The sequence below is a fragment of the Lampetra planeri genome, chromosome 7, assembly GCF_965212315.1.
Source record: "Lampetra planeri chromosome 7, kcLamPlan1.2.h2, whole genome shotgun sequence".
NCBI lineage: Eukaryota > Metazoa > Chordata > Hyperoartia > Petromyzontiformes > Petromyzontidae > Lampetra > Lampetra planeri.
The window spans coordinates 11,300,305-11,549,718 of record NC_136113.1 but is presented as its reverse complement, the minus strand read 5'-3'; the positions used below and the strand labels follow the sequence as shown (position 1 = coordinate 11,549,718).

Sequence of the window (249,414 nt, the reverse complement as noted above, 5' to 3'; positions counted from 1 at the left end):
TGGAGGAGGAGGAGGATAAAAAGAGACGCACTCCTCAAGACAGCATCGAAAATAACATCAGAAAACACGACACGGGGATGACCTCAGACTTCACAGCAAACGATGGCGGCGTGAAAGCAGAAATACTTCGCTTGATGTGCAGTGGGCAAATGTAGCAGCCATCGGGGTGCAACAGGCAGCACATCCACCACAGTCGTTGGGCACAGCAGCCCTGTCGCATGCACCCCGCCAGAGCAGTGCCAACCTCGTGAGGCAGGCGATAGAAAAGTGGTACGCGGACCCCTGGGGGTAAGTGGAAATGTCCCAGGGGGTACGTGAGGTGATTTTTAGAATGTGTGAAATTGTATAATACACGAGAGTCACTGGTGAACAAGCATGTATGAATCTGCCAATATAAAATAACTACAATAAAATGACAATGCATACAGTAACCTAGAACGGCATACAATACCTTTCTAAACGCATTGATCGTCAACAATGTTGGTTTCCAAGAGTAACCAGCGAGCGCGAACAAATCACCTCACGCAATGCAGAGCATCCGTTGAAATTTTTTTAATTAGCTTGCAGTTGCTCGCGAGTTAGGATACCTCACAAAATGGACAATTGGTTAAAATCTTGGCGTTAATTGTTCACACATTTATTTCTCAGAACCATGTTGGGTCAGGCAAAGGGAGGGGGTGGGGGTACTCGGTTGGAACAACATTCAACAAGTGTGTACAGTAGCCAAACAAAGTGTCGAGAACCACTGGCGAAGAGCAGCTGTGGTGCCACAGCAACGGAGCAACTCCACGGCGCTGCCATCCCCTCGCACCCCTCCGCACGAACGCACGCACACCCCCACTAAACACACCCACTTAGGGTCTCGTGGGGGGTCACCTGGTACCATGGGTTTTTACCCGAGGGGCCCCTAGCGAGGATGTCTCATGGTTTCCCAGTGCCAGGAGATTGGCCAACCCCCCCAGGCCAAATTGCATTGCGGCCCCCGTGAATTGGCTTAAAATTGTATGGGCACGACGAAGCTCACCGAGCTAACCGCAATGAGACACTCACAGCACGGGGAAGGGGCCGGGGGGGATATTACGCGGGCAGCTCAAGACGAGGAGGTGGGAGGGAAATTCCTGGACCCACTGCAGATGTGTATTCCGCGAGACGGCCACCCCGATCAAACCGGTTGAGTCCAGGGTGGGGAGGACGGGTGCGTAGACAATGGATCGAGGCGTAATGAGAAAGCAACGCTCCAGGTAGGGACGGGGCAATGGTTTAAAAAAAAAGGTAGGCGCCCGATTGGCCGCACAGGATAACCCCACATGACCCTGGATCTTTGGATTCCAAGGGCATAAAAGGAGGGTGCGGAAAAACGTTAAGGAGTTCTCCTCCAGCCGTTCAGCTGCCAGGTCCGACTCCCAGCCGCTCGCAACGTCCGAGAGACGCTAGCGAGTGCTGCTACGACTCGACCCCAGGCAGAGACCTCTCGGATCCTCGTCCCTCCGACTCCCACAGCGTCCATGGGACACCGCGAGTGCATCTGCGTGGTGAGAAGTAGAGTGGGGGTACACCCAGGGATTGAATAGGGATAGACTAGGCGCTGCTCGCAGAATATTTACTTCGGGCCGCACAGGGCTTTCTTCAAACGCGCCATTAATAAACTTCAGTTCAGAAGATCGGTGTCGTGTGATTTCCGTGTGTGTGGACGAACTTCGGCGTGGTGTCTGTGATTTTTGAGTGGAGCGACTGCGCGCGGGGCGGGGTGTTTGAGAGAGCGAGCGCGGGGCTGCAGGGTGTCGGCACGGGGTTGGTGTGTGAGGTGCACATCTATTACCATCTATACGACCGTCATTGTTTACGCGAGTTTTCATTCGAGTGTGTAGAAAACGCGCACCTGTTGTGCCGTGTGAGTGATTAAGGTAAGGGTCGGGTTGTACTAAATCCACTATCTGCCGTTTGCGCGTAGATTACCATCTCTACGACCGCGACCACTCGCGTACGTGTTTGCACAGCGCGCTTTGCGCAGCGTGTTTGCACAGTAGAAATAGCCTTAACGGCAAGACGTTGTTGTATATATATGCCTTTTTCCAAAATTGATATTAAGAATAATTCTGCCAATATTTTTTAAATAATAAATCGGGGGGTAACGTGGGGCACAATTTTTTTTTACAAAACCCTCACCCCCTCACCCCGCTGCCCTCACAAGCCAGACAAGAAGGCAGCTGGAGATGAGCCGTAAAAATGTAACACCCCACCGTGAAGGAAGGGAGGAGCCAGGCCTTGATTAAACAACGTATCACTCCAATAAAAGTAGAACAAGTGGACATTATAGACTGCCAACACACTCACTCCGATTAAAAACTAGGCTACAATCTACATTAGTGGGTTATTATTTATCATATATTATTTTAATACTAATGTTATTCATCTTCTTTTTATTATTATTCTTCTATCTACGCGACTTTACCGAAAAAAACCAAAGAATGAATTCTGGATAAACATAAACCCAATAATAATTATGCAGTATTAGACTGAGGGTCATCCATAAGAATAAAAAAATGCGAAACAGGTCAATCACACATAACCAAGATAAAATGTATCCCATAGAGAGAGAGCCTCCCAACCGCCTTTGTCTCCCAGCAGTACATGATAGCAATAAATTGTATAAGCATGCAGAGGGCATCTCCCCTTAAAAATAAAAATAAAACACCATGAAGGAATTCCAAACCACGATGGAAGTACTGTAAACACTGCTACAGACATACCTTGAGTTACTTACAGAATCAGAACTACAAAAGTGGTACGGTATCAAGCTATGAGAGGTAAAATAATATTTTTCCCAAACGATACAAGAGAAACGACTTCAAAGGCCAGAGTTGAGTACTGCAAGCGGCAAGCTCTGGGGTGAGACTCTGCAATCGACCAAGGATGGCGACGCTTGCCGAGTAGCGATGTGTCACCGAGTACGAGTTCGACGCAGACAGAAGAAGTGTCGCTCAAAGTTATTCTACACTGAGTGCCAGCTCCCACCCGGCAGCTGCACGATCAAGGAGAGAGATAGAGTGACGAGCAACGACAAGCAATCAACCGGGAGAAAGGGCGGAAAGTGCCAAGCATCGGCCAAGCCAGCATCACAGAGAATCAGCTGCACGCGCAATTGGGCACCGCTAGAGAGCACGGAGCCAGAAAGGGAGCGCAGCAGCGCCACCAGCGCCACCGAGCAAGGGTGTCAACTGCCAGCGGACAAGCGGCGAGCGCTATCGAGCACCTTCAAAGACAAGTGTCGTGCCGACTCAGCTCATCTAGCAGGGAAAAGAGCCCGACCAGCCACCCGTGAGGAAAAGGAGAGCGCCGGCGAGAGCGCCATGGGTTCGACCCACACACACCGACCAGCACCAGCTGGGAACCAAAACAAGAATGAGGAACGGCGACCAGCGGACGAGCAGCGGGCGCTATCTGACGACAAAATCATCGCGCACCGCCGACGGCGAGCGTCGTGCCGACACTCTTTATTCAGCAGTGGACAAGCAGCTGCAGCTGCTGCCGAGCGAGAGAGAGAGAGCGAGGACGCCATGTGTATGACCCTCCCCCCACACTAAGCCACCCCACAACGCATCGCCCGGCATTTGCTTGATGCAAAGAATTGATCAAAAAGACAAAACCACCAACACACACACACCGCACATACCGGGACTAATAATAAGAAGACTAATGATAAGAGTACGTCAATTATTAGCTGATAATGAAGAACATTGCTGCCCATTTAGTCACGTGGAAACGGTCGTTTAGAAGTATTTTAGTCGTTATTTTTGTTAATAGCATAACTTACCGATGAATTCATTGATGAAACTAAACGTTTAGAAACCTACGTTACGAATCTATACACTCACAGAGACTATCGTGTTGAAATATTTATTTTGATCACAGAATCTTGCCTGCGAATTTATTGAAGCCTTAGCCAATTGATAAGCATTTGTTCCAAGACATTTCGTTAATTACATAATCTTACCAATGAATTCATTGAGGTCTACTTTTGCCATTAGGACATGTTTATTTCTTGCCGTTCGTATGAATATCGTCACATTGATTTTTAAGGACTTTTCCTCTCGCCGTATATGCTCGCGTTACTCTGAGGAATTAATCGATTGTTCTGTTACCCAGTTTAATAACGTAATCATTGAGGGTTAAATGTACGGATCAATGAGGATAACATCTCCAGGAGTACTGTGTGGACAATTCCAAGCATAAGAGTTCGCATATTAGAATGCTATGTTTTTTTTAATTAGAGATTAAAGTTGCTTAACACAAGTGTTTGAGTGGTGCCTTCCTAAGTTCATGCATAATAATCTTAATTATGAGAACTGTATCCTGCGGTGAGATTTGAATTTGGAAACCTGATATAAAAACACTAAGACATAATCAGTAAACGTTAAAGCGACAATAATTGTATTATCCTGCTTAATAATACAACCCTAGACAACGAAGCCGAGTTTAATCCAGCATAATTACATCACACTTGCATAACTTCATACAATTAATTGCATTATCCCGATTGATAATACAACCCTAGACAACGAGGTTGACCCTAATTATCATAACTGCATACATTAGCACAATCGCATACATTTGCATTACGTACTACAATTACACCACCGTAATTAACATACATTATGCGCATAATTACATAAATTGGCATAATTTCGGGTAATTGCACATTTTCCCATTTTCATTTAATTTTTATCATTTTAAATTAATTTTTCAAACCCGACATATACAACAAAGTGCACCCAAGGTCCTGCCGCAGGTCATCTCCTTCTTTTCGTATAGCATCTGTTTGCACAGCGGATTAAGGCCGATCCACCGGAGGGTAGGTGTGCATATTCATACAGCCGTCGTTTATTTTTAAGTTTACCTTAGCATTGCGGGCACGCGGATTAGGGCTTAGTCACGAGGAGGGGGGAGGGGTGCATGCATATTCATATGGCTATTTTTAGTGCTAGCCGTGGTGGGCAACGTGCGCGTGCACGCAGCCACCCCCGCATTAGTGGTGGTGTACGTGGGGAGTGTGTGGGATAACTCCGGGCGGTGGTGAGCCAGCCACTTAGCCATGTCTCTCAGAGAGGGCGCTGGTGCGGGGGGGGCGATCACCCGATCGGCGGGGGCCAGGCGAGAGGTGGCCGAGGTGGAGGGGGTGGACGTCGCGCCCCACCTGCTCACGAGGAGCGGGGAGGTGGGCGTCAGCCCCACACAATGGCAATGTCGTGAGGGTGCCGTCACCACGCAGCCCTTCGGTCCTACGCTCTGACACTCCTGCTGTTATGGAGTGACTCATGCAGACAACTATGGCTGCAAAGTTTGGTCGTACATGTTATGTAGATCGTGTATTGTTCAATTTGAATGACAGTGTCTATGATCACTGTTACATTGCATTCATAGCTTTATTTTGGTGATTTTGAAAACTTTTGGTTTAGCCATGTTTGTTTGTTGTAATACAGAGTTAGCTTCATTACTTCAATCTACATTGTCTCATGGTCGTTGTTATTTGACTTGCATCCCACTGGGATTTTTGCACACAGCGTTGAAATACGGTGGTTTTTCTGGAAGACTTTGCTGTTTTTTCCAGGATTTTTGTGTTGCGTGTAGTCACTTTAAGATGTTTCTTGTTCATATTTTTGTTTTGTTGCGGTTGCACCCGAGTCAAGAGCTGCATGGCTCACAGGGTTATACCTAATACATGAAACTGAAACATCATGGGGCCTGATGAGAATTACATGAAATGTGTTTGGGTGTGATATCTATAATTTCAATTTAAACTGTGCAAGTTATAGATGTAAAACGTGCGTGTACACTTGTCATTAGTGCTTGCATTGTATTCGTCAACTGACAGAATAAGAATATTTAGTTATACTGGAGGAATACGATGAGCTATAAAGCTCTTTTTCACAGATGTCCAGTCGGGGCAAGTCAGAATGTTACAACAACAACAAACAGGACAAAAGCACTATAGGAGTGCAAAGTATAAGAAAGGTAAGCAAATTACTTAAAAAAATATAAACGTATAAAACTAAACAGTTTTTTTATATCTTATCAAGTAAATCCCACTGAGCTATTAGATTATTTTTCAGAAGTAACCTGGCCACAAACGATATGTGGACATACTCTTTGGTTCTTTCGGTAAAGTCACGTAGGTATAAAATACAAAAATAAAAATCACGACGTTTCGGGCGCAATACAAGCGTCCGTCATCGGGTGGGACAACCACAGCAAGAAACAATTGCTGAAGTGGGAAAAAGGGCTGCTGTAACAAGAGGCTATATAGGTGGAGCCAGAGGGGGGAGGAGCCAGGGAGGAGAGATAGAGAGGGAGATGTGGGGTAGGGGGAGTGGAGTGCTGCCGAGTGGAGTGCTACTAGAAGGGATTAAAGGGCGAACATAGACAAAATGTTGGGGGGGTTGGGGAGGACAACGGGGCTGGGAGTGGGGATCTAAAGCAACAGGAGATGCGGATATGAAGACAAGACCATAAAGCATTTAAGGTTTTATCTGGTTCATAATATCCTTCCAATGATTGCTCGATTTGTATCCATCTTCTCGGTTGAAGTTAAGGCTCTGTTTATATATCTGGACGGCTTCATGAACAAACCTTTGATAATAGCCCGAAGGTTTGTAGAGCACCTTGGTCTCGGAAAAAACAATATCAGGAGAGTCCACAGCGTTATAGCAATGGTCAGCCACGGCGAAGGTATTAGTCCTGGCGTGTTTCAGATGTGTGGACATTTAAAGCAGTAACATAATCACTCTGGACACCTTTGCAAACGAGAAGTTCCATCTCAAGGGATATTCAAGGTGAAATATTCCCGATGTGGGAAAAAAACTAAAGAAAAATTAATCCATCGCGGGCAGTCTGAGGGACGATTCTGTAGTCCGGTACAACGCGAGCGCATTTCCTTGTACATGCACGCCTTCGGTTCTGTGTCCTCTTTACAAGCAGGGCTTGGCAGGTGCTGCGTGAAGGTTCGTCAGCAATGGTGATGGCTTGGGGAGGCCTTCATCCAGCAGCGGATTGACCGTGGCTGACGATTATGTTGATGTGTGATTAAAACAAGTCATGAACACCAATTATGTGAGAATGACCTGCGATCTGTTACTAAGAACTTAACGTGATGGCGATAGTGTCCTACATCCGGCAGTGGTTAGTTCTCGTTTTGAAACGGCAGTTGCTTTATCTATGTAAAAAAAAAAAACCCTTAGAATTTCAGCCCAGGGCCTATCTTGCAAAAAAAAAACAAATTCGAATTTAAATTCCTTGTCAAACTGCTGGTCAGCGACTTGAAGTGTATTGTGACATCGCAAGACTGTCATGGTTGATGATGTGAAGATATATTACGATGCTTAAAATAAATGCAAGATAACAGGACATACTACATCATTATCATTGCATCACACGACATTCAGTGCATTTTTTAAAAATAAACCAGGATGTCAGTTGCTTTTGAGAATTGGATGCGAACGCAACTTTGCTTTGTTGAAGGCATTGTTTAAGCATCCTTAGCTTTGGATTTTGACATCAAAATGTAGAGCAAGTTGCAAGATAATATCAACGGAGGTCATTCTTAATTTCTCACGGCTGATTGTCACTGAACTCAAGAGGTGTATATTTTAAACAGTTTCTGAGCACAGGCCCAAAGGTCCAAAACGACAAGCGGTCAGCAACAAACAGCACTCTCAAATTTTAATTGATAAGAGGTATACACACCTTTGTTGAATTCTGCAAGGTTATACGTGCGAGAGAGGAAGCAAATAGAGAAGTGCTGTTACCTGCAGTGTGGTGAATGGGTGAGTGAGTGGTGAGTGAGTTGATGAGTGGGTGAGTGGTGAGTGAGTGGGTGAGTGAGAGGGTGAGTGGTGAGTGGGTGGTGAGTGAGTGGTGAGTGGTCAGTGGGTGGGTGGGTGGGTGAGTTGTGAGTGACTGGTGAGTGGGTGGGTGAGTGGGCGAGTGAGTGGGTGAGTTGTGAGTGAGTGGTGAGTGAGTGGGTGGGTGAGTGGATGAGGGGTGAGTGGGTGAGTGAGTGAGTGGGTGAGTGGGTGGGTGGGTGAGTGAGTGGTGAGTAGGTGGTGAGTAATGAGTGAGTGGGTGAGTGAGTATCTGACCAGCTAGTTGTGCCTCAGGCTTGTTCCATTTGGGCCGGTCCTATAATTGCTACCGTGGGTGCACACCAGGCTCACCATCCCTGGTGAGTCGGTACAGTCAGCAGCTGACAACACACCATGCTCAAAATCCCTGGTGAGGCGGTACAGTCAGGAGCTGACAACACACCAGGCTCAACATCCCTGGTGAGTCGCTACGGTCAGCAGCTGCCAACACCGAATCCCGGGCGGCGGTTAACTAACCCGGAAAACTCAGCTTGTCTGAGCCTGGGCATGTGGAACCCCTGGTGGATGAAATTCCACCAAAAGGGTCTTTGGACCTTCCACTGCAACCAGGACCATCTCCAGTCGTCTTGACTACGTCTTGCCACTGGGTACAGATGGGGCTGGTCCAGAGAGTGAGGTTGATGCTGCGCAAATCACCCTCACTTAAATCCAAGTTCTCTGCGCAAGTCATGGCACTTTTTACCATCGTCATTATCCAAGTCCTGTGGCGATGGGTGAGCGACGAAGCAGCAGGCACGGATATGCTGGAAGCTGTAGCCGCAAACCTGCACGCAGGCGGCTCAGGGTATTGGTCGTTCCCTCACTGGACCGAAGCAGCAGTGAAGTCCGGCAGAACCCTGAGCGACTGAGCAGCCCTTTTCAGGATCGCACTGCTCACCTCCGTAGTGAGGAAAGGGTTAGAAAAGGTACCCTAAACATTGCCTGCTTCAAAACATCCTGGCCAGTTACTTGCGGTCGAAAACAGACCAAAGTGATACCACGCACTGTTGGCACCTGGAATGTGTGCACTTTGCTGAACACATCTGGATCAAAAAGATCTGAGAGACGCACCACCCTCGTGGGCAGAGAGCTAGCCAGATATAATGTGGATGTTGATGCCCTTAGTGAGACCCGACTGGCCAATACTGGACAGGTGACTGAAGTGGGTGCAGGTGACACATTCTTCTGAAGCGGACGAGGCCAGGAGGAGAGACGGGATGCTGGTGTTGGTTTTGCAGTAAAAAACCACCTGGTCAACCAACTGGCAAGCCAAACCAAGGATATAAATGACCGTTTAATGACCTTAAAGCTCCACCTATCGGGTAAAAAGGAGGCCACCATCATCAGTGCCTATGCCCCTACCATGACCAACTCTGACGAGATCAAAACCAAGTTTTATAATGACCTGGAAGTCATTATTGCTGCCACAGCCAGCTCTGACAAACTCATGATACTTGATGACTGCAATGCCAGAGTTGGAAGTGACCATCAATCATGGAATGGAGTCATAGGTGCACACGGCATTGGGAAATGTAACAGCAACGGCCTTCTGCTGCTGAAAACATGCTCTGAATTTGACCTGCTCATCACCAACACGATATTCCAACTACCAAAGCGCAAAAAAACTTCACGGATGCATTCTCGTTCACACCACTGGCACTTGATTGACTAAGTCATCATGAGGAGGAGCGACCGGCACGATGTCAGGGTGACCAAGGCAATGTGTGGTGCTGAATGTTGGACTGAACATCGTCTCATCATCTCCAAACTTAACGTCCGGATTAAGCCTATCAGACGCCCACAAGAAAAAAGACGTGTCAAGCGTCTTAACATCACTCGCCTACAAGAGGAACACATACAGACGCTGAGGCAGACTAGACTGCTCTCAAAACCGTGTTGCATTCTACAGCCCTTGAATCACTTGGTGTTCCCATACGTACACATCAAGATTGGTTTGATGAGAACGATGCAGAAATCCAAGCACTCCTTGACGAAAAACATCGCCTGCATAAAGCATATCTGAATGACAGCAGCTCAAGCTTTAAAAAAAACTGCCTTCCTCAACATTCGCAGGGTTGTCCAGCGGAGACTCAGAGTCATGCAAGACACCTGGCTGTATGCAAAAGCTGAGGCGATTCAGTACTACGCTGCCAGTAACAACACCAAGTGCCTCTATGATGCACTCAAGCAGGTCTATGGTCCGCAACACTCAGGAACTTCACCTCTCCTGAATGCAGATGGAACAACACTCCTCACAGAGAAGGATAAAATACTTGCAAGGTGGGCTGAACACTTCAGCGCAGTCCTCAATCAGCCATCGTGCATGAATGAGGAGGTTATTGCGAGACTGCCTCAAGTTGAAATAAACCAGTCCCTTGCTGTTCTACCATCCATTGAGGAAACCAGCAAAGCCATAAGCCTCCTCTCATCAGGCAAAGCTCCAGGATCCGATGCCATTCCAGCGGAAATCTACAAGGCTGAAGGGAATCGCTTAGTCGACAAACTGACCGACCTCTTCCAGTCTCTGTGGAAATTAGAAGCCATTCCCCAGGAGTTCAAGGATGCCTCTATAATCCATCTATATAAGAGGAAAGGCAATAGACAGGCCTGCGACAACCATAGAGGCATCTCCATACTATCAATCACTGGCAAAATCTTGGCAAGAATCCTTCTGAACCGCCTAATTGTCCACCTAGACCAGGGTCTGCTACCTGAGAGTCAGTGTGGTTTCAGAAAAGACCGCGGAACCACTGACATGGTATTTAATGCCCTGCAGTTACAGGAGAAATGCCAAGAACAAAATGCTGATCTTTATATGGCTTTCGTTGATCTAACAAAAGCATTAGACACAGTCAACCAGGAGGGCCTATGGAAGATCATGGCCAAGTATGGGTGTCCAGACAAGTTAATTGGCATCATGTGCAAACTCCATGATGGCATGATGGCCAGCATCAGAGACCAGCAAGAACTCTCTGATCCGTTCCCAATCACAAACGGGGTGAAGCAAGGCTGCGTTTTAGCGCCTACGCTCTTCAGCATGGTGTCATTCCAGAACCACAACACTGGGATTAGCTTCATCTACTGTTTTGACGGTGGGCTATTCAATCTGCGGAGGATGCAAGCCAAAATTAGAGTGGAGGAAGTCACTGTTCGAGAACTTTTGTTTGCTGATGACTGTGCTCTGGCTGCTGGCTCAAATAAAGATCTACAGGACAGTATGGACCACTTCTCCGCAGCTTGTAACAACTTCAGCCTAACAATCAGCACAAAGAAGACTGAAGTCTTATACCAACCTGCTCCTGGGAAACCCTACACTGAGCCCACCATCTTTGTGAATGGGCAAAAGCTTTCAGCCGTTGACAAGTTTACTTACCTCGGTAGTACTCTGTGCACATAGATGATGAAGTTAACATCAGGATTGTCAAGGCCAGTGCAGCCTTTGGACATCTACGTGACTCGGTATGGGAAAGGACTGGCATCAAGCAGGAGACAAAACTGAAGGTCTACCTGGCTGTTGTCTTACCAACTCTTCTGTATTGGTGCGAAGCCTGGACAGTCTACCAGCGCCATGCCAAGAAATTGAACCATCTTCACTTGAGCTGTCTGAGGAAACTGCTGAGGATCAAGTGGCAAGACAGAATCCCTGACACGGAAGTCCTCAGCAAGGCCAATATCCCCAGCATCCACACCTTGCTTGCAAAGGAACCGCTTAGATGGGCTGGGCACGTGACCAGAATTCCCTGCGCGAGACTGCCAAAACAAGTTTTCTTTAGCGAGCTAAAGAATGGCAAGTGAGCGCAAGGTGGCCCCAAAAAGCGCTACAAGGATACCCTTAAAGGTTCCTTAAAGAGCTTTGGATTCGACCTGAAAAGCTGGGAACCCCTAGCTCAGGACCGACCTGCCTGGAGAAGAAAAGTACAGGATGGTGTACTCCTCTGTGAGAGTAGGAGAAGCTCCTGTGCAATCTTGAAGAGGCAGCAGCGCAAATCTACCCAGGAAGGACTTGTGGCTGCACCTCAGAGCTCTACATCCTCCCTGACCTGTCCAGTGTGCCACAGAGAATTCCGGGCTCGGGTTGGCCTGTTCAGCCATCTGCGCACTCATCAAAACCCAACAAAATGACAAACGTGCCATGGTCATCATCAACTTGATGGACGAACAAGAGAGTGAGAGTGGGTGGGTGAATGAGTCAGTGAGTGGGTAAGTGACTGAGTGGGTGAGTGGTGAGTGGGTGGGTGAGTGAGTCGGTGAGTAGCTGAGCGGTGAGTGGGTGGGTGAGTGAGTGGGTGGTAAGTGAGTGAGCAGCGAATGGGTGGTGAGTCGGTGAGTGAGTGGGTGAGTGAGTGAGTGGTGAGTGATTGGGTGAGTGAGTGTTGAGTGTGTGAGGGTTGTTGTGATATCCGCAGTTTGGGGGTTGAACACAGTGTGGGTAAGATGAAACAGTCTGTCTGGTAGACGAGGTCCTCGACATGAGTAGAAAAGTAAACGGGGTGAAGTTGGTGACTGCACACGCGGGATGGTTATGTTCCTGAACACGGGATAGAAACCCGATTTTTCACACAAAAAATTACCAGAGATATGTGATTTAGTCAAATATATATGAAGTACTAACAATTATTAATGTTATAATATGTTAGAAAACAGTCCCCCAGTGCTGTACATTCATAGGACAAGAGTGTTAAGTGTACAAAGACAAAGTCCCCCGTATAGCCTTAACAAACTGTAGGGACAAGTGCTGTTAGCGAGCGCCTATAATGGCCGGTACGGCACACGAGGGGGTGGGTGGTCAACACCACGCCCGGCCGCCTTTGTCTCCCCAGTGGCGAGTCGACCTAGGGGAGGCCCAGGACCGGTTTAGATCATCGTCACCGGTGGTGTTGGCTGTGAGCGGGAATCGAACTCGGGTCTCCAGGTTCGTAACGCATTGTAGCACTAACCACTACACCACCGCTCCCTCCAGTATAGTACTGAACCGAAAACACATTCCTGCGGAGGGAGCTGGTAGGAACGTTGGGTTGCTCGGTCAATGGCCAGGGTCAACGGCGGCGTGGTGTATTCCGCAAATATACCCGACTGTAAGGGCGGGCAAAAGCCGGCGTGAGTAGGTTAAACCTTGAGTTTTATAAGGGCACCACGGGGTGACCAGCCCCTCTCCACCCAGCCCCACCCCTCCCATTTTTTTATGCACGACGGACGGACACAATAATCCCCTGGGGGCTGCTGTAACCAGGGTGCTCCTACCAGTAAATAGAAAATGTATTACGTATGTATGTACTGTATGTTTAACTTTTTTCAATGGTGGCATTCTTTAAACATCGTAAATGCGGGTTGTAAGTCCGAAGGTCGTACACACAAATTATATGCACTCAAAAGATGGACTTTAACAAAAAAAATCCTGACAAATAAACACAGTAACAGACAAGCTCACACTTTCTCGATTATAGTATAATGGTGATGATGTTATAATTGATTGGCAACGGCCCATCATTCAATATCATTCGTGATTTTAGGTTTATCAAAATCTGTTTGTCGTGTCAATTTTTAACAGAGTATTGGACAACTGCCGCGCTCATTAAAACAACCGAGATCTTCCTGCCAGACCTGTTCGTGGCCGGAAAAAAAGTAATTGCACAAGACACCCAACCCACCAAGTTTAAACGCACATATGTACACCGCAATTCCGAAATATTACTCAACCCACCTTTCTTAAGGTCAAGTGCAGACATCATCATGTTAAAAAAAATGTATCCTGGTGAAAGTATTTTGTAATACCCTTCATACATGCAGATGCTCTTTGAGAATACGTAAACACGTCATATTTCGGACATTGTAAACACGTTGTAAGTCTTTTGTAATCAATGTCATAACAGCTGTGATTATGAATCTATCTCTAGGTTAAATCATCAAACCAAGTGTGTGTTGCTCCCACGTTCCAGCAGACCTCAACATTCGCATTTACGTAGCAAACACCGTTAGTGTGCCCCCCTCCCGCCATTCTAAACAGCAAACCGCTTTAGTTGCCGTTGAAATCAACTTAAAGTGTGACCATGAAATCGCCTACGAAGTTACGTGTTTTGGAGCTAGCATTGTTCATATTCGGTATCTATAACCTTCACTGGATCCTCTCTGGCAACACGTGTAACTATGTATTATCAACTCGGGAAGAACGTGCCAATTCCTTACTAGTACATGCATGTTCTGTTTACGTGACAAACCTTACTATTTTGGCTGTGTCGGGTGGTAGCGGGTTTAACGACACAATTATATATTTACGCGATCTAACCCAACAACCAGTATTATGGATGATATTGGTCGCGAAATCCTACGTGTTAAACTGACATGTCTATTTAATTATGTATTTCGCTTGCGTATCTGCTGCTTTAACTGTGTAAAAGTCACGTGTCGAAAGCGTTCGCTAAATAAATGACGAAACCGGCCTACATTTGTGTCTGTTTCACTGCTGTTCGTGGGTGTAATAATAAGACGAAGAAATCCCATTGTCAAAAAACTATAGAACAGTAAGCCAGACGATTCACGGGGACAATGACGGCAGCATTCAGATAGAATCCGTTTATGAATTGATGTTACGAGACCACGAAGCAACGTTAAATTCACGTCTGTGAATGACTCGCACGCAAAAACTACATTCGCGATACACGCTCGAGGTCTGTGCGTGCACGCAAAATGTAATCTCGATGCAACAGCCCTGCTCATAATTGATTAAGTCAAAAGCCACCTACGTACTTTTTTATTATTGGTACGAGTCCATATCCATGGACCGAGTCGACCCTAACATGGATGTGGAAATACAACTTTCATAAAGTTCTACTTTCCGTTCATCTAAACAATTTGAGCATCATATGGGCATACTATTGTGATCACAGCCTGCCCCGACTCGTCTGTTCCACGCAAGAATGCGTGAGCTGAGTTACAAACACAAAATGAAATATTTGTGCCCGATCAAATATTTGCATTTTGGCAATATATTTTTTTGCCTCGTTTTGTAAAAAAAAAATTCGCTCCGCCTCTTTGTCTTGCGGCTATCTCGGAATTGGTCGTAAAACGTGTTGATCGGGAGTGATCGAAAGCGGAAGGAGGGGGACATTGCGACATGCTTTGAGGACATGGGCTATATATGGTGGCGTGTATTACGTGACACTCTCAATGTCAATGCGGGGTGTCGACACAGCAGCAGCCTTAGTTGCCGTTGAAATCGACAAAGTGTGACCATGAAATCACCTGTGAAGTTACGTGTTTTGTGGCTAGCATTGTTCATATTCGGTATCTATAACTTTCACTGGATCTTCTCTGGCAACACGTGTAACAATGCATTATCTACTCGGGCAGACCATGCCACAACGAAAAAGCAAAGGATGCATGAACCTTTAGCCGAACAGCTGGATGAAATTGAGAGTATGTTGGGGAAGCTAATCGAAGGTATGTTACAATGTTAATGCGATTTACCTGTCTTTTTTGCACATATATGAATGTCCGCGTGTCTTGCACATATTCCGTGGTCTGCGCAGGATATATATTCAGACTTGACTTCCCATAAAATGTAAAATTTAAGAAGAAAAAAAAAGTTTGCTTTAACATTTTTTTATTTAAAGCTTTCGTGACTGCAGGGATTCATATTCTTGGTTCTTTCGGTAAAGTCACGTAGAAGGGAAATAACATGTTATTGTATGACCTTCTTATGCCCTTCGTTGCGCAAGGTTGCACGATATTTTGCGAACAGTTGCCGCTGAGAGCGTTTCTTTTTGTCTTTTTTTGCACTCCTTTGAGCTCCCGTGCCCCCCCCCGTGCCGGATTATCCTAGGAGCACAAGTAGCTGCATATGTCGTAGCTACGGGCCCCGCACTTTCAAGGACCCGCACTAAATGCTTTCAAGCCATCAATTCTGGTTCAGTGGATCTGCACTTGCTCAATTACTATAGTACTATACAACTTTTATGAACGACTGGGTGTTTAAGGTTAACGATTTGTCGTATTATCTGACTATATCAAATGGAAAAATACAATTACTTTATGCAAGTAATTTATTTATTTCGGGCCTCTTTATAACATATGTTACACGCCCACACTAGCTTAATCCGGCACTGGTGCCCCCCTCCGTCCGTCTACCGTTCCCGTTCTGCTGTAATGCTCACCGAAGCCGACTCCATCGAGGGCGATACATGGCACGGGAAATGAAGATTGATTGATAACGTATTCGAGTTTTCAGAGCGCTGATATGTGGATTCGTTTTGAATACGGTATTGCGTGTGCCGCGAAATGCTATATTTTGATTCCATCTGTGCTGTGTCTATATTTTCCAATATACAGGGTTTTTTGGGGGGGGGGGAGGGTTAGATCGCGTAAATATATAATTGTGTCGTTAAACCCGCCACCACCCGACACAGACAATTAGTATGGTTTGTCACGTAAACAGAACGTGCCAATTCGTCACTAGTACAGCTTACTGGTTTGTTGGAGAGCCAAGCCATAACATTTGCAATCTGAGTATGACGTTTCGCCAGTAATTACAACTAGCTTCATCAGGCGACAGCCAGCTAGCTATATCTACAGTTGTTTCGCTAGAGCGTGGAAGCTGCTGCGACGTTGTGAACAAACGGATGAATGCACCGTGGTTCGTGACGATCGAGCAGTGCTCTCATTGATGTCGTGGTGTCAGCTACTTAAAAGCAGTGACATTAAATGGCCTTTCTTGGTTGAACGATTATAAAATCCGCATGTCTAGTCGAATACCTTCACTAAAATTTGCGACAATTATTTAGAGACGCTGCACTGGGAGTGGTGCACAAGCTCAATTAATGCAAACACACTCATCACCAACACTGCGCTCTCAAATATATCATAGGTGACGTTACGGGCAAAGGGCCTTCTTCAGAGCACAGAGATAGGCCAGAGAAAGAAGGAGGATAATCAGAGTTGGAGACAGCACTTTACCACAATGGAACCTGATGGATTTTTTAAAATATATATACAGTATAAAAATGTGAATGGCTGATGGTTTATATCATCTCTGCGATACAACACCCGCGTGTATGTTCCCGTATGTATGTCACAGCGTAATGTGGTGTTGCAGTGGGCACTCTGTGTCGGTTAGGGCACATGCTGCGTGCTCTAGACCAGTGGTTCTTAACCTCTACTTCAACCTTGTACCCTTTGGTTCTTAATCGGTAAAAAATTATCATGTTAATACATGCATGGGTTTGATGAAACAAAGTAGTTGCATTCTTGATTTGAAGCTTTTGTGACTGCAGGAATCCATACTCTTTGGTTCTTTCGGTAAAGTCACGTAGGTAGAAAAATAAAATAAAATAAAAATATTTCACGACGTTTCGATCGCAACACAAGCGGTCGTCCTCAGGCAGAAAAAATAATCCAGCAGTGGAACTGCTGAACCAGCGAGAGAGCTGTTACAAGGTTACCATATATAACCTTGTTATAACCTTGTTATAACCTTGTTATAACCTTGTTGTAACAACAACAAGGTTATCATATATAACCTTGTTGTAAAACGATGTTGGTTATCAAATATAACCTTGTTGTAAAACTGCTGGATTATTTTTTTCCGCCTGAGGATGACCGCTTGTGTTGCGATCGAAACGTCGTGATATGTTATTTATTATTTTATTTTTATACCGACGTGACTTTACCGAAAGAACCAACGAGTATGGATAACAATGCCCTTATATGGCGAATGAGATATTTCTAACTTGATTTGGAGTTTTCGTGACTGCAGGAATTACGTCCTATGCTATTGTTTAATTTATTTTTTCTTTCTACGTGACTTTACCGAAAGAACCAACGAGAGATATTTCTAGTTTGTGGAATGAGGGCCTCTCAACGCAATTCGTAGCAGTCGTTGTCAAGCTGTCATTGGTCTGTCATTCAACAATGCACTCAGCCTGTTGTTATTCTTTTTTTTTTGCAGATAAGAAGAAACCAATTTGCTCCGGCAATTCGTGGATCTCCCGGCCGGACACGGTGATTTTTTCAGAATGGGGGAAAGAGTTAACTCTCCGCGAGAAGCGCAAAGTCTGTGCCGGCTTCCTCGACTACGGCTACAATATATACTTGAGTGACCGCTTGCCTCTCGACAGAGATATCCCAGACTACCGACCGCAAGGGTGAGGAACAAAATCGACCTCGTGGTGTACGTAGATCATGATCATTCAACAGAATTCTAATGAACGATTCTCGCTGTCTGTCGAGCAGTGCTTCTCAAGTTTGTTTGACTACTGAACTATCCCCTTGTTGAATTTTGTTTCAACCGAGTACTCCCCCCCCCGCCCCTTGCCTGACCCAACATAGTTCTAAGAAATGAATGTATGAATAACGAGCATCAACATTTTAACCAATTGCCCATTTTGTGAGGTATCCTAACTCGACCAGTAACTGCGAGCAAAAACAACAAATAATTAAACGGACGCTCTGAATTGCGTGGCTTAATTTGTTTTCGCTCGCTGGTTACTCTTGAAACCAACACTGTTGACCATCTATGAGTTTATGAAGTTATTTTATATAGTTCTCGGCTACAATATGGATTTATAATGTTGTTTTGTATTGGCAGATTCATACGCGATTTTTCATCAATAACTCTCATGTATGATATAATTTCACACAGTTTTAAATCACCTCGCAAAACCCCCCTGGCACATTGCCACGTAGCCCCACAGGGTAACCACGGTTGAGAACCACTGCTCTAGGGGTGTTTTAGTTTTTTTGCAATTACAATATCCCACGTCTCAATAAAGTAAAAAATAATTCGTCAGCGGGATATACTCCGAATTAAATAACATGACACATGGACTAAGACATCCACACCAACACCTAAGGCACTTATAATTTCAGTCCTTTAATAACGTCAAAATGTTTGTTACCAAGCGCACAATTCAAGATAGAACATCCCAAACACCCAATCCGAATGCGTGCAATGCAACGAGACCTGCCAGCCAGGCCAAATCTACTCCTCTTTCTTTCCGCAAGCAAGTGATGTCCGAGTGTTCTCCCATTCTCTCGCTCTCACTCTCTGCTGCACGAGGAACCACAATCACCCGACAAGACGATTCTGGTTCAAGGTGATTGTGGCCCTGACTATGCCGATGGCCGTCACGAGCCTCCCCAGCTCGCAATTTGCCTTTGAGTACCGCTCCCAGTGTCACACCCAGGGATCCCTGAGTCACGTTCAGTTAAACGTCTAAGCACCCTTCACAGTGACCGCGCCCGGTGACCTTACATCGTCCGGATGAAATCAACCTCCGAGTGTGAATTGTTCAGAGATGCGGAGCACATTAACTGAACGCTACCATATTCTTAGGTTTTTTCGGTAAAGTCACGTAGGTAAAAAAATAAAATTAATAAAAGTAAAATAAAATAAAAATCATTATTTTTATTTTACTTTTTAAAATTTTATTTTTTTACCTACGTGACTTTGCCGAATAAAACCTAAGAATATGAATCCTTGCAGTCACGAAAGCTTCAAATCTAGAATCAACGCTACCATTCAGCGCAACCCAACGGGTATCTCTGCTCCTACGTTTGCTCTAAAGTAGTGGCTCTCAACCGGGGGTACGGAGACCCCATGGGGGTACGTGGCGATGTTCCATGGCACACGTGAGGTTATTTCTAAATGTGTGAAATGATATCACACATGTGAGTCATTGGTGAATGATCATGTATGAATCTGCCAATATGAAATAACTACGATGACATTTGTATCCATATGGTAACCTATAAGGATACAAAAAAAACTTTCTACATTAAATTTTATCGTAAACAATGTTGGTTTCCAAGAGTAACCAGTGAGCGAGCACAACCGACATCACGCACGTAGAGCATCTGTTGAACTGTTTGTATGTGTGTGCCGGTCTCCTTCATAGGTGCTCGCGAACAGAACTTGCCCCAGCAGTCTGTTAAGGCTATACGGGGGATCTTTGTCTTCGTGCCGATCTCTATGTGTGTGTGTGGATGCGGTGTGGAAATAAACATCACCATTAGGGAGAGAAAAACGGTCGCACATCGTGCTGGCCACCCACCCCCTCGTGTGCCGTGCCGGCCTTCGTAGGTGCTCGCAAGCAGCAATTGGCCCAACAGTCTGTTCAGGCTATACGGGGGAATCTTAGTTTATTGTCTTTGTGTGTGTGTGTTGGTCTCTATGTGTTTTAGATGCAGCACCAAGCAGTATCCCTCGGATCTCCCGGACCTCACCCTGGTGCTCATCTTCTACAACGAGGGGCTGTCCATCCTGCTTCGAGCATTGCACTCGGCCGTGCGGAACACGCCCGCCCACCTGCTCAAGGAGGTCATCTTCGTCGACGACAAGAGCGACCTGCGTAAGGCTTCTCAAAGCAATTGCGACCCCACTGTCTTTTTTTTAAATCGTATTAATGTAAATAAAAAAAAATCGTTCATTTTAATAGTCGTAATTTTCATCGTTGAAAGGGTTTGTCGACTACTAACTGCTGTTTTTTTATTTTACCAGGTAAGGCCCACTGAGCCTATGTTGCTCTCTTTCAAAAGCGACCTGGCCACAAATGATAGCTCAACTTTTTGGCTTATCACGTGTAAATGTATTGCAGCCAAATAATATAAATGCATGATTCTAAATATGGAGGGGAAAAACCGGAGAACCAAGATAAAAAATCCATGCTACGACGGGAGGGAGAGATGTGCAAACTCCAAATATACAACAGGCGTCAGGGTCGGGATCAAACCCACGACCTCCTGTATATCAAGCGAGGTAGTTAACATATCACCATCGTGGTGCCCAATAGCACATATTAGTGTAACTATTGATACGCTGATTTAAAAACTGGTCATCAGAAAAGAGTTCGACAAATGTAATCCTCATTAGGCCCCATGGTGTAACGTAGAGTCTCCAACTCTCACTATCCCCTCTGTCTCTCTGTCCGAAAAGTCCCTTATTTTATAAATGCTCCTCGTAGGCCACAGAGTTATTTTGGTCACTCGTTAACACAACTGATCAGTATCCAGAACGCTGCTTTGGGAATTATTTTGGCTCGGCACTTCCACCCCCCCCCCCCCGCTCCTTATTTTATCCCATTGATGCTTACAAACCTTTTCATATGATGCTTGGAGTATAGGGTACAATAATTTAGGATTGTTATGGATAAGCATATCTCGTACTCCAGTGGTGGTGCCTTTTTCCCATAACCCCCTACTTCAAGTCAGCCTCGCCGCGTTTCGGCTAATAGTGAAAGATTAATCTCTGCGGCTAATATCAATGGTGAGTTATCTCACCCCCTCCAACCCCACCCCGTAACATTCACTCGCCCCCAATGGCCAGCATGGTGAAGTATGGTCAAACAACGCCCATGGACAAGATGGCATGGAGAGGCCTTCACTCAGCTGTGTATTGCTATTAATACTCAGTCGTGTATTAAGCAGACACCTGCATTATGGGATTAAAACACGTTGACTTGACGGGTGTTAATGTCCTCTGATGTGCATTCTGTATAATTTCCACTTTGATTATACTCAAAGTGATTTTCTGCTCAAATGAGCATTGAGGCGGTGCACATATTTAACGCCCTAAGTTCCCCATTCCTATGGCGGGGGTGAGTCTAAGCTTAGGACAAACTACTATTGGCCTTTAAATTGGTACTTTTTTTATCGATCCTGGAGGGATGATAAGCTGAGCCAACTCTCGACTCGGATTTGAACTCGTAACCTTCCGATTGCGAGCCGCTCAGTCGCATACAAGAAAGTAGTAAACAAATAGCAAACATATCGATGCCTTGTCATAATATATTCAAATTTATTTTGGGCGCCACGGTGGCGAGATGTTAACTACCTCGCCTGATATAAAGGAGATCGTGGGTTTGATCTCGGCCCTGACGCCTGCTGTATATTTGGAGTTTGCGTGTCTCTCTCTCCCCGTGGTCCTTGTAGATTTTCTCTCCACATTTCGAATCAACATCGCGCGTTTCAAGTATTTGGCTACTATAAATGTCCACATGATGAGGCACTTCGTAGAAGCTATCATTTGTGGCCAGGTCGCTTCTGAAAAAGAGCTACATTGCTCAGTGGGCCTTACCTGGTACAATAACAAAAAATCGGTGGGTGGCGCAAGTCTAATAAGCGTTGATACCAGATGCAATTGAGATTAATAATCGATACAGTTGAGATGAATAATCGTCTTAATGAAATAAACTAACATGAAGAGCTACTGATTCTGCTTTAGAAGGTATGTGGCCTACTCTTTCACGCTGATGAGATATCTTGAAAGAGGTGGGAGTAACCAAACTTTACCCCACCACACGCGACCTACCGAGTGACTAATTGTGGTGCACCCACGTGTACTTCTGGGTGTACAGAAGCGAGGGGTTCTCGTTGTTTCAACACGTTCCAGTGACCTTTATATACAGCTAGACGCTGCTGCTCATGTGATGCGACCATCTATTGGCGTCTCTTCCTCAGCCGAACTGCAGGAAACGATGACGAACAAGGTGCAGGAGTTTGCAAGGGAGCGGACCAACGTCACCATCCGGATCATCCGGCACAAAAAACAACTCGGATTGAGTGCTTCCCGTGTGTCCGGCATCAGAGCTGCTTCTGGATCCGTTGTGGCAATTATGGATGGGCACGTGGAATTCCCGGTTGGCTGGTACATGATACACACAAATACACACACACATACTATGCACCCATTTCTTAAAATTAATATTTAATTAATCTCGCAGTGTGCCCACATTTTTCAAAACCCACGACGCATCCACACTGCCTGGACCGCTCAAATAATTTAAGGGCGACCTAATACCTCCGTGTGATCGTTTGAAACTATGAGTGTTCACTGGAATTTGACGCATGTCGAAAAAGTTGTTCATGGAGCCTGTCTCAAGCGATTGAAATCGTCAGGCGGTGAAATTCGCACGCAGTTATTCGCTTGTCACGTTGTTGCAATGTCACGTCACCTTGACGAGCCCCGAAGCTGAACTTCAAGCTGGAACATTTATTTTATTTGACAGGAGGCAACTCTTCCAGTTAGACACCTGCTGGGGACAGAAGCTATTTTTAACTCGTACAATATCGGCGGTGTGTGGGATGAGCAGTGGTTAGTACGCCCAGGGCCGGATGAAGGCACGGGGCTTTAGAGGCTGCAGCCCAGGGGCCTCCGCCAGCTGGAGGGCCTCCAGAGATGAAGTGAAAAGTTATTTCACTTGTGAATGCTGAATTTGATTTGTTGTTAGCTTTGTAAAAATAAATTACATTTTTCTTTAACTTTGTTTTTCTTTTGAAAATATTACTGGGGGCCTCAGGGTACCTGAAGGCCCAGAGGCCTACAAAATCTTAATCCGGCCCTGAGTACGCTCGACTATGAACCAGGCGACTTGCGCTTGATTCCTGGCCATGGCGAGCATCACTGGCGATGAGATCTAAACCACCCACTTCACCATCCCGCACTGACCAGCGCGGTGAGGTATGGTAACACAATCCCAATTAACCTTGCAGCATTGGAAGGCCTTCAAAGGGCATATGTTACATTACCCTGGTGGAGGAATGATTTGAAAAACGCAAACGTCATCCCGAATACGAACCTCATCAAGGATACCACCACCAAATAAAATAATTTCCTAATACGACTGCAGCGCACAACAACTAACGGTGGAACACATCGTGAACTCACGATCAATGCGAGCCTATGAGTCTCTGTGACTCTGTGGGTCTATAGCTCTCTGTGTGAGTCTATGAGTCTGTGTCAGGCTATGGGTCCCGGTGTGAGCCTGTGTGTCTCTGTGTGAGTCTAGGACCCCTCTTTTCAGAGCCTGGGGTCCCACGTGGACAGAGACGGCATTGTTTGTCGTGAGCCCCCGTGTCCTCCTCTCCTCCCAAAACGTTGTTCCACCATTGTAATCAAGTGACTAATGACTTCCCTTATCACCGTTTCGTTACAGGGCGGAGCCTATATTGGCAAGGATAAAAGAAAACCGGAGGGTGATCGTGTCTACGATATTCGACCAAGTACTATACGACAGTTTCCTGGTCAATCGTTTCGAATCGCAAGCACAAGCGTACGATATGCAGCTCTGGGCCGTCTACAACAGCCCTCCTCCGGACTGGATCGCTAACAACGACCCCACGGCCCCCATCCGGTATGAGATGAAGCACCAAGGCGGCACCCCAGTAAACGTGGAACGCTGGGCCAACGTTGGACCAACGTTGGTCCACATGGCAATGGAGGCCCAGCGTTGGCGTGGTTACTGGGACGATGCAACACGATGTGTGCATGTGGAATTCACTGTGGATGGCAGGATGGCACATTGGTAACGTTGGTGCCTCGCAGGGAGATTCCTGACTCGAGCGCCTTTCTGTGTGGAGTTTGTGTGTTCTCTCCCCCCCATTTTTTTACCAGCAGCAGGGAAATGAAAACCACACGCTCTATATTATCAGCAATAAAACGTTAGTTTTCATCAATTTCAAGAACCCAAAGACAACTTCGTAACAAGGAGACCGCGATTGTTATTCTGTCCAGCATCGATGACAATGAGCATGAAGATTATGCGTGCGTTTCACAACCATGTAATTTTCCTATCAGGAGCCCTGCCGTGATGGGCTGCATGGCAGCCAGCAAGAGTTACCTGGAAGAAATTGGCTTCCTGGATGAAGGCATGTTGGTGTATGGAGGAGAGAATGTGGAGCTGGGAATAAGGGTAGGTTTACACGTACATGCATGTAAACTAAGTGGTCTGGCTATCATGAGTGCACATTTCATAATGACGATAATTTGGATGCTATAGACACGTCATCAAAGTAGCGCCTCGACACTTTTTGATGGACATCCATCCGGTCGTGGGGATGGATGCATGAGGTCTCCGATCTAGCACTGTAAAGGCGACGGTTGGTGGATCACAAAAATATGTATGAAATTCCCATCCCATGGGCGTCGAAGAGGGCTCTAAAACCCTGGCTCGCCCGGGAAAGGCTGTACAGCAGGATGACGAATCTCCATCTGTTTCCATCTGTACGGGGAAAGAGTGTTGCCCCATTGTGCAAGGCCTGGGTTTTCTCCGTGTGCTCCGGTTTCCTCCCACTTGGATAAACACTCAGAATAAATTGGCAGAAAACATTTGCAGGACCCTCTTGAAAAGTAATTGGACTTTTAATAACAATAATAATATCTCCTGGATAAATAAGGACTTATTATATAGACATGTTCAAAGACGTGTTGATCCGTGATTTATGTGTCATCAATGTCTGGCAACAAAAAAAATTAGTGGCTTAACAAGGCTGGCTCTGCTGATGAGATCCCGAACGTTGAAAACAGCCCAGAGTTTGGTTGATCAATCATATATTGCTGAATGAAGTTGATCTGAGAGATAGTCGCTATCATCCCTCAATATTAGCACAAAATTTGAGCTTAGGGTTGTATTTATATAGGATTACTGAGTGAAACAAGTTACCTTTTTAAAATGTTAATGTCGAATCTAGGGCGACACAAATTATACGTGCGTACACTTAAACGTGCCCCCATTCTCATGTGGTTCACATTCTGCTGGTAGGTGCTTTTATGGCCATTTGTGTTTATAATTCCCACCAAAAAATAAGCCATCGGTTTTGAAGTGTCAAGGGCAATTGCTGCAACGGTCTCCAGTGCGTCTTTTCCAATGGCACATCTAAGTCGCACAGGGATTTGATTGCAGCTCGGCATGAGAATTAGCCAGTGGGAAAAAAACACCTATACCGTGATGGCCCGGATGTGCCAGTGGAAAAGGGTTATAAGTGTGTGTGCGTTTTAAAGGTAGGAGGGTGGTGTTATGATGGTGGTTATCTCGATGCACAACAATCCCAGAAATCCGACTTCCAGTTCTGAATATGGTTTCATCACGATCTCAAGATGACACATTTAACTCACGCAATGCTTATTTAATCTCTTAATTTTGAAGTGTAACCCTTGACTGCCCACTCGTGGGCCTGCGTCACGCCGTGTCGGCAGGCCTGGCAGTGCGGGGGTCGAGTGGAGATCCTGCCCTGCTCTCGCGTGGCTCACATCGCCCGATACTACAAGCCCTACGCGCCGGACCTGTCGATCCACATGCGGCGAAACGCTCTGCGTGTCGCCGAGATTTGGATGGACGAATACAAGTGGATGGTCTACATGGCTTGGGGTGTGCCGATTCAAGTAAGCTCAACCGTGTCCGCATCTGTGCAAAACATAAATGCAAAAGTGCCATCGGCAGCAGCAATCGCCAACTTCTCACCGTCCCACGCGGTCTGGTGATGTCGCAATATATTTTACTCCTCTTGGGTGCACTTTTTCCCTTGATTGCCATTCCGATGTTAGCATCTTCGTGTCCTGCCTAAGGCCACATTTCTCAAATACCAACACGAGGTCTCACCTGGTTGAACTACAATTTTTAAAGTCCCTTTTTATGTATGTTCTCTAATCCATTTATTCCTCTGTCCTGTAATTACAAGCATGTACGAGTGCATGCACACTTTGCAGCATTTGTTTAATTTCTTTCACAAATGTCCACACCTCTGACCTTTGCGTCTGAGCAGAAACGCACTGATTAAAATGTTCGTCTTGAGGCACATTGACATGTCGCTTTTCACTATCAAGTTGAGCTTTCCGAAAGTACTCCAGCACAATCTCGTCCACCTCTCTGTGTCACAATTCACATCTCCATCCGCCTTCGGCAGCTTTCCTCGACATGCAGATCGATGTTTCCCAGCCGTGCAAAATTGCAAGCAACCCTCCTTTCTCGCAATTATCTCGAGCCCCACTTTGTGGCCTTCTTCCTGAGGCTTTTCGCGATCATTTCCTGTAGTTGATTTTGATCGGTTATTCCGATGACTTTATTGTCAGAAAATCATCATCAGATAGCCTGTAGGTGTCCACTGCACATTGCCATTTGTTTTCCACTTTCCTCTGCCTTGTACAAATATTCTCAAGTAGTGTCAGCAAATATAAGATGCTTAATACTTTCTCCTTGTATGTTGATGCCTTTATTCCCCCCAATATTTTAATAATATTTTCGACTGCTGCAGTGAATATCCTTGGTTGAGAGCGTATCTCCTTTGCTCGACTCCCCTTGTGATTTGTATTCTTGTTGTTTAATGCAGTGTGTTTGATAAATGTTGTTTCTACATTTTCTAAGAGCTGGAATGAGTGCATCAAGTTACCACTACAAACTTACATTCTGTGGACTACAGAAGCCAGGCGTAACGTGTCTTGATAATAATTTGTCTTTCTATAACTTGATTGGGAGCATGTGACGTGTACCACACCCGTGTCAAACTTTAATATGCAGGATTTATCTTCTCACTGTCACCGTATCGTCATCGTGTTAGGCACAGGAGTGGCAGCACACGATGAGCACGCTTTGATCACGTGTTTTTCTGCAGAACTCTGGCATTGACATTGGCGACATATCCAAACGAGTTGCTCTGCGTACCCTACTCAAGTGCAAGAGCTTCAAATGGTATCTGGAAAACGTCTTCCCGTTGTTCGAGCTCCGCCATAAAATTGTCCGCTACGGAGTTGTGAGTAATGTTCGTTCTTGTGATTTTTATTGCGAGGCGTATGAAACATTATGTCACTTAAAAGGCCGATGAAGTTTGCCGTTGAGATGGAGTGCATTGTGTTTTTTTATGTAATAAATAATGAGATTCTAAACTTTATTGGCTTGTGAAGGATCGTAATGTGGCCCAGCGGTTGCATGTTGTTGCAGAGGTTCGCGGTTCGATCCCGGCAGGCGGCCCTGGTTACTTCTGCGGGGGTATTGATGATGAAATTCGAGCACATCTGCTTCACAGGGGACGTTAAAAATCTCGCGACGTCAATTGAAAATAGTCGGCTATTGTGTGCCAGCGTCACGGTCGAATTTATACAAGATTGCCCACAAAATCAATTGGGCTTTGCTACGTCGCCCCCTACCGCGAAACCACTGCACACTGTGTCTGTGAAAGGCAGCGCCTTCGCGATCACCTGGTGCTACAAGAATGGAGCGCATGCCAAATGTGCACACGATGACACTGGATAAGATATTCGTTCTAAACAAAACGTCAGCCACCAGAAATCCCATGCTGACTGCAATTTACCAAATTAACATATAGGATATAGGTGCTGTAGATTTTGAAGTTGCGAATATTAATATGCAGGCACACTTATATTGAGTGGACTTCAATGCAATTTAAAATTTCTGGCAAATTATATCCACAATGTTACGTCGTGAAAATGTTGATATCGCAGCAACATACATCGTGCCTAATGCTTCCTTATTTCGGATAGAGCTTACAATCACAGTTCCACAAGACTGTACACAGAAAATGTGTTATGTTAATGTGTACTTGTTATGCTTGACAATGTTTTTATTTCAATTGTGCAGTTGACAAACAGCAAAAGAACAGATGTATGCTTGGACAGAGGAAACCCAGAGAAAAATAAACCGATAGTTTACCCATGTTTTGGATACCAACCCCAGGTAAATCGAATTTCTAATGTATAAGATGCAGTGCCGGATTATCCTAGGAGCAAAAGTCGCTACACATGCTATGGGTCCCGCACTTTCAAGGGCCCCGCGTTAAATGCTTTCAAGAATATCAAATCCGGTTCAGTGATTATGCACTTGCTTTATTACTATAGTACTATATTGCCTTCAACATTTATGAACGACTGGGTGTTAAAGGTTAGCAATTTGTCGTATTATCTGGCTGTATAGCAAATAAAAAAATACAATTACTTTACTATGCAAGTAAAAATTGTGTTTTAATATTCATGTGTATTATTTAGGGCCCCTTTATAACAACATATGCTACAGGCCTCGACCTAGCTTAATCCGGCACTGATAAGATGCATCATCACCTCCTACACACCATACCATGTGCTCATCTCTGTATTCATGCCGATGCAAAGCGCTTAACATTTTTGATTCGCGTTATTTTTTTAATATTTAATCTGGAAATTCCTTCAGGTAGAATATCTGGCCTGCAAGGGTGTCCATGGTGCCTCTTTACTCGCCCACAGCAAGCACGTCGCAGTTCAAACCTAAAACTTACACAGCTTGCTGTTTTTGTACGATGCATAACGCACCCAAATACATTCGCGAACACGTCACGCATTATAGATGCCACACACGGCCGGGTCTCGTATTGAACGTTCTTTGGCTCTAACGGCTGAAGACGCGGTGCGAGTTCCCACCCAAGATGCAAACGAGTTGCGACTGGGGGCTTCGTTCGCGCGCGTCTGCGAGGTCGTTCCACGGCGATGTGGCTCTGTGCCTGAGCGAGAGTTCGCCTGCTGGGGGCTTCCACCCGAGGGGCAGCAGCGACATCGTCGCTATGAGTGTCGGACCGCGGAGCCTTCGTTGTCGTATTACGACGGTGGTTGAGTTTGAGGCGGGAGTTGCATTGCAACGTCCACATCTGCGGATGGCGGAATGCCCGTCTTCGATAGGTGGGGCAAAGAAAGCCACGTCAGGAATTAGGCGCACAGCAGCACGTGTAATAGAAACCATTTATGTCACATTTGCCTTGTTCTGCTCAGTTTTGCCAAACCGCGACGCAGGTTGTTGATCGGAACGCCCTCGGCTCATCTCGCATCATTTACCGGAAACCCGCGTGCGGTTTGTTTTGCAGTTGGTCGTCCAAACCTCCTCCAATTTTGTCATCGTCGGGTTTAAGCTCACCAATTCGGAGCAAGGAAGAACGACTGTCGGCATCTCTGAGAATGGAGAGGACTTGTCTCTGTTGGATATCGACGTTTCTGCGGATCAAGGGCGATTCCTGCTGTTTGAGGTAAGCTCGTGTTGACGCTATGTGCCACACGTGTAAGATGCTGTACGACGCAGGTTAAACACGCCTGCACGTTCATCTTTAACTAGGGATCCAACAGGTTTAGAGAAATGAGTGTCTGCGGCAGGCAGTGAGCGCTTTCCATCGGTGCTGACCAATGGGGATTTGTCCAGCTGAGTCCGAAGACTGCGAGGCAAACGGTCTAGCAGTGTGAACACACCTGGTGCACCTCCAGAAGATGCAGCCCAGCCAGGCAAAACTGCTCTTGGATTACAACCGGCAACGAAAACCTACACGTTCATATTTTATACCAATATTTGTTCTGCGGTGGATAAAGAAAACATTTTTTTTCCAAAGGCCATATGCTGTACGGTATTCGACATTTTTAATTATACTATTAAGTAAACAGCCGTCCTATTTTTATCATAGAGCGTTTCTCTGTTGCACGTAAAATGAAACAAACTGGAAAACCCGCCCATAAAGGGAACCTCCATTCCTTTGAAAGGGAAACGTGTCCCTTATTTACCCCTCAGAATACGGTGCGTCTCCTCTTCGCAAGTGAGCTTGCTCGGCTCACTTAGGCTTGCCTCTGATTTCAAGTGAGCCAGCTCCGATACCACGCTTAACTTGAACCGGCACTCATCCGTGGTCCCTTAGCCACGCTCGCGATTTCCCCACGAGCCTGAGCCAGAGCCCCAAAGCCACGGCTGAGCCGATCATCGACTCGCCTTGGAAGCAAACTGAGCGACTCAAAGCCTGAGCTGAGCATGAGTGTAGGAGGCTAAGCCGGAGCAGAGCCGTGACTAATAAGGCGGCTCTGGCAAGATTTGGATATGGACACACGGGCATGGTGGTGTATTATGTGGTCATCCACCACACCATTCACGACATATTAAAGTGAATATGAATGTCGGGGCCTTAAAAGTGGTACGGAATTCAACTCGATTGAGAATGCACTTCAAGCACGAATAAATATGAAGCCTGCCAGAAGACACAAGTATTCTAATCGTTGTAACCTTTCGATCACTAACTCATAAACTTCATGGATAGCACGTGCATAGGATATATTAATATCCAGTAATATTTTGTCCATCAGATGGATCATCGGAAAGGGACAGAGCAGGAGGACTCCTTTCAAAGCTTTCTGCGCTTTCTAATCGGATGTATTCCGTGTTGTGTTTGTGGTGCGCAGGATGGCCAGGTGAAATCTCAAGACAAGACAAAGTGCATGGAAATCGTAGATGACATCACTAAGGAACATGGGGTCGATTTAGTGTTGCAGCCCTGCTCTGGCCAGAAGTGGACTCTGGCATATTACCAGAAATCATAGAAAGTGCAATGTGTATATAAGGCAGTCTTGATTTGAAGCTTTCGTGACTGCAGGAATCCATACTCTTTGGTTATTTCGGTAAAAGTCACGTGGGTAAAAATAAAATAAATCACGACGTTTTGGGTGCAACACAAGCGTCCAACATCAGGTGGGAAAGCATGGTCTGCAGAGGCAGACTGTTAAACAGTCTGTTAAACAGTCTGCCTCTGCATTTTATTTTATACCTACCTGACTTTACCGAAAGAACCAAACAGTATATAAGGCAGCTTGGATATTTTTTTTAATAATATATACATCGTTTAATTGTACGTAAGTTGTGTTTTATCAACAGCAGAAAGTAAAACTCCCTGCAGTGTTAACAAAAGTTGTTATGGCTAAGGTGGACTGTATAACACTGTTTAACACTACTACTATCATCATCATCTCTATGGAGTAGATCACCAATTAACTTCTGAAAGTCAACTTCAGTATACGAGGTTTCTTGAATGACAAACTGCTCTACATAGGTTGGCAACTTTTGCAAATGGTCCTAATCTCAACCTCGTGATCAACCAATCCCTCAGTTAATGCATGTTCCCTATAATCCCCCACGCCATCCTCTGGATGTCGTCATCACAGAAGTTAAGTTAAATCATGTCATGCTCATGACACCCGTCACTTTTAGTGGCAACATCTTATACGTTTCCCTTTTCCCACAGACTTAATTTATTCAAGAAATTCCAGGCCCCAAATTTATTTTATCCAATCAGGTACTCATCTCCTCCACATCTCCCTCGACTTATAGAGAGAGGCAGTCCATCATAGGTGTAGGAGGTGAGGAAGGTCTTGAGCCTGGACTTGAACAGGGGCAGGGAGCCGACAGCATAGATGGCTGGAGTAAGATATTTCCAGAAGAATGGGGGCAGCAGAGATTGATCCGGGATCAGACTGGGGGCAAGTGGATATACTCGAGTATTGAGGGGATGTGATCTCGTGGATGGATGCGGTGAAAAGTCAGGTAGTGGGATTTTCAATCATCTGGAGTTTAGAAATTTGGGAATTGAGGAGGCCACGAAAGAGAGAGTAGAGACAGAGTGGTTCCATAGAGCGGCGTTCTTATTTGCAAGGCTCACGGGCCACTGGCGGTCCCTGGTGGCCTTTAGTGCGGACCTGACGTGCAGCCCCCGACAATACACAACACGTGACAACACCCCCATGGTGAAGAACACTGCCACAGAGGGTCATGATCAACTACAAGGCACTGCTACCTACTCAAGATCTTGACAAAACCATTATCAATTCCTCGTGCCTAACATCTGCGGAAAACAGATGCACAGCCTCTGCTGCATTCACCCTGTTCCCTAGCAAAGCCAAGACAGACTAAATGCTCGATGTCATTTTCTGCTGCAAGGCAGCCCTGGTAGTGTTGCACTAAAGTTTTGCCAAACACCTCAGTTTGATTTGTGGATAAAGAGAAGATTGTGGATGCAGTGCCCATCCCATTCCCTGCAGATCATACGATTCCTATATGTGAAGTTGATGTATTCGTGAATTATTGCAGTATTCTATTAAGCCAAAAGTTCTGTCAGAAGTTGATTACTCGATTAAAGTCAACTGGGCTGTACCTCTCTTTGCCAAGGGCGACTTGGCCAGCAGACAACAGCGGCAGCAAAGCAGTTATACATACGTTATTTAAAAATAAAAGTGCATGATAATAATATTTTCTGAAACACAATTATGTACATTCATACTTGAATCTTTCTGATCTCAATGGGGTCCGTTTAAGGCGGGCGGGGGGGCGGCAACCTGCGTCTCCGGAGCCGCGTGCGGCTCTTTAAGGAACTGCTGCTTCGTGACGACGTCATTTATTAAGGAACCACCGTCTCCGTATTCACACGCGTTGTGGCTCTTGAACTATTGAGGGGTGTTTTTAACCGAATTTGAAGAAAAAATGCCTCTTCCTGTTATTTTTGGATGCCGACCACTGTTTTAAGGAAGTCCAGATATGGCAGCATAATGGAGATCCCAAGAGGAACCAAAATATGGTTCCAGCACCTTGGAGCAGTAACTGTACAGTAAACGCTTTTGAACCAAATTGTGAAAATCTCGGAATTGTCAACAAAACGATCAGGCGTGCGCCGCGGATTTTTAGGGCTTACTAATCGTGTCAATATATCTGACAATGCGAACATTTACGGCCATTTACTCCATGAAGTAATATAATTCTGGCCTGATATTAATGGGTATACAGTTTTACATAAAATATATATTATATTTGTGTTGGGTGACTTGATGAAATTTTACTTTAAGATTATTATATTGTTGCGATCAAAATAATTGCTGCTGTGTCTTACATTTATCTGAAATTCTGTATTTAAAAGGTTTAATATATTTTTTTCCAATGTTCATATGCGTTACATTGCATGAATGACAAGTGACGACTCATTTTTTTGACAAATCTCAAAATAAAGATTTAACACGATCATTATATGTGCAAAGCAATGGTCTCGCAGAAGAATTCAGTCTAGATGAACAGTCTGAGCACCGATGGTCAGACTGACTTCGTAACTCCAAAGTTGTTGGCCAGGCTTGGGAAAACGTAATCATTGCTGATGTCAACTGTGTGCAGAAATGTACTGTATTGTTGTAATTACAATTGAACAAAAATAAGTCAGTTACTTCCTGCATAAATGAATATTGTAGAAGTTATCTTCTGTTTACAGCTGTGAGCCCCTGGTGGAAATTCCTCAGTCGTATGGCAGAGGCGAGTCTTTCCATGGGACAACCACTGCTGAATACCCAACAAAGTGATTCCTATTTTGTGACCCCGGAAGGATGATGGGCTGTCAGCCGCCTTAACCAGGATATGTACTCGCAACTTTCTGATTGTGAGCCACTTGCTCTGCCACTGCGCCACCTGAACGGTAATTTACAAGCCTGTTCGATTGCAGCAGTAGCGGTTAATGGTAGTGTAGTGGGTAAGCAGGGAGAGCAAGACTTGCTGGAGGCAACATGTTTATTAATACCTCAGGGTCCATAACACACAGGGGTAACGGCCCCTTACACCCGATACCCGAGGGAGGTAGCCCCTCCGGACTAATGTGCCCTCACTCTGGTTATAGCTCTACCCTAGACTGGTAAGCTCTGAACCCGACCCCAGCCAGGGGTTCGGGTTCTGCCCTTTGGGCTCTTCGCTTCAGTCTTCAGAGTGGCTCTTCAGATCCCCTGGTCTTCAGGTCTTAAGGTGGACGATGACTGCCGGACCCGTTCAGGCGTCCGGCTTTTATACCCGTTTCAGGGTCTCTCCGCCCCTAGCCACACCTTCCTTCTCGAACTCTCTAGGGGGCCCTGGAATATCGGCATCCCCCCAGCACCCCTCTTGGGGTCTGGTATCCCTGGTGGCCCAACGGCTCAACTCATCCCACCTATCCTGTCCAGCACCCTCTGTTGGCACGTGTCCGCTACTGAAGGTAAGAATCAAAGGCGATAACCATACTGCCCAACAATGGCACGACAGTAGTATGGGAAGTTAGCCAAATGTATTGATGAGCATCCAATATTCAATTGTCAAAGTGACAAATGGAGCTGGTAGGTCACAGCGTGTATGATTGAGAATGTCGGCACTTTGCTTGTCAGGCCCCAGCATCAGTGGAGTTGGGGGACATGGTTGGATTCCGCAGGGGACAATTCTAATAATTTTAGCTTTAATAACTTCAAAGCGCTGCACAGGTTCGAGAGAGCAACTCAGAGGCGCGGGGAACCACAAGTTGGAAAAGCAGCCAGGCAGTGATCCCGGCACAACATTTCCCTTCTCCCACACCCCAAGATCTGCGGTCCTTTAAACTATGAAGGTGTTATCAGCCAATTCATGAATGCTTACATCTGAGAGCACCTGGAGAGAACCCACGCATGCGAGGGGGCAATACCGAATACCATCCAGACGGGACAGAGGAAGTTCACATTCTGCTGTATCGCCCTCTCCTGGGCAAGTCAGGCTATCATGGCTCTTCGATGCCCATAGGAAGAGAGTTTCGCTTCATTTGTGTGATCCGCCAACCCTCGCTACCTCCAGAGGGCTGAATTACAGGCCACCACTGCGATGATAATTAGGTGGCAGTCACCTGCATTATTGTCCCATTCGCACAGAACTCAAAAGGCAGCAGGAACTTCAGTGATATCAACATTCTTACAGTTATTGCCTAGAACATTGGCCCATTATTTCAGGTACTCTCTACCCTATTAGCATCATCATAACAGGAGCACTGTTAACCTAAGTGACATCACAACACAATCTTTATTTAAACTGGAGGAATCCAATGACCTATGACGTTTATATGTCCAGCAGGGGCGGGTCAAATGTTACAACAACAAAAATACAAAAACACAGCAGTACAAATGATAGGAAAGCTAAGCAAGGCACTAAATCAAAAAAATAAATTGGTGGGGTGATGTGATGTGGGGTGGGTGATGTGATGTGGGATGGGTGATGTGATGTGGGGTGGGTGATGTGATGTGGGGTGGGTGATGTGATGTGGGGTGGGTGATGTGATGTGGGGTGGGTGGGTGATGTGATGTGGGGTGGGTGATGTGATGTGGGGTGGGTGATGTGATGTGGGGTGGGTGGGTGATTTGATGTGATGTGGGGTGGGTGATGTGAGGTGGGTGGGTGATGTGATGTGGGTGGGTGGTTGATGTGATGTGGGGTGTGTGATGTGGGGTGGGTGATGTGGGGTGGGTGATGTGATGTGGGGTGGGTGGGTGATGTGGGGTGGGTGATGTGATGTGGGGTGGGTGATGTGATGTGGGGTGGGTGGGTGATGTGATGTGGGGTGGGTGATGTGATGTGGGGTGGGTGGGTGATGTGATGTGGGGTGGGTGGGTGATGTGAATGATGTGATGTGCGTGATGTGATGTGCGTGATGTCACGTGAGGTGGGTGGGGTGCCGCCCGCTCTTGTTCCGCATCTTGTCGCCGGGCGACCCACTCCGACTCGTCTCCTCTCCTCCTTCATCTCGCCGCGGGCTCCCCCCTTCCCAGCGCCGTCGGTCACTCCGGCACCACGGACTCGGCACGCAGTACGTGCTCTCTCTCTCTCTCTACGTGTGCTCTCGCTCTCTCTCTACGTGTGCTCCCATCGCTTCTTGCAGCCTGTGTGTGCTGTGGATGCGTCTGTGTCTGTGCAATGTGTCTATGCAATGTACGAATTGTGTGCGTGCGCGTGTGCTGGCCGTTATTAATGTGGATGCTCGCTAACGCCGCTTGATGCCCTACAAGGCTGTGACGCCTCAATGGGGGAGATGTCTTGTCCTGGGATATCCAGTCACCGTGTGTACACGTGTGTGCTGTGTACAGTCAGTGCGTGTGTACACGTGTGCACTGTGTACAGTCAGTACGTGTGCTGTGTACAGTGTGTGTGCACGTGTGCTGTGTACAGTCAGTACGTGTGCTGTGTACAGTGTACACGTGTGATGTGTACAGTCAATGTGTGTACACGTGTGCTGTGTACAGTGTGTGTACACGTGTGCTGTGTACAGTGTGTACACGTACTGTGTACAGTGTGTGTGCTGTGTACAGTCAGTGTGTGTACACGTGTGCTGTGTACAGTCAGTGTATGTACTGTGTACAGTCAATGTGTGTACGTGTCAACCCATGCCTCCCGATTGTGTTCCGTGACCTGCCAGCGAGCCTTCGACACTTCACGTGGCCTCAAAGTGCACCTAGCCTGGCACATTCGCCGTGGTAACATCACGGCCACTGAGTAACGACTGCGTGTTCACCCTGCCGGACTGCGCTGATCTGGCATGAGATGCAAGTCACTTTATTGACAGCCCTGTAAACATTGGCACAACGTTGGCCTTACGTTTGCATGTTTACTGGGATTTCATTAAATCAGAGCTTAGGGAGTAAATGTTCTGAGCCCCTGCACGTTGTCCAAACCTGGGGTCAAATCGTCCTTCGAATCACAGCAACATTGTTAGACGAAATGACATTGTGATTGCAACTCATTACGAATGGCACAATTACAACTGTGTTTGGCACCAGGTCTGACTGACATTCCATCTTCCATCGGTGAGTTCCTCCGGCAGGCGAGGCTGCGTTGGTTGGGTAAAGTAGCCCGCATGCCCAGCCACCGCAGCTTCTGGCTCATAAACGGACACGGCACGGGCTCGAGAAGAGATGGGCTGATGTGAGAGTGGGTGAGGAAGGTGGACGCCACCGTGGCGAGATGTTAACTGCCTCTCCTGGTATGGTAGGGAGGAGGTCGTGGGTCGATCCTGACCCTGATGCCTATATGTGCTCCCTGTGGTTGCGTGGATTTTTCTCCGGGTCCTCCGGTTTTTCCATCCACATTTCGAATCAACATCCCGCGGTTAGAGTATCTGGCTGCTATAAATGTCCACATGATGAAGCACTTCGTAGAAGCTATCATTTGTGGCCAGGTCGCTTCTGAAAAAGAGCTACATAGCTTAGTGGGCCTTACCTGGTACAATAAAACATTGGTGGGTGTTTGAGCGTTAGAGTGGTGGCACGGTGGTTAGAGCACTGCTACAATCCTCGAGACTCGATTCCCGCTTACAGCTTGCACTAATGACGAATATCTGAACCAGTCCTGGGACTCTCCTAGGTCCACTCAGGCTTACATGAGTGTGACTGTGAGCGTCGTGCTATCCACCCACCCCCTGGTGTGCTGTGCCGGTCATCATGAATCCTTGCGAACAGCACTTGTCCTAACAGTCTGTTTAAAAGGCCACTTGGATTAGTGGAAACGGGATCTTTGTCTTTTGTAGCACGGGCTAGAGAGGAGCTTGGTTGGAGGGGTATGGGGGAATTTGAGCTGATTGGACTTGACTTGTAACATTTAGCTGTTGAAGGCAGCTTCCCTCCAAGCTCAACTCTGCAAGGTTGTCGTAAGGTCTACCAACGTTTTGGGTTTCCCGAGTAGCACATCCTATCAAAGTGACACAGCCACTTTAAGTGCAGACAAAGTGACTTGATTCCAGGTGCGTATGAAGCGTGCAGTTTTAGTTTGCTATCTTTAATGCTTGGTAAATTGTCTGTTGAGTTGAAAAGGTCTCTCTGGCACGGTCAGTGACTCTGAGGTTCGTTAGGCGACTTCCTGCCTGGAAACGCTGCCCAAGGAGCAACGAAATGCAACGATGCTCACTTCAACCGAGGCTTGTTGGCCCAGGAAAGACTCGCTGAGGCTCAAGACACTGTTTCGAGAGGGTCTTGCCAAGTTTTTCACAGCAGGGAGGAAATGTCGCTGTGTGTGTGAGATCCCAATTGAGCAATTTGCAGATAATATTTCAGCATTGACATGGATTTTTTTAGCTATGGAAGGACACCGGAGAACCTGAAGGAAAGCCATGCAGAACAGGGAGAGATCATACAAACTCCACGCAGAACAGGGAGAGATCATACAAACTCCACGCAGAACAGGGAGAGATCATACAAACTCCACGCAGAACAGGGAGAGAACATACACACTCCACACAGAACAGGGAGAGATCATACAAACTCCACGCAGAACAGGGAGAGAACATACAAACTTCACACAGAACAGGGAGAGAACATACAAACTCCACACAGAACAGGGAGAGAACATACAAACTCCACACAGAACAGGGAGAGATCATACAAACTCCACGCAGAACAGGGAGAGAACATACAAACTCCACACAGAACAGGGAGAGATCATACAAACTCCACGCAGAACAGGGAGAGAACATACAAACTCCACACAGAACAGGGAGAGAACATACAAACTCCACACAGAAAGGCACCCAAGTCAGGAATCACACACAGGCACGTCTTGCTATGAGGCACGATTGTTACTGCTGCTATACAGCAGCAATGAATGATCCTCATGTTCAAGATGGTCTAAGTTAGATTTTGAATGTCTTCTTATTTGAAATATATTGTTTACTATCTTATGGATATATGAGATGTGTAGATGAGTGTGTCTGTATTTGTCTATTGCGTATTGTCTGACTTCTGTCCATGCGATCAGTATTGCATATAGTGTGTACAGTAGGTTGCGTGTATACACGAGTGTGTTTATACACTCAGATTTATGACGAAATTATCTCTATTCTAATCCTAGAATGGCTTCACGTCTCGAATTCCCATTCATCAAACAAGAGCATGAAGACAATCCAAGCCCTTGGATGTGTCCTGACCTGATCGTGACAGGTGAAGATGTTAATGCTGGTGAGATGACTAAACACACGACCTACTGTTGAACTCGTGTAATCGTTACAACACCGAAGGAGCGCTGCCTCGTATTTGGCAGCGTAAAATAGTTATATTGAAACGGAGATTGCTATTGAAATAGTTCCATGGAATTCTCTACCGGGGGCTGATAACGTGAGGGTCTACAGACTGTAGGAGCTCTAGAATGGGTATTTCTTCATCACGTTGCCCTCAATAGAATTCCAATTTTGCAATCTAAATCATGTTGTGACACCAATACATGTGTTTTACATTCTTTGAACAAAGTTAACTGTCCCATTGTGTCAGCGTGTGGCCCGCAGAATTTTGCATAGAACTCGAGTGTTTCTGAAGTCAATTCAGAAGCCTCAGATCCACCATCAACTCGCTACGCTTGAGAAGTTGGTTTAACCACAGGGGGCTGAAACCCAGATTTTAATTCGGGATCTCTGGGACTGTTTCTATGGTGCATGTGTATAGTATTAGCCCACTGAGCCGCCTGATTGTAACAGTCCAGTGTAAATGTACGTGTGTAGGAGCAGTCGTGAAGCAAGAAGAGGAGGGAGGTCTGGGCACTGAGATAATGAGGATTGTGGTGAAAAATGAAGCGGATGAAGATGGTAAGACCCCGTCTTCCTGTGTGCAGCTAGAGGGAAACCGCCAAGAGAAGTTGTTCTGGAGATACCAGAAGAGTGTTGACTCTGGTTGGCTACGTACGGCGCAAAAGACGGTTAACATACATACTGGTGACAGAAGCAAATAATGTCAAAAAGGAGAATCCATGCATATGCATGATTCTTCTTGCTTGTTAAATTGCACCTACAGGGAGATCCTATAACCATCTCTACCCTTTTATATTTGATGTATATATAGATGGTCACGAGCGAGTGACTGAGCAACAGATTATGTGAGTGACTGATGTAAATTCTAAATATGTTTGGAAATGGCTAAAAATATTAAAATTGGTACAGGTATAGTCAAGTCTGCATGTAACTATTGAAATCAGAAACAAAAAATTGCCAAAAATAGGGAGACATTGTAACGGTTTTTTTCGCTCTCATTAATCAAGAGACATGGTGTGTGTTCTTAATGATATCTCTAGATGCAGATATAATTAAATTTGGAGACAGTGAGAGATCAGATGAGACGGAGATTTCCCACGCATATCTGGCCATACCGGACCAGAATTTCATCGAGGTGGAATTATTGGCAGAGGACATCGGTCAAGGTGAGAGGCCCTTTTGAACGCATCACATTACAAAAACAACGCGAGCTCTGTTTTATCAACAAACCTAACCCTCAAAACTTTCCTAGTGTCACTCAGGCATCACTGCTTCTTAAAGGAAGATGCTACCCAAACTATTGCCCTTAGTAGATACTTATCTCGGCTGTGTTACCCACACTGACAATAACTTTAAGCTTTGTGTTGCCGAAAAAAAATGCGATTTTCAGGAGGTGTCGCTGTACCATTTGGGGTAAATCGCTACGGTGACGCTTTAAAGATGTGGGTCATGCCATGAACTGCTCGTTGTCTGAATGCAACTTTAAGTGACCGCGTGTGCATTTTTTGTTATTTATTATGTGTGGCAGATGAAGTCCTGTGCGAGGAGTGTGGGGAGGGCCTCGGCAGATTCTTCAAAGTGAAGGTGGATGAAACGAATGGCGCTGGCCAGGCTGCACAAGCTTGCGCGCAGTGCGGGAAGATGCTCGCAGGCTCCACGTTTTACATTCACAGGCAACAGAGCAGCACGCACGCTGGCAATGAGCAGCAATACTCAAGAGCGATGCGCGGGAAGGCGTCCGCACGGGTCGAGAAGTCAGGGGTGCGCAATGTGATGAGCAATGCCGGTGGGAGGAAGCACCACATGTGCCAGGAGTGTGGGAAGGGGTTTTCTTATCATTGCGAGTTAAAGGTGCACTTTAGAACACACACAGGCGAGAGGCCGTACGTGTGCAGGGAGTGTGGCAAAGGGTTCACGACGTGTTCCAGTTTAAACATGCACTACGTGACGCACACCGGCGAGAAGCCGCACATGTGCGAGGAGTGCGGTAAGAAGTTTTCGCAACGTTCTAGTTTGGAGTCGCATTATAAAATACACGCTGGCAATAAGCCGCACGTGTGCATGGAGTGTGGGAGGAGCTTCATACAGCGTTCCAATCTGAAGAGGCATGCCAGGACGCACACGGGCGAGAAGCCCCACGTGTGCGAGGAGTGCGGCAAGGGCTTCGCGCAGTTGTCCAGTTTGGAGCAGCATTTTAGAACGCACACCGGCGAGCGTCCGTACGCGTGCAAGGAGTGCGGCAAGAGGTTAACGACTCGCGCCGGTTTGGAGCAGCATTCCCGAACGCACACGGGCGAGAGGCCGTACGTGTGCAAGGAGTGCGGCAAGAAGTTTAAGACGAGGTCTAGTTTGAAAAAGCACTGCGTGACGCACACGGGCGAGAAGCTGTACATGTGCGAGAAATGCGGGAAGAGGTTCTCGCAGCGTTCCAGTTTGGACACCCACTATAAGATACACGCCGGCAACAAGCCGCACGTGTGCGAGGAGTGCGGGAAGGCGTTCTCGCAGCTTTCCAATTTAAAGAAGCACTCGAGAACGCACACCGGTGAGAAGCCATACATGTGCAAGGAGTGCGGGAAGGAGTTCTCCCAACGGTTCGATTTAAAGAGGCACCACATAATACACACCGGCGAGAAGCCGCACGTGTGCAAGGAGTGCGGCAAGGGGTTTTCCGAGCGATTTGATTTAAAGAAGCATTCTAGAACGCACACAGGGGAGAAGCCGCACGTGTGCAAAGAGTGCGGGAAGGGGTTTTCGCGGAGCATTACTTTAAAGAAGCATTCTAGAAAACACTACCAAATGGAAATCTTGAGTTAAAATGTTACCATTCATATTGAAAGAAAATGTGTAATTTTTTTTTTCCATGAATTACATTCGCATACTGCTATCGTACCCTTTTCACTTCACTGAGGACCGACAATGTTGAGATTCCGTGGCCAAGGTGTTATATAACGAGAGGATCACATGATGGTGTCTGCCACCTCCCTCGCTTTCTTGCCCGATCGACCTCATCAATGAAACCACCACAGCCAGACCCGTGATGTTGGCTCACGAACCTCGGTATTCAGGTTTAGCTTATCACACAGAATCCAGCCACAAACCATAAACAAGATTGTATCTTTCATACGTGGACTAGGGAGATCACATCATTCCCTGCATCTCTTGCAACAGTTTGGTTTACTACAATAATACAGCCGGCGTATAATTTCATAAAATGTGTACATATTTTATATAATCGATTGTCGTATGCACATTTCTATGCATTTACCGTGAGCATAATGTATTTAAAATAATTGATGTGTCATTACATCGACATTTGATTTAAGCTTTAAGAACCCGATAAGCTATGAAGCTCTTTTTAACAGGTGGCCATGCCTGGCAACGACCTCCTTGATCCTTGTATCAGTCGAGCACGGGGTGATACGAACTCCGCTGTGATCATGGCAGTCGTGTTTTCAACTGGGAAAGAACGTGATAAGTCATTTTGGAATTCAGTCTTAGCCGTGCAATTTTATGTAAACGTGACGGTTAATGATGCCGTTTTTAAGCTGCTGCAGTATTGCATGTTTGTCGTAACTGAAACGTTAATCTTCACTAAATGTACTCGATCTATGTGCTGTGAAGAAGGGCCATTGGAGGGCCACGGTGTTATTGTCCAATGTGTTGAGTGTTTTGTTATTTGTGCCTGTCCACCACTGCCAACGCAGCATCACAAATAATTAGTTTTGTTTAGTTCCATCTATTCATTTATATTAAATGATTGTTGAGTGAAGAGATGTGGATTTTCGTGTGCGTCTCTAAAATTAACCCACGGACTTTTTTTTTTAGAGCATGTAGCTGTAGCCATGTGGCTCCCATCTCGGCTATCACCGACGTGAATATTATTGCCTATGACAGTAGTTCCCAAGTTGTGGTTCCGCGGGAAAGTGGTCCGTGGACGTGTGGCAGATGCCACGGTGTTCAAGAGTCGTGTTAAATTTTGAACGACACCATCGGTGCACGGCGGTGGGGCGAACGCGTTTTGAAGGTTTGCGAATGACAGTCTGCGCGGGTCCACAAAGGTCGTGAACATCGCTCATTCACTACCGCCACCAGCGTGTGACATAGAGGGAGACCCCCTTTGCGTTCCAGCGTGGCTCCATCACCATCGAGACCCGGAGCGATTTTTGTCACCGACCTCGGAGCTGGAAAGAAGCGAGACGGGTTTGTAGAGTCAATATGAAGATGGAAAAACAACCGCGCAAACGTTCTGATGTGTACAATTTCTAATGAACACGCCGGAGTTACGATAGATGTGTGCCCGTGTATTTAAATCATCTTAATCGTTTCGTGGTTTATAAGAAGCAGCAGCAGCAGCCGTGGTCAATTCATTGCTGGACGAAGATTTGAAGCTGTCGGGTCCTCCTCGCGTCTTGTTTCACGTTCACAAATACGCCGCGTGAAAGCCTCCGTTGTGCATCGTGAATAATTAAGATGGTTGGGAAAACATCGTCGCCATCGTAATTCATGATGTTGTTATCGGCACTGCAGAAGAGAAGGGAGTTCCAGACACCAAGTCTTCAATGTTTGAATCCGAAACCCATTCTATAAACACAGATTCAGAAGAACGCTGGCGGAAGAGTGGAACAAAGCGGGTATCCAGGGTGCACACCACACCCAAACATCTCACCAACCGGCTTTGACCTCTGATCGCGAAAATATATAAATGTGTCGTCAAACCCGCCACCACCCGACAGCAAACTAGTGAGGTTTGTCACGTAAACAGAACGTGGCCAATTCGTGACGAGCACAATGGGCGATATTTGTCGCGAAAAGCGTACGCGTTAAATGTGACTTGTTAACCATCAACCGCAATCAGGAAATCAACACCGTGCACGGGCCGATGTTTCGGGCAACGACCCTTCATAAAAAAAAACAGTGTGGGTATTGACGCACGTGTCGATATTATGTTAACTTGGTTGTTGTTGCGTTAATTAAATGCCCTTTGTGCAAGCCACTGCAAACGCAGCGGGCAGAGGTAATCCCGCAGGTGATTTGTCCATAATAGAGGTGTTTTTGGGGTTTGATCGCGTAAATATATAAATGTGTCGTTAAACCCGCCACCACCCGACACAGACAACTAGTAAGGGTTGTCACGTAAACAGAACGTGGCCAATTCGTCACCAGTACAGCACGCCGGTGTAGTGTATAGTGTAGTGTATAGCGTAGTGTATAGAAGTGTAGTGTATTGTGTATATTAGTGTATAGTGTAGTATACTAGTACAGCACGCCGGTGTGTTGGAGAGCAAAGCCACAACATTTATACTCTGAGTACGACGTTTCGCCAGTAATTACAACTAGCTTCATCAGGCGACAGCCTCTTGTCCAATGTGTATGTGGGGGGGGCGTTACTGAGTCAAGGTACATTATGTAGGTGCATTATGCGAGCCCTTTGACCTTGTCCTTCCTGTCTGTCGTGTATTAAAATAGCCGTACCAGGTGATTTGTTCATAATAAAGGCTTCTGGGTTAGATCGCGTAAGTGTCAATGTGTCGCAAGCCTCCACCACCCGACACGGCCAATCAGTCAAAAAAGTGTGTCACGTTAACAAAACGCGAATGAGTTACTTCTTCAGCCCACTGGTGTGTTTGAAGAGTGAACCCGCAACATTTAAAATTTAGAGCACGACGTTTCGTAGGCTAGTTCAGCAGTTCCACTGCTGGATTATATTTTTCCTGCCCGAGGACCGCGGCTTGTGTTGCGAAACGTCGTGATTTATTTTATTTTATGCCCTACGTGACTTTACCGAAAGAACCAAAGAGTATGAAAGCCTACGTGTTAAGCAGGTGATTTGTGTTGTGTGTGGTGTGTGTGTGTTGTGTGTGTGTTGTGTGTGTGTGTGTGGTGTGTGTGTGGTGTGTGTGTGTTGTGTGTATTGTGTGTGGTGTGTGTGTTGTGTGTGTGTTGTGTGTGTTGTGTGTGTGTGTTGTGTGTGTGTGGTGTGTGTGTGTTGTGTGTATTGTGTGTGTGGTGTTGTGTGTGGCGCGTGTGGTGTGTGTGTGGTGTGTGTGTGTTGTGTGTGTTGTGTGTGGTGTGTGTGTGTTGTGTGTGTGTTGTGTGTGTTGTGTGTGTGTGTTGTGTGTGTGGTGTGTGTGTGGTGTGTGTGTGTTGTGTGTATTGTGTGTGTGGTGTTGTGTGTGGCGCGTGTGGTGTGTGTGGTGTGTGTGTTGTGTGTGTGTTGTGTGGTGTGTGTGTTGTGTGGTGTGTGTGGTGTGTGTGTTGTGTGTGTGGTGTGTGTGTGTGGTGTGTGTGTGTGGTGTGTGTGTGTGGTGTGTGTGTGTGGTGTGTGTGTGTGTTGTGTGGTGTGTGTTGTGTGGTGTGTGTGTGGTTTGTGTGGTGTGTGTGTGTGGTGTGCGTGTGGTGTGGTGTGTGGTGTGTGTGGTGTGTGTGTGTGGTGTGTGTGTGTGGTGTGTGTGTGTGGTGTGTGTGTGTGTGGTGTGTGTGTGTGTGTCGCGCGAGTCGTCTTGCCACCGCATCTTGTCGCCCCCCCCACCCCCACCCCTCCTCCAACCTTCGCGTTCTTCTTTCACCATCGCCGCCGCGGACTTCGCTCCCCCGCGTTCTCCCCCCACCTCGTCACCTCCCCCTCGGCCTCCTCCTCCGCCGGCTGTCGCCCCTCGCCATGCCCAGGAGGAGTCAGAGGAAGAGCGGCCACGCTCGGCGCCTCAAGACGACGGCGCCCGAGTGCAGGCGCCGGGAGGAGGAGGCGGAGGAGGCCCGGCGGGTGCCGAGGCGCGCCGGGGCGGGCGGCGTCAGCGGCGCGGGCCGCCTCCTCCTCGACGAGATGAAGACGACGACGACAGCGGCGAGGAGGAGGAGGAGGCGACCACCACAACAACAACAACAGCAGCAGCAGCGAGAGGACTGGCAGCTCCTGCGCCGCCGCGAGTGGGGCTCCCTGCACGAGTAAGGTGCCCCCCACCCTCATACAGCCCCCCCCACCCTCATACAGCCCCCCCCCCACACACCCCCCCCCACACACACAGCCCCCCCCCTCCACACAGCCCCCCCCACACAGCCCCCCCCCCCCACACAGCCCCCCCCCACACACAGCCCCCCCACCACACACACAGCCCCCCCCCCACACACACAGCCCCCCCCCCCCCACACACACAGCCCCCCCCCCCACACACAACAACAACACAACAACCGCCATTCGCCACTAAGTGGCGGTGACGTCACCACGACGCTTGTGCCAGGCCATGTGCTCCCGCCCCCCACACACACACAGCCCCCCACCACACACACACAGCCCCCCACCACACACACACAGCCCCCCACCACACACACACAGCCCCCCACCACACACACAGCCCCCCACCACACACACAGCCCCCCCCACACACAGCGACTTGCATGAGCAGCGAGGTGGCCATTGGGACCAAAGTCTTAGAAGATGTTGTACGGTTCTGCCGGTTGGGCTTTGTGGTGGCGTGGAGGGTGGTTGGTGGTGAGGGTGGTGGTTGGTGGTGGTGGTGGTTGGTGGTGGATTTAAGAGCTCGCTCCAGAAGTCCGCCCGTGTTGGCGATCGAGCATCGAGAAGCACCACTCGGACATTTCCCCCATTTAGCTCCCGCACAGAGAGATCCCCCGCAGCCGCCGCCGTCGTTACACAAAGAAACCAACAACACGACGGTCGTCACGGGAGAAGTGAAGACATCGCGATCACTGGCGTGGTCGTGGGATATGTAAATATGAGAGAGATAAGCAATGCCGCCTTCGCATGTCAGTCCACGTGCAGCCAGTCTCTCGCCTTGGGCCGCGGTGGTTAGGTTCCTGATAACGCCCGCGGTTGACGAGACTAAAGGCTTGTGGAAAATAGGGGGTTAGGTTCCTGATAACCCCCCCGCGTTAAGCGAGACTAAAGGCTCGTGGAAAATAGGGGGTTAGGTTCCTGATAACCCCCGTGGTTGGCAAGACTAAAGACCTGTGGAAAATAGGGGGTTAGGTTCCTGAAAACCCCCGTGGTTGGCTAAAGACCTGTGGAAAATAGGGGGTTAGGTTCCTGATAACGCCCGCGGTTGGCGAGACTGAAGGCTTGTGGAAAATAGGGGGTTAGGTTCCTGATAAACCCCCGCATTAAGCGAGACTAAAGGCTTGTGGAAAATAGGGGGTTAGGTTTCTGATAACCCCCGCGTTTAGCGAGACTGAAGGCTTGTGGAAATAGGGGGTTAGGTTCCTGATAACGCCCCCGGTTGGTGAGACTGAAGGCTTGTGGAAAATAGGGGGTTAGGTTCCTGATAACCCCCGCGTTTAGCGAGACTGAAGGCTTGTGGAAAATAGGGGGTTAGGTTCCTGATAATGCCCGTGGTTGGTGAGACTAAAGGCTTGTGGAAAATAGGGGGTTAAGTTCCTGAAAACCCCGAGGTTGGCGAGACTAAAGGCTTGTGGAAAATAGTGGGTTATGTTCCTGATAACCCCCCGCGTTAAGCGAGACTAAAGGCTTGTGGACAAGAGGGGGTTAGGTTCCTGATAACGCCCGCGGTTGGCGAGACTAAAGGTGAAGAACAGGTCTGTCAGACGCTGTCTTTCCGACAGACCTGTTCTTCACCTGTGGACGGCTGCTTGCGTTGTGGCCGAAACGTCGTGAGAATTGTATTTGATTATGTTTTATTTTTATCATTTTATTATTTCCCTTCTACGTAACTTTACCGAAAGAACCAAGAAGATGAATCCCTGCAGTCACGAAAGCTTTAAATCGAAATTTATGTAATAGCCCTTGATAGTAGCTGTTACAGCACTGCGCTTTAGCAATTGTTGCACAACATTGAACGATGCTGGTGGCAGATGCTTGCACCCAGCCGGAGATTTGAAATCGCCGGTGGCAGAAAACTAAACCGTGGTGATGCAAAACTGTATGTACCGTGGTTGGCAAAATGGTATACGTAATATCATGTATGTTGAACTTCTTTTGCACCGTAAGTCGCCTACCGTGCTAATTGGGTTTCAACGCTAATGGTGCATGGAGACTCAAAACCGCGGTTGGAAACCCGTGGCCTCCCCCCTCCCGCAGGCCTGGTATTGGAGGTTTGCAGGATAGGGCAGCCCAGGCTTTTCATCACTGTGGCCGGTATGCTGTAAGGCAGTGTTCTTGGCGGCCCCTGGTGGCCTTTAGTGCGGGCCCCGACAATACACAAATGTGAAAACGCCCCCATCATTGTGCTGTGGAACCCAATGGTTGCAAATGTGTGGCGACCCTCAAACTGGTGATGTCTTATCGGCGAAAGTGGTCCCAATCTGAAAATGAGTGAAGAATACTGTTGTAGGCCAAGGGTCCCAAATAGCAAATGACGACATCACATCTATCCCTTTATTTAAGAACGAAACAGGAGGATTCTCCATAAATCTGGCTGTTGCTTGATGATACTAGTTGTAATTACTGGCGAAACGTCACCGTACTCGAATTGTAAATGTGGATTTGCTCTCCAAAGCACCAGTGTGCTGTACTAGTAACGAATTGGCACGTTCTGTTGACATTACAAACTTACTAATTGGCTGTGTCGGGTGGTGGCGGTTTTAATGACACATTTATAGTTACGCGATCTAACAAAAAAAAAACCTGTATTATGAGCAAAACCCAACTTCATACTCAAGGCGTTGTTTTTATTTTAAATGTTTTTTTTTTATTCCGCAACACAACCACAACATTCGGGTGATTCTCCCCCTAATTGGGAGGCTGATTAGGGTTAATCGGGTTCTACTAAAGATATTATTATTGGATCTGCATAACAGACAGGCTGAGAGCCAATGCGTTATTGCTTCCAACCTTGGTGGAAAGAGTTAAAAAGCTCTCAAGAACACATGAATGTGCGAGGTCTGCGTTTGCAGGTGAATGGTATTTTTCATGTCCCCATGTTGCAGTTATACCATCTGGTGTATTTTCTCATTGTCTACCTTTCTGTCCACGTCAGCAGTGTTTCGTGGTATGTACACTAGTTTACATGTATACATGAGTGTGTCTATATATATTTTAATCCTAGAATGGCTTCACACTACGACTTGCCATTCATCAAACAAGAGAATGAAGAAAATCCAAGCCCTTGGACGTGTCCTGACCTGACATCGACGGGTGAAGATGTTAATGCTGGTGAGATGACTGGACACACGACCTACGATTGAATTCGTGTAATCATTACATTACCAGATTAAAATATCACACACTTCTCTGCAAGCGTGAAATGGCGCTGCGTAATATTTTGGTCGAGTGTGATAGTCTATTGAAGCAGCAATTCCTTTGGAAATTATTGTGTGCAATTCTTTCCTGGGGCCATTCCATTATGTGGCTTCTGCTGGCTGTCGGTTCTGCAGAAATTATATTTATTCATCGTATGATGAACACACACTTTACACGCTTTGCATAAAGTGCTTATGAAAGTAATGACACGAAATGAGGGCATGTGCCAGCCTTGTCCATTGATAGCTAAGACATTTTGACAACAGCAAGGAGACCATCATCATCAGTCTGAAATGCCACCACCTTTGCTATTGGATTAACTATACACAGATGACAATTATCATTGTTTCATCCAAATCCTATTCTCATTCCCCACCCTCAGAAGAACTCCCTGCCTTAATGACCTCATCATCACACTACCTGAGCTTTGTAAAAGCGATAATTCACGCTCTTATCTCTTGACAGGCAGGCATCTTGAATGAAGTAGTGCCATTGGGTTAATTTGAAATTTGAGTTGTGTTTATGACTGCCCGTCATCCACCGCATTCCTGCGATCACCGTGCCCTACTTAAAGCCATAGTAACAGTGAAGAAATGTCCAACTGAAGATGGTTATAATAATGTAAATGTTTAGTTTTATGTTTTATATAGCGTCATTAATGCAAATTCTACCTCACAATTGCTGAGGAACCGCAGACGAGCTGGAAGGCAGCCAGGTGGTGAGACGGCACCAACAATTGCCCAAGCTCTGCAATCCTCTATATATGAAACAGTTTTCTGCCAATTAATGTTTATACATGTGGGAGGAAAGCGGAGCACCGAGGGGTGAAGCACACCTGCAAGGGTGCAACGCTGTCTCCCATACAGAAGCGGCTGATGATAATCGTATGAACTTTTCTGCACTACCTTTCTCCTGGCGAACCAGTTAACGGCACCTCCTAGACCCCCACGGGAAGGAAGTTTCACAACATTTGTGGGATCTACCAACCCTGGCCTGCACAGTGCTGGATTGCAGGCGTGCGTAGTTTCCACCACTCAATAGATCTTGATCTCCTTGCTGTGGTTGTTAATCCGAAGGCACGTGTTCCCAAATATGTTGTCCTACCTAGTTGTGTTGGATAATGTTTTTAAAATAATAAGTAAACATTTTGCAGCCATTTGAACTGTGCCAAGACCATCGACTTGCTACATTTGCGAAGCTGGTTTGATCACGGGGAGGGCATAACACCTGGATTTAAATCTGGGTGCTCGTGTTTCTGTGGTGCATGTGTATGGTATTGGCCACTTGAACCAGCTGATTGTGAATAAATATAATTTAACGTACGTGTGCAGGAGCAGTTGTGTTGCAAGAAGACGAAGGGATACTGGGCTCTGAGATGCTGACGATTGTGGTGAAAACCGAAGCGGAGGAATATGGTAAGACCCCTTGCTACTACATGCAGCTCGATGGAAACTACACAATCTGAGATGCCTCAATAGTTTAAGACATTAAAAGAGAGGTCACAGGTTACGTTATCCCTACAATTTGTTTATGTTTGGAGGGTTTGAAGGATGCTGATTGAAATGTATATTTTCGATTTGGAGCTCCACAAACTCTGAGGCCAAGAAGGTATGAACCTTTTCATGTTGACACTAGCGCTGTGAAAATGTGTATCTGGAGATTTAAAAGAGTGCTTAAATAATGACCTCAAAATATAAGTCGCTCAAAGTTAAGGTATTTTTTGGAAAAAAGTATAGTAAAAAATAATAGCAGGCAAATGTTACTTCCACTTGGAAGTAGAAGATTCAAAGAGTCTGAGACAACATATTAAGACTTCTAAGTGTTGATTTGAAGCTTTCGTGACTGCAGGAATCCATACTCTTTGGTTTTTTCGGTAAAGTCACGTATTGGTATAAAATAAAATAAATCCCGACGTTTCGGGCGCAACACAAGCATCCATGGCTTTCCCACCTGATGATGGACGCTTGTGTTGCGCCTGAAACGTCGTGATTTATTTTATTTTATACCTACGTGACTTTACCGAAAAAACCAAAGAGTATACTTATAAGTGTCTTGTGTGAAATATCCATGTTTCACCTGTGTGACTGCCTTGTATTGTATATCCACACACAATATATATTAGAGCTCCCATTCATTAACAACAAAGATGCACGTTGTTAATTACAGCTCCAGAAATGAACGCAATTAAATTGGAAGGAGTCGATGAGAGCTCAGAGGAGGCAGAGGATGCCCATGGATATCTGGAAAATCCAGACCAGAATTTCATCGAGGTGGAATTGTCACCAGACGACATGTGCCAAGGTATGAATCCCTTTTGATCGCATCACATTACAAATACGACCTCTGTAGTTTGATGAAGTCGAATAGTGATTCGATTCGTGTGTGTACCGTGGAGACTGCAAGTGAGATGCACAGGCGGTCCCGGCTGTTACGATGTTACAATGCGTTCCTGGAAACTCCGTAGTCATAAATCGGATCGTCTTAAATGGCACCTTATTTTCCCATAGGTGGTAGAAACGGTAGAAACATCACTTCCCAATGTGTTTATTCCTTTTATTAGCCACATTTAACAGGGCTTAATAGGTAAACATCCACAAAATACTTGAAGAGAACTCCCCACGAAGTCACGTCGGAAACCAGACCGACTCTTGTTCAAATGTGTTCGCAGTCATGCCGGACGATACGTCGTAAATCAAGTTGCTGCATCGTATATCGATCCATGATACCGTTATATAAACATCGTAAATGTGGATAGTCTGTAAATCGGAATGTCGTAAACCCGAGACCGTCTGTATTGAGAAGCGGTGAGTAATACTGTAGTTGTATCCCATCTGACGCAAGCTCGATGAAGTCACTTAAAGGAAGATGCAACCCAAACCATTTCCCTGAGTGAATATTGATCTTGGCTGTGTTACCCAGACTGCCAAGCGTTTCAAGTCATGCTTAGCAGAAAAACAGCGATTTCCAGGAGGTGTAGCTATATTGATTGGGGTTAACTGCTGCATTGACGCTTTAAAGTTATGGGTCAGGCCATAAACTGACCGTCGTTTGAATGCAACTGCAAGTGACGCAGTTTGTTTTTTAAATGTGTGGCAGATGAAGCAGAACTCCTGTGCGAGGAGTGTGGGGAGGATTCCGGCAGATTCTTCAAAGTGAAGGTGGACGAAGTGAATGGAGGTGGCCAGGCTGCGCAAGCTTGCGCGCAGTGCGGGAATATGCTCGCAGGCTCCACGTTCTACATGAAGAGGCAACGCAGGAGGATGTACACCGGAAATGACCAACAATACTCGAGAGCGATGCGCGGAAAGGCGTCCACGCAACATGAGAAGTCGGGGGTGCGCAATGTGATGAGCAATGCCAGTGGGACGAAGCACACGTGCCAGGAGTGTGGGAAGGAGTTTACACATCATTACGGTTTAAAGGTGCATCTTAGAACACACACCGGCGAGAGGCCTTACGTGTGTAAGGAGTGTGGGAAAGGCTTCACGACGTGTTCCAGTTTAAAAATACATAGCGTGATACACACTGGCGAGAAGACACAAGTGTGCACGCATTGCGATAAGGGGTTTAAGACACGGTCCGCTTTAAAGGCCCATTATAAAATACACACTGGCGAGAAGCCACACGTGTGTGAGGAGTGTGGCAAGGGATTCATAAAACGTTGCAACTTAAAGACCCATGTTATGACGCACACTGGGGTGAAACCATTCGTGTGCGAGGAGTGTGGGAAGGGGTTTTCGGAGCGCTTTTATTTAAAGATTCATTCGAGAACGCACACGGGGGAGAAGCCGCATGTGTGCAAGGAGTGCGGGAAGGGATTTTCACGACATTTTGACTTAAAGGTGCATTCTAGAACACACACTGGGGAAAAACCCCACGTTTGCAAGGAGTGCGGGAAGGGGTTTTCACGGAGCATTCGTTTAAAGAAGCATTCTGTAACACACTGCGATGTGGAAATCTCGAATTAAACATTTTCAATCTGGTTTGAAATTCTCATTTATTTTTGTCAAGCTCTGCCCGGCTGCATTCCCGTAATGCGCTTCTCGTATCCTTACGTTTACACGCAATCGTGAATTACCAGCTCCATGATTTGAAAAATATCACAACTAGGGATAACGATTAAACTCCCAAAATAGCTATGATTATAGAAGTTAGTGGATTAGACATCAGCTATAAACATAGGAATTAAACATTTCTGATCCCATTATTTGCATGTATCGTGAACATAAAATCATTTGTAATAAATTTTTATATTCAACATTTACAGTACAAAGACACGTGATTTTGTTGGTACATTGTTTTTAATTGATGCGTCGTAATTGTGTGATGCAGCCGAGTGGTAGCGCGTTTCCTGCTTGCTGCAGAGTTCTGGGGTTCAAGGCCCTGCCGCCCTGGAAAATCATGCGTGGGTATCGACCCGCACCGTCTACAGTGGACATGAAAGTTCCTGTGACGTCATTCGGAAAAGAGTCGGCCATAATGTGCCGGTGTCATGGTCTAATTTGAAGGGGAAAAAAACTCAAATTACTTAATTGTAACAACCAATAGCAACATTGTCTCCTGCAGACAGTCGGATGCCCCATCGCAGGCCGGTGCTACGTCCGCTTGTGCCACAAAGAGATAGCTGTCATCAAGGGGACCCCCCCTAAGCTAAAATAGCACAGCTGGGCATCGCAATGATTGAGATGAGGTGTAAGGGGCTGTGAGATACTCGGGGATTTAAGCACCGAATACTTTTATGCAAATCCTTAGTCCTTGTGTAGTGATATTCAGTCCTTCATCTCGATGAGTTCTCAAAGCTCGCTGTCAAGAGGGGGTCCTGCTTGCACTGTTAACCCATTTGCCGAGCACGTGGCAGTCGAGTACAGTGTATTTGTTTAATCACGTGTGAGCTAAAGAGACCACTCTAGTCTCATTGCAAGAGCGCCCTGGGACAAGCAAAAAAGAATGCAGAACTGAAATAATGAGAAATCAAAGGGAAAAGCAACTGTCACATGAGAAATATTAAATATTGCGTACATTTCTATGGTGATGCTGCGTTGGCAGTGAGTGCACAAGCACTCAACTCTACACACTCTTCAACAACACTGCTTTAAAATAAAAAAGAAATGTAACAATTGGCGACGTTTCTGGCAATGGCCCTCCTTGATAGCACGTGTACAGTTACTACATTTAGTTACAGAAATATTAAACTGATTTATGGTGACGTGCCGATATGTAAACGGACCAGGATATACAGTATGTGAAATGCATATTTTGAGTGATTATTGCAGAGCAAACATCGGCACGAGGGGTTTACATCATACGTTGAAAATGTAACTCGGGACCTAATGATTCGCCCTCCCTGCGGTGTGGCAAACTGTCAGTTTCGATCGCGATTGAATTCAATCGTTTTCTGTCATCTTTGCCGTTTCGTTTGTATTGTTTCTCCATTAGCGTAAATATAACTGCATATGATTTCCATAACATTTACGTACGTTGCACACAATCAATAATCGATTCTCATCCGCACAACTCCAGTGTCAATGGTGAGGAGGACGTTTTGCCCATCACAGTATTGCAGATCTGTGCCTTACCTTGAGCCTTCCTGAGCTTGATGAACTGTTTTTCATTTCTTAATCGATCCTAAATGTGACAGATCATTGGGGGTGTGGTTCATTACTCGTGGAAGCCCACGCTGTATGACTCGATAATTATATCGCTGTTCTCGCCCTGCTTGCTATAGGACCAATCGACATTAGCTACCACCAGTCCATGGGTAGCAAGATTTTAGTCGTACCGCTAAACGTATGCGGCGACTGAGAGTGAATTAGTAATACTAATTTAAACTTCTAAAGCGCCCTTCCCCCGAAGAGGAGATGGCAAGGAAATTACTTGATAACCTCACTCATTTCAAATCGTTATCACATAATTCAGCATTATTGGCAACACAAAAAAAATGGAACCGGTAAAGTGATGCGGCCACACGAGCTACCGAAGGAATCTGACATCTGGGCCGGACTCATCGACTCCACCACAGCTCTCGTTCATTCCGGTTTTTTTTTATCACAACTTTGCCTTTGATATATATGGAGATAGACTAGCTGTTCGACCCGGCTTCGCCCGGGACTTGGATCTACCACGCCTGGCCGCCTTTGTCTCCCCAGTGGCGATGTTCACACATCACAGCAGTTACTCGTTTGAGGCTGAGTCGACCTAGGGGAGCCCCAGGACCGATTCAAATAATCGTCACCGGTGGTGGCTGTAAGCGGGAATCGAACTCGGGTCTCACGTGGTTCTCACGTGCGCCGCACGCTCGATCAAGGCACTGCCCTTGGACGTGCAACTTGTCATTCTGAAAAAGCATAAGAGGCCATCCATAAATGACGTCACGCACCTAAGGGGGGGTCAAACATTTGTGACGATGTGTGAAGAGGGGGGGGGGGGTTGAGAAATGTGACGTCACATCAAAATGCGCAACTTTAAATAAATATAGAATTGTTATAACAACACTAATTGTTATAACAACACTCCTACAACATCAGAGTGCAGCGCCACATTAAATACGCACTACAATGACAATAGTTTAAAGCGAGTTGAAGCATGTTTTATTTTCAAAATATATTGGGGGGGGGGGACATTTTGTGCATATTTGAATATTGGGGGGGATGTGTCCCCCACAATATATATTATAATTACGGCCTTGATGCGTTCCCATCGCGGATTGAGGGTGGGAGTATCCAGACACGAGCAGCAGCAGTCGAGGACAAGGAACGAGGCTCCTTCGGTTGATTCACTTCTGAGACGCATTCCAGACGGCCCCTGCATTCTGCGGGGCTCGCCGAGCGGAGCACAATTCCGGTCCTTTGCCAAAACATCAAGTGCGTTGGTGTACAAAACGGCCGTCGGGGGGACTGGAGACTCATGAAATTGCCAGGCGTGCCTTAGAATGGAGCTGGCTGCCGTCGATGCATCAGGCAGGTGCCTTGGACTCGTGCCACCAGAGCCTCAGTTGTGACCTTGCAGCAGCAGCTCCTCACCAAGGGGAAGCCTCGTTAAGGCTCAAGACTCTTTCAAGATGGGTCTTGCTATATTTTTTTTGCAGGGGGGGGGGGGTGATGTGGCTTCTCAAATGTTAGTTTTTTTTCTCAATTAAAAATTACCAACTTTTTGTGTTTTTTTTATCAGGTAAGGCCAACAGCCTATGTAGCTCTCTTTCAGAAGCGACCTGGCCACAAATGATAGCTCAACTTTTTGGCTTATCACGTAGAAATAAATATATTGCAGCCAAATACTATGAACACATGATTCTAAATGTGGAGGGGGGAAACCGGAGGACCCAGACAAAAAAATCCACGCTACCACAGCAGAGAGAGAGAGAGACGTGTAAACTCCAAATACAGAGGCGTCAGGGTCGGGATCGAACGCAGGAGAGGTAGTTAACATCTCACCACCGAATGTCGCAAACACAATGCCCTAACTCTTCTTAGAGTACCGTCACAGGGTCCTTAACGTCCACTGCGAAGCAGCCGCCGACGCGTTCCTCTATTCGACGTTTAATCCACCCGCAATATTAATCAGGGGCGGCCCGCCGGATATCCGAACCGCGAACCTCTCCGGCCAACGGCGTCCACCGCTGCTGGGGGCTGTGTCGAGTGTGGTGGAGGGGGGGGGGCAGAGCTTTGAGTGACACCCCACGCAGCCCATCCCTCTCTATCTTTCTAGATTTGAAGCTTTTGTGACTGCAAGGATTCATACTCTTAGGTTTTTTTCGGTAAAGTCACGTAGGTAAAAATAAATAATAAGTAATAAAAATAATAGAAATAATAATAGAAATAAAATCATAAAACGCGACGTTTCGGAGGCAACACAAGTCTCCGTCATCAGGTGGGACCGTCAGAGCTCAAATGTACTGTATCATACTCTTAGTTTTTTTCGGTAAAGTCACGTAGGTAAAAAATAAAAATAATAGAAATAATAATAGAAATAAAATAATAAATCACACAAATCTTCAGTCAAAGCTTCAAATCTAGAATCAAGTGATACTCGTTTGTTCGCCCTCCCCTTTGTCTCGAGTGCCGCGTCTTGCGCCGCATCTCGTCGCTGTGTCTCACCCCTCCATTGGCTGCATCTTGTCGCTCACGTTTGCATTAAAGTTTCACAGTTCCGAGCGTACGTGGACAACGCTTTTGTTGTTGTTGTTGTTTAATTTGTGCGTCCTTGGGCGTGCGTTCTTGTACATCAGCATTGAGAAGACAAAGGCGGCCGGGGAATATGTGGCAGACACCTAGCCTGGCACAGCAGTCAACCAATTGCAGATGGGCCTGCGCCGTGACCTCCTGTAGCTTAGATCGCGATCCGAGTTCGACTCCCGCTCGCGGACAAACCCCAAGTTGACCGTCATCTGAATTGGTTGTTGGGACCTCCCCTAGGTCAACTCAGCCTCAAATGAGTACCTGGTGCGGTGTGTAAACATCGGGGAGACAAAGGCGGCCGGGCGTGGTGTTGGCCACACACGTGTGCTGACCACGTGTGCTCGCTAACAGCACTTGCCCCAACAGTTTGTTAAAGGCTCCCACGGGGGGGGGGGGGGATCTTTGGTTTCGTCTGGCACCGCAGGCAGCCCATAATCAGCAGCGGCGAGGGCCTCGATGTGCACCTAGCCTGGCACAAGAGCCGTGGCGATGCCACCGACACTTGAGTGGTGACAGCTGTTGTAATGTTTGGACTTCATTCTGTGTGCCCTGTGTGGACCTTACTGTGTTGTGTTGTGGGGAGCGGTGGTTCGCTCACTGCGTTGAATTGACAAAAACGCACGGCTACTGCAAGCGAAGACTGAGCTGGTCACCGGCCTCCTTTAGGGCAACTCGGCCGTAAGTGCTGTGTGTAAACATTACCGGGAGACAAAGGCGGTCGGGCGTGGTTCTGGCCACACCACCACCCCTTGTGCTCGCCTTAATAGGTGCTCGCAAACAGCAGTTGCCCCAAAAGTCTCTTAAGGGGCCATCCATTTAGCACGTACGCATCCAGGGGGGGTTAACCCAAATGCGTTCGTTTGCGTATGGGGGGGGGGGGTCTACTGACAATGTGCGCATAGGAAACGGAGGGGGGGATGGTGAAGCCTCGATAATAATTTGTCTACATTGGCCTTCAAATGAGCCACAGTTCAGTGTCTCCAGCTGTCAGACAACGAGTACTGCCGGGAGAGGTGGCACTGTGGGAGAGGTGTCATTTGCATGTCACTGACTGCAGCTGCCACGCAGCTCGGCAAAATAAGTGGCCAAGGTACGCAACTGACTTATGTAATGCAGCCGGCGGTGGACTATCTGTTTGCTTAAACACGTTTATATTATTCATCCTTGATCATGTCTGCGTGGATTAAATATCGGCCGTTCTATAGGATTCGGGGGGGGGGGGGGGTGCGTCAGGCGTACATACGCAGGTGGGGGGGGGGGTCAAGTTTTGACAGATTTTTGCGTACCTACTAAATGGATGGCCCCTAAGGCTATAGGGGGCATATCCTTGTCTTATATAAACGTGTCGCAATTAGATTTCAAATTTTCTTTCTTGACACCTAAGATGGATTCACTCATTGAGTTGGCATTCATCAAACAAGAACGAGAAGAACGTGCATGACCCGGGCTGCGCCCTGACTTAATTAAACATGAAGATCCAGATGCTGGTGAGATCACTTGGCACAGGGGAATGATGGACCACATTTTTTGTTCACGTTCCAAAACTAAAATCTCCATTTCATTCTGCTCTATTCTAGTAATTTTTATTTCTGTACCAGGGTCGAAAGATTATTATTTGCTTCTTTTTATGGAAATATTAAATGGAGCGGAAATGAATGCCTTAATATTCTATCAGGATATAAAATTGAATTTTGTTAGCTGAAAAACACAACTGGCCATAAGTGAAATAATTGCTACAACTGCAAGACACTCTCTCAGTGCAATAACGCACACTTGCCCAAACATTGAAAAATATAAAACAAGACCCTCATAGAAATTATGAATTAAACTTACTGCTTCCTGTAAAACAGATTCATGCCATTGGACCACGTGTTGGCTCTATATGCACACACCACTACAGGCTCTCTATAGATTTGCACGAGATTATTTAGATTCACTTCACTTCCACTGGGATCTGCAGCTTCCACCACGATACATTCTAAGATTGACACGACGGTAGATCTAGAGGTTCACGGCGATGATTGTCTTCACGCCAGTCGAGTGTGAACGCATGTGCACAGGAGCGGTCGTGAACAAGCAAGAAGAGGGGAGTCTGGATTGTGGTGAAAACTGAAATGGAGAGAGACAGTAAGAGCCCTTCCTACAGACACGGAGAGCAGAACCACGCAAGCTCTCTGCCAGAGACGCGGTGTAGTTTTGGGCATGGTCGATGGTGTCAAGCAACATTGAAGTCTTAAATATCTAAGAGTGATCTAGGGAAGGTCATCATTGACCGCATGCAGGAGAGGGCAGTTCTTGTAAAATGGCTTTTGTCAGAAACTAAGGATGCAACTTTTCAATTATTGGAACAATGTATTGAATATTTTGTTGATCATATGAATACTGTATTTAATATCTTCAGTCATGATTAATCCACAGCTGCATGAATCCCAAGCATGGATCTCTCTATGCTTCAATTAACACATTTCAGTTTTTGTTCAATGTTTTGTTCATAGCAAAGTTTCTCAACACTTTCTTCTTCAGGTAGATTGGTAACAGGAGTTGTGAATGACATTTGATCTGGTGCTGCATGACTCAAAGAGCCAAACTAAGGCACAAATCCGATTTGTAAAAGTAGTGGAAGAAACTTGATTTGGTTTGTGTCACTGCTTGTTATTTTATCAATCAGACCTCCCATCAAAGACAATTGTGTGTCTTCTACATTACAGCTCCAGATTTGAAGACAGATCCATTTGAAGCCAGCGAGGATATGGAGGATTCCCGTGGATGTTTGGCCACTCCAGACCAGAGCTTCATTGAGGTGGAGTTATTGAAGGAAGACCTTGGTCAATGTAAGATTCCCTTGATCACATGACTGAGAAAATGCTTTGTTTTGGTTTTTACCACAAATATATTACATGTGCTATAATGAATAAGATAAATGTCGAACAAGATGAGAGCATGGCTTGAGTCCAGTGGGTTGTATTTTGTTGAGACAGTTGTGAAATATGAAATATTTGTTATCCTATTTGACACGAGCACTTCCCTGTTGTCACTGTCTATTAAAAGACACAACCTCAGTACATCAGTTATCTCGTAGATATATACCTAAAATGTATGTCCTAGATTTTGATAATGGTTTGAAGAGTAAATAATGAAATAAATAAATTCCAAGTGACATCACTACAGTCATGTATTTAAAAGGCCAGAAGTTGTGAACGCCTCGTAATGCTATTGTGCCATCAACTGGTGTTTGTATTTTGCTTTCACCTCACACCACAGATGAAAAAGAGGAAACGGCGGGACTCTTGTGCACAAAATGCGGGAAGAACTTTGGCAGATGCTTTGTAAAAAAATGTAATGAAGTCAAATGCTCCGGACAGAGGCTGCAAACCTGCAGCGAGTGTGGGGAGATGCTTGAGGGCGCCGCATGGTGCATTTATAGACGGACTACCAGGAGGACGCGCACAGGAGAGGAGCGACGCTTGCACTCGACGCGTGAGAAGGCATCTACACAAGTGGACAAGTCGGGAGCACGTGACGTGACGAGCACTGCTGGCGGGGGGAAACACGAGTGTAAAGAGTGTGGGAAGGGGTTTCCGTATCACTATCAATTGCAGATGCATGTTCGGACACACACCGGCGAGAAGCCATACGCGTGTACAGATTGTGGGAAGCAATTTTCACACAGATCTTCCTTAAAGCTTCATTTAATAACGCACACCGGGCCAGAAGCCACACGCGTGCACGGAGTGTGGGAAGGAATTTACACGCCGGTCCCACCTGGAGACGCATTCTAGAACGCACACGGGCGAGAGACCACACGTGTGCACCGAGTGCGGGAAGGCGTTTCCGAGGCGTTTTAACTTAGAGGCACATTTTAGAACGCACACGGGCGAAAAGCCACACGTATGCTCCACGTGTGGGAAGGGATTTTCGCAGCGTTCTAATTTAGAGATGCACTTGAGAATACACACGGGTGCATGGCTACACGTGTGCAAGCAGTGTGGGAAGGGCTTTGCACATCGTTCTAATTTGGAGGCACATTCTAGAACGCACACGGGCAAGAAGCCACATGTGTGCACCCAGTGTGGGAAGGGATTTTCACGAATAAACACTTTAAAGAAACATTCTAAAACGCACACTGTTGAGTGAAAACATTTGGTTATATTCTACTTGAACAAAAAGCTGCGGTGAGTGTTTTCATGTTTATCCAGACTGGACACCGAAATGCCATTGGCTCACCATGTACCCTCATATGTAAGTTGTAAAAATTATATATAAAGGCTGTTCAAATTACAGTAATACCTCCATATGCGAATGTTCAATAAACGAAGTTTCAGTATAATGAATTTTGAATTTATTACCATTATATTAATGGTGCAAAAATTTAGTAAAATAAATAAACTGAAATGTATAAATAAATAATAAAATGCTCCATCTACGGTACTTTCTACAGTAGAGTAAAATTATAATAAGACACGTTTCTTGAGCATTGCGCACATTGAAAATGGGTCATAGAATGTTTGTTTAGATCCGTTGCGACCAATATGCGCATAGCAATGCACCATGTTACGACGCGATGGTGTTTGGTGGGCAATGCAACCTTATGAATGCACAGATGACACTTCACTAGTGAGTGTGAATATATTTTACAGTACAGTACACTCTTCATTTTATTTGTCAGCGTTTTTATTTCAATCCTGTACAGTATCAAATATATTCTTTTCAATATAAATTGTCTTACAATATGAATGGTAAGTTATGAAGTATTTGTATGATCAAATGGTAAGTTACGAGATATAAGGTTTGTAAAAATTTGCTCGTTCATGATTTTTTACCCTTATGGATGCTTAAATTCTGAAATCTATATTTGCCCTGGTGGCGTGTATGTATGTACGTACTATTTAATGTTGACAGTATACAGATGTTACCGTGATAGAATTTATATATATATTTTTAATAAAACCCTCTTTGTCAATCCATTGCTGGATGAAGGCCTCCCCACACTGTTTATTGAACTTCTTTCACACAGCATGTAGCCAACCCTGCTAATCGGAGATGCGATCATGTAGGTTGATTAACCATAATTCACTGCTGGTCAGTGCAGGTTGGTGAAGGTGGCCGTGATCAGTTCAGATATTGTCACTGATCTTCGCAGTGGCTGACAGTAAAAACATTGTTTTGATTTTATGTATTTGGCCCATCATTCTGAAAAAAAACGTGGCGTAGTGATGCTCAAAATAGCTCCTTGAATCAGCGTGTTGCTATAACCTGAATGTACTTTCAATGCGACGATCAGGGCACAGTAAAAAGGCAGTATTTTCCACTCTAAAGTTGGAACTTGTGAGCACAACTGTCAGTAAGAACGCTGTGACAATGCACATGTGCAGAGTGATGTAACAAAAGCTGCTTTTATTGAGTTTTCGCTCGGATGTAGTGAAAGAAAATTGAAGCAGAATAAGCATCTGTTAATTGTTCATCATACTTCAAGCAGTTTACAAACTCCCCTGCAGAAATGCGATCATGCTTGGAGCACTTGTTCCTGGCTGGCAAGTCAGTGCACTACATCCTGCCCAGGCCAAGTGCCAGTTTATAATGCTTTGTTATAATTATGTACAATTGAATACTGCCATGTTTTACGAAGAGAAAATCCCATCATTTTTTGTTCTCAACATCTACAAATCGTACACTTGCACTTCGACACCCAGCAGTAAACATGCTTAACATTGTGCTTTTGTGAAGTTTGTGCATCTTCTACCACTAGCTCGTGGGGAAAATAGACGGCCTTCATGACTGCATACAACAATGTGGCGCAACACGCATGCCCTCCCCGGGCATGTGATGATATTCGCCAACAACTGGGATAAAGGTAGAAACAGAATAAGCATCTGAGCTTAAGGAGACAACACTGAATAAGTGTGGCCCTGTTTAGGTTTATGCTACAAGTATAGGATTTTTTAAGCCTGGTGGCCCAATGGGGCTGCATATGTTAGGCTTACATTAGTATTGTGAGATTTCCCTGTAATGCTGTGCGGCAGAATGACTGACCTCGGTGTGCGCTGCGTATCATGCTTCCAGTCCGACACGGCAGTTTACGCGCACTTTCCTTCTAAGCCAATACATTCGATATTCACTGTTACCAGTGCCAGTAAAAAAAACCTAAAGACTACAGCAAATCAAATCGGTGCATTCACATTCCCGCGTATGTAGATCAGTGCATAGAATAAAAACACAAAAACGTAAACTAAGTGAAGGAATAACGAATGACAAACATTTAGATGCAAATCAAGATTTCGATGTAACTCTTGCGTACTGTGACCCCATAGGGGCAGAGGTGGTATTGAAGGGTGTGAGTGTTGACCCGGTACACTGCACTGGCTTCACAGTGTCTTCCTTGGCATGGCACTCCCAGAAGACCTGGGGGGGGGGGGGGGGAAACAAGAGAGCTTTACATTTCTGTGAGAAAGACACGAGTGAGATTTTATTCAAAAAAGATCTTGCCATGTACCGTGTGGAATTTCAAATGTACTTTTTTTAAACAAACAAAAATTCATTTGCATGGATTCTAAAACACTTTCCAACATCTTTTTTTCTCGGAAGTATTCAATCGTCAATAATGACATGACGATCCAAGCCGGACAACACGATTACATCACACTGTGTGCGACGTCACAGGATGGCGCGATGCTCAACGACTTCGTCAGGAGGCATTCCGGCTGCCAGGATGTAGATGCCGAGGAGAAGCATTTTAGCGCTGGTTTTGATCGCCAAGCTTTGGGCCATGAAACCTTTGGTCAATTTAGACGCTTATCTATAGGGAAAGTCCCTCAGAGCAACACAAATATATACAGTGCTCAAGTTTGTTCATGTTCAATCATCTCTGCCAGCGTTATTGTGCTCCTGTGTGACTGGCAGACAGCCAACTCATTATTACTTTCAACGTTGCTTGGAAAAAGTTTAAAATCTCGCTGAACACATGAAAGCATTGATGTCTGCCTTTACAGTTTGAATGGTGTTTCCCATGAAAGCCTCACTGAGTTTCAACAATCCTTTTCTGCAGGGTTCTGCCAGGTTTTTCCGCTGTAGGCGGCGATGTTGCTTTGTGTAATCGCAATTGAGTTGTTTTCAGGTAATTTCTCAGCGTTGGGATGTTTGGCCAATTCCAATTTCATTGTACGACCGTCATAGCTCTGGGAGGAAACCGGAGAACCGAGACGAAGCCCGTGCAGAACAGGAGAACATCCAAACTCCACGCGCAAAGGCGCCCGAGTGGGGAATGGAACCCAGGCTCTTCTTGCTGCGAGGCACCAGTGCGACCATTGCCCACGCACCTGTCCCCTGTCGCGGAGGAGGGCAGTCGCGGAGGGAAGGGCGGCACGCGGACGGCTGTGGCGCCGTGCTGTAGGGGCGAGGGCACTCGCCGCAGACCCTGGGCCGCCACGACCGGAGCCGCCAGCGGCCGCAGCTCACTGAGGGCCAGCTCGGCGTGGTAGCTGCGTGGGTTGGGAAGCAGGAAGCCGTTGTGCTGGCGTGGCCGCCGGTCTGCAGACACCGAGGCGCACACACGTGCGTGCGCGCGCACACTTGTGAGGAGCGGTAGTGAAGTGCCGAGCGTGCCGCGCGACCAACCCGGCGGCTACCCGAGTTCGATTCCCACTCACGGCTACCAACACCAGTGACTTATCCTGGGCCTCCCCTAGGCCGACTCAGCCTAGAATGAGTACCTGGTGCGATGTGTAAACATCGCCACTTGGGAGACAAAGGCGGCCGAGCGTGGTGCTGGCCACCCACCCCCTCGTGTGCTGTTCTGGCCTTTATAACCGGTTGACGGTGTGTACGTGCATCACAACGTGATGTAACGGGCCCGCACATTGCCTCAATGAAATTAATATTTTAAAAAAGAATGGGAAGAGTACTGCTACATTTATCCAAAGAACAATTTCTTATAGTGGTGGCTCGACCGGAACATTAGATCTGATACAAACAAGGCGGGACCCGGTGTTGGGTCAAAATTAGTCGCGCCTATGTACAAAATATTTACACAAAATACCGCAACCATCAAATGATGCCGCAATCATTCTTCGAGACAAATTTGACACCAATGATTACAATCATTCGCCTATTATGGGGGACGTGTATTAATTATTCAGAAAGATTGTAAAGAACAATCAGCCACATGAGTAAAATGGTTTAAAAAAGGTTATTTTTACCATTGATCACGTCCATCATTCACATGCTAAAGAAGACTTGATATTAATTAAATACGTCTGTTTTTTTTAGATGAAATGGCATCCGATTCAGTGGAAACGGATGCTTACCTGCGGATACTCAAATTTCCAGGCCACGGTTGGTAAAATGATATACAAATCATAAACCATGTATACATGAAACCGCGGTTAGCGGTTGACGAGGGATTCCTGTATAGCTCAGTGGGCCCTACCAGATAGCTTAGTTTATAGTTTAGCTGTTACAGAGCAGCGCATAGGAAGGACAGCGCTGCACACTGTCCAACAGCACCCACTTCTGGCGACGCAAACGTACAGCGCGTGGGCTCGGGCAGCACGGGGTCATCGAACGTGTGAAGTGGGAAAGACCCTGCCCCTCCTCGGAACGCCTGTGGTAGGACCCCATGCATCGTGGGCCCCAGCATCGTGGGCCCCAGCCCCAGGGGCCACACTCCAGTGACCCCTCCAGCTGCCGTGGCTGTGATGCTGGTGACCCAGAGAGGCGCCGTACGGCCGAACAGCGGAGCCAGCCCCGGCTGTACCACCTCCATTGCCGGGGTCTGTGTGCACACATCGCCACAGCCGAACAGAATTACATCTGCAGTTGTAACCACAGCGCAATGCGTTGAGTATTTACACAGTGTCTAAGGGGTGGAGTGGGCCACAGTGGTTAACGCACTGCTTTCTGAACCGGGTCACCTAAGTTTGATTCCCGGCCATGGCTAACAAGGGTGGCAAGTGGTATCTGAAGGGAACTCTGCCCGTGACCTTCCGCTGGACAAGGGGCGATGGTGCTGGGCTCGGTGACGTCATTGGCATCATTACCGCGTCACGCTTCGCGAGGCTTGTTCGGGATTTCCCGCTTTCAGGAGGTAGGATGTGGAGAGGACAGTCATATTTAAAAGGGCCCGAGTAATATATCACACAAAAAAGTAGAGATGACAATTTTATGTCGACTCATCGACTCGATCAGTGAATCGTGCCGGCTCCAATGACACGGAATAGTAGAGCACGCTTGCTCCCGTGACCTGCGTCTCGCGAGGGCGGGCAAACTCGCCTGTGTCTCGAGCAGCTGCATCTCGGCACGCACGCGCTCCTCCTGGCTCACGGGCAGCCCGTCGACGAGCAGCAGGCGCGGGGTCTGCAGCACCAGCACCGGGCGGTGGAGGCAGCGGCGCGCAAGCTGCAGCACACGCGATACACGCACGGCGCAACAGAGACACGCGATCACGGATCAGTTGGTTACCCGGTGGAGCGAGCAGTTTGCAATTGAAAGGTTGCGAGTTCAAATTCTGGTTTGGGGTTGAGTGAGCCCTTCATCCCTCCATCGTCGATACAATAAGTACCACTTTGTTGGAAAGTCAACGGTGGTACTATGGATAGACTTGCCCTTCCCATAGGAATGTGCAATTTCCACCTCTGGTGAGGCCCTGTAAACTGGAGATGAGTACTGCCCTCATTTGAGCATGAAATCACTGACTTTTTTTCTACTAAAATAAATGATGCATGTATTGCTTATGCTATACAAGGTCTGTGGAGCATGAATGGGCGTGTGGAGATTAGGGGGGGAGGAGGTGGTGCGAATGGAGATGGCAATGACAGACTGGATGTTTCGATAAACACTCACAGCAAATTAAAATGCTTTCATAAACAGCGTTGCCAAATTGACTGTAAAAATAGCCTTGAGTTATGTTTTCAACATCAAAGGGAACTCAAAACATGTCAATGTCATGATGGACACTGGGAATATGCAAATATCATAGACTTTAATTTCCTTTTGGCTTCCTATGAATCATCAAGAACATCCCATCCCACTTGTCTCTTACAACACACCTTCATCCAGCCAGGCAGCGCTGTGGCTAGAGCAGTAGACTCACAGTCCACAGGTTGTGAGTTCAAGTCCAAATTCGTGGTCTAATAGAGGGCCAGACTGTTCCCTGCAATCTATAATAATCTGCTTCCATTTGTCAATCCCCCACGGAATGAAAGCTTCGCCACACCATGTCAGTCATGGGGCTTGTTTAACCATACTTCACCACACCAATCAGTGTAGGTTGGTGAAGAGGTAGGGGCACAGGGCTAGAACTAGTTCAGGTATCACCACTGAGGTTGGCTGTGCCCGGGTATTGAACTCGGCTTGCCAGGTTTATAATCTAGTGCGCAAACCACTGCGCACCATGGCTTCACTGGCCACTTCCATAGAAATGTGGAATTGACATTATTTTTCTCTTCTCCGTGAAAATGACAAATGTAAACTGTTGAATAAAAAAAAACCTCAACATAATTCGATTTGCAGCTGCACATCTTAATTACTGCAATCCCTTTAATTTGCATGGGGTGGGTGCGGTTCTTGTTTAACATTGTTGCCTAATGAGTGGAAGAGGCATTAACTGGGTTTCCAGTGAGAGTAATCTCAGTGAGGCTCGGGAGCTGGTTCAGCTTCTCCAGCTCAGACATGTCCTGCAAGGCAAAAAGACACACACACATCGCGCAACTCAGCACTCTGTCAAGACACATGGGCAAGCTCAGGTGCATTTCAGGCCAAAACAGTCAAATATTATTTCACGCTCAAAGAAGGCAGTGCTCATCTACTGTTTATAGCCCTGAGCCAGTGGTAAAAATTCCACATTCCTATGGCATGGGATAGTCTATCCATAGGACACGAATTTTTTACTAATCCACCCTGAAGGAATGATGCGCTGAGCCAAACACCCAACCAGGATTTTAAAATGCAACCTTCCGAATGGGAGCCGCTCACTCTACTGCTGAGCCACTTGGCACTTCAAGTGCTCTTAAGTATGTGGCTTTTAAAGTTAACTAATGTAATGCCAACAAGTACTGTTGTGCCAATTTTATCTGCAGACACTGGGAGAGAAGTGTCTGATACTCATTGAGTGCTTGCAGCTACCATCCACAGCACCATGGCAGGTTACTGAGACAAACATTGCAGTGGCACCCAGAGGTTGGTGGCCAAGGGGAAGACCTAAGGCCACAGGATGGGTTCCTGTGAGAACAGACGTTGGCAGCCGGGTGTGAAATACACAACACCTGTAAGATCTAGCAGAAGGAAGCAATCCTCGACCATGAGCATTGGATTACAACCATAATAATCTGTTGACCTTCAATGCATTGAAGACTGTTTCAGCAAAGTCCTGCACTGGGATATTTAACCAATTCCTCAATGTGTCTTTTCATTTGTGGAAGGAAACTAGAGTACAGTACACAGCAAAACCCCACACACTAAAAGTAAATAGTGCTCATAAATCCACATGTATGGGTCAGGCATCCATTTGCTGTGCTGCTATTTCTGGCTACGTTGCAAACCAACAGGTTGGAGGCATCATAGCGCAGTTCTCCAACCTGCCTCCTGGGTGCTGGATTACAGGAAAGTCCCCCCCCCACCCCCAGCGTGTTATGGTTATGGGGAGCTGGGGAAGATGCACTCCACCTGCTGCATTAGAAGTGTGATGCTGTGTGTGAGGTTCCCGAGGCTTAATGACCCCTTTCCATACACAGCCATGATGTGGCACAGCTGCTTCCACTAGTTGGCTTTCAAGCACTCATCTGACCCACATTCTGCTGCCAGAGTGCCCTCAACTTATGGCCTGTTTGGATGATATCCATCTTTCATTAACATGTGGCAAATGCCACATTTGTAAAATTCTCTCCATAAATATAATGTGTATATGCGTTGAGGTCAGCTTGCTCGAATGTTTGAGACAGCTGAATAGCCTAGTGGTCTGTGTGCTTGCCACTAGAACATGTGGAGCCATTGGGTCGATTATCACTACAGCTGCCTGGTAATTTCTGCAAGGAATTTCAGAAGACAATGAAGACGCTGTGATGTGGTTCACAATAGTAAGCGATTGTATGCAGCATTACAGCCAAGTTTCTAAACTTAACCTGATTTCTCCCAACTAATCCCTACAATAATGAATAGCTGCTTCTACACAATTAAAGTTCACAAAATCGCACGTGAAAGAAACAATGAATATAAATAAGTTGCTGCTCTTTATGTATATGGGTTTTCTCCTTATTTGCAAATGCTAAACAGTCCCTTAAATATGAATTGGCCGCACATTCCAATGCAGGGCCCCAATGAAATAAGGGTATTATTATATCGCCAAGATAACTACTGTACATCACATTCATTCAATATGAATCAGTGTATCAGAGTGATAACGAGAATGCCTTTCATGTTCTATACCTAATCATCTTGCAATGTAAAACTGAGAGTGGCAAGTTATTGACTTTCGAATTAAACGATAACGATCTATAAACTATAATCAATTTGGTATGGCGGGTGATGAGCTGCACAGTGCAGCACACAGGGTACGAGAGAAAAGGCAACGTTTTGTATACAACAGGTATACAAGAAAGCCCGAGTCACATGGCGAGACGAATACAGGCACGGCAACACAAGTAGGTCTGCGTACAAGGCGGTTGATGATGACGATGGTGACGGTGACGACGATAATAACAAAGATGATGATGATGAACTATGCGCTAAACGCTAGTTGCCTGCGTGCGGGGGCTGCCCCACCTGCAGTTTGTTGTTGTCCAAGTACAGGCGCTGCAAGCGGCACAGTGGATGGAGGTTGGACAGCTGCCGGAGCCGGTTGTCCCTGAGATGGAGCTCCACCAAGGAGCCCTGCCCAAGGAACGAGCTCTCCCCGAGGGACCGTACGCGGTTGGCATCAAGCACAAGCTCGCGCAGTGCCGCGGCGCCCTCCAGGCCCTCCACGCGGCTGATCTCGTTGCCTGCACGGCAGGGGACACACGGGGTTGGATTCAAGAGAAGGATGTCTATGGCCAGATAACGTTGGCATGCAAATCGGCAGTAAATGATTCAAGCCATGAAACAAGGTCAAGCAGTCATAATGGCCGTGCCATTGATCTCGCCATTGCGGCATTCCTTCTGCCAGATCCTGCAGATGTTGCACCGTTAACACCTCGTCGTCAAGGTCTGCTCTTACAGAATCCCACCAGCTGGCTTAAGTCTTCCCTTCGATGGCTGAATTTTTGATGCCACCTCCACGTGTGTTTACCCTGTCATGCCATGGTATTCGTCATATTCATCGATGTGTAAATCTTTATAGTTGCCACACCACACTGAAAGGTGGTACACCTACTTAAATAAACAATAGTAGTCTTATTCTTTGGGTCTTTTGGTAAAGTCACGTAGATAAGTTCAAAAAATTCTAAATTAAAATAAAAACTATGACGTTTCAATTGAAACGTCGTAGTTTAATTTTTTAACCTATCTACGTGACTTTACCGAAAGACCCAGAGAATATGAATTCCTGCAGTCACGAAAGCTTTAAGTCAATAGTAGTTTTACCAAGTCCAAAGAGGATACATTAACATAATCCCTCTAGAGATTGGCTACATTTGGTAATATTGAGCCGCTTGGTCAAAAAATCTCGTTGCCCTGTGGAGAGCCTGGTCCGTCTCACAGTAATGTCGAATTTTCACCATTAGCTCATGACTGAAAATGCAGATGAGTGCCAACGAACACCCAAAATCTTTTAAGTACTACAGATACCACAAAGAAAAAAGCAATGACTCTAGTGAAACATGAGCTAATCGATTTAAACATGTGCACATTTGCCCTTCCCTCTAAAGGCAATTGCACTTGATGGTGTCACAAAGCGAGTGCCTTAAAAAACATCAACTCGGATGACGCCGGAGTGAATTGTTATGCTCATACAAGCAATGGCAGGCGCACAGGGTGCACATCGAGCAGTGCTCACCCCGAGGCGGCATTGGGAACGATTCTGCTGGGGCACACTCTACCTTGCATAATTAATGAGCCTGCGTTCGTGCGCGTTTCAACGTGACCAAGCGCACCCTCTGATTGCGCTGCGACACTCTGTGCTGTACACGGTGTTCCGTTTCCATGGGGCATCAGTGCTGTCGGCATGCAGATGCATGAACCGATGGGTGCAGTGGTCGTTTCAAACACAGCAAACACCGCGGTTGGCTTTGGGCTCCTATTGCCATTTCTATGAAACTATCGTTGCCGGATAGCCTGGCAATGAGATCTCACCTATGACCCATATCCTTAATGTCCCCTGCATGCAAAGATCAAAGTAACTGCTCAAGGCAAGGTGCACCCTTTTTCAACCATAAATCGAGGAGACGTGGGGTAGTTCGTCAAAATGAGTTTTCTTTGAATTGTAACAATGTTAAAATATCCCACGAAAATATTGTTTTAATGATGTCATAATATACAGAAATAATACGAGTGATGTTTAATTACCGTATATAGTTTTTTTGCAGAATAATTTCAAACGTGGTTGCAGGTTTTGCCTATGAAGTATATTAGACTTTAAATGCTTATTCCTTAAAAAACTATGAATTAATAAGTACCAAAACATAAATACGGTTGTGTGTGTGTACAGCTGTGCTTTTATTAAAATGTGTTAACCCATTTCCCATGCTAACCTAGCCAGTGACCTCCTTCCAGTGAGCTCTGGCCATTCTAACTGGCTTCAAAGTGCACCTGCTCTGCCACAAGCTCATTGTTACAGAGCTATCGCTTGACATTTTGATATTGGCGCCCGAGACAGGTGCCATCTTCGCACCCACCCATTCATGCCTCCCGACCACTACTGCTCCACTATCTGCTTTACATTTCGGCTGCCCATTTGGGCAGTGCGGGAGAGGTGCCCGGGGCAGCTGTCCCACCCACACCGCCCGTGCTACAGCACTGCCTTGTGTGTTGTTGCCGTGTGGGCGTGTGGGCTCAGCACTCGCGATCGTGAGCTGGTTGCGAGCGTGACGCACCCTGCAGGTAGAGGGTGCGCAGCCCAGTGAGCCGGCCCAGCTGCAGCAGAACGAGGCTGGAGATGCGGTTGTAGGCGAGGTGCAGCACCTCCAGCCGCTCCATGACGGGTACTAGGCTCTCGCACGCCAACGCGTCCCTGCACACAGCATGGAGTGTGTGCTGCGCCAGCCTGCACGTGCTCTCGGTATTCAATTCGATTACCTCTGCCACGGGTCTCCTTAGGCCACCTTCCAAGTGAAGTTTGTTTAAACCACAGCTGTGTGCGGTTTTACCCTGCTCGGGTATTCTTTAAAGCAACCTACTTCCTGAGTTAATTCAAACTACTTGTGTGTGAGGTTCATTTAGACCACCTATGTGCGCATTATTTTAAACTGTCTGTAGTTCGATTACATTTTCTGTGTGTGATTCATTTACACTGCAGAAAAGTGGATATTGCACACAGAAGATTTATTATTTATTTAAGCAATCCATACCTGAAGGCTACTCCAAAACACCTTTATGTAGAGCTGTGTGTCCAGTATTTAGCTGCATTTTCCTCTCCTCGAAGTGTGAAATTTAAACATCTCTGTATTGGGATCATCCTAACCGGCTGCATATTCTGTTCATGTACACCTGAATGAACTGGGCCTGCTGCTGCACCTGGTGGCCTTGGCGACGTTCTGCGGGCCATATCCGCTGGAGGCCACCTTCTGGTAGAGCTGCTGGCGCCCGGTGAGCGTGGCGGGAGGGCGGGCACGCGGCACCACCGACTCGATCTGATTGTAGTTCAGGTTCAGCACCTGCAAGCGGCGAGCAGTGCAATGAGCGCATGGCTGGGCCCTCAAGGCGAGGGACGCTGGACCAGGAGGGATGGGCAGGATGCATTGCCAGGTAGCACCGTGTTTACAGAGACTGATGCAAAATCGAAAGGGTGAGAATACACATCCCTCTAGGGGCTCCACTCAGTCATGATCCCTTCAAGGCCAATGGAGTAACACTTTAGAGGAAGTCAACAATGGTCATCATTTGGATAGACTGGCCCTTGTCATGGGAACTTGGAATTACCACTGTTATCTCACGAATGGAAATGAGTACCACCGCATTAACTGAGCAAAATGACACTTGAAATTTGGATCCAGAACAATGTGTAATTGTACACATGAGTTACTGTATGAATATTGCCGCATGACAATGTAACCAATATGTGACATGCAAAATTGATTTTGTAGGTTTTCATATATATCATACACAGTACTACATGTGCCAGCCTCGCAAAGACAGTGCTAAATAGTGTTGCTCTACATATTAATGAACCATACAAATGTATGTTTAAGATGGTGCAGTCACAACAGGGTTAATAATGAGAAGACAAAAACATTCATACACCGGACATGGTGTATATTACACAGGAAGTGCTGAGGGAGTATAAATGAAAATCAATAAACCATATTTAGTGACGTGGAAAGATACGTTATTCGGCTATACTTTATTCAACAAATGACCGTGATGAGTAATAGAAGGCTGTTTCAAACATTAAAACTAGCGGAGAACATGAAGCCATCTCCCATCACACAGAGATTAAGGATGGGAGATTACGAGAGAAGGCAGCTGCCAGAGATGTTCTGTCATGATGCACGGCACAAGGGCTTGATTCGTCATTGCCCAAACATAAGCATGAGCCACCCCCGGTCAAGGAGGGCATGGTGAACGTGCTGCAAGCGTGCAGGAACAAAATGCACCAGCAGGTGGCGACATCTCGGGCTACCTGCACGTTGGACAGGTGTATGAGTCCGCTGAAGGAGGATAGGTTGTTCTGCTCCAAGTTCACATTGCGCAGGTTCACGAAGAGATTGAGAGGAAGCAGATCCACAGTCCTGCATGGACAAAAGGGCACACGAATTAGCAGAAGCTACAGAACTCGCAACACAACTGCACATGCATGTGCGGCAATACGTCAGCATGCCGGTTGTGGGAACGTGGATGTCGGAGTGAATGTGGCATGGTTTGCAAGTATCGGCTTGCAAACGAAATGTGGGATTGCCACCATCGATTAAGGTGTCAGCGTCAGCAATGAGCAATGTCCGATGCTTTGTTTTACTGCAGAGCTCTCCTCCTTTCCATTTATGTGGCAAATGTGTTCGCAGAAGTGCGATGAATAATTGAACCCATGGGAGTCATTATTGGCAATGGTGCAGTGCACACATTTTTTTGTCAGACCACCTGCATAGACGTGAAAATACGAAAACTTCATCGGTTAAACGTGCCCTTTTTCTGGTGATATCACTCTAAATAATATTTTCACTAAAGTGAATTAAACCTTGGAGATTTACTTGTGTATTATAATTAGAATGGGATTTAACTATCCAAAAAATATACAATAGATCTCGCAACACTTTTGGGTGCCTAGATATTACGTCGATTACCTCAAGTACCTTGCATATGGGAGGAACTTAGAACAACTGTGGAACACCACATAGAAGAGGGAAACACTGCACTAACAACGTGGCAAGCCGCTGACCAAGGAAAAAAAGTTTCCCGACAATGGCAAAGATCCCAAAATTATCCTTACCTACCGCAATGGACAAGCGATGTTGGTGAGCACGTATTGAGGTCAACATGGCACACAAGGTGGTAGAATGCCCAGAAACATGCCTGGCCACATTTTCTCCCCAGTTTTTGTTTTTAAAACTGCACCAGGGACTCATTTGAGGCTGATTTAGCAGACGAAACACATGGGTTCAGATACCATGTGCCAATGATGTTCAGCATGAAGGGCAGAAATTGTATCCCAGGTCACCAGGATTATAGCACAGTGTGATAACTAATTCACCAGCACTGCTCATGACCACATACATGTGTATAAACGTGCATGCTTACACACTCCCACGCACAACTCATACTGACCTGAGGTTGAGGGCGGGCAGGCTCAGTTCTTGCAGTCTGATAAAGTCAGCATGACCCAATCTCTCGGCCACCAGATCAGAAGTTAACCGCCCTCCAAATGTGTCCCGCGCGGAGTCACACTCCGCCAATTCCTGTAGCAGGCACCACGAGGGTCAGACAAGATCCCCAGTTAAAGACACACAGATCTGGGTTTTCATTACCCTTCCATCTGAGAATGAATCCAGCAACTGATGTCCTACCTTGTTTTTCATCCATTGGATTAAACTGAGTCCAGCTGTGAGCTTGTTCAATAAATCAGCCAAAGCTAAATTCAATGTCTCCATGCTCAAATGATAATTGAGTGGTCCTAAACTAATGGTCGAGATTATGTCGTATGGTCTCTGTTTAAGTCGTTAGTGTGGGGAAAGGATCATGAATTAATTGTATAAATTAACACTTTAATATTTTATATATCTCCTTTGGTCTGTAACCTTTACTGATGAGGCTGACACTTTCAGGAGCCCAACCAACATTAGCTGAGTATGGTTTTTTTCACCGATTATAAAGCGTTTATAAAAATGAAATGTGTATGTGCTGCAGACTGCTTAATACCTTTCTTGAAAGCCTTTTGAAGCAGTATTTGTAAGCAACAAAAATACAATTACATTAAAAAAATATTCCTATCCCAAATATTGTGACTTTACCGAAAGAACCAAAGAGTATGGATTCCTGCAGTCACGAAAGCTTCAAATCAAGATGAAGGAAACGTAGTGTCACTGGCTAAAAAAATTAAAGCATGCACATGCACATGTCAGAGTGTGTTTATGCAATAATTCGGCCCATCCCTTAGGATGCCTCTCTCAAAATAACAAAATAACCAGATAAAATCCCATCGGACACACAACCATCTGGGATTATGTTTTTCAGCAGCATTGGTTCAAGACAAGCAAAACTCTGGACTGGTGACATTCAGTGTCTCATCAGCAATCAGGCTTGCTTAAACCAACGCTGATGTGGATCCTAGTTCAATGTAAAACTACATCGTACAAAACGCAATATCACCATTCGTGTCATTGTGGAGAATGGAAATCTCTGTACGCGCTGCTTTGTCACTCTATTTACCCACCAACACACACCATCCACCCACCAGCCCGCCATTCCACCCGCCCACCACCAGCGTACCCACCACAGCATTGCCATCCAACGCCTTAAGTGCCGGCAGGTGGAAGATAACAAAGAGGCGGTACTGCTCCATGGTGCTGGCCAGGGGGTTGCCGTGCAGGTCCAGGATGACGAGGTTCGTGAGGCCCTGTGCCGCACGTGCACAGAACGCAATGACGCAGAATCAGAATTTGTATTAATCCTCGAGAAATCCGATGAGATATGAAGCGCTTTTTCACACATGTCCAGTGGGGGTGGATCCGAAAGTTACAGCAACAAACAATAAAAAAACGATAGTAGTGCAAAGTATAGGAAAGGTAAGCAAATCACTACAAATAAGTTAATTAATAGATAAAGTATATAAGTTAAAATTGCATAAGTATACCAATTCCCAAGCTTGGGCAAGACCGCAAAACAACAGAAAAAAACTGTCCCAGACCACACCAAGACAACACACAACCCCTCAATAAAATTCAACTATTAATACATGGGTAAGGGTGAGAGTTACAAAGCACATTTGCAAATTCGGTTGTATCCAGCAATTATCTTCTGCTTCATTATAATTTGTGAAGGAGGATTTACATTGTTCAGGAGGGAAACAAAATTGTTCCAAAACGTCGGTGCAGCAGAGGCACACATGGCTCCTCACACTCGGGCACCACAGAGACACTCTCTGAATTAAAACCCAAAATCACTTTTGCTTCTTGGAATAAAGTTACTGCTTCATTAAACATATACAACAACAGATGAAACAGATCAAATATTTTTCGATTTAAAGCTTCCGTGACTGCAGGGATTCATATTCTTGGTTCTTTCGGTAAAGTCACGTAGAAGAAAAATAATAAAATAATTACATTTAAACTATTAAATTCTCACGGCGTTTCAATTGCAACACAAGCAATCAAATATATTAATAGCATTTTATATACTGTCAGTGAAAGAAAAACATAACTTGTAGCTTTGATTGGAATTCTTTGTGGCATACGGTTGTTTACTGTAAAGAGTCATGCAAACCAGAAACTGCACGATTGGGTTGCTGCTGTTGCTACAACTCATTTTTAAGATTATTTTAGAGGAGGGTCTGACAATTGGGATCTTGCAACTCTTTTGAACGTGGGAGGAAACCAGATTAACCAGAAAAAATATCCGTAAAAATATCTGTACAATAGAACAACCTGGGGCAAGAACATCCACTTGCCGTTCCGCCATCTCTAGATGACAAGATGACGTTAGCGCGTGAGGCAGATGGTCAGGATTGATGAGGATATTAAGGACAGTGCAGGCAGTCTTGTAGCTGCTCTCTAATTGGACATGGAGCCAGTGATGGGATCTGGATATCGGGAGAGCGCATTCTCGTTCGTGGCAGAGAGTGGGAAGTCTGGCAGCAGCACAACAGCACTGCCCCCCCCCCACCTTAATGCGGTATACGTCTCGGCTGCTGGCCAGATGGTTGCTGGCGACGTACAGCTCCGCGAGTGCGGAGCAGCGCTGCAGGCCAGCCAGCGATGCCAGGCGGTTGGAGGCAGCAGAGAGTCGTGCCAGTCGAGGCATGCCCTCCAACCCTGCGTCCTCCAGCCCCACCAGCTCATTGCAGTCGATGCTCAGCGTCACCAGCTTGGTCATGTGGTGCAGCCCTGCGCATGAGCATGACGCAGCTCAGACACGGCACGCTGGGTTGCAGTGTTTGTGGAGTACTGTAACACGCAACTTTTACAATAATTTATTAACAATAATTTATCCAGAAAAGCCTCACCGAGTCGCATGACCTTTGCAGGAGTTTCACAGTAGGGGGAGACAAATGCCATGGGGTTTTTTTTCCACAATTGAGTAAACTTTAATCCAATAATTATCAAAGGTACCGCCAATCACACGATACTTAACCTTCAGTGTAATCATATTTCTCATGCTTAGCATATGACTTCATACTACAATAATTTCAAGTTTAAAAGTCAAAACGATTCCAAAGTAATTATAATGAGATAATCGTGTTACCATTTCCGTGGAACATTTTGACCTTACAGCCCGTGTGGTATCATGACATCCTTAACATTTTAATATCTTACATTTATCTTATCGTTTCATATTTAGATTATATATGGAAATTAGTACACGGTCATGAGAAAATAAGGCATGTACATTACACTTTTATAAAGAACAAAGAACAACAGACTGTTGGGGCAAGTGATGTTAGCGAGCACTTATGAAGGCTGGCACGGCAGACAAGGGAGTAGATGGCCAGCACCACGCCCGGCCACCTTTGTCTCCCTAGTGGCGATATTACACATCGCACCAGGTACTCATTTGAGGCTGAGTCGACCTAGGGGAGGAGGCCCAGGACCAGTTCAGAATAATTGTCAGCGGTGTTGGTGGGCGGTGAGCGGGAATAAAACTCGAGTCCCCGGGTTCATAGCACCGAGCGCTAACTGCTGCACTACCGCTCCCTATAATATACACACAAATGTATAATATATAAACACATTTGTACATGCAAGTGTCAGACTAAGCACCTTGAGGATTCTTAGCATTCGGTGTCACTGAGGCTCACTGGGTCAGATTAAGTTACTTTGGGGATTTTTAAGGTTGAGTATGAATATTCGTGACTCTTGATACTGGCTTGTGAATGCCAATATCAAGAATATCATACCGGATTTGTGCATGGTTTGTAATGTAACTACCGTAATCAAGGTCAGGCCATGTCTTCATTAGCTGATTGGCTTAGCAGATCCCTTAGGAACATTAAATGTATCCCCTGCAGCCAGTGCTACTGTAGTGTAGGGATTAGATGTCACCAGTTGAATTGTAATTGCCTGTGTTTGATTCTCAAGTGGGTTTTTTTTCATAAAAAATTATATTGTCTACAAAATATAGATGAATAATTTTTGTTTTACTATTTGTATTTTACCAGGTAAGGCGCACTGAGCTACATATCACTTTTTCAGAAGCGACCTGGCTACAAATGAAGTGGCTTATCATGTTGAAATTTTTAGGAGCCAAATACTCTAAACACCTGTTTCTTAATGTGGAGGGGAAAACCGGAGGAACCGGAGAAAATCCACACGACCACGGAGAGAGAGACACGCAAACCCCAAATATACAGGCGTCAGGATCCATATTGAACCCATGGCCTCCTGCATACCAGGCGAGGTATTTAACATCTTGCCACCATGGCGTTTGAAATATACACACATTATATAAATACATACAATCATAATAGAAAGGTTTTTTTAATCCACTGGTGGATGAAGGCCTCTCCATGCCACGTTGGCAATGGAGGTCGTTTTAAGGTACTTCGCTACGCTGGTCAGTGCGGGTTTGAAGGCAAGTGCCTCGGACAGATTCAGATATTCGTCACCAACGAACGTTCACAGTGGCCAAAAATTGAGTTCATGTCACTGGGTTGATAAATTAGCACGTGATCCACTACTTCTTCACCCCAATTAAATAACAAAATTTATATATTATATATCACTCGTGTAATGCGAGCTACAAAATGTTGTGTTCCTACCAGGGAAGAGAGCACGGAATTTTCTACTTTAACAAGCAGTGCTTAATCTCTTACATTACAGCAGTGCTGGCCACCAGGGACTAATCTGAATGTATAAATGTGAATTTTACCTTATAAATATGGATCAAATTTGCCAATTAGTCTTATCTGCGAAAGCGTGCATTGGATTTGGCCGTCAGGCTGTGCAGTGTTTGCCCCTTGGGTCCGAAGCGAGCGCACCGTGGAGGGTGCTCAGGCGGTTGTGGTCCACGCTGAGCTCGGCGAGCTGCAGGCAGCCCTCGAGGCCGTCGAGGCGGCACAGCTCGTTGTGGCAGAACGACGCCCAACGCAGACTCTCCATCCGCTCCAGCCCAGTCAGGCGCGTTAGGCCCAGTCCATCCAGGCACAGCGACGTCACCTTTCACAACACATTGCAGTATTTTGGTGGCCCCCTGTCAGTAAATTTGTCAATACTCTTAGTTCTTTCGGTAAAGTCACGTCATCGAAAGAACTAAGAGTATGAATCCTTGCAGTCACGAAAGCTTCAAATCTAGAAATTTGTCAATTTTTACATGTCAACAAACCCCTCCTCTCACACTTTGGAACTCCCTTCCCCCCACCTTATGCTGTTAGATATCGACCCCTTTTCAAAGCCAGACTCAAGACCTTCCTTTTTCCTCTGCTAATGACTGACTGCCTCGCTCTGTAAAATGAATGTGCCCTCTGTCTCTGTACAGTGCTTGGAGATGTGGTCACATTTAGATGCTATTAATCTGAATTGTAAAGTGATGCGTTGTGCCTACACGGGTTTCTAAGATCTCTCCCACAGTAGATGTCAGAAATGATCTCGCTCTCTGAATTCCCTCGGAGATGATATCTCAATAAAAATGGTGAATCATGTAGATTTCATAGTGTGCTGTGAAACTCACAACTTGCTGGGGCATGAGGTGGCTTGATGTGATAGTACTGTACGTAGGCCCAAATGCTGTGAGTGTAGGTTATGAGTGTAGGGGGGAGTACTGACTGACCTAACCGAGGCTGTCAGCCACAACACGTCAATACCAATCAATGGCCGCACATGTGTCCTTAAGTACAAAAAAGTGTATATTTTCCCTCGGGTCCCAGAGAAGTAACCCTATATCAGTGGGTTAAACTTAATATCCTTGCTGGATGCATGTGGCCCGGGTGCCATATGTTGGACACTCTTGGCCTATAGAAACACATATTCCCTGTCTTTTAATGAGAGTTGCTAGTGAGATGCAACTGCCACAGAACAGACACCAATAAGAAAATGTAAAGCACGATGTTGAGATGCTGTAAATACAGATTTTGGATGTTCGATACTGACTGCAACAGTTGCGGGATTTGACATACGGAAGAAAGGGACAGTGACATGTGGTGGCATCATTGGCTGTGATCGTTTGATTTTTTATTTCTAACCATCTGATTCCTGATTGAATATGGGTAACTTACTCCAGTGGTGATATCATGCTATTCAGAACCTGTCATTTATTTATCCAGGAAGGTTCAGGAGGGACCTGTTGGGATGTCAAGATATTTTTTAAGAGTACCCAGAGCAAAGCCCACGCCTATGAAAGGATAATACTCAAAGGTCCAGACATACCCGTCCACAAATCCACTTACAGACCAGGGAGTTTGGGAGTTTCACAAATTTCTAAGTGAACCCATTTCTCCGAAGCAATAAAACAAAAATATTTTTTATTTCACCAGGTAAGGCCCACTGAGCTATATAGTTCTTTTTCAGAAGCGACATGGTCGTAAATAACAGCTCAACGAAATGGATTATCATGTGAAAATGTACAGCAGCCAAATACTCTAAATACATGTTTCTAAATGTGGAGGCAAAAACCGGAGGACCCGGATAAAAATCCACATGACCACAGGGAGTGAGACAGGCAAACTACAAATATGCAGGCATCAGGGTCACGATGGACTCCACGGCCTCCTGTATACCAGGCGAGGTAGTTAACATCCCACCACCGTGGCGCCCTCGTGTGTGTGTGTGTGCGAGCTGGCTCCACTACGGTAGCGTCGATACCTGCGAGTACCACGTGGGCTGCAGGTCTCCCGTGCGCTCCACCCGGCCCATCCGCCGGCCCTCCAGCAGCTGCGCCGTCGGCAGCAGGCTCAGACAGCGAGGCCGCGCCGCCTCCGTGCAAGCGTGCGCCAGCAGCAGGGCCTGCTTCCACGGGGAGCCCAGAGGGCAACGTCAAAGCTGACGGCACAACTTGCCCACTGCCAATGTCGATCGAAGCAACGTTTTTATATTCACATTGCGTGAGTGCGGGACTCCAAACTGCTGCAGCTGGCAGACCATGGGAGTGCACCGCATCCCACAGGGCCGCGTCACAAGCACCTGGGAGATGTGCGAGCTGGCGGCCTGGCGCAGTGCAGCGGCCACCTCCTCCTCCGTGATGGGCACGCCATCAAGCGAGGCCAGTGAGCGTAACTGGCCCACGAAACGCAACCTCGCGCATTCCAGCTGGGTGAGGTGAAAATACAGGAGGACAAAGGCAACAGTTCAGCTTCAGGGGAGAAATGGAAACGTGCTAAATTGCGTAACCGGCAATGGTTTAAACACGCAACTTGCGTTTTGGAGGTTAGTAGTTAAATAATAGCAATATCATCATAAGCCATGATCATTCCACTGTTGGATGAAGGTCTCCCCAAACTAGTATAGCAATCAATCTGGCAATCGCACATGAGCCGATTTAATCGCTCCATCTCATCGGTGGACGTGCTCTGAGGCGCGTTACCTCCCTTTGCTGGCACTCCGTCATCATTGTTGACCATCGTAGTAGTCCTCCACACTGGAATATGTCCAAGTTAACTACAGTCATTCGTTACTGGGATAAGACCATGAAGGACAGCCGTAAAAATACGATTCGAACTTGGGGTCTCAGCAGCGTGACCTAATTAGACTGACATGAGGTCCACGAGCCCTCTGAGCCACTGGACCATCTCGTAGATGATATTGATTTGTCTCAAAGGCTTGTGCCGGAGCACGACATGTGTGCATGCAGCATGCAGACCTTGAGCCAGGGGTTGTGACGTGTATCGAGGTTGACAAGCGCGCAAGCGTGGCGTCGCAGGGAACCCGCCGCGTCCCGCACGCAGCTCAGACGGTTCCAGCTGATGTCCAGGTAGCACAACCGGCTCAGGCCCTTCATCCCCTCCAACGTCCCCAGCTGGTTGTGGCTCACGTCCAGGTACTCCAGGTTCGGCTGCAATCGACGCATCGCGGCCGCAGCACCACGGTGGGGCAAACGAGCAAAGAATCGTTTACAATAACATTTGCGAAGGCAGGGCATCACATCTAAATGCACCGCTATGGAAAAATATAAATAATTCAATCGATGCACCTATAATTTTCCTAAGCATTAAATAGCATTGCAATGCTATTTGGAAAGACAGAGCAACACAATGAATTAATAACTGTACCAATGTTTTAAATCAATGCAATTACCATGCAATTTGCAAAGACAAAGCACCATAATCAGGCACAGTACCACAACTACCCAGCACTACATTGGAATAATAAATAAATATATGTTTACCATTTATTTTATAACTTGAGATCCAAAAGTAGTACACGGTTGATCAATATATTTCTTGATCGAGCATTACCTGGACTGGAGATTAAGCAAAACTCTGTGATTGGTTGGTTATGATTTCTCACTAGACACACCTATTGGCAGATGGCTGAATAAAAAATAGTTATACAAAAATCAGTGCATTAAATGATTGAAATGTTTCTCTTTCATGCCTCGCTTGACCTAATAACCAAAATGAGTCCCAATGTATATTGTAGCCATCCTGTGTATGCAGCCAAACCGGAATTAGTCTCCCCGGTGGTTATGTTTACACACCACACCAGCTATTGGTGTTGTCCGTGATCAAGACTCGAACTCGAGTCGTCGCTTTCGTAGCGCAGCGCGCTAACTGCTACACTACCGCTCCCCACAATCATACACACACACTTTCACACACACACACATGTCCGCACGCGCGTACACACACTCCCAGCGCGAGGCCGACTCACTACAACAGTTCGCAGAGAATTGCTCCTCTGAACACAATATTTCCGCGGTTCAGTTTGCAATTGTGAGTTCGCGTTTTAAGTAAAAAAAACGATGTTTCATATAAGCTGGTTCGTAAGTCGTGAGTTCGTAAGTCGATGACTGCCTGTACATTGGTGGTGAGACCATGTGGCAGCTAGTTAAATAAAAATATAATTGCGTACAATTCGGATAGACAGGACGAAAAATACACACTGTACCTCAATAGAACAATCAATCAACCCATTAACCAAATGTGTCACTCATGTCATCAGTTAATATTGCAAGTCAATTTGGTTTTATGAAGAATCCAATTACAGCTGCACCTCATGACCTCAGTTATCAAATCTGTGTCTTCTATTTAATCATGCGAGAGCTTGCCATGAACTACCCTTGTGTTTCAGTTCCAGATAATTGCTTTTCTGTGTATTGTTTGTAATCACATGCAATAACCACTTTATACTACAATATTTTTTTATTGCATACAGAATATAAAAGATATAGCATCTCATAATAAGTCGGCCCATGTAATCCTTCCTACGTGACATTTCCTGTATATTTTTTATAGACAAATATGTCAAATTGAGCGCATAGACTGTCACTGAATATGCTAATGAAGCAGACAGATTCATAAATCCTGCTGGAGTAATGATGCATTGGAGACTGCCGTTCCAACAAGCTCAAACTGACAAAGTAGGTGCAACACGAGAAAGAAAAACAGGCAGACGAAACATAAAACAGCAACGCAGATGCACGTGGGGAGAATGAAGACAATTGCATGCGAAGACCAATAATGTACAAAGACAAGACAGACACTCAATGATTGAGTCGAACCGGAGGAATTAACAGGACATTGTGTCTACAGAGGTTGATAGTGACGGAGATACAGAGGCAAGCAGACAGAGTTTGGATGGAGAGGGGTTTCACAATTCTCACCATGTGTGTAAGGTCGTCGAGCCGTGCCAGCTCATTGAAGCTCACCACTAGCCTCCGCAGGAACACCAGGCGGTTAATATCCTTCAGCCGAGTCAGGCTGTTTCCGTGCAGGTTGAGGACCTGCAGATATTCAGCAATTTTGCAGGAAAAGTCCAGGCGTGGGGCTGGGAAAGGAGACCTTGGAAGCAAAGCTCAAAGGAACAGTGAAGGCAGCACAGTCCAAGGCCGTTTGCTGGAAATAGTTTTTCCCACAAATGTATTTCAGTGTCAACCTTTGTATTGCCGTATTTGATTTTCTGACCAATTAATTAATACATCAATGTGTTGTGTCTAAGAGGAATATTATTTTGTCCCAATTTGTCACCACTTAAAATAGAATTACTGTTGTCGGTACAGAACAAGTACGATGTGACTACTTTACCAACCCCCCTGGACTGCGCTGTAATTTGTGTGGATTGGTTCACCCTGGCCATCTTTCTAAGTGACAGGTGGCAGCTTCAGATGACGGAAGCTGCGAACTCTGCCTCAGGTTTCCCAGTCCCAGGTGACACATGCATGTAGAATGACAATTGCAATGCAAAATTGCAGAATATATTCCAAAACCAAATAGATGTTTTGACAAATCATTGGTGTTGGGCTAAAACTATCCATTGATGATACTGAACATGTTATTTTAGTTTTTAACTCGAGTGTCTTATTGGGATTAAAATCCGGGTCTCTGCAGTGCTGGCACAATAGGAACTCCATACTGTGACACACTGCCACAGTATTAATCCCCTGAGCATCCCTGCCACCTCAATGGTGATGATGCATAGAACTGCTGCCTTAATAGTGCTCAAATAATTCCCAAAACCCACACGGCTTGGGAAGGCTGTCATCCAGCAGTGAATTGACAAAAATGGGCTGCACGTGTGTGTGCGTTGTACATTCGGAGTAGTGGCCGCCTTTTGGAGAAACTGGCCCCGAGTGTGAACATTTTGTATTTCCACTGCTGGTTCAGTGCCACCAGTGAAAATGAATATTACCCAATTACTTGCTTGAGCAAGGAGGCTTTTTGACTTTCTTTAACCCTGGAAAGTATTGAACATTTGCTCACTGGGCCTCACTGATCCCTCACTAGCGATGCTGACACACAGTGTTCTTTTGTGGCCTACCACACATATTCCCCCTTTCAAAAAATCATCTGCGTGTGTTGCCTGCTTTCTCACCGTGATGTGGTTGAGTGATGAAGTCTTGGTTAGACTCAGCAGAGAGGCTTCATCCAGGCTGATAAGTTTAGGCCGTGGCCGGACCGTGGGTGGCATACTGAGCACGTTCTCGTCTCCCACGTCCTCGCCAACGCTCACGTGGGCTGAGCCACCGGGCGAGAGGATTGCTGGCACCACTGCATCTCCCCCCTTCCCCTTGCCATTCACGCTGAAGTGCACACATGGCTGCTTCTGCGGGAAACAAACACTGGTGTGGGTCAACAATACTATTTCTTATTATTGTATGTTTAACCAGGCTAGTACATGAGGCATACATAGTTATCTTAGAAAGAAGTGTTCATGGCGAAGGTGATGAAGGTTGTTTTAATTCGTTCTAGACAGCGCTGCGTTCCACAAATGTGATGCAACCTCACGTTTTCACAGCTTGCATTTGGTCATTAAAGGGGTTTGTTACGTCTAATCCACCAGCTGCCCCTCCCCAGGGTGAGCTGTCACTTGCAATTTACACTGAGCGATTCCATTGAAATATCAATGCTGGGCCTGTGAGAGTCTAAAGGCCACCAACCTCCCCTGTCTATATTTGCTTTCATGGCCACTCTGTGGTGCAGGTGTATGGGTTTGCTGAAGGGTGATTGAGCTTTTCTCACAACTCTCTCACCACCACAGCTTCAATTCACTGTAATTATGAATCACTCATCATTCAGTAGAATTGCTACATGAGGCTGCAGGCTTGCATGTGGTGGGCTTAACATCACTCCGTAGAAGACAACGCACTCTGCAAGCAGCAACCTACATTGACCAGCACGGTGAAGTATGGTCAAACAACCCCCACGACTGGCATGGCATGGGGAGACCTTCAGCTAGGCGTGGATCGACAAAGTGCTGTAAATAATACGTATTTTTTTAAATAAATATCTGCACTGTAGTTCGCAATTGCAGTTGGCTAAAGGCCAACTTGGTAGTGTAAGGTTTGTGAGCTCGAAGCAGGCCCCCATCTCCATCCCCATGGTGATATTCTGCAGACTTTATTGCAGTATTAATTAAAAATGAAGCCCTTTTGGAAGACAGTGTCTGTGGCTTTAATACACCACTTGACATTAGAATTTCATAAACGGCTCCGCGTGGCTGTGTTCTAGTCACATTTATATGTACTGTATAATTACCGAGCCCACAATAAATGTGAACAGTAGAAATGGGAACAGCCATGCCTTGAATTTGAGCTTCATGCACCCTATTGGAGCCACTTGATATAATATTTTAACGTGAACGATGGAAAGAGTTCAGGATGTAAGTCAAATACGCCACCTAAATGCTTTATTAAAGGTGAGTGAACCCAATCTCAAATAAATGTGGGAATGTGGGGTGCCCTCATCTCCAGTGGTGGTCCTGAGTTTATGGTTGAAATACCCCATTTCTGTGGTGGGGATCAGTCTCTCCACAAGACAATTGTTTTTGCGCCATTTGGCGTCATCTGGTCCAACCCATGTGAGACTAGGCTCTAAGGAAAGCTGTCTCGGGTGTGGACCAATCAACTTCAAGGACAGTGCACATTATCAGAGTTATGTTCTTTTGTTTGTATTATGACTGCAGGTATTGCGGTCTATGCAAACATGACTCCTTGTAAAAAGGTTTCAGTTTTGTTGCCAGATAGAAGGGTAAAAAACCAATTATCAAGACAATTGTTGCGGTGCTTTTTTGTATTGACCCTGGATGACAAGGCTGAGTCAACCCTGTCTGAGATTTAAACTCATCACCACTGGGAACCCCACGTCTCTACCAACTGACTGCCCAAACCATGAGATGGCATGGGCAGACTTTCATTCAGCAGTGGACAGACAATGGCTGAGGGTGATGATCTTGTAAACTGGATATGTTAACTATCTTACATTAACTAGAAAATATGCATTTTACTTTATTTAATGGTCAAAACTTTTCGACTGTCTATTCCAATGTCTGTGCCAGTTGGGGAATTAATTTTAGCTCAGAAGAGAGAAATCAATTCCTTTAATTTATCTGTGGTCGGTCACACACGACGCGGCAGTGTAAATGCAAGGGCATCCATCTCGGACAAGCCGTGTCTATAAATAAAGAATCTCGGAGTAATTGCTTTGCAGACAGGGTGGCTGAGTTTGGTGGGGGCTCATATCCTGTGCTGCCTCAACAGCTCTCCCCTCAGGCAGCCTAGAAATAGATCGCTGCCACACACCGTCTCATGGCATCGCAATGAGGTCGGACGACTCCGAGGTGAGAAGCAGGCCCGTTTGTCAGCAGATATTTGGACTGGAAAAATGTCGCACTCTGATTTGAAGGCATAACATTGGTTCGGCGTTTACAAAAATTTGGACCGCCTGTGTAAGCGCACGCCACTGGTCCACATCGGCAGTTGTACTCCACTCCCACCGTATGTGCTGGCGTAAAGTGTCCAAAACCAAAAAGGCTGTGAGGTCAGGCAGAGGTCCAAAATCCACTACTTGATAAAAGTAGAGCAGATGCGGAATGCCACATGTTTTCACATATGCTGTTAAGACAGCACTTAGCAATGAAATACCGAAGTGTTATATATGTGTATACATAGAATGGATTTTAACAAAGGACTCTTGAGTATGTTTAGAACATTGCTAAACATTTCATGGAAACAAATCACAAACCAGCAATCTTAATTTTGATGCGAGTTTCTTAAATAAACTAAAGGTTGCTAAATGAGTACTTTAATGTGGTTGCATAAGCATTACGGCCCAAGTGGAACGATGCCATATCTAGGCAAATGCATATGTTTGGTATGTCTGCATACTAGAAGGGAATCAATCTTGATTTGAAGCTTTCGTGACTGCAGGAATCCATACTCTTTGGTTCTTTCGGTAAAGTCACGTAGGTAGAAAAAAATAATAGATCACGACGTTTCGATCGCAACACAAGCAACCGTCATCAGGTGTGAAACAAACACAGCAGGAGGACTGCTGACGTAGGAGGTTTTTTGCTTGTGTTGCGATCGGAACGTCGTGATATATTATTTTTTCTTCTACCTACGTGACTTCACCAAAAAGAACCAACGAGTATAGAAGGGCATCTTTTGCAGCAATGTGTGAGACTGGGATGCAGATGGGTGCAGGATAACAAAATAAATGTTTGCAAGACCTGCTCCATGAATACCAATCCATGCTCAAGTCATGCCAAAAACTATAACTCATTTATAGCACACGTGTTTTGTATCAGGAGCATACCAATATTAGTGTGTGCAGGGTACTGCTTGATAATAACAATTATAATCCTTGATCAAACAAAGCTTCACCGAGTGTCAATTTCCTTTTCAGGCCGTTCCTGTCCGAGAGTGTTTGGCCAATTCCTTCATGAACACTTTGCATAAAGAGAGAATTGGATTAAAGAGACGTATACCTGACTCGCCAGGCCATCATTACCATCATCATAGTTGGGCGACTGTTGGTAACGCATGACACATTTCTATTTGATTTCATTCTACTTAGTACGGATGTTGATGCAGAATAATTTCTCCTCTGACTGAATACAAACAAGTTTTGTTATCTGGTTCCAGCTCAATATCTGGGTGTTTTTAAAGGATTGTAATGTTGATTTTGAGGCAAGCGCACTAACCTTCAGGCTACCCGGACACATTGAATTTGAAGACAGTGAATGTAGTAAAAAAAAGGAACGCATTCATTGCTAACGACGTACATGAGGCGTATAATTAAAACACCTGGAGTGCACCTATGCCTGTTAGATCTTTATGGTGCTTGGATGGGTAACCACCATGCATAACGAGTGTTATAGGATGTGGGGCTACGTGGGGGACAGCAGAGGACGATGCAGCAAAATCCATAGTTGCACTGAAAAGCCATAGTGCAGTTCAGTATTCTTCACAAATTTTTAGATCGGGGCCACTTCTGCCGATAACACGTCAGTGTGAAGGCCGCCACACATTTGAAACCATTGGGTTTGAAGGCACGATGTGGCGTTTCCACATTTTTGTATTGCCAGGGGTCGCACTAAAGGCCACCAGAGACCGCCACTGGCCCACGGGCCTTGCAATGAAGAACACCGCTGTAAATGCTCCCACATCTATATTCTCTGACCTTCACCAAGCCGCACTGACCAGCGGGGTGAAGTATAGTAAAATAAAATACACAACCCGCACCGCATGGGGAGGCTCTCATCCAGCAGTGGTCTGACAAAGGAGAAGTCTGCTGGCAAAGGACTACGACTTTGAAGGACCTCAGCTGTCAGCACCCTGGCCTCTGTGTCCTGTCACCCCCGATGCGACTGCATTTTTATATTGATTAAAACTACTGCTGCAAAGCTATTGTTGGCATGCACCGTGTTCCATGCACTACTATCACTCGCGGGAAATAACGTCTGTACAAAGTATTCAGACGGTAAAAATTGGGTAACCATCAGATCTGTTAATGTCCACTAAAAATGAGCGATGTCTGTGAACCGCTGAATAAACCGAGTGACCTGAATGTAATTGCGATGATGCTTTTTGTAGCAAATGTATCCTTAACATCCTTTAAATGTACTGTAGGCTTTGAAATGCGTGTAATGCATACAAAATTTCTGCAGACACAAACAAGTCTCACAATGTGTTGATCACCACGGTGCATTTATTGCCAATAGAATATTCTAATAATCGTCCTGAATCTACCCAAGAAAACCTCTTGGAATCTCATGACTTTTTCATGATAGTCCAGCATTAAATAGTTTGGCCAATTCCTCAATGGTCAGTTATATAGATACGTGGAAAAGGGAAGTAACTCCCTGAAAACAACACAAGCATGGGGTTATGCTCATTTGGCAGCTCTAAGCCAGCCAGGAAATTTTCTCAATTCCATAACAGCGACCGGTCTATCCATCGTATTAGGTTTGTTGGATTTCAACAAATATGTTAATTTTATCTACCCCAGAGATATAATGAGTTGAATGGATAATAAATGGGATGTAATTTCCTTTCATCTGTAACTCAAGTGCTTGACAGTGCTACTCAGCCAGATTAAACATGTATTCAAAAAAGACTAATATTCTCTCTGCCTTTTTGTTCACCGAAAATGGAGTGAACATTTTCTCTGGATACAAAACCTTTAATTCCAGCAAGCTCGTAGAACCACCATCCACGCATCAGTGATTTGGGGATGATTTCCGATTTCGCTCAAGACGTTTCCTCCAGCCTCACCTGTGTCACGTACTCCAGATCGATGATGTACTCTGGCAGCACGAGGTCCCTGTCTGGCACGAACCACAGGCACTGCCGCAGGGCACACTCACACTCGCGCCCATGCTCATTGCCATGAGGCTGGGACAGGCAGCACTGCTCCCCATCGCTGGCACCTGCACTCACTGCCTGTCCGTGCTGGTCAATGTCACTCGCTTCTGCTTCTGTTGTTGTTGCTGCTGCTGCCATCAAATGGAACAAAACATCAGCTTCGTGTACAATGTTGAACTTGTTCTGGACAAATGTCCAGCCTGCTTTGGGCCGCAGTTACGCTGACATAATTATATAGTTTCAACTAGGATCACATAATTCCAAGTTTGAGTCCTGGTCAAGCATATCAGTGGAGAATCAAATGTGAGTTTGGGCGGTCCCCTTGTAGATCGAGTTGTTATGTCATGAGTGCCTGGTGATGCAGTGTACGAACAATGTTACAAGGGAGACAAAGGTGGGCAGACACAATACTGTCTCCAACACCAACTTCTCTACATTTGCCACGGTGGCGAGATGTTAACTACCTTGCCTGCCATGCAGGACGTTAGGGTTTGATCCCGACCCAGATGCCTGTATATTTGTTCTCACCGTGGTCACGTGAATTTTTCTCCGGGTCCTCCGTTTTTTCCCTCCACATTTAGAAACATGCGCTGCGAGTATTTGGCTGCTACAAATTTCCACGTGATAAGCCACGTCGTTGAGCTATCATTTGTGGCCAGGTCGCTTCTGATAAAATAGCTATTGGCCTTACCTGGTAAAATAAAAAGTGTTTTATAGTTTATAATCTACTCTGAACCCGGCAACTTGCATCTGGCCATTGTTGAAATCAGCGGCGAGTGATATCTGAACCGGTTCCTGCTCCCCCTTCACCAAGCAACACTGACCAGCGTGGTTGAAGTATGGTCAAACAACCCTAATGACTGAAAGGTGTGAGAAAACATTCATCCAGCAGTGGATTGGCAAAGAGCCGTGGATGTAAATTATGATTATGGTAAATTACAGTTTTAAAAACATAAACCTATATCGTATTTATGATAAAGTTTGTTTTTGGTTAGTATGTTACATGAATGTAACACTCAAACTTATGTAAGTGTTAAAGTATTCCTGAGTACACTCTAAATGAAATGATCAATCGTTTGTCTTCATTTGAACACACCGTATGCCTTGTGAGCACATAAAGGAAACAGCTAATGCCGCAATTTCCTTGTAAGCTAAATTTTACTCGCCAGTATCACGTATTGCACCTTAAAATGATCAGTTTGTCAAAGCCACAGTTGGCAGCACGTGCCCATTATCTACAGGAAACACAAAATCGCTGTAGTTAGGCTCTGACGTGTTTTGTTAGATGCCATTCACCGATTTCTGACTGACAAAAAATATTTAATTTGTTACGAAGATGGTCTACCTAACAATAAGATCAAGAAACAGGTGCATGAAATATTGAGTATTTTATTTTTTTAAATGCATCTCATTAACAGCCATGACAAAGACTGCTATAGAAAGGTCTTCTCTGCGCTATCAGCATCCATCGTGGCCTTCCAATGCCACAATCCTTTTCGGTTCTGCCCAAACTAATTCCGTTACTCCATCTCCACAGATATTGCCCGTTATTTTGCTGCCACCAATCTCATCAATCCGATGTTAATCTTGACCACCGGCCATCAACCCTTCTAGCTATATTTCCTGACCTTAGCAACTTACTTTTCTGAACATCAATATTATGTCCATAATTTGCATCTGTTCTCTGATTGCATGTGTTCCCCTTTATGTATCGCAGTGTATTTTCCCGCATGCATTTCTCCTGGATTATTTTAAAATGTTTTAATTTTTCCATTTTCTTCATCAATGTCCAAAATTCCAATCCGTGTCATTGCAGGCAAGAGGCACTGATGGAAATAATTTCTCTTCAGGCGAATTGCTATGTAACTAAGCCAATTTTGGCTTAGTAACAATACAATTTCACACCTTGGTAGAGGGTGAAGCATATCTCATACAGATTGACGTGTGTTTGTATTCGTGTACGTGAGACAGACAAAGCCTGATTAGTCTGCGTAGTCTGTTAGCAGGGAAGCATGCTGCAGTTAGCACAGATGCCTCTGATTCTTTTCAGCACTCCTCCAGCTGCTGATTGGCCACAGGCTTTCATGCAGATCAGGGCTCCACTCATTCCACACAGTGAATCAGGCAACACTGCAACATGAATTTATCACAATTCGGCAATAATGCCAAAACAAACTCGACGTGAGTCGAGCCGACACAGCACAGTGGTTATACATTGAGGAACAAGTAAGGACAGCGGAGCCACATGTCATATTGGTGAATTTAACTTGTGTGAAACTGTTCTAATTTTTTTCAACGTTATGCATGCAATGTAATAAAAGATGCTGCCATTGTGTAATGGTTTTCATACAATCCACAGGTTTCTGGCTCAATCTGGGCTCCTGGAATGGCCGTTGAAACAATGGACTAGTTTCTTGAATCTCAACCGTGCTTTTGTCCACTCAGATGCACAAATGAGTACAAACACGGCAAGTCGATCGGTAGGTTGTGTGTGGTGGGTAAAGTGTGGGCATTCCCACATCTTCCTAGACGTCTGGCCGGTGTGGAAGAGTAGGCCAAATACCCTTATGGGTCTCCCTCTAGTGGGGGCCCTTCCGCCAGCAGAAATTGCTTGCTCACACCATGTGCGTGTAATCGTGGAGGCTGTGTTCACCTGGAGCGTGTTTTGATCCAATCGGCAGACCCTTTTTCCTGGGCCGAAATATTGAGTCGCAGTTTGGGTAGTCGCTGGCACAAACCCGACCAAGTTCCCGGGCCTGTGCACTTCGACCCAGGTACACCTTGACCACCAGCAGCTGTCCTGAGGGGCGAAATAAGTGCACACACACACAGAAGCAATAACACCGAGACCTCTTTTAGGTTAGGAAAGCTATTACAGCAGGTGCTGTTTAAAAGTCAAATCAATGTGCCTCTCTGCTCAAAATAGCATGGGGTGGCACGAATGTAATGTCTGTTAGCAGCCCGAAATCGGTGATGGAATTTACACATTCCTTTGGTGGGTCCAATCTCTTCATAGGACAACCACTGTCGACTTCACAGAAAGGTGGTACACAAGTGCCGTTAGAGTTTGAGCAAATGATGAAGATTTTTTTTTAGTCAAGCACTACTACACCTTAATAGGAGATGGAAGCAGTGCCTTGCCCAGCCACCTTTGTCTCTCGAGTGCTGATGCTGACACACTAGACCAAATACTCAATTTATACCACATTGGAGCACAGGAGGTCCAAACGAGGCTCAGATACAAATTTCCACTGATGCGCATGAGCATAAATTTATCAGAGATTAATAAGAAGTTTATCGCAAACCACCACTACTTACACTTGCAAGTACATGTATTTGCACAAGCGTATGGTACATATACTGTATGTGCATGTGTCAATGTATTTGCGAAAATGCAACAGTTAGCGTGCTGCACCATGAACCTGGCGACCCGATTTCGATTGCCGCTCAGGACCAACACCAGTAACGATTATTTGAACCAGTCTTGGGCTTCCCCTAGGTCGACTCAGCCTCAAATGAATACCTGGTGCAGTGTAAACATCCGGCGTGGTGCTGCCCATCCACCCCCTCGTGTGCCATGCAGGCCTTCATAGGTAGTCGCTAACAGCATTTGCCCTAACAGTCTGTTTAGGCTATACTGGGGATCTTTCTCTCTGTGGGCCTAATTTGGCACAAGCACTGCGGTGACATCACAACCGTTTAGTAGTGGTCAATGGCGGTTGTTGTTGTCGTCGTGTTTGCGCGTGCGACACGAGCGTGTTTATACCATATCGAAATGGTGCAGGGTCGACGGCATTCATTCCATCCCCCTCTGCCTTCTGTAGCAGCGCCTCGATGCGAGGTCCCTCACTCAAACTCAAGCTGTTGGCCAGGGTGACTGCGCCATCCTTTCCCAGGTCCTGAAAAAAGCCATCCAGTGAGGTATGAAGGCAGTGGAATTTACATTGCGGTCATATATAAATATCCCAGCAAAAGTACACCGTATCCTTTATCTTTAAATGTGAAAAAAGCACTGAAAAAATAAAATGAAAACGTTGCGAGAACTAAGTCCAGTCTCCGTTGCAACACAAATGGTGTATACAACCGCATTGAGCCATATGATTGCATTTCATGGCAAATTTTATTTTTGCAGTTGAGAATAAGGAAATATATTGATACCATCAATATTATTCTTACCCAATACAGAACACTTGCCTTGTAGGGATGTGTGAATTTCAGCCAAAAGGATGCTAACCAATGAAGCTGCATCAATAACATAATAACTGCTAAGGAAATATCACAAATGTGAACAGACATAGTTATTACGAGTGGAAATTGCACGACTGACCAAAACCTAACTTAATGACAATTAGATATGAGTTACAGGCTCTCCACGATTGCAATTTCTCAACTTGCCTCCATCTGGCAACACAAAGGAAATGGTTCGGGATAGTCGGATGGCTTGGCGGGTATCATTGTAATTAATAAGGGCGACCTCACCCAGTAAGTCTCCGCATCAGGGAAGCCATCCTCAACGACTCGCAGAAGATCCCCATTGGGCTCCATGCCATCCGGGTCCCACACACAAAAGAGGTACTCGATCAGCTTGTGATAATGCCTGGATTGAAGAGGAATTATAATAATAATGATTATGATTACGCGTTTACCCATGAAAATCTCGTGACTTTTATTCAGGAAACCAAGAATGTAAATATTAATTTATGAATTAAGATTGATTCGTATGCTTCTAATGCACAAGTAAAATTGTGTGTATTCGACCCAATTATTTTTGATCCTTGCAAATATTTCCTGTAGATTAATGGCTAGGACTAATGGCACAGGACAAGCTGGACACTGCAAACAATAGTAGCGAGGGGACATCCAGTACAAATGAGACGAAACAATCAATGAGTATATACATAACAAAGCAGGTATATGTAGAAAGGAGATCAAACAAATAAGACAGTATAGATGAAGCGGGCACTAAAGGCATGATAGTACAGGTGATCCAGTACAGACAACAAATGAGAGACAATACAAACAGGACCATAACTAATGAGCTCTTTGAAACCTGACCTCAAATCGTGGCAATTCATTGAATCTCAGGGAGGAGATGAATTGTGACAAAACCAGATGAAAACAAGTGGCCGAACAAATGGAAAGGGCACACGTGGAGGTAGCACGTGCAGATAAAGCAAAGGTGGAATCATGAGGCAAACCCACCAAGGGACAGAGAGCACTGCAGACCAGCACGGAGATGGGAGAGGCATAAAAAAATCAACGAGACAACACGTCAAGACAACACACACGGGAAGGACAATCAGACATCACATGAAGACTACTTTCACAGGGACAATGTAAACGGCTTGCAGATAGCACGTGTGTGACATCTAAGCAGGAGTCTCGAATGTCAAGGAGACTTATAAAAAATGTATTACAATTACACACGTTTTCCAACTTTATTCAACATTTATATTTGCCCTCTTTGCTGTGAAACAGGTCCACTGGCAGAATATTTATTATTTACAATGACCCATTACTTGGGCGGGTGCGTCTTTTAAGCCGCTGAATATGGTATGAAAAATTTATATATATAAAGAAAATTCCGCGTGTTGTTGAAGCTGGACATCTGTGAAAAAGAGCTTCATAGCTCATCGGATTCCTCCAGTCTAAATAAAGATTCTGATTCTGACATATCCCCGTTATTAATAATCCAGTAGTCATTATGACAGCGGTGATGTTTTTTTAATTTATTCAGTCGGTGCTCACTGCCGCGTGTGCCCAGTTCGGCCTTACTTGGAGATGCCCAGCTCACGGTCGCGGTCGCGCAGAGTCTCCACCCTCTCGTCGAAACGCTGCCTCAGTGCGCGATTGTGCACGCGCGTGACGGCACGCGCGCGCACCCCCGTCGCACCGCACGCGTAGAAATCCCACGCGCAGAAACGCGACAGCAGCAGCTCCTGGCACGACGTGAAGCTGGGCGATGGGGCGGCGGAAGGGAGGGCACGACCATGCTCTTAACTTTGGCGTGTCAAGCTAAGCATGTTGTCGAATACCGCAGTATGAAATAAGTATCACATTGTGAATGTAGGTATGTTGAACTTCTGTCGCGCTGTACTAAGTAGCCAACCGTGCTAATCGGATGTGCGGGGGACAGCACAAAAAGCAGTTCGAAAAAAATTAGTTTTCAATCTGGATTTAAAAGTGCATAGCTCCAGTTACTTTATAATATCGGAAGGAAGAGCGTTCCAGATGGAAATTGCACGATGGGGTATCCCGTCTTTGTTCGATCGCTAGCCACAAGCCGCTGCGAGGATGACCGGAGTTTGCGTCATGGTTCATGCTCCTTCACGAGATGAGCAAGGTACTGTGGTTCATTTGTGGCAAACATTTTTTTGTGTAATGAGTGCGACCTTATCATGTGAAGAGTCAACAGGAATGTGGAATGTCCCATACTAGCTCAATAGACACAAGTACTATCCCGAAGTTTTGGTTTACAATTGTTTACAGCATCGCCTGTCTCCATTGGGCAAGTAAGTAACCAGCTCAGTGACAATGGCTCAATATTTCTGATCAACTCCCCGTATGGACATTTCAAACAGCCCAGAACATAGTCAATGTATACATGTATATGATAAGCAAGGACCAATTCGTTTTTGGTTGAATCTTTCATTCATAAAACTAAAATAATATCTTCATCTGATTAAAACCTCTTTCAGCTACTTGCTTTCTGTTGGGTGTGTCAGGCCATTCAGAAGAAAATGCTCAGGAAGACAAGTCTACTGGCTGAAACTCTGTATACCACCACCAACAATTCCTCCACGTCCTCTTTGTGGATGATGATGGTGCGAATGCAGGAGCAGCCTTTACCAAACGTTATCAGGGCCACAGCTCTCAAAGCGGACGTTCCCCCCAGACTCCAGCTCAATGGCGAGACGACGCTCTGCTTGCTCCAACTCTTCCCGGCACCGCCGCATAGCCATTGCATGCGCCAAATCTATACTGCACACACAGACAAAGATCCCCCATATAGCCTTAACAGACTGTCGGGGCAAGTGCTGTTTGTGAAGGTCAGCCTAGCACACGAGAGGATGGCGTGCCCACCATTATGCCATGCCTGGCCACCTTTGTCTCCCTATGATTGATATTAACATGCCTACATCATGTCGACCTCGGGAAGAGTCAGGACCGGTTAGTTCAGATGTTTACCACTGATGTCATCCATGACTGGGAATCGAATTCAGGTGGCCTGGAATTTAATTCAGGTTGCCAGGTTTGTAATACAGTTTGATAACCAGAATGCCACTAATCCCTATACATGCAAGCATGGACATACGCATATATAAAGACGAACACAGAAAAAGACATTCACAAAGATTCAAAATTTTGTGATTTATATTGTAGGGGCAAGAGCTGTTGGCGATTACCTACTGCAGGTGGTTTGGCACGCACAGGATTAGTGTGGCCAGTACACACACACCAACTAACTACCTTCATCTTCTCAGTGTAGGTTAAGCAAAACAAGGGCAGGCTTAGACCAAGTTAGTTGTGCATCATGGCCAGGAGATTCCACCCAAGTAAAATGATCATAACATAATGTACAAACTACAGTACCATTGTTCCCTATGCGAAGTCAACTGCAAACATGCACAGACAGAGAGAAGGAGCCTTCATGTCCAGACTTGTGAGAAGTTAAGTCACTGTGGCACACCAGTAACAGGGTTCAGAAGGTCAACCATAACTCACACGTGGATCTTCTGACACCAGTACTTGACTCTATCCTGTAGGACCTTGAGTTTGACCTGGAGTTTGACCCTCTTGCCAGGGCGCTTATTTCCAGCATCACGTTGGCCTTCATCTGACGAGTGCTCGCCTGATGACTCCTGACTGCTGTTGCTGGCTTCTTCTTCCTCTTGTTTGTCCCCTCCTAAGTGTTCCACAGAGGCAACGGAAGGACTTGTATCGGCCTCCAGGAGCTCTCTCTCAACCTGCAGTGTACACAAGCAAGAACACAACACTGCATGTTCACCGCGTGATTCCCTCACATCCATCATTTCCACCGCGTCGTGCCAGTTCAGAATTTCTGCCAGGTCACCACTTGAAAATGGAAATACTGTGCCATCAACATTTGTCAGAATAATGGGAAAATTGTCACTCTATTAAGTAATTTGTGTGTTTTTATGTTGAAAATCAGCAGAAAAGTAATTTTAATTAACATGCAAATCAGAGCCAAAAATTTTAGGTGGCCCATGTGATAAAAATGGCCCATGAATGACTACACATTCTATAAGGGAATACAGTGTAATGTAGAAGGTATGAATATAGATAAGATAAGTTAATAATCCAATAAACCATGATGTTCAGACAGTTGATAAATGTAGGGAAATACATTTTGCAAACATGAAACTTCTTGCAGATATAATAAAATTAAACATAAGTCGTATGCTAGTCTGCAAGTGTATTGCATGTCTCTTTGTATTGAAATATGGGCCCATGAAACCACCAAAATTAAAATGGGAAGTGCCACGTCATAATGCATTCGTAATTCTAAATATAATAAAATAAACGTCAATGATACATTTTGGTTTATTATATCTATATTTCAATCTATGGCAAAGGTAGGAATATAAAATGTAAACATGAACATACATTAAATATACAAAAAGTGCCTTTTGGACTAAAAACTATTGTAAATTCACATACAGTCCATAAATAATAACGATATTTCAAACACAGGAACGTAATGCCACAAGAGGAATATTTAATCTGACAGCTCCTGCAGAGGTGTGTCAAAACCTGGGAGGCAATGGCAAAACAAGTCTCACTCGTTCCGGATATACCCTACTGAGATGTTTAGATGTAATACTGATTGCTGTGCAAAGTTTGACTCCTACCGAAGGTGAAGGCCAGCCTCCAGAGATTCTCGCCACTTGTTAATTAGATATCCCTTGTGCCTGCATACCCATCAGGTTTAATTTTTAATAAATAATAATGTCACTTATTTATCAATAAATAATGAACTCATCATAAGACTTCAATGGGGTTTGGGTTTCTCGCAAATATATATGACTCCGGAGGCAATACTTCTGAAGTGTCATCTGACAGGGCCTCTTATTGACATACCATTTTTCTGGCTTAAGTAAATTAAGAAGGATGTTCCAACCCCACCACACAGCTGAGCGATTGAGAGATTTTCACAAATCTACATGCCTTGCCAGCAAAGTACTGGATTACAGATGTGTGCTAATACTACCAATGAGATGACTGTAAGGGTGCCCGTGTGAATTTTGATTTAAAGCTTTCGTGACTGCAGGGATTCATATTCTTGGTTCTTTCGGTAAAGTCACGTAGAAGGGAAATAATGGTTTGAGTATGTTACTCACAATTAGAAGGTTTTGAGTTAAATTCCGAGTCAGAGTTTGACTGGGCTGATCTTCCCTCAGCGGTTGATGAAACATGAACCACTCTGTGGGACATCAACAGTGGCCATTCCATGCAAACATGCTTATACTGCTACAGTTAACCCTGAACAGACATCAATAATAATGAATAATGAAAATTTTCGCTGTGCCGGCCATGGAGATTGTATGCTCATACATCACCATACTGATCACTGCAAGTTGAAAGGGGTCTCAGGACTGGTTTAGCCACTGATGTTAGCTGTGGCTGGGAATAAAACTCAGGTGACTAGTATTCTTAGGTTTTTTCGGTAAAGTGACGTAGGTAAAACATCAAAATTAATGAAAATAAAATAAAACAAAAATCACGACGTTTCGGAGGCAACACAAGTCTCCGTCATCAGGTGGGACCGTCACAGCCGAATTAGCTGCATCAAGCACTTGATGCAGCTAATTCGGCTGTGACGGAGACTTGTGTTGCCTCCGAAACGTCGTGATTTTTGTTTTATTTTATTTTCATTAATTTTGATGTTTTACCTACGTGACTTTACCGAAAAAACCTAAGAATATGATTCCTTGCAGTCACGAAAGCTTCAAATCTAGAATTCAGGTGACTAGGTTCACAGTGCAGTGCCCTGACCACTCTACCACCACTACCTCTGACATCAATACTTGCACAAAATTACCCTTTAACCACCAAGAAGGCTGGATTTTTGCTGCATAAGTCTGGCTTAGTGTTGAAGTGTTGGGAAATGTAGACCTTACATAAACCACGACATTGTTTGTGAGGACAAGAAAATGTTGAGGTTAAAAAACGTCTCCCCCCCCCTCCCAACAATAGGAAGTTAGAATTTGTAGCATGGGATCAGGGGCACCAACTGAGATGAATGACACCCAATTTCTAGTGTAAGCAGGGACACACTTTGACACTCACCTAGAATCAAGGATAGATGGGGCTGTGGTGGATATTTGCAGGCAGCTAGGTTAGTAGAATTTATTTTATCAACTGGCTCCAGATTTCTACAGCCACTTGCAGGGTTGTCAAATTCCCTGCCACGACATTTTTACGTGGCTTGCACATCTGCCCGGCACGTGAGGCTGTATCATCGAGTGGGTCATCAGTGGAAATCGGCACGACAAAATAACACATTAACACTTTGAGCACTTGCCAAAAATATATATAACATGTTCTGGGCACAACCATGCTGACGTGCGTGGATTGCGGCTTTTTCGACAGAAAAGCACGTCATGTTAATGCTATCAATTACATGCCAGCGCCTGTGCTTGCAGTCACACTGTGACATTCTTACAGTTTTCAGAAAGTGGATTGGGTTTGAACCAGTTAAAAGGGACTGCCTTCACCAAACTGTGTGACACGGGGATAAATTGCACAGCACACAGCATGTGGTCGTGTATGACTGCAAAGGATTATTTTTATGAAATGACACATATGTGAAAAGGATTGTGTGGCCTGTTTTAAGAGTCACAGTCATAGCTTGAGCCAGTCTGTTTCGGTGTACCCAGGGGAGCCTGTATAGTGGCACTGAGTGACATGATGGAATGAGAGTGACTCACTGTCTTTCTGAGAAATTCTAAATATAGACCTTACATTCAATACTGTACTTGAAAAGCACTGTACAAATCAATGACATGCCAAATACTGGAGTATTTTTTTTCCAAAGCTTCATGAGGGTCATCTAAAAATATGAAGACTTTATAAAGGTAACTTAATGTTAATACACACAATTTAATTCGGAAACTATACATTGTTCTGTGAAACCTATTATTGAACACATTTTTTTGGACAAAATTTGATTATTTGCCAGGGTGGACTAATACAGAAAACGATGTAGAATATCAGTGTGAAATTATATCGCAGTTTAAAAATTATCATGAGCCACAATCAATCCACTTCTGGATGAAGGCCTACCCAAGGTGCCTCTGATAAGCACGGTTTGCTACGTAAGGTGCGAAAAAAGTTCAACATGCATACAACAATCAATCCAGCACCTGAACATGAATTGATCTCAACACTCCATCTCTTGGGCAACACATCCTTTCAGACATGCTCCTTGGCTGCCAAAAATAATAATGGCTGCCACATTATTATTCTTGACCACCGTCCATCATCCCTTCTAACGACGGCTCCTGCCCAAGCCAATTTACTTTTCTGAATAGTTTGGATGATGTCATTAACCTACATTTATTCTCATCAAATCTCAATTCCTTCTTGAATCCATCTGTGCACAGCTTTAAGTGTAATGCCCTCAAATGCATTGATTTTCTCCAGGTACTCTGGTTTTCTTCCATATGCCAAACACCATTAATGGCCAAACATCCCAACGCAGAACCCTTCTGACGTTGCTATATAATCCTCCTAACAAAATCCTCCATCATTAAAAAAATATAATGCATAATTTTAAACACAGGTCTTAATCTGCTCCAGAACTGCATGGCTCCCTGTGGGCTCAAGTGAGAGCAAGTGTTTAATGTGCAGTATGCAATGCTGTGCAGTAGTGAACTCCATGACCTCCACAATTCCGTGCTTATTAGCAACCCCAGCTCGTCTCCCTGTCTCCCCAGCACGTGGGTCTTCAGCATAGAGCGGTGAGGTTTCAGAACACCAAGCATCAAATGGAACCAGAAGCACGTTTCCCTGCAGCACAGCAAGGAAGGGGGTTTTGCATCGACCTGCTGATACCCTTTTTTTTGCAGCAGGCTATACAGGTACCGCATTTCTTGGAGGCTCAATCAGAACACATGGCGAGCTGCCAGCCCTTCACTCCACGTCCACTCGATCAATTGCCCCCCCCCTACACAGAGAGTGAGCTGCTCACTCGTTTTGACATTGGCGCTGCCAACTCTCCAATCCATGCCCACTGCTCAGGTAGCTCCTCCCACTACTCACGTAGACATGCCCTTTGCCCTGTTTGATTACTGAAGGGTTTGTCTGTTACCCAATAGCTTCTAGGAGGTAACTGCTTATATGCCAAACTAAAAGCTGGTCATCAGAAAACATAATATATTTCTCATCAGGCCCCAAAGTGTAAAGTGCAGCCTCCAACTCGTATCATCCTCTATATCTATCTGGCCTATGTATGTGCTTTGAAGGATGGACATTGCCCAAAACGTCACGTAAGAAATATATTGTTTTATTTGAATGCCAATGTGTTGGGTTTTTTGCCCTTTGCCCGCAACACGAGTTGAGCATGAGGCCGTTAAATCGGTGACAAAATCCCAATTCTCAAAAGGCTTCGGGACACTGGGACAGCCTTTGTTGAACCACTACTGTGCTGGCCATATCAGGATGATTGGTAGCTTTAGCAAGCTAGCACAATGGGTTATTGCGGACCATGAAGAGAAGTATAGCATTGTCTGCCACATTATGAACGACCAAAAAAGCCATAAGGCATACAGAAAACCGAGTAAAATGTGTAGATCTTGTTTACAAGTCACTCATGTGAGGCATGTATGGAAAATATGGTTACTGTGTACAATGTCATGGAATGGAAAACGTAAATAAATAAACCATTCAAGGTTTTTGGTAAACGATTGGTGGCTGTGTTTTGTGGATTGGCCACATGCAAAGGGATGTAAAATTGCTTGTTATTATAAATGAGAACAATTTGATTACTGTACACAACGATGCGCACCCAAAGATTGCTCCTCTGCATTGCATGATATTATGGTTCAACGCACATCACCAAGGCTAATTTTACTGGATTACAGGAACTTTTGAACACTATAACCACCGAAGGTGAAGGCCAAATCTGCCAAAAGAGAGACTCTCTTATGTTATGGTGGAGAACACAATAAATATCCGGTCCCTGGTCCTACCAATAAACATAATAACTCAACTAGCCTACAAGACATGAACATTGGCCTCAACTTCTACACTTTCTCGAAGGCTAACCCCAACCCTAGCATTAACCCAAAGTCCTTTTCATGTCTAATTCGCTAAGTACTTTTAGTGTTTATCATTACATCCATATTTTATGGTTTATTGAATACTCACGATGTGCTTTCAGGAGTTCTAAGGCTTGTTAGCAATATATTACATTTACCAGACAATTTAGTCCCTTGTGCGAAATGTTTAAAACTCTGCAGAAATACAATTCAAGTAAAGTTCAGCTGCCCAGTATAATAGAGCAAAGATATTTAATGTGGCAATGGTCTTCTGAGAACAAAGGTGCCACGTCCTCAGCAGAAAGATTTTTTAACTCACAATGTAATACATAATCGCAATATACTTCTAACACTGGAAATGCTATGCATTATACTGGTAGGAACCTCCTGGTTCCACCAGCCCACAGGGGATTATTGTGTCCGTCCGTCATGCATCGAAAAATGGGAGGGGTGGGGCTGGGTGGAGAGGGGAGGGGCTGGGTGGGGAGGGAAAGGCTGGGTGGGGAGGGGAGGGTGGGTAGGGGCTGGGTGGGGAGGGTGGGGAGGGGCTGGGTGGGGCTGGGTGGGGGTGGGAGGGGTGGGGCTGGGTGGGGAGGGGCTGGTCACCCCGTGGTGCCCTTATAAAGCTCAACGTTTAACCTACTCACGCCGGCTTGTGCCCACCCTCACAGTCGGGCATATTTGCGGAATACACCACGCCGCCATTGACCCTGGCCATTGACCGAGCAACCCAACGTTCCTACCAGCTCCCTCCGCAGGAATGTGTTTGGGCACAGGTGTGATTGGCAACGTGGTGAGGTAAGACAAGGACCTCGCTGGTTAACACGGCTTTCTCCATCTAGCCCTCCATGTCATTTCATAATAATAATAAAAATTACAAAAAATAGATCACAAATACTGCATACAGTTTATCATCGTGATATGTTATTGATGTTATCTCTATGTGACCGTCCACTGAACATTATGGATGACCAATGGCGGTGAAACAAAATTGTTTTTGGGGGAAGCTGTGAGATCGGGGGGAGTGTGGGTGATGTGGAAGTGTATTCGCGTTGCAAGCCACGAGTATCACACTGCACAAAGTAGACCCAAATTCACAGACAATTCAGTTTCTGAATGTTCCAAAAATTCCACCATGGCATTGCCATAGTTCTTCCCAACTTGATCTATCATGTCAAATCTCACCCAGATCCAGAAGAACGCTGGCGAACAGAGTGGAACAACGTAGATGTCCAGAATAAATACCTCATTCGAGATCCAAACATTGGCCCTCTAAGCTTTGACATTCCTCGAAGACACTAGTGTACCATCAACTGCAGCATAACATCAACAGACCGATGCACACATCTTCTTTATACATGTAAAATTAAAGACCAGCCATATTGCAATTGTGGCCATGCAACCCAAACTATGGACAATATAATAAACCACTGTAATCTGTGCTCCTTCGGAGGAGGAATAGCAACATTATACAAATTCTCTCATGAAGCCCTCTCATTGCTTGCAGACTTCGACATTGGCATTTAGCTCCTGAACATATTGCCATAAGCTAGAATAGAATAGATGCAGCAGCATGCAGTCTCCCCAGCACGTGGGTCTTCAGAATGGACCCCATGATAAGTTGCTGAGGTTTCGCAAAACCACTGGTATTTCTGCCAAAATTAAGCAGAATCATGACCAAGGTAAATGCATGAACTGGACACATAGGGCCTTGCCACTTGCTACAGTGTACATGTCTGTATAGTTAACATGTCAATATCGCCACAGACCTCTTGTCTCCATCGTCTACATGCCAGTATTACATTGCACATCGGGGCTGTGATGCGTCTATGAAATGACAGTACAGCAAGTGTATTTTAGACCTCTCTATGTAGACCTTCGACTTATCCCCTCAGATTTATGAGTGTCTCTGGTCTTCAAGTCTCCTCCCACTTACAAAACATACCAAGAGTTTCGTTACTTATTGAGGCTCTGCTGCATAAACTGAAGGCATATTGCAATGTGTATTTATGTATTTGCCTTTGAACTATTAATATATTTGAAAGACTACTAAGCACTGTGTGCGTTATCACCCATTGGCTGGAAGTACAGGATACTAACAAGGGCTGCTCTCGGAGCTACTGCCCTTTGTCGGCTGTGTTATGTACACTGCCGAATGTGCATATGAATAGAGGTCAGTTGACATGAAAATTACAGGCTTGGGGTGGGGTACGATGACTGGAGTTTGCAAACTGATGCCATAGGTAAAATGAGTAATGTCACATCATGTGGCTCCATTAGGATAATGTTCCTCTTTTCTCTGCAAGGAACTAGATATGTGGCTTTATACCCTTGCACCATCAAATCCATGACAAGCCATTCGCTGTGCTGAATTCAGCAAATCCTACATTATATATGAGACTTTGTTCACTTCAAATCAGCCGTGCCACTCACTCGTACATCACAAAGTGCCTTAAAACAAGGTTATTGAAATGTATGGCATGGCTGTTTCATGAAGTGCTTTATATACATACAAAATATGATAGCTTTCAGATTATTGTCTGCCATCTGTTTCCCACTATTATTGTAAGTGCATGTATTTACATTCACACATGCATCCGCATAGAAGCAAGCTCACTTATATAAGCACAATTTGAAAACAAGAATAAACACACGTGTATAAAAAATACATGTAATTTGCCTTAAGAACATAAGACTTTTGACTTTTAAACTACAGTAATAAGAGTATTCCACTGCAACCATCTGCTTGGGGGCCATCCATTCAGCACGTACGCGTGGAGGGGGGAGGTTAACCCAAATGCGTGCGCGTGCATATGGGGGGTCTACTGACAATGTACGCATAGGAAACGGGGGGGGGGGGGGGTGAAGCCTCGATAACAATTTGTCTACATTGGCCTTCAAATTAGTTAGATAGTTCGGCGGTGGACTATCTGTTTGCTTAAACATGTTAATATTATTAAGCCTTGATCGTGGATTATATATCGGCCGTTCTATAGGATTCGGGGGGGGGGTCAAGCGTCCGTACGCAGGTGGGGGGAGGGGTGTAAAAAGTACGCGTGCGTACAGGGAGGGGGAGAGGTCAAGTTTTGACAGATTTTTGCGTACCTACTCAATGGATGGCCCCTTGTTACATCTCTAAGTACAGGCTCATCCCCTATTCTCTCTCTATTTCCCAACCAGACATAATCTGACCTGTGACCACTATGAAAGTCTAAACTACAAAACTCTCAAGCTAGATTCGAAGCTTTCGTGACTGCAGGAATTACTCCCTGGTTCTTTCGGTAAAGTCACATAGAAATAAATTATGTTAAATAATAATATAATATTATTATAGGTGGAGAGAGAGGGGGGGCAGAGGGGGAGTTGTGTGGAATTCTTGCCCATGAGGGATGGACAAGCTGGACACTGGACTACTGGACAAACGGGCACGGAGCGAGGTGTGGAGTTGCTGCCCATAGCGGCCGGAGGAGAGAGAGAAGACTTATAAACAAGCACGGTAGAAAAAACAAACATAGTAAAGTTGTTGTATTGCATTATATTTCCAAGTCTACTATGTTTGTTTTCTCATTCATTTGTACCTGATGATAGTTGCTTGTGTTGCAATCGAAACGTCGTATTATATTATTATTTTATTTAATTATTTCTACGTGACTTTACCGAAAGAACCAGGGAGTACAAAACTCTGATCATTTCATATGGTGAGTAGAACACATTTGCTGATTACATAGTCCTAAGGATTATGTACATGCAGCCACAGCAGGAGGCTAGCACGGTTGGCGACGTATGGTTCAACATACATACACACAATACCCCTTCAACGTATGCTGAACTGTTTGTCACAATATGTCGTTGATGGAATTATATTGCAGCCTTTCATATTTACAGATACAGCTCTCTGCCTCATCATAATCACCGGTCCTTGTATTTGCATCTCTCATGATCCTGCAATGATATAATCCATTTCACTTCATTTTAGATGTTCATCTCTTTGAATGCGTTCCCTTCTTTAACTGCTGTTTCAAAACTAACCTTGTTCATTGGCCATCCATCATCCCTTATGGCGAGCTGTTTTGCCTAACCCCATTTACTTTAATGAGCAGGCAATGTTATGTCTCCAATTTGTGTTTTTTCCCTGCTATGTGCTGTTCTTTCCATCTCTCATTGTAATTCTGAGCATGCATCTCTCCATCCTTTTTTGACACCTCAGATTTTTCATTTTTCATTGTCAATATCCTGATTTTTAAACATTTTTTTATGAGTCAGGAGGGTACTGCATTGGGTTTTTATTTCAATAAATTTTCAGCCAATTTATGAGTGTTTATACATTGGGGAGGTAACCGGAGCACCCGGAGAAAACCCATGTGTGCAAGCGGGCAACACTATATCACTGTACAGATGGAAACAGATAGCAATTAGTCCACTTGCTGTACTGCCTTCTCATGGCGAACCAGAGTATGGCATCTCAACGCCCACGGGAAGGGAGTTTCAGAATCGTGCGATCCACCAACAATGCTGGATTACAAGCCACGTGCATAGCCACTACTGCTTGGAAAATGTAAACTCATTCACAAAAAGAAATGACATTTGGGCAAAAGGGATCTCGCAAAACGCACACACATGCAAGTGCTCACGTTCTTGATGACGAAGTGAAGCCTCCGTAGGCGATCCTCCAGGCCGCACACCAGGCCAGCCCTCGCCTCATTCAGCCGCTCCAGCCGCAGAGCCAGACTTCGCTTCTCGACATGGATTCGCATGCCATAATACACCATCTTCTTGGCCACCGTCGACTGCATGCACCGTCGGGTGAAAGCAATTCAAACGGAGCACAGCACAGTTGTAACTGGATAAACGCAAAACGTGGCTGTAAAATGCATTGTGCAGCATGCCAGCTGTATCCATGATACAGCATTTTTTGGGTTAGATTGCGTAAATATAAATGCGTCGTTAAACCAGCCACCACCCGACGCAGCCAATTAGTAAGAGATTTGTCACGTAAACAAAACGTGCCAATTAGTTACTGCTTCAGCACACCGGTGTGTGGGAGAGTAAACCCACAACATTTACAATTCGAGTAATGTGATGTTTCGCTGGTGATTACATCCAGCTCCATCAGGCAATTATCCAGAATTGTGAAGAAGTCTTCCTGTTTCGGTCTTAAATAGAGTAAAGGTGATGTCATCACTGTGAACTTATTACGTGCGAAGACCAGAGGGGGGGTTAATGTCGTCACATAAATTTCAATGGATAATGTTAGTCTCGGACCATGCAGTACCTATTATTGGTTGGGTTGTGTCGTGTGGAGGTGGGTTTACGACACATTTATATATGTATGCGATCTCACCCAAAAAAACCTTTATTATGGGTAATATTGATCGCGAAAGCCTGATGCAATATTGCAGCAACAACAAAAAATGTATGGTTTACATAATTTCAAAACAAAATGACAATTGCAGCAGAATATGTCGAGGAAAATTGTGTGGGTTAATGAGAAACTTGGTTCGCATGCTGAAATGTATTGAAGCAAGACTCAAACTCATTCATGAAGGCTTCTTTGTTTATATCGTATTCAAGGAAAATGTGCATTAAATCAAAGTTCAATACCAGATATCCATCAGACAAAATCAACAACAAAAAGAACACATTCCCTCTTGTGCAAGTTCTTAAATGCTTATGAACAGAGGCTTGCTTCAGCAAGGGAAGAATTGAGGAGGACTCAATGTGTGTGGTTCCAGCGAGGTCCTTACCTCAGCCAGGTCCTTGAGGGCCCTGGAGGACACGTCGATGGTATCAAGGCGGCGCAGCTGAGGCAGGTGGTAGAGCAGGTGTGTGGCGTAGTTACAGAGGAGGGAAACGGAGCATGGCGCATACAATGGGTCTTGCAGGGACAGCTCCGTGAGCGCAGGCAAACGGCTCAGCTGCGTCAGCTCCTAATTGCATACCACGGACAGGCACATGGCTACGGTCACTATGGCGGCGTTGCCTGCATTTGCACTTGTGGCTGTGGCGGATCTCATTCATAAACCTCTCGCAAACATTTTCAACCTCTCACTTATCGAAGGTACATTTCCGCTGGAGTAGAAATCTGCTCTTATTCATCCAGTATCTAAAAATGGATCCAAAGAAGACCCTAATAACTGTAGACCATATTCTTTGGGTTTTTCGGTAAAGTCAGGTAGGTAGGGTCAAGAAAAATGAACCTATCTGCGTGACTTTACCGAAAGACCCAAAGAAAATGAATTCCTGCAGTCACGAAAGCTTTTCGTCAAAATTGTAGACCAATCTCTATTCTTTCACCAGTTACTAAAATACTCGAAAAATACTTGAATCACTAATAAACTGCTACCTAAAAACGAACAATCTCCTTCACAGTAAACAGTCTGCTTTTCGAGAGGATTACTTCGCCACCACAGCAATGGTGGATGTATGAAATGTTCTCTTCAGTAACCTGGATAAAGATCACTACTGCTGTGCACTATTCCTCGACTAAAAGCCAGTGATACTGTTGACCATGATATTCTACTCACAAGACTTGGTCATCTAACATTTTCAGACAGTACAATAAAATGGTTAAAGACCGTTCTCAAAAGGTACTTCGTGATCAAATTTTATCCATGAATATTAAAATAAGAAAGGGAGTTCCACAAGGTTCTGTGCTGAGTACAATTCTGTTCTCATTATATTTAAACAATCTTGGACTAAACTTAAATCACTTAGAACTAAATATATTTGCTGATGACATTGTTTTGCTAGTATCAGGTAAATCTCTAAACGGCGTCAAACATAATCTCAAACACGATTTTGATTTCATTCAACATCAATTTACATTACTAAAATGTATCCTAAAAAACAAGATCATGGTCTTTTCCTCATTCTCTTCACCTATTACTGATATCATAAACAACTGCATTTAACACACGAAGTGCTTCACATACTTGGGTTTACTAATTGATTGGAAACTTACATTCCAACCCCATGTTGATCACATCTTGAAATTTTTTTAAATATAAAAACTGATTTTTTTTATAGAACCAAAATTGTTTTCCCATTCTATTACGCCTACACATTGTTGAAGTTATCCTTCTACCAGTTTGACTACGGTGATGCTTCTTACATATCAGCTCCTAATGAATCACTATAAACAGACTAAAACCGCTTTATCATTCTCCTCTTCGATTGCACTGGATGTGCCAAACAGGACCCACCGTTGAGACCTCTACTTAAATTCCAATCTATCACTTGATGCAAGTAAAACATTGGGCCCTGGTCATCCATAAAACCCTTATTGGAAAATCTGCGCTATACTTTGTGAATTAATTAACCCCATTGTCAAATCCAAGAAACCTAAGGCGTCGTTCTAATTGCCTTTTAACTATCCCAAGAACAAGAATTGGAATAGGTGAGAAAGCCGTTGCCATTGCAGCACCAACGTTTTGAAACAACAACCTTGTTTCCTCATTAACATCATAAATCTTCCTTAAAAAAATATTTTGAAGCAAAAGATTAGTGCTGGATACAGCCACATTTGCGATTGTGATTTGTAAATGTTATCCTTAACAATGTTCTGAGAGTAAAAATTTTACGTACAATTTTTTATTGAGGGACTGTGTGTTGTCTTGTTGTGGTCTGAGACTATTTTGTTTTGTTTTACTGCCTTACCGAAACTTGGGAATTGAAAATGTAATGAAGTTTTATTTATTTATTTATAAAAGGGGCACCCCTTTGGTGAGATGTTATCTTCCTCGCCTGGTACACAGGAGGTCAGGGGTTCGATCCCGACTTTGATGCCTGTATAATTGGAGTTTGCATGTTTTCCCCGTGGTCACGTGGATTTTTTTTATCCAGGTCCTCCGGTTTTTCCCTCCACATTTAGAAACATGCATTGAGATTATTTTGGTGCTATAAATGTCCAAATGATAGGCCACTTTGTTGAGCTATCATTTGTGACCAGGTCGCTTCTGAAAAACAAGTTAATACCTCAGTGGGCTTTGCTTGGTTAGATGGGGATGGTTTAGTTTAATTTGTATATGTTTGGCTGATGTGTTTACGTTCTTACCCCCCTCCCCCCCTACTGGACATCTGTGAAAAAGAGCTGTATAGCTCATCGGATTCCTCCAGTATAATTATATATTCAGGTTATGATTGTGAACTGATGCCAAAATTATTTACAGCTGCAAAATTTGTAAATTAAATGTAAGTGTTTAAATTTTTTAAATAGCGTGCAGCAGTCCTGAGCCACTGGTAGAATTCTACATTCCAAAGGTTGGCTCGAGTTACTTCATAAGACAACCACTTTGTAGATTCCACTAAGTAGTACTAATTTGATTAATTCTGGAGGGACGTTGGGCCAAGTTAACTTCTGACTAGAATTTGAACTTAAAGCCTTCTGATTGTAAGTTGAGCACTCTATCCACAGCGCCACCCTCCCAGATCTGGATGTGTTATGCAATGACAGACATTGAAAGCAATGCAGCATGGTGCTTCGACACCATATTCCATGAACCTGGGTTTATATCTCCAAAAAGGCACATGGGTTACAACATCCCATGTAAATTTAATGTGATGGTCTCATTAATGGAGTAATGTTCAGGAGTATAATAATTTTATGTTCAACTCTGGAGTACACTAAACTCTGCTTCAATGGTACAAACTCCACAGTTGGGACACAGTAATGCACTCCCTTTCCTCTGCAGCTAAAATTGCATGTTGCCTCCATTGGGACTGGTAAGAGATGCTCATCGGCTTAGTCACTGGTAGCACTGTATCTGATCAGCTGTTAGTTTCTGATATATATGGAGGCTCCAATGATACGGAGGTTCTGTTGTATAAAACAAATAGAAGAATGGCAAATAATGAAAAAGATCAAGCCAAACACTGTATACATATATGGTACTGCACTGTACATAAAACAAACAATGGCCACTTTATCTTTATCATGACAACAGATATTCCCACTCTGCTTCACCGGCGCACACATTGCCTGCAAAAAAGGTCATCTTGACCTGTCCGTTTCACTGGGCAAGAAGGAGCTGTGTGTCGAGTGCGTGCCCTTATGAAATAATGGGTGGCTGACAGCACAAGTAGGCCAACCCAGATTGCTTGGTTTACCTGTCATCCAAATAAATCACAGGGTAAATTTGGTAACAATATGAGAGCAGACAAGGCACACAATATATCGTAGTTAAAATCAGTAGCACATACAACCATTTAGAATGTAAACTGTAAAGAGAACTGCAATCGTATATAGGAGGTGCACCATTTGAGAAAACATGCCCTCTTCAAAACACCCATAGTGAGACAGCGAAATGCATTCTACTCTATCAATAAAGCAATGTTTAATGGTTCTAACATGACGCAAGATGAAAATATAAGTGATTCTAGCGTCTTTGGTGGCTATTTAATTATTCAGTGCGTAACTAAGGGTATGAGACAAACCTATTTCATGCCATTAGTGAAATTAGTAACCAGAACGGGCTGTGTAAACACTGTTGTGAAATCTGTGGCAATCCGTATTTTCAGTCCGCCCGCAATAACGGAGCTCTCTCATCGGTGTCAACGCGTCAGCCTTCCCTGAAAAGCACGGCAGCTGCTGCGCATGATGCCAGGCGCCAAAATACAAACCAGCACAGGTGTCATCAGTCAAAGTGGATCAATTCAATCTCTCTTTCAATTAGAGAAACTGCTATTGAGGAGTGACACCAGTTTTGAATCATGAATTATTACAATCAACACTATTGGAAGAGTTAAAAGTGTCTTCAAGCTCAAGAAAGCATCAGCTGATGTTCAATTCTGCTGACAGTCCTAATCTAGTGGTGAAAATTCCTAATTTGTATGGTAAGGTCACTTTCTCAACATATTCTTGCTTAACACGTAGGCTATCGCGACCAATATTATTCATAATAAAGGTTTTTGGTTTATATCGCATAAGTATAAATGTATGTGTCGTAACCCTCCACCACCCTATTTAAGAGTACGTTTAACACTATTGTTGTATTTATATATGTTGAACTCCTTTCACACTATACATAGCCAACCGTGCTCATCGGATATGCGGGGGGAAGGACAACAAACCAAACACAAAAAACTGTTCTAAAGAAATGCATTTTCAATTATTGAGGTTAAAGTTAAGAAATAAGGGACTTTGGGCCATTCAATTTTCTCCCACATTCAAAAATAGTGAGAAATTGGCCGAACACCCAAATCAGGATCCTCCTAAGCAGGAGCCTTGAGCATCCGTTAAACATTATACTTGTGCTATTTATTCAGCTTCATGACGCTTTGTCAATCCACGGATGGAATGGCCTCCCACACTGTGTTGGTTGTTGGAGGTGTTCGACCGTACTTCTGTGTGGGCTAGCGAAGGGAAGGCCCAGGACTGGTTCAGATATCACTTGCCACGAACATTAGCTGTGACCTGGAATCGAACTCAGGTCTCCGGCTTCATGGCACTGTGCATTCACCACTGCACCACCAATCCACCCATTATTTTATTTATGGATGCTAATTCTGACCTAATTTCCCTGCTCGAATCCATGTTTCATGTTTCAGTTATCCTGTCTTTACTGTGTTATTTATCACACCATTAGTATGTACCATTTCGCCTTGTCCTGGCTCAGAAAAATCACCCAGTAGTACCCATGTATTTGGACACTTCATAATATATAATTGATTTGCATTGTGTTTGTTGCCAAGAGTCTAAGAAGGTTGTTTTATATAAATAAATCACCCCAATATTTCATGAGAATAATAAAATAATTGACAGCCAGTCGAAAGCTAATTTAAACATATTTTCCACTTGCCAACGATATAAGTTGCCTTGCATATATATTCAGATGCACAACTCTCCGTTGTGGTTCTGTGTGTGTCTCCAAGGGCTGCTGTGCATGAATACTGCACTGACTGATATTTTTGTCCAATCATATCCCGCCTGCCTTATATTTCTTTTAAATTTACAAGTAAAAATCCAGGTCACAGACAACATCATCGCCAGGAGTACAGTGCTCTGCCAAGCTAAGCTTCAAAGAGAAGCCACTACTGTACAGCCATAAAATATTATTAAAGAGTCTCCCCCTTGCTCGCAGAAGTCATACATCCAGCCCATCTTGCCATTTTGCTCAGGTGCTATGGATGAACACTGAGAATGTTGCCAATATTAAACGTTTATTCAGAAAGGCTATTTGTATGTAGTACTTGCAAATATGTTCTGCAAGGAAGTGTTGTTATAATTCGAATTTTCACCATTGATTTATTTTCTTGATTACCCAGAGAAAAAATTAGACTCAAGCCTATTTTTCAGGAGGGTCCTGATAAGTTTTCACATTTAGGCTCATGCTTACACGTGTTTCCCAATTAATTAATTTGCGAGTAATTTTTCAAATTTGGTCCATGACACCAGCACACAATGGCCTACTCTTCTTTGATATTACATCATGGGATCTTTAACGTCCACTCTGAAGCAAACGGAGTGTATTTTATAGTTGATATACTCACAGTATTAACCAGGGTGACCTGCCGATTTCAAACCACGAACCTCTGCAACAAGCAGTGAATGCTCTATCACTGTGCCATGTTCCCAATGATTACATAATTTTACATCAAATACTGACTGTTATTTATTATAGAGAGACTAATATGACAATAGTCTCCTGCAAGAGACTTGGGATAAAATATGAGGGAGGAACATTTTACAATACAAATTGTGGTTGTGTGATACACTAACTATAATTGCTGAATGCTCATTGCACACTGTGATACCTTGAAACTTGAGATTTTATTTCCAGACAGATTCAGTCTTTCCAGCTCAAGGTTTGAATCCAGTGAGTGCCCTTTGGAAACAAAAGAAATTGATTTTACACCAGTTTCTCTTCATCAGCAAACACCTCTATTCAATACAATGCACTACAACCAGTAGCATAAAAATTACATCGCCTGTTATTTTGTGATGAAACAAATAATACTGGCTGCAATATGGATTTATGGGTGGCCTTTACTGAATTCAATGAGCCAGAATATAGCTCATCATATTGAATTCGAACAATGTAATATGTTTCATATCTTCTTTACAAATATATCTATAAAATATACTTAGGAGTTGGTTCAGCAAGTCAACACAATTATATATAAACTTACCAATGAATTCAATTTGATTATCTGCAAGATTTAATTCCTTCAAATGCTGCAGGCAATGAAGATTCTGAAAAACACATGTTTTAAATATTAGTTTTAGAATTCACAATTACTGCTTTACTGTACATAAATATTCTGGATCTGTTCTTTGACACAATGCAATGATACACTGCTGCGAGAGGTCTGAATGAATGTCTTCATCTCGTGACGTCACACTGATAGTTCCATTGAAATACAACTACGACAATAAAGCAAAAACAAAGTACGCCTCAAAGCCCCCTTCTAAAGGGATCTCACGTATTCAAAGTATAAGTGGCCCAGGGACGTGTGTTTTCCACATGAGAATTAAGCCAACATGCTGAGGCTCCCACCTCGATGGCAGCAATGCAGTTGTTGTTGAGCCACAGCACCTCCAGGAGTGGCAGTGACTCCAGGCCCTCGATGCGGGCAATGTTATTGCTGTACAGGTAGAGCTTGCGCAGCTCTCGGCATGGTTCCAAGCCTTTTATCACCTGGGGGGAAACGAGTGAATAGATTCTACATAATAATAGCCTTCCACCTGTTTGTTTTCATGACGAGGTGTCACAACAAATAAGGTCTGGAACGGTAATAATGTCTGTCTCAAAGCGGAGCTAATCAACCGGGGATGTGTCATCGCAGGTTAGTTGTGCTAAGTGAGGAAAATATAGAAATGTAAATGGAGTCTGCAATGGCTAGCTGAGCTGTGGGAGTTACTGGCCCTGCTCTTTATATTTACCATACTTCACATCCACTATACATTATGCAGGAATGTAATCTATAAATATTACACAAAGCACCATCATTGTTCATTGTACAATTCCTACCAGTGATATTTACGGGCTTATAGCAAGGCCGCATGAGACAGGGAACTCTCTTACAGAAGTTTACAGGAAAGACCGAAGTACAGTGTTATGAGTTGGAAGATTGCAGTGATGGGCATCTGAGCCAATTTGGTCAAATTTTAATATAGATATGATGACTGGACATGACTTTATAACAAAAATAATCTATTCAAAGCATCTTCCTGCTGAAACGAGTAAATTCCACATTCCCGTGGTGGAGGTCTGGAAGAGCGCTGTTAACAACCCATGAAGCCACTCATTGCAAAAAGGATGATAGGATGAGTTGACCTCTGAGATTTTAACTCACTCCATTTTGATGATCAGTCAAGTGCTCCATCTGCAGCACCATCCTAACAAATATTTATCAGGATGTCGTGTTTGCATCACACACCGCAAGTTATTGCATACATGTCCATGCCAAGACAGGAATTCTGGTATTTTATGTTACTGACTTAGATGGGTAACCACCATTAATAATAGATTGTTACAGGCTAAGGCGCTACACCGTGAGCTTCAAAACACAATTAATTGTTGTACTGTAAATATATGGTCACATGTCTATGCATTCTGCCTTCACCAACCCGGTGAAGTTTAGTCAAATAAGCCATGGTGTGGGCAGGCCCCCATCTGGCAGTATATTGACCTTAGGGCTGTCCATGTACAGAATAGTGCTTGATATGCACAATGCGGTGCCTTGCTGCCGTGGTTTTAGGGGGGGGGGGGGGGTCTCACTGTGACGTGCGACTCGGCGATCCAGAGCTCCCGCAGCAGCCGGCAGCCATGCAGACCCTCGATGTCCCGCACGTCCTGGTTGACCAGCGTGAGCACTGTCAGGTTTGGGAAGTTGGAGAGCCCCACCATGCGTGGGTATCCCGAGAAAAATATCTCGAGCCGTTCCACGCCAGGCCCCTCCTGTGCCAGCCGCTCATACGGCACACCGTTGCAAGCGCACTGCCACGGGGGGTGAGGGGTGGCCAAGGGGACAGCACGCAGGACAACAGCATGCAAGGGATTTCATTAAAATGCTTGGGACCAGACTGCACCATGTACTTCTGATTAGCCTACCAATAAAACAGTGTTAAACCGATGTTCATGAAACCATTTGACCACATACCCTTTTTCAAAAGTAACAATACCACTTTAACATGTTTAAGGAAAACAGTTTACACAATGTTTGCTGAGAAAATCAGTAAGCAGTAAAATGGTTTAAAAATCAGCTGCCTGGCAAGTATGAACCATGTCCAATAAGGGAAGGCATTTATACAGTTGTTTCAGAATGGTTATGAAAATTGAGTATTACATGCAATTATGAATCATTAAACCACAGGTTCACCAAATCCTGTCTTCCTGATAGAATGAGCAATGGGGCAAACACATGCCTGCTGGCGGCTCTGAGTCAGTGGGAGAAAGTCTAATTCGTATGGTAGGGTAATCTTCTTCATGAGGACTACTTGGACACAAAGTGGCATTTAGGTACTCATTTTATCAACACCAGAGATATTTTAGGCGTGTGATTCAAGTACATTAACCACAGGGCTAAATGACCAGATCATAATGAGGCCACAAAAAAACAACACCGCAAAACCTTTTATGACAGCGACAGTTCTTTAATATGAAATGTAACTCATTGTACAGCCCCAATATAAAACAATACCATAGCTCCAGTTGAGAACATTCTGTTTCTATGTCAAGCTTATTATTCTCATCAATGTCAGTCACTGAAAAAAGTGTTGATTGAGTCTATTCTTGAATTTAGTTAAAATGGGTTAACATATTACTTTTTATAGTTCTAAGAATGTCTGTTTTATCATAGAAATTTTTTTATTTTTCATGAGATATTTAGTAATAGAGAATATATTATTACAAACATTGACCTTCATCAACAACTGCTTGATAAACATGAGAGTGGTTTCATTCAGAGTTTAATAATTCACAATTAGCACGGGAATTGAAGAGCAAGACTTTTTTTTTATATCATGCAATCAATATCCTTTAATTTACCAGATGAGAGTCTGAGATTCAGCATAATTTTTCCAAGGCAGATAGGAAAAACTATAGAAAAACTATATCAGTCGCTATTCTTTTTTATTACTGTATCTGCATTTTCTTCAAATTGAATCATTTTCAATGACATTGCAGCTGTCACGATGACAACACCTCACTCAAGCTCAAACAAATGTTTAATAGTACCGTACTTGATTGGCAACCATGAGCCAGCACTTACAAAAAAAGTTATAATCTCTTTTAGGAGCCTGCCATTCAAAATAACAAACACTTTTGATTTTACATGTTATGCATTTTAGCATTTCCATCGGGTATGATGGGCTTAATATATAAAATGTAGTGTTGGAAGAAACCTACAGTCTACTTTGCAGCAACACTGCAATCCTTATAATCACAGCATTATATTAAAGTAAGTTCGTTCATTCGTTTCTCAATCCGCTTGTACTGGTGAGTCAGTAATATTAAAAAGCAAAGGATCAATATACATGAAAGAGAAACATACAATCATCCGCAATGTTTTTCTTTGTCAGGATGTATTGATTCCTGGAGTTTATCAACTTCTAAAGTACACTCAAGCTGCAAGTAAAAGTGGAATTCCTTATTCTGTTTACACACTTTTAAGACCCGCTGTGCTCTCAAGCTGAATTTTATGGTCCACACTCTATCAAGTAGCTGTTCCCCTCACTCTCATGGAAGGCAATCGAGCAGCCAATGCCCATGCAACCTGCTGGAGTTTGCTAGTTTTCAAAGCCAATGAAATAAAGTATTCTGCAAAAGCAATATCTCACTGATTTTCTCTGTGTCCAGGTTTTCCACCATTAATCAATTTCCATTAGCAGAGTAAAGCGCATTTCCATGTTCCTAAGATATGATTCTTATGCATATAGAAAGTAGCTTAAAAATAGAATACATTACCAGCTCCCTGATGGTGTCTTCCATTGCAGCGTAGTTCTGGATATCTGCTCACACGTGTGCTTGAGCTTCAGTAAAGCACATGGATGCAACAGCCGACAATTCAATTCCTCTATTCAACAGATAGCACGGACATCTGAGGAAAAAAATGTGGGGGAAATGTTGTAAGTACAGTACGGCCTCAATTGTACATAGGCTTCCTTTGCTTTGGTTAAGTGCATTGTTTCACGAGACACAACACTGATGCTAAAAACGACTTGTTCCGCATCAGCCTTAAAATAATACGTATTTAACACACGCAAAACGAATCGGTCTTACGGTTCAGGCGTTCCATGATAACACCATGACATCTACGATAGACTCCGCTACCCCTGACGCAATTACCTGCCTCAACCACCTCGATGTAAAATGATTGCCCTTGCTAGGCATCAACATTAGCCACACGAATTAAGAAGAATAAGAAGAGAGACACCCACGCATTGACGCTTTGTAACGCACTGGGGGTGACCTTTAGCGAAGTCACTAGAGCACTGTCAATCAGGAACTCAGTATCCTATTAATTAATAACGCTCGACGGTAACTTTGAAGTATTTTTTCTAAATCTCCCACGAAGCTGTAAACTCCTGCCCTTCCGTTAGCAATCAATGCATTCTCGTGATTGTAAGATGCACTCTTCCCTGCACTGTAGCGCAAACGTTTCACGTTCAAGTTAATTTATTAGGTAGAGCCCTGTGAGCCATTCGGCTCTTGAATCGGGTGCAACCGCTACAAACAAAAAACAAAATCATGAACAAGAAAACATATTAAAGTGACTATGTCACTAGGTGCAAACAGAAAATCCAAGAAAAGACAGCAAAATATTGCAGAAAAGCACCGTACAACCACGCTGTGTGCACAAATCCCAGTGGAATGCAATTCAAACAACAACAACAACTTAGATTAATACTCTTAGGTTGTTTTCGGTAAAGTCACGTAAAAAAACATAATAGAAATAATAATAGAAACACAATTTATAATAATTTTATTTATATATTTTTTTTATAATATTATAATATAAATAATAATAGAAATAACATTTATAATAAAATGTATAATAATTTTATTTCCATTATTATTTCTATTATTATTATTTTTATTATTCATTTTTACCTACGTGACTTTACCGAAAAAAAACCTAAGCGTATGAATCCTTGCAGTCACGAAAGCTTCAAATCTAGAACTTAGATCAAGGCCCTCAGTCTCACTCCGTACTATAACAACACAAACATGGCCAAACCAAAAAACTTTTCGAAATCACCCAAATAAAGCCATGAAAGCAATGAAACAGTGATCATAGGAACTGTGACGGGACTTTCACAATAAACAACATAAATAACGTAAACAACATAAACAACATTTACCACCAAAACCCTGCAGCCATAGCTGGCTGCGTGAGTAGCGGCCGCTTCTCGCGTTCATAGCCGTCCTCTCGGGAGACGCATTCCGCCGAGGACTCTTTCGTAATCATCCACGCGTTGTTAAACAGCAACATACGTCAACAATAACAACAACAACAACAACAATAATCGAGGTGTTTACTTTGAATCGAGTGGTCGCCCACGCCGCGGTGGGCAACGGCGTCCTCGGTAACCAGGGCGCCATGTTGGTTGCTATGGACGACGTCATTCTGGGCGTCCTCCCCGGTTGCTATGGCAGCCGTGGCCTCCATCGGAGTTACCGTCTCGGCGTCACGTGCACAGGTGACGATGACGCGGATGTGATTGTGGGTCGTGACGGCAACGCTGTTTATCCCTTTGTGACGTCATTGCTAGTTACATTTGATTGCGGCGTGAAGCCTGAAATGGAAAACAAACATATATCAAAGGCGACGTTTCGGGCAATGGCCCTTGTTGATTTATACAGGCGCTATAAAGAAGGGCTATTGACTGAAACGTCGCCTATTATCGATGTTTTTTTGTTACGGCCGAAGAGTGTTATTTATAAATGTGTTGCGTTTTTGTTGTTAATTACTCATGCACCACTGCCAATGCAGTAGCAGCAGCACCAAATAGTTTGTTTATGGTGGGGAAAGGGGCATTTAGAGTCTTGAGTGTCACTTCAGTTGCATTGATTCGCAGTGCAATGGATAAAATAGAAAACTAACTGACAATACGTGTATGAAAGCATGGAGAGGTGCATACCCATGGATTAGAGAACATGCACAGTTCTGGGGCATAATTTTGACTGATTAAAACATTATTTGGCTCAGGCAGTACACGTGGCTTGGAGGGGTGATAGCCAATGGTGGAGGAGAAGAAAGGAGTGACAGCCAAAGGTGGAAAAACAAACCCAAGATGATGTCATCCCAGGAGATGGAGCGATTAAATCAGCTCGTGTGCGAGATGGATTGTTTCATTTCAAGCCTGTCAGAGTTGGCGACAGTTGGGGGAGGACTTCATCCAGCTGTAGGTATACCATGACTGGTGATGACGTTATAACCTATTAAACGTTTGGCATAGCCAACCATGTTGTGAACAAACAATGCTGTCTGATTGATTGAGATGACACGTTTTACAATATTGCTGGGGAGCTTGAGGCAACCAGCAGCAAGGTCAATTTTAATTACAGTTCTTCTCCACGAGAGCAACGCCGTAACTATGATGGCTATTTTTATCGTAAAATGGGTCAATTTGACCTCTAAGCAGGCAATTTTATAAATTTTTACACCTGCAAATGGTGCTTCAGTCCGTGTATTACCTTCCCATATATTTCATACTGCATTTTAAATATGAAATACCATTCGCATATACTATCCAATAAATGTAAACTGCATTTAAAATTTGTTTTTTTCTTCTTCCTGAAATTGAAAGTTGTGTTTGCATTCTTGCCTTTACCACAGTAATGGGAACTTTCCACCACTGGCTCTGGGCTGACAACAGAAAAAAAAAACTGTCCCATTGCTCATTTGAGCAGTGATATAACGATTGAGATTGTTGGTTATTCTTCATTGGCACCTCAGTCTACTCATCAGATTGTATTTTACCTGGCAGCCAACAGGTGATTGAGCGTGCCTTGGTTTATTGTGCTGATGTGATTCTACTCTAGCCTGGGTTGTGTGTATATGGGCAGCAATTTCTGTAAATTCCTTTAAAACAGACGTCCTCATCCTTCAACACCAGTGTATCAGTTTTTCAAGTCTGCCAAATAGTCCCACTTTTTCAAGTTTATGATATGTACTGGCGCAATTGTTAATTGTTACTTTGAACACTAAGAAAGCCGGACGGTTTGAGGTTCTGGGTGTGTTGTGACTGGGGTTGATTAATGCCAACGTTCACCTGGTTTCCTCCCATCGCCAGCAACCTATAAACTAAACTAAAACTAATTTGTATTTTAACAGTTAAGGCCCACTGAACTATATAGCTCTTTATCAAAAGCAAATCATAGCTCAACGAAGTGGCGTATGATGTGGAAATTTATAGTAGCCAAATAGTCGAAACGCATTTTTCTAAATGTGAAGGGAAAACTAGAGGACCTGGATAAAAAAAATCCACGCAACCACGGGGAGAACATGCAAACTCCAAATATACAGACGTCAGGATTGGGGTCGAACCCCTGACCTCATGTATACCAGGCAAAGTAGTTAACATCTTGTCACCCAGCACTCTCTCTCTCTCTTCCTCATCAATCATTTCCAGTGGTAACAGACTTTGGTGGCACTTAGACTATAAAATCAAGACTTGGCTTGTTTGGTGACACTCGTGCAATGGTGATATACTGCATGGTGTGAGAATGAATTGTAAACACAACTGCCGGTTCATGCCAGGTCACACATGGGTCATGCACATAGATTTTATATACTGTATGTAATGTAGAACAATAACTCATACACGTGTAAATAAGCAGAGCTGGTTCTGTGCACCGCCAGGCTTGCGAGGAAAAATACAATTTGGTTTCATATCTACCAATGTTCATGATCCAATCTGCAGTTTGTACGACTCGCATTCAAAATGTCGTGAGTTCAAATCTGAGTCGGTAATTGACTTTAGCCCAATGTCACACATAATTTATCATGTTTATCCCTTTAGCAATTAATTTCTGAATAGGCACATAGATATTTGTAACATCATACCTACAGTAGTGTTATACTATTGAGGGCAAGTTCGCGAATGTGAAATCTGGACTATGGCATTAATGGCAATGTAATGGCTCACACTCGTATACAGAGCTAAAGTGTCCCTAAAAGGTACAGTATTTCTATTGCTTCGAATCACTGAGCACAGTTTCCATGCTTCATGTGTATTCAGCCCGTGGCATTTAAAGTATTCCTCAGTGGCCAGCTGGTATGCGTGCTATTAAAAATAAAGTACGGTCAGAAATTATTGCTCATGTTAAAAAAACGTAATAAGGGCAGGCCTGTGTTGTGCGCTAAACTATTTGATATGCTGTTGTAGCTTTTTACGTGCCATTACTCGTCGTAACTTTTCGACTGGCAGTTGTAAATATATTGTACGTGTGTTTGCATTTTTTGTATACACATGAAGGGCAAAGGTCGCCAGGCCTTTTGTTTGACAGCCACGCTGGGGCAGGCACCGTTTGCAATCCTCTTCAACAACAGCCATTTTTGGTTAAGAATGCTGTTTTAAAAAAAGAAGCCATATGGTGTGTAAGTGGAAGATCGTTACCGGTATTAAGTGTCCATTTTGGTGAACATTCAAAAATTTGAGACCATGAAAGGATTGCCTAGTGTCATTATAAATGAGTTGTCTATGCCATTGCTTTGTTGCTTATACTTTTGAGTATACGAGAGGGTGAGGTAGAAATGTAAAAATATATATTTACACTGTCCCGCAATCAAATCAGAGTCATAAGCCACAGTATCAATCTGATGCAACGTGAAATGTGGTGGTCCTTTTTCCCATTGCGGCCCTAAGCCCGCGGTAAAAATTCCACATTCCTATGGCGGGGGGGGGGGTAAGCAGAAAGGGAGTTGAGTAACGTGAATAATGTACAGCATATACTGCATGCATTGGTACTGGTTATATCCCATTTGTACTACTGGCATCCATCCAGTCACAGGGGAATATTGTGTGTGCCAAAGCAATGAGCCAGCTCTACTGAGGCCGTGTGCCTGAATCACGATCGCTTCTCAAACATAAAGCCAACTGTTATTTTATTTAGTCAGTTTGATGGCTTCCGTTTGGTCATCAAGATTATTTAGGTACATAACGCATCCTTCAAATATGTTTAGCACTCAGTTTGGTTCAGCCCATACACAATATTTATACAGTATTCAGCTCAGCTATACATAAAACGACCTATCTGTAAGCACAGCTGAAATTAGCACTGCAAAGTGCAATATAGACCCTTAAAGAATGTGGGAGATTTGTGGTTTAAGATCGAGGTTGTTCCACAAGGAAACGTGTGGTTTTGGTGTGACACAATACACCGTTTTTGGTACAAACCGCTATCCAAGCGGGATTTACAGCATCCCTCCCAAACCAATTTTCATGCAGCTGCTGTTTTCAGCTGCAAACTCAGTTCTTTCACACTGCAGAATTAAACTTGGAACAAAAACGTTACAATTCTGCACTGTATTCTTTGCGATAAAGTATATCTGCTGCAACTCTGCAAAGGTGTAGTCTGGGATACTGTACTCCAGAGGTGTGGACTCGAGTCATGTGACTTGGACTCGAGTCAGACTCGAGTCATGAATTTGATGACTTGCGACTCGACTTGGACTTGCATAACAATGACTTTGTCCCACCTATGAGATGTGGACTCGAGTCATGTGACTTGGACTCGAGTCAGACTCGAGTCATGAATTTGATGACTTGCGACTCGACTTGGACTTGCATAACAATGACTTTGTCCCACCTATGAGATGTGGACTCGAGTCATGTGACTTGGACTCGAGTCAGACTCGAGTCATGAATTTGATGACTTGCGACTCGACTTGGACTTGCATAACAATGACTTTGTCCCACCTCTGCTGTACTCACAGTACAGGCGTTTCACTTAACGCGCGTTCTTTCTAGAATTCGCGATAACGAGCACCAATTTGTTGACAAAGCGAGCAAATGTTCGTATAGCGAACATTTGGGAAAACGACGATCGTTTTAGCGAGTTTTTCGCTTAACGGGCAATTTTCGCAGAACGTATCTCGCTTGTTAAGTGAGACACGACTGTATTATATACTTTCATTTATCATTAAAAAAAAAACCTTTTTACAGCAACACATGGTGAGATGGATGTGGCTGGGAGCAGCGTTCCGGACCGGTCCTGCTGAGATGAATCACTGATTATATTATCAGTTACATTGGATGCGTATTTTAGCTTACACGATGACGTATTGGTACATTCCGATGTACCGAGTTAAGCTACATACATAATCGATTACTGTACAACAAAGCCCTTCGCGTCCCCTGTCCTTGCATTCATTTTTTTCAACCAGACAATGAGTATGTTCTTGACGGGGAATGTGACGAGTTTGCTTTGAGAGAATGACCGTGCAAACTTCGGTGCAAGAATTTCCTGTAAACGTCTCCAGTGGCGTCAAATTCTACAGACTTGCCGTGTTGGTATGGCCACGCTGGCTGGCCTTGCTCGCCGGTGCAGACCTATATTTGGTTTCGGTCACGTCTCAGCGGGAATCTCCCTCCCCTACCTCATCCTTGACTTCACATCTCACGAGCATATGCCCGCGCACGTACAACGGGATTGTGAAAATTGTCTCTGGAATTCCGCGACACCTTGTGAAAACCACTACGAACTCTTGATGTTCGAATGACCTATCCGGCCCCGCATTGTGAAACAGTGGCTGACGCTGTCCCCGGTGATGTTGCGACGCCAGTTCGTTCATTGTAGACTTGAGTTGGGGGGGGGGTGGGAGGTTATTTACCCATCAACTTTTGTACAAGCGGTGGTTGTGGTGTGGGGGTGGCGATCCACTTCGCTGCATGTGCCAACCCATTAAATATCATTCGTGGTGCCACCCCTCCGAGCGTAATTGCCTTGCCCCACCCCCCAACTTCCCCTCGAGAATCCCACCTCAAACACCTCAAACAAACCCAAGATGATGTCATCCCAGGAGATGGAGCGATTAAATCAGCTCGTGTGCGAGATGGATTGTTTCATTTCAAGCCTGTCAGAGTTTGCGACAGTTGGGGGAGGACTTCATCCAGCTGTAGGTATACCATGACTGGTGATGACGTTACAACCTGTTAAACGTTTGGCATAGCCAACCATGTTGTGAACAAACAATGCTGTCTGATTGATTGAGATGACACGTTTTACAATATTGCTGGGGAGCTTGAGGCAACCAGCAGCAAGGTCAATTTTAATTACAGTTCTTCTCCACGAGAGCAACGCCGTAACTATGATGGCTATTTTTATCGTAAAATGGGTCAATTTGACCTCTAAGCAGGCAATTTTATAAATTTTTACACCTGCAAAATGGTGCTTCAGTCCGTGTATTACCTTCCCATATATTTCATACTGCATTTTAAATATGAAATGCCATTCGCATATACTATCCAATAAATGTAAACTGCATTTAAAATTAGTTTTTTTCTTCTTCCTGAAATTGAAAGTTGTGTTTGCATTCTTGCCTTTACCACAGTAATGGGAACTTTCCACCACTGGCTCTGGGCTGACAACAGAAAAAAAAAACTGTCCCATTGCTCATTTGAGCAGTGATATAACGATTGAGATTGTTGGTTATTCTTCATTGGCACCTCAGTCTACTCATCAGATTGTATTTTACCTGGCAGCCAACAGGTGATTGAGCGTGCCTTGGTTTATTGTGCTGATGTGATTCTACTCTAGCCTGGGTTGTGTGTATATGGGCAGCAATTTCTGTAAATTCCTTTAAAACAGACGTCCTCATCCTTCAACACCAGTGTATCAGTTTTTCAAGTCTGCCAAATAGTCCCACTTTTTCAAGTTTATGATATGTACTGGCGCAATTGTTAATTGTTACTTTGAACACTAAGAAAGCCGGACGGTTTGAGGTTCTGGGTGTGTTGTGACTGGGGTTGATTAATGCCAACGTTCACCTGGTTTCCTCCCATCGCCAGCAACCTATAAACTAAACTAAAACTAATTTGTATTTTAACAGTTAAGGCCCACTGAACTATATAGCTCTTTATCAAAAGCAAATCATAGCTCAACGAAGTGGCGTATGATGTGGAAATTTATAGTAGCCAAATAGTCGAAACGCATTTTTCTAAATGTGAAGGGAAAACTAGAGGACCTGGATAAAAAAAATCCACGCAACCACGGGGAGAACATGCAAACTCCAAATATACAGACGTCAGGATTGGGGTCGAACCCCTGACCTCATGTATACCAGGCGAAGTAGTTAACATCTTGTCACCCAGCACTCTCTCTCTCTCTTCCTCATCAATCATTTCCAGTGGAAACAGACTTTGGTGGCACTTAGACTATAAAATCAAGACTTGGCTTGTTTGGTGACACTCGTGCCATGGTGATATACTGCATGGTGTGAGAATAAATTGTAAACACAACTGCCGGTTCATGCCAGGTCACACATGGGTCATGCACATAGATTTTATATACTGTATGTAATGTAGAACAATAACTCATACACGTGTAAATAAGCAGAGCTGGTTCTGTGCACCGCCAGGCTTGCGAGGAAAAATACAATTTGGTTTCATATCTACCAATGTTCATGATCCAATCTGCAGTTTGTACGACTCGCATTCAAAATGTCGTGAGTTCAAATCTGAGTCGGTAATTGACTTTAGCCCAATGTCACACATAATTTATCATGTTTATCCCTTTAGCAATTAATTTCTGAATAGGCACATAGATATTTGTAACATCATACCTACAGTAGTGTTATACTATTGAGGGCAAGTTCGCGAATGTGAAATCTGGACTATGGCATTAATGGCAATGTAATGGCTCACACTCGTATACAGAGCTAAAGTGTCCCTAAAAGGTACAGTATTTCTATTGCTTCGAATCACTGAGCACAGTTTCCATGCTTCATGTGTATTCAGCCCGTGGCATTTAAAGTATTCCTCAGTGGCCAGCTGGTATACGTGCTATTAAAAATAAAGTACGGTCAGAAATTATTGCTCATGTTAAAAAAACGTAATAAGGGCAGGCCTGTGTTGTGCGCTAAACTATTTGATATGCTGTTGTAGCTTTTTACGTGCCATTACTCGTCGTAACTTTTCGACTGGCAGTTGTAAATATATTGTACGTGTGTTTGCATTTTTTGTATACACATGAAGGGCAAAGGTCGCCAGGCCTTTTGTTTGACAGCCACGCTGGGGCAGGCACCGTTTGCAATCCTCTTCAACAACAGCCATTTTTGGTTAAGAATGCTGTTTTAAAAAAAGAAGCCATATGGTGTGTAAGTGGAAGATCGTTACCGGTATTAAGTGTCCATTTTGGTGAACATTCAAAAATATGAGACCATGAAAGGATTGCCTAGTGTCATTATAAATGAGTTGTCTATGCCATTGCTTTGTTGCTTATACTTTTGAGTATACGAGAGGGTGAGGTAGAAATGTAAAAATATATATTTACACTGTCCCGCAATCAAATCAGAGTCATAAGCCACAGTATCAATCTGATGCAACGTGAAATGTGGTGGTCCTTTTTCCCATTGCGGCCCTAAGCCCGCGGTAAAAATTCCACATTCCTATGGCGGGGGGGGGGTAAGCAGAAAGGGAGTTGAGTAACGTGAATAATGTACAGCATATACTGCATGCATTGGTACTGGTTATATCCCATTTGTACTACTGGCATCCATCCAGTCACAGGGGAATATTGTGTGTGCCAAAGCAATGAGCCAGCTCTACTGAGGCCGTGTGCCTGAATCACGATCGCTTCTCAAACATAAAGCCAACTGTTATTTTATTTAGTCAGTTTGATGGCTTCCGTTTGGTCATCAAGATTATTTAGGTACATAACGCATCCTTCAAATATGTTTAGCACTCAGTTTGGTTCAGCCCATACACAATATTTATACAGTATTCAGCTCAGCTATACATAAAACGACCTATCTGTAAGCACAGCTGAAATTAGCACTGCAAAGTGCAATATAGACCCTTAAAGAATGTGGGAGATTTGTGGTTTAAGATCGAGGTTGTTCCACAAGGAAACGTGTGGTTTTGGTGTGACACAATACACCGTTTTTGGTACAAACCGCTATCCAAGCGGGATTTACAGCATCCCTCCCAAACCAATTTTCATGCAGCTGCTGTTTTCAGCTGCAAACTCAGTTCTTTCACACTGCAGAATTAAACTTGGAACAAAAACGTTACAATTCTGCACTGTATTCTTTGCGATAAAGTATATCTGCTGCAACTCTGCAAAGGTGTAGTCTGGGATACTGTACTCCAGAGGTGTGGACTCGAGTCATGTGACTTGGACTCGAGTCAGACTCGAGTCATGAATTTGATGACTTGCGACTCGACTTGGACTTGCATAACAATGACTTTGTCCCACCTATGAGATGTGGACTCGAGTCATGTGACTTGGACTCGAGTCAGACTCGAGTCATGAATTTGATGACTTGCGACTCGACTTGGACTTGCATAACAATGACTTTGTCCCACCTATGAGATGTGGACTCGAGTCATGTGACTTGGACTCGAGTCAGACTCGAGTCATGAATTTGATGACTTGCGACTCGACTTGGACTTGCATAACAATGACTTTGTCCCACCTCTGCTGTACTCACAGTACAGGCGTTTCACTTAACGCGCGTTCTTTCTAGAATTCGCGATAACGAGCACCAATTTGTTGACAAAGCGAGCAAATGTTCGTATAGCGAACATTTGGGAAAACGACGATCGTTTTAGCGAGTTTTTCGCTTAACGGGCAATTTTCGCAGAACGTATCTCGCTTGTTAAGTGAGACACGACTGTATTATATACTTTCATTTATCATTAAAAAAAAAACCTTTTTACAGCAACACATGGTGAGATGGATGTGGCTGGGAGCAGCGTTCCGGACCGGTCCTGCTGAGATGAATCACTGATTATATTATCAGTTACATTGGATGCGTATTTTAGCTTACACGATGACGTATTGGTACATTCCGATGTACCGAGTTAAGCTACATACATAATCGATTACTGTACAACAAAGCCCTTCGCGTCCCCTGTCCTTGCATTCATTTTTTTCAACCAGACAATGAGTATGTTCTTGACGGGGAATGTGACGAGTTTGCTTTGAGAGAATGACCGTGCAAACTTCGGTGCAAGAATTTCCTGTAAACGTCTCCAGTGGCGTCAAATTCTACAGACTTGCCGTGTTGGTATGGCCACGCTGGCTGGCCTTGCTCGCCGGTGCAGACCTATATTTGGTTTCGGTCACGTCTCAGCGGGAATCTCCCTCCCCTACCTCATCCTTGACTTCACATCTCACGAGCATATGCCCGCGCACGTACAACGGGATTGTGAAAATTGTCTCTGGAATTCCGCGACACCTTGTGAAAACCACTACGAACTCTTGATGTTCGAATGACCTATCCGGCCCCGCATTGTGAAACAGTGGCTGACGCTGTCCCCGGTGATGTTGCGACGCCAGTTCGTTCATTGTAGACTTGAGTTGGGGGGGGGGTGGGAGGTTATTTACCCATCAACTTTTGTACAAGCGGTGGTTGTGGTGTGGGGGTGGCGATCCACTTCGCTGCATGTGCCAACCCATTAAATATCATTCGTGGTGCCACCCCTCCGAGCGTAATTGCCTTGCCCCACCCCCCAACTTCCCCTCGAGAATCCCACCTCAAACTCGCTCCCGGATGACGCGATGTGGCATTGCAGCTGGCTTGATGTTCTGCTGGAGGGGGGTGGGCGGTGGTTCTCGCGTGTCTCTCTCTGTGTGTGTGGCCTTCATAGGTGCTCGCGAACAGCACTTGGGGGCCGTCCATAAATGACGTCACGCACCTAGGGGGGGGGGGTCAGACATTTGTGACGATGTGTGACGAGGGGGGGGGGGTTAAGAAATGTGACGTCACATCAAAATGCGCAACTTTAAATATAGATAGACAACACGTTCTACTTCATTGAATAGACTTTTTAATAAATGTGTTCTCATACAACATCAGAATGCAACGCCACATTAAATACGCACTACAATGACAATGGTTTATTTTGGTGGGGGGGGCGCAGAGCTTTGTGACGTCATTTTTGAGGGGGGGCTCTGACTTTTTTGTGACGCCGTGTGACGAAGAGGGGGGGGGTAAAAAAAACCTCCAAAATCGCGTGACGTCATTTATGGACGGCCCCTAAGCACTTGCACCAAAAAAAAGTCTGTTTAAGGCTTCAAGCGAGATCGTCGTCGTTTAAGCCCCACCTAGCCCCTGCAAACTCGTGCGCCGTGCCTGCCTTCACAGGTGCTCGCTAACACCACTTGCCACAAAAAGTCTGTCAATGCTATAGAGGAGGAGGAGGGGGGGTGGTGGGGGGGGGAAGCGTTGTCTTTGTGCGCAAATGCAGCCCTGCCTCGCCGCCTCCACGTCATCTATGCGCAAGAACCTCGCCCTTTTGCGGCACGAGTCGGGGCTGTTTGGGAGCGGTCGTTTAAGCAGAGCCCCGTAGTAGTATTACTACTACTACAGGCATTGTGTGTGTGTGTCTGAACCCACCTACCATAGCCAACCCCACCCCCCACACACCCAGCCCAGGCAATTGCAGACAAACTCGATGCAAAGGGATAATTGACGCCGTACAACCCGCAGCGCAGTGCGTGGTGACGTGAGCGTGTGCGGCATTCGCTACACTTACTACCCCCACCACGCTCAGCTGTGGGGCTGACGCCGAGCACATTGGAGACAGCTGTAGGCAGAGGGCAATTCGGTGCGTGGCAGTCAATTCCGCAGTCGGCAGTCGGTTTCGCTCAAGAGCGGCCGCAGTTATTTCCTGATCGGCTTCAGCAAGGAAGCGGGCAAGGGTGGCTGGCTGGCTGGTGGTGGTGGAGGAAAAGACTTGCTGTGGGTGGGATACAGTGTACACAAGAGGAAGGTCTAATTCATACACATTGGTTGCGGGGAGGGAGGGGGGGTTAACGCTGTGTTGAATATTTGTCGTGTGTGAAGGTGGTGGTGGTGGATAGAGAGTTGTGTGTTTTGTTGGCACGCACCAACTCTTAGGCTGGAGGCAACGACAATGGAGCAGCAGCAGAAGCAAGTCAGTAGGGAAGCTGTGGCCGATGTAGGCTTGGAGTCTGGACAACAACATCATCAGCAGCAGCAGGAGCAGCATCATCAGCAGCATCATCATCAGCAGCAGCAGAGCGAATGGGACTCCTTCGGTCCTGATTCCTGTGGCAGCGCGACTTTGCTTGGCCGTGAGTAGTTTCACAAGAGGCGACGCGTCTTAATGTTTTGGGGTGTAATGGCCATCGAATGGTCCTGTAAAAGGGTCTGCAGTATTTATGAAGAGTATATAAAACAATGCAACATGTCAAGTTGTGCGCTATTCATTGATCAGATACTTTTACTCTACTGTGTGTGTTTTTAAAAGGCAACATTTAAGCGGTGTGGATATAAGTGTTGAGAAACGTTGGTATTTGAGATGAGGTATAATGCGAACGAGAGGTAATGGATGGTATGGCAATAATAAGCTACAACATTGTAAAATCGAGTATCAAATCGAATTGATTCGGAGCTTAATACAACGCGAACCCAATACTTGACAACTTATTGCTGTTTGCTATCGTGAAAGAAAAAAAAACCTTAACATATTAAAAACCACACCGGCAAGTATGTTGTAACATTTTAAGAATAACGTGAATTGGGGAAATGAAAGCATAGAGTGGGCTAACGCGATTAGTCCTGGTGAAACAATGGCACCATTTGCTAGGTATGTGGGCACTTGAAAATCGGCACACATTTCCACTGCGCGAGGTTGTCCAGGCCCCGTCTGGGATTGAGAGTGGGACACATCGTTTTGCATTACGAGACGATGAATGTGCCCTTGAAGCGTGGCATTGAGGAATGAGAGGCTTTGATCAAACTGACCAGAATGCTTGCTGAACGGGTAAGGTTTAATATGAATTAATACGTCAGTGTCAACTGTTGATGATTATTATCTCTTAGATTCTTTGGAGTTGTGTTTATATTCCAAACCTGCATATTCAGATCTAGACTGTCTGTGTAACAATACAAATTCTACGGTGTTATTAAACTAAACTATTTTTTTATTTGACCAGGTAAGGCCCACTGAGCAGCATCACTCGCTTTCAGAAGCCACCTGGCCACAAATTATCGCTCAAAGAAGTGGCTTATCACGTGGAAATTGATCGCAGCCAAATACTCTCAAAGCATGTCTTTAAATGTGGAGGGGAAAACCGGAGGACCCGGAGAAATATCCACGAACATGCAAACTCCAATTACACAGGCGTCTAAATATATATTATTTACGTTTAGGCAGCGTTACCTCCGTTTATATTGCATGGCAGCAGGCACAGCAGATGCTATGGTGATGGTCACATTCCGAAATTACATCCTGTGTGTTTACCTTGGTTGTGGCCAGCCGGTCATTCATTAGCCCTGGTCAGCCCTGGTCGGGCGTGATGGGGATGTAATTGACTGTAGTATATGATGGTATGAGGTGGAATTTGATGGAATATGATGGGACGTGGTCTGGGTGTTGCATGATTTGAAGAGCAGAGATGGTTACGATCGACTGTTATGAGATGTGATGGTGGTGATGGGTTATGACAAATTGCAATGGGAAAATATGTTACGTGATGGATTATAAAGGTGGTGATGGTACATGGGTCGTGATGGAATGTGGAGTGATGGGGTGTAATATATGGTGGGGAGAGTGTTATGGTTGCGGAGATGTGATGGCATAAACAAGATGGTTGGTGATATGATGGGATAAGATTGTGAGCACACTTTGTGTGAAGAGTTGTCCATGAGTAATATGTGGTGATGCGTGGTGGAATGAGATGGGATGTGGGCTGTCAGGTGATATTGTTTGCAGTGATGTTGTTTGAATAGAATTGCAGTGGAGTGGCAATCTGATTCTTTTATCCAGTATTAGGTGTTAGTGGTGTGATGTGGTCGGATGATTCGGGGATAAGATGAGGTGCAATGAAGTGTGAAGTGCTCTAATAGTTTCTGATTGTTGGCAAACCTTGCTGGATATTGATGGCAGGTGAATGGGTGAGATTCACACTAGGGAGCTGGGAGTAGCATAGATTTGTGGTCATTTTCGTGGCAGTTATGCGGATGTGAAAGGGAATGCAGTTGTGGTGGTGATGTAAATGAGAGTTGATGAGACGTAGGGAGCAGCATTTTGTTTGTAGCAGAACCAAATTATCTGGCCCAGTGGTGCTTTGGCAGAGCACTTCACCCACAATGAGAAGGTTTGGTGTTCAAATTGTGGCTGGTAGTCAACGAAGCCCATTATCGCCACCAACTTTGGCATCGGTAAAGTGAATGTCACGTCATTGTAAGTCAACAGTGGTTGTCTCTTGGTTTAAACTGGTTCCCACCACATAAATGCGCAATTTTCACCACTGGCTGCAGGCCGCCAACAGAGATGACCATTGCTCTGTGCTCGTATGCGGAGGGAAATGCTAGCTTGTTTACTTGAACAAGATTGTGGTGGCGAGACTTAGATGGTTTGGGCCATGTGCTGAGAAGAGACGAAAAGCATCGAGTTTCGAGATGTTGCCGGCGCTGGGCAGATGAGTAGAGAGAGAGAGACCGAGGGTGAAAAATAAGTTAATAATTCGGTGGGCTTTGCCAGATGGGATGGGGATGGTTTAGTTTTATCTGTATGTGTTTGGGTAATTTGTGTACCTTTCTTGTACTTTGCGCTCCTATCGTGTTTTTGTATTGTTGTAACATTTGTATCCACCCCGACTGGACGTCTGTGAAAAATAGCTTCATAGGTCATCGGAATCCTCCAGGCTAAATGAATATTCTGATTCTGCTCGATGTGGTGGCACGAAAAAAACCATTAGAGCACAGCCGTGCACATACAATAATTGGACTTCTTGGCAGAAGAACAACGGCAAGATGGTGGCCGCAATAGGCTAGATTAGATAGCCAGATTCACAGCTGTGGTGGGGAGGGAGTGGCACTCTATTGTGTTGGCTGTTAGTGCGGCCGTGGTGGTAGAGAATATGGTGGCGCTGTAGTTGATAGTGATGGGAGTGAGTGAGTAGGGTTTTCTTGATGGTCTCAAGGACAATACTTGCTGATCTCGTCAAGGAGCGTAAACCATCATGCAAACTCCGGTCACCCTCGCAGCAGATTTTGGCTAGCCATCGAACAAGGATTGGTTACACCATCGCGCGCTTTCAGATGTGCTTCTGGGACCGTCTGGAATGCTCTTCCTTCAGATATTAGGAAGCCACTGGAGCGATGCACTTTTAAGTCTAGATTGAAAACTAATTTATTTAGAACTGTTTTTGTGTTAGGTTTTGTTGCCCTCCCTCCTCCCCACGCACCTCCGTATTAGCACGGTTGGCAACGTAGGGTGCGAAAGAAGTTCAACGTGTGTACGGAACGTGCGACACCAAACGCGTGGGACGTTTGAGCGCCCCCTGCTGGAGCCGGCGAGCTTCCAACACGACCTCGCGCCACTGTTGTCATTGTCACGGCCAGGGGTGGTTTTTATTTATGACTGCTGCTGCCATGGCAGGCTCAAGTTGAGTCGGTCAATTCATTGTGGCCACGAAGATGACTTTTGTTGATTTTGGAAGTTCGGTGGAGCTTAAAAACGTGTCTGTGCAGCCCCTTTTGTGTCAGCCCACCTTTGCTTATATGGGGCACGTAACTTGAACCACACTGGTCAGTGTGAGGCGTCGGAGCCATCGTACGTGTAGTTCAACATCGGATGTTTGTGCTTTGGCCCGCTATTGACAAAAGATCCCGCAGTGACCCACAACGCCTGGTGGCCCGCCCATCGGAGCACTATCCAGGCTCAGCCCTGCTTGGCTCCGACATCGGGATGAGATCGGCCGCATTCCGTATGATTGGGTCAAAGGGCAAAATGATTGCTTTGAAAACAAGTAAACCAGGTGGGGATTTGCTGAGACGGTAGATGTGTGTACGGTACTGTGTTTCTTCCTAAAGGGGAGACAATCTAGAATGTAGAATAAACGGAGGCTTTCGTGACCAATATCATCCATAATACAGGTTTTTTTGGGTTAGATCGTGTAAATATATAAACGTGTCGTTAAACCGGAGGTTTTCTCCACAAATCTGGCTGTCGCCTGATGAAGCTAGTTGTAATTCCTGGCGAAACGTCATACTCAGTTTGTAAATGTTGTAGCTTTGCTCTCCAACACCGGTGTGCTGTACAATTGACGAATTGGCACGTTCTGTTTGCGTGACAAACCTTATTAATTGGCTGCGTCGGGTGGTGGTGGATTTAACGACACGTTTATATATTTAAGTGATCTAACCCCAAAAACCTGTATTATGGAAGGTAGAATCGCTCAACTCCATAAGTGACATGTCTGAACATTTTTTGTCGTGCGTGGAGTCAAGACGTTTCATCCACTACACCCTTTAAACATGGTGGCCTTGCTTCCCGAAGGCGGGAAACCCCCCCACCAACCACGTCGAGTGTGTACAGAAGCGTCTAATGCTGTATACGCATTTCATTGTAGTAATACGAAGAGTTGACATCTATGGGACGTGGCCAAGTACATTTAAAAAAAATAATGTACTGTTTATTGTTATACAATGTATTGTTGTAGAAGTTGTCATGAAACAAACAAAATGTATTGCCCTCTTATTACATAATATATTAAACAGTTTAAAATTAACTCGTTTTCAGAAGCGACCTGGCCACAAATGATAGCTCAAGGGAGTGGCTTATGTGGAAATTTATAGCAGCCGAATACTTTAAATGTACGTTCCTAAATGTGGAGGGAAAAAACCAGAGCACCTGGAGAAAATTCACACTTGCTAGGGGGTAACAAACACTATCCCATACAGACTGAACTGGTGGAAGCAAAATTTTTGTTGTACTGCCCTCTGACAAGCCAGGGTCTGGCCCCTCCTCGTCGACTATGAGAAGAGAAACATTTGCTGAAGTGGGCCACTTCAGCAATTGTTTCTTGCTGTGGTTGTCCCACCTGATGACGGACGCTTGTGTTGCGCCCGAAACGTCGTGAATTAATTTATTTTATTTTATACCTACGTGACTTTACCGAAAGAACCAAAGAGTATGGATCCCTGCAGTCACGAAAACTTCAAATCTAGATATTCATGAGAAGAAAGTTTTAACAGCATTTGCGCTATCCACCAAGCCTCGCTGCTGCCTCCACCGTGCTAGATTACAAAAGCACGCCACCTTGCTGTTTGTGCGTCGGATATTGTCACGTGCTTGAGTGCATGTCTCACGCACGAAGGGGCTCGTTTCAGTACCAGACTCCCATACAGTGCACGAGAGAGGTGCTCTTGGATTTGGGTTGGAAAGGAGGGGATTAAAGATAAGCAAAAAGCTTTTGGCCACACAAAGGCAGCCAGGCCAAATCGTGGCACTCGCACCCACTACCGGTAATCCACAATGTGTTCCATCAAAATATCACTTAATGGAAGCACTGTCATATATTGTACTGGCTGGTAAAAATCTGCGGATATTTTTGTCTGATTCCAAAGGGTTTTTGAGCTTCTGCCTTGGACTGAAATTTGTAGGATTATCTCTGAGCTCATCTCACCTCTGGTAGAGTTGTTTGTGCGTTGTGTGAGCATGTTAACACAATTACAAGGAGCTACTTGGTTTACTTGTATGCATGCTGAGCTTCTTTTGCACTGTACGTAGCCAACCGTGCTAATCGGAGGTGCAGGGGATGAACAACAAACTAAACACAAAAGCACTTTTAAAGAAATGAGTTTTTAATCTATATTTAAAAGTGCGTAGCTCCAGTGGCTTTCTAATACCGGAAGGAAGATGGTTCCAGACGGCCGCAGAAGCGCATCCGAAAGTGTGCAATGGCTAGCCAAAAGCTGCTGCGAGGATGACCGGAGTTTGCGTAATGGTTCATGCTCCTTGACAAGATCAGCAAGGTAATGTGTTTCATTTGTGGCAAGCACTTTGCACGTAATGAGTGCGACCTTACAATGTATTCGTTCAGCAACCGAAAACCAATGCAGCTCGGCGAGCAATGGATGCATGCGATGCACACAGCATCCTCCTTGGCCCTCGTTGAGTGCTGTACAATTATGGTGAATCCACTGCGGAAAAATGACTCACCCTGACTACGTTTGTCATGGGGGTTGTTTAACCGTACGTCACAACGCTGTTCAGTGCTAGTTGGTGGGAATAGGGGTGCAAAGGACCAGTTCGGGTATTATAGTACAGGCAGTTTCCTATATACGAACATCAGTACTTACGTACGAACCACCATAAGATATTATTATATTTCACCATCTGACCTGCGAATGTTCGGTCGTATTTACGAACCGAACCGCAGAACTATTTTGTTTGGCGGAGCGATCCTCCGTCAGATGTAATGAGTCCCAGCATCCCGCGTGATGCACGCCGCTTCTGACAAGCAAGCCAGCATAAAGATTCGAGGTAAGTGAAAATACAACAGATTGTTTTTTTCTTTTTGTGTTACTTAATTTTTATTTGCTGCAGTTTTTTACAGTATTACATGGAAATATACTATTTATTCTAATGTATTAGTTTGGCAATGCTTCACTTTGAACCATAACACATTTTATAATAACGACCTTACGTACAATTTACCTGTTGAGTTCCGAGATACGAGCAAATCGACTTATGAACGGATCTCAGGTACGTAATTTACGTATTGTTACACAGTCTTGATCTGAACATGCAGGTTTGGAATATAAGTCGAGCACTGCCTGTACTCTCCGCAAGTGTTCACTGTTGCCAGGAATTGACCTCGCGTCCTCCAGCTTGTAGTGCATTGCACCACCGTGCCACCGCTCTACCACCCCACCCACGTTTGTGGTAAAGGAGCAGTCCTGCATTAACTTGCTCGCATCACTGCCTGTGGAATGGTCTCCACTGGAGAGCCCCCCTCCCAGAGAGGATATTTTTGGCCTACTTTTACATGCGTTGTTAGAGTCGCATTGATGGTACCATATTGGGTTGGAATTTGTTTTATCCTGCATGGAGATCAGACCTTGTGGTGACGTGGCAGAGCAAGTGTCTCACAATTCGATTTAAGAAACTCAGCCGTAAGTCGACTCGCAGTTTGGCACTCTTAATAAAATTAGAACAGCACCTGGTTGTGGGAAGTCAACATTGGTTGACTTGTCACCCAAGATCATGGGATTTTACCACCCACTTAGGGGCGGGGTGTGGCTTCCTGTCTGTTGATGGGCCCTGAGCCAGTGGTAGAAATTCCACACTCCTTTGGCAGAGGTCAGTTTACCCTTTTCGGTGGCCGGGCTTCATAGATAATGTAACTTGCGACAGACGGCAGCGGTCGATTTTGTATGCAAGCCTGAGACGGCCGTCGATTTTTTTCTTTTCGAAACCATGTTTGAGGCCTTAAAAGGGCACTTGCTAATGGGTCCACCCAGTGACCGTTGACCTGCTCACAACACCGTCATATATCCTACCAATAATTACTTTTGACAGTGGAGTTGACAGTTTATAGTCATAAAAAGCTGTGGCACGGGTTGTGAATGTTAATGCTGTTTTGGGCGTGGTACCGTGCGTCTGTAATCCCATCTCTTTTGAGAAAGGGCTGATGGATTGCACAGATTCGTCATGTGCACGATACTTTTTGCGCATTATCCACTCGTGCACATGGGTGATTCCGTCTACTCCGGTTTTCTACCAAATTAATACATTCTTTGTCATGCAGTGGCAGTCAAGGAATGGAACACGTCCGAGCAGATGTCCACAGAGGAGATGAAATTGGTTCATGTGCAGCTGCTGGATGAATTGTTGCATCTTAGGATGAGAGGTGGTGACAGCTTGAAGAGGCCTTCATCCAGCAGTGGAATGATTGTGGCTGATGATGATGAATGAACTGGCCAGATATAAAAAGCAAGACCCCCCTGAATGTGAGCATTTCGATTTACAGTTTTCCTGACTATTTCTAGACCTATGATTATAAAAAGAAAAAAAAAACGTGCCCAAAATAACAGAATATTACTTGAACACTGTTTACAATGTGCATTTGAGCCAACTCTGACCACACACAAACATAGACACACTCTCCCCTTGCCGTATTCACACGGTTCAATTATTGACTACATTCCACTGCCTTTTAACAGCCTCAGTGGGCAGATGAACTTCAAGTCGGTGTTACCCGAGGCTGTTGTCAAGGGGTCCCCGTGGAAGGAGAGGAAATGGTACCGTTCCGTGACTGCGTCACCCCCGCGTGGGAATGGTCTGCTCCGTGGCCAGGGCTGCACACTTGTGTGACCTCATTAGTGCAGCTGGGAGTGCCCAGCGGGACGGGGTGGGGGGGGTGCATGTGCCTCTGAGCATGTGTCTAATTTTTTTTTTGCTGTGGAGCTCATTTAATATTAATTTCGTCTCCCGTATTCATTAGCACCTTCTTCGCTCTGCCCTTTACCAAACAATCAGGTGTGATTTAGACGGAGCCAGGGGACGGCAGGTCAGGGGAGTTACGGGGGTGTCGTTCCGTGCAGCCATTGGTGACTGAACTGAGACCCCAAGCTCGCCACGATTGAGCACACGGTGCAGCTAGGGGTTGGGCTGGAATGTAGCTGTGGTCCACGTGTTCGTACAAGTCCCAGGAGGTGGCCAAGTGACTCGGAGGTCGGAGCCCTGAGTTGGCACCGCTGACCCCTTGGGTTCGAATCCAGGCAGCCTCCTGTGATTTAACCGGTTTGTCAAGTGTAGTGAGCAGATGGTCTGGGTCCCAAGTGACTCGACAAAAAACCCGATCTCTTATTCTGTTCCTCCGAGAGAGATTTTCGTTTTCATTGTGAAGTCATGCCACCCCTACCCCGACTGTCCCCGCCCACCCACTACCCCTGCTTGCAGGAATGACCCGGGGCAGCTCGGCTGATGCGCTGCAAACTACCGCCCTCTCACCGATCTACTCGGTGGCAGAGGATTGTCCTCCGGCCTGGTCCGGGAGCTCGTACACGAATTTTGCTGGCTTGCATAATTAAATAAGGCAATGCGCGTTGTATCAGGAACTCTGAAACTCGCACCATCACACCAATCCCATGGCATTTCTGTTCTCGTGAACGTTCTGCCAGAACACTGGCGCAGATGTAGCAAGCCTGCTGTGGAAGTGCTGCCCTCTACCGTGTGACCCAGGGGTCACTTAAAATGATCTCGGGTGTAGCTCTTGTGATATTTGCTTCCCAATTGAGTATTTTACCTGCAAGCTATTAATTTGGGAAACCCATAGCAACATTACCTCCTACTATGAAACCAGAGCACCCTCTTGATAGCCTTGCGGTGCAGGAATGGCATCAGTACCAAATGTACAGTACTAATGATTTTATTCGCTTGAAAGGTTGTGTAGTGGAAAGATACTGTTTGATTCATTAACTGCTCTTCATTACCAGCAACATGAGTTTGACTCCTAGCCATTAACAGCGCCATTGACAAGTGGTATCTATCTGAACGTGGCCTAGGTCCACTCAGTCTAAACTTTACTACCTCTTTGTGGTACCTTTTGGATCGGTTCGGAAAATGACTTTCTGTATTTTCCCAGGGCGGAGTGGTGGCACAGTGGTTAGCTATCCACTGCTCTGTGGACCCGGGGTCACGAGTCGTATTGCCGGCCATGAGTCAAACATCAGTGGCGTGTTTTATCTGAAACTCACTTTCGCAACCCACAGTGATCAGCATGGTGGCGTATGGTTAAACAACTCCTATGATGGACACAGCATGGGGAGGCCCTCATTCATCAGTGTATAGATAAAGATCCGGGTTTTTTATGTTATCTCATGTATTTTCTATTACTGCTGTGGGTATTGAATACATTTTTAGTGAAGGATTTGCATTTCTACTAAATATTATAGTTCACATTGTACTTTTTTTAACTTTCATTCGTGCGTGCAGCGAATGCACGTACACTTTTATTGTACAGACTTTGTATTGTTTTTAATTATAACAACAACAATAATAATATTAATTCCTGGCTATTACTTATTTTTTGTTTTTGTTTCCCCCCCCCCCCAACGCCCTGTTGCTCCCTCTCATTTCAGCTTTTGGGGCGATGGCCGAAACTCTGAACGCCGGCACCGCGGAAGCCGACAAGGCTGGGCTTGATGCCGTCGCCAAGCCCAGAACCACGGAGTCACCACCAGCAGCAGCAGCAGCAACAGCAGCTACAGGCTATATGGAGATGGGGCAAATGAGCGACTTTGAGATCTTGGCGCATGAGAAAGGCGACGAGTCCGACGTTAGCCCGGCAGGTGTGCGGGCGGAGCTGGAGATGCCCAAAACCTGGACGTCCGACTTTGAGGCCCAGAAGGAGGCTTTCTGCCAGGACCCCTCGCCGTCCGTCTTTCAGGACTTGTCGACCGGGCACGGCGAACGTTTTGCCACGGCAGGCCTAAGCGAGGTGGATCTGAACAAGGCCGCGGGCAGCCCCCACAGCGATGAGGGGCAGCAGATCGAATCCTGCGACAGCAGCCCCGCGGACGACATCGTGACGGTGTTCCCCACGCCTTCCGCCCTCTGCACCGAGAGCGCCGTCGCTTCCTTTCAGGGTCGGGGCAGCCCCGAAGCAGTGGGGTCTCTGTCCGGCAAGACTAGCCCGTCGGAAGACAAGACGCCTAAAAAAGCGACGTCTCCCGACAAGCCAATGGAAAAGCTCATCTTTCTCGCTCAGGAAAAATATCTGGATACCACTGTTCCGCAAAAGAGGGAGAGCGACGGCCCAAGCGACGGGGAGGTTTTGTCGAAGAACCCAAGAAAGGACGAGCGAGTGGAGGCACTGAAGCCACGTGACGCGCACGTGGGCGAGAAACAACCGGTGGTGTACCACCCAGGGTACTCCGAGGCGGAAACCATCTCCATCTCGCAGGAGAGCAGCCCGCTGGAGGAGATCAGCCCCATTTCGGAAGAATTCACGGACAAACTGATCGTCGCCAGCGACGAGGTGCAGATGCGGCAGCCTTCGACGGAAATGGAGTACTCGATTTCACTGTCCCAGGAGAGCAGTCCTGGAGAAGACTCGAGTCCCGTGACGGGCAACTTGGGCCACGTGTTCCCCAAACCGAGCGCCGCTGCCACCACCGTGCAGCAGCAGCAGCTGGCCGGGATTGATTCCTCCGAGGAGAAGCAAGTCCCGATTGCCAAGAAGGACAACTCCCTGACGTCGTCGTACGTGAGCAGCTCCACCGAGGAGTCCAGCCCTGGCGAGGAAGGAATACGCGTCGTGGGTGGCGGGAGCAAGTCCGGCGAGAAGGAAGACTTCGTGGAGGAAGTGCCGCCGCTGTCCCACGAGGAGGAGAGATCGCCCCGCAAGACCGAGTCGCGCGCCGGGGTGGACGGAAAGGAACCGGGTTTCGCCGTGGAGTCCCTGGGGGCGTCGTGGGGCAGCGAAGACGATTGGCCCGCGAGCGAGGGTGTGCGGGCAGCCGAGCCGGTGGCCTCCTCCAAAGGAGACCTGGGCGGGCGTGTGGCTGGCGGCAACGTGGCCGAGGAGCCGCACCTCGGGGTCAAATCTCCCGGAGTGCCGCCCACTCGGGGGGCAGCCGCGGGCGGCGAGCACGTGGAGGGGCCACGCGAGGAGCAGACCGCTGCGGACGCGCACGCAGGTGAACAAGAGTGGGCCCACCGCCATCCAGATTTGGTTAGCAACTGGGTGTGTAAATTATGGACTTCGTCCACAAGTACTGGGCAATGTTAAACTCCGTGCCAGTTAACGTAATGCAGTATTTGCCTTTTGGTTACTCGGCAGAGCCCCGTTGCCGATTGTCGAGCTTGGCAGGAGAGCTCTGCCGGCAATGTTTGGCCAGTTTCCATTTGACATTTTCAGTGTGAAATCAAATTTTCCTTTTCATTTATCTTTTAAATCAAATTTCTCATTTTATGTGTGGCATTACCTTGATGTTATAGATTTGTGTATATAAATAGTAGAATTCACGGTACATACAGTGTCTACGAAAGCAAGCGTATCTCACGATGCTGTACAGAAGCGTGGGTTCATCGCAGGGATCAAAGCTGGTGTGTATAGATGCTGTGTATATTCACCAGCCTACAGTGACCAGCATGGTGAAGTATAGTCAAACAACCAGCATCCCCACGCATTCACTTTTTCAATGTTTAGTTTAGCTAGTTGAAAATTGTGCAAGCTGATGCACATTTCTCAGTTTGTTTAAGGGGATTATGTTTGTGTGCTTTCCCTCTTTACTGTCTGCGTCAGGAAGCAATAGTTTTCGCCGTAAAACATTTTACCATGGTAAACCAAGGGGCAGCTACGCTTATGACTTGTGAAGAGAGGGTCACGTGACGGACCTCTGCCCCGGGTGTGTGTTTGAAGGACGGCGGTGGGTTTTATTTCAGTTGCGTATTGTCATCCTTGGGCTGGGTCACACCACAGCAATGGGAATCCGGTGACTCACGACCCCGTGTGGCCGAAGGACTGTAGACAAAAGCGAAGGGTGATGTGTGTGCGGCCGTGGGTGGTTGCCCTTGTTTCTGTACTGCGAAATGCAGTCATGCCGCTGCATACGTTTTTGCGGTTATGCCGTGCGGCTATGCAGTGACGGCAACGCGGTACAATTTGGAACACAGTGGCGTATAATAACAATGGCGTGAAATGCACCCTGGATTGGCCAAACATTCCAATTCCGAAATTTTCACTCGAAATAACTCGTTTGGGATTTCACGTAGCAGCAGCGTCACCTCCGACTGACAACAAGGGTTAGGAGACCCGCCAGAGTTTTCCTTGAACGCTCGTGATAATGGTAATACTACTAACATGTGTTGCCGAGTCTAGAGTTGTTTGGGAGGTTTTGCACCATTGACACTTTGACTCTCAGAATGCGGGATGTAACAGCGAAGGTCAGGTGGCTGCCACGGCTTATGAACGTGGTCTCGTAGAGCAAAAACGAGAGGCTGGTGGCCAAAGTGTTAATATGTATTCATTACAGCTTTGGAAACACGTGTTTCTTCTTTCAATTTAAATATAAAAACATTTGCCCTTTTAGTTTGTTTACTTTTTAAAATGGGAAATTTTAATGTCATCTCTTGACGTGCGTGTGTTTTCCGGTCCTTCATGAGTAAGCGAGCAAGAGAATAGAGAGTAGAATTTTCCTGAGAAGTGTTGCATTTTGCCTATTGCCCCCATGGAACAGCCCGGAGCGGTCGTGAGCTTGGCCAGGCCATCACCCGCTGGCGCACCCACTCACGAGCCAGCGCCTTGGCTGCCCACGTCCGCACGCACGCACACATGCTGGATCGCAACGTGGTGTAAAGAAATGCTTTTGTAGAGATGTTAATGGAGGCGTTTGTGGCTTGATGCTCTTTTCAGGCGCGGCCGCTACGGCATGCTGGCCTGCCGGCTCGCGCGATGCTTTTCACGCCGTGCTTGCGGCACCTCCTTTGCTGGAGGGTACTATCGCTGGGCCAGGAGTGAGGGCCGTAGCGCACGTGCAAAGTGACGACGATGAGCCCGTTGAGCCAGAGAAAGGTGAAGGGGAAGCGTTCGACGGTCACCACGCGAAAGAGAAGTTTGCCCCTCCGAAAGCAGACTCCGCAGCTAAGAGCGTTGCCGAGGAGGAGGAGGAAGAACGCGAGCACTTGGAAGCTGCCACGAAGGTGGCCATTTGCGCCGCGCAGCAGTCAGCGGCGCGGGAACGCGACTTCGGCTTGGAGCGAGTGTCCGAGGCCACCGGTGTGGACGCCACAGATTCCGATGAGAGGAACGTCGACACCGAGGAGGAAGATGAGGAGGAGGAGGAGGGAAAAGAGCTCTGGGCAGCGGCTGCCGAGCGGGCGGAGACTAGGAGAGCGGTGGAGGGAAGCATGCAGGAGCTGAGCCGGGCCCTGGAGAAGATGAAGGGGGACTCTCGTCTGGCCATTGAGGAGGTCCTGCAGCGGGAGGAGGGGGAGGGGGGCGCCGCAGTGGCTGCCGACGCGCGCAAAGCCAATGAGGCCGTCTGCGCGGAGGCCGCCGTGCCTGGGCGCGCCGGGCTGCTGCCGGCGGAAGACGCCGGGAACGATTTTCCGCTTCCGGGCAACGCGGCGCGGGCGGTGGGCACGGGAGCCGTGGAGGCCTCGAGTGTGCAGGTCCCGTTTACCGACATAATCGCCGCCGCTTCAGAAGAGGCTTTGACAGAGACGCCGGCGTCGGGGCAGACCGTGTGGAGCGTTTGCCCGGTCGCCCCGACCGAGAGCCACGTGGAGGACAAATCCGCGGTGGGGAAACCGGTGACTCGGCAAGAGGAGACTGCTTTTGAGAAGGAGCGGGAGGTGAATTTAGGGGGCTCTGACATTTCTTTTGAAAACATCGACCGAGCGGGTGGTGAACTGAAACGGCGGCAGCACCAGCAGGAGGAGACTTCGGTGGCCTTGAAGGACGACGCCTCGAACTCCCTCACGGAGGCCACGGCGCAGAACCTGGAGAACTGTGCTCGCGCGGCGGCGATCATCGTCGGCCACGAGGTGGGGCGAGGAGAAGGAGGCCCCCTCGAGTGTGAGGCGCCGGCGCCCACGAGCGACGCGCGTGCCGAGAGGGATACCACCGGGACGTGGGACCGCGTCCCCACGGAAACCGATCCGGCGGGCGACTCGTCCGCGGAGTCCGAAGATGGAGCCGCAGCGCGGGATTCGCATCGCCAGCAGCAGCAGCGGCGGCAGGACCAGCGAGTACCGGCAGGCGGTGAGACGCGCGGGGATCGTTCTGGCGAGGCCCCGCAGCCAGACGCCCTCCGCGCCACCGAGGAGACGGCGCAAGAAGCCCCGACGGGCGAGCCGACGACGGCCCGCGAAGAGCTCGAAGCAACGGCGGTCGTTTTTCAAGCGCCGCGCGAGCTCCAGAGCTCTCTGGAAAGCGCTCGCGTTGCCAAAGGGCAGGGGACAGGTAAACGACGACATGCAGTGCGAGCGGCGTGTGGCTAACCGGCATGCCCACCATCGCTCTGTGTAGTCAACGTAGCTCGTAACGGCGTGTGGGGGGGGGGGGGCGGGGGGTGTCTTCATCGCTTCGCCCCCATCGAGACTGATCCCATCTGCGCCCCCCCACCGTCGTGTCCGCCCAACTGCGTGCGGCGCGGAGACTCTTAACCGCTCGCCCTGGCGTGCGCGTGTGCGGTGCGATGGCTCGGCCGCCGCGCGCAGTCGCTTCACGCTTGCTTGTCGCTGCGCCTCTGACTGCGGAGTTGTTTGTGCTTTGCAGCCACCGGATGCAAACGGCTTCTGCCCCCTGCTGCTTTTTGCAGAACCGCCGTTCATTGTGTGCGCGTGTTTATTCGCGCGTGCGTCGGTGTGTGTGTAATCGCGTGCGCATACGCATGCGTGATGGTGATCGTCAGCATTGTGTAGCCACGCGCATACTCATCAGTATTCGTGTGCTCCACATTACTAATCCGTGTGATGCGCGACATCGCTGTTGTCTTTGCCCACTCATTTTTCCTTTCGTTCCTTTTTTTTTCGCAGCGAACGATTTCATGGACTTTGAAGTGGGAAGCGCGAAGCAGCAGCATCAGCAGCCTCAGCAGCAGCCTCGGCAGCAGGAGCCTGCCGTGGCCGTGAGCGTCGCCAAATTCGACACGCCGCCCTCTGCCGTCCGCGTCATTGACAGCGAGGAAGAGGAGGACGATGACGATGATGAGTACGAGAACGAGTTCTACTCGGAGGAAACCGTGGCGTCTGCGGCTGCCCCCTGGGTCCAGAAGAGCCTTATCACAGTGGAGGAGGAGGAGCTCTCCAAACCGGGCAAGGTCACCGTGATTCCCGAACCCCTCGGTGGAGCCGCAGGGCCTCCCCCGCAGGCCGCCGCCGCCGTCGAACCAAAGGGCCCGGTCGCGGCTCCGGCGGCAGCAACAGCGGGACCTGCCCCCGCCGGCGACAAGGAGGAGGAGCCCAAGGGCTTCCGTTCGTCGCAGCCGCCCCCCACCTGGCCGGGGTTCGGGCCCCCCACGGTGATCATCGAGGAGGCCGCAGAGGAAGGTGGCGCGGAGCGTGAGGAGCCCGCCCCCGAGGTGAGGCCCCGCGGGAAGCCAAGCGAGGCTGCGGCGGCGGCAGCGGCGGCAGCGGCGGCAGCGGCGGCAGCGGCGGCAGCGGCGGCAGCGGCGGCAGCGGCGGAGCCGGAGAAACAGCCGGAGGTGGAGAAGAAGCTGCCAGCCAAGGCGGAGGATGGAAAGTCACGGCAGTCCTTGCTGGAGAAGATCCACTTGCCAGCAGGTACCCAGAGATGCCCGGGGCTCTGTGCTGCGTGCTGATGGATGCCAAGTAATCGTTGTTATTGTCATCGTTTTCTGTGGTCATCGTGTCTGTCCTTTCCCCGCACCTCCGATTGGCACTGTTGGATACGTAAGGTGTGAAAGAAGTTCCACATACGTCACGCATATATAAATACGGTCAACATCATCACGACCACCAATACCATCACTACCATCAGTGCTATGATCATAATCACCAACATCATCATCATCACCACCAATATACAGTTGATCGATTATCCGGTGCGCGATTATCCAGCTTCTTTATCCGGCAGTCTCAGACAGATCCGATGAAACCGAAAAAACGCTCCAAAGACTGTAACCAGTACTACGTACGTCACCCCATGCAGTGTCTTCGAGATTTGGGTGATAAGCATGGTTGTACAGTATATACGGTAACTTTTTTAATATAGGATATAAATTCGACTTTTCGTATGTTTATTTATGCTAATTTCACATATTAAAAACATTTAAAACTAAAAATACATGCTGAACAACTGAAAACATAATGTTACGCAAGAATGTGCAAAAATAAGCTATTCTGAATAATGATGTGATGACCCGGCGTTTTTTAAAATCCTGCACCCCCTCTCCACTGGATAATCGATTATCTACTGTATCATTACCATCATCACCATCACCAATATATCAGTACCATCATCACCAATATATCAATACCATCATCATCACCACCACCAATATATCTACAACAAATACCCCCTTATAGCCTCAACAGCCTGTTGGGGCAAGTGCTGTTAGCGCGCACCTATGAAGGCCTGAACGGCACACGAGGGGGTGGGTGGCCAACACAACACCCAACTGCCTTTGTCTCCTCAGTGGCGATGTTTTTACACACCGCACCAGGTACTCATTTGAGTCTGAGTCGACTTAGACGTGGCCCATGACCGGTGCAGATAATTGTCAGTGTTGTTGGCCGTGAGCAGGAATCGAATTCCGGTTAGTAGCGCAGCGTAGCACTAACCGCTACACTACCGCTCCCGGGTTTTACCCTCCACATTTAATATTAACATGCGTATTTGGCTGCCATAAATTTCTACGTGATGATAAGCCACTATTTTGAGCTCCATTTGTGGCCAGGTCACTTTTGAAAAAGAGCTAGGTAGCTCAGTGGGCCTTATCTGGTAAAATAAAAAATAGTTTTAGTTTAATTAAAGTGCCTTACAAATTCTGCGAAAATGAATGAACACTACTATAATAATGATTTCATATGTAGGCTTTCACGACCAATAATCAGTGATCTCTATAATTGATGTTGCTTTTCGATGCGTCGGCGCGTCGAGCGTGGCAGCCAAGGCAGGGGCAACGTGCCGTGACGATGTCCGCCCAGGAGGTGGAGCGGTGAGATGAGCTCTTGTGCAGTTGTTGGGTAGATCATCGCATCACAAGATCATGAGGGATAGTGATGGCTTGGGGAGGAAATTATCCAGCAGTTGATTGGCCGTTGTGGACGATGATGATGAAATAATTGCCCTCCGATTACTTTCACTGCAAGCCCGCTTATTCGCATTCTTAACGAATCGCCATCCATTTGTGGAACGTTGGAGGCAAAATAAATAGGCGAGGGTGCTCTCCCATTCGGCTGGCTCCTTTTAAAAACTTGATGCGCGTTACGCCGTTGAGCTGGTTCCCAAATATAACCCTCGCGCCAACTGCGGCTGCTCGCCAACAGCACAGCACCGGCGCACAGAAGCACGGCCACGCCGGCACACAGGCACATGAGCACACGCCCTTCACAAGAGGAGCCCCCTCCACTCGCTGCACTCCGACCGGCACCGGCCGTACGCCAAGCGGGGGACCCGTATTTTGAAGCGATGTTGGATTTCTGCACGGGGAAGGTTGCGGGTGGGGGGGTGAATTGGAGAACACGGGGGAAAAAAAACCCGCCTCTGCGATTGGCCGAGGCTGCTGCGGCTGCTGCGGAGCGCGAGCGCTGCACGCGAATGTTAATGCGGAGCCGTGAGTGCGCGCGGCCGTGATCGCCGTCACCAGAGAGCGCGAGGATCGATCGGTCTCGGTCAGCGGGGAGGCGGCGGTGGTGGCGGCGGCGGCGACGGCAGCAGCGATGGACGGGGATTACGGAGACTACAAAAAGAGAGGTACTCGCGGGGTTTAGTTCCTCGTGCTCCGTCGATGTTTCTGTTTTGGTCGCGTAACGACGCGCGAGGGGTCGCCCCGTCGCAGAGGTCCGACCCGGCGCGTCGTCTCCCTCGCGTCGTAGCCATGAACGGCGCATGGACGGTGAGAACCGGTTTCATTTTATTTTTGCGCATCGTCGGCAAAGGTCAAGCCACTGGCTGGTTGAAGGCCTCCCAAAGCCGCCACTGTGTCTCACGGGCATGCAATGCATTAGTCCGCTGGGCGCCGCGTGAATGTACGGCAGGCGGAGTGGGTTCGCTGCGACGAAACTTGGAATGGTTGACGGTTGCAGAAGACAAACTCGCAGAGATAGGCGCACGGACACACAGACACGCACGGACACAGACACGGACACAAGCACAGACACGCCCAGCCGCACACACGCACGGGCACACGCACGGGCACAGATGTGCATGTACGGACACACACATGCACACATGCACACATGACACACATGCACACATGACATACATGTACATACATACACACACTGCGCACGACGACATAATCCCCTCCGCTGGAACCCGCCGAATGTGCCAGGCCTTTCCGCGTGAGCGTTCTAATTATACTCCGCGTCGCAACCCCGCAAACCCGCAACGCCACGACTCTCGCCGTGCGGCAAACTGGCCACAGCAATGCCCTTGAGTTTGCCCCGTCTGAGCATGCGAACGACGTAGAAACGAGTGCGCTGCTTTACCTTGCGTTCCGATCTCTTGTTCAGTACCGCTCAACTTGCCTCAACAGTGGCCACGTTCTATGAGCACTCAGACCTTTTCCATAGGAATGTAGAATTTCCGCCACGGATTCGGCGCCACAAATGGATATGAAGCACCGCCATGGCTCGCTTAAGCGGAAAGGCGACGAGACTTTTGGAATTCCCGTTAGCTTGAGACGGCAGGGGGCTTTCCTGTGACAAGGAGCTTAATAGCTCATCGGATTTCTCCAGGATAAATAAAGATCCTGATTCATTCTGATTCTGAGACATGCCCACACACCGTAGGATTGGGGAATTTATAGCACTGGCTGAAATGAGACTTGAAGTAAGCATGAGGGACACTTTGGCACCGTTTGTGCTTGCGTCGGCGCGAGTAGGTGTTTGATTGCAGGGTTCTTTTTTTTTCCCCCTCTTTCTCTAATTGATGTATTTCTGTTTCTCTACGTCTGCAACTCCAGCCGCGCGTGGAATGACCGGCGCAGGGGTGTGCGCGCTGCCATCCGAGCTGTGCTGCGTAAGCGTTCGCTCGGACAGCGCTCCCCCCCCCCCACTCGCTCACTCGCTTGGTCACGCGCCCATGGGGCGGGTGCCTTGGGGGGGGGGAGGCCCTGCCGCTAAAGCCGGCAGCTGTCTCTGATGCCGGCTCCCCCCCCCCCCAACCCGTGGCCGCTGTTCGGGCTCGGTCGCCGTGCGCGCGCGGGGCGGAGTTGGAAGCGGTGGGGGGGAAGAGTGGCGAGTTGAACATCTCGGCGTGCGTCTCCCCCGCGGGGGCAGCTCGCGGACTAAACGGCGCGCAGAGCGACCGCCCGCACTCGGGACGCACAGCACGGAGGGTTGCGTTCTGGGTTGTTGCGTAGAACTGGGCCCAGCGCCATCTTCTTAGATGTAAACTTTAAAAGTGGTCGTCCTGCTCGAGCGGAGATTATGCGGTGCACATTTCCCTTTGGAGCCAGAGCCAGTGGTGTAAATTCCGCTATTCCTACGGCAGTATATTTAGAGCGTGTCCGCGAAAAGCTCACAATTTTTTCCTCTTTCATGAGCATTGGTTGGTGGCCCTGAGCCAACAGTGGAAATTACACGTTCCTATGGCAAGGGGATGGGTTGCCTTCCCACGGTTGACTTTTCTGGAAAATAGAGGTACTTGTTGCATTAATGACCTTTTCAAGGTAGAAGGCCACGTCAACCTTTGACCAGTATTAGGACTTGTAACTCGGTAACATCGCTTTTCCGTGCTCTCTAACTACACCTCTGACCAGACAGATCTCAAGCGAGTCCTGGGCCCTGTGTGACCGTCCGGCGTTGCCAAAGGAAGACAAATCCCGCCGGGGCGTGGTAGCAACCCCACCGCCCGTCCGCTCACTGTAGTTGTTAGGCCTGACAGCTGCCTGTGTGTGTGTGCGTGCGTGCGAGCGCATCCATGTGGGCATATGTGTGCCAGTGTCCCGTTACTCGTTGTGCTCTCTGGCCTAGAGAGGAGTGCCTCTCCCAAATTTGTTGGAGGTCAAATGTCGTGATGTGTGGCCCGTTGAACAATGCACTGCTCCCTTCAAAGCCATTGCACTCTCTGCTTTAATAATTTAGCTTTTAAAGCCAAACCCCTTTTTAGCCGTGGGTGTTTTATGAACATGCACAGCGCTTTTGTCAAGCCACTTGCTGGATGAGGGCCTCCCCACGGCACACAAGGTGGTGGGGGTCTATTAGACTATACTTCACCACACTGGTCACTGTGGTTTTGTAAAGGTGGTGGCTTTCACTCGGCCAATCGTTCCTTCCAGGGTTGAGTAAAGTGAGTGTGTGAGCAGGAAATGGCTGGGTGGCTCGGAGGTACGAGCTCAGCGCTGGCACCGCCGAGTTAACCCTGGGCGGTGGTTCACGACTAATTCGGGGCTCTCCAATTGTATGGCCTCAGCCCGGTCACATTGACTGCACGGAAAATCCCACCATATTTGGATTTGCACGTTAGTTGCCAGAATTCCCACCACTGGCTGTTACGTGACCTTGCATTGCTCTCTAGCGGAGAGAGTGGGAAAGTGCTGCCCCCCCCCCCTACTGTGTGTATAAGAGGTCACTTAAGAGAGAGAATTCTGAAGCAGCTCTATGATATCTGCTTACGGGGAACCGTTCCTCTGACGCGGGGTGACGCGGATTCTTCGTCTTGTGACGTTTTGCCAGCAGCACAATCGTGGAAAAATGAGAGGGAAAGACCAAGGAATAGAAATGAGTATCGCTTTGTGGGAAGTCAACTGTGGCCATTTCAATGGCACCTGTTCGAATAATAATCATTTCAACTCGTAACACGGGGTCGCCGCCGCACAGAATTCGCTCGCTCTCGTAGAGAGAGGACGACTCGAGGTGCGAAGAGGAACCAGGGGGGGGAGGCACACAGCCGCACGGTGAGCCTGCGCCAACAATTGCCCAAGCTCTGCGATCCTCTATTAAGGTGTTATTGGCCAATGATTGAGTGTTGCGTGTGGGAAGAAAATGGACCGCCCGGAGAAAAATCAAGCGAGCGAGTGGGGAAATGCTTTATCCCATACAAATGGAACAGGTGGAGTCCACATTATTGCTGCACTGCCTGCTGGCAAGCTGGGGTATGGCACCTTGACACCCACAGGAAGGGTGTTTGATGACAATAGTGCAATCCACCAACCATTGCCTCCAGTGCTGGATTACAGGCCATGTGCGTAGCCACCACCACCACTCCCCTCAGAAGAATGTTTAATCTACCGTTGGTACAGGGCACTCTCAGCTTTGAGCACCATCTAAAGCCCCTGTTGAACAACACCGTTGTGCATTGCTTGAGAAGTGTTGAGATTGGTTGTAGATGTAAGTGTGCTGAGTGTGGTATGAACACTTTAGATCATGTACATTGTGTGTTGAGGGCCGTTGGGAAGACATAGAGTACGCATTATAGATCTATAATGCATGATGATTAGCTGCCAGGCTTGAGATATCTTGTAGGTCTTGTATCGAGGATCCGTCCGTGGAGGCTTGAGACGCGTTCTGAATGAGTAATGCGTTGAGTGGAGTAACGCAGCAGACGGTTTCTCAGCCGCTTGTGATCACGGCGTGGCCTTCCGGCTCGGGCTTCCGCGAGTCGAGCGTTCCCCTCTTGGTGCTCCTGGAGGCTGCCCCTCACCCCTCCTCCACCCCCCCCACCCCTCCTCCACCCCTCCACCCTTCCTTTACCCACAAGAGTAGAAACGATAATTGGTTTTTTACCCTTTTATCTGGCAACAAAACTGACACATTTTTTACAAGGAGTCATGTTTGCATAGACCACAATAACTGCAGTCATAATGCAAACAAAAAACATAACTATGATAATGTATGCACTGTCCTTGAAGTTGATTGGTCCACACCCGAGACAGCTTTCCTTAGAGCCTAGTCTCACATGGGTTGGACCAGATGACGCCATCTGGGAAGACGGCAAGTGTGGCACGGCGGTCGTACGCGCTGTGCGACGGCTCCGACGCATTCTAATTGGCTTAGATCTCGTCAGTGCCGCCTCCGCGCTCCCAGTAAGAATACGAACCCTTGGCCTACCCTTGCCCCTAGCCGCACCCCCCCCTCCCCCGCGAGAACCCGAGTTCGGAGTCCCGCGCACGACCAATAACGGTGGTGAATATTTGAACCGATGATCCGGAGCCCAATGCCCCGAGGTCGACTCCATCTTAGTTGAGATTTGGTGCGGCGCGTAATCATCGCCACTCGGGAGACAAAGGTAGCCGGCACTGACCACCCACCTCCCTCCTCGTATATGGCCTTTGTTGGTGCTACTGGCGAACAGCGCTTACCCCAACAGTCTGTTAAGGCCACACGGGGGGGATCTTTGTGTCTGTGCGGCGCGGCAGTCTCGGAGCTGGTGTACTGGCGGGACCCGCGGTGGAGCGGCGGGGTGCTGGGGGTGCTGCTGTTGCTGCTGCTGTCCATCGCACACCTCAGCGTGTTCACCATCGTCGGCTACCTGGGCCTGCTGATGCTCACCTGCACCATCACGTGGCGGGTGTGCCGCGGCGTGCTGTGCGCCGTGCAGAAGCGCGAGGACGGACATCCCTTCCGGTACGGAGCCCCTCCCTCCGTCCCGTCCTCCTCTTGTCCTCCACCTCCTCAGCCCCCTTACCTCCAAAGGGAAGTGCGCTCGCAGCAATGAGCAGAGCGCCGCGTGGCTTCAGCAAAGCGAGCGACGGCATCTGCCAAACGCCTTGGTCAGCTGACCCACAACTCCTGCGTCAGTCCTGTGACCTGCCAAACGGGCCTTGGACAGTTTGCGTGGTGCACGAGCAGTGTTGAGGCCACCACCGTCATTTGGTGGTGAATGGCGGTTGTTGTTGTTGGCATGAGCGCGGTGTCCACTCATTGTGTTCATTCGTGTGACCTGTTTGTAAAGGGCCATTGGTCACGACATTAGCAATGCACCGCACAATCAACTGGAAATCTGAATGAATGTTACAAATGTCACATTTGAGGCTCTGTATTTATGAGGGGCCTGGCCTTGCAGTGATTAGCGCACGGGGATGAAATCCCAGCAGCCAAGGTTTAATTTCTGGCTTTGCGCATCAGTGGAAAGTGATATGCAAACCTGTCCTCGGTGACCCCGACTTTGACTCGTGGTGCTGCCAACGTTAACTCCCCTCGTGCCTCATGCTGCCCTTGACGAGGCTGCTTTATAGCAGCAATTGGCCTTGCGGTAAGGGTTAACGGGAGACTTTTGTTTTTACGTGCAAGGCTGCGCAGGAGCTATAAAAAAAACAATAAACTATTTTGATTGTACCAAGTAAGGCCCACTGAGCTATATAGCTCTTTTTTTGGAAACGACCTGGCCACAAATGCTAGCCCAATAAAGTGGCTTATGTGGAAAGTTATACCAGCGAAATACTCTAAATGTATGTTGATTTGAAATGTGGAGGGAAAAATTGGAGGACAGGGAGAACAATCCATGCGACCACAGGGAGAAATTTTACAGGCATCAGGGTTGGGATTGAACCCACGACCTCCTGTTTACCAGATGAGGTAATTAACATCTCACCACCACAGCACTGAGCTCGAGAAGAGCCAGGCTACTGTGGTACAGCACGACCTGGTTGCTAGGTTACTGTGGTACAGCACGACCTGGTTGCTAGGTTACTGTGGTACAGCACGACCTGGTCGCTAGGTTACTGTGGTACAGCACGACCTGGTTGCTAGGTTACTGTCGTACAGCACGACCTGGTCGCTAGGTTACTGTGGTACAGCACGACCTGGTCGCTAGGTTACTGTGGTACAGCACGACCTGGCTGCTGCAGCAGTGTCATGTTTGGCCACCGTGGAGCAGGCTCGTTAAGGACATTATTGGGTGGCTGGCACCAACCACCCTGCAACAACAACGACAAAGTGGAAGAGAATAGCTTAAAACAACAAGCAGAGCAGCGGGCGGCTAGCACACATCACGTTGGTGCAGTGGACAGCATTTGCCAAGCACTCGAGTTAACTCTTAGCAGCAGCCCGGCCTGTCCCCTGCCTACAGGCAAGCCGACGACACTGCAGGTGGTCTCGAATCGCACCTAGGCTACAACAAGTGCTGCGGTAACATCCCTGCCACTGTGCGTGTGTTTGTTGTGTTTGTGCATTAGCAAGGGGTGCATGGACAACGCTGCACTCCCAGAAACCAGGCTTCAGTTTCGGCCTTGGGGCCTTATCAGTGGAAAGGAAGCCTGCCCCTGGGTTTCTCCCAAGTCGGCTCGGCCGAATATAAATACCTGATGTGGTATTTGAACATCGGCATTGGGAAGTCAAAGAGTGCCAGTTGCGGTGCCAGCCACCAAACCCCCCTTTGTGTGCCGTGCTGGCCGTCAGAGGTGCTCTCTTGACAGCACTTGCCTCGGCAGTCTGCTAAGGCTATATGGGGGATCTTTGTGCGTGCGCGTGCCAGGACGTACCTGGCGGAAGACGTGGATGTGACGCGGGAGCGCATGAGCCGCCAGGTGGAGGCGGCTCGTGTCTGGACCACGGGCGCCGCCACGGAGCTGCGGCGCCTCCTGCTCGTGCAGGACCTCGTTGACTCGCTCAAGGTGCCGCCCCCCCCCACCCCCCGCGTCGCACCCACTTGGCACCAGAACCACACACACACACACAAAGGGCACCCGTTTCGCTGCAGTACCACACACACACACAAGGCAGTCCCGCGTCGCACCAGTACCAGTCGCGTAGATTTCTCCTCACCTGCAATTCATCTGCACTCTTATCCTACCCACAGCGCACCAGATATTCACCCACAAAACACTTGTGCCACACTCACAATGTATCGGCACCGCACCCACAATACCACAATGCACCTGTGCTTCATCCACAATGCACTTGCTTTATCCTCGGCGCAAAACAATCATTGCGATTTGATTAATTGCCTCGGTTCGGCCCAGTGCTTCAATTCAAGAATGACACAACTCGCGCGTGATCCTGCGCGAATCGGTTCGAACACGCGAGTGGGTTCTAACACGCGCGATTCGATATGCGTGACGCGCCTGGCTTGAGTTGGCGTGCGCGTGTCATACACCGCACGCGCTCGGTGGGCGATGCACACGCCGTCCACGCACGCCGTTCGTCGAGTAATGCGCGGCGCGTTCGTTCGGCCGGTGGCTATATTGGGCATGGGTTTTTACGTCCGCGATGAGCACATTTGCTGTAGCGAGCATCAGGCTCGTCATCCGCACCTTCCACTGAGCGGGATAATGAGCTTAGCTTTCAAAGCCCGGGCCGCTACAGGTTGTTACACAATCTGGCTCGCCTGCAGCGTCAGCAGTTGCCGTGTCGATGATGGACGTTCCTCATGATCCCATTCCTCCTCCCCCCCTCGTGGCACGATCTCGCTGAGTGCGTTCGTAAGCAGGCGGCGTGCCCTGTGCATTTGTCCGGATCCCCACACAGGGACGGTGCGGGTTTTTCTTTTTTTTTTAAACCCAGTTGCTAGGCTCCACCTCGGCTTAACTTTTCACGTGTTCAAAGCGTAAGCTGCCCGGCAAGTTATAATCTCGTGCAGGAATGCTCAATGAGGAATTGTAAAATACAGTTGAGGCACTTGCTGGGCGTGGTGGTCAGGAGATGGTGGCACGGCAAGCCGAGTTTTGCTCCTCCCGTGATTTTTGCCTCCGAGGCAGCGATGTCGGTGTCTGTCGCCCCCAGCCACTCGTTCGTCTGAACTCCAGCAGTGGTTATTTTACGTGTGGGTGTAACTGCTCAAGGAGAAAGTCCAGCGATGTTGTTTTCTTCTCACAAGTTTGTGCTTTCTCTGTCGTCCAGTTTGCCGGCGTCCTCTGGCTCATGACGTACGTGGGATCTGTGTTCAACGGCCTCTCTCTCCTCATCCTGGGTAACGCGCACGCACGCTCGTTTGCTTGCTCGCTTGCTCCCTGCTAGAGCCGGCGTTGCGTCGGATTTAACTTTACTCTTCGATGGTTGCACAACCGCCCATGTTGTACAAACGCACTTTGGGTTTGCAACAGAGCATCACGTTGTTGTGTGCCACGTTTTGCGATCGCAGCTCATTTTCATGCAAAAACAAAAGACCAAGCTGCGATGGACCCGAGAGCACCCCGCTCCCTACCCCGTCCTCTTGCCTAGATGGTCTCGTCCATGTTGCTCGCCGTAGCCAGACAGGGAGATGTTTGTAATCATTCTTGCCCTGGATATGCTTCGGAAAACCAAAAAAGAAGCACTAGGCATTGACGAGGACAACATTTGTTAAATGTTGCAAGCAAATCATTTAAGGCAAGTGTCATATTAACATATTAACTTGCATACAGAACAAGCAAAGCATGTTCGTGGCCTCCAATTCAGCAGTTGGCCACCATTTAATCTCTTGCAGAGGCATTGCTCTTGGCAATGCTGGTAAGCCCACATGACCTAATTTTTAGCCTATCACAGTAATGCGTGTGCAACATGAAAACAATGTCGTGTTACATGTTGGCATTCCAATAGCTACGTGTATATTATACATCCTTGGTTTGTAGTAGTGAGCCTATCGTTCACAAATCAACTCTGAGATCTATATTCTAAGAAACTTGGATAAAGAGAGCAGTTCAACTTGGGCTTCACTTCAACACGACCGAACGTCAACTGCTCCGTAAAAGCTGAGCTGGTGTCACACGGCAACCCACGACCAAAATCCAACGGCGCGTCACCGTGGGTTTCGTGGCACGCTGGAGCGTCGTTATTTTGTTGAGCAATGGGGATAAACATCACCACCGTGTGGTGATAACGCAGGAGGCCTGAGTCATGGCGAGCACACCTCCGCTGATTGAGAATCGCCAACCCACTATTGTCCGTCCCACACCATCATTTCCAAATGTTTTCCCAGTGTGAAAAGTGACTCTCAGTCGTCGCCCCCACTGCAAAAATCTTAGCACAGGGCCCTCCTCAACGAGAGTCCTGGGACTGGGTAAGCAAGAACAAGAATAACACCACCCCGGTGTGTGTGTGTCTCTCTCCAATTCTCCACCAGGTGTGGTGCTCCTGTTCAGTGTCCCCATCGCCTATGAGAAGAAAAAGGTGAGAGGCCGACATTCGGCGCCTGGAGGCACTCAAAAGTCCCAGTGGTCTTCAGTACAAACGAGCACCGAGGCGGGGCGTTGCTCATCTCCTGTCACGGCCCTCCCAGAGCGAGTGGAGTGAATTCCACATTCCTATGGTGGGGGGCGAGTGTAGCCATAGGACAACCACTGTTGAATTTGCCACCAAGTGGAACTCGTTTTTATAAACTCTGGGGGGATGATTTCCTGAGTCCAATCCACCCAACCAGGGTTTGAACTCTCCCTCCGATGTGTGTGTGTATTGTGTGTGAGCGTGTGGGGGGAGCGGTAGAGTAGTGGTTCGCGCGCTGCGCTACGAACCTGATGACTCGCGTTAGGTTCCCGTTCATGGTCAACACCAATGGCAATTATCTGAACCGGCCCTGGGCCTCCCCTAGGTCGACTCAGCCTAAAATAAGAACCTGGTGCAGTGTGTAAAAATACCGCTACTTGGGAGACAAAGGCGGCAGGCGAGGTGCTGGCCACCCTTCCCTTCATGTGCCGTTCTGGCCTTAGTCGGTGCTCGCGAACAGCATTTGCCCCAACATTATTTTAAGGTTATACGGAGATCTTTATCTTTGTATCGTGAGTGTGTGTCTTGTGAGATGTGTGCGTGGTTCGTGTTGAGTTGCACACATGTAACCGTGTTGTTTCTTACCCCAGACCGAGGTCGACCATTACCTGGCGCTGGTTCAAGCGAAAGTGGACGATGCAACGGCACGGTAACGGATCCCCGAGCCGCATTCGTTCCCAGACGATTTGCTTTCAACGCCACCTCTCGCTCAGCGAGTGTACAATATTTCCTCGCCACGAGCGCCGTGTTTTAAATGAGACGCTTTGGCAGGCTGCTCACACTCTGGCGAGCTCCGTTCGCTGTCTCGCCGGTTCGCCGTCCTGCGTCGCACGCCGTTATGGCCTGGCGGGGGAGAGCGGCAGGCCCGCTTGCCGTGCGACGTACGGTTAGTGGCGTCCATCTGCCGAGATAGCAAGGGTTAGGCGGCTGGAAGCAACTGCGTCGCATGCAGTTTCCGTGGACCGCAATTTGTTTGGTTGAGCGATGGCGCAGTGATTAGAGCAGTGCGTCGCCAATCCGGCCTCTCCTGAGTTCGATTTCCAGCCACGGCCGACATCAGTGACAGTCGAGAATGTCTTCGTGGCAATAAAATGTCTAGTCAAACTGTATCGTTAAAGAATAACTAAAGGTGAAAAAAAGGGAAGAGACAGAGTTTATTCCATCACCTGTTTGTTTTATTGAAGTCGAAATGTGTTTGTGTACACGTAGCTCTGCGTGTGATGCGGCTCTCGAAACATTTTTTGTTAAAGACAAAAACAAAACAAAATTACTCTTCTTGGAAAAAGGTTGCCAACCCCTGGTCTCGACAGACGCAAGGTCAACAAGAGAAGTCGCTGTTTTTAGTTGATGCTGGGAGTCAGCTTCCATGTTGCGTTCTGCAATCACTTGGCTTCTCAACCACGTCAGAATTCAATCCCGATCCCGAGCTGAGTTTTAAGAAAACTTGGCGAGTTTGCTTGGATGCAGCTGTTGTGAATGTGTTAATTTGATCATCCTGGCTTAACTCAATTTGTCGACATCATGTTTCGTGAAAATGTTTGTCCATTACCTCTACTTGCCAAAATGTATTACTTACCCTTTCGGAATGTATTTAACATTTGTACATTTAAATACTTTCAGTGCCATTTACCTTCTTGCTCGGCCTTATTCACGTTGTTGCTAAATTGTTGCCAACGTCATTCTAGATTTGTAAAAATGTAAATGGCTTTAAGGTATATTTTGGTGTACTTAAATTGATGTCAGAATCACAATCTGTATTTGTCCTGGAGAGCCTATGAAGCTCTTTTTCACGGACGTCTTCACATAACCCAGGAGGGCCCGCCGCCCCCGCTTTGTGAAAGAGGGCGACGCTGCTGTATCGCGCGTCTCGGTCGCCGTGGTGTCCCAACGGCCACTTCATCGAAGGGTGGCGACCGACGGTCGGGGACGCGTGGCTCGGGACGCAGTGGAACCGGACCGACTCCGCGGATGTTGAGTCCCTGTTTTGTGCCGCAGAGTGAAGAGCATGATTCCTGCCGCCCTGCGTCCAAACGAAGTCAACTCCTCGGCCAAGTGAAAGCGCAAGCTCGACCGTGCTCGACCGTGCTCGACCGTGCTCGACCATCGCCAACCCCCCCGCCCCCCAACTGAACAGAAGCTGATGATAGCCTAACCCTTCCGTTGTTACTCCGTACGTTTGACTTAAAAATTAAGTAGGATACCAATTTGCGTGTGACGTAACAAAGTGCATGAAACTACCAATACTTTAGAGTTTTTATTTAAATCGAGTTTTCTTTTGTGTTCTGTTTATTCGTCCCCTTAACATGCTTGAGGTACCGTGACGAATTGTAAATCGCGTTCGCGTTGTCAATGTTGCCACGACGGTCGCGCCGCGCAATGCCGTCGTCAAATGTAATCCAGAGAGCCGCCGTGGAACACGGCCGTCAGCCTCGAGTAGTCCGCGTCAAACGCATTCTCGTTTTAGATGACTTAAGAAAGCAGACATCGGTGGTACGCTGAATTGGTGAACCCCGAGATCCATTACCGCACTCGATCACTCGGTCACAGTCCGTCGCAACGTGCAGCTCTTAACCGGCGGTGGCGGTGGCGGCGACGGCATCATCCGCGCCAGGCGTGCAGGACGAGTCTCTGTCCGCTGCCGTAAGGCCATGGGGCTTGGAGAGCGGCTCTGCCGGTGGGGGGGGTGGACATGCCCGGGCCCCCACGGCCCCCACATCCCCCACAGCCCCCACATCCCCCACAGCTCCCACGGCCTGGCCGTCTAGGCAAAACCTTTTAGCACCGGTTTTTTGTCTTCCGAGTCTTGAGCAACACCTGAAGAAATTTGGCCAAATTTCCGCTGGGTGAGTCGACAATAGCATCCCAACTTTATAAGTCAAATTTCGTTCGGATTGAATCCTCTTCACGAGCACACCCTACCCCTCCGAAACCCTACCTCCCCCACCCCCCCACCCCGTTGATGACGGACGGACATCAACACTTTCAACGTGAGTTTCAAAGCGTTCGAAATATATTAATTTATTAACAACTTTCTGCAAGTCAAGCATGCAGTGGTGGCCGTTGAACAATTGGTTTGCTGAAATGTTTTCTTCTGTCTGTGGCCACTTGGGCCCTTGCACCTGTGATTCCTGTTGCTGCAAAACAACGTGCACTCGCTCTCCGATCGGCCGTCTCCTTCGCACCAAAGGGAGGCACTTTCGTATAACCACGTTCAGGTCGCCTAACTAACAACATAAGCTGTGTGTACAACCAATTTAAAATATACCAAAATAGCTCGAATTCAGTGTTCTCTTCCTTGTTATTTAAAAAAAAAAATGTATACATTTTGGCAAATGGGTGTTGGAGGTCAGAGTCAAAATGTCAAACGGGTCTCCCCGCTTAAAACGAGCACCGTGGCTTCGCTTCCCTCGTTTCGCAGCCCTGAGCCGGTGGTGAAATTCCCACACTCCCTTGGACGAGGGCCGCTGTATTTATAGACAACTACCGTTGACCTCCCATAAAGTGGCCCTCGTTTTTATTGACCGTGGAGGAACGCTTGGCCGAGGTCACGGTCCCGGCCACGATTTTGAACTCACAGCCTTTCCGATTGTAAGTCGAGCACGCGGGGGCCCCTGGCTGGATACGCCGGAGGTAATGACCCCCCTGGGTTGCTGGTCTTAAGCGTTGCCCTCTTACCGGCAGGGTTCAGTCTCCGTGTTTGGACCCTCAAGCCCCACCTTGAGTCTGATGTATCACTGTGTTCAGCACGCGCACCCGCCAGTCAGCCCGCCATGGTGCCAGCCCCCCACCAGCCAGCCATTCGGCCAGCTTGCCAAGCAGCCAGCCAGTCAGCCAGCCAGCCAACTTGTCAGCGATCAGACGAGAGGAGCGCAAGCTGCAGCGCAATGCGCCTTGAACGAGACCCCACTGGCAATCCTATTTTTGTCTTTGCATGCGGCACACCACCCACCACCCACATCACCCAGGCATGCCTCTATATTGAATTATAAGCACAGGTTGGTAAGAAAACTAGCACATCGAGTAGATTTATAACTCATCTCCTGGTTAAGAAAAAAACATTTTCCCTCCATATGTGTGGGGCTATTCCCCCCCCCACCCCCCAGCTTCCTAGCAAAACACAATCCTCCTGGGAAAGTCTTGAGACTTGGTGAGGATGCCGCACGTTAAAAACACAACAGCCCATTGTCCTTCCGTCTCTTTAATCATTCCTTGCGACAGTTTTGCTTTTTTTTCACCAATGGCTAAAGAGCTATCGTAGCGAGTGATCGGCTGATCGCGTTCGGTCAAGCGCAGGAGACGTTCGGACCCGCGGGGGGCGACGACGCCGCGCTGGCACCACCGAGGTCTTGGCTCTGTCCGCAGCCTTGCCGCGTCCGCCACGGTTCTCACGCAGCGGGTCGGGGTGGTCACCCCGCCTGCTCAGCCATCCGCTGCCCGTACAGCCTAAACAGACTGTTGGGGCAGGTGCTGTTTGCGAGCGCCTGATGAAGGCCGGCACGGTACGCGAGGGGGTGGATGGCCAGCGCCACCGCCCGGTCGCCTTCGACACCCCAGTAGCGATGTCTAACACGGCACCAGGTACGCAATTTGTTGAGGCGGAGTAACTAGGGGGAGACCCGGGACTGGTTTCAGATGATCATCACCGGTATTGGCCATGAGCAGAATCGGAACCCGTTTTCAACATCCAGGAAGCCATCCCGAAGTCGTACGACTCGTTTTTCAGGAGGGTTAATTTTTTTTTCTTCCCCCCAACGAAGTCTTCGGCCCATTTAATGACGGCGGCGTGTTTATGATGCACGTGCTCCGTGTTGCTGCTTCCTCTGGCACCGCGTGTCCGTCACGTGGCGCTGCATCGTCGCCTGCATCCCCCCTCCCCCAAATTCCTCCCCCCCCCCCCAAATTCCTCCCCCCCCCCTCCCCCCCTCTCTCTCCCCCCGCTGCTCGACGCGCGCCTTCAAGCCTCGGACTCGCCACACGAGGCTTCAGTTCCTGCAGTTGCTTGAACATTGAATGTGTCGTGTCGTCCCCAGCGCACTCCGAGCGGAGGTGCGTAATTACGAAGAGCTAGTCCGAGGGATGTTGCAAAGTTGCCCGAGAAATTTTCCAAAGTTGCCCGAGGAATTTTCCAAAGTTGCCCGAGGGATGTTGCAAAGTTGCCCGAGGATGGCCGGCGGTTGCCAGGTGGCAGAGCGAGAGAGAGAGAGATGAGCCGAGTGGAGGGAGCGAGAGTCGGAGGGTCTCCGTGGCCTGGCCCTTCCTTCGCAGCGATTGGACCCCGACGGTCAACGCCGCCAAGCGCTTCATCGAACCGCGGATTCCGCATGCCGACGCTCGATATGTCAGACGTGTTTCATAATGAAGTGCGTTCACGTTTTTTTCGGCGGAATGTTTATGCATCGGCGCTGTGATTTTTTTTTCTTTCTTTTTCGGGAGAGAGGTTTTCACGTTAACAACTAAACAACAAAAAACACCACGAACGATTTCGTCGATGTATCAGGATTAACGAGGGCTTTGTCCCCCGTGATGTATCGGTGACGCTTTTGTGTCCGGGGTGGAGGGGGGGGTTGGGATTTTATTGCGTCCGTATGGGTGGTGGGTGGGGGGAGTGGGGCGGTTGTGTGTGCGAGAGTGGTTGGGATGATTGCGGCTGGGAAAAACCCCCTTGCGGTTTGCCTCCGTTGCACACGCTGACGCAGCAGCGCTGGGTTACCGGAGCCGGCGGGGATGGGTTGGCAGTGGGTTTGTGTTTTCATTTGAAGGACATCCCTCGTGTGGAGAATCCGTTGTCGAGATGCCCAGGTGTTTTGGGGAAGGTGTTGGGCTTGCGTTGTGTCCAGCGTGAGCAAGTGGCTGGCCAAGTGTGGCGAGCGGCAGGTAACGGTCGACTTGACGAAGCGCGCCTTTGGTTGGGATTTGGACAACGTTAAAGACCCATCGCAGAAATAAACCGCTGGCAAATATTCAGTTTTCACACAAAGTAAAAATCAAGTGAAATAAAACCGTTGAAAAAAAGAGACATCCATTGGCTCGATATGGGACGTCATTACCCCCCAAGTCTCCTTGGGGAAACAGGAGTCGCTGGATCTGTTTCACTCTCCCGACTAAACAAACGTAATTGCAATGAAATTATATAGTCTTGTGTATATGTGCGTGTCAAATTATGATTGTCTGCGTGTGTCATCATAAGGCTGTAAGGGCATGTTGAGTGGCACCGATCTGCTCGTTCGTGCATTGTGTGCCTCCCACGCTTGATGGAATGCTGTTGCTCATGAATGGCTTTCGAAGCTACGGTACGGTAATATTGATTTCACACACAGCTGCTTAAGTGATCGTGCGACGTTTGTTGTTGACAACATTGCTGCTGATGCACCTTCTATAGCAAAGTCGAATGTCAGCTTGTGCTAGCCTTATTATTAATTGTAACAAATAAAGTAACCGCGTGTTTACAACATGGTTTTTTTTTCATGGCTGCGGTTCCACATCATCGTTGCGTGACTACCAAACGCCATTCACGAAGTGCAGGTATCGAAGTGTGGTACGAGGGGGCTAATGCCCTCCCACAGGACAGGGCTGGCACCATGGAGGGCCTGGGTTCGAATCCAGGTCGCCACCCGTGGTGAAACCGGGTTCTCAAGTACTGTATGATCACGTTTCAGCCTGATCAGCAATTACTGCACAAAAAAAACAATTGAAATGAGACTGCTAACTTAGATTAGATTATTCCAGCTCAAAAACAAATATCGGCAAGATTGGCACAAGTCACTCGGGTGAGAATTTAAATCGTCTGCCCCTAGTGCGGATACGAGCTCGACTTCCGAAACGATTCTGTGATGTAATCCAGAACGAGATCCACTTGCTACTGAGAATTCCCATTTGCAGAAGTCGTGGCTGCTGACAACAATGCCCCTATTATGATTGGAATGTACCGTGTTTTGGGATATTTTTTCTTAGACACGCATTATGCTTTGCAGCCCTTTTTGAGTCTGAATCGAAGGGGGCGAACTGTTACATTTTGGTTGTGGAATTCTCACGCGGGGCTGTGTGCACCGTTTCAAGGGTAGTTCCGTCTTTATTGAGACATTTAACCACGAGCTTTCAGTCACGCTGGGTGTCTTATGAGAAAATAAAACTACAGTATACATTTAGGTTACTTTTCAAAGCCATAAAATGGTGACCAATTTCGCACCATAATTTAGACGCCCTGCTTGCTTGTTCTCTCGTACGCGCGCGCACACTGATTACACAACAGACGACACAACAGACAGGTACACGGGAGGACACTCGGCTCCCTGTAACGAACAATTAGGGATCAAACATCGCGTGCATCGCCCCCTACTGGAAGACTAATGCCCAGGTCACTGCTGAGTTATCGCCTGGTTGAACAAAATCAACGTAGGACTGCCCCGCTGCTTGCCGAGGTTGGACGAGGGACCGATCAGTTATTCTCGGCAATCCCCTCTCCACGTGCGCTCGTGAACCAGCCCACGCACTCCAAAATGGTGAATCCGGGTTGTGGGGAGAACGAGTGCTACTGTGCATTCACAACACAAGTTTGCCCTCTTACCAGCCAACTTTTTTTTTTCGTGGACATCAATTCACATTTAACAGGAAGAAGTAGCGGATGAAGCACGGTGAATCGTCACGAAAGTACGTCACCTTCAAAGGGGGCCTAGACGTCATTGATGTGGGAATAAAGACTCGAAGAGAAGAGCACGTGCGCTTAAGCGGAGGCGCACGTTTACGCTCTCGTGTGGAGCTTGTCGCCTTTACCGCGGTCACGCACTTAGGGATTGAAATTCTAAAACAATTGTTTTTTAAGATGCGAGTAAACGCAAGGTCACGTGGCAGTGACACTTTTAAATGAATATCACAGAACAGGTGCTGATCTCGGCTCCGAATGCAAGGTAAAACACAAACCAATCGTGCCCCCCCCCCCCCCCTACTTAATCGAGCCATGGGCTGGAACTTGCTCCCGTTGGTGGCCCTCTTAACTTTGTGGTGGAAGTGTCGATTTCCCATGGCTGGGGCCGCGTTCTCGAGTCAGTGCCGGATTATCCTCGTAGCAAAAGCAGCTACATATGTAGTAGCTACGGGCCCCGCACTTTCAAGGGCCCCGCGCTAAATACTTTCAAGATATCAATTCCGGTTCAGTGATTTTTCACTTTCTCTATTACTGTAGTACTATACTGCCTTCAACTTTTATGAACGACTGGGTGTTTAAGTTTAGTGCTTTGTCGTATTGTCTGGCTGTATTGCAAATGAAAAAATACAATTTCTTTACTATGCCAGTTAAACATTTGTGTTTTAATAGTTGTGTTTTTAAAAAATATAATTTAGGGCCCCTTTATAACATATGCTACAGGCCCCGCAGTAGCTTAATCCGGCGTTGTCTGGAGTACAGCCGCTGTTGCCTTCCCACAAAGCGATCTATTGACCCCCCCCCCCCCACCAGAGGAACGACAGACTGAGCCAATTCTCCGACTGGAATTTCAACTGAGTCGAGAGCTTTAACCACGGCACCATCCCGGCCCAGACCAGCTAAATTTAACCTCCCCCCCCCCCCCAGTTAAATTTAAAATGACAAAAAAAAACTCGGTACATAACGAGAAGACTTAGGTGTGCCTTAGAAAATAGAGCACGCAGCGGACGAGATGACGCTTTGGTTTTAATAAGGGTCATTGAAATTGAAATTTGCTCGACTGAGTAGCGACTTGTGGATGCAGTTGGAGGAAGTGTAATCTTCAGCTTTGGGATATTTATCCCACCATGGCATCCTTGCAGTACTTCCAGGAGATCAGGCATGGCCGATGGTTCTGCCAGTCGGTCACATTGGCTAACATTTATTTTGATGGTGACCTAAGGCAAGAAGACCACAATGCAGTTCTTCAGGAGCTGTTGTGGCATTTAGCATATCGCACAAAGACCGAGTGGTATTTGTACACGCTTCTCCGTGTATTATTCGGCTGTTACGATGGGTTTTCTCCGCATTTATAGATTTGATTAAATGGCCCACTACTAGTGGTGCACTGAACATTACCGACACATTCCTATTAACTCGAAGACCTCCACATCTAACCCCAAACTTCTAATGCGTGGGTTAAAATCGACCACTTTCTAAAATTGAAAAACAGAACATGGAATTGGTTCAAGTACGTTTCACACTATCCAGAAGTAATATCTGCGCGATTTAAAGCCAGTGATGTCTCTTAAAATACTACGTTTGGGAGATAACATGTCTCCTGTAAAATTTTCGCCTTTGAATTGCAGAAATCAAGTACTCTAGGCTTACTAAATATAGTAATTCAACATTCTTAATGCAGGTTCCTGTTTAAACTTCCCGAACATTCATAGCATGCCTCCTTCCGAATACTGCGGTTTTACTAATCATCAATGCACAATGAAAATTCCAAAAGTAAAAGTTAAGTAAAAAAATGCCCATTCAAATTAAATCCCATGCATATGTAGGCAGCTTCGCCATTAGTTCCTCATTGCCACATTTCGTTTTTTCAGCTTGCTAAAGTTGTGCTTTTATAATTGTTATCCAATTATAAAACAACGCAATTTAAAAAGCTACATTTTAATGCATAATACACACAACTATCCTTACATTTCCACATTGTTTCAATTTTTAAACAAATAGTTGTGTTGCTCTGCTTCCTGACCATCACCCGACCCTTTGACTTTGCCTGGTTTCCTGTCCGGCGAACGTGTGCCCTTCCTGGGCCGGCCTCTAGGGTGCAGGGGGTAGGGAGGAGGAGGAGGCGGCGGAGGAGCAGGGACAGAGGGATGGAAGTGGAGGATGGAAAGAAAGCGATGGTGGTCACAGCGGCTACGTGGAAAGACGGAATTGGCCAGCTTCACGCTGGCACGGCTATGGCACATATTTGGCTCTTATCAAGTCGGCTATGGAAATCGGAAGCGGGGAGGGCGAGTGTCTCTCCTCGTGCCTCCGAATGGACCGAGGCATCCAGTTTGGCAGACTCTGTCGCCATCCATCATCGCTGGCTGTGAGCGGCTGTGAGCTGCACCGACGGCTCCTTCTCTCCGACAGCTGTGGACATGGAGATGCATCGGGCCTGTATCACCTCTCTCCCCGAGGACAGATTGAACAGCGCTTGTGATCATCAACCGTGGCTTACCACTGCTGCAGCTCACATTGCGCATCGAAGCCCACGACATCAGGGTTACTATTGATGGCCCTTTGCCAATTCGCTGTTGAGTGAGGGCCTCCCCCATGCCATGTCGATGCTGGGCGCTTGTTTGACCATACTTCACCACGCTGGGCAGTGCGAGATTGTGAAGGGGGTTGGGGGTGGCTGGGTCAGGATCAGTTTCAAATTAATAAAAGTAAAATAAAATAAAAATCACGACGTTTCGGAGGCAACACAAGCTTCCGTCTTCAGGTGGAACCGTCACAGCCACGACAACTGTATCAAGTAAATGAGAGATTGCAGGAGCTACCACTCCGTTTATATAATGGTTGGAGAGGGGGGAAGTGCCAAGTACAGCACACATAAACGGAGTGGTAGCTCCTGCAATCTCTCATTTACTTGATACAGCTGTCGTGGCTGTGACGGTTCCACCTGAAGACGGAAGCTTGTGTTGCCTCCGAAACGTCGTGATTTTTATTTTATTTTACTTTTATTAATTTTAATGTTTTACCTACGTGACTTTATCGACAAAACCTAAGAGTATGAATCCTTGCAGTCACGAAAGCTTCAAATCTAGGATCAGTTTCAACTTCACCTGTCACTGATGCTAGCTGTGGCCGATAATCGAACTCTTATTGGCAGGTTTAGAGTGCCAACCTCGGGCCACCCAGTGTAGTGTATTTACCAGGCTGATGAGACTTGGATCGGTCAAAATCGGTTCCGTGGTTGCTTAGTTTAAACGAATGGACTTGTGAAACATCAACATGACAAGCTCATAGACCAATTGTTGAAATGTCGGTTAATTTTGGGAAATGCACTCCATTATATTATTAATTGCAGATGATATCTCCAACCTAACAGTATTACAAATAATTACCACCAATCTTGAGTGTAACAAGTAAATCCTCTATTCTCATTCAAGCATCCCAGACCTCTTTTGAAAGAGGATCAATAATACCCATATTGAGTCGTTAAATAGCAGTGTCATTTATGCAACCACATCTACCGCTGCTGCATTGGCGGCGGTGTTACAATACACAATTAAACACAAACTAGAAAGGGGCTCATCTTCTTGGTTCTTTCTGTAAAGTCACGTAGAAGGGAAGTAATAAAATAATAAAAATAAAACATAATAAAATAATTCTCACGACGTTTCGGCCACAACGCAAGCAGCTGTCCTCAGGTGAAGAACAGGTCTGTCGGGAAGACAGACGGGAAGACAGCTTCATTCAGACGCTGTCTTCCCGACAGACCTGTTCTTCACCTGAGGACGGCTGCTTGCGTTGTGGCTGAAACGTCGTGAGAATTATTTTATTATGTTTTATTTTTATTATTTCATTACTTCCCTTCTACGTGACTTTACCGAAAGAACCAAGAAGATGAATCCCTGCAGTCACGAAAGCTTTAAATCGAAATTTAGAAAGGGGCTGTTTCCCGAAACGTCGCCCCTTACATAATATTCTCTTTCTAAAGCCACGGTGTAACTGACGAGCCTTTCGGGGGTTTAGCGAAGGACTATCGGTATCGCTCGAGTGAGATCCGTGCGCTGCTCTCTACGATGTCACCACCGATCACCCACTTGACTGGTAGCGCTGCTTCGCCCGGGCTCGCTCCTCCGCGTCAAAGTACCACACGGTGATGGCGAACCTGCGGGGACACGCACACGGGGGGCTCTGGGCGTCTCGCATCTCCCACCAATCACGCGACACACCGTGGGGACGCACCAGCGCTAGCTCACCACCGCTGATATTTACACACTGCGCCGGGAACTCGTTTAAGGCTTAGTGGACCTAGGGGAGGCCCAGGACACGGTTCAGATATTCGTCGCTGGGTTGTGAGCAGGAATCCCAACTCGGGCCGTCGGGTCGGGAGCGCAATAGCGCGCTAACCGTCGTGCCACCGCTCCCCCACGTCCCAGACACGTGGGGGGGGGGGGGGGGCGGGGGTTGGTGGGCCGGCACGGGCCGGAGCGCGCTGCTCACCGCGTGCCGAACGTGGGCAGCACCTCGTGGGGCGTCCGCCGGTCCGACCAGAAGAGGAGAAGTCGGTCGAACCTGGGCTCCACGTCGGCCGGCCGCCCCTCCAGGCCGCCCCCGGGGAAGATTCGCAGAACGCCCCCCAGCTGATGGGCGAGCCGGACACAACGACGCACGGGCGGAGGTCGTAAGCGACCCCTCGCTCCACCACTACCACCACGATTTTACTCTTTGTTTGGGGGGGTATTTTTTTTACCAGGTAAGGCCCATCGAGCTACGTAGCTCTTTTTCAGAAGCGACCTGGCCACAAATGATGGCTCAACGAAGTGGCTTACCGCGTGGAAATGTACAGCAGCCGAATAGTCTAAACGCGCGGCAGACCTGACATCGGCATCACCGCCCGTGGGCGCCGCAGTGGCTAGGAGATATTAACTACCTCGCCTGGTATACAGGAGGTCGTGGGTTCGATACCGACCATGATCCGCCTGTATATTTGGAGTTTGCGTGTTCTCCCCGTGGTCGCGTGGAATTTTCTCCGGGTCCTCCGGTGTTTCCCCCTCCAGGTTTTCCACTTCGTGTGAGCTATCATTTCTGATGGCCGGGTCGCTTGTGAAAAAAAAGCGCTATACAGCTCAGCGGGCCTTACCTGGCACGAAAAAAAGTTTTGTTCAAAACTTTTCCCGTGTTGCAAATGCGGAGTCGTATAAGGCCCCGTGGGTTGTAAACCCGCGCCGGTGCCGGCAGAGGGCAGCAGAGGCCTTCAGTTGCGTCTGAACGGCGCACACGCAGTGGGGACCCCCCCCAACCCCCCGTGGGGGAGACCGAGCTCACTCCGGGGCTGGAAACAGCATTGGGACCTTTTTGTTGTTGCCAGTATCAAAGTATGAAAAAACAAGGTTGGGTTTTCCCCATTTCTGGCAATAAAACGGGTTGTTAAGATGTTTAAACGCCAAATAGAAACCTTTTTGCAAGGAATCAATTCGCCTTTTGGCGTTATCTGATCTGACAATGGTGAGACATGATCCGAGGATGCTCTTGTTTGCATGTTCACCAAAAGTACGTATGGCTCCTACAGACATGATTCCTTGCAAATGGTCTCTAGTAGGTGTTTTAACATCTTAACACCTGTTTTGTTGCCAGAAAGGGTAAAACATATTCTTATTTTTGTCATACTCCCGGGGCTGTTGTTATCGCAACATTTCCGTACGAAGCAAACATTTGTTTTATTGTACCAGGTAAGGCGCACTGAGCTGCTATGTAAATGTGTTTTTTAGAAGCAACCTGGCCCCACAAATGATAGCTCAACGAAGTGGCTTATCATCAAGTGTAGATTCATAGCAGAAGCCAATAACCCTTAAACGCGTGATGTTGACATGTGGAGTGTAAAAGCGGAGGACCCGGAGTAAAATACACTCGACCACTGGGAGAGAGAGAGAGACACGCAAACTCCAAATACACAGCAGGCACCAGGGTCATGATCGCATCCATGATCTCTTGTATACCAGGCGAGGTAGTTAACATCTCAGACGGGACCCTTGGGACCTGCGGGGGTCTGTTCCGTGACCTCCTTCCTGCCAGCGGGCCTTCGACGCTTCACGTGACGGCCTCAAAGTGCACCTGGCCTGGCACAGGCATCGTGGTGACGTCACCGCCACTTCGTGGTTGTGGTATGTACGAGTGCGTGTCTGCGTTTGTGTGTGTTAGGACAAAGAAAAAGATCCACCCATATAGCCTCAACAGACTGTTGGGACAAGTGCTGTTAGCGGGTAGCACCGATGAAGGCCGGCACGGCACGCGAGGCGGTGGGTGGCCAACACCATGCCTTGGCCGCCTTTGTCTCCCGAGTGACGATGTTCACACAAACCCTCTAGGTGCTCATTTGAGGCTGAGTCGACTTAGTGGGATGCCCACGACCGGTTCAGGTAATCGTCACTGGTGTTGGCCATACTTCACCGTGCTGGTGAGTTTCGGGTCGGTAAAGGGGAGGCCCGCACAGGTAACGCTGCAGCGAGATGTTAACTACCTCGCCAAGTGTGCGGGAGACCCTGGGTTCGACCCCGACCCTGATATTTGGAGTGTGCGTGTTCTCCCCGTGGTTGCGTGGATATTTCTCTGGGTCCTCCGGCTTGTTTTCCTCCACATTTAGAATCACCATGCGTTTAGCGCGTGTGTATGCTGTAAATGTCCACATGATAAGCCACCTCATTGGGCCATCATATGTGACTGGGTGGCTTGTGAAAAAGAGCTATAGAGCTCAGTGGGCGTTACCTGTTCAAATAAAATTAGTATCAGTCTAATTTTTAGTTTTGATATATTACCACTGATGTTGGCTGTGGCCCAGAACTCGACGTGCAATGCGCTAACCATTGGCCCACCGATCCACCCTCAGTGTGCGTACACAGTGTTCTAATTGCTGTGTGGTAGAGTCAAATTCCTCTGTAAGTGTGTGTGTGTGCGCTCCGTTTGAATTGCTTTCTATGTATGTGTTTAAATTGCAGGGTATGTGTATGTATTATAATTACTGTGTATGCCGCAAGGCATGCTTGTTATGACCATGTACACGTGTGTGTGTGTGTTGTGTATAAATACAGTAATGCCCGTGTGAAGTCGTGGCATCGTGAGTTGTAAAAGGCAAATCAGTTACTCATTACAGTCATTACTAATTCGCTTTGCTACTTTGTTAATCTGCTGTGTGATCCGTGGGACTGCAAAAACACTTTGTCCTTTAGAAAACGCAACCTGGTCAGCGAGGCGTTTGAGGGCACCCCATCATTCTGTAAATTCTAAAAGAGCATTCATGCAATTGCTGGTGGAAGGGCCCTCCACTAGAGGCAACTCTAGAGAGACCCTCTAAGAGGGTGTTTGGCCTACTCTTTCGTGCATGCCAGACGTCTTGAAAGAGCCTCCACTCTGTGTTACTGGCACGAGGTACGATACGGTATGTTATATTTTCGTTGTAAACTTATTCACCGCTTAGACGTGGGTGGACTGGGCTGAATTAGGCAGAACAAAAATCGTGTATACCAAGAGTACATTTTTGTGCTGCAAGTTAAATTCCTGGGATGGTCAACGTTTGACAGTTGTATTTCATTTCAGGTGGCACCTTGGGATTCAAACTCAGCATGTTGACATGTTTGACATTTCAGTGCAGTTCGTATGATGCAGCCTTCGGCCATTTAAGCACAGGCTGTGAATTCTCTGTGAGCCACGTGGTCACGCTGATATTGACTGAAAAATGAGCGGGCACTTAATTTCAAAGGACTGCACTGCTCTCGGTTAGCTTTCAAGTTTGAGAGCACCGGGTGAGGTCGAGGCAATGCTCTTATCGGACGACCGAAGTTGGGTGCTGGTTACCCTTCATTACTCCGTTCAGGTTCGTTTTCAGGTCTGTGTCAGTCCACTGCTAGATGAAGTCCACTCCGCGCCGCGTCGGTCGTGGCCGTTGTTTGACCATACTTCACCACGCTGGGCGTGTGCGTTGGTGAAAAGGGGACGCCCAGAACCGATCCAGGTGTCGTTTATCACTGATGAAGATTTGCCAAAAACGATTTCACGGAACTAAATTAAAAGTTACTTTTATAACATGGTACAGAGCATGGGGGACTTACAAGAGATTACTTTGAAGAGCTTCAGTTGTAATAATATTCTCAAAAGTAACTCTCCCGACACCGTGGGTGTGCGAGTACAGGCATTGTGTACACCAGGGGTGGGGAACGTTCGGCCCGCGGGCCGTATAAGGCCCGCAAAATAATTTAGTCTGGCCCTGCCAAGGCAACCGCAGGCGGGACTCGAAATTCAATAAATCTAGGAGCAAACCTGGAAAAGCAGTTGCGAGTAGCAGCGACATCATCAATAGCAGCTAACATCACACGCCTCGCCAAAGAGAAGCAGTTCCAGCCATCGCATTGGGGGTGAGTTAATTAAATGTTTGACCAAATATAACAGGCACATTTTTTAGTTGATAATTTTGTATGGCCCGCGAATGATGTTATAAATATCCAAATGGCCCTTGGCAGAAAAAAGTTTCCCCACCCCTGGTGTACACCAAGAGTGAACCGTGCAACTCGGGCTGCGTCAGCAGCTGGGGTTGTGTTCAGGGGTTGGGCTAATAATGCTCGAGGATTTTTGTTGGCTCGTTCTGTTCGTGTTCATAATAAAAAAGGACTACGGTCGGTCTCGGATAGCTGCGATTTCTATCTGCTGTATTTCACTCGAAGTGATTTCTTTCCTTGCGGCGACACTCGCCACTCCCGACGGACGGGGACTAAAAATCCTGCCCCACTTTTGACTTCTTTCTCAGCTGGCTCGAATAAAATTAACTTGAACCGGCCGCTTGCCAGCTCACCTGGAAGACTTTGCTGTTTTTTCCTGGATTTTTTTGTTGCGCGTAGTCACTAAGACGTTTCTTGTTCATGTTTTTGTTTGTTGCGGTTGCACCCGTTTCAAGAGCCGCATGGCTCACAGGGCTCTCCCTAATAAATTTACTGAAAATGAACTGAACCTCTGCCCTGCACTACGGAGCGGCGTGGTAGCTTTCTCCACGCTCGCGGTGTTCACACTCTAGCCGGCGTGGCCGGGCGAGTGTGGTGCGCGTGCGGGTCCCACCTTGGCCTCCCAGCGCTGGTTCAGGTAGTAGATGCAGGTGACGCAGCGTCCGTCGCCCGTGGGGTTGTCCACGTGGCGCACGTAGCCCGTGCCACGGCCCGGGTAGCACGCCACCATGCCCTGCGTGCCGATGGCACGTGCAGACACAACGCAATTAGTAGCACGGTGCGAAAGAAGTTTTCACGTACGCACATCGTCATCACGACCCGCGGACAGGTAGCCCGCGGGTGTCGAGCTGGACATTTCATCACGCGTTTGTACTTTCCTCTGCCTTGTGCCAATATTCTCAAGTAATGCCACAAATTTCTGGCACCAATCTCTCACGTCGCCGTCAAGCCATTCTCTACTCTTAGGTTATTTCGGTAAAGTCACGTAGGTAAAAAATAACATAAAAAATTATAGAAGTAATAATAGAAATAAAATAATAAATCACGACGTTTCGGAGGCAACACAAGTCTCCGTCATCAGGTGGAACCGTCACAGCTAAATTTACTGCATCAAGTGAGGCAAAATTCCAAGAGACGAGCCCTTAAATACAAGTTAAGGGGGGATGGGGCTTACCTACGTGACTTTACCGAAATAACCTAAGAGTATGAATCCTTGCAGTCATGAAAGCTTCAAATCTAGAAGCCATTCTCTGTTAGGTCTTCCCATTTTTTGCGAGGAAGTCAACGGTGGATGTCCTGTCGATAGACTCCCCCCTCCCACCACGGAGATACTGGTTCAGCCGGGCTATAAACGTTATATGAGCACCGAAGCCTCAATGTTCATTTGAGCAGAAGTAGTTGCAGGAGATCAACTTCGAATAGAGACAACGAGACCACAATCGCGGTTTCCCGACGCTCATCTCAGACCAGGGGAGAAGCGTTGGTCCGGAACGCGGGGATACAAAGGCGGCCGTCTTATGCGATGTTTACAACTTTGGCTGCACGACACAGTCGATGTTGAACAAACTTTAAACACAGGTAAACCGCGAAACAGAATGAGCAAAGTCACGATCTGCTCAAGTCCATCACTCCGTCCGATGTCTCAGCCACAACGCTGGAGCCACATCTCACGACTAAATATGAAATGGAAATGTGCGAGTAATTTTTTGAAAGTCAAAGTGTCACTATGCTCAGGCGAATCTCAGGCAGTACCGTTCCGCTGTTGGCAGCCTTGAGCCAATCGTGTACATTCCACTTTCCTGTACGGACGTACGCTGAACTTCTTTCGCACCGTACGTAGCCAATCGTGCTAATCGGAGGTGCGGGATTCGACTTTCCTGTGATAGACAACAGTTTATTTGTCTTTCGCATCGGGCAAACATTGCTCACTTCCCATCAAGTTGTGTTCAATTTATCATCCTCGAACGGATGATGATGATGGGCCAAGTTTAACGCCCACTCAGAATTTGAACTTGAGACCTTCTGACTGTGAGTCAGGGCACGCTGCCACAGCAACATCCGCACGCAAGTTGTGTTCTAGTTTGAGTGCAGTGCTTGCACAAATACCATTCTATCTCTCATGCCCTTCCCAATCCCACTCGTTTCCGAATCCCACCCTAATTTCTCGACTCATTTCATAGACACAAAGTGTAGCCATGCAGACAGCAAACCCCTCGAGTCACTTTGAGGCCGGGTATTGTAATTGAACGGGCCCATTAATACTCCACAGGTGAATCATTCACTTGATGCACAATATATACAATCCGATCTGCACAATACACAGACACACTCGGTAATGCGTTGTGTGTAACCGAATTACCGTGCTGTAATATGTGCACCGCACGCATTATATATCGTCCATCAGAGACGGGCTAAGTTACAGTGGAAAACCAAAAATGAACCTTGACCACGAAACTCGCTCGTGAACAGTGCCAGCCTCAATAGTAAATCTATCTTCTTGGTTCTTTCGGTAAAGTCACGTAGAAGGGAAATAATAAAATAATAAAAATGAAACATTATATGAATTAAATTTCGATTGAAAGTTTTCGTGACTGCAGGGATTCATCTTCTTGGTTCTTTCGGTAAAGTCACGTAGAAGGGAAATTATAAAATAATATAAATACAACATAATCAAATAATTCTCACGACGTTTCAGACGCTGTCTTTCCGACAGACCTGTTCTTCACCTGAAGACGGCTGCTTGCGTTGTGGCCGAAACGTCGTGAGAATTTTATAATGTTTTATTTTTATTATTTTATTATTTCCCTTCTACGTGACTTTACCGAAAGAACCAAGAAGATGAATCCCTGCAGTCACGAAAGCTTTAAATCGAAATTTAATTCATATAATGTTTCATTTTTATTATTATTTTATTATTTCCCTTCTACGTGACTTTACCGAAAGAACCAAGAAGATGAATCCCTGCAGTCACGAAAGCTTTAAATCGAAATTTAATTCATATAATGTTTCATTTTTATTATTATTTTATTATTTCCCTTCTACGTGACTTTACCGAAAGAACCAAGAAGATGAATCCCTGCAGTCACGAAAGCTTTAAATCGAAACAATAAATTTGGCTGTGACGGTCCCACCCGACGACAGAGACCCGCGTGCTGCCTCCGAAACGTCGTGATCCACCACTTCACCTCCTAACAAATTTTCGCCGAAGGGTTGGCCGACGGTTTTGCTTCGTGGTCTCAAAATTCGGTCGTTATCCTTTTCTCGTATTCCCTCTCTCTTTAAACGTGGGCACATTTGGACCGTGACGTCGGCACACAATGGCCTACGTGCCCCATTGCACACCTCCGATGAGCAGCGGTTGGCTTCGTGCGGTGCAAAGGAAGTTCAACATACGTGCATAAGTTCATCCGTCGAACAGGGCTGTGAATGGGATGTGTGTGTGTGAAAATAAAGATATGTTTGACCCTTTTTGTTAATAAAACAGGTGCCAAGATGTCCAAACACCAAATAGAAACCTTTTTGCAAGGAATCAAGTGCCGCATTGACCACACGCACTTGTGGTGAACATGCAAACAAAGCATGCTCTGATAATTAATATATGGCATTGTCTTTGAAACCGATTGTCCAAACACCAGAGCCAGCCTTCTGTATGGTCTCGTCTCACGAGTGTGGGATCCGAGAACGCCAAAAGTGCGAACAGTACCGGGGATACGTGTTTGTGTGCGCGTGTGTTTCTGGTGAGGTTTCTCCGTCGTCACGGTGTCCACTCGCTCCTACCTGACCTCCTGACCTCCTACCTGACCTCCCAACCCCGGAGGCGTCGCGCTACTCCACCCCCGCCCACTCGCGCGGTGTGGACATGAAGGCAGCCACGTGCTGCAATAGTGATGAAGCAGCAGCAGCATCAGCAGCATCAGCATGAGCGTGAGCCCCTTCCCTGGGTCAGCAATCTCGCAGCACTCTTACTCCACAAATAATCACCATCGCTTCTTTCAAACCGATAAATATCGAACACCATTACCCTCAAAGTTCATTTAAAAATGTTGACTATGAAGCTTGACTAATTTGCGGAGCCACCCAATACGTTCACTTGCACGCGCAGGCCCAGAGATGGCAAATTTTAAACGGCTGTGACAACAGCGCGCAAAACAAGCCGGGAACGTCTCAACTCTGAGCTGTAGGAGGAGAAGTAAAATGCACAGTGTGAGTGTAATGAGCAACAGCTGCCTAAGCAACGCAACGTCACGCAGCTTAGATCGTGCCCCTAGGTCAGCCACAGCTGTAGGGGCTCATTGTGTAAAGACAACAAAACAACATTGACACAACCGAAGCATGCACTCCTAGAGCGTTTTTTTGTTTGTTTGTTTGTTGTAACTTTCTGACCCGCCCCAGACTGGACGTCTGTGGGAAAAAGAGCTTCATAGCTCATCGGATATCTCCGGGATAAATACATATTCAGATTCTGATGCACAGTCCGCCGCGTGAAAGAGTCCCTTTAAAAGCTCAACATCATCGGCCACGGTCAATCCACTGCTGGATGAAGGCTTTCCCCAAGTCGCTGCCACATTCCGTGATCCCGCGGTGAAACGGCAACTTGGCACCTGCACCCACAACTGATCTCATTGCTCCGTCTCCCCGGCTGGTCGTCCACTCGGGACGCGTTGCTCGGCTCCCGCTCCATTGCTGTTCTTGACCATCGGTCATCGCCGGCCCTTCTCGCCGCGACGCGCTCTGCCCAAGCACCACTCTCCTGAACGGATTCAACGGCGTCGTCCCCCTGCCTCTCATTCTCGGATCCGCGTGTTCCCCCTTTCCGAGCACGCGTCACTCCACGCTTCTTCAACGCTTCTTCCACAACGGATAGCGAGTCGTTCTTGAAAAACCATCGGGGTCGGAAATTTCTGAACGAAGAAAGCAACTGAAAATGTTGTGCCTCCATGGCGATAGTCCAAACGGCATACAAATGTACGAATCGTCCTTGACACTCGATTTAAAGCTTTCGTGACTGCAGGGATTCATCTTCTTGGTTCTTTCGGTAAAGTCACGTAGAAGGAAAATAATAAAATAATAAAAATAAAACATAATAAAATAATTCTCACGACGTTTCGGCCACAACGCAAGCAGCCGTATTTTCCTTCTACGTGACTTTACCGAAAGAACCAAGAAGATGAGTCCTTGACACTGTATAGGAAACAAGTTTTGCTGGCTGGCTGGCTGGAGGGACGAACGGAGGGACACATCCAAAGGACGTGCGCGGGCTTGCTAGTTGAGATTTTAGAACACCGTTTTGTCGCTGACAAAGAGAACGCGCCATTTTGAGTCTGCGGGCGTGATTGAGGCACGAGGTTGCAGCGTGGCCGGGTCGTGGGTAATTAAGACGCGTATGGTGCAGTCACATCGCCCTCCACGTGCCTCTTGTTTTCTCGCTGCTGCCCCCCCCTCGCTACAACCTCGTTGGCCGCTGGGCGATTCAAACAAGCGGGAGTCGCTTTAGTGAATAGTGAACTATAAAACTAAACTTGAACGCCCACAGAGCTATGTAGCTCTTTTTTCAGAAGCAACCGGCCACATACGAGAGCTCAACGAAGTGGCTGATGATGTGGAAATTTAGAGCCGCCAAATATATTCGTAACGCATGTTTCTAAATGTGGAGGGGAAAAGACGGAAGGCCCTGAGAAAAATACACGCGGTCACGGAGCGAGAGAGAGAGAGACACGCAAACCTCAAATATACAGGCGTCAGAGTTGGGATCGACCCCACAACCTCCTGTAAACGAGGCGCAGGGGTGCAACTGTGGGTGGGTGGGCAGGTGGGAGCGTTACGCGACGCATGAGGGGCCCAGTCGGCCACAAGGGGGCCCAGAATCATCAGACGAACAAGTACAAACATTTGAAAATGTATTCATGAAAAATGACCTGCGGTCTATAGTAGGCCAAGCCCGATGCACGCATCTGGCTTTCGTTCAATAGACGCACGATAACTTAATTGTGAGTATTTTATCTTTAAACATGTATACTGTCACTGTGAGACTGTCTTCCTCTAAACCCAACACACGGCGCAACTGAAATAATACATGTAGTTATAGCCTACACATGTATCGTGCACGGGTTAAAACACATCCGTGGCCATTCCAGTAAAAAGTGAGTCGGGAGAAAGGAGAGGGCCCACAGTCGAGGCTTGCATAGCCCCGTTAGAACAGGTCGCTGTGCCCGTGGCCAGGCGAGCGAGTCAACATCTCACCACCGGAGCGTGGCGCGGGCAATCGTGCCGAATACTCCTGCGTGGAGCACTCCCCCACCCTCCACAGGGCCCACACACACCTCACGCAACGCCCAATACTCGGATCACTATAATCGGTTTCATGTTGCGTTCCTGGTAACGGCATGGGAAAACCGGTTTAAAAAAATAAAGCGGTTACCAGTTAAAAAAATAAAACGGTTACCAGTTTTCCGCACATGTAGACATGTCTCGAGCAATGAGCGTGGGGGCAACTGTCATGACGCCGGGCCTGCAGTTCAAAGGTCGCCGGTTCGAGCGCATCTCGCCCCCCTCTCCGCCTCTGCCCGACCAGCAGTGTCGATGGGGCTTCATCAGGCGACTGCTCGCCAGCTCGTGCATAGTGGGGTCAAGTGTGGGCAGGCCCATCTCTTCCGTAGAGTCCGGTCATCACGGAAGAGCAAGACAGACGCCCTCGAGAGCGCGCCGTAGTGGAGGTCATGATTGGTCAATTTTAAAAACTGTGATGATCATCAGTGGACCAGATGTTCAATTGTCTCATTTGTCTTCCAATTAAAAAAAACACCCTATTATTTTTTAATTTAATTGTCATCAGGCCCCGTGATGTTGAGTGCATTCACTCAGCCCATCTCTACTGGCCTTTGCTCTAAAACGTCATATATATTTTTTGTGCGTAAGGTTTATTTAACACATAAACGAATATGCAAATAAGAGCAATTCTGGGGTTCAATTAATTGGGGGGGGGGGTCACAAGACATTAAGACCGCCCTGTACAGCATGTGCTCATTATGTACAGCCCTGCACATTTCATTTGAAGGTCACACAGACACATGCGCGCGCGCGCGGCGTTCTGATTCGAACGTTCGGGGTTGATTTAATTTGTTGTCGTTATTTTGCCCCGCGTTGCTATTTATAGACTCTCTCTCTCGGCAGGGGTATTCCTCTGCTTGAGCCGGAGCACGGTCACGTGAGTTTGTTGACACGGGCTCCGACAGAGTGAGCACACGAGGGTGTGCCATCCGCAGTGCAAGCGTGGCAATGAAGGGGTGGGGGGGGGCGTTTTGTGCTGAGTTGATAAACTACACGCGCAGCCACCGCTCGGCGGTCAAGGTAAAGGCGCGGCCTTGCAATTGCGTGCGCACGCCACTGCAGGCCGGAAGGGTCTCGGGACGTGTTGGAATAGGTGGGCGTAGCGCGAGAGAGCCAGCCCCCTAAAGAAGGGGGGCATTGGTTTACTCTGTCACGCTGACCCCACACGTAGCGGGAAAGGGCGAGGGGACCCACGCTTCATCTCACCACGCGCGACTCGCCAATCGACTCAATGTGGGTTAAACCCACTCGTTACGCCGCTGGGCGGACAGGCGGTGGGTGGAGTGGCGGTGGGTGGAGTGGGGATTTGAGAAACTCATGCAGTGATTCCAAATGCCAGCGCCGGGAGATGGAATCAAACGGTGGGTGCTGCTGATAGTTCCATCGCTGTGGCAGCTCCCTTCACGAGATCGGCACTGATAGAGAGAGAGATGGAAGTTGGAGAGGGGGGGGACGAGTCTCATCTTCTCGGAACCTCCACGTGTCCGCCGTGGCGTTGGTGCCACCCTTCGTCGTGTCGAGCTGCCGAGGGTCGCGGGTGTTGGGCCGACTCAGCTCTGCGATTGTTTTCTCATCGATTTCACACCGGCGTGCGTGCGCATGGAATATGCCCGCTGACATTGCAATAACGACACTTCAAGCTGCTAAGCGTTCATGAATAATTGATTTGACATTTGCGATTTCTTCATGCGAGACGGCTGTTTTTTTGCTCTGATTTATATTGGCGTTTTTGCTGTACTCTGTTTTATTTGTTTTGCGTTTATTATTTTGGTAACCCAGGTTACTCTTGCAAATGAGACTCGTGCTGGTCTGTTGAGTTTCTAACCTGGTTAAACAAAATACACCTTACTTGACCCCTCTATGCGCTACTCACCAGCAGTGTAGATATGAATATGGACGGGATGTACTGCGTGTGGATTCATTTTTTCCGCCTGAGGACGACCGCTTGTGTTGCGATCGAAACGTCGTGATATATTATTTTTTATTTTATTTTATTATTCTACCTACGTGACTTTACCGAAAGAACCAAAGAGTATGGATTCCCGCAGTCACGAAAGCTTTAAATCAAGATATCGCTATGAACTATTTTTTATTTACCAAGTAAGGCCCACTGAGCTGTATCGCTCTTTGGCACCACAAATGATAGCCCAATGAAGTGGCTGATATCGTGGAGGAAAAACCGGAGGACCCGGACAAAAATCCAAGCGATCACGGTGAAAACAAGCAAACTACAAACATACGGGCATCAGGATCGGGATCGAACCAGGCGAGGTAGTAAACATATCGCCACCACTTAAGCATATACACACAAACAACTCTGACTTTATAGTGGTGTAATTTACGAAACTGTCCATTGCACACACACCCTCCACGTAAAAAAAAATCAAAGTATTTTTTACGCATTCTATTATCCACACGGCATTCCGAGAGTGCATACTATAAGAAGCATCGGTTTCACACCAACAAAACTCAGAACAAAATGTTTACATTCAGTCAGGCTCTTGTGAAGCCACGCTGGTGAACCAACCACCAGAGGTTTAGGGGCAAGCAGCCTCGATGGCAACACGTGGCCGTGAACCGCGCAGTGCTACGCGTGGCCTTCCACACGCCAGCACGCGAAATATTAACGCCCTGCCGTACGGCACTCTCATAATACCGCGCCACGCTGTCTGGAATTGTACTAGCCGATTTAACCCTAACATAAACACAATGGCAGGGTAGGGATATATTCAAGTGACAGAGAAAAATCTGCTCAGCCGAGCTGCGAGGAGGAGTATCTGCACGTCTTGAGCAGCTTATTCAGGATATCCGCACGCAGCCCGCCATAGTGGCAACTCCCCTCCACGCATGCGCAGTACGGCCCTTCGTAAATCCACTGCTGGATGAAGGTCTCCCCACCCGGTGTGAGTTATAGGGGCTGTTTGACCATACTTCACCAAGCTGGTCAGTGCTGCTTGATGAATAATGGGGGAAAGGCTCAGGACCGGATCAGGTTAGCCGTCGTCCGAAAAAATAAATAAAAACCTCAGGTCGCTGGGTATTGCGCTAAGCACTGCGCCACTACTCCCACTTGGTGTGTGTGTGTGTGCATACAGATGCAATCTAAAGGATCTCCCGTGTAAAATAGACTGGAAACTGGCTAAACGAGGTCATCAAAGTACAAGTGTCTCCATCCACATACGAGCAGTGGGACGCTAAGTCCACCCAGGGCTGGGATTTGAACTTTCAACATTTCTACTCTGTGCCACACGGCCGGATAAAGGCGTCCACACACTGATTATAATCTACAGCAAGGCCGAAGTTTTTTGAGGCAAGTGGTTTGAGGATAGTGGGCTGTTGAGGGATAGTTGCGCTTAACATTCGGTACACTTTAGAAACACGTCGCTGGTGCCAGGAGTACGTGAAATATTGTGGCGTGGCTGTGCTGCGCGCTATTCCGTTTACCGCTGCCAGGGACACATTATTTGGTAAGTGAACCGCATTCTGACCGCACTTTAAAATTCAACGGCACACTGTCCCAAAAACGCCCGTGGTTCTGTCGGGCGGGCTTCATTCTTCAGACCCCCATCCCTTCTGAGCCTCCACGGGTGATAGACCCCGCTCAGACAAAAAAAAATCATGACCAGTGGGGTAGGTGGGGGGGGGATAGGTGGGAGGGGGCCTTGGCCGTAGCGCGCCTTGGCGCTCGTCCCAGCGCGCATCCCCATGTAGCACCGCGTTGAATTGGCTGGCTACGCGTGGATCGTGCGCGATCGCACGGCGGACCCGGCCTCCCTGCGCCCACCCTCCCTTCCGACAAACCCCTGGCGAGCTGAGCGTTCGTTCGCGCATTGCAACCAGGTGTTGGAGTTCCGCGTCGATGTTCTTCGAACCCGTCGAGAACTCGAGACACCGGGATGGTTTGTCATTCGCAAGGGCGAGTGACCAGGGTCTCGCGAAATGACACGAGCAAAAATACGTCAAATAAAGTCGAGCGATGAAGTGAGATGGAAATCCGAGGCAAAACAAAAACTGCGTCACGTGAGAAAGCGAAAATATTTTGCACGACCACGATGTTAAATAATTGGAATGAGATCAACTGTTTGAAATATCGCAGCCGACTGCCTACATTTGTTTGCCAAGTGTTTGATGTCAGCCGACTGCATGTGGACTGTCCGTGTAGCTTCATTACACTTATACCATCGTCCCTCCAGGATATTAATACAACTAGTACCACTTTGTGAGACTTCAATAGTGGTGACCCAATGGAAAGCCAACCCTCCACTACAGGGATGTGGAGCGTCCTCCGCTGGCCCAGGGCCACCAGCAATGCTTGATTGAGCAGGGAGACACTTTGAATTGACCTTGCAGCTAAAATCCTGCCCAGCCAAATGGGGCGATGGTGAATCACCCAACAATGTGGCCATCGAACAAAGACGGTCACTGTATCGAGCACTTTGAGATGCGCTTTCGCGGCCGTTTAGAATGCTCTTCCCTCCGATGTATATATTAGAAAGCCGCTGGAGCTATGCACTTATACATATAGAACGAATATAGATGTCTTTAGAACTGCGTTTTGTGTTTAGTTTGTTGTTCTTCTTCGCACCTCCGATTAACGCGGTTGGCTACGTACGGTGTGAAAGAAGTTCAACATGCATACAATCGCAAGGTGTAAGTTCAAATCTAGCTGGCATGCCACCTTGGCTAATCTCTCCAAGGTAAATCACCTTGGGTTGGGCAGGAGAAAAGTGGCTGTGTACCCTTCAGCATTGGGGTGCCCTTTTAAAAGTGATGCTATCACAGTTGTTGTGGAGTGACTCATGTAGCCAGCTATGGCTGCATGAGTTTGGTAGTACATGTTGTTTACGTCGTTTATTGACCACTGTTTCATTGCTTTTATGGCTTTATTTTGGTGATTTTCGAAAAGTCTTTTGGTTTGGCCATGTTTGTTTATTGTAGTACAGAGTTAGACTGATGGCCTTAATCTAAGTTGTCTTGTGGCTGTTGTTGTTGTTTGACTTGCATCCCACTGGGATTTTTGCACACAGTGTTGGTGCACGGTGCTTTTTCTGCAATATTTTGCTGTCTTTTCTTGGATTTTCTGTTTGCACATAGTCACTATAAGATGTTTTCTTGTTCATGTTTTTGTTTTTTGTTTGTTGCGGTTGCACCCGATTCAAGAGCCGAATGGCTCACAGGGCTATACCTAATCAATGAACTTGAAACTTGAACTTGTCTTCCCCAGTCGTATTCCAGTTGTGCAGCTGACGGCGCCTTTTTGGGGTGCACTTTGTAAACGTGATTTCCGACCACGTGGCGAGAGACGCCACCCCGAGATGACCGTCTGATGACCGCAAGGCTCCTGTAAATACTTCTCATTCTTTTTGTAAAAAAAAACAGTCGACAGTGTTGATGAACTGGCTCCTGCCATGGCAATGGGGGATTTCAGCTCACTGGCTCAGATCCACCCTCCCTCCCCCATAAGTGGAATGAGGGGTCTTGCCCGTGATTTATTGAGCGGAGAGGCGCACTCACTGTCTGTGGCTTGTTATGTGGCGTCTCGGCATGGGCTCATCTCTTCTTATCCGCTTGTGAGTGTTTATTTTACTCATGCGGCGGTTACTTTGGCTGTCGAGATAAGCGGGTGTCTGTACAGATGTCTGCCGTGCGCACTGCCACGTTTCCTCCCGTTTGCAGCCAAGTGTGTTTTTTTGTTGGATTTCCCTGACCCACATTTCACTTCCTGCAAAACTTCCCCAACTCATAATAATTATGTCGTTTTTGTGAAGCTAACCGTAGGATCGACAATAAATCCATTCTTTCGCGAGCAATGGGATTCCCCGTGCACTGTGAACAAACATTTTTACAATGAACAATGGAGTGATTTATTGTACAATCAACTTGTTAGTTTAACACTAACGCACAATCTGGATGCACGTCTTCCTGATTTGTGGCTCCATCCAAAAAAATGCAAAAAACATGCCCCGACACGAATTTTCGGATTAATCCGATAGCGTGACGTCACGTGAAACGACATCGCGTGTTTCTCGTTTGATGAATGCTGTAACAACACACGGTTAGCACCGCACCAGATATCTTAAAAATCATTCGCGTAATAATTATTATAAAGTAAGTTCCCGCCCATTGTCAATACACTGCTGGGTGAAGGCCTCCTTCCCAAGCCACGTTAAACATAGCGGACATTTCACCATATTCCACCTCATTCGGTGGGTAAACTGTGAAAGAGGTGCCCAGAAACGGTTCAGACCAGAGGTGTGGACTCGAGTCATGTGACTTGGACTCGAGTCAGACTCGAGTCATGAATTTGATGACTTGCGACTCGACTTGGACTTGCATAACAATGACTTTGTCCCACCTATGAGATGTGGACTCGAGTCATGTGACTTGGACTCGAGTCAGACTCGAGTCATGAATTTGATGACTTGCGACTCGACTTGGACTTGCATAACAATGACTTTTTCCCACCTCTGGTTCAGACATCACTCGCCACCGGTGTTCACCGTGGCCGGGACTTGAACTGTGGTTGTCGCGAGTTCACGGCACAGTGGTCTCGCCCACATTCATGTGGGGCCCCTTGCAGGAATGTCACCCAGCTGAAAGTGGAATGCGCAAGACACAAGCAGCGCTCTGTTGCCTCTTGACGTCCCCGTTTCACTCCGTTTCACCCACACACCATCCCGCCCGCCCGCCCGCCCGCCCCAATTCTCCCCCCCTGACGCCGCCACCGTCATCGCCCGCTCCTCCTCCATCCGCCTCCCCCCGCACCCAGACAGCGAACGCTCGGTTCGGCACGTTGCCCCATGCACGGCTCGTTGTCACATTAAAAACGGCCTCCTCCGTCAGCCTCTGTCGCAGGGGTGGGGACCCTTTTTTTCTGCCAATGGCCATTTGAGAATTGATAACATCATTCGCGGGCCATACAAAATTATCAACTTAAAAATGTACCTGTTATATTTGGTCAAACGTTTCATTAACTCACCCCTCATGTGATGGCTGGAACTGCTTCTCTTTGGCGAGGCGTGTGATGTTATTGGTATTGATGATGATGTTGCTGCTACTCGCAACTGCTTTTCCAGGTTTGCTCCTAGATTCGATGAATTTCGAGTCCCGCCTGCGGTTGCCTTGGCAGGGCCACACCAAATGATTTCGCGGGCCTCATATGACCCCCTGTCTATCAGATGCGGCTGTGGTGCCAAGAGGTGACTCTGTAGGTGCGACAAGTGGTTATGCGCCGCGCGACGAATCATGCCAACAAAACAAATTGGCGAATGTGATTTCGTTTTGTTAGTTTGTTACCGGTCGTGGGCCTCACCTAGGTCGACTCGGCATCAAATGAGTAACGTGGTCGTGTGTGTAAACATCAGCGTTGGGGATACAAAGGCGGCCGGGCGAGGTGTAGGTTCACCAACTTCCTCCGCGTGCCGTGCCGGCCTTCATAGTTCTTTCCCCGACAGTTGAAGGCTATATGGGCGATCTTTATCTTCGTTTTGTTTTGCAGATAACACACGTACCGTTCAATGACGGGAAACCTCATCACCGCAAACACGTGTGACCCAATACGAGAGGAGCACAATGTCGTTCTTCAGGAACTGTCGATGTTTTTTTTTTCTTTGCATAAAAACACGCGGGCTCGGTGCTTCTTGTACGAAGTGATTTCGACCAAAAGCAACCAGAGTACCTCGCTGATCTCGTCACGGAGCAGACACCATCATGCGAACTAGGATCAACCTCGCAGCAGCTTTTGGCTGACCCATCGAGCAAAGACGGTCACAGCGTCGCGCGCTTTCAGATGCGCTTCTACGGCCGTCTGGAACGCTCTTCCCCTTCTGATATTGTTAAGCCACTGGAGCTATGCACTTTTAAATATCGATTGAAAACTCATGCCTTTAGAACTGCTTTTTATCGTGTTTACTTTAGTTGACCTTCCCCCCGCACCTCCGATGAGCGCGGTTGACGACGTATGGCGCGAAAGAAGTTCAACATACGTACGTGCGTACACTGCGCGCGCTCGTGGGTGCTACGCGCCTGCGTGAGCGAGCGGGCGGACGGGCGGACGGGCGCCACCGTCCGAGAGGCCGTGCGAGCGTGGGTGGGTGAGCGTAGGTGGGTGAGCGTGGGTGGGTGATCGTGGGTGGGTGAGCGTGGGTGGGTGAGCGTGGGTGGGTGAGCGTGGGTGGGTGAGCGTGGGTGGGTGAGCGTCGGTGGGTGAGCGTGGGTGAGTGAGCGTGGGTGGGTGAGCGTGGGTGGGTGAGCGTGGGTGAGTGAGCGTGGGTGGGTGAGCGTGGGTGGGTGAGCGTGGGTGGGTGAGCGTGGGTGGGTGAGCGTGGGTGAGTGAGCGTGGGTGGGTGAGCGTGGGTGGGTGAGCGTGGGTGGGTGAGCGTGGGTGGGTGAGCGTGGGTGGGTGAGCGTCGGTGGGTGAGCGTGGGTGAGTGAGCGTGGGTGGGTGAGCATGGGTGGGTGAGCGTGGGTGAGTGAGCGTGGGTGGGTGAGCGTGGGTGGGTGAGCGTGGGTGGGTGAGCGTGGGTGGGTGAGCGTGGGTGGGTGAGCGTGGGTGGGTGAGCGTGGGTGAGTGAGCGTGGGTGGGTGAGCGTGGGTGAGTGAGCATGGGTGGGTGAGCGTGGGTGAGTGAGCGTGGGTGGGTGAGCGTGGGTGAGTGAGCGTGGGTGGGTGAGCGTGGGTGGGTGAGCGTGGGTGGGTGAGCGTGGGTGGGTGAGCGTGGGTGGGTGAGCGTGGGTGAGTGAGCGTGGGTGGGTGAGCGTGGGTGGGTGAGCGTGGGTGGGTGAGCGTGGGTGGGTGAGCGTGGGTGGGTGAGCGTGGGTGGGTGAGCGTGGGTGAGTGAGCGTGGGTGGGTGAGCGTGGGTGGGTGAGCGTGGGTGGGTGAGCGTGGGTGGGTGAGCGTGGGTGGGTGAGCGTGCGGTCGCTCTACTGGCTTGTGGATTGTGGTGGTGATCCAACTTGCTCGGCCAGTGCGTGCCGTTATCATCAATGCCATCAAAGGTCACGTTCAATCCACTACCGATCTACTGCACGATGGACACCTCCCCGTTTGGCGCCGAAACAGGATCGGTGTTGTTGTGTGGCAAGTCCTGCCCAGGAGTGTGTTTTACACACACCACACAGGCTGTTCCCCTATAACGCGGCAGTTGCGTTCCTGAAGAACAGCGAGCGATGGGAGAAATCGCGTTATGATACCCATCGATCCAACGGGCTGGAATTAAAATCAACAAAGTTGTATGCAAAGCGAGACTAGTTATATAGGGCAAAGCACAGACCGCGATAACGCGTGAGATGCGCTTGCGGGTCAAACAAAGGCTAAAAGGAGCGTGGGGAGCATCTCGAAGCATCCAGCAGCATCCCGCCCTGTGCGCGATGCTGTGCCGATGCAGCCGTACGACCGCTTATTCCTACTCGCGTAATTCGCATCCGCGTTATAAAAACAAAAATGTGTTCCCTAATACATTCATCGTGTTATATCCAATTCGCGTTTCGCAAACACGCAGCGTGATAGCAGAAGGGACTGTACAACCCAATTGCTGTTGTTGACAAGTTTAAGTTAGCCTCTGTCATATGAATGTGGAATTTCTACCAATGACTCATGGCCGCGGACGAACTGAGCACCATCCCATTTAAATTTGTGGCCATGGCGCTCCTGAAAAAGAAGCCAATAGCTCAGTGGGGCGTTACGTGATCAAATACAAAAAGTCTGGTTTTATTTTAATTTTTTCGTGTGATTTGTTTAGCTTTCCTATACTCTGCACTCCGATCGTGTTGTTGTGCTGTTTGTTGTTGTTATGTTCTGACCCCGTGCCCCTACTGGACATCTGTGAAAAAGAGCTTCATAGCTCATCGGATTCCTCCTCCAGTACAAATAAATATTCTGATACTCGTTTTTTGAGTCATTTGTGGCACCCCCCCAGGTCACTCTTGCAAATGAGACCTATTCTGGACCCTGGCGTTTCTTCTCACCTGGCCCAACGAAATAAACACCGAGCGCGGATACCTCGTTTTCTTTTGCCACACGCGTGGGAGCCCAATGCCTCGTGACACAATCACTCAAAATGGCCCCCAGCACCATCACCTTTCACAAGCGTCGGGATTGACGACCACAGCGCAAAACAGGTACTTACACGCTCCATCGGTACTCGGTTTCGAGCAGCGAGGCGCAGGGAGTGCAGCAAAAAGAGCCATTGTTGTATTGCACTGCTCGCTCCCCGCTTTACCAACCTGCACTGAGCAACGTATGGTCTGACATGGTAACGCATGGTCTGACACGGTAACGTGTGGTCTGACAGGGTAACGTATGGTCTGACAACCCGTATGGTGTTGGGGGGGATTGGCAAAAAGGGCTGCGCACGTGCATGCAACGGCATAAACAATCATGGTCATAATTGAATAACTGTGTCTGGTCTTGAATTGCATCCAGGAATGGAAAGACAATCTCCGTGCTGTTTCGGTGCAAACGTGCTACACCCCCCCCCTCCCACAATCTGGGTTTGATTCCTGGCCACGGCTAACATCTGTGTTGAGTGATATCTAAACCAGTCCTGGCCAGGCCACCCAATATTACCAATCAGCATTCTGACCAGCGTGGTGCAAAGGTGGTGGGAGGGGGGGGGGGGTCGAATGACCACCACGGGGCCTGCACGCCTGTTGAGCTGACCAGAGTGGAGAAGCTAAGCCGGGTTGAGCCTGGACAGTGCTTGGATAGGCACTCGGGTTTTCCCTCCCCACCCGCCCTACTCAGCGTGGTGACCGCGCTCCAGGCTCTGACCCTGGGTGACCACGCGGCTTCTGTCCGCAGGAACTCAGAGACAATGAAGACCCCCACCACCGTTTAGAATGCCCTCCCACCCCCCCTCTCTCCTCTCTCTCTCTCGTTCTATATTTGATCTCTTTCATCTTTTTCTCGCCGGTTCCTTCTCACTAATTATCCTCCTGTATTTGCCTGCCGCTCTGAGATCCATTGTTTAAGTGCGCCTCATAAATCAGATTTTAATTTTGTCGTGTCAAGGCTCTGAAGCGATGTTGTTCGGCAGCAGAGGGCATCTAGCAGTGGATTGACATGTACACATACTGCAGAGACAAAGATCCTCCGTGTAGCCTTTCACCGACTGTCGGGGCAAGTGCTGTTAGCGAGCACCTCTAAAGGACCCCACGGCACACGAGGGTGAGGGCGGCCGCCTTTGTCTCCCCAGTGATGATGTTTACATCCCGCACCAGCTACCGACCACACGCAAGGGCTGAGTCGACCTAATTTCGGCCCCAACTCCGGTTCATATATTTGTCACTCAACGTCGGTCATGAGCGGGGCATCGACCTCGGTTCGCCGAGTTCGCAGCGCAGCGCACTGACCGCTGTGCAACCGCTCCGCGCGCATGCCGCACACATGTGCTGCACACGTGTGTGCGGCGTGCGCGTGCGTGTGTGCACGCGCACAATGGAACTGGGATACCCATGTGGCGCGGGGTCACGCGGGGCATCTGAGGCCGTGCGGGCAGGGCGCGCACGTCCGCTGTGAGGAAAAGAGCCCCCCACGCATCCTGGAGACTGACTTCTATTGTCAACACAGAGCTCAACAATGAAGCAACATAGAATCCAGTCGTCGGGGTGACCCAGGTCACTCTTACAAAAGGGGCTCCATCCTGGCCTCTTCAGTGCTCACCTGGTTGAGCAAAATAAAACTTGACTCTGTATTTGGGCGCCAATGGGATCTCCAGTTGCCTTTCTTTCCCTGAGAGCGACTTGTGACTTTGAGGCATCAGACTGGATGTGAGCGGACAATGGACATGGCGCTGTTTCCACTCATTTCATGCCAGGTGAGCTGACATGAATGCTGAGCCAGCTATGCACCGTTGAACCTGGATGGTGCTTGCGTGGGCAAGTAGAGTGTCATCGGCTGTGAAGCTACGGTGTCGGCAGCAGAGGTGCAGTGGTCCAGAATCCGTTGATGTGCTCTAAATATAAGCTCCACCAATCTGCAATGACGAGCATGGTGAAGTATGGTCGCATAACCCCCATGACCCGCGCCGCTTGGGGAGGCCTTCATCCAGCAGTGGTTTGACAAATGCACAAAACCGTAGATTGCTGATGACTGGGGTGTGTAGGGGTCAGATGTGAAAACCCGAAGTGATTTCCTGCTCAAGTGGTCATTGATGGAGTGCTCTTGTCCTGATAACAGCCCGGATCTGGTGGTAGAAATTCCAGATTCCTATGGTGGGGGTGAGTAAATCCATAGGACAGACACATAGCTGTGATAAGTAATGGCATGTAATCCTGTGGTTTGGTATTTTTTTAAAGCCATTTGCTACATTCGTACTGTTATGGCTATGCCTGTGGGAGTGCATTCGTGTCTGTGTGTGTCTCCGTGTCTCTGTGTCTCTGACTCTGTGTCTCTGTGTGTGTCGCCGTGTCTCTGTGTGTATCTCTTCGTGTCTCCGTGTCTCTGTATGTATCCGCGTCAGTGTGTCTCTGTATCTGTGCGTGAGTGTATGCATGGCTCTGTGTGTGTGTCTCTGTGTGTGCCTCTGCGTGTGTCTGTGTGTGTGTGTCTCCATGTCTGCTTGCCCCACTACGGAGTTGAGAGGGGAGGGCCGGGGTGGTGGCCGTCAAGAGCCTGCCGCACCACACCATGACTAGAGTGGAGGGTGGCAGTGGAGGCTTGAGGCTCTTTCCTTTCCAGTCGCCAAGAAGCTCTGTTGGACAGATATGGACCCCAACCATGGGAATGTGGAATTTGATCACCACTGGTATAGGGCAAATAAGTGCTGGTCCATTCCTCGTTGAAGAATGGAGACTCTATGACTTGAGTTTGCCTCTGACCAGTGCATAACTTTGGTAATCTGATGATACTCATTATTTTTTATTACCGCACAAATGCACTACTCCCGGAAACTGCTCCCCTATCGAAGCCCAAGATGATCCCATTTCAGGCCCCAGCCTACAGATCCAAGTTCATGTTCTTTAACCAGGTGAGGACGCAAGAGCGCAGGAGAGATTATCATGTGGAAGAGTGACTGGTAGACAACAGAAGTCAGTGGTGGTGCCCGCCCATCACGAGGCCCAATGCAGACATTCTTTTTGGGCCCCTTTCAATTCATGAACTCCTCGTCAGATGTTAGAAATCGAGTTGCCATCCCGAAAGCGCATTCCCATGTTTACGCGTGGTCATTAGTTGGGAACGCCCAACTCTCGCGATCACCGAGTCGAAGATTCATGTTAACACAACTTTTTTGTTTTCATTGCAAATCGAGGTGCACTTTGACTTGAACTCTGGGGGAAAAAAAACCACGGGGCCCAGCTTGGGTCGGCTGTCCCATGCAAACCCGCCACTCGCTCGCGGTGACCTGGCTGCTGCTACTGGCACCGCTCCCTCCACACGGCCACTCGAAGTGACACGCAACGGCGGTCCGGTGAAATTGGCACCGCGAATTGAAAGCTGTTCATTTAAACTAACTCCTGTGAAACGTAAACTTTCGATTTAAAGCTTTCGTGACTGCAGGGATTCATCTTCTTGGTTCTTTCGGTAAAGTCACGTAGAAGGGAAGTAATAAAATAATTAAAAGAAAACAACGCAAGCAGCCGTCCTCACCTGAGGACGGCTGCTTGCGTTGTGGCCGAAACGTCGTGAGAATTATTTAATGTTTTATTTTAATTATTTTATTACTTCCCTTCTACGTGACTTTACCGAAAGAACCAAGAAGATGAATCCCTGCAGTCACGAAAGCTTTAAATCGAAAGTTTAGCGTCTTCATTCAGACGCTGTCTCCCCGACAGACCTGGTCTTCACCTGAGGACGGCTGCTTGCGTTGTGGCCGAAACGTCGTGAGAATTATTTTATGTTTTATTTTTATTATTTTATTATTTCCCTCCTGTGAAACGATTGGGCATTGGTGGTGATGGTGCGGAGGGAGTGTTCTTCTCACTCCCTACTGTGTACCAGCTGTCTTCAGGTACACAGCGGTATGCAATAAGGAATTGGCCAAAACCTTCGTAGGCAGCGTCCTGCTGAAAATGAGCACCGGTACTCAGTGAGGCTTTGCTGGTGATATAAACACTGCTCATGCACTGCTACTCATAATAATTGTCAATACGTGTAATCAAGTATACTGGCCCCTGTCATTGAAAAACGGATGTTATATCACTGGCTTAGGACCATGAATGGGTTTGAGCGCCAGGCCATGCAGGCGGTCACTTTGAATGTTTGACTTTTAATAACTTTACAGGCCGCATAATTACGTTAATGTTTTTTTGGCGACAATGATGACGATGATGACATCATGTGCAGCAACAGCGAGATTTCACGGCGTGACGATGAGTTGTGATGGGAGATGCGAAGTGAATATCATGGATGTTTCTGGGGAATGAGAAACAGAGGCAGCGTTGTTCAGTGGATGGTCCACTGTTATTGGGGCAACGGCCCAACAACAGTTCAGATCAAAGCCATTCCCCGGTGTGTTCACTCGATATATTTTCGCGATAATTACTGCTTAGCCACTTTGGCAGCTTGAGTCGTCGTTGGTCGACGTGCGCTCACCGGGTTGATGATGGCATTCGCCGTGATTCCTCACGGAACAAAGTTCAATTACAGTTGTTGTTGTTCTACATCAACGTCGGCCCGGCACCTCCGATTAGCACGGTTGGCTATGTAGGGTGCGAAAAAAGTTCAACATACATAATACAAGGCGGCAGACGAGTTATACGTGTGTGTTTGTCGATGTTGGGAAAGTGACCATCGCTTGTTCTAATCCCTGCATCCACCAACCTGATTGGCTGCGAGGCGCTTTGAGACTAATTCGGGCACCGCGTAAAATCGACGCCAAAGGACACCGCGGCACAGACCGACCGCGCAAGCGCTCCGCCCGCTCACCCCGGTGCGGTAGGTGATGTTGTAGCCGCCGAGGCGACGTCCGCAGGCCGCCACGAGCTCGTCCATGGCGGCGAGCAGGCGGCCAGTGGCGGGGCACGAGGCCTCTCGGCCGTCCACCCAGGCCGTCCGGTCCCCGCGCACCACGGCCGAGTCGTGGCGCGGACTCACGAGCTGGCCCGCGCGCAACAGCCCGGCCGTGCGCAGGCCCTGCACCTGCGTTGCCCAAGTGACACGTGGGTTGGGGGTAGACGTTGGGGCGCCGCGGTAGCGAGATGTTGACTACCTCGCCTGGTGCACAGGAGGTCGTGGGTTCAATACCGACCCTGACGCCTGTTGCTGTATATTTAGAATCGACGTATTTGGCTGCTATAAATGTCCACGTAAGCCACTTCGTTGAGCTATCATTTGTGGCCAAGTCGCATCTGAAAAAGAGCTATATAGCTCAGTGGGCATTACCTGGTAAAATAAAAAAAAGTTTAATTTAGACCCAGCAGAGTCCATGATGGGTGGTCAAGGATCAGTTCAACTAAATAGGTACAGCATTTTCATCATCATCATCAACACCATCCTCAAACGGCATCAGCCATGGTCAATCCACTGCTAGATAAAGGACTCTACAACATCATATCGGTAATCAGGGTTTGTTGACCATACTTCACCACGCTGGTCAGTGCGGGCTGGTGTCAGGGTTGTCCCACGACAGGTTCAGATATTGCACGGCCACTGGTACATGCCGTGGCCAGGTAACACACTTTGGTCGCTGGGTTCACCAATACGCCAATCAGATTTGAAATAGCAAAAATCGAGACTTCACAACTTGGCCCAAAGGTATAATTTAGGCAATACATTGTAAAACGTTGTTAAAAAAACCTCATCTCAGGGAGACAAATAATAAACGAGATAACGTCTTTGCGTGTGAACAGACTCGCACGACTGTTGCATCTGGAGTGAGTTCTCAATGAACCGTTAGTGTGTAATTGCTGTATGAGGTTGATGGTATACATTCAATCAAATATGATTTTTATTTTATTATAAAGTATCTGTTCACGTGTCATTACGTATTTGCTATGTATGTGACAATTGACAGCCCTGGACGCTCTGGTAAACAAGATGTTCCAACTCAAGGGATTGTCCAGGTGAAATACTTTAACCGCTTAACAATGGAGTTAAAATCTGAGCATCCCATACCTCGGCCAACACGTAACTGCCGCTCTCCTCTCCCAGGAATCTGTCCAGAATACAGAATCCAAATCTCTCCATGTGTGGCACCACCAGCCCCAGCGCCATGTCCCGCAAGGAGCTTCCTCCTCCTGCTGCTGCTGCCGGGCCGCCGTTACACGCCACCTGTAGTCGCTCCGGAGTTTGCTGCTGCTGCTGCTGATGAGGATGTACATTATAGCTATTGTCATGATAATAATCTCGATCATGATTATTGGTGTGATGACTATTATGGTGCACGGGAGGATCATGACTTGGCACCATAGGTCCTCCGTGCTGATGATACTGCTGCTGATGATTGCAATGTATATCTCGCTCAGAGTCTGGGTGATAGGATGGAGGTTTGGAGAACTGTGTGCCGTGGCTGGAGTTGGCATCCCACCACCATTCCACCTCGGGTCCTTCTCCAGCTCCTCCATGGCCTTCACCCCCATATGTGACACCTCCATGTCCCCCGTCTCCACCATGACTTCCTTGCTGTCCAGTGCCTTCGTGCGTTACTTCTTCTCCACGCGTTCCACCTCCATGTGTTACGGTCCCTGGATATCCTCCATGTAGCGCGTCTCTTTCACGTCCTTCTCCCGCATGGGATGATTCTCCAACTCCTCGTTGCCTTCCACGTGTTACATCCTGCGCGTATCTCCTTTCTACTCCACGTGTTACATTTCTCCCATATCCCCCATCTCCTCCTTGTGTTATATCCTCCCCGTGTCCCCCAATGCCACCATGTGCCATATTTCCATAATACCCTCCCCCTTGCCCATGCGCTCCATGTCCATGTTTTTCCTCTCCCCCATGGGGTAAATCTCCACCAACACACTCTTTAGTTCCTCCACGTGCTGCATCTTTTCCGTAAATCCCATCTTCCACGTGTGTTATGGCTCCTTCATATCTTCCAACCCTTCCATACATGACGTCTTCTCCATGGCCTCCATGCCCTCTCACGCTTCCATGTGCAACATCTCCTCCGTGTCCTCCGAGCGTCGTGCTTTCTCCGAGTATCACATCGTCCCCCCCATATCCTCCACGGAGGAACGCGTTGCCACAAGATGACCCGCTCGGCACGAACATCTCCGGATGCGAACGAGCACAAACTTTCCCAGCGACGTGACCTCTCCGGCTCAGCCCACGGTAGGTCGGCGCTCTCCGGTTCGCACCACCACCGCCACCACCACCACCGCCACCATCAGAAGGACCGTCCTCAAGCGACGGCGCATTGCACTTGCGCTCGCATCCCGGCAGCGCGCTCCCGGGCACGTTGAAGAGCTCGGTGATGGGTGATCCTAGAGACGGCCACCCAGGCACAGACGCACTGTGCGGCCCCACATCCCGAACCCAGTCCCAGTCTGCAAGACCCGGATAGTTTTTGTAAACGCCCTCGTTTTCTTCCACGTCTTTCCCTTGCTCGTTCTCCTCCTCCTCTTGTCCGAGTGGGTCGTGGCCGGGCATCGTGGGTGGCCCGTTGAGATCTAAGCGTGCCCTCTTTGCACCGAGCACCCCGCGGTTGGGCAGCTCGTACTGCCCGGTTTCGTGGCGTCTCTTCATGCTGCTGCTGCTGTTGCTGCTGCTGTTGGATGGAGGCACGGGCGCCGTGGCCACGCGGCATGCTTGCTGTTCATGCCCGGATGAGCGGTGGAGAACATTCACACGCGGCGGCGGCGGCAGCGGCAGCCTCTCCCAGCCGTGTGTGCGCGTGCGCCACGATCACAACACGCAAGCCCTCTCCCTCTCTCCTCTCTCTCTCTCGCGTGCACTCCTCGAGCCATTGAGGTCCTCGCCACTCACCCCACCCTCTCCCCACGTCCTGGAGATGTTTTTAAAGTAAACCAACACTCCCCCCCCTACGTTCAAACCCACCCACTCACAAATCAAATCTAGACACTCGCCCTAAAAACAAAGATCCCCCGTACAGTCTTAACAGACCGTTGGGGCAAGTGCTGTTTGCGAGCACCTATGAAGGCCGGTGCGGCTCTCTAGGGGATGGGTTGCCAGCACCACGCCCGGCCGCCTTTGTATCCTTAGTGGCGAATATTTACACACCGCACCGGGTTCTCATTTGAGGCTGAGTCGACCTAGGGAAGGCCTAGGACCGGTTCAGATAATTGTCAGTGAAGTTGGCCGTGTTGACCGAATTGGCCGTGAGCGGGAATTGAACCTGGGTCACTGGGTTCGCAGCGCAGCACGCTAACCGCTGCACCCACCCATTCATCCACTCACAAATATAGCCATTCACCCACCCATCCACTCACCCACTCACAAATCTTGCCACTAGTCCACCCACTCATCCACTCACACATTTAACCATTCACCCACCCCATTCATTTACACATCCACAAACCCAGTCAGACAGCCTGCCAGCAGCCACACTCTCCGATGGAGCCAAGCCTGGACTGCCCGCTTCCAAAATCACAACTCGTCCGGTAGATGTTGCACAGCGTCCGCTGAATGCCACGGCGTGCGACACGTGCAGGCGGATAACACACTCAGGCAGGGCTTTTCAGCCAGTGGGGTCGTCCCGGGAGTGACGGATTGGAGGTCCCCTAACAAATATTCCACGAGTTATAATCCCTGCCGACACGTCGCCATTCGTTCGTGAGCAGAGAGAGACTTGCTCTACGTGGAGGACAGCGTAGAGCCTGAGGTGGGGTCCCCACGGGGAGGGCTCCACGCAGAGACGCTGCGCGTGCCACGAGTCGCGGCTCCGTGCGTTGCTGCCACTTTGTAAAGGAAAGGACGTGCTTTGTGTTTACCGTGTACTTATATACACGTCGATGCTTTCTTGACATTGCATTATGATGTTGAAGGGTTTTTTTTTTCCTTCTAAATTTGCCCTTCTGTTTGGTAAGAGCCAGCGGTGGAAATTACACATTAGGAGGAGCCCAGCCTAGTCATAGGATAACCGCTGTCGTCCTAACATCCCGACGCCCTTGTTCGCCGATAGCACAACCCCTGGGCATGCATTGCGTATGCATATTCATCGGCCAAAGCGGTGGCGCGGCGGCCCAGGGGAAGCGTGCTGTTGCAGAGGTTCACGGTGTGAATCCACGGGCCGCCCTGGTTATTGCTGCGGGTGTATTGACCGTAAAAATAATAAATACTTCGCGTCGTCTGCTTCACAGTGCGCGTTCGATATTCCCCGTGACGTCATTCGCAAGGCCCATTGTGTGTCGGCGTCGTGGGCCACACTTTGCGAAATTTGATTAATTGCGAGAAAAGTATTCATTCGGAATATGCACGGCACTCACCGCGTCCTCCTGCAAACGTTTGGCAGGACCCTCCCGAAAAAGAGTCACGAGACTCCGTGAAGCTTTTTTGGGTACACAAGCAGGGTGTCGATAACAATCTGACCGTGAATGGCAGTCGGTGGCAATTCCAGCTGAGGACGTAAAGCGGACGCATGACGACCTCTGGTGGTAAAAATCCCTCTCCAGGTTGGAGAAGTGGCGTTTAAAACCAGAGGGCAATTGAGATGTATCTTTCAAGAGAGACCAGCCAAGTATAAGCATTGGATTAAAACACATTGAGCAGCACACATAAGGGCTCATGAGAGTGAACGTGTCATATATGGAACTAATTGCGCCCATTTCTTTATTGTGAACGACTGTTTGATGTGGTGAATTAAAAACTCCACTATCACCGCTGCTAAGTAATTCTCCCATTGTGGTACTTGGTACTATCTTAGGCAGGCAGACATGTCCTATTTCCCTCACGATAAACACAGCATGAGTTTCCCTAATGTACCGTTATGAAAGCCAATTTTGTTTCACCAGTGACCGTGATGAGACTCGTCTCCCCATGTCCTTTCGCAAGCCATCTCAACAACAAACCACACACATCGTTCCGCGACCCGGGGGTTGGGGGCCCAGTACGCCAAGCAGCCAGCAATGAGCAGCAACTATAAAAGTTATAACAGATAAAGAGTGGAACACGTTTCTTGAATGAGGAAAGTTATGGGGTTTTGTAAAGAGAGATGATGGGAGGGAATTCAATGAAGTGTGTGGGGGGGGGGGACCACGGGGTTCTAATCTGGGATATTCAAGGAACTTGAGGTATTTCATCGACGGCACGGATAAGCAGACGGTAGCCTCATTTCTACATCTGCTTATCCGTTGGTGTCGCACTCTGCCAATTAGAAATCCCATCGCTCGCGCGGCATCCCCGGTTGGGAATGCGTCTTCGGTGGGACGCTTTGGTGGGACGCGAGCAACACTCCGAAGCGGTTTCGACGTTCAGTGGCTGAAACAGCGGTCAGCCTCGCGTGATCCAACGCTGGTTGAACTGCCAAGTGTGTAATTCTAGATTTGAAGCTTTCGTGACTGCAAGGATTCATAGTCTTAGGTTCTTTCGGTAAAGTCACGTATGTAGAAAATAAAATTGAAATTAATAAAAATAAAATAAAAATCACGACGTTTCGGAGGCAACACAAGCTTCCGTCTTCAGGTGGAACAGTCACAGCACGATTGCTGTATCAAGTAAAGAGTGCCAAGTGTGTTTCGGCAACGGCCCATAACTGTTAGAGATATGTATTCTTTGGGTCTTTCGGTAAAGCCACGTAGATAGAAAGATAATTGTAAAAATGAAAATATCACGACGTTTCGATCGCAACACAAGCAATCATCATCAGGTGACAAAATATAGCGGGAGAGTTGCTGAAACAGGATGTTATATAGGTTTGAGATTGGTGTAGCCCAAGGGTAGGTGGGCGGGGCTAGAGATGTAATTTGCGTGTAAATGTAAGATCCGAGAGCTGATATGGGTTCCTGGTTCGCCAATAAACTATCTAATACACAACAGAATAATCGTTGGCGTCCTTGTGGAGGCTATAAATCGCATTAATGAGACTTTGTAATGGAATTGCTGCATGAAAGAAACCGCGTGCCCCGTCACCCAACCAGACTTCAAACATTTTAGCAAGTCACCAAAAAAACATATTTTGTTTAAATACAATTATGAAAACAAAGACGAAGTTAATGTCTGTGTGTTACAACTGCAATTACCTGCAAAAAATGTTTTATTAAACAAATTCTAAAATAAGAAGTAGCCAATAGGGTGGCGCGTACCTCCGCGGTAGCCCCGCCCACGCGCCACCGTCGCGCGTTCCCATTGGCCGCTGACCTCGTGCATCGAGTTGGGGCCCGCGCAAGCTGAACAACGGCCCGTCGACACGAACGGCGTTCATTGTCATCACTGCCGACGTTCATTGTCATCACTGCCGACGTTCTCGACATCGTCCCATTGTTATAGAGGTGGTGTGTTGGTGCGAGAATCCCACGCGGCACAACGCCAGAACATTGCCGGCTTCAAGTACACGGTACGGTGCTAACAAACACAACAACAACGACATACAAAAGACAAAGATCCCCCGTGTAGCCTTACCAGAGTGTATGGGCAAGTGCTGTTAGCGAGCACCTATAAAGGCCGGCACGGCACACGAGGGGGCGGTGGGTGGCCAACACCACGCCCGGCCGCCTTTGTCTCCCTAACGGCGATGTTTACACATCGCACCGGGTACTCATTTGAGGCTGAGTCGACCTAGGGGAGGCCCAGGACCGGTTCAGATAATAGTCACTGGGGTGTTCGCCGTGAATGGGAATCGAACCCGGGTGGCCAAGTTCGTAGCGCAGCGTAGCGCGCTAACCGCTGCATCAGCGCTCCCCACACTTGGGACGCTCAACGGCATTCGAGGCTACGTGGTTCTGTTGCCCGCGGCCATAGGAATGTGGAGTCGCCGCCGTTTCAGTGCTGCTGCTGCTGCCAGGGGCAAGCGGTGAGTGCCACACGGGCGGCAGCATTCGCTGTCGGTACACGGCTGCCCACCCTCCCCCCCGTAAAGTGAGTGCCAAACGACACCCGCCGATTGATCCACTGCTGGATGTGAGGTCTACCCCGTGCTCTGTCGGTGGTGGTGGTGGAGACCGGTTGGCTTGTTGGTGAAGGCGATGGTGGAGGAGGCGTCAGACAGTCATCTCAGTCAGTCGACCCGTGGCACCTGCTGGGTCTGCCCCGTGACCTCCTGCCAGCGGGCGTTCGACACTTCACGTGGTAGCCTCAAGGTGCACATGGCCTGGCACAGGCGTCGTGGTGACGTTACCACCACTTAGTGGCGAATGGCGGTGCGCATTGCACCATGTCACACGATTCTTGTTGCTGGGTGGTAAGCGTTATTTTTTAATTGCTCATGCCTCAAAAGTATGGTTATTGTTCTCCACGAACTTTGCTTTTGTGACCAGGACTTTACGTGAAGGAATGACGCAAATGCACACCGCGTTTTCTCATTGAAAATAGATACATTTCAAAATATCACTGTCCTGGCCAGAAAAGCAAAGTTTGTGGGAAATAAAAGCCATTTTCTGTGCTTTTGAGGCATAAGCAATTAGGAAAGAACACTTACTACCCAGGAACAAAAAAAAACAAATGTGTTACACAGAGTTATTAATGGAGTGGAATTATTAACAGTTTGTGGGGCATAAAAGCAATTTTCTGTACTTTTGAGGCATACGCAATTAGGAAAATAACACTACCCAGGAACAAAAAAAATGTTTTTGTTACGGAGTGAATTATCGATGAAGACACAGAATGAGGGGCAGGGGGGGACCATTCATCGGTCGACTGCGAGACGACTGCCTCGTCGACTCAAACGATCTCGGCAGCAGCGGTCGTCCTTGACACTGAGGGCCCGCATCATGGGACCTCCCTTGCCAGTAGTATATATCAAAATATAAGAAGAGGTTTTTACTTGTGGTGAGCATGCACGCTCATATATGTGTGTGGTTAATGCAGACACGATTCCTTGCGGGAGGTGTCAGTTTGGTGTTTTAACATCTTACCCGATTTAGTGCCACAAAGGGTGAAACCTATTCTTATTTTTGTCAAACTCTGGGGCTGTTATTATCGCAACATTTCCGTACGAAGCAAGCATTTGTTTTATTGTACCAGGTAAGGCTCACTGTGCTGCTATGTAAATGTTTGTTTCGATTCTAGATTTGAAGCTTTCGTGACTGCAAGGATTCATTTTCTTAGGTTTTTTTCGGTAAAGTCACATGTTTTACCTACGTGACTTTACCGAAAAAACCTAAGAATAAGTTTGTTTCGAAGCAACCTGGCCCCACAAATGATAGCTCAACGAAGTGGCTTATCATCATGTGGAGATTCATAGCAGTAGCCTTAATAACCCTTTAAACGCGTGATGTTGATTCTAAATGTGGAGGGGAAAAGCAGAGGACCCGCAGTAAAATCTACACGACCACTGGGAGAGAGAGAAAATGGTCAAACCTATTCTTGTGAGTGCTCTTAACTGGACCCGCGGTTGTCATTGGACTTCCATGTTGCGTTGGTAGGGGGGTCTTGTTGTTGACTCTCGAACCCGTCCCTTGTTGGGTTCTTCCGATTGCCCGAAATGTCACGCCGTGGATGCAGCCGGGATGGGCGAGCGCGAAGTACAGATGAGGCAGGCGGGGAAGGAGGAGCCGCTCTGCGTATCGCCACTCTTGGCATCGTTCAAAGGTAAAGGGGTGGGTGGTGATGTGTGCACCGACCTCTCTGGCTCTGTCGTCGTCAAAACCCACCGCTTGTTGCTGAAAAAATTAACGGGTATTGTTGAGGGCGACGATTGTTCTGTAAATTCGACCCATTGCCCCGGTACATTTATTTTACTGTAATTGTTGTGCGGTGTTTATCAATTACGCACGGTTAGGAAAGGCTTAGCTCCTGTTTGTAAACTATTAATTCATTCAGCTTTGATCAAGTGAAATATGTTGTGAAGGTACCGGTTCCCGTCATGGGAACGTGGAGTGTCCGCTGCTGTATCAGGACGGGTAGCAGAAGAAAAAAAACACTGCATAGAGACTGATTCTGTTTCTAAGCACTGCTAAAGTAGTCCCTGAAAGTTGACTAGGTTTGTGGATTTAATGAACTCGCATAAACAACTTTGCTTATGAAGCAAAACAATTACAAGTGACTTCCAGGAACTTTCTCGTTCTTCAGTATATTGACGTGTTAAAAACTATGGCACGCCACTGTGTCATTAGACGTTCTCTCAATGCCGAAACGACAAACTCGGACAGGCCGGGCCACTTAGCTGTGTGGTTACACGATGGAGCAATTTGATCATCAATTGTGATGAAGTGCGCAGTGAAGCAAGTTTCGCTGTTAGCGGCGAGATGAAGGCGATGCAGATGTGTGTCACGGCTGGCATTCGCGCAGGGTTCCAGCTGGAGCTGGACGCGCGTCACGACAAGTACGAGCGGCTGGTGAGGCTGAGCCGCGACGTCACCATCGAGAGCAAGCGCACCATCTTCCTGCTGCACCGCGCCACTGTCAGGCCAGTCCCCTCCCCCGGATGGGCGACGTAGCCGGGCACGGTAGCTCTCCCAGTTACTCGCCCGCACTCGCCCGCACAGTAAAAACCGACCTTTGCCAATCCACTGCTGGGTGAGGGCCTCCCACTTCCGTGTCGGTCGTGAGGGGCTCGACCATACTTCACGCTGGTCAATGCCTGTTGGCGTTATGTGTCGCAGCGAATGAAAGGTTCGTGGGTCCTGTGGCGTCTTGTGTGTGTGCGCGTGGGACCTGTGCAGCGGGGCGAGGCTGGAGGATCTGCTGCTTGAGTCGGAATCGAAGCTGAGCGCCGTGCGGCAAAAGGTGCGCAGCATCGCCCTGGAGCTGCAGGGAGAGAACATGTACCAGTACCTGAGAGCCTTCACAGCAGGTACCCTCCCTGTGCCCTCCGGGCTGTTGTACTGTTACACTGGTAGCACTTAGACGTGCATTCATCCGTGAACATGTGCAGTCCTTTTTGTCACGCCACTGGACGAGAGCCTTCCCACACCATACGGGTTGTTGGAGCTATTTGACCATACTTCACTATACTCTTAGTTCTTTCGGTAAAGTCACGTAGGTAAAAAAATAAATTAAAATTAATAAAAATAAAACAATAAAATCACGACGTTTCGGAGGCAACACAAGTCTCCGTCATCAGGTGGGACCGTCACAGCCAGATTTGCTGCAGCACAAGTCTCTGTCATCAGGTGGGACCGTCACAGCCAGATTTGCTGCAGCACAAGTCTCCGTCATCAGGTGGGACCGTCACAGCCAGATTTGCTGCAGCACAAGTCTCCGTCATCAGGTGGGACCGTCACAGCCAGATTTGCTGCATCAACTTGATGCAGCAAATCTGGCTGTGGCTGTGACGGTCCCACCTGATGACGGAGACTTGTGTTGCCTCCGAAACGTCGTGATTTTATTGTTTTATTTTTATTAATTATAATTTCATTTTTACCTACGTGACTTTACCGAAATAACTAAGAGTATGAATCCTTGCAGTCACGAAAGCTTCAAATCTAGAATCATATTTCACTATGCTGGTCAATGCTAGTTTAGTGAAGTAGGGAGCATAGATGTGAAAGTATAGCGGTACAGTACAATACATTAAGTAGCATCTAATCTCACAACAAAGCATTTTCTTTTCATAACTAATCCACTGCAAATATCAGGGCCACTCAACTCACTGTGGAATAACCCAGACGCAACATTATAGGTCCTCACCAGTTATACAGTTTATATTGTTTACCTGCTATAAATTTCCACGTGATAAGCCACTTGATTGAGCAATCATTTGTGGCCAGGTTGCTTCTGAAAAAGAGCTAAAAGCTCATCGGGCTTACCTGGCAAAATAAATAGTTAATTATTAGTTACCCTTCTAGGTGGTGTCTAACATTTAAAATAAATAAAGCCAGCTATGCAGACCTGTTAAGTGGTTCACTCTGCCTGTTTAACAAACACATGCTTACCTAGCCATTTTATGTGGGCAAGGCCAAGTGAAGTGCACCACCTAGCCCACACAAGTGTTTCTGTTTGTGCACTCAGAGGCTGTGCTCAATGTGAATAATTAAGCTTCGATGTGGCCTATGCCTGCACCAAGGTTATGAAGCCTTTTCAGAGCAACATAATAATGCCTACCTGCCTCTGTTACCTTGCCTATAAAAATTTAACTTGGGAAACCTCTTGCGATGGAACATCTTGTTGACTCGCAGGTCTGCAGGAGTACGTGGAGGCGGTGTCATTCCGCCACTTCCTGAGCACGCAGACGCTCATCACCCGGGAGGAGGTCAACCAGCAGCTGGTGTTCCCAGGAGAGGTGCTGCTTCCACCCTTGGTCCACTTGGCGGCAGACAGTGGGCCCCAAAACGTCTAGTTTATCACCTGTGCCTCCAAACGTGGCCACATCACACTATTTGAACATTCTTCGTGGGCTTTCCTACATTTGACTGTCCCCTCTCGTTTGCTTCTACACTCCTCCCTGTCCCATCCAGTGTCACGTACATAATTTGAGAATTTAGCATCTGAAATGAACGTAATATAGTGTATGTATACTCTTCGGTTCTTTTGGTAAAGTCACGTAGGTATAAAATAAAGTAAATCACGACGTTTCGGGCGCAACACAAGCGTCCATCATCAGGTGGGAAAGCTTGTGCTGCGCCCGAAACGTCGTGATTTACTTTATTTTATTTTTCACCTACGTGACTTTACCGAAAGAACCAAAGAGTATGGATTCCTCGAGTCATGAAAGCTTCAAATCAAGATAGTGTATGTATGTTGAACTTCTTTCGCACCATACGTAGCCAACCATCCCAATCGGACGTGCGGGCAATTGCATATCCGCCATTCAGTGCAGGTGTTCATTGTAATTGACAGGGTTGTTGATCTGGCAAAGTGGCATGGTCAGAGTACCTCACTCGCTATTGGAAACTCATGAGTTGTAATTCCAGTTAAGGGCTAACTCGGACAATCTTCCCTCCACAGTCAACAACACCACTTTGTGGGATGTGAACAGTAATTTCGAATGGAAGGCTGGTCCCCTCCTTAGCAATGTGGATTTTCTAATCCTGGCTGAAGACCGCCAATGAAGTTTATCAGTACTCAATGCATCTTTGAGTGTGGGGACACTGAATTTTTTGACAGGGCGAGTTGGCGTCTTCCTGTTTAAACAGTTCCGGTTAACTTTCAAGCACGAAACCATCGGATAGTTATACAAGTGTGTGTTTACCTTCTCTCTCCCGCACTCCCACCCCTCGCCTTGTGTTTCTTCACCACCAGCCATCCGTGAGCCTGGAAATCACGTTGACCGATTACATCCTGGGTGTGGCCGACCTGACAGGCGAGCTAATGCGTCTGTGCATCGCAAGTGTTGGCGGCGGTGGCGGCGGCGGTGGCGGCGGCGGTGGCTGCGAGCCGGACCCAGACACGCCCTTCCGTCTGTGCCGCTTCTTGCGGGAGGTGTACGACGGCTTCTGCTTCCTGGGCAACCTGGGCCCCTACGAGCTGTCGCGCAAACTGCACGTGCTGCGCCAGAGCCTGTCCAAGTGCGAGGACGCGTGCTACGCGCTGCGCGTGCGTGGCTCCGAGGTGCCTCGGCACATGCTCGCCGACCTGGTGTCTCTCCGTGGCGGGGGGGGGTGCGCGTGGTCTCGCCGACGGTGAGCGAGACGGTGACGCGGGGTTGTAGCTCGCGCGTTCCGGGTCCAACGCCGCCAAGTTTACCTGCGTTATTTTTTATATACACGCGCGCTCGTGTGTTTTGACTTTAGTGTCTACATATTGTCCATACAAAGTGCGTCGCTGCTCAGATGACAGTGGGCCGTGCTCATATCTGTCGGCTGCTGCCTTGAGCCATCGGTGGGAATTCAACAAGGCTCAGGTGGAGGCCTCTCTCCCCATAGGGTAATCGTTGATGATTTCCCGTACGTGATGGTCGTGTTGTTTACCCATGGAGGTGATTGGCTGAGCTGACTCCTGATTTTCGTTTTGTGACCTGGCTATCAGTTGAACTTTATAACCGCCCCATTGCAAGTTATATGAAAGTGTCTCTTAAATTTCACTGCAATCGGCAGAGCTCTTGTCAGATTTATATGAGGGAATGAACGTGGAAGATGACACTGCTGGACTACCTCTGAAGGCTTAGCCATAACAAGATTACCCTACTAATTTAGTAGTTCGCTCCATAGCTATTTTCTAATTTGAAACTATACTACAGGGGCTAAGCCTGGCCAATTAAAATCTGTATTAGGATGTTGCGATATGTGTGGGAAGAAGCTAGTTAGTGGAAGGACCCACATTTAGATTCCACAGATACGCAGGCACTCACATGTCTGTCTTACAACCCATTTAGTTTTGTTGAATTCAACAGCCTCCCCACACAGCCGCTCTACTGGCGTGTTCCACCACTCACGCACTACATGGATTACCCTTGGTTGGAGGCCAGAATTTTTGGACTCAGTAGTTCCGACTCTGTGCTTGATACAGGTGTAGCGTTACCTCCATCAACATCCTGGTCACTCTTGTCACGTGTCCCCCGAACTCTGATCCACTCGCCACCCACGAAAGCTCCATCCCTTCTCATGTTCCTGAACAAGTCAAGTGCCAGGTCACCCCTTGAGCTGACCAGACTGGCTGCAGTGTTGTATCAATGGCTTTTGACACCGATATAGAAGAGTGTATAGCCACTGGCTTGTTTGTAATAAAACTACTTTTAATAGGCTTTAAAATGCAAACAAATGCCTCGATACCTTTTATGTATTAGTACATCCTGTTGGCAATTCGCATTCGATATGGATGGCACCTCGGCTTTGTAATGTACGTTGAACTTCTTTTGCACATCGTACGTAGCCAACTGTGCTAATCGGAGGTGCGCGGGAAGGACAAACTAAAATAAATCAAATCGTAGACAGAGAAGTTTAACTGGACATGGCAACTGGCGGTCTCTTCAGAGACTGGACTTGGGCCGGGGCTTTTGTCTGGTGTCAACAAGGTTCAGTTTTGGAAGAAAAAAAATTCCGTAAATTTCATTCTTTTCATACCCCATGGTATATAGTAAAGTCTCAACTCTTATATTGTATGGTTCTTTCGGTTAAGTCACGTAGAAGAAAAATAATAATCAAAGAATGAAAATGAAAATCAAGTGAATAATAAAAATATCACGACGTTTCGATCGCAACGCAAGCAGTCGTCAGGAATCTGATGACGACCGCTATATTTTGTGTTGTGATCGAAACGTGATATTTTTATTATTTTTTATTCACCTTATTTTAATTGTTATTATTTTATTATTATTTTTTTCTCTCTACGTGACTTTTACCGAAAGAAGCATAGACTATGAATTCCTGCAGTCACGAAAGTTTGAAGTCAAAAGCTCAACTGTTACCCATTTGTTTTCACTCGTATCTGTCTCGCCTCTTATTTGTCCTTTGAAGAAGGGTCATTGTCTGAAACGTCACCTGCTTCATACCATTCCTTTTGAGGCAACCGTGTTGTTGGCGAATGCGTTGAGCTCTTTGCCATTCGTGCTTTCTACGTCGCTGCATTGGCAGCATCGCCAAATCGTGTCTGGTTTTGATCAGGTCGGGAGCAGTCTGGGTAGCAGCGGGCTTGGGTTTGAGCGCGGGTTTAACTTGAACCCACTCGGCACTTGCAAACGGCCTCTGAGGGGCCATCCATTTAGTACGCAGTACGCAAACATCTGTCAAAACTTTACCCCTCTCCCCACCTGCGTACATACGCTTGACGCACCCCCCCCCCCGAATCCTATAAAACGGCCGAAACGATCAAGGATGAATAATATTAACGTGTTTAAGCAAACAGTCCACCGCCGGACTAACTAATTTGAAGGCCAATGTAAACAAATTATTATCGAGGCTTCACCCCCCCCCCCCCCCGTTTACATTCTCCATTGCGTACGCACATTGTCAGTAGACCCCTCATACGCAAGCGTACGCGTTTGGGTTAAACCCCCCTTTCCCCCCTCCATGCGTACGCACTGAATGGATGGCCCCTGACTTCGTGTCAGAGGTCGCAAACGGGTTTTGAATCCTTACCCGTACCCGGCCACACCAGGGTCGCAAATGGGTACCCGTACCCTACCCGATACCCGGCTACCCGTACCCGGCCGGGTACGGGTAGGGTACGGGTATCGGGTACCCGGTTGCGACCTCTGGGGTGAAGCTATGTTGCAGGCGCGGGTGGGTTGATTCTAGGAACTTGAATTGTGAGAAGAGACAAGACGTTGGGAAATGAGTGACAAACGGTGACTCACCAGTGACTCACGGCCTACCCGTACCCGGACGCACCAGGGTCGCAAACGGGTACCCGTACCCGGCCGGGTACGGGTAGCCAGGTATCGGGTAGGGTACGGGTATCGGGTACCCGGTTGCGACCTCTGCTTCGTGTGCTACCGCATTGCGCTGTCGCTCGCTCGAAGCAGCAGAGGGCGCTCCAATGCAAAGTTAAGACGCTCGCCTCTACTCGGAGGTCTAAAATAATACGGAATGCATCATGTGCAGTGCATCTAAACCCATGCACACCACCGTAGAAGTTTTGCCATAATCTATTGCAACAGCCAAACAGAATGCAAAAATTTCACGCCGTTTTTATTTGCAAAGGTTAGCCTTGGCCGAACACTTATTTTGGGAAAATCACATGAATTGGCAAGTGTATTGCCATTTGAGAGCGAACGCATTGCGTTTCATTATTTTGCAAGGGAACACGGTGAAACCGTGGCTCCACTGAACGGGACTGTCGGCTAATTTAAGTCTACGTTTTGCCTTCAGGCTTGATTTGTATGTTGAAAGAGTGCCCAAGTGACCCACTTTTGGCGGAAGACCATTATCCACATTTTTAAATTCGTCTTTTTGGGAGTCGAAGCTTGATTACGAGTACCAATTGTGGCGGTGAATATGTAGATAATGGTCTGTGTGTCATTTGGGTTCGCAGCACGGTATTTGTAGGTCAGACGTTTTAGCCACTGCTATGTCTATTATAAGTCAGATATGCCGCTGTTAAGTACAACGACTACACATTTAATCGAAGATAAACGGGCTGCCCCGTGCCCGTTTGCGAAAGCCAAGAATGTGTTTTAGTCACGGCCAAAGTACTGCCACCCCCCCCCCCTCTATAATGTAATATTCCCCATGACCAAACGGGCCCCTTTGAAAACTGCAGCCATGTGCACCTTCATCGGCCCAAATATACACTCTCAGTAAATCAAGGGCTGCTCAGCTTTGAAGAATGGGGGCACGATGTGAGCCATGTAAACAGCAGCGGATAGCAGTGCTGAGGCATGGTTTTAATGAGGATTTGTGGGTGGCGTGGGGCCAGAGCGTGAAAGTGCGAGCACGCTTGCGTTACTTGCGTTCATCAACATCGTCGGTCATGGTCTATCTACTGCTGTGCGGAGGGCTCCACGCGTTGCCATGCATCACGGTGTCCGCGATCGCGCGCGAATAGAATGCGTACAGAAAAACTGCCGGGAAAGTCGTCGTGATGACAATGCACCCACGTGTAGATTGGTCGACTTGAAATGTTGGTGACGTGGGTAGGAGCGAGGACCGGCATTTGAGAAATGTGGTTGCGGTTATGCAAAAAAATATATTGCGAGTGCAAACTTCGTGCGGTCGTTTACAAAATGTTCATTTTGAAGAAGAAAAAAAGAGTCCTGCAATAAATAGTGCAAAATGAGGAGTGGTTTCTAACATTTTCCAATTCAATAACGCGGACAATGTTACACGGTGCTTTTAATTTGGAACTGTTTATAGCTTGTGCACTCGGCTTAAAATACTAGTGGCTCGCACGCCGACAGCTCTGTGGCCCGACCACCCCCTGCCACCGTCACAAGTGAACTTTGCGTGGAGCCACGTGCAAATTGCAATATTCCTGCTCTTGCGTGTGGTCTCCAACATGATGATGACATGGGGGCCCTGTGGCCATGCCGTGTCGAGGTTCAAAACGTTTTGTCTCGGTATTGTTTTACGCAGATTTTACATGGCCTGTTTTAATTTTGTAATGCGTTTGCCCATATTAATACAGTCTACTCAAGTCTCCAAATATTTTGCTGGTTTTCCTTTGGAGGCAGTGCCAAGCTCCACACAGTGATCAGGGAGTCCCTCTTCACAAGGGAGTTGTAGGTAATGATGGCTCTACTGTGCTGATGATACCTAACAAGAATGAAACTCATTATCCCGTTTTGACGGGACAATGGTCTAAAGCCAGCCTGTGCGTTACATATATAATGTTGGGTGATATCACGTGACGTGAAAGGCATGATGGGAGGACCAATGTGCTCGTCACCTTTATGGCCCCGAGCCGGGGTGGTAGGAATTCTGCGCTATGATGTCAAGGACCCAGTCCAGGACGTCACCTGCTCTTTTACCACAAAGCGGTTTTCATTTTTCACTCCCAGAGTAATGGCGGGCTGAGTTGCCCCCAACAGCAATTTAAATTAGTGACCTCCTGGGAGTTAGTCGAGTGATTTGATCACGTTGTTGCTCATCAGAATAACTTGTAAGAAGGAAAAGCCACCAGGCTAGTGCCCATTAGTTTTTTCGGTAAAGTCACATATGTAGAAATAAAAAAAAATGTAACTTAGTCAATTTAAATTTATGTAAATAAATTACATTTATTTAGTTACATTTGACTTCTACATACGTGACTTTACCGAAAAAACCAATGAGTACAGTCATTTCTGCAGTCACGAAAGCTTCAATCCTATGTTAGTGCCCATTCGTGTATAATCACAGCTATCAATGAGGATGAATTGCAGGATATGGTGGAATCACTTCACAAATAGATCTGCAAAGTTGGACTTGAGATAATTGTGATTTATACACAAAAATCGACAGATTTCCCGTATACCCTAAACAAACATACTGTTGGGGCAAGTGCTGTTTGCGAGCATCTATGAAGGCCGGCTCGACACACGTGAGGATGGGTGTCCAGCATGGCTTTTTGGGTTCTAATTTCTTAACGTAGCCAATAACAGTGAATTACTTGATGACAATTTTAAATGAGTGGGGTTATCAAGGGATTGACTTTATTGGTCATGTAAATGAATGAGTATTCCTAGCAGTTTTGCTACCTTAGGTGGTACCGATTTCTTCTCTGAACCATGGACTACAATTATGACATACACAGATGAGCAAGAGTAGTGCGGGGTGCTTTTGGGAAACTGAATTTGATCATGGAAAGCAGCTTCATCATTAAGCCTGAACGGGAGCATTTTCACTCTGCCAACGATGACACGGGGATAAAGATGGAACTCAAGTAAAAAGAGCATGAGAGGAAGCTAGCAAAGACGCATGCGTGGAAATATGCTGAGAAACACAACGTGGTACACATGGACCAGTACACAATGCAATATCGAGAGATCATGAATGAGGGATAAATTAAGTGGACTTGGGCAGGACGCGTCGCTCAAAGGGACGTTGGCCGATGGTCAAGACTAATGACGGAGTGGCAGCAAAGGAGACAGCGATGGAATCGGCGCGTGTGTGGGTGCTGTGTGTATTATTATATCAGGATCGCGAGAGTTGGTAGTGGCTTTCCGATACCTTCACCCAGAAGTGGATTGATTATGGCTGTCGATGATGAAAATATAAGATAGTGTTAATGGTCAACGTGATCAGGTTTTTTTAAATCTAATTGGTACTTGAAATGTGATCAACATGGGGTAGCGACGTGGACTCACGGGCGTGCATTCGCTGCTCGTTCTAGAATTTTACGGTTCGAATCTCGCGGCTGCCCTGATGAATACGGCATTCGTTATTGCCGTAGAAATGTGCCAATCGGACGTTCAAAATTCGCAAGAGTAGGCCAGCGTGTTGCCGGCGTCATGGTCCAAATTTTTTTAAATAGCTCGGCGAGTTACTCAAATGGGAATACCCCCCCCCACCCCGACTGTGAACACTTGGACAGGACCCTCTTGAAAAAATAAAAGTCACGAGACTCAGCGAGGCTTTCCCTGGGTCAACAGCCCAACGGTGGCAACAGCAGAGCCAGTCCCGGAGCGCCGAGTGCATTCACAATTCCGCCATTCACCAGACCTTGCCCCTGCCGCCGCTGCTCCTGGCGATGGGTCACAGTAACGGCCAGGCGACGACGCCACAAAGGTCGCCAGAATCCGCGACTCGGGATAGTGGCGCTCGTCTGCTGCGGGGCGGCGGAAACATCACGCGATGCGCAAGCGCGCGCGCACATGTGGCTGTAAGTGACTCTTTTGTGTGCGTGTGATGATGGTGATGATGATGGTGTCCAGATGTGCCCGTTATTAATACGAGCGCTCGAAAAGCGCCGTCCGCCTTTGCCAGGCAACGGGGCGGGCGCGTTTATCCGGAGCGTGGCTAATTGGCAATTACAATGGGAAGCGCCCGACACGGAACGATTGAGCTCAGTGCGCTTATTGAGATGTTGTTTTTTACTTTGTGTGCGTTGTGCGCGCCCGGGCCGAATCATTATCATGGCCGTGATTATTATGATTGTTATTGCCTATGGCGACGTCACCGCCTGTGATCTGGCTCAGGGGTTGGTGGCTCACGCAAAGATGGGAGGCGTCCGCCCGCAGGGACCGGGTAGCGAGCTTGGGTCGGTCGGTGCAGCGACTAGAATATACTTTTTTTTCTCTAAATTCCAATAAGCACCGGATACTTAAACTAAAGTTGTTTGGAGAAAAAAATCGAATGGAATGGGCAAAATGTTCGTGTCGGTCCAGAAGCATGTCCCCTACTCTCGTTCAGGGGAACCCTGCCGACAGACAGCCTTATCATTTTTCGGAGTGAATACGTTGAGGACGTCGTGGGCTAATTCTTAATGATCTCCGACTAAAGCTGAACTCGTCAATGCATCAGCGCTCTAAAAGGCGAGGACTCCATAACTGATACAGATGATGCAAATATGAACAGAACTGTCGTGTAAAGTTGTGTTGCTATTAGGGACTTGCCCTCGAGACAATCGGTCAAATCGATCAACGGGTTGTCCAGAACTTTGAGACGAAAATAATCCGGCGCTGAAAGGAATCGCGCCACATCCGGGTCATGTCACCCCCCAGATGCCGTCAATTGGAGATGTCACGCGTCACGCCTCGCCAGCACCCCAACGACGCAGGGCACGTCGTGGCTCGAAGAGACGATGATGGCCCGCGGCTGAGGCTAATAAACGGAGCGGCAGGTGGAATCACGCCACAGAGCACGTCGACCACGGAGATGGAGCGGTGAAATGTGCCTCGTGTGTTTTTTTTCCGTGAGCTCCGAGGGATTGTTGCGTACGCGAGATCGCGAGAGATGCCGGCGACTTGGGGAGAGGTCTTCATTCAGCGGTGGATAGATCTGTGCGCGATGGGTCGCTTATGAAACCGGATAACAAATAGCGCGTTACGTCAACACTGCTATTTTGTGCCGCTGGTAAGCGCTGGGTTCCCACCAAGCCCAACAGGAGGTGCCGAACAGGTCTCGCTATCGCTCAGTAAGATCATCGGTCCGCCACCCGATGCGAGACGCTGCCTTCATTGTCTCCTCCACCGCCCGAGCGGCATTGTCAGCGGTTCTGTCTCCGAGAACCACGCTCGGCCGGCTCCGCGTGGTTGCGTCAGAGTTGCCCCCGTATCGCCTCCATCAAACCGCTCGGCTCTCCCTTCCCTCCGTCCGTCTGTCCGTCGCTCGGCCCTCACTGCGTAATCATTTTGAGAAGACAACCGAAATCGATCAGATTGTTTTCAAACTAGATTGCGTGTGGGGGTGGGGGCGGCAGGCGGGGGGGGGGCGAGGTTTGTTGTTGTTTTCAAAATGTCGCGGAAATGTGACCGCGTGTGACCCGAAAAATGTAGGGTTCAAAATAGCAGCGAGCGGTTATCTTCGCAATCGGTTTGCTTCTGTGCGTGGATATTGCGGTGTTCTCCGCGTCCTTTCAGAGTGGTCGGGGCCTTCCCCACCTCCACCCGGTTTGGACTCGAATTCCATTCAACGCAATCCCTCTTTCTCTTCGAGTGAAGCGACGTCATCCAGAAATATCTTGTTGACCTTTTGTTTATTTTGTTTATTGCTACTTTTGCCCTTGCCCTCTTGAGGCGACGTCGCCCGTTTTACGATCAAAATGCCGATTCCAATCAGCGCAGTTCTTCAAATGGCCATCATAGTTCATCACCGTGACATCATCCTTTGGAGTATGCTATTTATATTTTGTAAGCAACCCAACACTATGAAGAAGGGCCATTGCCTGAAACGTATCCTATTATAAATATGTTTCCCTCTCAAAGCAGTGTTATTGACGATTGTGTTGAGTTTGAGTGTTTTCGTTATTAGCGTTGCTTGTGCACTCCTGCCAACGCAGCAGCAGCATCTTCAAATAATGTATTTGATATGTATCGGTCGAGTCCACCACCGTGGTGTGTGTTTGAGTGCGCGTGGATGAAGATGATGCAATAGAGAGGCAGCCGAGAGCCGGCAAGAGCGCTTTTGGACGAGACGCCCAGAAGTTCGCTTCCCCGAGTGAAGCCCAAGGCTGAGCCTCGCAGTGAAGAGCCACACAGTGCCAAGGGCTGTAACCCGTGCGCAGTGCCTGCTGCGACACGTGCATCGCGGACAGTGTTGGACAACAACATGGAACAAACGCCGAACGGTGGCGTACGAAAATAAAAGTGCTGTGGAGCGGCGCGCGCCCCGCAATTGCGGAGACAGAAAGAGTGGCACGTGGAGTAACGAGAGAACGCGCGCGGATTGCAGAGTTCGTGGGAGGCGTGAGTGGGGTCCGGCAGGCGCGAGTGTCGCTGGAGGAGTTGAGTGGACCATGAGTCGCGACGCACGACGGAGTGTGCAGCCAACGGAGGCAACGTGCGTGAGGATCACGCACCCCGCGGAGATGGAGCGGTGAAATCGACTCGTGTGCAGATGTTCGATGGATTGCCACGTCACGACGGATCGAGGAGGCCTTCATCCATCTGTGAATAGAGCAAGGCTGATGATGATGAACGTCTGAAGGCTGGAGTTGTGATTAAACTTGTCCCGCCATATCAATGTGGAATTTCCACCACTGGTTCAGGGCCACTCGGGGAGACGCCGCTCCACGCTCGTGTGAGAAGAAATTGATCTCGACTTGTCAGTCTTCACTTGGCTCATGTTAATGTGATGTTGGGAACAGTGGAGAAGACTGGGAATAGTTCATATGACGTCAATAATAGGACTCCGGGGTTAGTGTAAAGCTTAGGGTCAGGGAGAGAGTTGATGTTCAGGGCAATTAGCGGAAGCTACGGTTATGGTGAGCGTGGCGATTACCACTCGGATTGGCCAAGGTTAGCATTGGTTCAGGTAAAGGCTGCGATACGGGATAGGGTTCGGAATGGGATAGCTTGCAAAATGACGTGGGTTTACTCTCAAGCACACCGGTGTGCCAAAGTAGTAACTAATTGGCACATTTTGTTTACGTGACAAACCTTACTAATTGGCCGTGTCAGGTGGCCGTGGGTTAACGACACTTACATATTTACGCGATCTAACCCAAAAAAAAACTTTATTATGAATGCTTGCAAAATGATTACGGTGTGGGTTCTAGTTGAGACGGGGAGTCTCGCTTAATGTTTAACAGAGCGTAGCGAGAGTGCTTTGGTTTCTCAACGTCCAACAAAATCGAATGCGTCTCGCCGCTCAAACGAGCGTGGAGCGGCCATCGCCTCCCGTGTATTGCCCCGAATCGGCTGCGGAAGTTCCCCGTCCCTGGGATGATTCGGGCGAGTCTACCTACGGGACAGCCAATCGTTGACCATCGTACAAAGTGATGCTGATTCCATCGGCCTCGGAACGATGATAGGCCCGCTCAACCGGAGACCGGGATTTGGTTGTTAACTCGCAAACCTTCTGATGGCGGTGTCGATCGCTATAACCGTTCTGCCACCCGGGTGGATTAACTCTTAAGTGGGAAAGATCTCTGCCCCCATTGCTGTGAGGAGTGTGGGAGCTCTGTGGAGGGAGGTGGGGGGGGGCGCTTCGAGGTTGTGGCCCCCTTCAGGGGTCATTGACGCATCCCGGGGTCGCGCCGATGACGGGCGAAGGATGGCAGGGGTCCCCCGGGGGAGGAGAGGCGCAGAGGAGGGCGCCTCCCATGAGCTGAGCGGCGGCTGGGGCTGGGCTGGCGAGGGGAGGCGAGGGAGGGAGGGGGAGGAGGTGTGGAGTGGGCTCATGAGAAACCCCGCGGTGCTATCATGCGGAGGTGGCTGTGTGGTCCCCAGGGTGCACCGCGCGGCTACCCGTGGAAGGTCACCGCTGAGATCAGGGATTCAAATCCAGAGCTTCCGCCAGTTTGACATTAAAGCAGATTATTTTTCGTCCGCCGTGTGTGCGCGTCGCGCTAATCGCTTCGTTCACAAATTAGTGGCTGCGCAGGAAAAATAAATAATTGCCAAATGTCCAATGCTGCATCATTACCGTGCATAGCGCACATTTCTTGACTTAAAGCTTTCGTGACTGCAGGAATTCATATTCTATGGGTCTTTCGGTAAAGTCACGTAGATAGGTTTAAAGAAAATAACATTAAATATATATATTAAAACTAAACGTTTCAATCGAAACGTCGTAGTTTATTATTTTATTTATTATTTTATTTTTACCTATCTACGTGACTTTACCAAAAGACGCAAAGAATAAGAAATAGCACACATATCCTTTTGTCATATTTACATATGTATTAAATTCTGGTCGACTGAACTCATTGTGCGTTTTTTCATCTGTGGTCCATAACATGATAGCACTTGGTGGGAATTCCACCGTGATTCTGCTATAAAAATAGATGCCCCCTCCCACTCTCCAGCCAAGGAATGTGGAATTTCCATCGCTGATTTGTTTGGGCCGCCAGTGGAGATGAGGTCGTTTAAAGCGGGAGAAACAATCAAAGAATTGATGGCTACGGAATAATCTACAAATTCCATTCGGAGCCTAAATTCAGCTAGACGCATATTTGTGGGGATCTGTTTATTTGCAAAGAATTCCGTAATGAACGAGCCGCTTGCTCGCAGACCGGCGAAGTCATCAGCGGTTGTCCTTTGGAGACGATGGCTTCCCAGTCAGGGAAATACCGCATTTCCACCACTGTATCAGTGTACACGATAATCACAATCATCGCCATAATCTATCCTCTGCTGACTAAAGCCCTCTCCCAGCTGTCCCTCTTGGTTTTTTGCGAGCTGACGTCATGGATTCCCCTGCACGGTGGACGTCTTCCAGGGCCTTGTGTTTCCTTTTTTTGGCTGCCACTCCGTCGTCGTCTCAACTATCGCCCACCAATTATTCTCGGGACGTGTCCTGCCCGAGCCAAAACGTGTTTGCTTCTCTGTTCCGTGTGTTTCCTGAGACGGCGGGGTTTCTCAAACATGTTCGGCCCGCGGACCACTCCTGGTGACAAAACGCATTCACTTATCTCTCTAAATGCCACTAATACTGAATGATTCGTATTATCGGAACATAAAAAAATATACGCAGCTATGATTTTTTTTGAGGGAGGCATTTAGATCTTAGAGTTATGGTAGATTCATCAGGGTAGTTTACCAAACTTTGAAAATTAAATATCAGTAAAATATTAATGACTGTCCGAAATAAAAGGTAGAAACATTGTCATTATTTTAGGGTCAACCTGCGTTTGCATCCCAGCGCGCGGACCACCTGGATGACCCTCGCGAACCACACGTGAGAGTCATTGGTGAATAATCATGTACGAATCTGCCAAAATAAAATAACTACGATAACATTTTAATCCCTATAGTAACTTAGAACGGTATAAAATACCTTTCTCAACTCATTGATCATCAACAGTGTTGGTTTTAAGAGGAACCAGAGAGCGAGAACAAATTACGCCACGCAATGCAGAGTGTCTGTTGAATTTTTGTATTCACTTGCAGTTACTGGCGAGTTATGATACCTCACAAAATGGACATTTGGTTGATATATCGATGTTCATTATTCATAAATTAATTTCTCAGAACCATGTTGGCTCAATGTGGGGGGGGGGGACTCGGTTGAAATAAAATTCAACAAGAGGTAGTACGGTAGCCAAGCAATGGTTGAGAACCACTGCTCTGGACTGATGGACAACTTGTGGTCACACCGCCACGCCGATTCTCGATCACCAAGTTCCGTTTTCCAAATGCGCTTCCACCTGCCGCCGGCTGCCTCTCTAATTCATCTTTTTGAGCCCGGGAACCGCCTTGGGTAACTGCCCCAAAGGTAACCCAGACTCTGCCGTGTGTTCCAGTGGTGTTCCTCCGACCGATGTCTTCATGTGTTTCTCGTGAACTTGTTGTACGCGAATTTAGTTGTCTTAGGGAGCGGTGGCGCAGCGGTTAGCGCTGCGCTGCGCTACGAAACCCGGCGACCAGAGTTCGATTGCCGCTCACGACCAACACCGGTGACGATCATTTAAACCGGTCCTGGGCCTCCACTAGGTCGACTCGGCCTTAAACGAGTACCCGTTGCGACGTGTAAATATCGCCGTTGTGGAGACAAAGGCGGTCGGGCGTGGTGCTAGCCACCCACTTCCTCATTCGCCGTTCCGGCCTTCATAGGTGCTCGCGAACAGCACTTGCCACAAAAAAGCATGTTCAGGATATACGGGGGATCTTTGTCTTTACCTTGAGCCCCACTTTGCAGCCTCGTTTCCTGGAGTCAATTTCAATTGTTCGCTGTCGCGACTATTCCACCAGCAAATCTGAGATGCCTAAACGTCTTCTCTGTTTAGGTTTGCATCTTCATATCCATCGTCCAACTTTCAGCAACACTTGGTCGCTGTGAATAATGTTGGCGAAGGGGCGCAACCTGTCCCAGCTGACCCCTTCCGATGTGCAAATTCTGTTACCTTCTCCGTGGAACCATCGTCGTGTGTTTTTCCCATTGCTATTGAAGTGGGTTGCGTGTGGGGCTTTTGTTAAAAAAATATATAATTTTATTCAACTTAAACATAGATTCTAATTAACGGTACCCATTTAAGAGTGTGGAGGTGGCAATTTGCGGGGTGTGGGGGGATGGATTTGTGCTGGGTGACTGATCCAAAGGTTCCGGGGGTGGAGGAGGAGGAGGATGCGGCGTGGGAAGAAGGTGGCTGCTGATGGGTGTTCTGGGAGGGGGGGGGCGGTCGGGTGGTGGGGGTACTGGGGGGGTCGGGTGGTGGTGGTCGTCGTGGCTGGCTGTGGGCCATGTGGGGGGTGGGGGGGGGGGTGAGGGTTTGGCTTGGCTGAGAATTTTGTTTTGGGGGCCTGGAGAGGTGTCGGGGTCTCCGCTGACGCACGCTGCTTGGGACCCATGCCGCCCCGTGCTCTCGTCGCGATCATCAGCGCCCCGGCTCGAGAAGGACGCGGCGTCGGCGGCTGCGGCTCCGATTTCAAAGGATGACGCAATGAATTGCCTCGTTCAGACGAGGCAGCTGGACGCGCGAGAGACGCGGCCACTTTCGCCACTCGCTCATTCGGGGGGGGGGGGGGCGGTGGCGGGAGGGGGGTCGATGAGTGTTCATCTGGCGCGCATCACCAGACACCCACAACGCCGCTGAGAACAACAACACAAAAAAAATCGAAATCCTCCCTCTTTTCGAAGGTGCAGGCCCAGCTACCTGCGGAAGGGGACGGCAGGGAAACGTCTCTCCGTCGGGTGATGTCAGCGCGTGGCCGAGGCCCTCTCGGCAAGAGGGGGCTGCAGGTGGCGTGGGCCGGGGAACAGTGCCGGGTTAAGCCAGTGCGGGGCCTGTAGCATCTGTTATAAAAGGGCCCTGAATAAAAAAAAATATACACGTAAATATTAAAGCACGTAAAAAATTGTAACTAGCATATTAAAGTAATTGTATTTTTTCATTTGCTATACAGCCACAGATAATACGACACATCGCTAACCTTAAACACCCAGTCATTCATACAAGTAGAAGGCGGTATAGTACTATAGTAACAGAGCAAGTGCAGAATCGCTGAACCGGAAATGATAGCTTGAAAGCATTTAGCGTTGGGCCCTTGAAAGTGCTGCCCCGTAGCGTTATGTCGCTGATTCTAGATTTGAAGCTTTCTTCCCACTTGATACAGCAATTGTGCTGTGACGGTTCCACCTGAAGACGGAAGCTTGCGTTGCCTCCGAAAAAAACCTAAGAATATTTATTATTTTATTTCTATTATTTTATTATTATTTTATTTTTTGTTATTAATTTTTTACCTACGTGACTTTACCGAAAAAACCTGAGGGTCATGTCGCTACTTTTACTCCGAGGATAATCCGGCACTGCCGGGGAAGTTGTGTTCGTAGTCTACTCTGAGAAGTGAGAATGACAAGGAGATGCGAACAAGCTGTGAACCGTTTTTTTTTGTGTGTGTATGTGTGTGCTGGTTGTTGTGCTCCAGTTACCTACACGATCTAAAAACAAAGCAAAAAAAAACTAATTACGAATCATAGTATTGGTTGTGGATGCCTTCGTTCAAAATGTGCAGCGTTTTAAAGTTAAATAGTTTGTGCAATTGATGCACCGTATTCTATGAACTATGAAACGCACTTTTTCATGTGTATTTTAGAGCAAAAGTTGGGGGTGCGTCTTATAATCCGGTACGCGTGTGAGCAACGAGCTAAACAACGTGGCCCAAAAGTCAGGAAACAGGATTATTTAATTTATTTCAAGACTGGTATTAAACATTTTAATTGTTTATTATTTAAGTAAATATTGTATCCATTATCATTATTAATATATATTTTCTTCTTCCTTTACAGATGACATTTAAAAATGGAAATACAGTTGACTAAAGACGAGAGAGTTCATTTCGTTTTTAATGTATGCTATTAAAAAAAAACAAGTCCTGAATTCATTTCAAAAGAAAATTCATGCATGAATTAACGTTCATGTAAGTCTGTTTGAACATTTTAGTTTTAATAAATGAAGTAACCCTATGTGATTTTTTTCTTCAAATAAATATAATAACGCTGTGTGTCCTCACTTGTGGCCCACCCTGTATGCACATAACTTCACTGGCACCGGGCACAAGTTTGGGGTGCGTCTTACTTTCCAGGCGTCTTATAATAAACCTGAGATTATGGTGACAGAAAAGAGTATGCTTCCTTACGCTTTGGTTCTTTCGGTAAAGTCACGTAGGTAGAAAAATAATATATAAATTACGACGTTTCGATCACAACACGAGCGGCCGTCCTCAGGCGGAAAAAATAATCCAGCAGTGGAACTGCTGAACCACTGTGTTTCTTCCTTTAAAAAAACACACACACACAGACAGACGTGTGGAACGCACAGCGCTTTTTATTGTTGGAATGCACCGGACAGAGGTTTGAGTAAATGTGCCACCGAACCGACACCAGCAATAGACAACTGCGTAGCGGGTTTCGTCCGAATTATGACTCGTGGTGCCTAGACTGCGCTGATGAGTCCTAATCATAATGACACCGCTTCACACATTTGTTCCGACGGTGACCTTGGCAAAAGGACCACAATGTACGCGTTCGGGAAGTGCTGATGGCTTTTGCACATCGCGCAGAGAGGCTGAGTGCTCTTCGTTCGCGTCGCCGTGTGTTGCTTGACACGTTTGGCTGTTGCTGTTGTTAAATCTGTGGCCCTGCAAGGGGAACAGGAGGATGGATGCATGGAGAGAGAGAGAGTGGGGGGAGGTCGCTCCCAAGCGCGACTTTGATTTAATGCGCGCGCGCTCGCCGCTTGAAGTCTTTTTAAAATCGTTGCCCAACGCTCAGGCGGACGGCGCCGCTGATTTGCGCAGCTGCCTCGGGTTTCTAATGCGCGCCGAGAGGGTAACGTGGAGCTGTTGCCGCGCGTTTCTAATACGTGTGCGAAGGACTGCCACGGTTTTGTCTGACGCTCATCCAGGTGGGATGCTAGCTGCCACGTGCGTCTAACGCGTGTGCATGTGAGACGGAGCCGCCACGCGTGCGTGTGTGTTTTCGTTGTTTTAACACAAGATTAAGGGGGACTGCCACGTGTCTCATGCGTAATAGATGGTGAAGCGAAGCTGCCGCGTGTGTGTTTAACGCAACAGGGAGGAGAGTATCTACACTATGGGAACCTCATTTGCCAGTAAAAATATGATAATTGGTTCTTTACCCTTCTATCTGGCAACAAAACTGACACCTTTTTTACAAGGAGTCATGTTTGCATAGACCGCAATACCTGCAGTCATAATACAAACAAAAGAACATAACTCTGATAATGTGCACTGTCCTTAAAGTTGATTGATCCACACCCGAGACAGCTTTCCTTAGAGCCTAGTCTCATATGGGTTGGACCAGATGGCGCCTTTTGGCGTCATCGCCTTTTGGCGTCATCTGGTCCAACCCATATGAGACTAGGCTCTAAGGAAAGCTGTCTCGGGTGTGGATCAATCAACTTTAAGGACAGTGCACATTATCAGAGTTATGTTCTTTTGTTTGTATTATGACTGCAGGTATTGCGGTCTATGCAAACATGACTCCTTGTAAAAAAGGTGTCAGTTTTGTTGCCAGATAGAAGGGTAAAGAACCAATTATCAGGGAGGAGAGTAGTTTGCCATAGCTATGACATGCAGATGTAAGGTAACGGGGTGGGGGGTGCTTCCACGTGCTTTTAACAGGGAGAGCTGCCATACGCAAGGGGCCTGCAACCAAAAGTAACAAGAAGAGACATTTTTTGTTTGTCGGTAAAACGCCCAACGTGAATACGAGACGGCGATCCTTCACGAAATAGCGTCAGGAAGCAGTCATTAAAGAGCCGCACGCGGCTCCACGAGTCGCGGGCTGCCGACACACTTGGCCTTGCGTTTCTCAAGCATGCAGATGATCGAATGCACGGCCTGCCGCCACGTGTGTCTAACGAGAGAGTGAGCGAGAGAGTGAGCGAGAGGTGGGGGTTTACATAAAGTAAAAATAGAAAAATAGAAAAAATTACGAAATGATGAACGAAGCAAAGTGCCGACTACACCGAGCATCCTCTTATTTCCACTGATCGTAAAAAAAAAAGAGCGAGCGAGCTGCTGTTCGCTGAGTCTAACGCGTGCAGCAGGCCGAGAGAATGCATTGGGCCCTCTGCAGGGAGGCGCACGCTTTCCCGCGTGGGTGCAGCCCGCGGGAGCGCCCCCTCCTCCGTCCGTGTGTTTGCATTGCTAATGAGGCGTTGTGATGAAGGTCTCGTTACGTCAGGACCATTATGCCCATAATTCGGCAGCCGCTGGACGGTAACCACAGCGCGCAATCTCTTTACTCCTTGAGCGACTACGGTGACCACGTGTGCGTCATAACAAGGGTCCCGGAGTGTGGTGGAGTGTGGGTCGTAGGTGGTAATGGTAGAGGCGCAGCTCTGCAATTGCTTGCTCACGCCACTGCTGGCGGATAGATTCGTCATCAGAGAGAGAGAGCAACCCCTGTCGGGAATTATGTTGCCTACTCTTCTACGATGTCCGTGGAATAAACGTGTACATATTCTAGATTTGAAGCTTTCGTGACTGCAAGGATTCATATTCTTAGGTTTTTTCGGTAAAGTCAAGTAGGTAAAAAATTAAATTTTTTATTAATTAAAAACAATTTCGGTAAAGTCAAGTAGGTAAAAAATTAAAATTTTAATTAATTTTCATTTTTTACCTACGTGACTTTACCGAAAAAACCTAAGAATATGAACGTATACAGAGTGCGTGGTTCAAATTGGGAAAGTTCGCGATGGGTAAGAGGCCCCCTGGCAATGTGGTGACGAGTTTTGGCGACTCCCGGGCAACGATCGGCGGACTCGCTCCAGAGGTCACGAGGACTCCACGGCACATTTGTTGGGCAACAAACAAACTTCTGGTAAACGTCACGGCGGGAGGGGGGGGGGAATTTTCTGCAACATTTTCTGTTGTCAATTTTATCGACCTCCAGAGGCATGATGGGTTGAGTCGCCGAGTCGCTGTAACCTCTTGAGGGTCATGACTCACGAGGGAGATGGCTACGAGGAGAAGACGCTATTTTGTGTTTCGGAACAAGAGTTAGGGGGGGGGGGCGTCTTACGATCCGGTATGTGTGTATGTGCTAGTGTAGTGACAAGGAGGCTCGTGAAGGACGCTGCTACTGGGCAGTTGGAGGCGGTCGCCCTCCAGCAACAACGGAGGGCAGAGAGGCGACTCTCACAACTTGATACAGCAATCGTGCTGTGACGGTTCCACCTGAAGACGGAAGCTTGTGTTGCCTCCGAAACGTCGTGATTTTTATTTAGTTATTTAACTTTTATTATTTTTTATTTTTTACCTACGTGACTTTACCGAAAAAACCTAAGAGTATGAATCCTTGCAGTCACAAAAGCTTCAAATCTAGAATTAATACGGGGGTCACTGTCGCGTAACGCCGCACGGGGTTTCGATATCGCCACGTGGCGGATGAACGCGCGCCGAGTCCTCCCCACACAACCCCCCAAGACAGCCGCAGCGCGTCGCCAGTTCGTGTTATAATGACGCAAAAAAATGCACTTCTTAAATTAAACAAACGCAGAGCTCTCTCTCACTCTCTCTCTCTCTCCATCCACCCACCCAACCACCCCTCCCCTTCTCCGCTTCCAAACAATTGTCTGGCATTCTGGCAACTATTAAACCGCGGCAGCGCCACTTTAATTGGCAGCAGCAGCAGAAGAGGAGAAGGAGGAGGATGATGATGAGGAGGACGTCTGGCGGCGTTGATCACCGTCAACTTTCTGTGGCGTGCGTCCATTGCCGTCTAGCGGCGGCGGCGGCAGCGGTTAGCGCGACGCAACCGGCGACCCGAGTTCGATTCCCGCCCACGGCCAACATCGTTGACGAACGTCTCAACCGGGTCCTGGGGCCTCCACCCAGGTCGACTCAATCTTAAATTGGTGCCTGCTTGTGAGGTGTAAATATCAGCACTGGGGAGACAAAGGCGGCCGGGCGTGGTGCTGGCCACCCCCCCCCCACCCACTCGTGTGCCCTGCCGGCCTTCATAGGTGCTCGCTAACAGCACTTGCCCCAAAACAGTCTGCAGAAGGCTACACGGGGGGATCTTTGTCTTTGTTATTGAGGCTTAAACGGCAATTACGGCCGTTTCGCTTTTCCGTTCACAGTTTGTTGCTGACGCAATTCGACTGAATAACTCCGCTCGCCAGAGTTGGAGCCCCGCTCACGGTGATGTCATCACGTGGGATCACGTGGGAGGGGGGTGGCTTTCACTCTCCGTAAGGGGGGACTGCTCTTGGGTGATTGCTGTCGTAACGAGGCAAAGGCGCAGCCCCCTGCAGGTGCCCGCTTGCGCCACTACCGGCGGAAGGGCCTCCACCAGAGGCAACTCGAGTGGATGTTCCTGGGCTCATTGCACCGGTGATAACGAAATTGCTCCAGGAGAAATCACAAATATAATTTTATTGACGTATGGGGGGGGGGGGGGGGGGGACTAAACATTGTTTTTTTTTTATTTTACCATGTAAGGCCCACTAAGATATATAATTATTTTTCAGAAGCGACCTGGCGATCACAAATGATGGCTCAGCGAAGTGGCTTATCGTGAGGACATTTATATCGGCCAAATACTCGAGAGGCAATTAACTTTAATGGAATTAACATCAGCTGTGCTTCATGTTTCGGGACCACATTTCAGCCGCTTATTCGCTAATCAAAGAAGCAGTTTCCTCTTTGGACCCAATTTAAAACTCAACAAAGCTATTTTTATTTTACCAGGTAAAGCCCACTGAGCTATATAGCACTTTTTCTGAAGCGACCTGGCCACAAATAATAGCCATATTAAGTGGCTTATAATGTGGAAATGTATAGTAGCCAAATACTATAAACGCATACCTTCTAAATGTGGTTGGAAAACCGGAAGACCCGGAGAAAAATTCAAGCCATCACGGGGAGAACATGAATACTCCAAATATACAGGAGTCAGGATCGAACCCACGAGCTCCTGCATACCAGGCAAGGGAGTTAACATCTCGCCACTGCGGCATCCATCTCTGTATGCAATAGCAACCTCTGATTCTTAAAACTTGTTGGAGACATCTGGTAAAAAAAGTTAGTTTTTTGTAAAATGTTTAGATTTTATTTTCCGACCAACAACAGGAAAAACAACCCTGCTTTTGTGACTAAAAATCCGATTTAATATAGGGTTACATGAAAAAAGAAAAAGTTCACTACCTACATCATGATCAAAATTGCCGTATAAAAAAAAACTAGTCAAATCTACATTTCGCTATTGATAAACGACCATCCTGTGGCAGAGTCCAGTACTTGTATTTGAGCGACATTCAAGAAATTACGCTTCTTAATGTTCGAGATATATGTGTGTGTAATGACAGGGTGCCACCTATCGGCCTGAAGGGGTAATCGCGCTTGTGGGTACATCACGTGATGCCTAATTACGAGGAGGGCGTATCTGGGGTAAAGGTGAGAGGCGGAGTCAGTCGAGAAGCTCCGGGAACCTCCTCGAGGGTTCTAGAAGGGGGCGTGGCCGGAGGCGGGGCTTGGCCACGCTGGAGCGTATATAAGGGGGACCGAACCAGAGGGAACCAGAGGTTCGGTGCTGTTGCGGGTCCTGGGTCCTGGCTGTGTCGCTGCTCGCCATCACCTCTCTACGTCGTCCGACCACGTGGCCGATCTCCTGCAAGGCTCTCACCGTCGTCGTCGTTGTGATCGTCGGGCAGCTGCGTCGTTGGATGCCGACGATGGAGTTGTGTATTCGGGTCGGCTATGTGTAGCTGCGTTACATAAATGTATCGCCCAGTGTGCTCTTAATAAATAAAAAGCCTTCTACACGACGCGTCTCAGAAGTCGCTCACTACATTTGTACACGTAATCATCTCGTTGATGCATCTATGTTGATGCGCTCCGTCAAGAGTGCCATAGTTTGCGTACGCATGTCCCGCGATGTCCGACTGAGGGCTATTATTAGGATCGCGAGTGATGCCAATCCTAATAACCGATACCACTGGACAAAAGCGCTCGCGACGGTGTTGATTACGAGAACCATTGCTCCGTGCAGTCGCGGTGCACGGCGTCGAGAAACAAACCACTGTTGACAAACTTTAGCTCTGGTCAACATTTTCCTGCTCGTGTCAAACAACTTCGCAGCGTTGGCTTGTGACCTGGGTGACTTCAAGTTTTATTTTACAATTCGCTTGGTTTTTCTTTTTTACTACGCAGAGGACATTTCTGCTTCACGGCGTCACAAATGGAGTTTTGAATTTTACGCGGAGAATATCCAGCGCTTTGGATGAGGTCGCTTGGGCGCCACGCGAGGTATAAAACTAAAAAAGAGCGGATATAAACACAATATTTTTTAGCGGTTTTTGGACGTCAGCTGGGTGACAGTGTTGTTACAGCGCTCTGCTCAAATTGAGAAGGGTGAAAGTTTACATCGCTCTGGGCGATTGACTCAGCCCATCGTGCCCAGGGGTGGATAAAGTGTCGCTTTGTTACAAGTCATCAGAACATCACATTTGGGGTTACAGATGCCTTATGCACAAACTGAAACTCACTGACGCGCTCACCCACCACCACAAACAATCACTCACTCGGTAACTCACACGCTCACTCACTCAACCGCTCACGAACTTACTCACTCGACGAATCGCTCACACGATAATTCGATCACTCACATACGCACTCACTCGATCACTCACTCACACACTCACCCAGTCACTCTCACAATCATCCACTCACTCACTCACTTACCCCTTCACACACGACTCGTGCACACGTAGAGACTCAAGGATGCTGCACAGGAACGACTTCACATGGTGGACACATCTGAGTGAACAACGGTGCCACTTTTACTCATTCCCCAGAACATATCCAAAGCGCTTGACTGTCATCTCTTAAACATAAACGTCACACTGTGAGGTGTAGCTCTTTCTTCATCCGACATCATCAGTCATCGCCATGGGGAAAAACTGGCCCCAGGCCATGTAAAAGTCTTCACGTCTAACTCTGGGCCGCCAATGCGATGTTGAGCAAGGCGACAGCATGACCTTTTTTCGCAATGAACTTTAATGGCATTTCCAGATTTAATAGCTCGAAGTAACCGCGGATTAACATGAGCTGTGCTTCATGTTTCGGCACCACATTTCAGCCGCTTATTCGCTGATCAAAGAAGCAGTTTCCTCTTTGGACCCAATTTAAAACTCAACAAAACTATTTTATTTTACCAGGTAAGGCCCACTGAACTATATAGCGACTTGGCCACAAATAATAGCCTAATGAAGTGGCTTATAATGTGGAAATTTATAGTAGCCAAATACTATAAACGCATGTTTCTAAACGTGGAGGGGAAAATCGGAGGACCCAGAGAAGAATTAACGGGACCACGGGGAGAGAGAGAGACACGCAAACTCCAAATGTACAAGCATCAGGGTCGGGATCGAACCTCCATCCTCCTGTATACCAGACGAGTTAGTTAACAGCAGCTGCTTGAACCCAAATAAAACAAACACCAGCCTCCTCAACAACACGGACAAGACGAACCGTTGAAACGTTACCAATGCATGGAGCAACCAAAGCCAGACGAATCGATTCGAAAGCAACTCCAACATGGTATCATGGATGCTGCCGCGGTCAGCTCGCTGGACTTGCAATGCAGAGGGCGCCGCTTCGACAGAGTGATGCAGGTTTCTGAATATCCCCCGACCACCACCACCGTCGCCTCTGTCCACCCAGCAGCTGTACACATGGGTAACATACAACTGTTAGTCGATCGGGAGAGCGCATACGTGCGGGTAATATGTGGTCACTCCCACTTTAAATCACGATAATGCAATTGTTGTTATGGAATTCCATACCTGTACACGCTGTTTAGTTTGTTAATTTCGTTGTCCTTCCCAGCACCTCCGGTTCGCACGTTTGGCCACGCACGGTGCGAAATGCGTTCTACACAACGTCCACCTCTTCCGAGAGACGTCTCGCCAGCGTGGACGAGCAGGCCAACATTGGCTACGGAGCGACTGCCCAGAGCTGTTTGCACTGGCGAGAGTGAGCAGTTGCATGGGGCGACGTGAAACACAATGGGCCCCAGGTTCTTTGTCGAGAGCCTGGACTCTGTGGTTGGGCTTGTGGCTAAAGGACAACAGCACATAGCAGTGGATCGCGGTCTGTCGCGATGCTTTTGATTTCGCTCCCCGCTCTGCGCTCGCGCTCTGCGCCAAGGAGCTATGAAATTGCAGTTTGGCCAAACAAATTGGGAAGTGGTTAAGACTCTGCGACCACAGATGGAAAAATGGGAATATAATTCCTCTTAAATAAATGCCAGTGCATTAAACATTTAAATTATTTATATACCTATATAACATTGAAATACTGTACTTTCTTTCGTCTCCTTAAAGTATCGTGTACAGGTATGGAATTCCGTAACAACAAAATAATCATTATAATTCTTGAAGGAGCTGTATATAAATAGGAGCATATTCCCGTGCAGCAGAATACGCGGATGATGTGTGCGGGATATTAATTTTAATAACCAGGTCTGGTGTGCGCGGTGGGGGTTGTTTGGTTTTTGTAGAAGTGAGAGTCGTACGTTTAATTCCCCCCCCCCACCACCACGCGCCATAAATGACTCGGTTTAAGCTCTCTCTTGTGTGTGTGTGTGTTTTTTTTTGCGGCGTGTACTTTGTGATTGTGGTCGGAAAATGTGCGTGGGTAAATGTGGTGTTGTTATTTATTTATTTGCGTTAATGTTACTTTCGCTGTCACTCTAAGTGAGTTTTTAAACAAAATTAAACGTACATGGAATTTATTTAAACCACGTGAGAACGCGATAATTGTGTTGGTAAGTATTCGTTGAGAACAGCAATCCGGTTCCTGCACAAGCGCTCATTCCATCGCTCCATCTCCGCGCGGTGTACTTCCGCTTGGGAATTATTTTTTTGGTTTTCCACCTTTGGCTGCAGTTCCATTATTAGTCTCGACCGTCGGCAAATTAAGCGTCGAAGGGTCCTGCGCAAGCGAGATGAGCTCTCTTCGCAGCGCGATGTTTCCAATGTGCGCGTGTGTTCTCTGAATCCGAGAGTTTCACTTCCTCTACGCATAATATACCGTCTGTGTGTGTGTATACTGTATGTATGTAGACTGTAGCGGAACATCGCGACGCAACGTTGATGTCTCTGTCACTGTGAGCCGCGCAGGAATCGCGTTTAGGTTGTGAGGCCAAGGCCAGGGGGTGGGTGGGGGGGTGGCAGTAGTCAGGGGGGGGTGGGGGGCAGTAACCAGGGGTGAGGGGGGCAGTAGCTAGGGGGGGGCAGTAGTCAGGGGGTGGGGGGGGGGGGCAGTAGCTAGGGGGGGGGGGTGGGGGGCAGTAGTCAGGGGGGGTGGGGGGGGGGCAGTAGCCAGGGGGGGGTGGGGGGGCAGTAGTCAGGGGGGTGGGGGGGCAGTAGCCAAGGGGGGGTGGGGGGGCAGTAGCTAGGGGGTGGGGGGGGCAGAAGCCAGGGGGGGGTGGGGGGCAGTAGTCAGGGGGGGTGGGGGCAGTAGCCAGGGGGGGGGTGGGGGGGGCAGTAGCTAGGGGGGGTGGGGGGGGGGCAGTAGTCAGGGGGGGGATGGGGGGGGGCAGTAGCCGGGGGGGGGTGTCCATGGAGGATGTCGAGGGGGCACGGCACTTGTCTGGCGAGGCGCTGTGGTCACCACAGCAAGTGGCGACTGCGCGTCGTCTGCCGCCACGTCCCGACGTTTCCAAGCCCGCCGCGCGAGCGTCTCGCGCGCGTCCCTGGCGAGACGGATTCGTCGCCTCGGGTCCCGGGTTTCAGTGAAAGGAAATCCACCCTCAATTGCTTTTGCGGCGCAGATGCCACCGGGGAAGGCGGTGCGAGTCGGCGGTGCGAGTCAGCGGGCGGGCGGGCGGTCGGTGGACGCGTGGATGATGAACGCGGCCGTCGTGTAAACACGCGGCGGCCGCGCCACCGTCACGGTGGGGCTTAGGGGATGAAGCCGCCACCACCAGCACCACCACCACCACCAGCACTCCTCCTCCCTCGTGCGACCCGGGCCCTGACACGGGGAAGCAGCCTCACTGGCGGCATTCCTGGGCCAGACAATAACTTAGCCACGGCCCCCCCACTTCAAACGATGCCCCCACACAGGTTTTGCTGCATGGGCCATGTTGCACTGTGCGCGTTAGGGTATAATAGGGGGGGGGGGGAGGAGTGGTGGCAGAGTGCTGAGCGCGCTCTGATTCCCATGGTAGTGTTACGCTTCCTCACCCAGGGACATATGGAGACTCTTGTCTTACAGGGGGTTGGGGGGGGGGGTGCTGCTCGGTTCTTCTCGCAGTAGGGGGCGACGATTGCTTTGCTGCTTGTTCCCTACGGCGACGTAATTTGCGAGTGATGTTTTTTGTTTCCAAATTTGACAAATTTGTGAGCATGACACCGGCACCGCGTCACGGGGTATTTAATGTCCACGCTCAAGCAGACGTCGCGGTACCTTGTTGTGCGGGCCAATGCACCCGCGGTATTAATTAGAGAAACCCCCAAACAAATTCGAAACGCAGACTTCGTTTTATAAAGCGACAATCGGCGAGACGCGCTACCGCTGGGCCCACGTCGTTTGGCGGACGGTCTCGTGATTGCGTCGAATCGACGGCTCGGATTCTCCTCCCGTCTCTCACCGCGAGGCGTCTCCTCCGGAGTGCCTCTCCTCTCGTCGCATCCACCGTCCCCGCGTCTCGTTCCACCGCCTCCTCCTCATCCTCCTCCTCTCAGCTCACCCCTCAGTCTCTCGCGAATGGCTCTGCCCTGCACCGGGGGGCATCTCCAATGCCCTACTCACTTCCGAACGAATCCAATACATGATAACATCGCACTCGGTACACACAAAGTGCTTTACACAAATAAACCACGATGCCTTGCTGATCCCGGAGCATTAATCATCACGCGAACTCACAGCAGCGGCTTCTGGCTAACCAATCGAACAACGACGGTCATCGCATCGCGCGCATTCAGACGATCTTCCTTCCGATATTAGGAAGCCACTGGAGCTATGCACTTTTAAATTTTAGATTAAAAAACTCATTTCTTTCGAGCTGCTTTTTGTGTTTAGTTTGTTGTCCCCCCCCCCACCGCCGCACCTCCGATTAGCACGTTTGGCTACGAAAGAAGTTCAACATACATGCTGCACCTTCGTGAGACTGTGATTTATGAGCTCGATTACTCACTTGCAATTCCTGGCCAAGATGCAGTTCGCTGGCATTTGGTCTTAAACTTCGCAAACCATCGATCCCCAACGCTGGTGCGGCGAGTACCTGGTGAGGTGAGTACCTGGTGTGGTGTGTAGTGTGCTGGCCACACCTCGTCAATACAGACAGGTGAGTAACCACGTTTGCTTCAGCCGTTATGGACAAATACTCTGTAAGTAGGTTATGTTACAGTAAAATCAGTGTACACGTCGTCATTACCATCTCCGTGGCCACTAGTCCACTCGCACTGCAGGCTGACTCCCCTGTCATTACCTCCCGTGGCCACTAGTCCACTCGCACTGCAGGTTGACTCCCCTGTCATTACCTCCCGTGGCCACTAGTCCACTCGCACTGCAGGTTGACTCCCCTGTCAATACCTCCCGTGGCCACTAGTCCACTCACACCGCAGGTTGACTCCCCTGTCATTACCTCCCGTGGCCACTAGTCCACTCACACCGCAGGTTGACTCCCCTGTCATTACCTCCCGTGGCCACTAGTCCACTCGCACCGCAGGTTGACTCCCCTGTCATTACCTCCCGTGGCCACTAGTCCATTCGCACTGCAGGTTGACTCCCCTGTCATTACCTCCCGTGGCCACTAGTCCACTCACACTGCAGGTTGACTCCCCTGTCAATACCTCCCGTGGCCACTAGTCCACTCGCACTGCAGGTTGACTCCCCTGTCATTACCTCCCGTGGCCACTAGTCCATTCGCACTGCAGGCTGACTCCCCTATCATTACCTCCAGTGGCCACTAGTCCACTCACACCGCAGGCTGACTCTGTCATTACAAATGCATCGATTTGGTGAAACAAAGTAGTTGTACTTACATGCCTGTGCTTAATTTGTCTTTTCGATTATGTACCTTCTAAAGAAGATCTGGTCATGTCTGGCGACCCCCAAAAAGGGCACCCCCCCCCCCCCCCCCGGAGATGCGTCCACCGCAAGTTAAGAAGAAGAAGAACCACCGCTCTAGAGGTTTCGCAGCGGCGCTGTTCGCACTCACCGCACCGCGAACCCGGCAAGCTGTGTTCGATTCTCAGTCAGTTGGCGAGTGATATCTTAGCCCCCCCCCCACCCCTTTCACTTTACCAACCCGCAACACTGACCGGCGTGGTCAAGTATGGCCAAGCAACCCGACCCTCATGCCCGACGCGGTGTGACGAATCCTTCATCCAGCAGCTGCGGAATGATCGTGCATTGACTGTATAGAATGCACTCACACTCACTCACACTCACTCACACTCGCGCACGCGGTGTATGACACCTCGTCACGCGTGGGGCTAGTTGCACTCCACACTGCGGGTGGTGTTTCACCCTCCTGCACTGCGCCACGCGGGCAGCTCGAGGGACAGCGTCACTCGAGGCGTTGTGTGCAACTCGGTCTGCAACTTGACCGTAAGCTTTGCGTTGACGCCTTCAGCATTTGCACGCGACTACCCTGATATCGCTCTTACGCGTGCTCTCTCTTTCTCTCTTACGCGTGCTCTCTCTCTTACGCGTGCTCTCCCGACGCGTGCTCTCTCTCGACGACAACGGCAAAGTGGTTCGGCTCTGAAGCAAATCGCTTCAAATGGGCACTTGCGGTGCGTGCGTTTGTCAAAATGGACACAAGTAACGGCCCCAGCGTCGCCCCCCGAGGCGGCCGTGATGGATGGCCCCGCGCCGCCGCGCGCAACGCGCCGCGCGCCTCTGGTGCGGGCGGGCGTCGCGCGGGCGACGTTTTTATGGCCCGAGTCGGTCGCTCGGGGGATTTGGCGACCGCAGCCGATCGAGCCCCCCCCCCGCCCCCCCCCCCATGTGATGGGGCGGGCGGCTCTCGTGTCCCTGGACTCGCGTGGCGCTCGGAGGCCGAGAGGCGCCGTGCTCAGCGTGGGACCGTGACCCCCGGTGTCCCCGCGGGGGAAGAAGAAGGCGCGGGGCCGGTGGAGCGCGCTAACTGGAAGCACGTGGTGTGTTTACCGAAGAGCTTAACCCGACTTCCGCCGCCTCGTGACGGACGAGCACGGAGGGCTGGCCCCGGCGGGTGGGCGGGCGGGCGAGTGGCCCAAGGAGGGAGGGATGGAGGGAAAGTGAGAGAGGGCGTTCTGAGCGGAAGAGCGTGGCGTCGCGAGGATTGCCGCGGAAGAATTGGGCGCTGGGAGGAGGAGCGCTGAGCGAGAGTGGCGGTGCCAACCCATTGGGGGTTCTGGGTCCCCCCTCCCCCCGCCGCCGCCGCCGCCATCCCCATCCTTCCCCTCCACCTGCACCCGTTTAAATTGATGCAGTCCTACTCACGCACTCGTCATTAACCACACGTGGTCACTCTTCATCATCGTGTATATTTCACAAAATCGTCATGTTCATAGACTGCCGTCCTTCTCATCAACTCGTCACACTACTCTGCTGTACAAAGTGCACATTCATCGTTCAACACCTTGGTCGAGGTGCGATATTAAATTAAAACAAGATAATATAGTGAGATGGCAGAAGAGATGCAGCCAAGGGATGGAGACTTGGCGAGGTATTAAGAATGTGTAGACAACGGGGAGATGTCGTGAGATGCGAGAAGAGGGACGCAGTCAAAAACGCTGGCGAGAGAGAAGCATTGGCTCTGTGTGTTTTACGATTTCAATATTGAGCTGTTGTTTGATGCCACCCCTATTACTTCACGAATCCGGGGCTCCCTTGAGCTATCTGGGGCCCGAAGCATTCGCCGGGGTTTTTGTTTGTTGTGCTTTTGCGCGGCGCCACCACCACGGGCGAGACGCAACCAGAGACTGGTCGCGAGTTCTGAACGTGCTCGGCCTGGGGTTGACCACGACGTCGCTTTCCATCCATCCACTCGTTCGCGGAGATATCTCGCGCGTTCACATGCAGGGACGGCAATTGTCGATCGATTTTAATGATTTCATAGACACTATATAGACTTAACGTATAGACTTAACAGCAACAAAAAACAGCCGTCCCTGCCATGGGAATGTGGAATTTACGCTTTAGGCACCAGCACAGAGGTAATACTGCCCCCATTGATCGCTCCAGCAGGAAGTCATGATTTTTTTCTTTTGATTCCATCTCTAAACGGACCGTGTGTACTACTGGTTGTGTGGCCCGCTGCAACAATGTAATACGTCTCGCCGAAATGAACGTTTCAGAAGCAATCACAAACAGCAATCCCCCTCCTTACGATGCTATATTGCACCCTCGGAGAGACTGGCGCACGCCATAGCAATGTGGAATTTCCACCGCTGGCTTTAGGCCACCAATACAGAGGAGCTCTTGTCCACCCCGATGCATGCGATGGAGGGCCCGTTCGTCAACCCACCGCTGTACTAGAGCCTCCTCGAGACGCCGAGCCGTGCGGATTGGCGTCTAGATGTGGGAGCATAGACGTACGGTACAGCAATCGATGTGGCTGCACTGCTTGCTGTCTACCGCCCAACACGTAGTCGTCGTCGTCGTCCCCCCGCCGAGCAGCCTATAACACCTACTATGCATGATCGTCGCCCTTTCCAAGCACTATCCAGACTCGAACCGGCTTAGCTTCCGAATATCTGACGAATCGGACGCATTGCGGGTGATTTGGTCACAGGCTTGGCCATCGGAATCATCAGCCACAATGAAGGATTTCCGAAGCTGCCACAAAGTAAATGGAGGTTAATGTATGAAGCGGGGGGGGGGGGGGCTTGGACTGGCTCACATCTATATCGTACTATATTATAAAGAAGAAAAAAACAAGTTTTGCTGGCTGGAGGAGGGATGGACGGACGGACGGACGGACGGTTAGGTCCAAAGGATGTGGGAACTGCTCGTATTTATACAAAACAAGTTACGTGGTCAAACTGCGTTGGAATTGGTGTGTATTGATACATATATAGTTCGGTGGCGAGATTATATCTACCTAGGCCCGGTATGCAGGAGGACGTGAGTTCGATCCCGACCGTAACGCCTTTTTATTTGGAGTTTGCGTGTCTCTCTCCCCGTGTTCGCGCGGATTTTTCTCCGAGCCCTCCGGTTTTTTCCACCTCCACATTTAGAATCAACATCACGCGTTTAGAGTATTTGGCTGCTGCCAATGTCCACGTGACGATACGCCGCTTCGTTGAGCGATCATTTGTGGCCAGGTCACTTCTGAAAAAGTGCTGTGTCGGTCAGTGGACCTTACCTGGTAAAAAAAAATAATATATATAGTAAATACGATCTTCTTGGTTCTTTCGGTAAAGTCACGTAGAAGGGAAATTATAAAATAATAAAAATAAAACATAATAAAATTATTCTCACGACGTTTCGGCCACAACGCAAGCAGCCGTCCTCAGGTGAAGAACAGGTCTGTCGGAAAGAAAAATCGAAATTTAGTTAATACGAGTTATATATATACGTGTGGTCTTGACGTGCGTGTGTGCATGTGAGCGTAATGCTTGGGCAGGGAGCCCCACGTGGAACAAACTCCCATGGCCTGGAGGCTCCCAGTGAACCCCATCGTCTGGCACGCGTGGCTCTGCGGTCTCTCCACTGCAATGGATACGCGGCGGCGGTGGCGTCGTGTCGTGATTAGTGGGGCCAGGTAACTCTCCCCGGGACTCGGCCAGGCCCTTCACCACTGGGCGACCCGCGCCAGGTGCGCTGTGCCTTGGTGTTCTGCACACAAGACAAAAGGCAAAGGCCCCCCGTGTAGCCTTGACAGACTGCTGGGGAAAGTGCTGGAATCGAGCACCTATGAATATCCGGCAATTGCACACGCGGGTGTGGGTGGCCACGCCCGGCGGCCTTTGTCTCCCCTAGTGGCATGCGTATACACACCGCACCAGGTACACATTTGAGGCTGAGTCTACCTAGGGGAGGCCCCAAACCGGTTCAGATAATCGTCACTGGTGGTGTTGGTCGTGAGTGGGATTTGAACTCGGGCAGCCGTGTTCGTAGCGCAGCGCGCTAACCGCTACACTACCGCGTCCCATAACCGCTGCACACGCGTGCACATGCGTTGGTGTGCCGATGTATCGGCCGCAATGTGGACACACGAACAGCACTTGACCCAACAGTCTGTCAAGGCTATACGGGGGATCGTTGTCTTTGTCGCAAGGCGGCCGGGCGTCGTGGTGGTCACCCACCCCCTCGTGTACCGTTCAGACCTTAATAGGTACTCGCTAACAACGCTTGTCAATCCACTGCTGGACGAAGGCCTTCCCAGTCCGCCGCCACGTCTAAGCAGTTCTGCGATGCCAAAATCCATCCAGCGTGCCCACCAGAGCGGAATTCGTCGCTCCATCTCTGCGGTGGATGTACGCGAAGACGCGTTCCATCCCTCGTGTGCGCCTCCGTCACTATTCTTGACCCTCGCCGCGTCCTGAACAAGCCCCCAATTACAATTCTTAACAGTTACAACGATACCTTTAACCTCCGCGAATGATCTCTAAATTGTCATCTCTCATTGTTTAAGCAGATATATTCGTTATATAGGTTTTTTTTTTAAGTGGGGGTGGGGGGTTAGATCGCGTACGCAATCTTTGGCACGCGATCGAACCCCTCCCCCCTTTTCCCAATAACTCTATTATGTAAAATGTTGGTCGCGGCAGCCTCCGTGTTAAACGGATCTATTCGGTTGCTAGAAGAGACAATAACAACAATCGCCGTCGGCTGAGACGAGTGGCAGCCGAAAGGAGGGAACTCGCACGACTGCCGCGGGAGATGGAGCGACTCCATCAGCCCTCACCCAGCAGTGGATTGCTCGTGGCTGATACCGCCGATGGTCGTATTTGGTGGCAACATTGCGCGTTCGTTTCGAACGAGTGGTGGCGCGTGGTGTCGTCGTTCTGAGTGTTGTGTGCGGCACGAACAGTGCGGGTGGCTGTCGCATCGCCATCGGGGGGGGGGGGGGGGGGGGCGCGCATTATCGTCTTGCCCTGTGAGGATTAGCAACCTTGGCCAGGTACGGTGCGAAAGAGGTTCGACGTACGTGCACAGCGCCTCGGCCCTTGCCATTCGCGCGCGCGCGAGAGATATATTCACGGAGTGTCAGTCGTTGCTCATCGGAATGTCAGTCGGGTTGAGTGATTGTTTTCATGGTGATTGCACCGTGAGCGGCGTCGTGGCTGAGACCATCGCTCTTTCACGTGAGAAACCTGATTCAATCTTGACTTGAAGCTTTCGTGACTGCAGGAATGTATATGCTTTGGGTCTTTCGGTAAAGTCACGTAGATAGGTTCAAATTAATAAAAATAAAATAAATAAAAACCACGACGTTTCGATCAAAACACAAGCGATCGTCCTCCTGTGTTGTGATCGAAACGTAGTAGTTTTTTGTTTATTTTATTTTTTATTAATTTGAACCTTTCTACGTGACTTTCCCGTTAGACCCAAAGAATATGACAACCTGATTCAATCACAGCCGGGCTTGAATCCCCGATTCGAACCCAGGCTCCCAGCGGCGTTGGCTCAGTTCTCCAACACAGGCACTACGAAGGCCCCCGTTCCAACTGCACGTTCGCTCTGCTCGCGTGAGTGTTTGAATGCGTGAGGCCCCGAGTGTGTGACTGTGTGGAGGAGGAATGCTCAAACACGGCTAAGAGATGCGGACGGGAGGCGGGGTAGGGGCACGCAGACTTCGAGAGACGAACGTGTTTTTTATTAATGTTGGTATGTTAACATTTAAAGTGTAGGCGCACATTTATAATTCTTGTTATTCCAAAGAAATAGCAACCAGAAAATTGCATGTATATGCAAAGACAAAGATCCCCCGGGTAACCTTTAACAGGCTGTAGGGGCAAGTGCTGTTAGCGAGCACCTATGAAGGCCTGCACGGCACACGAGGGGGTGGGTGGCCAACACCACGCCCGGCCGCTTTTGACTCCCCAGTGGCGATGTTTACTTTACATCACATCAATAACTTCAAACTCTGCCGGTGTCAATAGAGTTATGCAAGACTGGTCACACACACACATACACGCACATGCATACCGGATGATAGGATGCACCCATAACTTTGCTTTTAAAACGCAGGGGAAAGAAAATGCGTCTTACTATCTTGAGAATATTGTTCAAATCATACAAAATCAATATAAAAAAAAATCTTACAATACATATTATGTTGCCATTTTATTACTGCATGAAAAATCCGATTTCTTTCCATGCTGTGAGAAGGGAGTGCAAACGACAGCTTTCTCTTATTTTCCGTTGCCAAGCAACGGCTCCTCTCCTCGTTTATATGAAACATAACTATATAAATTAACCTCTTTTTTATTTTACCTGGTAAGGCCCACTGCGCTATATGCAGCTCTTTTTTAGAAGCGACCTGGCCGCAAATGACAGTTCAACGAAGTGGCTTATCACGTGGAAATGTTTCGCAGCCAAATAATCTAAAGGCGTGAGGTTGATTCTCAATGTGGAGAGAAAAGACCCGGAGGACCCGGAGAAAAATACACGCGACCACGGGCAGAGAGAGAAAGAGACACGCAAACTCCAAGTATACAGCAGTCGTCAGGGTCGGGATCGAACTCGCGACCTCCTGCATACCAGGCGAGGTAGTTAACATCTCGCCACCGTGTTGTCCCACATTTCAAATTGAAGTGGTTGCAACACGGACCCTTTTTCGCCTTCACAATGACCATGGTAATGAGCCAATTGGTCTTGAGTCAGACGCCACCAGGCGCGGTGCACCGTTTTTGCGATGAAAATCGAGGCGCAAAGTCCAGGCGTTTTGGGACTCTCGCTTGGTTCGGTGATGACTCCGAGGGCCACCTGAACGGAAGTCGGAACAATGTCAATTCTTTCTGCGCTAATGTTTCGCGCGAGTAACTTTCGATGGATTGCCATCAGGGGAACGTAGCAGCAGCAGCAGCCGCAGCCTGCGCGTGTCGTTGGCTACGTACGGCGCGAAAGAAGTTCAACATGCCATACGTACACAGCGCCGTGGCTTTGCAGCAGGGTTCGTCGCAGTTCAAATGCAGGTAAGTATTGCGATCGTTTACAGCCCTTTGTAAATCCATTTGCTGTCTGAAGGCCTCCTCCCATTAGTGCCCGGTATAGGGGTTGTTTGACCGTAGCCCATCACGCCGGTCAGACGGCGCTGGTCGGTCGTGTGATTTGGTGAAGAGGGGTGGGACCCAGGACTTGGTTGCGATTCAATGTCACCACTGACCGTGGCCTGTAATTGAATTGTGAATGGTTCCATGATCGCGTGTGTGCGCTTTGCGCGTGAGCGCGCGTGAGGGTATGTGAATGTATCTACGGACCACGTGTGCCTTCCAGACGCTTGTGCTGTTCGTGAATCACGAGTGAGTGTGCGCCTGGGCGTGCGTGGTGGAGTGGTGGCGCTGCGGTTTGACTCACTGCGCTACGAACCCTGCGACCCGATTTGGATTCCCGCTCACAAGCAACATCGGTGACGATAATCTGAACCGGTACCTGGGCCTCCCCTAGGTCGACTCAGCCTCAAATGAGTACCTGGTGCGACGTGTAAACATCGCCAATGGGGAGACAAAGGCGGCCGGGCGTGGTGTTGGCCACCCACCCCCTCCTGTGCCGCGCCGGCCTTCATAGGTGCTCGCTAACAGCACTTGCCCCAAAAGTAATACTAAGGCTATACGGGTGATCTTTGTCTTTGTGAGTGTGCGTGTGAGTGTGTATGTGTATGCTCACGACCAACACCAGCGACGATTATCTGAACCAGTCCTGGGGCCTCCCCTAGGTAGACGCAGCCTCAAATGAGTACCTGGTGCGGTGTGCAGTAAACATCGCCACTGGGGAGACAAAGTCGGCCGGGCGTGGTGCTGGCCACCCACCCCCTCGTGCGCCGTTCCCGCCTTCATCGGTGTTCGATTACGGCACTTGCCCCGACAGTCTGCTACAGGCTACACGGGGGATCTTTGTCTTTGCGTGTGTATGCATGCATACACGCGTGCGTTCGCGTGCGCGTGCGCGTCATATCCCCGGCGCCGCGCGGCTCTGCCCGTGTCTGTGCGCGTCCGGTGCCAGTGACGGGGGCCGCGGCCTCCTCGGCCACCGCTCCTCGTTCGTTCGCTGGCGGCGGTTGTCTCGGGGCTGTTAATTCGTCCCGCATTGCATGGCACGGCCGCCAATTTTCGGCGAAGGACCTCCTCGGTCGACGCAACGAAGCGAGAGACCCAAAGGCTGCTCCGTCTACACCCTCACTGTGCGTGCGGGGTTTTTTGTTTGTTGTTGTTGTTGTAAATATCCACCACCACCACCACCACCTCTTCCTGCCACCTCTTTGCAGTCAGCGGCATAAATGGGTTCGCCGCAGCTCGGGCTGTGGGTAGGTCGCGTGCGACGGGGTGAAGTGTGAGTGCACGGCGTGGAACAGGAGGCCGAAATCCACACTCGAGCGGCTCTCTCTCTCTCGAGCAGCTCCGTCTAGCGGAGGATCTTTCCGCCATCGGGGGAACGAGCATTGTGAATGCAGGGCTGCACCTTTATCTTTATTTTTTTTGTTACACCTTTGCATTTTGACTAAAGTAATGGAGAGGCGTTGGGAAGAAACTTGATTTTATTTCAAAGCCTCCACCCGACTCCCAGCAAACGCAATGGACGAGCTCTACTTTACTCTGCGCTCTTTTATTCGACAAAAAACCCATCGGCGTCTTTACACCAAGGCGCCCCGAGCGATCGTTAGCCCCCGTCCCTTGCATCGCCCCTTTGGGTTCTTTCTCGACCCATCTCAAGCATCCCCACTTAAACCTCCAACACCCCCCACACCCCACCCCCGCCAATCCTAACTATCCCAGCGACCCCCAACCGCCGTCTCCCTCTCGAGCGTTGACACGCAGCCCTTCCGCTTAGGATCATCTCCGCCGATCACCGTTGAGCAACTCCCCGCGTCTCCCCCAGGGAGAAGCGCGCTCCGCGCCCTCCCCCCGGCCAACGCGCGGCTCGTGGCCAAATCTGACGTCTCGGGGGCGTGGTGGCTGGCGGCCTTCCTGAAAAAACGTTTGTGTCTTTTTTTTTCAAACAATGCGGCCCGTCAAGCTGCCGTCTGCGCCGTGGCGTCATTAATAATTGTACAACGGCATTGGCCTCTAGGCGATCCCACGTCAATTTATTGTATTTGACCAGGTAAGGCCACCACTGAGCTACAAATCTCTTCTTTTCAGAAGCGACCCTGGCCGCAGATGACAGCTCAACGGAGTGGCTTCTCGTCTCGTGAACATTCATAGCGGCCAAAATGCTCTAAACGCGTGATGTTGATTCTAAACGTGGAGTCAAATCCACACGATCACGGGGAGAGAGACACGCAAACTCCAAATATACAGCAGCAGGCGTCAGGGTCGGGAGAGAACCCACGACCTCCCGAACACCAGGCGAGGGAGCTCACTTCTCGCCACCGCGGCGCCCGATATCACCCCCTCCCCCTCATCCCGCGCCTTTGACGAAAGAGTTTTCATAAACAGCTAAATTACGTACAACACAGAAATCTAATTCTAAAGCAATATTGCTAAATTGGACTGATCTAATTCATTAGTTTATCATTTATATACGTATTTTTCTATTTTGCACTCCTATCGTTTTTTGTATTGTTGGTCCCATATACGAGACTCCATTTCACTGGCTGCTGAAGCTACTACGGTAGGCCCCCGAAAGCATGCCCTTAGACACTGGATCTCTAACTCCACCTTCCAGGTTTTGGAACAGAAGGCAGCTGCACGGCAGACTGGTCACGCCAAGAGACATCGCAGTCCTCCCACCGGCACACCGCCACACCAACACCCCAACACCCAAACACCCCAACACCCAAACACCCCAACACCCAAACACACCAACACGTCCAGCACGCCGACTCGCCGACTCGCCGGCGCACCAAACAAAGGCCTGAAAAGTGATTCCCCAGATCATGACTCGGCCCCAGAGAGCACCACCACCAACTTCCCCAGCTCCCCACGACAAGACACAGCCCTTCTTATCGAGCGGCTGGATCGGTCGTGTCAAATGCAGCTCTGTGATCAAGTAGCGCAAAAACGATTGGTAAACGCTGGTCAGCAGAGCTCAACAGTTAATTTGCCACTCTAACCAAAGCATGGTCCGTGCGATGTCGTGATCTGAATCCCGATCGAAAGGAGTTAAGAAGATCATTCAAGGCCAGATGTTCCCGGAGCCATTCATCCACAGCACGCTCCAGGAGCTTAGAGAGAAAGATTACAAATAGGAAGTAAGTTATCAAAGAACTCTGGGTCAAAACCCGGATTTCCTACGAAGGGGAGTTACAGCTGCCACTTTAAAGGTGGACGGGACGTCACGCATTCTGAAAGACCTGCTGAACAGACACCAACACAAATGGGCCCAGGGGAGAAACATGTTCTCCGGGAGAAACTTTCGTTGGGAAAGAGTCCCAATGGGCACCACGTGGTTCAGAG

The 249,414-nt window shown here is 47.7% G+C and overlaps 8 protein-coding genes and 1 long non-coding RNA gene across 11 annotated transcripts; 6 read left to right on the top strand and 3 right to left on the bottom strand.

The window, feature by feature from the left end:
• The first annotated feature begins 15,050 nt into the window (after window positions 1-15,050).
• On the top strand, window positions 15,051-31,233 carry LOC144719971 (polypeptide N-acetylgalactosaminyltransferase 18-like). The gene is made up of 11 exons (XM_078596351.1): window positions 15,051-15,335; window positions 17,839-18,034; window positions 20,073-20,239; window positions 22,347-22,533; window positions 23,822-24,019; window positions 24,463-24,577; window positions 25,861-26,046; window positions 27,273-27,410; window positions 28,256-28,351; window positions 29,505-29,663; window positions 30,853-31,233. Exons 1-11 carry the CDS (start codon window positions 15,128-15,130, stop codon window positions 30,988-30,990), a joined length of 1,788 nt encoding a protein of 595 aa, XP_078452477.1. The 5' UTR covers window positions 15,051-15,127; the 3' UTR covers window positions 30,991-31,233.
• A 4,672-nt stretch (window positions 31,234-35,905) lies between these two features.
• Window positions 35,906-43,014, top strand: LOC144719965 (uncharacterized). Its single transcript, XM_078596347.1, has 5 exons — window positions 35,906-36,044; window positions 39,074-39,180; window positions 39,717-39,800; window positions 40,283-40,408; window positions 40,771-43,014. The coding sequence occupies exons 2-5, from the start codon at window positions 39,075-39,077 to the stop codon at window positions 42,057-42,059; spliced, it is 1,605 nt and encodes a 534-aa protein (XP_078452473.1). The 5' UTR covers window positions 35,906-36,044; window position 39,074; the 3' UTR covers window positions 42,060-43,014.
• LOC144719970 (uncharacterized) lies at window positions 41,806-46,193 on the bottom strand. Its single transcript, XR_013585684.1, has 2 exons — window positions 45,793-46,193; window positions 41,806-43,426 (listed from the first exon to the last, which is right to left on the bottom strand). It is a non-coding gene; the product is annotated as an uncharacterized LOC144719970 (long non-coding RNA).
• On the top strand, window positions 45,788-53,715 carry LOC144719966 (uncharacterized). The gene is made up of 5 exons (XM_078596348.1): window positions 45,788-46,187; window positions 49,262-49,368; window positions 50,787-50,870; window positions 51,622-51,756; window positions 52,552-53,715. The coding sequence occupies exons 1-5, from the start codon at window positions 45,904-45,906 to the stop codon at window positions 53,421-53,423; spliced, it is 1,482 nt and encodes a 493-aa protein (XP_078452474.1). The 5' UTR covers window positions 45,788-45,903; the 3' UTR covers window positions 53,424-53,715.
• A 5,253-nt stretch (window positions 53,716-58,968) lies between these two features.
• LOC144719967 (uncharacterized) lies at window positions 58,969-62,593 on the top strand. The gene is given in 4 exon segments (XM_078596349.1): window positions 58,969-59,756; window positions 60,338-60,460; window positions 60,891-61,333; window positions 61,335-62,593. Coding segments are annotated over 4 exon segments (1,008 nt in total). The 5' UTR covers window positions 58,969-59,743; the 3' UTR covers window positions 61,764-62,593.
• LRRC9 (leucine rich repeat containing 9) lies at window positions 62,283-122,470 on the bottom strand. Its single transcript, XM_078596350.1, has 33 exons — window positions 122,392-122,470; window positions 120,817-120,949; window positions 118,630-118,848; window positions 117,406-117,546; window positions 117,038-117,101; window positions 116,663-116,733; window positions 110,656-110,838; window positions 109,543-109,698; window positions 99,354-99,595; window positions 98,478-98,609; window positions 97,404-97,583; window positions 96,108-96,225; window positions 95,395-95,527; window positions 94,282-94,428; window positions 91,539-91,759; window positions 86,357-86,587; window positions 85,149-85,268; window positions 83,187-83,378; window positions 82,511-82,636; window positions 82,193-82,333; window positions 80,374-80,551; window positions 78,063-78,283; window positions 76,675-76,797; window positions 75,510-75,640; window positions 74,371-74,479; window positions 73,266-73,405; window positions 72,626-72,762; window positions 70,380-70,597; window positions 68,228-68,296; window positions 66,894-67,019; window positions 66,153-66,396; window positions 64,943-65,153; window positions 62,283-64,028 (listed from the first exon to the last, which is right to left on the bottom strand). Exons 2-33 carry the CDS (start codon window positions 120,838-120,840, stop codon window positions 63,992-63,994), a joined length of 4,785 nt encoding a protein of 1,594 aa, XP_078452476.1. The 5' UTR covers window positions 120,841-120,949; window positions 122,392-122,470; the 3' UTR covers window positions 62,283-63,991.
• A 10,622-nt stretch (window positions 122,471-133,092) lies between these two features.
• Window positions 133,093-168,052, top strand: LOC144719963 (uncharacterized). 3 transcript variants are annotated; one of them, XM_078596345.1, is made up of 10 exons: window positions 133,093-133,168; window positions 133,925-134,121; window positions 143,927-145,486; window positions 149,331-150,077; window positions 156,842-157,049; window positions 158,899-159,037; window positions 160,263-160,332; window positions 161,464-161,510; window positions 162,194-162,252; window positions 163,599-168,052. In XM_078596345.1, the coding sequence occupies exons 2-10, from the start codon at window positions 133,941-133,943 to the stop codon at window positions 163,657-163,659; spliced, it is 3,072 nt and encodes a 1,023-aa protein (XP_078452471.1). In that variant the 5' UTR covers window positions 133,093-133,168; window positions 133,925-133,940; the 3' UTR covers window positions 163,660-168,052. The 3 variants fall into 3 exon arrangements, with proteins under 3 accessions (XP_078452471.1, XP_078452470.1, XP_078452469.1); XM_078596344.1 differs by lacking the exon at window positions 133,093-133,168 and adding an exon at window positions 133,524-133,765; XM_078596343.1 differs by lacking the exon at window positions 133,093-133,168 and having other exon boundaries at window positions 133,819-134,121.
• Window positions 168,053-170,250: 2,198 nt separating this feature from the next.
• Window positions 170,251-201,933, bottom strand: LOC144719964 (uncharacterized). Its single transcript, XM_078596346.1, has 6 exons — window positions 200,104-201,933; window positions 198,916-199,128; window positions 178,336-178,455; window positions 173,737-173,876; window positions 173,334-173,401; window positions 170,251-171,654 (listed from the first exon to the last, which is right to left on the bottom strand). The coding sequence occupies exons 1-6, from the start codon at window positions 201,676-201,678 to the stop codon at window positions 171,599-171,601; spliced, it is 2,172 nt and encodes a 723-aa protein (XP_078452472.1). The 5' UTR covers window positions 201,679-201,933; the 3' UTR covers window positions 170,251-171,598.
• A 3,346-nt stretch (window positions 201,934-205,279) lies between these two features.
• TSNAX (translin associated factor X) lies at window positions 205,280-212,685 on the top strand. The gene is made up of 6 exons (XM_078596341.1): window positions 205,280-205,444; window positions 207,550-207,636; window positions 208,336-208,453; window positions 208,710-208,840; window positions 210,165-210,268; window positions 211,228-212,685. The coding sequence occupies exons 2-6, from the start codon at window positions 207,555-207,557 to the stop codon at window positions 211,609-211,611; spliced, it is 819 nt and encodes a 272-aa protein (XP_078452467.1). The 5' UTR covers window positions 205,280-205,444; window positions 207,550-207,554; the 3' UTR covers window positions 211,612-212,685.
• Window positions 212,686-249,414: the final 36,729 nt, after the last annotated feature.

What these genes read in the sequence shown, in the direction of transcription:
- LOC144719971 (XM_078596351.1), top strand. Translation starts at nt 15,128, where the DNA reads ATGAAATCACCTGTGAAGTTACGTGTTTTGTGGCTAGCATTGTTCATA. An exon ending in CGACGACAAGAGCGACCTGC is followed by an intron (nt 20,240 to 22,346) that starts GTAAGGCTTCTC and finishes TCTCTTCCTCAG; the next exon opens with CCGAACTGCAGGAAACGATG. An exon ending in CTTGGGGTGTGCCGATTCAA is followed by an intron (nt 26,047 to 27,272) that starts GTAAGCTCAACC and finishes GTTTTTCTGCAG; the next exon opens with AACTCTGGCATTGACATTGG.
- LOC144719965 (XM_078596347.1), top strand. Translation starts at nt 39,075, where the DNA reads ATGGCTTCACGTCTCGAATTCCCATTCATCAAACAAGAGCATGAAGAC. An exon ending in AGGTGAAGATGTTAATGCTG is followed by an intron (nt 39,181 to 39,716) that starts GTGAGATGACTA and finishes GTACGTGTGTAG; the next exon opens with GAGCAGTCGTGAAGCAAGAA. An exon ending in GGCAGAGGACATCGGTCAAG is followed by an intron (nt 40,409 to 40,770) that starts GTGAGAGGCCCT and finishes TATGTGTGGCAG; the next exon opens with ATGAAGTCCTGTGCGAGGAG.
- LOC144719966 (XM_078596348.1), top strand. Translation starts at nt 45,904, where the DNA reads ATGCCCAGGAGGAGTCAGAGGAAGAGCGGCCACGCTCGGCGCCTCAAG. An exon ending in GAGTGGGGCTCCCTGCACGA is followed by an intron (nt 46,188 to 49,261) that starts GTAAGGTGCCCC and finishes TTTTAATCCTAG; the next exon opens with AATGGCTTCACACTACGACT. An exon ending in GGGTGAAGATGTTAATGCTG is followed by an intron (nt 49,369 to 50,786) that starts GTGAGATGACTG and finishes GTACGTGTGCAG; the next exon opens with GAGCAGTTGTGTTGCAAGAA.
- LRRC9 (XM_078596350.1), bottom strand. Translation starts at nt 120,840, where the DNA reads ATGGAAGACACCATCAGGGAGCTG. An exon ending in GAGACGTATACCGCATTAAG is followed by an intron (nt 76,798 to 78,062) that starts GTGGGGGGGGGG and finishes CGTGCGGCACAG; the next exon opens with GGCCTCACGAACCTCGTCAT. An exon ending in TCCTCCGCGACAGGGGACAG is followed by an intron (nt 64,029 to 64,942) that starts GTGCGTGGGCAA and finishes CCCCCCCCCCAG; the next exon opens with GTCTTCTGGGAGTGCCATGC.
- LOC144719963 (XM_078596345.1), top strand. Translation starts at nt 133,941, where the DNA reads ATGGAGCAGCAGCAGAAGCAAGTCAGTAGGGAAGCTGTGGCCGATGTA. An exon ending in CAGCGCGACTTTGCTTGGCC is followed by an intron (nt 134,122 to 143,926) that starts GTGAGTAGTTTC and finishes CTCTCATTTCAG; the next exon opens with CTTTTGGGGCGATGGCCGAA. An exon ending in TCGCCTATGAGAAGAAAAAG is followed by an intron (nt 161,511 to 162,193) that starts GTGAGAGGCCGA and finishes TTCTTACCCCAG; the next exon opens with ACCGAGGTCGACCATTACCT.
- LOC144719964 (XM_078596346.1), bottom strand. Translation starts at nt 201,678, where the DNA reads ATGAAGAGACGCCACGAAACCGGGCAGTACGAGCTGCCCAACCGCGGG. An exon ending in ACCAGCGCTGGGAGGCCAAG is followed by an intron (nt 173,877 to 178,335) that starts GTGGGACCCGCA and finishes CTCGCCCATCAG; the next exon opens with CTGGGGGGCGTTCTGCGAAT. An exon ending in GAAGCAGCGCTACCAGTCAA is followed by an intron (nt 171,655 to 173,333) that starts GTGGGTGATCGG and finishes CCATGTCCACAG; the next exon opens with CTGTCGGAGAGAAGGAGCCG.
- TSNAX (XM_078596341.1), top strand. Translation starts at nt 207,555, where the DNA reads ATGGGCGAGCGCGAAGTACAGATGAGGCAGGCGGGGAAGGAGGAGCCG. An exon ending in ACTCTTGGCATCGTTCAAAG is followed by an intron (nt 207,637 to 208,335) that starts GTAAAGGGGTGG and finishes GCATTCGCGCAG; the next exon opens with GGTTCCAGCTGGAGCTGGAC. An exon ending in CTGCACCGCGCCACTGTCAG is followed by an intron (nt 208,454 to 208,709) that starts GCCAGTCCCCTC and finishes GGACCTGTGCAG; the next exon opens with CGGGGCGAGGCTGGAGGATC.